The sequence below is a fragment of the Excalfactoria chinensis genome, chromosome 1, assembly GCF_039878825.1.
Source record: "Excalfactoria chinensis isolate bCotChi1 chromosome 1, bCotChi1.hap2, whole genome shotgun sequence".
Lineage (NCBI taxonomy): Eukaryota > Metazoa > Chordata > Aves > Galliformes > Phasianidae > Excalfactoria > Excalfactoria chinensis.
The window spans coordinates 169,223,558-169,463,740 of NC_092825.1; the positions used below are offsets into that span (position 1 = coordinate 169,223,558).

At 40.5% G+C, this 240,183-nt stretch overlaps 2 protein-coding genes and 1 long non-coding RNA gene across 3 annotated transcripts; 2 read left to right on the top strand and 1 right to left on the bottom strand.

Moving 5' to 3' along the window:
- Nucleotides 1-29,021: 29,021 nt before the first annotated feature.
- VMO1 (vitelline membrane outer layer 1 homolog) lies at nucleotides 29,022-30,934 on the top strand. The gene is made up of 3 exons (XM_072326703.1): nucleotides 29,022-29,192; nucleotides 29,851-29,945; nucleotides 30,649-30,934. The coding sequence occupies exons 1-3, from the start codon at nucleotides 29,022-29,024 to the stop codon at nucleotides 30,932-30,934; spliced, it is 552 nt and encodes a 183-aa protein (XP_072182804.1).
- A 74,231-nt stretch (nucleotides 30,935-105,165) lies between these two features.
- On the top strand, nucleotides 105,166-234,755 carry GUCY1A2 (guanylate cyclase 1 soluble subunit alpha 2). Its single transcript, XM_072326656.1, has 8 exons — nucleotides 105,166-105,673; nucleotides 114,910-114,971; nucleotides 117,874-117,995; nucleotides 128,182-128,900; nucleotides 176,654-177,139; nucleotides 191,618-191,761; nucleotides 221,792-221,946; nucleotides 231,205-234,755. The coding sequence occupies exons 1-8, from the start codon at nucleotides 105,401-105,403 to the stop codon at nucleotides 231,410-231,412; spliced, it is 2,169 nt and encodes a 722-aa protein (XP_072182757.1). The 5' UTR covers nucleotides 105,166-105,400; the 3' UTR covers nucleotides 231,413-234,755.
- On the bottom strand, nucleotides 128,770-130,509 carry LOC140247220 (uncharacterized). Its single transcript, XR_011902621.1, has 3 exons — nucleotides 130,409-130,509; nucleotides 130,247-130,331; nucleotides 128,770-128,883 (listed from the first exon to the last, which is right to left on the bottom strand). It is a non-coding gene; the product is annotated as an uncharacterized lncRNA (long non-coding RNA).
- Nucleotides 234,756-240,183: the final 5,428 nt, after the last annotated feature.

Here is a 240,183-nt window from a genome sequence, read left to right on the forward strand (position 1 = left end):
ACCTGGAATTTCAGAAATCTAGAAAATGCTTTCAAAGGCAAGGAGTAGGCACGTTTTTTAATTATTATATTAATATCTAAAGATGATATTTATGTTTGATATTTATATATTTAATGTTAATTATTCTCTTTTATAAACAACATATGCTTCTCAAGAGATTCATCCAATGTGTAGAATTGTGTAGGAAGCTTCTGCATTTATTTTCTACATGGAGCAAAAATATTTTGGTTGGTATCAGAACTGGAAGAGAAGCTTCAGAGGACGCCCTGCTCCACTCACATCCCTAATGCCAACTCCAGGATGCAACCCGCTTCAAGCGACCAGCTGCCTCCATGAAGTGCTCCTTGCCCATGAATGCTGTGTTTCAGATGATCTGTGACTGCGTCCTCTTTATTTTTAGCTTCTGTGCAAAGATTCCAAATCAAATCTTGGTGAGAGCTGCCGCCTGAGATAATTTTGTTGTCTTCTTCTCTGCTAATGACGAGTTCAGTATTGCTGTTAAGCTGTGCAGTTGTCTTCCTTGGGATGCTTTTATACAAATCAAACAGGAATATAGGTAGATGAGAACAGTAATATGATTCCAGTGTATTAAATAATTAACTTTTTAAAGGTCAGCGAGTCTCTGTCTAGCATTAGAGCAGTGCTAGTAAGTCTGGATAGTTTTTCAGTGATAAGAAGAGAAGACAAGCAAGTGGGTTGTGAGGATTCCAACATTTCGTTCCTCCTGATCCAGAGAATCACATGATGATCCCCAGCTCTTACGGGAAGCTGTGCTGTGAGGATGCTTGCTTCTTCCACCATCTTCAGGCTGGGTCTGGTTTCATGTCTGGTTTCTGTGAATTGCTCTGATCAATCATTAAGACTTACTTTTAAGGTATCAGAGATGTGACAGTATAAGAGTTTCTTCTAAACTAGAAAGCAGGGGCTGTTTTTTGAGGTCACTGGACAACTTGTAGCAGAATCATGACTTTATCCCTATTACAGACCAGACACCAGTGGTAGCATTACCATTCTCACTTCCTTCACTCACCCACTGGCACCTGTGAGCTCAGTCTGCAAGGGCTCTGCATGGGGAGGGGCAGAGGTGGAACAAAATCGCTGTGGGATGTTTGCATTCAAGGGCTCTCTGGACAAGAGAATTTTTTCTCTAAAAATACTTGAAGGAGTTGGACACAAGATACAAGACACAAGAGGGTGAACAGTGATAGGACAAGGGAGAATGGTTTTAAACTGAGGGGAGCTTAGGTTAGATACTAGGAGGAAGTTTTTCACTCAGAGGGTGGTGACGCACTGGAACAGGTTGCCCAAGGAGGCTGTGGATGCCCCATCCCTGGAGGCATTCAAGGCCAGGCTGGATGTGGCTCTGGGCAGCCTGGACTGGTGGTTGGTGACCCTGCACATAGCAGGGAGTTGAAACCAGATGATCATTGTGGTCCTTTTCAACCCAGGCCATTCTATGATTCTATTATAAGATGCAGAAAGATGAACAAAACTTCAGTATTGCAAATACATGGCCTGAAATAATCCAGTCAGTAACACAGACGGTAGCTTTATCTTCCTTCAATTGCTTGGAATGCACTGAATCACAGAGTCCCCTGTTTCTCGTTGCCTGTGGTGCCCAGGGTTTTCATACTCCTCCTTTGCTTCAGAAGTGAATTGTTTGATCACAGGAGCGTAGGATGAGGAGAGGGATATTTCTGTCACAGACTCTGGAGGGACTCCCATTTAATCCACAATCATTGCTCTCTTATGTCTGTATTACAAGCATGTAAGTCTAAACAAAAACTGATTAGGAGAGACCCATGAAGGCTCTAACTGCTGTGTTTTCACAGGAGATGACCAAGAGAATATGAAAGAGGCATCGTTTTTCTTTCCTTCCTTTTTTTCAGTAGCAAGAACTGATGCTGCCTGGAAAAAGAGTGACCCACAGCACAGAGGCAACAGCTAGCCATGAGTGTGGGTAAAAAAACCAGCATCCATGAGGGTTTGCAGTGACACAGACAAAGAATGTAATAGAATCAAAGAGTCACAAGGTTGGAAGGGACCTACAGGATCATCCAGCCAGCCATCCTCCCATTACTATTACTACCACAAGCCGCTAAACCATAACTCATAGCTCCTCATCCAGATGCCTCTTGAACACTGCCAGGGACGACGACTCCACCACCTCCCTGGGCAGCCATTCCAGTGCCTGACCACTCTCTGAGAGAAGAAGTTTTTCTTATGTCCAGTCTAAACCTCTTCTGGTACAACTTGCAGCCATTTCCTCGGGTCCTGTTTGTTGCCTGGGAGAAGAGGCCAAACCCCTCCTCATCACAACCTCCCTTCAGGAAGTTGTAGAGTGCAATGAGGTCTCCTCTGAGCCTCCTCTTCTCCAGGGTGAACAATCCCAGCTCCCTCAGCCACTCCTCATAAGACTTGTGCTCCAGACCCCTCACAAGTTTCGTTGCCCTTCTCTGGACATCTTCCAGGGCCTCAATGTCTTTCTTGTAGTGAGGAGCCCAAAACTGAACACAATACTTGAGGTGAAATAGGACTCGAGGTATATCCTATCTCTGCCTGTAGCTTTGTTCAGATCTTTCACAGAAAGTGAAGAAATAAATAACCCAGGAATTGGTTTTACATCAAAGGGGGCCAAGCTCAGTGTGATTACTTTGTGTCAAATGTTGCTAGCAGCCCTACAAATCCAGCAATGAATTAATTTTAATTGGAAAACTCTAGCTTAAAGTCCCCCATATGAAAGATGGTTCCATTAAGAGTATTTTGCTAATATCAATGCAGTATTTCCAAATAAGTACTTCTGTTAAATCAAGTCCCAGTCCCAATGTCTCAGTTGCTTATATAGTTTCCTTTGCTTTTAGAACTACACACTTCCTCAGTTCTGTTGCTATTAGTACTGTGGCATTTTGCACCCATGGCATCGTTACTTAGGGCAGTAACAGGAAGCTTCATTTTCTGTGTGTTACTTGAGTAGGAGGATCATCTTTGTACAACTTCAAGTTAACGTGTTTTTGTGTTACTGGAGATTTCTGGCTGTGTAGTTTCTGTTGTGTGTTTTTTCCTCCATTGCCAATGGAAACTTTGCTAATTTGAAGGTGCGAATGAGAAAGAGTCAATTAAGTAATATTCTGCTTAGCATCTGTATCTGAAATCCTCTTATTTAAGTAGATTGGCCTGTCCTTGGGGTCCCTGGAGTTCTTGGGGTTCCCTGTCTTTTCTTTCCTAGTAGCTGGGGGCTTTGGGGACAGTGTCTTTTCTAGAGATGGGTTTGTAGTTCTGATTGCCACCCTGTTCTGGAGGAGGTGCACTATACGGGAGGATCAGTTCAGGGAACTGGTCTATCATCTTATTAAGGATGTTTACTAACGAAGCCCTGGTGTGGTGACAGAGCAGCCAATTATTTTTTGTGTGCTGAGTTCCCACTTGTTTAATGACAGTCAGCAGGACCCTCTCAAAATTGCAATTCTGACAACTTTGTGTTAAATCTGTTATTTCACTCCAGTCTTTAGCAGCGTGTCTAAACCCCAATCTGAATCCCCAAATATAATCACATTACAGACCAATTATTCTGCTTGCTGAGTCACTTTGTCAGTTTGACAGCAGAAAATGCTGATTCCTTTCAATTATTTAAGAAATTAATTCAGAGTTTTATTTTGTTTAGGGATGTCAGCATCCGATTTTCCACTGATTCATAGTCCCCATGGACAGCCATTGGTGGGGCTCATTCTTTCTTCGGTCCTTTGAAACAGATGTTTCTTTTGAGATAAATGTAATGAACTGTCATGCTTCTGGGCAACATCCACCCTACTGCCATACTATGGTGCAACCCCTGTGCTTGAAGACCTACACCCAGCTTATTTCTTGCCATGGCCAGAAGATGACTGTGTTTCTCCCTAGCAGCCATGAATGGCCAATTCGGCAAGTAATCGTAAAGAGGGTTTTGTTGAACACCTTCATTAATGACCTGAGTGAAAGGATGAAGTCCACCCTCACCAAGTTTGCTGATGATATAAAGCTGGGAGGAGTGGCTGACAAACCAGAATGCTGTGCTACCATTCAACAAGACCTGGAAAGGCTGGAGTGTTGGGCAGGGAGAAACCTGATGAGGTTCAACAAAAGCAAGTGTAGAGACCTGCATGTGGAGAGAAATAACTGTCTGCACCAGTACAGGTCAGGGGATGACCTGCTTGAGAGGTGCTCTGCAGAGAAGGACCTGGTGGACAACAGGTTGTCCATAAGCCAGCAGTGTGCCCTCGCGGCCAAGATGGAAACAAACAAACATGATCAGCAGGTTGAGGGAGGTGATCTTCCCCTTCTACTCTGGTGAGACCACACTGGGAGCACTGTACCCAGTTCTGGGCTCCTCAGTTCGAGAAAGACAGGGTTTTCCTAGGATGGAGTGCAGCAGAGGGCCACAAAGGTGATGAGAAGTCTGGAGCATCTCCCATACGATAAAAGGCTGAGAGACCCGGGGCTGTTCAGCCTGGGCAGAAGAAGGCTGAGAGGAGATCTTATCACTGTTTATAAATGTCTTAACTGTAGGATGCAACTGAATGTGGTCAGACTTTTTTCAGTGGTGTGCAGCAATAGAACAAAGAGCAGTTGGCAGAAACTGGAATTCAGCAGGTTCCATACTAACTCTAGGAAGAACTTTACAGCGAGGATGAAAGAGCACTGGAACAGACTGCCCAGAGAGGTTCCAGAGTCTCCTTCTCTGAAGATATTCAATATTCATCTGGTTTCCTTCCTGTGTAACCTACTGCAGGGAACTGCTTTAGCAAGGGATTGGACTAGATGGTCTCCAGAGGTCTCTTCCAACCCCTGCAATTCTGTGATTCACCCCTATGGAAACCATCTTCCTGATGAATGAAGAGGGAATCCAAAGCTGTGGAGACAGAGCTTGGAAATGGGAAACTAACTTTTAGATTTGACTGAACTCTACAACTCTTCATCAGGTTAGCAGCTATTCAACTGAAGTGTTTGAACTTATGGATATTTGGCTGCTTAGAAGAGTTGCATATGTGCAGTCTTTAGTAAAGAGTCAGAACTCTTAACAAGAAAATACTGTCCGTCTCTTTCCAGGGTGTTCTGTTCATTAAAACAGGAAAGGAATAGTATTAACACTGGTATTTTGAAACTGTTTCTCAAACGCTACAGATACACTATGATTTGGAATTTGGTTGTTGTATTGCTATGGATACCCTGCAGACCAGCTCAGCTGTTGTGCCAGCTATTGCCTGGTCACATAATTAAGCCATATCATAAAGAGGTCAAATTCAACTTAAAAAACAAAAAAAACAAAAACACCAAAAAAACCAAACAACAAACCTTAGAGCAGTGGAGGAGTCAGACTTCTCATTCCTGTTTGCTAATAAGAGGTGACCCATGGAAAGATAAGAGCCTGTGTTAATTGACACTTGACACAGTGCAGTCCCTCCTGTGCAGAGGCAGCCAGCACAGGTCAACATTTAATGGGAGGGATAATAATCCACTTGTAACATATGGAAGGGACAAATGGCTAGAGAACTATCGATGGACTGAGAAGGAATGTGTAGGGATGAAATGAGGGGAGTTAGGATGCGAAGTTGGGTCATAAGACACAAAGAGAGAAGCTCATACATATACAGTAAGGAAGGCAATGGAAGCACAGGCTCATTGCTGAATTATGGAAAGCAACAAAGAACTGGTGGTGCAAAAGGTGGATGAAGTTGCTTTTGCTTCTAGGTTTGCATGGAAGTATCAGTTTTGATTGGATGCTTAATACAATTAAGTAGCTAATAATCAAATCAAGAATAAGGAACTAAGAGGTAGAACAAAATGTTAAGCAATTTATATGCATGCCAATCTCTGAAACCTCAACGAGAAACGATCTGAATGGATTGGAGCATTTTGAGGAGCGCAATAATATTGTTACTGAAAACTAATGAATATTCACAAAGAGACCATCAAGTACAGCCTAATGTAAAAGTATACATAAAATTGCCTGGATCTGTGCCCCAGAGCTTTGTTCCTCTAATGAAAGTCTTTTTTAAAGAAAGAAATTAAGGAAACTTTCAAAAAGAATCAAGTATTTGAAGTTCTCTTCATGGGAATCTTCACACTTACTTCCTTCAAAAGTTGGCTTTCCCTCCAAGTAAAGCTTGCAAAACTTCAGCACTGAGTCTTCTTTGATTCTGCTCTCAGATGGAGCTTTACTGCCCAAGAATAAGAGGATGAAAATCACTATTCTCTTGGTGATGTGTGCCATAGGAAGGTGGTTTTGAGGTGCGCAAAACCTGCTCTTTCTGCTGGGCTAGACTGCACCCTCTGGTGGCTAACAGGCTTCTTTTTCAGTCCCAAATTCCCTGAAGCAGAGAAGCGCATTGCAGCTGGAAGCAACTGTGTTTGGATCCCCAAAGCCACCTGCAAGGCCTTTCCCTATGATCAAAGAATCTGCATCTCTTTCAAGAGAGATATAGTCAAATAAGTAGGCATTTTAAATTAAGATTTTCTTTTTGCTTCCAAAGTCCTCTATATTGCTGGAACAGAAATCAATCCTATTGGTGAGCTTACGCTTAAGAACTTCTGTGGACAGAGATGAAACCTACCACCCTTCCTCAGCACTTCTGCCAAGTTTCAGAATACCACAAGAAATGTCCTGTGGGAATGAGAAGTACTGTGTGTGGCTGTGTGTGTACGTCTGCATCTTCTGGGCTGACTTTCTGCTCTCGTGCTGAACACAGACAAGAAGATGACTTGATGTGGGGCTCTGGACACTTTGGCTGGCATCAGGCTCCTTATGTCAGATAGGAAATATATCTTTGGAGGATCTACTGTTCCTCCTGGTTGGTATTTCTGGAGGCACTGGAAGAAACTAAGCAAAAATAAACTCTTCCAGAAGATGTTTTTAGTACACTCATTTCAGCAGTTTAATATTATGTAAAAATAAGCAAGAAGATAGGGGTGTGTGTGTATGTGTGTACACATATTTAAATAGCATGCAGCTGTAGTGGCCAGATTGCCTACATTTATCAAAGAAGGCTTGTTAACTTTTGTTGAAAGGGCTGAGCAGATACCCTGGCTCTGACCTGAGGAGCTGGATAGGTGCCCTGGGGCCAGGCCTGGCTGCTGGGTGGATCTGGGTGCTGTGCTGAAATGTGAGTACTGTGTCAATGAGGGAATGCTTGTGAACCTGGAGAATGAAGGTCTCCATTTTCCATGGTGGACTTCAGTCCTAGTCAGCCTATATGTAATACACAGCACCTCTTTTCATTAGCTGAGCAGTACCTGAGGGACTGGCTTTTGGATGACTAACCATAGGAGAGATAAACTGTGCAAGGGCACAGACTCAAAGAGCATTGATTAAAGCACACGTTGCATTGCTGACTGCCCTTGAGACTTTTTTCTTTCAGTTTTTCCACTGAGCCAAGGCACCTCAATCCTTCTTTGCTGCTTGGATCTCGTTAAGTGAAAGACCACAGTAAGCTATGCTAAGTACATACAGTAAGGCCGAGCTAATCTGTGAATCCTCTGTTTATTTAAGACGTTTAAAGGCTACTTTGTAGTTGACTGATATTTCTAAAGGCTTTAATCATATGCTGTCAAAGGCACAAGCTTAATTGAATGACTCTCATAAAACTGGCCATATGGTATCCTGTTTTACAGCAATTACATCTGCTAACAATAAACTTTTTCTGTCTTAAAAGTACTTAGATCAAAGGTTGTATGTTGTTTCCATAAGTTACAGAAAACAGCCTTCCCTAAAGTTTCCTTAACCCTGAATGTAATGATCTACTGCCTATGTTTAAAACATAATTACAAAGTTCCCATGTGGCTCTCTCAGTTTTATGATGCAAAATCTCTCTGGCATCACTTTAATAATGAGTTTGATCCACGGAGTGTTTCATAGAATCATGGACTATGGACACATGAGGACCATCAGCTCCAACTTCGGACTCCGTATGGTTGAACCATGCCAAAAATTCATCTGGAATTTGCTGGTAATGTTTCTTTCCTGACTATCTCTGGTGAGACTGATTTGTACTCCTACCTGTGACATGCCTGCGATTGATGGTTTTTGATCATGATATTACTTCTGTTGTAGGAGATCTGCCAAGTTAACCCAATAGCCTGAGCTGTCTGATGAGTGCTGGGAAAGATGATCAGAGGTGAAATGACTCTGGCATACCTGAAAATACACTGAATGACCTGATGCAGCTGCTCAAAGAAACTGCTGTACAAAAACGGTGTTTGAGAATAAGAAAGAAAGGGAAAAGTGGAAGAGAAATTGAGAACTAAGAGTGAGATTGAATGCTGTCTAATCGGTTTCACCCCTGTGCACTACGAAGATAAGGAGAGAATTGAAGAGTTCTGAGCAGGTTTGAGTCATCTCTTCTAATGTGGGGGTGAGCTGTCCTTCTGCAGAGTCTTCAGTGTATATTTCTGGCTCCAGGACTTAGCCTGCTTAACTGAGGTGCATTTAGGTTTTGTACAGAAAGATGTGACTGCATTAACTGCTGCCTTAATGCCACCAGAAAGAGATGGTTTTGGGGTAGCTGCTGAACTTGTAAACAGTCACTTTTAATGATTTTTGTTCCAAAGGTGATGCCTTTTCTAATGGAATAATTAAAATATTGCCCTAATTGGTCTGAACCTACAGATGTGGTGTTTCTGGAATAGTTTCCCTGTCATTTAGTGCTTTAAGCAGCATGGTTAGGTATAACAAAGGCTGCCTTTCCCTGCCACACAGTAAACTCTTTTGTTTAAGGAGAAAGAAAATCAGATTTAATTTTCTTTTTAAACTTAAAACTACTTTTTTTTTTTTTTTGTCAAGCTGTACTGATAGGTGTTTCTTTAGGCACCAAAGCAAAGACTGCAGAAAGAAATCACTGTTTTCCTGCAAGTTCAGCACTAGAATTTTTCTTTCCCCCTCCCCCCCAGCTGCAACGCATAAGCTATTATTCAACATGGAATTCCAACAGAACTGCTTCACTATTTGCGTTCAAAGCAATCCGGCCAGGACACCAGCTCCACCCAACCCACAATGTGTGGAATTTCTGTGGATCATTTAATTAATGCAGCAAGCATAAATGACAAATTAGGCTGAAATAATGAATTTGAGCTCTGTGAGGATTTTCCAGCCCAATAAAATAATACTGGTGTCAGAGTTCTTTTATGTTCTTTCTTCTGCTTGTAGTTCTTGGGTGCTGATATCTAAAAGTGCTACAAGCAACAGATAGAAAAAGGTGTAATAAAGGCATCAGTGTAGGTTTAAAACATTTTCTGTACCTAAATGGAAGACACATGATGACACTAAGTAATTTTTAGGTCTATTACATTATTACAGATGACAGAGGTGCATTTAGACAACTCTGTAAAAGCAGACAAGTAATATTTAGTGAAGAAGGGGAATTGGGTGCTTAGACAGTAGCTGTTTTATGACAGGCTTTTCTGATGAACCAGAAAAGAAAATAGCTGCATAATGAGACTTTGTATGTACTATAACCACAACAGACACAGATTTTACCGAAGCATTAAAATTGTAGCACTTTCTTGGAGACTTGTTCTTGTGAATCTAGATATCACTGCTATATATTTGAGGCTTGTAAGTATTATGAGGATGGTGAAGAGGATGGTGAATGTTGCCATGTGCTTTATGAAATACAAACAATTTCTCCTCTCCTCTCCTCTCCTCTCCTCTCCTCTCCTCTCCTCTCCTCTCCTCTCCTCTCCTCTCCTCTCCTCTCCTCTCCTCTCCTCTCCTCTCCTCTCCTCTCCTCTCCTCTCCTCTCCTCTCCTCTCCTCTCCTCTCCTCTCCTCTCCTCTCCTCTCCTCTCCTCTCCTCTCCTCTCCTCTCCTCTCCTCTCCTCTCCTCTCCTCTCCTCTCCTCTCCTCTCCTCTCTCTCCAAGTCATGGTTGAGGCTGATCTCTTCTTTTGCTAGGAAAATAAAAGGAGAGATGGAAAAAACTAATGGATTAAAAAAAATAAAATAATTAAAAAAAAAGATTAAATATGTAGGTTAAAAAAAAAAAGAGATGATATTGATTTGATTTGCATCACAGAGAGTACAGCCCTTCTTTAAGTAATGAACTTTCTTGAGGTGAGAAATTACAGCAGTTCATCTTGAAATGGCACTGGACAAGTGACAAAGTATCTATTACAATTACATTTAATAAACTGCACATCCCATTTAAATATATTTTCTATCTGCTTTGCCTACTGGAAACATGCATTTCAGCAATTAATTAACCTCCTTTTTAATTGCATAGACATAGGCAGCACTCTGCTATGACCCTGCAGGACCACAACACAAAAAGTGTTGTTCTACTGCAATAAGTACATGCTCGTTTCTGAAAAGAGTCACAGAAAGGTCAGAGGGATGTAGCTGCTTGCACCCTCCTTTGGATTTACTGGAATAATTACTTGGTTGTTCAGAATTAGCCATGACTTCAGTAAGAATTTTATTACAGGTCAAAGAAACACCAGTGGAAGCAAAAACAAACCTCCTACTGAAATAAAGAATAACAGATGACACAGATACTGTATTACCGTTGCACAAAAAAATATAAATAAGTACTTCATTAAAGTGCTCTCAGAGGAAATAAGCTGGCTTGGAAGAGCTCTGAACTTTAAGGACATTTGCTCAATGAGGAACCAAGTTGAAACTTTGCAGCACTGGAGATGTATTGCTTTTAAAGTGAATGCAGTGGGCTCAGAGGAAAAGAACACCTATAACTGTAGGACTCCTAGGCTGCAATTCCTTCCAGTGCAGTTTATTTTCTCTCTGGTTGTGTCTACCACAAGAGCCCTGGCCTTTTAAAGGGTTTTTTAATGTATTAGGTCTGTCACCAGAATGGATGGTTAATATGAGAGAGAGCTCCTCCATTAATACAGATGTTTGTGATAAAATGGGAATATTTCTCAAAGCAGTTGATAACTCAGTGTTCCAGTTCTCCACACTATCCTGCAGAACCTTGTGTCCATGAAGAGGAAGGCTTGAAAGATAGCTTGTGTTATCCTATAGTGCAGAAAGAAGATTGGGTAGAAAGTTCTGAACAAATATATTGCGTAAAGTGTGGGAGCAAAGGAAAGCAGTGCTGAACTTTGGTGAGAGAGGGCTGAGGACAAAAGTAGGCCTATTTGTTGCAGACTTTTTTGTAAACTCCTATGAATGCTCCGAAAGATGGTGTTGCCTCTGCTCTAAATTGGATACTGGGCAGCTATGAAGTCTGAAGTGCACAGAGGAGGTGGCTGTGGCTTCAGACTTGAGTGCCATGTTAACCAAAAAGCAGAGCTAGTTCATGGCTGTCCATGGAAAATATATTGGTTCACCCAAGTTTGAAGCAAACTATTTGACTTCAAAGGTGCCTTAAAGGTGAAATACATTCAGAAATGTGGGATTAAACATTTCAAACAGTGCTTGTTGTACATCTTTACAGTCTGCTCCCTGAACAAAGATTTTCGCTTCTTTACTGCAGTGTAACTTCATTGATTTTTTTTGTCTGAATCATTCCTTATAGGGAAAGAAACTAGATGTTTTCTGAGGAGAAAAGCTGGTTGCCCTGTTGCTTTGTGGTGGACCATGGAAAGCCCTGGGGTTTGCTGTTGTAGAGCAGTGGCATTCATAATACAAAATCCTACATTAAATAATACATTTGAAGGACTAGTGGACATGGATTTCACTTCTAGCATTTCACCATTAGATCTCAGCTGAGAAACAGCAATATTTATTATTCAAAGATCTTCCACTGCATTTGGAATCCATATGGTTAAGAGTTTTCTTTATTAACAGGCGAAGAGCTTGTCAGGATAACCAATAAGTAATTTCCGAGAGTAGTATTCTTGCAGGATCATGCCTACATATATAATGCATCTGTTTCATGTTTAATGCCATATGAAGTACTGGTGATGCATACAGCAACATATTTAACTGGATAAGGAATATGAAATTGATACAATAATACAAAGACTATACAAAACCTCTAGAGACAACCATGTACAGAATCCCACCTTTTTGTCTCAGTGTATTTCATAATGCCCTGTGACTTTTTATGTCATAGTGCCTATGACTTTTTATTCTAGGAGAAAGCTTAAGATATTAATTTTCCTGGTTTATCTAATTGTGAACAGAGATTGCTATACCAGAAAACTGTTTTACCTCAAGAGAGCCTTTATCTCACAAAATTGGATACTCACACATGAGGATATGTGACCTTGCTGCCACATTATGTAATTGGTGATTCTCTTCTGGTTTTAGGTCTGGTGCTCTCCTGAGCAAATAGATGGATCTGTGGAGGTGTGGAATGAGAGAAGTTCTTGATGATGAATTGACTGTGCAATAAGAATGCAGTTGCTTGGAATTTCAAAACCCTGTTTTCCTGGGCTGGGTAGAAGGGTTAAATATGTTTGTAAATGTAGTTGATGTGGGACTTCTGGCTGAAGTCAAGTGGCAGGCAGTCCATTTGGATGCATAAGAGCCAGCAATGGCTCTCCAGTTTCTTTGGAAACTCCTGGAATGCCTGGGCTCCCAGCCTGCCGTAAACAAAGTAAGGCTGAACCATCTGTGTCCACGTATTCAGATATTTAGTGTGTGCACTGAAACTATTCGCTCATCAGTGATGCTAAGGGCCGCTCTCTATCTTCCTAAGAAAGATTCTCCTTTAAGAGAGAATGTCAATTTCAGCATCTTTCTAATAGGTGATTATAGAAAATGACTGTAAACCTTACAGTAGATTTAAGGAGGTTCTTCCTCCCCCATTTGTCTTTTTCAGATCTCTGCCTCTTCTTACTACTCTTGGCACAAAGAAAAGGTTTCTTTTTGTTGCTGTTGTTGAAACCTTTGCTGTTTACCTTGAAAAGAGTCATTCCCATTTTTCCTTCCCGCCAAGAGATCTTTCTCAGCTTATGGACCCTGTGACCCTGTGACCCTGACACGGACTTGTTCCTGAGTAGTTCCCAAGATCTGTGTTAGAACTGGGAGGTGGATGTTTTCCTAACTCTTGAAAAGGGGCTGTGCAGTACAGAGCCTGGGTTTTTCTTAACTGTGGACTCCTTTGCTAAGAAATCAGTTGCTAGCAGGAAGCCTGGAGAGCTACTCTGCACCAGAGATTTCTTACCGATAAGTCTGCATGAGTGGTACAGGTACAGTGCAAACTGCTGTGATGGAACAATGTTTCATGGACAGCCATTCTGACGCCAGGATGAAGGAATGTAATTTCACAGCAGGATTTTTTCCTACCTCAAAGAAGGAAATGAATGGCCATTATCTTCAATTCCCATAGTGTCTCCACTGGGATAAACTGTGTCTGGTCCCAGTTGCATCAGTGTCTGCGTTGGGCACAGTGAGGAGGGAGTCATACTGCTGTACCTCCATGCCTTGCAGGCAGCAGGGAAACAGTAAAGAGGAGCAACAAGGAAAAGGAGACCATAAAATAACTGAGGCCAAAAAGTGAGAGATGCTTTACAGCTTGTCATCATATCCACAGAGCTGAATTCTACTACTTTTGAGTTTCACTCATTCACTCAAGTCATTAGCTCTGCCTGTGGGAGAAAGAGGACAGCACATGCATTTAACTTCAGAGTGGTGAGCTAGAAAACAAACATGAAACTAGCATCAGTTTTGTGTTTGCCTCTCATTATTTTTTTAGCCTTCCAGAATGATGAGCCTCCTTCCAGAGTCAAAAACACTTCTGTATTTTTCTATACAAAATATTCCATTCTGTATGAGTAAGGCATGGTCAGGAAGGGCATTAAAATTATCAGTTTCATTTGTTATGCTGGGTTGCCGGAGGACAATGCCACTGATTTATTTGGATAAACTGCTCATACCCTGAACTTTCCTGGACACCCAGCGGTGTTGCCCACATCCCTTCTAATGAACACTGCCTTGTTCGGGTAGGCTCCTTAACTTCTACCCCTGTTCTTTTATCTTCCTTTAACACTCTGTCCTCCCCTGAGGTTGAGGCAGTACCAGCCTACAAGCATGGGTTGGCTCATTGCATAACTAGGGTTTGAACTTCTTAGTGAGAAGGGGCCTGGAGTCCTGCTCTCTTCTTTGTACCTGCCCCACTTGGCCCCTCACCTAGTCTAGAAGAAGTTGCCTGGGAGAAGTTCAAATATGGCTCCCTGTGCTGAACTCAGCTTTGATATCAGGTACATAAAACCACTGTGCACCTGCTCTGAAAAATGTGTAAGAAATTCTTTGTAGGTGGTGAGTCCAGCTCTTCTTTCTTCCTGGAGAAAAAAAACAACCCCAAACAAATCCAACAGTGTTCAGAACTTGACTGGATGTGATTCTGAGAAACTCAGTCTTACTTTGATGTTGGCCCTGTGAAACACTCACATCCTCTGGGATGTCATCTCAGGCTGAAATGGTCTAAAACTGGGTGTCACAGTGTTACTGATAAACGTGAAGGAGAACTCTTCACCAGACTTGTCCTCTGAGTTAGATTTTTAGACCCTTACTCCCTTCCCACTAGTTTACCCATGTTGTTGAGTATCTTTTCTACTTTAACCAGTTTCCAGATGCAATCTTATTTCTTCTCTTTTCTAAGCCATGGAGATTCATCCTTTTGAGCTCTTTCTTTGCCCTTCCTTCTGATATAATCAGTGTTGCCTGGGAACTCCAGACATTTGAAAAGCTAAACCTCCATAAATGTTGTCTGCAAAGTCTCAGAATTCTTCCTTAATAACATCCCTCCTGGTTCAAATCTGAGTTTCAGTTGTTCTTTAATTTAATATACACCAAGGGCTGGTTTGCTGGTTGCAAACCATGGGAAAGAATGAAAGAAATAAGAAGAGAACAACAACCACGCAACAAAAATATCTTGAGCACAAAGGAATTATCCTTGTGAGAATGGATATTGAAAGTACAAAGGCAGTAAGGAGATCATGGAAAAGAAGTTTTAACCATCATGCTAATCCCTCCCTAGGGTTACATGATGAGTGTTCATCCTGAGCATCTTGAAAAAGCAGCTGCTGGGTACCTCCCAGACTTGGAAATGGGGGAAGTGCTCCTCCAGCAACACAGAGATCTGACTTGTAACAGCTGCTGCTACCTCCTCCTGTCCCTCTGAGATCAGCTGTCAGGGGGAGGGCAGTCCCTGCTCAGTGTGACAGCAGCATGTCGGGAAACTGGCCCTGCTTGTCAGGAACGAGCTTGGAAAGCCAGACAGCTGCTTGAAGTTCATTGCTAGATGTGGACATTTGAGTGATCATAAAATAGATCCTTTGCTGACCAATTAATGGTGCAGATAGGGAACTTTTCTCTTTCCACGGTCCCACCTGCAGCACTGATGGCTGTTTCCTACTTGCCACCACCTCCCTCCATGGGCTCTCCAGGCTTCCTAATACACTGTGTTGCAGCCACTGCAGGCTCTGACCTCGTTCAGCACTCAGGTCCTCTCTGGGACATGATGGTATATAGGAGGACATCTTGGCTCTGGTTGTTGCATATCAGTGGCTTAAGGACTCATGTTTCAGACTAGCTGCTGGATAGGACCTTCCCTGAGAGAAGCAGGTAACCTGCAGCAGGTAACCTGCAGTAGGTATGAGTGCCTGTCCTCAAATGGGAAACAGATAATAACCTGACTTTTTTTCTTATGGATAAACTCAAATCCCTTGCCCTGCCTTGTTTCATAATAGACTTTTTGTATTTTCTTACACCATAAATCCTCTTGCCCTGACCAAATCTGCTTCCCACAGAAAAGCTCCATGGAGAACGAACAAGGATACTTCTGAAGAGAAGATAACAGGGAAATGTCTGCCCATGTTGCTATTAATGGTTGTCGACAAAACAAAAATCAACCTTATTAACTTTGCAGACCACAGCATGCTAAAGAAGCTTCCAGCGCTTTGGAGGACATCTCTTCAGCTTGACAAATGATCTTGTCAAATTGGAGAAACAGTCTGAGGATGCAGCTCTGCGGAGACAAGTGCAAACTGCCCTGTACACACAGTGTTAAGGCAGACACTTCTCTTTTCTGTGAGCAGCTGCATGAGGAAAAGTGCTGCCTTAACATTACCCTGTGGAGGGTCTGGGGGTCACAATGGATCAAAGACTAGGCATGAGTCAGTGGGGTCATGTTGTCTTTATGATGAGATATAAAAACCAAGTTATAGCCTGTGAGACAAACAGAGCAACTTTTCTTCTGAGAGAAGTGAGTCCTCTGCAGGAATGCCCAGCTCAGGGCACTGAGCTCCCATAAGGATGTGTCCCTGTTGGACAGAGTTCAATGGAAAGCAACACAAATTGTGGGAGAACTGGAAAACATGACCTGTGAGAAACAAGCGTGAGAGCTGGGACTGTATAACTGAGGGATGAGAGGACTGGGCCATGGAGTCATGGGAAGAGCAGTTCATCTGGGGGTCTGCAGCCAGCTCTGTGGTGGGTGGCTGTGGGAGGGCAGTACAGAGAGCACAGGGAGAAAACGTGTCCCAGCTTTCCCAGTCCCTCCCTCCATGGGTTGTATCAACTCCAGGAACTGTAAAATCACAGAACTGTTAAGACTGGAAAGAACACTAAGATCATCTTGTCCAACTGTCAGCCATCATGTCTCCATGTTTCTTGAACACCTCCAGGGACGGTGACTCCTCCAGGAAAGCCAGGATGGGAGGCAGCTGTACAGGATCAAGGTGGGCTGTGGGGACTGACATGGAGTAGTCTGGTGGCTGAATGAGAATCCATTTCCACTGAACATCAGGGTGAACTGGTAAAGACTGGAGCTGACCTAAGGTGACCAGGAGATCTTCATCACCTGAGGTTTTTTAGCTGCACTTGGGACAGATGTGGACCTTGATGGGAGCAATGCTATGTGGGGAGCAAAGGAGATCCTATCTGCTGTCAGTCCTCACCAGCCAGGACCTGGGGACACAAAGACACTCTGAAGCAAGAAGCTTTTTCTTGAGGTGTAGCTTGTAGGCAGTGGGAGTAGATGAAATGAAGTAGAAGGGAGATGTCATTTCTTTCCCTTTGCCATCCACCATCATGTCAAACTCCTCTGTAGGTGACTGTGGGGACAGCTTTCCTTGTGACCTTGCCTGGCTTTTTGCAATGACCTCAGCACTGATGTGTGCTGGTAGAGCAAAGCCCCAGTCAGGTGCTGCTGTTGAGGGGGTGAAATCATAGAATCTCAGAATCATTTAGGTTGGAAAAGACCACTAAGATCATCTAGTCCAACCATCAACCCATGACTGTGGCTGCTCTAGACCAGGTCCCTCAGTGCCACATCCACCCTTTTCTTGAATGCCTCCAGGGACGTGACTCCATCACCTCTCTGTGCAGCCTGTGCCACTGCCTCACCACTCTTCCTGAGTGGAAATTTTTCCTAAGGTTGAAAAAGACAGATGTTTCCAGGAGCATCCCACCAGAAAATGGTTGAAGGCTGCTGCCAGCCATTATCGACACAATGGGACGGTCATCTTTGCAGGGTAAAATTAGGAAAAACCTGAGAAAACGAGCAAAGGCAGTTGGACAGCTGGGATCTAACTTTGTGCTCTGACTGCTGATGGAGAGTGTAAGTAACTGAGATCACATATCTTTGCAGAATGTGCTGTTTATTAGATTAAGCATATTAAAAATGAACAAAAACCACAAAACAAACAGATAGCATTTTATTGCAAAGATTATATCTTATTGTGGTCCTAAGCCTGCATTGAATTTCCCAGATCCTCTCCCAGATGAGTGGAAGTTCTAATAATGTTGAAATTTTGCTAATGAAAGCTAAGCTAGAGCTGCAGATAGGAAACTGTTGGACATCAAATTCCTGCTGCTCAGGGAGTCCTCTTCCTGACAGTAATGTGGGCGTAGCAAAGGGCAAATCTCCCGAACAGCAGTGAAGAAAACAAAGAGGGACACAAATCCTGCCTAGTGCTGACATGCATGAAATAGCACAGAGCCAATTTTCTAGGGATGCTCCGCCCTTCCCTCCAGTTACAACATTGTTTGTCGAGCTAAGTGAGCTTGTGTGGGCCTGTGTGAGTGCTGACACCAGCTGGGATTAGGAAGCAGCCCTTAGTCTGGCATCCAGTTCTATTCTCAGGTAGAGGTGGGAGGTGAAAGGACTTTTTTTAGGTCAAACAGTGGAAAAGATAGAATCAAAGCTTGGGTTGGCTTTCTCAAGGGTTTCCAGGAAGGAGGGCATCCACAGCCTCACTGGGCAACCTGTTCCAGCATCTCACCACCATCACAGTAGAGAATTTCTTTCTAATAACTAGTCACATGCATCACATTGTTCATACGTATACATCATTTAATTCTTGAAGAAGTATTAGATTATCATTTATTATTATTGATACTATTGTAATATATAGCTATATAATATAATATTAACAGTAACAACAAAGTGTATGATATAATAATGATAAAATAATGTTGACAATCTCAAATGATCGTTAAAACCCGCCTGGAAAGGATGCATTCAGCACCTGGGGTAAGATTCCCAAAGACAAGCTCTTTGATATCTCAGACCAAACCTTCCCGATGCATCTGAAGATGACGTCTTCAGGGGCAGATATTTGCATTCTGCATTGTCTCCAAGTGAAACTGAATGTCATGCAACAAGTGTAGCTTTCATATGCACCGCTGAAGGTACACTACGATTATCCCTGAAGGTTCAGGCTCTCCTCAGCTGCCATGAGATGGTTTCAGCCAGCTGTGACACATCGATGTTGTTTGCCTGAGGTCTGCCCAGCTCTGGGAGCATGGACAGCTCTGCAGTGGAAGCCCTGATTTGCCCTGATGGAACAATATCCTCTTCCTAGGGTAAATTCTGGCACTGCAGGCAACATCTCTCCAGCAGGAGAGCGCAGAGGACTGCGTCCCACTTACACTCGGGGCACAGAACTGTACAAGGTACATTGTCCCATTTTTCTCTCTCCTACAATCCTACAGCACCCTCCCCTAGTGCTTTTCTTATTGGAAGGTCTTCAAACTGAAGCTGACACACCACATAGTTTTGATAAGGATCTGCAAAGCAGACTGTTTCCTGCTTATTTTTGTCTCTTCCAGCATGTAAAGTAGAGGTCCTGGACCTCACATGGAAAAAAATCAAGAGGGTAACCTTTCCCTGGTCTCTCACTGTCCCAGGCTCCAGCAATACAGTAATTTCTTGCAGCAACACAGAAATCAAAACAGCCCTGAGCAACATGGGAGGGGAGAGCTCATTCCTGATCTGCATTAGTTTATACAGTAAGGTTTTCCTTTGTCTGACGAGCTTTTCACTAATAGATCCCTCACTGGCAGGAGCCAAGGTTTAATTACATGCAGGAAATAAATTTTTGTGGTGACCAAAGTGGCACGACTGGAGCAGAAAGGCTCTCTCCTAGAAGATCTGGTACATGCTCAGCTGGGTGCAGAAAAAGGAGGAGCCACAGCACAGAAAGTAGCCGATAAAAAGACAGATTTCGGTGTTCCTGTTTGCTCTGCATTTGCTTCTTTTTTCCCCCTGAAATAAGAAACCAAGCCAGAAGCCAGAAGAGCAGCTGACGGGCCAGGTGTGTTTGCTCAGGTGGGGTCACTCAGTGGCAGCTGGAGTCACCCAGGCCTGCCCTTGGCTGCAGCCTGCGTGAATGTAGTGGAGTGAAGGGAGTCACTACGGAAGGACAAGGAGCTGGAGGTGGTGCCATAAAAGGAAAAAAAGAAGAAGTCTGCTTCCTTCTCTCCCCTTCTGTTCTCCAGATCTTCTCTCCCCCCATCTACAAGATTGCTCCTACATGGTCATTGGGATGACATTGTACAGATACTCTCCCTCGTCTCCCTTTTGTCTCTGCACTGAACATGAAGGTATACTCCAAGTCGAACAAGAATATCAGTGTTGGGTGATCTGAGGGTGAAGGAATGCATGCAGCAATGTCAATGTTTCAAGGATATGAGAAGAGCAGGATGACTGGCAGCTGCACGTTAGCAGCCTTTCATGTGAGATAAATAAGCAGACTGGCACCACCGCCACGATGAGTCCTTCCTGAGAAGAAACTCTTGGGAATATCTGAAAATCTGAACGTGGCAGAAAACAGAAAGTGTTCTGTGGGGTTTCCTGTAGCACTGCTGCAGGGGAACAGCACTTTGAAGTTTAAAAGGCCCTGCGTATATCACCAGTTCACCAGAGCTTCATTGACAGCTGGAGTGCCAGGTTTGGGGGGGTGAACTAAACAAACTTGCACTTGCTGGAGCATTTAATCAATTTTAATACATGCACAGAACATTACAAACATGTAAAAAGATGTCAGGCACATGCATGTAGCCAACTCTGTGAGAGAATCTTGGGGTTTGTGAGATTTACTCTCATCTACACAGGAATATTCTTTTCAGAGATGGGCAGTTTCTATTGGTGTGGGATGAACTGCTGCTGTACCCCAGGGCAGAGGGGATTTAGAAGCTTGTGTCTGGAGGCTTCTGCCAGGAGGTGAGTGATACAGAACAGCATCAGGTCATAGAATCATAGAACCACAGAATATCTCGAGTTGGAAGGGACCCCTAAGTATCAAGTCCAACTCCTGGATCAGCACAGCTTCTCTTGTGGAGGAATATGGTAAGTGGCTTCTGCTAGGAAAAACACAGGAAAAAAAAAAACAAACCAAAAACAGACAAACAAACAAACCCAAACAAACAAAAACCCAAACCTCAAACAAACAAACAACAAACAAAGCCCCCAAATGATTACCTGAGACTTGCAGAAGCAGTAGAGCAGTCAGGCGGCTGTGGGGAGAAGGAAGAACAGCTGTTCTGATCAGGTTGCCAAACGATCTCAATTTGAATTTTTGCCAAATCGTGAAGACTTGTGGTGAAACTTCTTGTGCTCCGTTCTTCTCTGTACAGTTTCAAGTCAGTATTTCTGGGAAGGAGGGCAGGGAAAAGCTTACAATTTTGCTCTGTTTTAGAAAGTCAGCATTTCAGCAACATATAGTGTTGGCTCAGTGCAAAGTTTAACAGGATAATTGTCATCTGCATTCCCTCCTCACATCTCCCCATCTTCCAAAATTACTGTGAGCATTAAATATAAGCAAAACCCCCCAACACGTTGCACCTATCCGCATGAGCCCTGACAGCAATTGCACTACATGGACGATTAGTTTAGTCTCAGCTGAGCAGGGTTGTTTCTGCAACAGCAGTGTGGCCTGATGCTCACCTCACCAGTGGGCTGGGGTCTGTATTTTGTCTGTCTGGGATGACCGAGGCAATATATGCAGGTTCGGATCCTCACATTTGCAGGAACAAAGCAAGCAGACTGAAGGCTCAGAATGTGTTCTATGCATGTCTGTTCACAACTTGGGAAGAACTTGCTTTCATGTCATTTGAAGTAAGGAGGTTGTACAAAGGTGGGAATTGACCTCTTCTCCCAGGTAACAGTCATAGGATGGCAGGGAACGGCCTTAAATTTTGTCAGGGAAGGTTCAGGTTGGATATTAAGAAAATATTTCCTCTCAGAAAGAGTGGTGAAGCAGTGGCACAGGCTGCCCAGGGAGGTGGTAGTGTCACTGTCCCTGGAGGTGTTCAAGAAATGTGAAGATGTGGCACTGAGGGACACGGTTAGTGGACATGGTGGAGATGATAGGTCGACGGACTAGATGATCTTAGAGGCCTTTTCCAACCATTTCTGTGATTCCATGATGTATACCCAAATACACTGCCTGTGTAGTTCCCACCATTTGTTGACAGGCAAGTACCAAACCACATCAGCATCAGGACTGCCTTGTGGGTCTGCCATCAGTGTGGAGGGCTCTTGGGCCATGATTTGAAGACAGCTAATTGAAGAGTTGTACTTTTAAGGGGTTGTAAGCTCCAAATGCCATACAGCAAAGCCTTTTAGCACTTGCTAAACTTTAAGAATATAAACGAAATCCTGAAGATTAATCCCGTGCTTAAATACTTTAATAGATCAATACAGTGTGTAGCATCAGTTCCAGAGGCAGGTGGTTATCTGTAGATGACAGAGGATGTTTCACAGTAAATTCTTTGAATCAGCATGACTGCTTGTGAAGAACTCTTGGGAGAAAGAAGACTTTTCCTTGAGTTGTTGCATCAGCACAGATACTAGAGCTGTGGTGGTTAGTGGTAATTCCCAATGGTATGTGATGACCATGAATTATTTCCGCTCTGCTCTAGAGTGGAATGGAACTGTAACTCCGTATACAGGTTTCCTGTAAGAACACAGTCTTTCTCACGAGACTTCATCTTAATGTGATTGTTTTCAAACACTTTGTCAGCACATCTATTATAGTAGAGATCATCCCATTGACTGGCTCTGGGTATAGGCTTTAAGTAAAGAGATCTCCACAAATAATGAACATCTATGGACTTTTTAATGATGAGGATTTGTCTTCCCCCTTTTTTTCAATCTCTTCTTCATGAGTGTTCAGCATTAGCTACTAAAGCTCCCCTTTTTAAAAAGGAAGATATACACTGATCAAGTATTTATCAAAATAATCTAAATGTATTCCACTGTCTTTTCAGAGCTCTGTACAGTTTCAAGTAAGTACAGTCAAGTAAAGGGCGAGGAAAGGAACTGAGGAAGGCAGCTGACTAAACTTGGTGAGGTTGTTATCATTGACAAGTAGTTGCAAGGTCCCAGCTCTTCGTTTCACTGTGGCTGCAGGGGACGCTGGAATTGAAGGGCCAGGGATTATTTCCCCACTGGCACTGCTGTTAGCACCAGGCAGGTTTCCATTGCCAAATGGTGAAGACCAGCTAAACTTGTAGTGCCACCTGACTGCTGTCTCAGTGCAGAATATCCTGTATCTGGTGGCAGCCTATCCCCATCTTCGGAACTACGTGTCTACTGGAGAAGAAATCCGGGGTATGAATATTATGCATGCAGTTTATGCAGCCAGCTGAGTAGGACCCTGATCCAGAGCATCCCCTTGAAAGGTGACACCTGAGCCACATTAGATGGGACACAGCACTGCTGTTCAGGGAACTGAGCAGCCTTGAAGCTAAGGTTATGGTCAGTCAATAGAATCATAGAATAGCTTGGGTTAGAAGGGACCTCAAAGACCATCTAGTTCCAAGCCCCTGTCATAGGCAAGGCTCCCAACCACTAGGTCAGGCACCAGACCAGGCTGCCCAGGGCCCCATCCAACATGGCCTTGAACATCTCTAGGGATGGGGCATCCACAACCTCTTTGGGCAGCCTGTTCCAGCACCTCACTGTCCTCTCTGTGAAAATCCTGAGAACTTTTTCCAGTATGCTTTCAGAGTAAGATGCTGAAGTTTTCTTATGTGAAGTGATCTTTAGATGAAGATGTAGTGATAGATCTGAAACAGGTGTAAATTGATGCTTTGTCCCTGGCTGTCAGTAAAGCACCTCAGGGTCTGGTACTTTTATTTTTGTTAATTAGCAATTTGAATCAATGGTTAAAAATGTCAAAAGACTAATCCAATTGTAGAAACACATATTGAGCCATGTTCTGCAGGAGACTGTTCTGAGACTGGAATTACTCAATATTTTTATTAATGACTTACATGGTAGAATGGAGAGTTTGCTCATTAAATTTGTATATGGTACCATCCTGGGAGATGCTGACAACAGTAGAAGATGAGGATAGAATCCAAAATAAACACAGGTGCAAAGTATTATACTGATGTGATAGCAGTCATCTTCAAAGAGAGAGAATGACTTGTGAGACAGCAGCTCTGTGTTAAGTGAGGTGCTGATTCCACCCTTGGTATCTAACCAGGTACTTCACTTAAACAGACAAGTAGAAAGTTTCTACTTTTCAACTGTTCTGCAGCAACAAGATCAATAGAAATGCTGTTCAAAACAGGTGTGACCACCAGAGGAGAGCAGCAAAAATGATGAGAGGTCTCAAAAATGGTGAGAGAAAACAACATATGCAGGATAACCAAGGAGACTGGGCCTTCTTACTGTAGGGAAGAGATGACAGTGGGAAACATAAAGTACATCTCAAACAGCAGCACCAGAATAATCTGCTGCTGTGAATATGCAGCTGTATAAACAGGTCTCCATCGGGAATGATTAGCTCATTGACTTGCAGTCATTTGCTTCTCTGTTGTACACTCATCTGCAATATACCCCCACATTTCTGTTCCATGGTGTTTCTGCTGGGACAGAGATGCCTTGCCAGGAACAAATTCAGGCCCCAAAGTCTAGTTTTGCTGGTGGATCTTGCAACCCCTTGTATTATCACAGGTCTGAGCCATCTACCCACTGTCTTGTTACAATTCCTAGAAGCATGTGCACTCATTGAAAGCTGGCTAAATAGTTTGGAAGGAAGGAATCAAACCTTGTTGAAACCTTCTCTCAAATGAGTTGTGAGTTGTAAGAATGAGAAGGATTGTGAGGGAGAGATGGTAAAATCACATGGGGATTAAACCTTTCTGAAAGGGTGAAGTGACAGAGCATAAAGAGACAATGCCCTGGTTTCTGTCATCACCTGACAGTGTTCTGTTGTCTGCGAGGTTCTCATCTCCATGTCCAAGCTGCACTTTCTGCAGCTTCCCTCCTCTCCCTCCAGCAGACGTGGGCTGCAGCCAGACAGCACCTCTCCCCATCCCAGGCTGCTGCAGTACTATCCTGCCTGGGCAAGTGCTTCTGTTTTTCTAGGCACTGCTCTCTGTCCTTGTTTGTGAATTTCCTTTCCTGACAGTTCTGGCCCATAAAACAGTCTTGAGGAAAAGAAATGGGCATGATGGTGATGGGTTGATGATTGGACTAGATGACCTTATTTGTCTTTTCCAACCCTAATGATTCTGTAATTCTATGATTCTAACTCTCAGTGCAAAGATTGTACAGGTAGACATGAGCAAAATAATTCTCTCGGTTACCAGCTATGGTGTCTTCTTTCTGTTCAACAGGTTTCTTTTCTACCATGCAAGTGGAAATCACAGTGTCATTTCAGTAACAAGTGGGCCCTTTATGTATTTTCAATTCCTGTGTGTGCACAGCAGAGAGCAGGTTATACTGAAATCAATCTAGTACTAAGGAAGGGAGCAGGGAACCTCTGAACAGGAAAAAGCAGCGAGCTTCAATTTCAGCAGACAGTAGAACTATTCCAGCAGTATGGACAGTCAAGCACTATATTGTCTTCCTTAAGAGATCTGCAGTTTGTTTATTCCCAAATGTTTTAAAAAACAAGTTGGACAAACATTCCTCACCCTTTGGGAACGCTTACTCAGGTGTGGACTGAGCTTGCCCTAGAGCTGCAGGCACAGACTGGCTGATTTGCTCTGCTTCATCAAGTCATCTGTCTCTCACATTCATTTACAGAGAGGATTGTTCTATGGCACTTTCTGGCAAAAACAAGAAGCAGTTATGGCACGCTGGTTCCCTGATAGGAATTGAGAAGCAGAAGAAAATGAGGGTACCAAGTGCAAAGAAGTGACGCTTTCAAATGTGTGCCTTAAAACAGTGTTAGTTATTGTAAACCAAAATCAGACAGAATTACAGAATCACAGAATCGTAGGGGTTGGAAGGGACCTCCAGAGATCATCAAATCCAACCCCCCTGCCAAAGCAGGTTCTCTAGACCATGTCACACAGGTAGGTGTCCAGGCAGGTCTTGAATATCTCCAGAGAAGGAGGGAGACTCACAACCCCCCTGGGCAGCCTGTTCCAGTGCTCCATCACCCTCATTGTAAAGAAGTTCTTGTGCTCATTAGTGCGGAACTTCCTGTGCTCCAGTTTCGGGCTGTTTCCCCTTGTCCTGTCTTCACACACTGCTGAAAAGAGTCACAAGAATAAGTAAAAGAAATCCCAATAAGTAAATAAAGATGAAGCCATACAAACAGGACAAGAACAAGTCATACATGCGGGAAGGTTAGTCCTACTGATAATACAGAAATAAAAAGTGAGAGAAACTCTAAATTTATGTGTTAAACATTGGGTGCTCAATTTCGTATGTTTAAATGACTGATTTGTCTTAGTTTCTGGGCAAAAATTTTTTATGAAAATTGGATGTCATGAACAGGCAGGAAACTGCATGAAGACATGCTCACAGCAAGAGGAGTCCCCTCAGAGTGAAGCTCTGAGATGTCTCCTATTGCTAATGCAAAACAGCTTCCTCCTACACCTGAGAAACAGCTATACTCAGTCTGTGTTCACTGTAAAGCTTCTTTCTCCCCTGATGAATCCTGTCTCTTGTCACACTTCTGATGTCTCTCACTTTTTTTCCTGCTTTTCAGTTTTCCATCAATCTGAGTCAATTTCACTGTGGAGCAGACAGCACACAGTTTGATTACGTATATTTTCTTAAACATTTGCCCATACTACAGAGTGCTGATTCTAACTCACCACTACTGTTTTTAGCCTACTAAAGCCTAAAAAAGAGACAGAAGTTATAAGACTGGTCCAGATGGACATCCTGCCTCCCTGCAGTCAATGGAGACGAATGGGTATTTTTAGGGAAAGTTTTATGTGAGGTATTTGTTTCTCACTACTGCCATCATATTGTCTTTCTCAGCAGCCTTAAAGGGAATTATGTAAGGTAGACGTCCAGGTTCAGTCAGAATCTCACAGCTTGTTTCTGAATAATACAACCCTTAGTATTTATATAGACAAAACAGCTGGTGGGTGGCAACTGTAACCTTAGTGGAAGTGTGGGAGAGAAACCAAATGTCCTGGAGCACACAGAAACACAGCCATTCATCAGAAAGCACTCCTCCCTAATTACTGACTTCTCTTTTGCTGGATGCTGTTTTTCTCCACTCCCCCCTGATCTCCCAGGCACTAACTACCTTCAGCCCTACCTACAGCTCAATGAGAACACATCACTGAGATGATCTGGATGGCAGCTTCTTTTGCCTTCTTGTTCCCGTTGATATGTTGCATTGGTTATAAACAGGGAAAACGGTACTTCCCCAGTCCTAGAGTGACAGAGCTACTCATTCTTCATGTCTGGATCCCAACCCACTCCCCCACCCCCTTGCACACCATGAGCTCCTGGTACCCTAGGAGCCCTTCCTGTGCTGCTGGGTGCAGATGGGCATCTTCTGACAGGGTCCTGCCTAGCTGTGGATCTGCAGCACTGCTGCTGGAGGTGGTTTGGGGCAAGAAAAGTATAGATGAATGTGGGGATGCTGAGTTTTCTTTGTGGTGTTACCACTACGTCCCAGTTGTTTCTTTCTGCTTCTTTCTGTTCTTGTGCAGCCAAGGGCAGGTCTGAGTGTCCCTGTCTGTCCCTGTGTGACTGCCTGAGCAAACACACCTGGCTCACCAGCCATGGCTGCATGGTCCCTGTGATGGAAAACACCTGTCCTCTGAGCTCTGACACCCGCCTTCGAGAATCAAAATTAAAGTCCTGGTCTTGTAAATAAAACAGGCTGTGTCTGCATCACTTGGGGTGATCTCGTGGTGCCTTCCCCAAAAAGGCTCATCCAGATTCCTGTCATCACCATTCACAGATATTGTCACCTACACAGACGTGTGGATTGGTAGAAGGAGAAAGAGTGAACACTGCAAAGGCAACATCAGCTCTTACTGGGGCAGGAACAGAGCAAAGAGTGAAAGAGAACCTTAGAAAAGGGAAACTTTTTGACTTCCAGTTTGGCATACTATCCTGCTCTAAAATCCTGGGCCTCAGGATATATTCCTAAAATACATTTATTTTCTTCTTTGCCTCTTGAACAGAGAATCAGCTCCTGCTAAGCTTGGCTGTGGTCTGCAGGGAACACTGGTTATCTGTGTGTGAAGAGATGCTTTCAAAAACAGGGATTGAAATTCATCTCTCCCTGCATTGTGCCATCCTCAGAGACTCAAATTCAGTACGACCTTTCTAGGTAAACTGCCATACACATTCCTGCCCAGTGGCATTTATTTTGCAGTTACTTTGAGACTTGCTGGGAGCATCTCAGCGTGTCTGACCAGTTAAGCTTGTGACAAAGCACAATGTTTTTTATTGATATAAAAGTACCAGTGGAAACAAAACGGTACTGAAACAATAAATAGCCCATACATCTTCGTTGTTCCGAAAATAATGCCTCCTATTTATTTCCACAGAAACTACAACTGAAACAAAGAGCACGTTAACATTATTTGGTAGAGCAAATTCTCAGCTACAAAACACTATTTTTCAACATAGTTACCAACATGAACTAGGCATTTTCACCAGCAGTGAATAAGAGCCTGCATGTCATGCTCATAGCCACATGCACCAGCAGAGGTGACCCACTGCCACTGTTACCCCTTCTGAAGTGCACCACCCACCACATCATTGTGCTCACATCCCTTGTTTGTTCTCCCTAAATGTTCAACAACAAGCATCACTGAATGTCAATGGGCAACATTTTTTCCTCATGGAGAGTTCAGTTCCACACCTTTGCTTCATGTACACTTTCATGTCAGGCTCCATTTTGTCAGACTGCTCCTCTGCTGCCATCTGTCACACAGCAACAAAATGGAATGGAACACTGGTGGGAAGGTTCAGTTTTTACTGACAAATCTTCAGCATCTGCCTCTGCTGTCATGGGACAACAAAACAAAATGGGAGGCATTACTTTTAGAACAGACTTTTGTATATATATGTATACATACGTTACCACATATTACCTTATATATATATATTATATACATACATATATACCTTACCAGGTATTCTACTCAACAGAGGGATGGAGAGACACAGGACATGAGTTCAGGGACGCTTTGTTCCAGATCAGATCCCTTGTGTATGGCTTGACCAGTCTTTCCAGCTGTCCAGAAATAAGTAAAATGATTGTAGCAGTTTCACTCAAAAGCCAAACATTCACATGGCCGAGTACCTGCTAGGAGAATCAGCATTATGCTTCTGCCAAGTTTCTCTCTAAGCACCATCAGCACAGCAAGGACAACAACGGTCTTCCTATAGCTCTCCAGTGATGGCGGGCATATCTACTGCCCCAGCACTTGCTGCTTGCTGGTTGTCAAACTGTTCTTCCAAGAGAGCTCCTCACTGGCACAAGAAACAGGTCAGCAAGTGCTGTGTCGTTGCCTGGGTAGGAGCTATTGTTCCCACAGTGACTGTTGACAAATTGATGGGGAAACCCAAGCTGACTAGACACGATATAAATTCCCCTGTCCGTACACCAGGTCCCCTTCAGATGTGGAGTGGAAGAGATGAAGGTGCTCACACCAGCAGCACTCATCCTGCTCTTCTTTTCCAATGCTGTGGATGCAGGAACACGTGAATACACTTCTGTCATCACTGTGCCCAATGGAGGCCACTGGGGAAAGTGGGGCATTCGGCAGTTTTGCCGCAGTGGCTACGCCAATGGATTTGCACTGAAGGTAATATTCTCCCTGTTTTGCTTTGCCTCTTGTTTCTGTGCCTTGATTCCCAGCTCTCTGTTTCCTGGAGGGTCTTCCACAGACTCTGAAGGATTTCTAAAGTGTTTGTGCTCCTGACTGTGGCATACTGCATATCAAATTATGAGCCTTTGGGAAAATGTAGCCACCAGAATTACAACAGCAAACTAAAAAGGTGGTTATCTATCAATTAATTTGTTTTCAGAACAAGAGGCCTCTCATTAGATACAGTAAAAACAGGGCTAATGCCAGGACTGTTTTCTTGTCAGACTGGGCAGGGGTGTGCAGGCATATTTATGGTCTGCCCGTGGCTGGATTTGCTGGAGGAAGCCACATTTATGCCAAAATCAGGGTTCAGGGAAGCTGGGAGCCTTCTCCAGTGTGTCCCTCTGGCACTGTCTCTCTGCCCTACTTGTCAAACCAGAAAGAGTTGAAAAAAAACCAAAGGAGAGCATGTTGCTTGTGTTTTGTAGCTATTTAACTGTTTCCTAATGTGACAGGCATCTTTTCCTACATGCTTTTCAAGGTATTATTTTCAGTACAGATAGGAATTAGGACTTTTTACAACAGGCACTTTGGGGACTTTTCCTGGGCCTTCTCAATCTTTCCTTTACTTCTGTCCATGTGTTTCCTGCTGCAGGTTGAGCCCTCCCAGTTTGGCAGAGATGACACAGCTCTGAATGGCATTCGGCTTAGCTGCCCTGATGGCTCAATCATTGAGTCCTTGGTGGGGAAGTAAGTAACACTGTTACTTACCTCATTTGTTATGACCCTCCCTCATTTGTTATGACCAGCTCACAAAATATCCCTAAGCATCACCATTTATAGGGGACTTTTCTTTGTCTTACTATGTTTTCTCGGAACTGGAATAGAAAGTAAAATAATGCAAGTGGTTGAGTTTTTCATCCATTTTTAGGGCAATTACACAGGGGTACTTCACATCACCATTTTCTGTTTGCTCTTGAAATTTCTGCAGAGCACTGTGAACACCTAAATTATGTTTCCAGGGCTACAGCTCCTCTTGGATATCTGCAACATATGGGACAAATGAGGAGATGGGGATTTTTAACCACATATTCAGAAACTTTGAAGTCCTGGCCCTGCTAAAGTGAATGGTTCTCCTCGGGATGGCAGAGTGTGTGCTCTCACTGCTCTCTTATGTGTACTTGTGATCCAGGTCAGGGATTTATCATAATACAAGTGTTCCATAGAGTTTCTAGCAGAACTGTTGCTATCTGGAATTTTCTGTTATTTTTTTCTGATAAGATACCAATGAAGAGAAAAGTACATCCAAAGAAAGACACAGCATACATCAGGACATTGTGATAGTCACTGCTGAGAGCAAGGAGCCATTCAACTTGAGGGCAGTGTGGAAAGGAGAAAGGGTACAGCCAATGGCCTGCAGAGCCCAGAAATTCCTGTCTGCTTTTTTTGTCAGGTGGGGTACCTGGACCAGCTTCCTGGTTTGCCCTACGGGCTACTTGATCTCCTTTTCACTGAGAATGGAGAAGTCTCAAGGAGGAGGTGATGACACAGCAGCCAACAACATCCAGTTCAGATGCTCAGGTGGAGCTGTTCTAGTAGGTGATGGACTATCATGGGGAAGATTTGGCCCATGGAGCAAAAGATGCAAAATATGTGGTCTCCAGACAAAGGTAGAGCCACCACAGGGATTTCAGGATGATACAGCGCTCAACAATGTGAGGTTCTTCTGCTGTAAATGAGCACTTGCTCCATCTTCATCACCATCCCATACATGCCACATCGCACATCAAATGAGACATCATCAAAGCTTTGCTCTAACTTTATATGGGGAAATGTCTATGACTTGCTGACTAAATCCAGTTTTTTGATCTAGAGGGCAGAACCATGAAAGAAACAACAAAAAGGAAAGACAAAGGAAGAACAAGTCCAAACAGAAATGAAATGGGGGAGAGAGGCCCATTTTAGTGACTTAACTTCTTGTGGATTAACTCCTTGCACCTTTGATTTCTTGTGGCTTATCTTCTGCTTGTGTCTTTCCATCGCATCTTATAAGACACTTAGACAATGCCTTAAATGATGATACTTCTCACAGCCCTCATTGCTTTATCATAACCTCTCAGTTACCCAAGGTTATTGCATTTAATACATCACACTATGCAACAGCTAGTATATCACTGTGACGAGGCCCAGTCTCTGACAATCGCCTACAACTGCTGAATAGACTTCTAACCTCCCTTTGCTCTGACTGGTGAGTTTCTTTCAAGTTTGCTTTGCCTGTTTGTTCCTTTATTTGAAACAGTATTTGACCTCTTGACATGACCAATAGGGAAGAATGGATATTACTTTGGAGTTATGCTTTAACCCAGAAGGCAGCTTAGCTCCACGCAGCTATTTACTCACTCCCCACTCCCAATGGGATGGGGTCAAGAATGAGAAAAAAAACCCACAAAGTAGAACTCATGGATGGAGGTAAGAACTGTTTACTAATACAGAAAAAGTAGAGAAAAAAAAATAATGGCAATGATAATATACATAGAATCATAGAATTGCTCAAGTTGGAAAAGAATTTAAAGACCAAGACCAACTACAACCTAAACATACTACCGAAACGCAAACAACCGTCTGCTAAATCATGTCCACATATATGTAATGAAGTAAGAGATGCACAGAGCAATTTCTCACCACCTACCAATCTATGCCCAGCCAGACCCTGAGCAATAGTTGCCTCCTGCAGCCAACTCTTCACAGTTCTACAGCTCCTGCATGACAGCATCTGGTGTGGTACATCTCTTTGTTTGGTTTGTGTCAGCTGTTTTTGCAGTTTAACTTTGTCAAGAGTTGTATGCATATTTCTTTAGTAGTCTTTTAGGTCATAGCAGAGATTCTGCCTTAAGGAACATGGCTAGAAAGTGTACTTACACTGTGCATTCACTTAAGTGCCATGTGCCTGAATTGTAGCTCCCTAAACCGCTCTTGCTTCTATTTTGGATTGTGCTCTGCTTGTTCACCTAGAAGTTAATGCTAAACTCAATATTGTGGGCCTTGTTTTTTTTCGTTTGTTTCCCTCAGGTTTCATGCTCCAAACAGAATTAGGGAGAATCCACAATAAAAATCATCCATCATCATTCATCCATTTTTTTTTTTTATGTTCAGATTTGCTGGATAAGTTTGATGTTAGATCATTGTACTCTTGGTTTTGGGAAAAATTGTGCCTGGAGTTTGTCGTCAAGCCCTATGTCTGTGCCGTTAGACCTCTCTGATAAGAGTTCAAGAAGACTTATTGTTTCTCTGAGTATCTTTTAGGAAGTGTACCTGGTGCTCTTCCTACAAAGCAATGGATCTTTTTGCACTTTGGACAAGGCAGGGGCATGGTGCTGCTGTGATCTGGGTGATGAGCTGGGCTTTGGTGTTCGAGAGCACAGCCATGTGGAGCACCATGGAGCTGATAGATGGAAGCTCCTTGCATTTCACTTCCTGTGCTTATCACATATACAACAAACATCACTGTTTTAACTATTCATCCACGATAAATTTTCTTCCTGACACCTGCACAAAAAATACTACAGCAATAACCACATTTTCTTTTAAGAGCAATGTAAAAACAGGCTAAAAAGCAGATCAAGCTTAATATTTGCTATTTTTAAAAGAGTTTTGATAAAAAATCAGGGGATTTCTGTGGAGTAGCCCACTGGTTTATTTCTGTACTGTTTCTGGTTGCAGCGCTCCACATCTAATGCCTGCTGAAATAAAGTGTATCTGGCTCAGAGAAGTGAGGGTATGAATTTTATTGGTGAAAACAACACCCATAACAGCATGTTCATTGGAGGTTTGGTGTTTTGTAATGTTTTCCAGTGCTGGCCTTTGGAGCATACAGCAGTTTTTCACAATGTTTGTGTCATTTTGCTGCCTAGTTCCCATCTTTGACAACACGGGAATTTTCCAGGTGACAGATGATGATAAATGGAGAGGTCAGCCATACAGAACTCAGGCTTGATCGAATCTGCAGCAGCTAGCAGAAAATAACACATTTCTCTTGGCTCTGTCAATACAGTACAAGGTGTAGAGTCTCATCTTCTTCTTCCTGAGGCACAGCTGGAATAAATAAATGCATCTCCACTGACATCATTCAAAGTTATTTCAATTGAAGTAGTTCTCAAAGCCTCAGTGATGCAAGAAGAAACCATTCATGCATTTTGTTTAATTACAAGACAAACAAAAAGGCATCCCAAATGAAAAAGGAAAAGTAATAGAAAAAGAGAAGGGAAAAAGAAACAGGAAAAGAAAATAAAAAAGAAAAGGAGAAAGGGGAAAATGAACTTTCCAGCTCTGAACTTCTGGTTGAAACTTGTATAGCTCTGATTTATTTAATCTGAGGATGTGATTTATTTCTGAACTTCTTGAGATGTTTTTTTATAACTCAGTATTTATCCAGTGATCCTTCAACTGCTTTCTGTGCTGCACTCCACTGCAGACATTTTAAGTACACAATTCTTTTTTCAGATGAATGCTCATTTTGCAAAGCCAGCCCAGTCAGCATTTGAAAGATAAAGGATTCATAGCTTCAAGGAAATATACTTCAGTCTCCATTTGGGATTTGCTGAAAAACTCCATATTTGTAATATATTTAGCTTTACATAAACATTCAAATATTTCAGCTCTACTACTTAGCAAAGAAACACAAACAAACCCAAAAAACAACAACAAAAAAACAACAAAAACAAAAGCAAAAAAAAAAAACCACCCCAAAATAGAACCAACAACAACAACAACAACAAAACCAACAAAAACATAACAGCAAAGTTGCAACCTTTTTCTAGCAAGCTGAACTAAACTCAGTGAAAGCTAGACTGTGATGCTATCACTGTCAATAGCAGTTTGGGATTGACTTGTCCCTTTTCTAAAGACACACAAATATGGTTTCCAAAACTATAGCGTTTTCAAATGCCAGAAGTGGACATACTTTAATTTGCTTCTAGTTGTTTGCTTTCTATTTCCTTATGAGATAGGGAATATTTCAGCTTGCAAACTGACTATCCTGTGCAGTTAGTGAGGTACAATCTGAGGACATAATAATAAAACCAGTTACAAATGTGTTGTGAAGACATAAATGTTGACTCAACCAATAATAAAACACAAGGGAACAGCATAAAATTGTACCATGGGGAGTTCAGACTGCATGTTAGGAAACATTTATTTACTGGGAGGGTGCAGCACCACTCCCCCTGCTACCAGTGGAATGGGGGAGAGAATAAGGAAAAAAACAGTAGAACTCACAAGTCAGGACAAAAAAACTATTTACTAAGAAAGAAAATTAGGAGAGAAATAATAGTAAAGAGTATATATATATATAGTTACAAAACAAATGACGCACAAAGCAATTGCTCACCACCTGCTGACTGATGCCCAGCAGTGGCTGCCCGCCCGGCCTACTCCCCTCAATTTGTTTTCTCACATGGAGACACGTGGCATGGAATATCCTTTTGGCCAATTTGGGTCTGCTGTCCTGGTTCTGTCCCCACCCATCTCCATGTGCCCCTGCCCTTAGCTCCCTTGCTGACCAGGTTTGTATGAGAAACTGGAAACTGAGAGGTCCTTGACTCTGCACAGCACTGCTCAAAAACAACTAAAATATCAGTGTGTTACTTACACAGTTTTTCTCTAAACGCCAAAACATAGCATCATACCAGACACTACAAAAGACAAGTAAACTCTGTCTCATCTGGAACCAGAACACCTAGAGAGGTAGTTGCTGCAAGCCTATCAGTGTTCGTTCAAGAGACATTGGGATTATGTCATCAGTGACATGCTTGGGCTTTGGTTAGCGATGAAGTGGTCAGGACGTTGAACTTGATGATCTTTGAAGGTCTCTTCTGACTAAACTATTCTAAACTGCTGCCTACATTTTCTTCCTGAGTCTGGGGCGTCCTTTTGATAAGACAGTGAAAGTTCCATGCACTTCACAGAAGACTTAGAGAGGCAACTACTGGTGCCCTTCCATCATAGTGAGTAGGACAAGTAAAAATCATCATGTAAACTACATTACGGTACTGTGTGATCAACGTCACCAGCAAATGCAAAATCATGACATTTAAAAGGCTTTTTGTCAACATGGGAGTAAACTGCAATCCTGGAAAGACATGCTTTGTGAATCTAAGCTTTCCGTACAGTCACATTCCCAAATGATCAGTTTATGTCTGGAAATAGGCATGGTTGTTTCTCTGTTCCCCTGGTAGTGTTGGTTTCTAAGAAAGCTAGTTCTTGGAATGGTCATTAGTGCTGAAGTACCTGAAAGAAACATTACTTTTCTTCTGAGTGATTTGTTCAAGAACTGGTGCCCATTTTCTTTATGTTTATGTGTAAGTAACCGAAACAATCTGAACTTCAGATTTGATATTTCTTCTCAGGAGGGCAGGCCAAACTGGAAGACACTGAACATCTGCTTCTTCTATGCAGAAGAATGATTCAGTTGAATTTTGAGGTTGTGCTAGGGAAAGAATTATTCACACCATCAGCTAAACTGACCTTTCATGCTTCCCTACTATGTCTGATGTAATACAGCATCATGTTGGTGTGTGAATATACACTCCAAACGAGAGCTGTTCCAAGAAATGTTTGGAAAACAGAGCACCACCCCCTCTTCATGTACTTTCTCTTGTATTTATCAGCAACTTCAAAAATCAAATGGGCGTGTTTTTGTCATCTGAATACTGATGGAATGCTTTCATCAAGGCCTCCTCTGATGGTCCAACTGTGTAACATCGATCATCTACAAAAAAAGATGGAATGGGACAGCAATTTAAAAGCTCTACCTAAGAGGTCTCTGCTATTTACTGCACTAGTTCAAGATGTCCTGTCCCTTAAGGGTACAGGAATTTAATGCTTTCAACTAAAATAAGATCCCAAAAGCATCAGCAAATTACACTGGAACTGATATTGCTGAAAATGTAAATCACTGAAAACTGAGCAGCCACAACTGCATTGCTTTCAAGGTTTTGCACTGACACATCTAAGATCCAGGAACATGTTACCAGCTAAGTTCCTGTGAGATGACAACAGACCAGCAACTTTAAGCTGTGTTCATTTAAACCAAGATTTGAGATGGTTTCTAATTTGACCTTAAAAAACTTGCGCTCATGGCTATGGCACATGGCTCATAGGCTATACTGCCTATGCTGTATCATTCCTTCTGTATGAGATAAACAATCCCTCAATCACAAAAATGTTCTGAACATTGAGTTACTAGTTTCTGCAAGATGTAGAGAAAACAACTGAGGATGATTTAGCTACATATAATTGTAGATGCTATACACAGTAGAGATATGCACCATGCAGCTCATGCTCAATCTGTCATAGTTACCTTTAGTAGCCCTTAAAGCCAACCCTAATTAACTGAAATGATTATCAGTGAGGAAACAATAGAAAACATCTGTTTTGGATTTTTCAGGGTGTAAATATGTGGAAATGTTGCTACAGAAAGTGAGCAGCACAGAATGCTAATCTGTTGCCTCTGAAGAGAAAAACAGCAGGGCTTTGTAGATGATGGGATTCATGAAGGGTTGAATTCTGGCTTTCATCTTCCCCGACAGGACTGAGCCTTTGGGTATGCCTTCACGATTCAGGACTGCATATCTGTGGCAACATGCTAAAACACTATGACTGTGATTGAGAAGCTCTTGCCGGGTTTGGAACTGCCTGCTTAGTTTCCATCTCTGCAGAAATTAAACTTAGCCCAGGCAGTCCACAGACTGGGGAAATGAAGTAGAAACTGTTGTCCTGACAGAAAAAGGAGAATGTAGTGTACCACTCTGGCTCAGTGAAAGCTGTGGAGGCAGAATGAACAAGAAGTCCCAGGGAAGGTCCCACCTGGCAGCTCAGAAACAGAATTAGTAGCAAAGTGGCAACTCCAGGTGTATAAAAAACAATTTTCTCCTTAGTGGATGGAGTTGAACCTTTCTTAGAGACTTTCTGTTTTGATGTGTGTTTCCTGCACTCTTCTTGACCACTTTAACCTCATTTGATGGCTTCAGTGTAGTAAAGGCTGGTGCATTTCTTAATGAACTTCGGCCATCACAATAGGCACCTGCCTATGGTTTATCTATGATACCTACCTATTCTGCTGATTCCAGCTGAAAGCATTTCAGAATTAGTGACTCAGAATCAGGCCCTTGGTCTTCTTTGTCATTCAGAATGAAATTTCTTTCTCAAAATCACACTCTAAAGCAAAATGCTGGCAGGGTGCAACTTACCATATTACCTCTTGAGATCCTTGACTGTCGTAAATGGGATCCGCTCACTGTTGTGCTTGCAGAACATGCAGCGACTACCCAGACGGCTGCCGAACTTGCGACCTGGGGCTTAATCCTGGGTACTCTTAAAGCCGCAAGGGAGGAGGGGAAGCTTGTTGAATCGTGTTTGTTAGTTAGGCTTGAGCAGCAAAATGTTTTCAGGGTGCAACTTACCACATTACCTCTTGAGGTATTAATTGCACGTAGGAAAAGAGAATTGTAGATCATTTTAATGCTTTAAGTATAGAAGAGACTTAATTTTGTAAAATAAAATATTACAAGATTGCTTTATTACCATTCATAGAATCAAAGCAACTTTAGAGACCATCAAGTTCATTTAAATGATGTTTATTGCAGGTTTTCAAGATAAGCCACAAACAACAGCTCCGAACTTTAAATGCAATCATGACAAATCATTTGAGGCAGAGGTGCCAGGAGTCTTGACATCCAGACCCCGTGCTATTTACCAACAGAGACTGTGAGCCAGAGTGGAATTGCTGCCCTGGGTAATAGGGTCTTTGTACACGTCCAGCCTCCTCAGGTGCTCTTCAACTTGCTCTCTGTTCACTGTGGGAGGCATTCTGATCCTCCAGCTCTGCCTACAGATTCGGGGACATGAGAGACGTTGGAAAGTCTGACTGCCAGTGAAGACTGAAGCAAAGAACTTGTGGAGCGCCTCAGCGTTCTCCACTCCTCTTGTTCTCATTTCTCCCTTCTCCTTGATCAGAAGGGGTACACACACCTTGGCCTTCCTCTTCTGGCCTAAAACACCTACAGAATCCCTTAAATCAGATTGGTGTCCTTCTGGCCAGCAGTCTAGACAGGAGGACACAAGTGCGGTGCCTGCCCACAGCAGGCCTAGCCCTTGATTGACCTGTGAGCGTTGGCCTCAGCTTCATGGAGAAGCTGGAAACAGGCTCGCGGTGGAAGAGCAGTGGTGCCCGAGTGAGGCTGCAGGGCTGCAGTCCTGGCCAAGGACAGCTCTGAAACCTTCCTCCCCAGCCCATGGCCAGCAGCAGGCACCTCACTGCACTGCCGAAAACAGCTGCCATCTTGCTTGGGCGTTGAGGGCCCACGGCCCCACCCCTCTGTGTGGTAGTGACTGCATCACAAAGGGTGTCACGGAGCAGCCATTGTGACCTATGGGGCCGGGACCAGGTTAGGCCTGCCAGGCTCAGGCCGTGGCTCAGTGTGACTTGGTGAGGTGAGGAGAGAGGACAGGGAGTGAGGGGCTGCCCGAGGCTGCTCAGTGAGGAGGGGTCTCCGGGCCTGGGGGGCCTGAGCTGCTAACTCACTCTCGTCCTCCTTTTCCCTCAGAGTTGACAGAGTGTGCAGGAGAAAGCCCAGCGCTGACTGTGCAGGGACTCCAAGCGCTCACTGTTGATGTGTACCATGTCCAGTTGGAAGCAGGAGACCTCCAGCTCGGAGGAAGGTAAGAGCAAAGTATCAGTGCGTGCAGCTCCCTGCCTGCAGAGGGGTACTGCGGGGTCTGCCTGTGTCTAAGAGAGGGGGCAGGGGTGGGCACGGGGCTCCCCATACAGTGCTGGGCATGGCCCCTCTGCTCCTCAGCCAGGTTGGCCTGTGCGTGCCTGCCGCGACTGTTGGGCCTACCGTGGCCCCTTCCCCCACACATCTTCCAGCCCTGCCCCTCATCCAGCATGGCAGACACGGTGCAGGCCCCCGGCAACGGTCCTCAGGGGCACTTGGCACTCACTGCTGCTTCTGTTTGCTCTCTCCTCTCCAGCTTGCATGCTGTGCCGCCGAGCAGATGTTCACCCGGACATCTGTGGGCCCTTACTGGGCGAGAGCGGGCTACGTACCCACAAGTTTTGCTTGGTGAGTTCCCTCGGGGCTCCTTCCATCTTCCAGCCTGGGATGATCCCACTTTTTCTTCTTGTTCTCATGAGATCCCGCTCTTTTCTCTTTTACAGTGTTTTGCCAGCGGCCTTTACGAGCTGACTGCCAATCAGAGGGCAGTTCTGAAGTTCCCCCTTGATGCCATCAGACGCACAATCGAGGAGGCAGAGCAGAAGGTGAGGTCTGCAGAGCATGACCCAGCAGTGCCTGCATTGTGTGCCCTGCCTAGAGGCACGGCGTTGGCCTCAGAGGCCCTGGGCCTGGTGCTAATGGGTGCTGCTGTTGCTCTTTCCAGCACTGCTTCGTTTGTGGAGAGAAGGGGGCCTCCATCTACTGCGCAGAGGCAGGCTGTGGACGCAGCTTTCATCTGCCCTGTGCCACGGATGGAGAATGCGTGACACAGTTCTTCGGGAACCACAGGTAAGGGCTGTCAGCAGCAGCCAAGCAAGGAAGGAACGTGCAGGGCTGCTTCCCAGAGCCAAGCACGCAGCCAACTCCTTTGTGTTCTTCCCAGCTCTTCTCAGCTTACCCATCCTCTCCATCTTCCCCCAGGTCCTTCTGCTGTGAGCACCGCCCTCAGCAGATAGTGGTGGCAGCTCCAGAGGCAGTCACAAAGTGCACTGTCTGCCTGGAGCCCGTGGGGGACCAAAAGTCCTTCCACACCATGGTGTGCCCGGTGTGCACAAAGGCCTGGTTCCACCGGAGCTGCATTCAGGTAGGAGCCCTCCCTTTGCCCTGCACTCACAGCAGATGCTCAGTGGCACCAGGCCCTGCCCACACTCTGGCTCTTTGTGTTTCTGCTGCAGGGACAGGCCACGAACACCGGCATTCTGCGTTTCCGATGCCCTGTTTGCGGAGACAGGGTGCAGTTCCGCTCGGAAATGCACCGCCTTGGGATCCAAATCCCAACCAGGTTGGTGCCTTCTGCCCAGCTCTCTAGACACTGAGGCACGAGTGCTGTGCCTGCCCAGGGATTGCCCCGAGAAGGCTCAGCGGACACTTAGTTGTCCCACGAGCTTTGGCCTCAGTTTCATGTAGAAACTGGGAATGGGCTTGTGGTGGAAAAGCAGGGATGCCCGAGATCTGCCCTGTGCCTGGGGCACTGAGGACTCATCACTTTCCCTCTCTTCTCTGCAGTGTACCAACTTGCGCAAACAAGACGAGCTGTGCCGTGCAACACGTGACACACAGTCTTGCTCGTCTCAGCACTGCCAGCCAGGAGGCGGAGGGGCCATCTCATAGCTCCCCAGCACCTGACAATGATACATCTGCATCCACCGGCCAGGCAGCACTGCAGTCATCTCCCAGTCCGCAGCTGCCTAAGAGCAGCATCCTGTGCAGCCAGCCCAGGGCAGGACAGTGGAAAAGGCGCTTTGCTAAATGCAAGCAGCACCAAGGACACCAAGGGAGCAGCCATACTCCTGCTCCAGGTGCAGAGAGCAGCACCCAGAGATCCACCAGCCAGCGGGAAGTGGGGCACTCCAGAAACTCCCCAGCGGCTGAGCGCAGACTGCAGTCCAGGCAGCAGCCCAGAGACCGGACAAGAAGCCGCTCTCCGCTAGAGCATCGTGCCTCAAATATCCCACGACTGCTCAGAAGACCTCCTGGCAACAGATGTATTCCTCTCAACTCAGGTGCTGGGAGCAGCAGACGGGCTCCAGCCTCAGGTGCTGAGTGCAGCATGCGCAACTCTGGCAGCCAATGGGCATCCAGCAGTTCCCCAAGGGCTGGAAACCTGAGATGCCACAGACAGCAGGGCACAAGCCAGAGGCAAAGCCAGTCCTGCCTACAAGGTCTGGCGTCAAATTCATCGATCCAGCCCCGAGGAATCTGTGGCAGCAGACTTGGTCCAGCCCCAGGTGCTGAGAGCAGCACCCAGAGCTCTGCCACACAGGTGACATCAAGGGCCTCCAGGGATTCCCGCCTGCCTGTACCCAGAAGACTCCTGCAGCGAGGGCAGGCCCAGGAACGAAGCCGTTCCCCATGGGATCGTCGGGCTTCCGGTTCCCACGGACAGGCTGGAGGAAGCGATAGCCGCAGCCCCAGACAGCGGCAGCCACCTCAGGCACGACGCCACTTCAGGAACCAACCCTGAAGACACTGCAGGAGCGGCCACGTACCACGGCCACGTGCCGGCTCCTGTCCCCAGCAGCCATCCCAAAGGACTTGTCACGGAGTTATCTCTACACCTGTGTCCGTGACAGGAGGCAGAAGGCCTGGGAAAAAGAAAAAGAAGAGAGAGAGAAGAAAAAGAAGTGGTAATGGTTTACGGGCCAGTCCAGCGTGGCCCCGTGACTAAAGAGGCAAGAGGCTAGTGGGAAGAGCAGTCCACAGAACCAGAACATTAGCCCTCTAACTGCCACTGCATTACGTAATCATATGATGTGGAATATCAACAACAAAAATCAGAATATCAACAACAAAAATCAGAAAACAACAACAAATTAAAAAAAAATTAACCCAAAATAGTTGTGTTGTGTGTACTTTCTATACCATCAGCTGAGTACTCCAGGTATACTGTTAGAGCACTGAGGATGAAGGACAAAGCGTATATGCCCTGCATAAGGAGCAGGGCAGATATTCTCACACAGCACTTCCAGGAGGACTGGCCAGTGAAGATCCAAGCACAGGCTTACAATTAACACTGGCTCTTGGCATATGTATTCAGCTTGATTGCCATGTTAGGCTTATTTTGCACAACTGTGGCTGCACTACACCCAGCCTGGCCTAGCGCGTTCTGAGCCACCTTGCTGGCCTCCACACCCAGCTCTTGGATGGTGTTCACACCCAGCATGACTGCAGGGACTGCAAGGGGTCCTCTGCTGAGCTACAGCACACTGAGTTGGATCTCAGCACTTCCCTGAGCACGCATCAGTACGTAAGACACTCAATCAGACACCTCTGATGCAAGAGGACAGAGAAACAGCTCCGACTCACTTCACTGCAGTATCTCCCTACCTTCTGTCACCAGCTGCTCTTTAAACACAGGCCCTCTGGAATCTCTCTTGATGTCGGATGCCAAGACCTTATGTCAGCAGTGCCAACAGGAACCTGAAATCCTCCAGGTGCCCACTGCCCACCCCTTTTTACTCCCAAACCTAGCAGTATGTGCTAGATGCATACGCACACAAATGCAGTCATTACAGCTCTGCTCTCACCAAAACTAACATAAAGGAGATACAATGAACTTGGTAATGTACCTACTTCTGGCAGTAATGCTAACATACTGCCGCCACAATAGCACTGACAGCCAGACTGTTTGGCCCATCCCCATGACTAGAGAAGCATGGGAATAAACAAGAGTCCCATATGAATAAAATAATTCAAAAAATATCGTTGCTCCATAAGATTTAAAGCACTTCAGGGAAATTCTAGAGCATTACATCATAGGCATAGAATGGCTTTGGTTGGAGGGGACCTTAAAGCTCTAGTTCCAATCCCCCTGCCGTGGGCAGGGTTTCTGTCCACTAGATCTTGCTGCCCAGGGTCCAATCCAACCTGGCCTTGAATGTCTCCAGAGACGAGGCATTCACAGCCTCTCTGGGCAACCTGCGCCCGTGCCCCACCACTCTCTGAGAAATAGAATTCTTCCTAACACCTAATCTAAATCTCCTCCCTCTTAGTTTAAAGCCTTGTCAAATCACTACCTATCTGTCTATAAAGAAGGTACCCCTCCTGCTTGTAAGCTCCGTTCCAGTACTGGAAGGCTGCAACGAGGTCTCCCTGGAGCCTTCTCTTCTCCAAGCTAAATACGCCCATCCTCCTCAATTTCATAAGCATCTGCTAGTGAAAACTATGGAAGTTTCAGTGATGTTATAAGAGTATTTGCATGAATTTAACTCAGTCTTTGGGAAATGATAGCATTTTAAGAGGAAACATGGGGACAGCATGAGAAGTTAAGTGCATGAGTCTTTGCAGGATGAGAGGACGTGAGTAGGTCTGGGATGTCCCCTTGTTTTTTCTGCTGCTGCAACACCTGCTTCTCAAAAGGAGCACATTCTGTATTCGTTTGTCAATCAATTAGAAGTACAGTGACAAAAATGCACATCAATGACTTTGTAAAAATCCTTTTGGTCACTGACAACCCAAAGGACAAGGCGTCTCCATGCTATCCAAACATATTCTCTTTTTTTCTAAGTAGGAGTTTAAGAGATTAACCCCCCTATCTAATGCTGTGTACAAAATGTATTTCAATTCTTCAGTCCACTCTGGTGATTTTATTTTTGTCATGTCACTGAACTCTTTCTGGTGAAATAACCAGAATTAACTTAAAAAAGCAGCTTTCTTTCTCAGCTTTTGGCAGTATCTTGATTACCAACTATGGCCAGCTTTATTATTTCTAGTACATTGCAATGAAATCCACAACATAGCTGGCAGTGGTATCAGTGGAAAAAAATGAAAAAACATGAAAATAAATTCAGCTCTGGTGTTTGTGTTTCACTGCAACAACTATTGCTATGTGATCATTGGGCGCTATGTGCTCATTGGGTGCTGAGCGCCGTTAGAGGGACAAAGCCCTTCTTTATTTCAGAGACTATCATATCAGAAAATGTAGCAACTAAGTGAAGAAAATACCACTTCTGTCTGTAGGTGTTTGCAAACAAACGGCTGGGAGCACTTCAGTGCTTTACAAAAAGACATAACTACGTTTGTCCTCGGGGTCACACCAGAGTGAGTATAGTTGTGTGTGGATAAAATAGGGCGTAAGTGAGAAAGACTTGAACTTAGGAAATCATTACTACATCATCTACCTACCGAGAAATTTATTTTCAAGTCTAGCAGGATGACTGGTTCTTTCCGTGTGAGATTCTAACACCTATGCCACATGCTAAGCAGTTATCCAGCAGTACTGCTGCCTCTCACTGCTCTTAGAGGTGTGAGAAACCCACTGGTGTCCTGCTGGGCTTTCAGACCCAGCTAGAAGTTTATCAGTGAGGCATCTTGGAGGTGGCTCACCTTGAATGAGATACACTATCACACTCTTCCTTGTTAAACAAGCTTTTATATAACAGTTTCAGTTTCCATAGAAACATAACTAAATCTTTCCTCCAGTATAATCCCAAAGGCTTTTGTAGACCTGGAAAATGTGCTGTGAGTAGTCAAATCATTTTTTATGCTGACACAAAGAATGCCACAGTTGTCACCTAGTGAAGTTTTGCATGGGGGCAAAATAAGTTTAAATCCCACATTACAGAATTGCCTTGCAGCATTCAGACATTTTCTGATGTACCATTTCCCTGCAAGATCAGATTTATAAACTTCTTGTGAAAACGTACATAATTATTTAAGTTATTGATGGAAAAATTCTCAAAGCATGTTGGAAAATGCAAAATAAATGAGAACAGAAACAATGCCTGTGGTGATGATCTCTTTCCAAGGACTTCGTTGTTGTCATTTGTGTATTTTATATATTCTTCATGACTACATTTTAGATCGTCCCCTTATCTCTTGGGCCTCTCATCATGTAACAGGGAGGGCATTCTGTAAAATGGTGGATTTGTCAGGCAGAAAGATTTCCCCAACATTCAGACTGCTGTCTAATTTCAACCCAATTTTCTTAGGACTCCATCAACTTCTATTGGATTTGGTTGAAGATGTTTATTGATCCCCTTCTGTGACAGAGATGGGGCTGATCTGCAGTAACTATTCAGTAGTTTGTGGGTATTTTAATGCTTTCATCTGAAAGAGAGACAAACTATAAAGTTGAAATTAGACTCTGACTATTAGGTCCTCCCTTGCTGGTTTCTATCTTTCTTTTTTATTTTTTTCCTTTCTATTTTTCTATTTATTTATTTATTTATTTGTTAGCAGACAGATAACATGAAAATCATAGAGAACATAATTCTTGGTCTTCTTCCAGCCTGCATACTCATTGTTTCAGTGCTGAGGTGCAATTGTTCCAAGCCAGCTGAGCAGCCAGCAGAAAGAAAATCAAGATTACTCAAGGCTTTACTATCCTTGTGCTCCCCTTGTTGGTTTGTGATCTCTGTTATCAGATTCCCACTTTATAACAATAGCAAGTTGAGGAAAGCTCAGAAGACTGATAATGATCAGGTAACAGAAAACTTTTAATACAATTCCGTGTCACAATTTGAGCCCCAAAACACTAGTGATTTCACCTAGAGAAATCTGAATTCATTCTGAGAGCAAAACTTGCTGAGTTATTATTACTAGGTGCATTAACATAAATGTATGCATTTGGAAGCTGACTTAACAAGGCCGCTTGTCTGAACTTTGAGATCTAGAGCCATTTGTCATGAAGCTTTTCTGCTCTCCTTGTACTTCTGTACATTTTTTTATCAAATCCCTGTATATTCAGCAACTAGTCTATCAAATGAATGTTTCAAATGCAGTGTTCATATCGAAAAAGAATTTTCACAAATGGTCTGAAAATATATAACACCAGGAAGTGTTATACATACATCAACTCTCCTCACTCAGGCAAATCCCATCCTACAGGGAAAGTGCACTCAGACCAGGCAATATGCTCACAGAGACTGTGTTGTTCCTTCACTCTCCCATTTGGTTGCTCATGGGAAGCTCCTGCAAGAAAAAGTCCCCATCCTTCAAGGCTTGATTAGGGGGAAATAAGGTGAGATTTTTGTGCACTGTTTTAGAAGTCCATTCATACCCTGATTGTGTTTCTCTCAGGAAGGAATCTCCTACCAAGCAGAGATATTATGCCACTACTGAGATACCTTTCGTCAGCATTGAGTCATTAGAAATTTAGGAGCATTCCTTTGCTGAAGCTGATGTCTCAAAACTAATCATTTGACATTTCTGTCTGGTTGAGGTATTTGCTCAAGGTTAAAGTTCTGCTTTATGTTCCAGATGATGTCCCTCTTTATGACTTCAAGACTTTCACAAATAAGGACAATAGGAACAGATATAACTGAGATTTGAGAACAAGTCCAAGACAGAATCCAAACAGAAGAGACTAAGTGTCCTTAGAAAACCTGTGCCCAAATATGGATAAAGTGAGCAGTAGGACACCTCCCAAAATGAGCTCTGAAGACCACCAAAGACCCCCATGCAAGTGCAGAAGAAGCGAATATGTTTATGTAACCTTTTACTTGCATAATGTCATGAATATGTAATAGAAATATGTGACTTATGTATTAAGTAGGTGTATATTGAAAACTTTTGACTATAAATAGAAGTGAGCATGAAGATTTGTACTTGATTTGTGGGAATTTTCCACCTTGAACCAAGTGCAGAGTAAAGCTCCTCACTAAACTTCTGCCTTCTTGAATGTGTTTCAGGAGATTTAAAACCACCAACAAAGCTAACTACAATTCCCACAAGTCCCCAGGTATGGTGAACCTTTCCAGTCATGTCCAGCATACTGAGACCTACTTAATAATTGCATCGGTCAAGTGTTTCTTTGGTGTAAATAGACCAGGGGCCACATTCAGAGCCAGTGGTGAGCAGTGTGTAGGAGTGGTGGTGGGGGCTGAAGAAGCCCATGCTTCAGGGATCAGGGCGGTCTGAGAGTGTGATATGGGAGCAGCGCATTGTCTGGCAAGGGCAGGAATCAAGTCCGTGCATGTTATGGTCATAAACAAGGGAAATACAAAATGAAGAGGAGATGGGAAGATGCTTCTTTTATGTAGAAGCTGCATTCATCTAAGTGCATTTTTAATCCTTCTGCCTTAAACTAAGGGATGGATGCTATTTCCTCACATCACTGTGCAGTGGTGGTACAATTTGATGCAGGTGGGTTCTGAAACTACTGATATGGGGCCAGAGCCAAATAGAACAAGATAGGGGATCCTTGTGGCATTTACCATGGTAAGAATTTGGGATGAGTCATTATCTCTGTGCATGGACCATGTTCCTTATCTACGAACCATTTCTATGCTATAAATTGTCATCCCTGTCGTTATTCAGTTTCACTCAGGGAATTCATCCTTTGACTTTTGGTCAAATACTTTGACTTCTGATATCCCAGGGAAGTAATTTCTGCCACAGCCCCTCTGTTGTCACACTGATTTCAGGCTCTCCTCCTTGTGTTCAGATTGCAGATGCCGCCTCCTGGCTTTGTTTCTAGTTCAGTTGTAAGTCCTGTATGTCACTCTCCTGAGTGGAGCTGCCTCTTCTTATGGTACTCTGTATGGGAGCATACTGTACTTTGAGTTTTGAGCAGGAGCATTACTTCTGTGCTTCTGAGACAATGCATGTTGTTTTCTGTGTATATTATTATCATTCAGACATCAGTACTTCCTTGCCAAGATAAATACATCTACTCCTTGTCTTCTGCTCCTGTTGCAGGAACATCATCTGAGATTCGGTAATAATATAAACCTCCCTTGTTTAAAAGCAAAATAGCAGTTCTTCTAGCTTGTTGCTGAAATGTATTTCAGCTTGTTGCTGAAATGTATTTCAATCAGACACTGAGAAATCTTCTGAGTAGCTCATTCTGGGCTGCCAGTCAGCACTGATGGGAAGTGAGAGCTTGGTCACAACTCTCCGGACAGCCAATGTTTACTGTGCATGCTGTTTCAGCTGCAAAAGTGATGATCTAGTTTACAGTGAGGAGCTGAGAATGGTTTGGCACTGGACATAGCCATCCCTGATAATGAGATGAGGAGAAAGGCAAGCAGTCCTCATTACAGATGCCTTTCTTTGGCCACAATGAGAGCTGATGTTTTGAAGAATGGCTGAAGTCATCAAGGGATTTAATGAGACTTGAGGAGGGACACAGACACTGTCTTGAAGCTAAATCAGATGTAGAAGCATCTATGAGATGAGCCATTGTATTGTATCACCATGCTCAGCTACAAGTGTAAGAGTTGTTTTCTAAAACTTTTTTATTTTAAATGATCTCATTTAAATTGCAACTTAAGGTACTTTGTTGTTAGGGAGCTCCAGGGAAACCAGCTGTTGGTACTGATCTGCTCAGACACACCAAAGTCTCCCAGAGTCTGTCTGAGATACCCACAGAGGTGATCTATATTTCTCTGCAGGGGTTATTCTCCTGTCAAGATGCTGAGGTACTGAGGTAAGGTGCTGATGAAGGAGCTGAGCTCAATGCATGACATCAGGCAAGCTAATAGGAGACAGCTCGTTCTGCCAAGAGCTCAGCCTATTTTCAGAGTTCTTTATCAAACCAGAAAACGTGGCTGCATATTCTGTGCTGTTCAGAGGACTGTATGTATCCAATGTATCAAAATGCATACAAATTTTTGTCATCACTTGAGTCAGTGCTGCACAGCACTGCCCTCCCCTTGCCCTGCTTTCAGTCAGCCAAGCGTTAATAACACACTGGTGGTTTGGCTGTTGCTGAGTGATGGGTGCATGCCTGGGGCTGCTCCTCAGGGCAGAGCTGCCATTACAGTGCGGGGCAGGGGATGGCAGCAGCGCCAGCCATGCTGGACCATGAACTGGATTTGTCTGCTTGTGGGGAGAAAAAGAACGGACTCTGACACTCTATGAAAGTGATAACAGACTGTTCGTTTTCTCCTGACAAATAGTGAGCCTGATGTGATTCTGGGACCAGCACAGCGATGCAGCAGGAGACCTCAGCAGGAGCAGGACAGCTGGACTGACCGGGGACCAAGACCAAGACATTGCTGGCCAGCAGAGTGGAGAGCAGTGCCGAGGGCAGGATTGAGCAGAGTACATCTGTCGAAGAACAGGCAATCATCAGATTCCTGTATATCCTTTCTAAGAGAGGGGTTAAGCATAGTGCATCCATAGTACTATTGGCGTGGCACAAAGCTCCGCCAGCACTTCAGGAAGTGCCGGAGTTTTCCTCAGGAGAGATGTAGAGATTACGTTGTGGGATACATCTGTACAGCACATTGCATCTACAGCAAAGGGGCCTTTGGGACACGTTTTAAATGCAATATTAATTGGTTGTTTCTCAGCTACTATAATGGGGCTTTTTGTTCTGCCTGTTGTAATAGACTCAAACTTTGAAGGACAAATAGAAACAATGTTGTGGGCACCAAATCTGCCTGTAAACATTCCACAAGGTAGCAGAAGTGCACAGCTTATTCTGTTTATTTTGACCTGCTGTTCCGTGACTGGGTAGTCACTCATGTCACCAAGGGAGTTTTGGCTCCACAGGGGTCCCTGAGCTGTACTGGATAATGGACATTAAACTCTGTAAACCATCTCTGAAAATAAGGTTTTTCAACACTGAGGTAGGAGATGAGTGGACGGGATCCTTTCTTATAGACACAGGGGCTGATATGACTATTCTAGCAAAAGCAGAATGGCTGGAGGAATGACCTTTGTTGGCAGCCACCCATGGGATACTGGGAGTTGGAGGTTCATCACCCTCCATCTCGTGCAGTAAAGTGCTTTTAACCTGTGATGGACCAAGTGGAGCACACTGCTCAGTCTGGCCATACATAGCTAAAGTACCATTGAATCCGTTGGGAAGAGAAGTGCTACCCCAATGGGGTGTGTTTATCAGCACTGGCTATACAGCGGAAGACTGGCATTGGTATCCACCTTTTTTTGGGGTGGCCATTGATGAAAGGGAGACCTTAAAACTCGCATAGAAAACAGATAAACCCTTGTGGGTAGATCAGTGGCCATTAACAGAGGAAAAGGTGGCCATTCTTAACACCCTAGCATAAGAATAACTAGATAAGGGGCATAGTGTGCCAACAACCAGTGCCTGAAACACTCCAGTATTTGTAACACCTATGAAAAACAGAAAGTAGCATTTTTGACATGATCTCTGCAGGGTAAATGAAGTTATGGAGGAGATGGGGGCACTACAGCCAGGGTTACCATCACCTACAATGATTCTGTGAGTCTGGGATACCTTAATAATTGATCTTAAAGACCGTTTTCCAGAATTTCATTGTATCCAGCAGATGTGCCTCACTTTGCTTTCTCAGTACCATCTATCAACAGAGCTGAGACAGTGCGATCATATCATTGGACTGTGCTGCCTCAAGGTATGAAAAACTCTCCTACAGTGTGTCAGTTGTTTGTAGCTGCAGCTCTGGCTCCTCTCCGAGCACATAGGGTGAACTGTTTAATTTACCACTATACAGATGATATATTGGTAGCAGGTCAGCATTTAGATAAAGAAAAATTAATTCAGGGAATGGAAGAAGTGCTCACAGAGAAGGGGCTACAAATTGCAGCTGAAAAGGTGCAAAAAAAACCAAAAACAACCCACTGTGGAAATACCTGGGTTGGAAAATTACCCAGGCCACAGTAACACCACAGAAGTTGCAGATAAAAGATCAAATTCAGACCCTGAGCGATGTACAAGGATTGGTAGGAGATATTAATTAGATCAGAAATATCTGTGGCATAACAAATGAGGGCACGCATCCTTTGTTTCACTTGTTGGCCAGGGACACTGATGTTGCTGCACCCAGAAAATTGACTCATGCTGCCAAAAAGGCAGTTGCAGACATCAGTTCAAAAATTGCTACATCCCACACTTGCTGCAAAGAGGACAAGGAGCTGGTACAAGTGGCAGTCGTAAATCATAGAGACTATCTGTATGCAACACTGATGTTGAAACAGAGTGGGACACTCTCCTGGTTCTGGAATGGGTGTTTTGCCCCACTTGCCCTAAGCAGTGATTCTTTTGTCTGGAGGCAATTCTCAGGGTCCACAGGAGAAGAATGCTTTAGGACAATTGCTGAATTTGGCAAAGCCCTTGCTGTCCTGAGGATGACAGAAAGAGCTCAAGGAAACTGCTTAATAGATGCATGGAGAAGGTATCCAAGCATCCACAAGCAAATCTGTGACCTGAATCTGGCCTGCTGAAAAGGCAGTCAGCAGAGAAACACTTGGTGATGAATCATAAGTGGATAATAAAAGCAGCATTTGGTAAAATGGTAAAATGGGCTGCTGTTACATTCTGACCATATCTTTCCTGTGACAGTGTACTTGCAGGGGTCTTTGTCCTTCGGTACAAGTAGAGATTGAAATATTTTTTGGTAGCTGAGGTGTTTACAGAGAAGGTAATCATACATCTTGAGTGCTTTGAAAGTGTTTGATATTTGTGCCCTCTTGTCTAGGGTTGTCAAGGAAGCTGAATCATGCTGTAGGTGGTGAGAGGTTTGCTGTAATTTCAGTATAGGCAGTGGTCTTCCTTTCCCAGGCAAATCAAGAATATTCCTTGTAGCTTTTCTCTTCACATTTGAAGGTTCTGGCAACATCTCCTCACCAGATCTTGGATGACCCTGAAGTTCTCCATCTGGGAGGAGAGGTGTCATCTTGCCTCCAGATGAGATGAGGTATTATCCAGACTTGGCTGATTGGATCAGCAGAGGGGGAAGTCTGATGGATGAGGAGTTGTTGGGGAATCTCCCCAAGTTCATGGGGGTTGGGATTAAATTATGATGCCTTCCAACCTATACCATTCTGTAATTCTATGATCTGTCAACTTAAAATTGAGTTACACAGGAGTTCCAGCAGAGGATTCTCATTTTCATAGCCACTGTGAAAAAGAATAACTGTAACAACAGGTTTCACATGATGACTTTTTTGCCATTTTCTATAATGACTACGTTTCCCATTTGATGGTAGCATTAGTATGCAATGTAGTGGAATGCACTTAAAAATTTGTAATATTCAGCTTGGCTGCTTTGCCTGGCTCTTTAAGGTTGTCTGAAACAAAGAGACAGCTTGTGAGAAAGTAGTGAAGGGAAAGATGTGAGTGAAGATAACAGGAATACATCCCTGTGACAGCCTCCATGGGAAGAAGACAAATGATATCATGACAGAGGAAAAGATATCAAAGTGACACAAACCTGCTGTAGGAACTGTTCCTGGAGGTGTAGCCTTCTATCCTGATCAGTTGCACAGAAAGGTAATCCCTCAGCTCCATCCTGCAATGCAAATTCACTCTCTGCAGGCCTGCTCATCACCACCCCTCCTGAATCATAGGATCACAAGGTTGGAAAGGATCTGCAAGATCATCTAGTACAACCATCCATCCTGCTTGCAGAGAACCTGTCTAATATATATATATATTTTTTTCCCCAAGGAAGTAGCTCTGAAACCTGAGGTTGCCCAGAGAAGTTGTGGAGTCTCCTTCTGTGGAGACAGTCAAAACCCACCTGTGCACAATCCTCTGCAATGAGCTCTAGGTGGCCCACCCTGAGCAGGAATATTTGACTAAATGATCTTCTGTGGTCCCTTCCAACTTCAACCGTTCTGTGTGATTAAGGGACAACTTCTCTGAGTATTTCTCCTGTGTGTACTTATTTCAGCAAGATAGAGGCCGTTCTAGTGATTTTGCAACTGGACTTTATTTTGAACTAAAGTGAATGTTATATTGCAGGCCAGATACTTGAAAATGTCTGCTGCTGTTAGTCTATTTTCCCTTAATGGTTATTCTTTCAAGGACAACCGTTGACAGGTCATATACTAATATATTTTGTGTCAGCACATGATAGAATGATTGCAGTCTTGACAGCTCTTCTATATCTATGTTAACATGGCAAATACTTCTTTCTTCCTGTCATGGAGATTACTCTGGCTGCATTTTATCCAGGATTTTCTCTGCAACTAGTTAATAAATGACTTGATTTTGTAAAAGCCTTACTCCATACTCCATTGAGCATAATGGAAAAGAAGTAGATACTTGTGTTTTGCTTAAAAATGGATGATAGAAAGATGCCATGGGTGGCATGGTTATGTAATATGAAGCATGTTGGCTTGTATATCAGGGTATGTTTCTCTAACAGTTTTTTATGTGTTCAGTGCTAATGACTTTAACTCAGCCTCTCCTACTGGGCAACTTGACAAGCAAGCCCATCCTATCAGAGTTTAGGTTCTACATTTGAATAGTTAAGACATGCATATGCAGTACACTGGCATGCATATTCATTCTTCTTCAAGGACTCATAAATATGTGCTAATGTCCTTTTGGGCCTGCTCAGGGTTGTTGACTGTCCACCTACTTCTTCCCCACTTTTCACCATCAGCTTCATCACTGAAGCCTTCAGCCCACTTTTATCCACTTTTCCCCAGTTTGGAAGAATTCCACTGCTTATTCAGCCATAGTGAGAGACTTTAAAAACAGTGTGGAACCTGACAAAAATGTCTTTGCACGTTTTGAGGCAAAATGTAAAAGTATTCTACTGTGACTCCAGTGCTTCTTGTTTGGCAAAATCACTGAGGCAAAAGATAAAATTATTCTATTCCATCCCCAGTGCAAAATTATTAGAGAAAATCAGACTCTTCACCCACTAAAGCTGAAATAGAAAGTTTTAAGACTATTGCTTATGGATTCCTTTTGCTAAATTAATATATTGGTTCTTAAATTAATGGGCTAATTCCTACAGCTAAACAAACCAACCTATAAACTCTTTAACATCAATAGACTGTGGTAAGAGCAAAACTTTGCCTTGTCATCGAGTCTTGATTCCCTTTGCTCTTCATTGCATCACAGTTCCAACTGCTTAGTTCCTGCCCATTCCTGCTTCATTTCTTTCTTGTGTGCTAACACAACTGGTGCTAGACTTGTTGGTGACATCAAATTGTTAGGACTGATCTTTAAAACTGATGCTTCAGTTAATGAATGTAAGTAAGTGAGATGGGTTGGTCACACTCCTCAGACTCGTTTGAAGATTTTCATAGGCAACCTGGGAATTAGGTAACGTTTGCTATTTCTTTACAACCATGATATAATTTTTTCCTTCTTTTTAACAGAAATTTATAACTTTGCTGAATGAGTCATGCATAACACATAGACAGATGGTGTTGTTTAAATAATAACCTGTGGTCTGCATGCACGTCCATCCTCTTCCTTCCTGCATCATCAAAATGGATGCATATTCACAGAAAACCCAAACTCTGGGTTGGGTGATGGCAGTTATAACAATGGAGGTCTGGAGCTGTTGCATGACTGGGATGTATTTGCTTGAGATGATGATTGCTGAGATGAGGATGACCCATATCACAGTTGCTGTCTGCAGCAACACTTTGCTTCTTCTAGAGCAGACCACTTGCAAAGCAGTTTGCTAGAGCTGACCAGAAATCCAAGCATTTTCTCCTTTAACCTTCAGGTAATCCAGAAGCTTTGTAATTTTTAACTATGGCCTGCTTCCAATTAGGAATAAGAATTGGTATATGTTATTCCTTTATAGCTGCATTATATTGCTCTTTACTTGTAGACTTTCAGTAGTGACTTGATGGCTAAGTTTGTCACTGTAAATACTGCTCTGGAAGGATCCCTACTGAATTCAAGATGAGTTGCCTGGGAGACCAACTAATGCAATTCAAAATGCAGTGTGGTGCAGACTAGTTGTATGCTGTTTAGTATATAGCCAAGTTTTTTCTACAGAAGACCTAATTTCAGAAATTTCTGTATGCTTCCTGCTCTTACACTTGCTTTTTCCACTGGTAAGAGGATGCTTTAATGACATCTCAAAGTAACACCTCTTTGTTTGGTTTCTATTCACTAAAAAAGTAGTAAGAGCTTTTTGCTACTACTGTCTTTTTGCATGGTTCCGACTTTAAGTGATATCTTCAGCAGTGTTATCACCTTCCCTTTTAAATATTCAAATCATAGAATGACAGAATGGCTTAGATTGGAAGAGCCCTTATAGATCATCGAATTCCAACCCCTGACATGGGCAGCTTTTCCAGCCACTAGTTAGGCTGTCCAGGGAAAGATTTTCAGGTGGGATTGGAATCAGTGACTGACAGCTCTGAAAAAAAAAAACCCAACTCCTTAATGCATTAACTAGACTAATTAGGAAAGTAGTATAGCTTCTTGCCTACTAATGTCCAGAAATGTGAATAAGATCCATGCTGCATTGCCTGATATAGTATAAAGGCAAGGGTAGGTTGTGTATCGAAGAACTTACTGTCAATAGATTAAGCAAAAATACATCACAGTTGTTTGACTGAAGTGAATTATAGATGAACGGCATAGCTGGGTTGAAGATAAAGATCCTTCAAGCTCCATAACCCACTCCTTCCACTCTGTCTATCTGCCTCACTACATGTAGGATTACCCAAAATTCCTGCTTTTCTTTTACTCTCTGTCATTCAGACAAGTTGGTGAGGATGAGAAGAAAGCTCATGAAATCAGCCTAACCTGCAGGAGCAGCTGTGATGTCTTGATCATGCCAGGTTGGTTCCTCTATCCCTATGCTATGGCATTTCAAAGAGAAGCATTGGCTCCTTGTTGCCAACAGCTGTCTCATTGTGGGCTGATTCATTTGTCAGCCATGACTCTGCATACCTATGATCCACCTTCTCAATGCATAAAATACTTTCTACTTAAGCTAACAGGAGATAAGCAACAAGTGCATAATCTTCCAGCCTAGGGTGAGATTCCTCTATACTGTGCCTCCAGCTGGGGTTGAGGTGTCCTAAATGAGGATGTATAGACACAGTATGCAAACAGAGCATGCTTCAGACTTCCTAACCTGGCTTTAAATGGCTTGTTTCATTTCATCTGATAGCACAAGGTGTGAAACAGGCAGAGACAATTTACATGACAAGTAGTCCCTGCAAGCAATGATCCTGCTAGGTTCACAAGCTGAACACCTAGGGAAATATTGCAACAATTTCTACTGAATATTGGCCATAAACAAGCAATATATTGCTTCTAGCTACAGCCATTTCACTGATCTGTATTTAGAGGATTGGGAAATTCTGTCCCTGCTATTGGCCAAGGCTTAATATGACCTTACAACTCTTCTCAGAAAATACTCCCTTTAAGTCCTATTTCTTTCTCACTTTTTCTTAGGTTTATTGCATTAGATGGAAACAAAACAACACCTTTTTATTTCTGTGTGTGTGTCCCCATGGCCTTTGTGTTGTATGAGTGGTGAAGGAGTCCGGCTGCTGCTGTCCTCACTCCACCAAGGAAGCTCTAGTGCCATTAGGTATGTGCACAACATAGACTGTAATGAAGGGGAATGTCTTTCATTTGTCTGGGCATGCAGAAGTTATCATGTTCTAAATGAGAAGTTTGGCTAACACACAGGTGAACTGTAAGAACATAAGGATGCTAAAATCATGAGCCTGGCTAGAAGTGAACACGGGCATCTGAACCAGAATCTCCTGCTTTCCTTTTTACCACCTGAGGTGCACTTGCAAAGTGACACACTGCATCCTAACATGGGCTGTGGGGTAGCTCAAAACAAAGACAACTGTTCATTTCTCCCATCACTCTGAGGAGCCCAGGGCCCCAGGTGCAGAGATGACACTGTGCCAGTTAAATCCCATCCCAGTTGTGCTTATAGCTTCAAGGATGTAGAAAGGCTGGTGAAGATGCAGCAAAGACCTATACAAATGATGCAATATTTAAAGGACATACTGCACTGGGCGAGCTTCAAAGGATTTGGTTCATTCAGGCTGCTGGAAATAAAACTGAAATATCACTTCATTATGACCCGTAAAGCCTTGACAAGAAGAAAAGATGGGTCAGGAATGGCTCATTAAGCTTGGGACAGAGGAAGGCGTGAGATGCAGTGTTTGGATGCTGAACAGAAAAAAATGAGTAAGGAAAAATAGGACACTCATTTAATTTGGCACAACTCAACAGTGGGCAATGGGGGGATGAACAGATTCTCCACCTCCTAAGGACTCCCAGAAATTGAGGACATCTCTCTGAAAGACAGACTTTAACTTTGGTTGAAAGCAGAGTTTAGGTTTGGGAAGGAAAACAAGAATATTGTGTAATGGCTGTGAAAACCAAGGTGAGGTGAAGAATCCCACTGTTCCTTAAGGGGCTTCAACTCCCTGAATCAGTGAGCGAAAGGATTAGGAGCTCATTTGGTCTCACAGCAGCCACTGATTGCTTTTTGAAACTCCCCAGTTTAGCTGTTCACATCAAGCGGAGGGGCAAGCAGTAAGGCTAGTTAGGTGCACTGGCTGTTGCTGCAATGAGTATAGTTCCTATTAGAGTTACAGAAATGCAAAATCTATTTATTAAATTAAACCAGTCCCACTGAGGTGTTGATTGACAGACTGTGGCAGTTTTTCAAAAGAAGACTTGCTATTGGAGCTTCTGTTTTCAAGTAAAAGTAACACACTATCTACCAAGTATGCCTTTTATGGACCCTTATCCTACAAATATTTGTTCATATAAAAAAACAGCTGGAGATAAAGAAAGTATAGAGCCTCATCAAAGTTAAGCAGAAAGTACAAAATCACAGAATCCCAGCACGGATGAGGCTGGCAGGGACCTCTGGGTCTATTAAGCCCAAGCCCTGCTCCAGCAGGGACACCCAGAGCAGGATGCCCATGGCCACATTCAGGCTGGAAGATCTCCAAGGAGGAGACCCTACAGCCTCTGGGCAGCCTGTGCCAGTGCTCCATTGCCTGCAATCAGGCCATCATACAATATGCCAGGTTAAGGTATAAAAACAGTTCTCCAGATAGTGAATGGAACCCATTGCTTTGGGCATACAGCCAGTGCAGGTGATGCAGGAGTGTCACAAGCCTGGAATTTCCTATCCCCATGGTGCCTGCTCTGTCCCTGCCTGCCTGTCCTCACTTTTGGGACTCTGCTCAGGTCTTTGCTTGGAATAGGAGTGAGGTTAGAAGGCATTTACAGGGAGTACCATGAGCATCGGAGATGCTACATTTGCATTCTTGGCTTCAACGCAGCACTAGCCTGTGTCCTAGTCAAATAAACCAATTTTACCTGTATGTCAGTGGCTTCTCTACAGTACCAAATTCAGATGAGGACTTAGTTAAACTGTGCAAAGAGGCAAATCAGTGCATTTGGAGATTTATTTCACAGAATCACAGAATCACAGAATGACCCGGGTTGGAAGGGACCTCAAGGATCATGTAGTTCCAACCCCCCTGCCTAGCAGGGCCACCAAACATACATCTTTACTAGATCAGGTTGCCCAGAGCCCCGTCCAACCTGGTCTTGAACACCTCCAAGGACGGGGCATCCACAACCTCCCTGGGCAGCCTGTTCCAGGACCTAACCACTCTCCTAGTAAAGAACTTCCCCCTAACATCCAACCTAAATCTTCCCTCTTTTAACTTAAAACCATTTCCCCTAGTCCTGCTATTATCAGCCCTTTCGAAGAGTTTGCTCCCCTCCTGGGAGTAAGTTCCCTTCAGGTATTGAAAGGCTGCAATGAGGTCACCCCGCAACCTTCTCTTCTCCAGGCTGAACAAACCCAACTCCCTCAGCCTGTCCTCATAGGGGAGGTGCTCCAGCCCCCTGATCATCTTCGTGGCCCTCCTCTGGACCCTTTCCAAAATCTCCGTATCTTTTTTGTACTGGGGGCTCCACACCTGGACACAGTACTCCAGATGGGGCCTCACAAGAGCAGAGTAGAGAGGGACAATCACCTCCCTATCCCTGCTGACCACCCCTCTCCTGATGGAGCCCAGGATCCCATTTGCCTTCCGGGCTGCCAGAGCGCACTGCTGGCTCATGTTGAGTTTCTCATCTATTAGGACCCCTAGGTCTTTCTCTGCCGAGCTGCTCTCAAGGACAACTCCTCCCAGCCTGTACAAGTGCCTGGGGTTCTTCCGGCCCAAGTGCAAAACCTTGCACTTTGCCGTGTTGAACCTCATTAGGTTCACCCGAGCCCAGCTTTCCAGCCTGTCAAGGTCCCTCTGAATGGCATCTGTTCCCTCCACCGTATCGACTGCACCACTCAGCTTGGTGTCATCAGCAAACTTGCTGAGGGTGCACTCCATTCCCTCGTCGATGTCATTAATAAAGATGTTAAAGAGCACCGGACCCAAGACAGACCCTTGAGGGACACCGCTCGTTACCGGCCTCCACCTGGACATAGAGCCATTGACCACCACCCTCTGTCTGCGGCCTTTCAACCAATTGCTTATCCATCTAGTTGTCCACCCATCAAATCCACTTCCCTCCAATTTGGAGATGAGGATGTGATGGGGGACCATGTCAAAGGCCTTGCTCAGGTCCAGGTAAATGACGTCGGTCGCCTTCCCTTCGTCCACCGACGCCGTCACTCCATCATAGAAGGCCACAAGATTAGTTAAGCATGACCTTCCCCTGGTGAAGCCATGCTGGCTGTCTAGGATCACATGCTCGTTCTTTATGTGATCAAGCATGTTGTCCAGGAGGATATTTGCTACTTGCTTTAGTTTCACTAGATGCAAGTTCAGAAAATCAACTGCCTGTACCAACCCAGTCTATTAGTATGGATGCCAAGAGGCACTCTGCTCATCAGTTACACAGTGAACGAATGATTTCACATGCTAATGCCCTTTTTCCATTAGTGTCCTGCAAATGGAACCACAACAGCATCCTGAAGTCTTGCTGGGATGCTTGCATTGCTTAAGAATCACAGCAGAATTATGGCTAAATCCTTTTTCTTGCCACCTGAGGGGAGGGTGAGCTTTGAAAAAGACCCAGACCGATCTCTGAGCCGAGCAGCCCCTGGGAGATGCACCGTCTTGCTGCTGAATACCATCATTTCCAGATGAATTTGTACCAGTTTGAATGAACATTTAAAGAAGACACAAACAGTCCCCCAGTAATTACAGCTACACCAGATTAATTTAAAAAACCCTGTAAATCTGATGACATGTGGTAATAGCGGTATTTCATCATGGTTCTGATATTAGATTTCTACTGCTTTGGTACCTGTAGTGTTTTTCATTGCTAATTCCCCCCTAAGCACCCTTTCTTTTTCAAAGGTGTATGAAGGAAAAATTTTCTTTGAGACTCAACTGTCTGGAAACACACCATGATAGCGTATATGCAGGTTATCCTCCAGGGAGAGGGCAATTGTTGTATCTAACATCTTGTATTTTCCAACAATTGCATAGTGAAGAGGAGAGGAGAGGAGAGGAGAGGAGAGGAGAGGAGAGGAGAGGAGAGGAGAGGAGAGGAGAGGAGAGGAGAGGAGAGGAGAGGAGAGGAGAGGAGAGGAGAGGAGAGGAGAGGAGAGGAGAGGAGAGGAGAGGAGAGGAGAGGAGAGGAGAGGAGAGGAGAGGAGAGGAATCTGCTTTAATGAGAATTGCTTGGGAGCTTAGACTCCTTAAAATGACAAGGCTTGTCTGTACAAAATGCAGATATCCTGTACACACTGGTCTTGAAGGGAGGTAGTTATTTATGGACAGATTTGAGAGTCTGGGCTTGAAATTTTGCTTTTAGAAGAACAAAAGCTCTGTCTTTCTTCTGCATCACAGTTTGCTTATGGGAAAAATCAACCGATCTCTTGGTAATGAGAGCCATAAGTGGCTCTCATCTGGTTTTCTTTAGTTATTCAACACTTTCTTCAAACTTTTTATTAATTCCCCTGAAAATATAAATTTCAAAAAATCTCTAAAAATCATGCTGTAAATGTTTGTTTTAAAAAATAATCACTATGTATTGCTGCTCTCCATCCCACAGCCATCCTTTCAGCAAGAGGAGCAATTAAGTGAAGAACACTTGGCCTTGCTTCCTGTGCCGAAAGGATGAATTCTCAGGGAGTATCTGCAGGGCTTTGCTGGGTGAGTTTGGTGCTGGTCAAGGCAGCGAAAGCGCAAAGGCTGGAGGCACTGCTCCCATACAAAGCACCAGGCAAACTTGCCTGAGGAGGTGGAACCTCACTGAGCATGCTGGGAAGCACGATCATAAAAAAGATCTGTGTAAGAAATTAGCTGCACAATCTGTAATATTTTTACCACAATTAAACTGCACTTGGAGCTTTCATTGACATTGATCAAACCAGCTATTAAGCGCTATTATAAGTGAACCTGAAGAAGAAACGATGACCAGAAAATCCAGATGTTATATTTCAGATTGGATTTTATGAAAAATTTCCTCTCAGCAAGAGTGGTGAGGCACTGGCACAGACTGCTCAGGGAGGTGGGAGTCACTGTCCCTGGAGGTGTCACGTTGAGGCACATGGACTAGAAAGGTCACAGTCATGGGTTGATGGCTGGACTGGGTGTTCTTGTTGGTCTTTCCAACCTTGACCATTCTATGATTCTTTTCCCTGAAGGCCACCCTAAATGCTGTATTGACCTTGCCGCACCCACAGCAAAATATTCCTACATTGGTGTTTTTGCCTAATGGCCATAACTATTGCAAACTTTCCACCAATTCTGTTCCCTGTAATGGACTGTAAGTAGTCATAGAATCAAAGAATCATTTGAATCGGAATGGACCCTTAAAAGCCAAGTAGTCCAACTCCCCTGCAATGAGCAGGGACACCTACAGCTACATCAGATTGCCCAGAGCCTAATCTTCTGCATAGGATGCTGAGTGCTTGATCAAAATCAGATTTTTTTTCCCCCTGCCTTTTCAAGATATTCATGTGTTGTCTCTAACGTCTCAAGTGCCTCAGTTTTTCTAGACATGCTTCAGGGGAGAATGAAAATGACCCACCTCCAGCATATGCACAGCCTCTCAGGAGACACAACTTTGGGTTATTATTCTAAACAAGATTTTCTGCTGCAGAGGATCCACTTAGAGCTGTTCCTTCTCCCCATGTCCTCTGGGCAGGAAGTCTCTGCTCAGGCAGCTAATGGATTGCTACTTTTCTCCTATGGAAAAACAACAAACAAAGAAAGGACCATCCTCAGCAATGCTGTTCATATTACAAATCCAGCAATCGCAGGAGACATATAGATTTTTGTAAGAAATTTTCCCTATATTTATGGAGAGGTACAGACTGTCATTCTTTTCCACGCAGCTATTTGCAGATCTGTACTAAACACTGAATTTTGATGCTGGAGCTGTAGAAGCATCGGTCAGCAGCTCTGCTGGTAATAGATGGGCTAAGAAATCTGGACACGTTTATTGCATCGAGGGACAGTGTGCTGCTGGAGGTAATGCGCATCAGATGAGATGTCGCACTCCCTGAAGAAGTGCAGAGGCATTCAAACAAGCCAAATTCTCTGTTGTTTATATTCTCTTTTACCAATCAGGATGTCAGGATGGGAGCTGAATTTATAAATACCAGAAAGGAGTTTGTTGCATGACAGGAGCCATTGGAGAAAAGAAATAGGTTAGAGTTTTTGCCTTATTGTGTCCCAAAGAAAACTGATTTTTTCTGCTTGGATTTTAAATTAAATACATGTGTTTGGAATTGGAAATAGAGAGAGAGATTTCAGGAAAAATTGCTTTAAGTGTTGCACACTGAGAGCTGTTATGCAGAAGATTGTTGCAGAAAGGAAAGCAGGAGACAGCAGCCATCTGTGTTCTGTGCTTAGCTCTGGGAATGCATCATGGGGATGGTCCTGAGAAACCTCACCAGCGTTCAGGCAACAGCTGCCCCCAGGTAGCACTAGCCCTTAGCTTATGCTTCAAAGCTGCTTCTGGTCAGTTCTGGCTTCCTTGAAGTTAAGAGAATGGGAAACAATCTCTTCTGGGGAACTGGTGAGAGCTGTGAGATATTGGCTGTGGTTTCACTATGTCTGTGAAAGTGTGAGTGGAACAGGGAGGGGGCACCAAGGCTGTGTATGGCTGTGAAAAGCTGGAGTGGTGATGCAACAATCTGATGTTCATCGCCTTTGCATTTTGCTTTTTGAGCTTTTTGCCTACCACGATCTGACTAATCACTTAAATACATTTTTCGTTCTTGTCTCAAATAACCAGCAGACATATGGCGTTAATGAGAGCTAGAGAGGGTTTGTTTTTTTAATGAACAAGAGCAGCTGGTAAGCAGAACGTAAAATTAAAAATGGAGGGAAAAAAATAAGCCCAGGGGGACAGAGAGGGTTATTAATCACAGCTGAATTTCTCAGCACTCTCCTCTGATGGGAAGAATCAGGTGTAGAGGGCAAAGGGGGGAGGGACATCAGTGACCTTGAAATAAGTGTGGGTCAGCCTGTCGCACAGCTATGCAAATATGTGCAAAATGCAAAAACGATGACTATGCCATCAGAATGACATGCAAATATGAGGGTTATACTAGTCTGTGTGAGGGCTATTCACAGCCTTGGAGAGGCTTTGTCCTGTTCCAGTGTGATTATAGAATTATAGAATCACAGAACGGTTTGGGTTGAAGGGACCTTAAAGACCACCCAGTCCCAACTCATTGCCATGGGCTGGTTGCCCTCCCACCAGGTCAGGATCCCCAAGGCCCCATCCAACCTGGCTTTGAGCACCTCCAGGCATGGGGCACCACAGCTTCTCAGGGCATCCCAATAAGCAGTGGCTCCACTGGCTGCCATCCTCCGTATTGCCATGCAAACCCTTAGCCCAAGACAAAACAAACAAAAGCAACAAACAAGAAAACAAAAACAACTGGAAATGGGAGAAAAATGCTCCATCACATCCAGGGATAAATTTTCCATCTCTGAGTGTTGCTGCAGTGCTGAGAGGATTTGTGGCAGATGCTCACAGCCTTCCTTCAGTGAAAACCACTTCATTTTCTGCTATTTAAACATGTCGTCCCCACCAACACAGAACAAAATGAGCATTCCCAGGATGCACTGACTGAGAAGCTGGAGGGTCAGCCATTTCTGAACACAAGCTGCCTCTGCCCATCAGCCTGGAGTTTCTGCTGCACTGTAGTGTTTAGATTTGAAATAAAGCCTATGGCCAGTGGTGACTTGAAGCTTTATGGTTTCAGTGTTAGCTTATCTTCTCTATAAAATGTATAATTTCCACGACTGCTATGAATATTCCCCTTCTACCCAACAGACCACGAAAGACCAGCTCCTACTTGAAGCCCCCTTGTGGCCAGCATGCAATCAAGGCCCTCTGTAATCCTTTCCCAGACCACACCTGAACACAAGCATATAGGGAACCTGGGGCTTGCTGGGCACCTTTGACCATGTGGTCTTCATGGCCGAGTTTGTCCCACAAGTCAGATCTTGCACTCTTTGTCTTGCAAATTAATTTTGATTTCAGATAACACCATTTAAGGCAAGTCAAGTTTGTCTCTGGTCCCTGGATATCATAGAATCATAAAGGTTGGAAATGACCTCCAAGATGAAGTCCAGTCATTAACCCATTACCACCATGCCCAATAAACTTGGGTCATGACTGTTGTCCCTCTTGGATGGCAGCATGAATTGCTGCCCTTAGCAACAACACTTGAACAAAGGAAGAGCCAACCAAGCTGAGGAAACAACTACGCTGATGAGGAGAATAACTTAATTACTCTCAGGATCTCACTGCCACAAGATTTTCAGAGGCCAACTACTAGGATGTATTTGAGAAACATCATCCCACAAATAAGACAAGTTAACAAACACTGAAACACTCTACTTTTAAAAAACAATCACCGTCTTCATACTGAACATAATGGGAAGGATTCTATACCACTGGCTATGTAGGGGGAAGAGATGAAGTCTTCATTCACAGGACAGTTTTAGTGCCTGCAGTAAACCTGTTTCAGTCTGAGTTTACTCCCAGGATTTCAGTTCTTCATTTGCATGCTGGAATTATGGAAGTATGGCCAAAGAGAGGTTCACAGGATTTTGTATCTTGTCAAGAACAAATGGAAGCAACTTCAATACAACCTTGAAATAGATACGTCTGATCATAAAACATTTTTTTTTTTTTTTTTTTTGGTGTAGTTTAAAGTGTCCACATGCAAATCAATCCTTAGGTTTTTTCTACAGCCCAAGAACAGAGGAAGGTGGTGTGACTTGTCTCCTCCTGATGCATACAGGTAGAGCTGGACAAAGCAGTAGCCTTAGAAACATTTCTCCACTTTGGCTACATCAAGGACAAAAGACAACCCAGTCATTCTGCTTGCTTATTGCAGTGCTCTTTAACCCCAGTACCTGTGGGGCAGAAATATAATGGAGGTCCCATTTCCCTACTCCCTTTAGCAGGCTAAGGACATTTAGGGACATTGCTAGTACGTTTAGAAGATGGAGCTGGTGCTTTAGATGCTGGAAATGGTAGAAAAGGGTGGGCACGGTCCAGGATGTGGACTTCTGTCTGATTTGCAGAGTAAAATGTTTGGTACTTAGGACAAGCATACATTTTATGCATGTTTCAAGGTTTCGTCTTACTTCCTATTAGTTACTGCTTCCCAGTAAAGAGGAAACTGCAATTTGTGTTTCTGATTTGAACTGAAGCATCAGCCTAGATACAGCATGAACATTTCTCATCACTGCTTTCTATTGTACTACTGATCTCAACCTCACCATTACCATGATGAAAGACAGTGATTTACACAAGACAAAAAATATAATCTTTGGCAAATTCCCAATCCCTCTAACTTTGTCCATTGTCAAAAAGATGCTGCAAAGAAGTGAAAGCTCTGAGCAGATTCCTGTTCTGTGTCCCATCTTCACTCATCACTGTATGTGCCATCCATAGAATCATATTGCTCAGGTTGGAAAAGACCTTCAAGATCATCAAGTCCAACCTCAACCTAACCATACTTTAACTCACCTGAGATTTACTGAAGTTTGCTTTTTCTTACTATTGAATTAAATCCACATTGTTAAGGCTTCCAAGGCAGCAGACCAGTCGTCAGAACAAACTATTACTATTTCTCTTAAGAGTCTGGCAATATGGGAGAAAGCACTTGTTTGTGTTATATGCAGCAGAATCAGAGAGATTCCTCACAGCTGAGCAACTTCTAAGTGGCTTTTTCTGTTCAGGGAAATACATAACAAAAAAGCCACCTAGATGATCTGGAAGAGTAAGGGAATCATTCCACCCCCTAGGGAAACTCCTGCTGCTTTGCAGGATTGGGATCTGTTCACATCTGGGAAAGGAGTAACTGAAAAGATTGCAGTGGGACATGATTGCTGCTGCTAACAGCAGTAAAGAATGAGCGCAGCTGTGTTGGGCTGTACCCTCTGCGTGCTAACAGCCTTTCTAGGAACAAAGAGAGGCTGCACACTATGGGATTTAAAGGAAGAGAGGATGAAACTTCAGGGTACAGCTGGAGGCAGAGTGAGAAGAAAATGGTTCCAAATGAATTTTCTGCTTAACCTGGGAAGGCTTTGGTGGCTGGATGATGACACTGGGCATAGTAGGGCAATGCAGCACTGTGCTCAGCACCAGAAGATTTCTCCAGAATAGACTGTGTGGCGCACTCACATGGGAAGTACTCATTTAGACAGTTTGTGCCGTGAGATTCCCACCAGCCCATGGCAGAGGATGCAGATTTTCAAGATGTGGCTGAGGAAGCTGTATTCTATTCAATCCCCTGTGAGGATGATAGTGGTATTTCTGCTACATTCTGTGCCAAGGGATGTCCCTGAGCACAATGCACAGCAAAGCCTTTTTCAACTCCCCATCTGTCTTGCAGTAGGAGAAAGAATGCTCACATTAAGAAGGATATCTACAGTGACATAATTCCAATGAGCAACGTACAAATAAAATGATAGTTAGGCATTGTCCTCTCTTCTCAGTAAATTTCTGCAGGCAAAATTACCCACACTGGTGGGTTTTGTCTTCTGCCTGGTATGGTTCGAGGAGAAGAAACATTCCTTAATGTACCAGCACAGCCCACAGGCTTGCGGAGGCCCGGATGTGAAACATTTGTATTAAGAAAAGCAGGAGGAGGAAGAGACCTAAAAACAGTAAAAACATGAGAAGGGGAAATTTGAAACTATACCAAGTTCATCCCTATGCTAAAATGTTTCCATACCTTGATAGCAAATTCAGCATTTGTAAGTAAGAATTAAAACTCACAGTACTGAGCAGCTGCTGGATAACGTGTTTGTGCAGAACATAAATATTCTAGGGGCAAAAATCAATACTCGGACAAGACTGAAAGGCTCAGGCTGTGGATGAGCATGTGGAGGCTGCAATGAATTGCTTAGCACTTTGAGAGTGGCTCAGGTCAGTAGGAATGGAAACTAATTTCCAACTGACACCATTTTTGAAGCCATTAGTTAAAATCTGTCAAGTTAATATGACCTCTTTTTTCCAATTTCAGGATGGCAAATGCTTCCATTTCCTATTTACAGTGTTTTCATCCCTGGGGCAAAAAGAAATCTTACTACTGAAGTGGGAAAAAAATAGCCACAGGGATGGAAAGAGCTCTCTTAAGTCAGGATAAATGCATGTTGTCAGCAGAAAGAGGAAGGAAATCTGCACCAAAGAGCAATATCAAGACTGGTGAAAGACTTGGCGAGCTTTTGTGGGTGCAAGGCTTAATTTGTACAAGGGACATATGAGTAAATGAGGAGTATCACTAAACACAGCCTGTTCTGCTTTTGTATCTGCTTTGGTGTGGGAATCAGGAAAGGTCTTCAGCTTCCCCACCTCACCAAAGGACAGCATGGGCACTGAGTACAGGTGGCCAATCTGACTGATGACAATATAGGAAGGGACAGGAAGAATATTGACAAAAGAGGTTTTAAAGAAATGAGATGATTTCAGAAGAGCTTTGCTTGCTTAGATTAAAATAGCAAAAAAACAAAAACAAGGGCTGCTGAGCAGGGACTTACCTGTCAGACTTGTTGCTGCAGCCAATGGCTGAACTCTTTAAATGAAGGAAAGCCACTAAACCAAGCCTGCAAGTTTAGTGACAACCATAATCCATCAGATGCTGATAGTTTTTTCAGCAAAATATGGAGCTGGGGGATTTTATCTAACTGGAACCAGGGACTGGCAGGTGCTGAGCAGGTCTGTTTTTTCCTGCTGGAGAAGTGCTTTATTATTATTTTTATTATTATTATTATTAGTCTTGCTGCAGCAAGATTAATTTATGCTGCAAACTGATGCTTTCTGCTCAGAAGATCAAATGAGAAATTCTGTCTGGGAAAAGCATTTCAACCTACAGGTCAGCCTGGGAGAGTTAGACCTGCCAGAAAGCTGTGAATGTGACTCAATTGGTGAAGTTTGGGGTGGAAACCTGTTCCAGGAAAGCTGGTGATTCTCAGCCCCTGTGACCTGCAGCACTGCTGGGGAACGTCAAAAGTGACAGGTCCCTCTCTGAGCTGCCCAGCTGCAGGGAAGATGCCTGTGCCAGGTACAGCTCAGCTTACACGTGGTAAGGAAGGTTGTCAGAAGGTCCTGGTCTTGACGTGGATAGTTATGTCATTAGATGCTGTGAGGCATTTTTACTGAAGAGCACAGAAACTTGGGTTTCACAAGACCTCGTGAGTTTTTCTTTTGCTGATGAAGTTCAAGCCAGTTCTGTCAGACCAAGGCAGATTTTTACACATGGTATCACTTCGTTTCTCTACAAATAGATGAATATAAACACATAAAAATCCCTTTCCATGCCCTACTCAGGAGATTACATTCCCACAATCTGTAAAGTTCTCTTTGCCCACTGAGAAGCCACTTACATTTCCATAGGATGCTCATTGCCTCAAGCTTTACCAAAGAGAAACTGTGAGCAGACGTTTGTGTAGCACTGCTGGTGTCTCTTAGAGATTTTTCTCATTTACTTTTGCACAGAGAAACTCGAAATCTTAGTGACCTACTTCCAGCTCTGTTTATCTGCAGCAGACAAAAAGTGCCCTGTGCTCCCTGTGTGCGTAGGCCCCCAGCTGACTCACAGCCCCCTGTGCCCATGTCCTCCCCTCTCACCTCCCTGCAGGAGGTGACACTGCAGCCACCACGCAGCAGCTCCTTGACAGCACAGCCAGCACTGGATCTGGCTCCATTACTTCTTTTCCTGTGCCCTGAGGAAAAAAAAAAAAAGCCTTCCTTTCTTTGCAAGCTGATGGTATGTGCTGTAGATTATATCCATCATGCTCTTGTCTGTATTATTCTCATTAATCTAGTACAGTGTGGGAAGAAAATGTGCCCCTGAGACTAAGCATGTACGTAACTTTAACCACCAGCTGCCAACGTAGATGCAAAGTTATCTCTTCAAACTGTGCATAAAACCCTGTGGATAGTGACATTAAGAAGCTATCTTGCATGCAGTGCAGGCATTACACTTGTGTTAGTGTGTTGACACATCGTTATATTTCTCAACACGGCAAATTAGAGCAATGATGTGAAATTTTGTCTTGAGAGCATGAAGATTTTTTATGGCTCTGGGAAACAGCATTAAGACAGACTCTAAAACAGGATGTAAATGTTCTAATGATGAGTTATTCCTTCCTGCTTACTAAGAAGCAGCAGACAGCACTAGTAGAAGCCAGCATGTCCCACATGGATTATTTACATTATTTTTTTAACAACTGCTGCATATGCTTTTTTGCTTTTAGTTTGTAGCGACCAAAGGATATGGATTCTCAAAGGAAAACCCCCTTCATTTTGCACTTGGCTTTAAAGCAAAAGAGGAGAGATTTAGGTTAGCTGTTAGGAATTAATTCTTTACTTGGAGGCTGGCGAGGCCATGACACAGTTGCCCAGAGAGCTGTGGGTTCCCCATCCCTGAAGGTGTTCAAGGCCAGGTTGGATGGGGCCCTGGGCAGCATGAGCTGGTGGGGGACAATCCTGCCCAAGGCAGGGAAGTGGAACTGGGTGATCTTTAAGGTACCCTCCAACCTCAGGCATTCTGTGATTCCATGATTTCTAAGTGAAAGCTGAACAAGAATACATGGAAGCAAATACTCCAAATAAGCCCTGTTACCACGTGTGCACACCCACCTGGTTTCTCGTGCTCTTGTTATCAGAGGTATTTTTCAACAAGAAAATCATTAGGGCCCGGCCTCCTGAGATGTCCTCCTGTAAATTCACTAGGCTATAGACAGTTTTGGTGGCTCTATATAAGCTTCCAGGCCACTGAATGTTGGCACCTATTTGGGTTGCACCCCACTTCCCATTGAAAGGAAAAGGTGGGTGAGCACTCTTGTGACCCAGTTTTTGAACAGAGAAAACCTGACTATAACGTCAGGGCATGCTCATTACTCACAAAAGTGAGGCAATGGGATTATGTTCTTACCTACATTTAGTTACATAGGCCTTTAGTAGAAATTGCTGTTCAGTAAATTAGAGCTGATAACCAGTTGTTCCTCAAGCACAACGCACAGCTCATCACTCTGCTTTGAACCCACCCATTTGTCTTTGTTCACACTAGGACTTGTATTTTGTTACAAGTAATGTTCCAAAATGTCATGTAGCCTTCATGTGCAGCCACAGTGGTAGAGAGAACATACTGTATACCTCAATCACTTCTACTGATGGTTAACCATTTTAGAATCGTATGATTTATTACTGATAAAAATGCATTTGAATTCAGTTGCTGTCAACTACAGCTCATTTTTGCCTCAGGAGGATGGAGGAGAACTTGTGTGACAGCCCAAATACCCTTTGTGGGCAGGCTTCTGTCCTGCCTTCTCTTTGACACAGGAAACATGAGTGTTTTAAGCCTAGTAATGTATTTTCCCCAGCTCTCAAATCATTTTAATGTTTTTTTGCATCTTTTCCTATTTTTTGTCTATTCCATCAGCTGAGCAACATATTCCAGCTGTAGTTTCTGTGAATGGAACTGAGCCAAGCTGCCAGCTGCTGTCTGCTGCTGCTATCCCAGTGGGACCCTACTGCTCTCCAGCCCATCCAATTTGACCCCTCACCCTTTATGTTTCAGAAGCTCTGCTGACTGCATCTCTTGCTCCTAGATACAGATGTTGATACTTGATTGTTCTCAACATTTACTTTTGCACTGCTGACTGTTTAAGGTAAAAGTAGATAAAAGCCTCAAGAAAATGATGTTGAAATTCACATTTCTCTCCGTGTCTTCTACCCTCACTATAAGGGTAGAGACTGCTCTTTGTTCATGTGCTTCCTGACATCTGGTTCTGCCACTCCTTGGGGGATTTCTGTGACCCCCAGCCTTCTTATAGCACCTTCAGCTTGAAAATGTGGAGTGCAGCAATTATGTGTACCCAGCAGAAAGAGGAGAAGGAGTTCATTCTGAATGTTCCCTCGGATGCCGTGGGAGAGAGGTTCAAATCAGTTTTAGATCATATTTCAGCATTTAAAAAGTAGCACAGAGTACCTAACTCCCAGTCTGTGATGCTCACCCCTCCTTTCTCACTGCAGAGGAGCCTCAGGCAGCAGTCCAGATCTGTAACTCTGAGGCTGGTGGCTGGAGATGCTATTTAATTCTTTCACTGAGCTGGGATCAAGTTCTCCAGTTAAGCACCCTGTTCCCTTTCTGTAAAACAGATCTGGTAGTGATTGCTCACCTCAGAGGTATGGGGCAGTAAGGGATTCGAGACCTGGGAATGCGATGGGGTGAACTCCAGTTACATTTCTTAAACTGCATTTACTTTGTGTGTACAGAAGTGTACAGCAACAATATTCTTGTATCCAAATCCTGCCCAAGCAGGAAGTATCTGCTCACTTCTTACAGCTATTAGCGACAAAAAAAAATCTTAATGGTAAATAAAATTGCAAAGCCAACACCAGATTCTCCTCTTGTGTGTCCCTGTAAAGCTCTAGAGAGTCTGACAGTAGTTCAGTGCTGTGAATGAACAAAATTTGGCCCGTGGCTATTTTAGCTTGGGCTCTAAATGCCTTCCTTGATCTTTTGTAGTTATTTCTCTAAGAGACAGGCAAAAGCTTCAGAAGTAAATATGGAAAAATATGAGTGAACAAATAGTGGCCAGTGGTGCAAAGAATTCAAGCATTTTATGTTGAAGTACAATAACCACTGTGCAGACTGGCACATCCCAGAAACATTTTGGATGGCACTGCTAAGGCAGGTCACAGCAAACCCTGACAGCTGATCCACTCCTATGGTGTCCTTTTGTATAATAATGCTGGAATTGGGTAATGTGATTACATATAAAACAGAGATATGAAGTTTAGGATGCTGGGCCACATTTTAGTGAAAATGAAATGAAAAGAATGCAGACCAGATTTTTATATCACAGGAATTAAATGCAACAGTTTTCAACTACAGATGTAAATTTTTCCTCCCAATAATCTGCTATTAAGAGAAGAAGAACAGGAAAACCTTTCCTTCAAGTGCAAGCCAACATTTGATTTCTTTGCCCTTATAGCTCTAAGAAAATTAGATTTTAATATAGTGCGTTAATATCAATGAGTGAAACACCATTTCACTGTCTCTCTTGTAAAAAAGTTTTTTATTTTCAACCAAGGCCTTCTCAAGGGAAAGCAGAAAGGTGTCTATACTGAATATCTGGAACAGCCTGTAATGCATACATGACAACTGTGACATACACTGGGGTTGGTTTTGATACAGGTGACAGGAGAATGTCTGTTCTAAATGGGATTGCTTAGAGAGATTGGACAGGCCTGTATTAATTAGTTATATTATATCAGGCACCACAAATTTTGTGGAAGAAAATTTTCAGATTCTTTCCACTGTAGATAAGTGAAGTGTCTTCCTAGTATTATTCCTGTGTTATTATCCTCTTTGAAAGGAAAAATATAACAAATATTTCCTTTATCATCTGCATAGTACAACCTGTAAGATATGGTCCATGATAGGAAAGCAGTCATTAGCACAAAAAATTGATGAGAGCTTTTCTGAGACAAAAACAGAACAGGAAGTTCCAGGTTTTATTTTGCATGTCTTGCAATTCAAGAGTATCAGTCTCACCATTTATGTGCTGTCTGGTTTTTCACTGTTGATAATTTCTTAAGAGTACACAGAGGTAGAGTTAAATAAAGGTCAAAGTAATTCCAAATAATGAGAGATTTGTCTTTAGCATTGCTTTGCTAGCTCCAAAATAAAACCTCATGAAAAAAAACTAATTAACACCAAAGACAATAATTAATCACTTGTTATACAGGAAGAAAATTCTTCAGCCTGTTCTTACTGAAAGCAAGAATATATAACACTAACTGGATACATATTACTATTTCCGTCATCTTAACAGAACCAGACAGACCTTTCAACTGACCCAGTGTGGAAGTTCCTCAATTCTTATTTAATTAACAGATACATTAAACAAAGTAAGAATTGTGATTCTTTTTTCATTCCTCCCTCCCTCCCTCCCTTCCTCCCTTCCTCCCTTCCTCCCTCTCTTCCTCCCTTCCTCCCTTTTTCCTCCCTCTCTTCCTCCCTTCCTCCCTTTTTCCTCCTTTCTTTTCTTCTTGTAATTCTGCAGACTATGAAATATATGTCCTAGCTGTTATGTCTGTATACCATTCCATGAAAATAAGAAATTGCTGTAGCATGCTTTAAAATACATATATATCTGTGTATGCCCTTTGTACATCGTATGCAAACAAGAAAATCCACGCTTAAACAAGAATATTTGCTTTCTGTATCCATTAGTCACTGTTCAGCGCTCTCCTCCCCTTGTGCCATGCAGCGAGCAGGGCTGACATCACCTGACTTACCCAGTCAATCACACAGTCCAAAAATTCATTGGCACACATTGCAGATGATCAGCTGGCTAAAAGTGACTCAGAAGTAATGGATTATATAGATTGCCTTGCAGAATTGCTAACTGAGATAAGGGCCAGATTCATTAGGAGCATTTACTTACTGGTGATGAAAAATCAGCTGGGGATTTTTGTGTTTTAAAATCATTGTGCCTGCGGGAAGCTTCCTCAGCTGTTGCATGTGTGTCATAGCAGGCTGGATCTATATTCTCTTAGTTTTTCCTCACTTGATTAGTTTATGGCTCATTTGCTTCTTCTGGCCTGCTTGCTTGGAACAGGCTCTTTGCCTCCCCCTTTCCCATGAGATGAGAGTTTGCAGCCCAGCAGCCCCAGGCTGCCTGTCCTGAAGCTGTCTCTTCAGGTTGCCAGAAGTCTTTTTTTCTAGAGATTTCACTGATCAGTCTGAATTTACCATTTTATTGCATACAAAAGCATGCCATACCCAGCCTCTGTAAAATATTCCTCCCCGAAATCCAGTCTTTTAACAATGAGCTATATGTCTTGAGACGCTGCAATAAAACACCTGAACACTATTTGGTGCCTCATTGCCCTCCTTGGTCGTGAGACCTCCAGGGGATGCAACATTGTTCTGAACAGAACTTCTTCAAGTCACATGTCAGCTTATTTTCTCCTTCCTTAGCTACTTCCACAGTGATGATGTCCTCATTTCTGCAAAGTGGGTCTCTTTGCTCTTCTTTCTCACTTGAGCTCCCTTGAGGCCTCGAAGCCTGTCTCGGTTACCATTTGTTGGGGTGCTGTGCTTTAACCTGGCAGGCAGCTCAGCACCACACAACCATTCACTGACTCATCCCAGTGGGATGAGGGAAAGAATGAAGAAAGAAAAAAAAAGAGGAAAAATTGCAAGAGCTCGTGGGTTGAGATAAGGACAGCTTAATAAGAAAGTGAAAAAAGAAGAATGAAAAAATAAGTAAATGATGTACAATGCAACTGTATGGCACTACATGGAATGGTACGTGCCTGTGGCCTGCTGTGGTCAGCCATGCTGGTTCTGTCCACTCCCAGCTCCCAGTGCACCCTCAGCTCCCCCCTGGCTGGGCAGCACAAGGAGCTGAAATGTCCTTGGATATATGCAGAGCTGCTCAGCAATAACTAAACATAGGTGTGCTGTCAATATTATTTCCTTCCTAAATCCAAAACAGTGCTGTACCAGCTACTAGGAAGAAAATTAACTCTATGCCAGCTGAAACCAGGACATGGGTCTTTAATCTTAATTTGCTTCAGGAAGCGATGAGTTTCCCACCAGAACAGTCAGCCAGTGTCTAGTTAGCGAGGAGACCCCGCTGAAAAAAGTAAACACCATGAACCTCAGCCTTTTGTGACTGAGGAAACATCTCTTAAATGGGCAGTCTCCAAAGTCCAACAGCCCTTCTCTGCTGGTCTTAGCCAGGTGATCTTCTTGCTCTTCTCCTGGGGTTTTGCTCCTGTACAAAGTAACTCATGGAGGACAAGTGACATCCACAGAGAATGCTGCCAAGAATACAGGTGATTCCTCAGCTTTGCTAACTTCAGTGCACTGCTCAGTGTTTCAGCTGGAGTGTTTTAATCAGTTGATTAAGATCAATTTTGAGACTGACTGAAGTATAGATTTGTTTGAAATGCAGTCTTTCTAAGGAGGAATAGCAGCAGTTTTCAAATTTAATCCCTGGGTTAGCTTTCATTGAAATCAATGTGAATATGGCTTTGAATCTGCTCTTGCTCCTCCCATAGTAAATACATGACAGAAGCAGCTCAGGTTGGATTTGATGTGATGTTTGTTTTTCTTCATTCACCTGTAACAGGACCAGCTGGTCTAACTTGCTCAGTTTACCAGTGACTGCCAAAATATCCTCTGCAAAATCAAATAAGAAAAGCAGCACGCTTGCAACTTCCTACTGGTAACCATGGCCAACCTACTGGCAAACTCCTGCTTGTTGGGTATATTCCAGATTTGTTTATTATACACGTAGCACTTTTGTTCAAAATTCTGACAGAATCAGCTACATTTACTGAACATGGGCAGTTCTCACTCCAGCCTTGAGCAAGCTGCTGAGTAGAAACTGAGGAACACACAGTATCTCAAGTTGGAAGGAAACCACAAGGATCATCAAGCCCGGCTTCTGGCTCTACACAGGACACCCCCAAAATCAAAATCAATCAATACATCCCACATACAGAGAAGCAAGTGGCATAGGAATGGGTGACATTCTCCAGCAACTGTAGCTTTGTCACATCGCATAGACTACCTTGTTTTATTTCTCAAGTCAACAGCCATAACTATTTCAAATAAATGCCCTGGCAGACTTTGATATTCCCTACAGACTTTTCCTTGTCGTAGGGAATCCAAAAGCAGCACTCCTGAAAAAAATAAGAAGCCTGGATTTCTGCAAAACCTGAATTCTTGATCTTTGCCAGGGGAATAGAGCATAACTGTAAGTCTCTGTTCCAGAACAAAGTGCAGCTAGTGTGACTAGAAGGTAACAGAAAAAATAAACTTATTTCTGCATTAATTTTAAGTCTACATCTACATGTCTCTAAATCTTCCTTTGCTAGCATCTTCACAGTGTAAGAAGGAAGTAAAAGCAATGTGAGCTATGTCTTACTCTTGTTAGATTCAGTTTCTGGAAAAATATGTGAGAAATCATGATTCATCAAAAATAAAAGGTAAAAAGAGACTCAGATTCTCTTGGATGTCAGCCAGTGGATCAGCTGGTTCTCTTTGGACAGCTTACTCATAGAAGCCACTTCCTTCTTGCAGTAGGTACATGGAGGTAATCACAGAGGGTAATGCACTTCTTCTGAAGGATGGTCTGCGGTTCAGCACTGTAACGTCAAGTGCTGCATGGAAGCATTGATTCATAGTGCCACCTACAGAATCAGCACTTCCACTTAATGCAGAATTAACAGCAGAACACATGGATTGCCTCTGTTTTCTTTCTCTTTTAGGACCTTTAAGTTCATTTAACAGTCTCAAGAAACTGTGAGACAAAGGACTGAAACTTTAAGTTTTAATTAGAAAAAGACTTTTAAGAGATAAATGATATGGTGGACTTGGGTATTTTTAACCATCTTCCTTTAACCAAACCAGTGTTGAGAACATTCCCAGCCTGGAAAATAGAAGAAAACCAAGCACAAATTGTAAGTGGAAGGAGAAAAGACATAAGAATAAAGAGATGACTCTTCAAGTGAGGATGATTGACACAGGAAAACATAAGCCTCAAGTATGGATTTATTTTCCAAACTCAAGTCCCTCATTTTAAAAATAAAGATATAATGGAAATACTATGTTGTTTTCAAACAAAAAATTACACCTTCTGAGAAGGAATTCTCTTTGTACCGATTGCTAAGTTTGTGTAAAGAGATGGTATGTATATTTTAAATGCTTCAGCCTAAAAGGCACTCAGGACAAAAAGCTGCAGGGACTGAGCTAGTTCATAAAGGAACTTGCACTGACACTGGTTCATATAAAAGTTGCAGTGAAGAAGTCTATCCAAAGCATATTAGTATGAAGACAGCCTTTTACTTACTGTCCTTAAGCCTACTACAAAAACAAACAAGCAAATATACAAAATACCACAAAACAATCAAAGGAAGTAAAGGAATAGACTGGACAGCAATGAGAGACACTTCACATGTCTCCATATCCTTCCACTGTTAATTTATGTTTTCAAAGATGAAGATTCCCACAGCCACTGCTAGAAAGTAGAGACAAAAAGTCATGATCCGTCAGCTTAGTCTGAGAAGCTTGCTGATATCACCAACAGGATTGTTGAATTCATCCCTTTCATCCCTTATGTGACCAGTTATTTTCGTGTCAAATGGGAAAGAGATGTGGTTTTTCAAGGGATAGGCTAATGACCATCTCATTTTGGAGTGTGTCCTCACCAAGATTCTGTTTTCATTGACAACTTAGACAGGTAATAGCACAGAAGCAAGAAAACAGAAATGAGGTACAATGAGGTCACAAAATTTCTTTCTTGTTCTAGGCCAGGCCAGGCTTTGAAAAACAATAAGCACTGGTTTAGCTTTATTATTTTTCCCTTTTTCTTTTTCTTTTTTCCTTCCCCTCTGTATTTTCACACTGCCTGCCACTTCCTGAAGTTAATCCTCTTCTTGTTTTTGAAGAGTCACATCTATCCATTCCAAGGACATTTCTCAGCCTCTAGCATCTATGAATCTATGGAGCCCTGGGAAAACTAATTTAAACACCTCTAAAGAGGATTAGGTGAAAACAATTAAATGTGGAGTCATAGAATACCAGAGTTTGAGAGTCGGTGTTCTGTTCTGCCAAATGCTAGAATCGAAGAACATTTGAAAGTGATTTTGGGAACTCTAGCAGATGAATTAATCAGTGTATGACTCCTTCCCCCACAGAGAGTAGTACTTGAATCTGAAATTATTTAAAACTGGTGGAATAGAGTAGATGTTATCAGTCTGACTGTCATTATGTTCAATTTGGGGAATCTTACTGGTCCCTAAGGAAAGAAGAATCATATTCCTTGACTCACTGTGCTGGTAAGAGGTGGTATATTTGAATTACGGGGAACAAGTGTTGTAATGGATAGATGGCAGGGAGAAGGAAAAGCTTCCTTAATTACCATTCCACTTTCTGCAGTGGGTATTGCTATAAGCTGGGCAGAACATTTCTGAAATAGGAAACAAAGACCAAACTGGGAGAGATAATTTTCTTGTTGTCTCTGTGAGTAACTACAAGCTGTATTTCTACCAGGTTATCAATTCTGGGTCCTCTTAAGTGTGACCTTCATAAAAATAAATGCCAAAATCTGTTTCTTTGGGTTGAATTGCTTGGTTTAATATATGACAAAGCATAATATCAGAACAGAGAAGGAAAGGCCAAATTAAAAATATCCTTTTATTGTTACAACAAAGAGTGAAGTTGTGTACCTTTTCTAACATTTTCCCTTTAGTTCTGATGCTCTTAAAGTTTAGGGTGGAATGCTGGCCTAAAATGATAAATGGGATATAGATACTGCAAAATGGAAATGCTGCTTTTTAGTTTGCATAATATGAGCAGTCAGTCTGTGGAAGTGATTCTAGGTTTAAATGTACTTCCTGATGCTTATTCTTGCCCAGTAATACTTACTGGAGTTAGACCAGAGGAGAGCCACAGGGGTTGTCAAATGGCTGGAATACCTCTTCCATGAAGAAAGAGAGATGTGGGATCATTTAACTTGGAGAAAAGAAGGCTGCAAGGAGATGTTATAGTAGCCTTCCAGTATCTTAAGGGAGCCTACAGGAAGGGTGAGGACTTACAAGAGACTGTAGTGATAGGGCAAGGAGTAATGGCTTTCAATTAAAAGAGGGCAGATTTAGATTAGATATTATGAAGAAAATGTTTACCATGGATGTAGTGAAGCACTGGCACAGACTGCCAGAGAAGTTCTGTATGTCCCATCCCCAGGGGTGTTCAAGGTCAGGTTTGATGGGGCTTTGAACAACCTGGTCTGGATGAAGGTGTACCTGCCCACTGTATGGGGGTTAGAATTAAATTGTCTTTGGGGTCTGCACTATTTCCCAATTGATATGCCATACACTGCTTTCCTGTCCTGTTTGCAGTGCTTCTGGGAGAGATGGAAAGGCCAAGACCATTCCCATTGGAAAGCTGTAGAGACTGAGTTGTTATGAGCCAAAGCAGAGTGATTTAAGTCAAGAACTTCAGTCTGAATATGAACATCAGCAATGTTACAGGTGTAGATGCAATACAGGGGTTACTTAATTACGTTTGCCTATGGGGCTGTTTTTCCAGATCACATCATGTTAGAACATACCAATCAACATCAGTAGAATTGTGTCCTACTCAAAACATCAGCAAATGATATTTCTTTGTGGATCAAAGAATTACCCATGCAGTTGCTTTCTGTTTAGATCTCTTGCTCATTCCAGGGCAGTCAGAAGGAATCTCCCTGACAGAGATCCAGTCTGCTTTTCCCCTTTCAAAGGATACTGCTCTAACTCCCAGACTCATAAACTCAACTGCAGAAATTACTTTCCATCCCTCCCTGCAGCTGCGTGCCTTTCTATAGGATCTCTAATTGGATCAAAACCCTGGAGCATGAAAGTAAGAGCGGTTTTCTAGCTAAATAATCAGATCATTAAAATGGAGAGGAAGAATCTTTTTTTTTTTTTTTTTTTTTTTTTTTTTTTCCCCACAAAATTTGTGCATTTTACTCAGGAACTGAGTGAAAATGTATAATAATATAACATAAAAAACTCTAAGGTGCAAAGATCAGCACTTCTAAGTTAATACCCATGAAAATTTGGAATCATGATGTAAGGGAAATTTAAACATACATCATGTAAGAATGGAGTTGTATGACAAGAATGGCCACAGTTTTGACTGAGGAAGCTCAAGTCTTCTTTCTGTTTGGGCCAGAACGCGGCTGCAGTGAAGAACAACCACATCCTTCGGGAATGTTTTAAGTGCCAGAACTGAGGGTGGATATTTTCATCTGTTCTGGAGAAGCTGGTCCAATTTGCATCAGTACCCGAATATGTCCGAGGCCAGAGAACAGACAAGAATATCCAACTTTTTAAATATCATCAATAGGACTCCTTACTTTGAAGGAAAGAGGACAAAATAGTGTATTCAGCCCAGATTTCATAGGATCTGTCAATATATGTGGATGAACATCCCATAACAAATATTTTCAGAAAGTTGATTGTCAGTTTCCCACTATTTGGTGTCAACTTCAGTCAGTAAAAAGAGTTGGAAAGGTTGGTGGAATTAATGTAATTGTACCCCAAGCTTCAGGTGCATTCTATCTTCCAAAGGTTCTGTGGTGTGAGGGTTTTTGTAAAAGGAAAGTGATTGTAAAAGAATTACCTTTCCTTCATTTCAAAAATAAACTTAAACCTCAACCAGTGCTCAGTTACTTCCACATTCCTGAAAACCTGAAATATTTTGCTGAAGAAATGCTATTTCCAAAATGCTGAAGTTACCAAAGTGCATGCAGTGGGAAGTAAATTTGAAGAATATTTCCCACCCCAAATCTGCCTTCCCATCATGGGAAAAATAGAGTCAGAATAGGGAGATCCATATAATACACTTCAGATTGCTAACAGACTAAAGCACTGATAACTAAAAGCAAACCACAGACATCTTTGCTCCATGCACCCTTATCCTACCTCTTACCCTCAGGTGGCTCAGAGGAGTGAGGACTGAGGTCTGCCCGTAATGCTTCATCTCTTCCCATCCTCAATCCCTCTGCCATCCCTTCTATGGGATTACATCATTCCCAAACCAATCCCACGTGGGCTTCCCACAGGCCACAGCTCTACTTGCACTGCTCACACATGGCTCCATCCCACAGGTCCCACCCTTCAGGCATTGCTCCAGCACAGCCCCACTGGCTGCAGCTCCCCCAGCCCTCCTGCCCCACCGTGGGCTCCTCTTATTAACCTTCACCATTTCTTTTGTGGGTTTCTTTACAAAGAACGGATCTCTGTTGTGTCTGAGCTGACCAATGGTGCTCTAAATCCAGTAAGAGCAGACTCAGCACTGAAGTTAATGGATAATTTGCATTATCTACCTCTCAAAACACTGTGTTGATATGCAGTGGGGAAATGTCCATTAATCATCTGTCAGCAGCAGCAGGAGAAACAACAGCTTTTTTTTTTTTTTTTTTTTTTTTTTCCCCTCTATTTTTTATTTTTATTTTTTTCCCCTCTGGGTATTTATCAATTTGAGGACATGAGCATCTGTGTACAAACTTCACCCCTATGGACCCACCAAACTCCTGGCTAGATCCCATCTCCAAGTGCAGTCTTCTTCCTTGCACATGAGAATCACTGACTTCCTTGTGCTCATGGCCTCTCTGGTCTGTCTATATTTACATCTGCAAATATCCCTCAGCTGCAGATACTTCTCAGGATATCTTCCACAATAGAGCCGTCAGAAACATTCATAAATGACATATTTTTTTGTGACTCAAACCTCGATCAAGCCTGCACAGACAAGATAGAGGTAGAGCGGCACTGAGTGCAATCACATGCTCTGTCCAGACTGCATGTTTAGTAGAAACAGAGATTTCTGCAGAGGTAATTCACTGAGTTCATGAGGAGAAGAAAATATGATCAAAGTGTTCAACTAAGGTATTTTTTCCACTTGGAATGTCAGGCTGAGATATTTATTGAAAATGGCCCTTTTGTGCAGAAGTCATCATTTTGTACAGGCAGAATAGTGATTCTTGTTAGTAGCAGACCTTACTGTTATTTAACATGGATGTTCTCCTCATGTTCCCGAGGGGGCTGGCAGAAATGTGAGCATCTGCGTGGGATGCTTCTGAGTGGGATGGAACACATCTTGTGTTTCCTGAGTGGTGTCACTGAGATAGTGAAAAAAATACTGCTCTAAGGGAAGCTTAGACTATGAAGGGCTGTCTGAGCCCAAACCTTGCCTGACTGCTGTGTTTCCAAACTACTCTTAAAAACATTCCTTGATGGAGATTCTCCCTAGACGGCCCATTCTAATGATAAACTATAGTTAGGCTTTTCTTACCTTGCAGCAACACAGACCTGTTCTCAATCCGGGCCTGTTCAAGTGGCCACTACACAGTGGCCATAGGTGTATCCTCCTTCCTATCTGCTCTAGCCATGGTGGAGCAGTTCTTGGTGCTGATGCTCAAGGCAAGGTGCTCAATCAGTCCCTGAACAGCTGTAGCTTCATGATGCATAGAATCATAGAATCATAGAATTGCTAAGATTGGAAAAGACCTTAAAGATCATTAAGTGCAACCGCAACTTGACCATGCCACCCTAACTAATAACCCTCTGCTAAATCATGTCCCTGAGCACCACATCCACACAATTTTTAAACACATACAAGGATGGTGACTCAACCACCTCCCTGGGCAGCCTATTCCAGTGCTTAACAGCCCTTTCTATAAAGAAGTTTTTCCTGACATTCAAATTAAACTTACCCTGGTGCAACTTGAGGCCATTTCCCCTCATCCTGTCACCTGTCACCAGTGAGAAGAGACCAACACCACTCTTGCTGTAAGCATCTTTGAGGTATTGGAAGAGAGTAATAAGGTCTCCCCTCAGCCTCCTCTTCCCCAGATTAATCAGCCCCAGTTCCTTCAGCCTCTCCTCATAGGGTATTTTCTCCAAGCCCTTCACAAGCCTTGTTGCCCTTCTTTGGACCTGCTCCAGAACCTCTATGCCCTTTCTGTACCGAGGTGCCCAAAACTGAATGCATTACTTGAGATGAGGCCTCACCAGTGCCAAGTACAGGGGCAGGATGACTTCCCTAGTCCTGCTCACCACACCATTCCTGATACAAGCCAGAATGCCATTGGCCTTCTTGGCCACCTGGGCACACTGCTGGCTCATATTCAGCCGACTGTCCATCAGCACACCAAGATCCTTTTCTGTCAGGCAGCTTTCCAATCACTGTTCCCCAGCCTGTGGGGTTGCCTGTGGTTGTTGTGATTGAAATGCAGGACCCAACACTTGGCCCTATTGAAACTCATAATCGATCCAGGCTGTTCAGATAAGGCTTTTAAACCAAGACTTCAAAGAGCCCTATGCTACCCCTCCAAACAAATTAGTCCATGTGACTGCTCAGCTGCTGTGAGCTCTGTCACGTCACTCCTGCATGGATGACTAAAGAGGAAATAAGGCAAAAATCTATACACATCAGAACATACCTTTCCTCTAATGTCAGCTCTAGCTCCCTGTGATTTCCAGCCCCTGAGTAAGTGCTCATGTTAGGTCAAGGTTCATTAGCACTATTTTTAACATGTAATGCTTTGCTGTTTCTGCTTTTGTGAGGGAACAAACTGTGGGTTTCATGACATTTTCACTCCTGGGGGCTGAGCTCACCTTGTTGCAGACATGACTAATGCAAGGCTTGTCAATGACTGCAAGGCTTTACCTTTGTCCCTTTCTCAGTTACTCATTGCCTTTGAACTTGACCCTTAAAGGAAACTATTCATGTCCCATAAATTACCAATAAACCCAGTTTTAGGTAGACATCATAAATTAACTTTTGCAATATTTTATTAGTGAAATATGACTAATTAAGCTTCAGTTATTTTCTTTCTGAGTAGTTTAAATACTTATGAATTGAAATTTGAATAATTATAGCCTTTTCAGAACATTTCTCAGAAAGATCTATTAAGTATAAAGTTGAATTTTTGATGCTTCATTTAACATACTGCAAAGAAGGAAGAGAAACGTATTAAAATATTTTATACTTGAGCTTTAGAATCAAAAAGAGAAGTCAAGAATTCTGATTACTAATTAAGTTCACATTTAACATAAATAAAACACACAGGGTAGTAGGAAAATTTGACAATAAAAGGCCTGCAGAGAACTGTACGTTTTGTGCTCTAATTATATTGATGTTTTTATATTAGTATAGTTATTAACTTGTCAATACACATGAAAAGCCCTGCTAAGTGCTCTGAAGCTGATAGTGGTTGTATATGTATGTCTGTGAGTATGTAAAGATATGAAGAGCTGTAAAAATACTGAACCAGTTCCTGACTGCACATAATCCCATATCAGTCAGCCATTTCAAGGCAGCGACTGCAGCGTGTTGACCTGCTACCATGTGTCTATTGGCAATTCTACCATGTGTCTATTGGCTTGAGGAGAGCCTCACACAGCATTTGTGGCTGCTACCCTTTGGGTCACAGTGCTTCTACTGAAATCACCTACATGTGGGCATGCCAAATACTGATTTCAAGCAAGCAGCCTAATACAGGTATTGAACACTAGAGTACTTTTCAGTTATTGAATTGACTTACAGCCCTCTACCCACCATCTGTGGGTACTGTATCTCCTGTGAGATTCTGCCCTGTAGATTCTGGCTGCAGGAAAGGACGAGGAGGAAGGAAGGCTGACAGAGCAAAGACCGTCCATTACTTAACACTCCTTGTTTTTGCAAAATGTGTGTAATTGTGAACAAGTGAAGTTTGGGGCCTGCAGAAATGGCTTGGCCATAGCCATGCTGGCAGCCAAGGTTGCCCTGATTCAGCCTAGGTAGGAACTGGGTCCAATGTGTGTCTCATGTGTTGCTGTTTAACGATCTCTGTCTTTCTTGTTGATTTCTGTTAGAGCATAAATGTTTATTGTGGATTCTGGGGCAGGAAATACCACCTTTTTCAGAACAGACTAACAGTCATTTAAAAAAAAAAACACACTTGACCATATTTTGATTAGTATTTAGGTGACAGTATTAAATTTCTCACTGATGTTGAGAATATCAATTGAGGAATACTTTAACTGGACTACTTGAATAGTGCTGATCAATTATTTGAACTGAAGTTAAAGGCTAACTGGAGTCTGGAGATTAATTTGGAACTGGTCTGTGTATTCTATTTTCAGGTGCATTCATGCATTTAAAGTGTGAATAAGCATAGGCCAATAAAGAGGAGAAGCAGAGGCCTGGAGAAGGCATCTATGCAACATTATAATATTAGCATTATGCTTTCAGTAGGAGGCTCCCTTAGGGTGTATGCAAACCTAGTGGGATTTAATTGAAGAGTTTGTGTATTCAAGTGGAGCCAGGTTTCATTTACCCAGCTGCAGAAGATATTCCACAGTATGAGGCTTCATTTACAAAAATATCAGAAGGGACTCCCTGTTTGTACACTTGCTCTGTCAATGAATGATAGAGCTTTCTGATGAAGAAGCTGACTAAGCTCTATTAGGTATTAGCCTTTCTGCACAACAGGAGAACAGGGAAGGCATGTAATGAGAATTAAAAGTAAGACACTGTTCAACAGTTGGTGTTGCTTTAAAAAAAAAAATTTCTTGCCAGCTGTGTCTTTATAAGTAATTTGCAAAATAAGATAAACTATGGTAACAAGTACTGTTATTCCAGTTCTTTCAGTGCTGGGGGTTGTCCATTACAGCCATCACTTACTTTTACATTTTTTTTCTTTTATATATATATACATATATAAAATATATAATATATATATATTTCTTTTATATATAATATATAATATATCATATTATATATATATATATTTATATTTGTGCGAAAAAGAGGGAGAAGGTTCAGAAATACCTAAGCTAGCAATGGGAGATGCAGTACCTATCGCAGAGCATTTGCTTGGTCTGCTTTTCATTTTGGGTCCAGAAATAGCAATTCAGATTATGTCTCAGAATTATTCCTTTCCAAGAATAAGGGAAAAGAGAATCATAGAATCACAGAATGGTTGAGGCTGGAAGCGACCCCTGGGTCTCTCTGCCCATGCCCTTCTCCAGCAGGGACACCGAGAGCAGCATGCCCAGCACCATGACTGGACGGCTTTGAAAGATCTTCAAGGAGGAGACCCCACAGCCTCTGGGCAGCCTGTGTCAGTGCTCCGTCACCTGCACAGCACAGCAGTGCTCCTGGTGTTCAGAGGGAACCTCTTGATGTCCAGTTTATGTTCACTGCCTCCTGTCCTGGCACTGGGCACCACTGAGCAAAGCCTGGATCTGTTTTCTTTGCCCTCTCCCTCCAGGTGTTTTATGGACATTAATGGGATCCCCCTGAGCCTCTTCTCCAGGATGAGAAGTACCTCATCTCCTGCTTGCCTATGGCTTCCTGCAAGTCTTATATCCACCATGAGGGGTCCATCCCTGCTTTACTCTGGGGCTTACAGTTTGGTAGGATGAAGATACGTCGGTTGAGTATTGGGTTAGCTGCAGTTTCAGTGATATGGTAGGCACATACAAGTTTGCCGGGGATGTGTTTGCCAGCTGAAGGAGGTAGGATTGCCTTAGGAGTGCATTGTGGCCATACACTTGTCCTGCAGTGTGTGGAGGAACAATCTAGGTTATAGAAGACACTCAAATTAGTTTTGTTTCAAGATAAAAGACATGTAAATTAATCTCAGCTGATACTATGTATATTTGTGTCATTTAATTGACCTAAAGGCATCTAGAATTTGAATCAGTTCCCTAAACAAAGGTAATACAAATAATTGAAGGTACTGGAGGCAGCCACATGAAGCTGGCAGCCTCATCACAGTATCCTTGCAGAAGCAGGTGGGAAAGAGGTAATGTTCTCCTCAAACAGTTCTTATCTGGTTCTTGGGACAGTATGTATCAACTCTGTCCCTACTGCTGATATAATTATAGGCATAAGGACATATCAGCCTGCCTGAGAATGAAAGTAATCTCTTACCCCTATTGCATTTATCTGTCCTCTCACAATATAGATACAGCATAAAGCCCCAATGAGCACAAAAACTGTATATCTGGATATTGCTCATTTCCACATGAACTATGAGCTCATGTGTAAAGTGCAAAGGTTGCTCTATCCTGCTAACTTTGTACATGTCAGTCATAAGTCTTCACATACCTCCAGCTCATGACCACTCCTGGACCTTATATGAGTGCCACAAGTAAATTTATGCCCAGAAGGGACATTATTTAAACCTACTGGTCAGATATAATGCATTAAAAATATCCATACAACTTGACTAGGGGGTGATTAATGTCTTATGGGGATGATCAGAGAACCATTTTTGGCGCAGACCATGTCTTTTAGACATTCACTTTTTCAAAACAAGTAATAGTCACAGAATCACAGAATCATTTGACCTTTAAAGGTTGTCTAGCCCAAATCCCCTGCAAAAAAACAGGGGCACTTTCAGCTTGATTAGGTTACTTACAGCCCCATCCAGCCTGGCCTTGAGTGTCTCCAGGGGCGGGGAAGGCATCCACCATATCTCTGGGAAACCTTTTCCAGTGTCTCACCACACTGACTGTAAAATCTTGCCTCCTTTAATTTGAAACCAATTCCTCTTCTCTTGTCACAACAGACCCTGCGAAAGAGTTGGCCCCCTTCTCCCTTACAACCCCCCTTCAGATAATGGAAGGGCACTCTCAGATCTCCCCAGAGCCTTCTTTTCTCCAGGCTGAACAGCCCCAGTTCTCTCAGCCTGCCCAAGTAGAAGAGGTTTTCCATTCCATGGATCATTTTCATGACCCTTCTCTGGATGTGCTCCAACAGGTCCATGTCTCCCTGTAGTGAGGACTCCACATCTGGATGCAGTACACCAGGTGAGGTCTCAGCAACACTGAGTAGAGGGGCAAGATCACCTCCCGCACCCTGCTGGCTACGCTTCTTTTGATGCAGCTCAGTATATAGTTGGCCTTCTGGGTTGTGAAGGCTCATTGCTGCCTCATGACCAGCTTGCAGTCCACCAGTACCTCCAAGTTACTTTTGTCAGGGCTGTGCTCTATCCTTACATCCCTCAGCTTTTACTGATAGTGGGCATTGCCTCGATCCAGGTGCAAGACCTTACACTTGGATGTGTTGAACCTCATGATGTTTTCTTGGGTCCACTGCTCCAGCTTGCCTAGGTCAAATTAATGTTGTGCTCTCATTGCTTCAGAAGCAGCGTGAACCTGAATACTTCAACTCTCTCAGGCAGTGGTATCATTTACTAATACACAACTGGCACAGAATTGCCAGCTATCTGCTGCTGCCTCTCTCAGGTTAGGTCCTGACTCCAGTACTCCTTCAGCTGCATGTAGTCATTGGCCTGCTGTGAGTCATAGTGATAATCCATGCTGACAGCCTGTTCATCTGGCTGTCCATCTTTCCATTCATTCATCCATCCACTCATCCATTCATTGATCCACACACCCTTCCTGTCTTGTCCTGTCTTACAGAGCTTCCCGCTGTTCTTGGCCTGTGGCTGCTCACCCCAAGCAGGAAGCAGTGGGAGCAGAGGAACTGAGGAAGACTGACTTTGCAGAGTTCTGTGGTAATTAATAATGTATGACATGCCAGCCTCCCCATCACATTAGTCAGGGAACCAGCAGTCTCCCTCTTCTACCAAACTAGTTTTTTTATCAAGTCATTTTGTCCCTTCCATTTCTATTTTTTCTGAACTAGCATCTCCCTTGAAAAACAGGTTAATAAAGTGCTATTGCTGTAACATGCAAATCTCTTAGATGGGTTTTTAGAGGTAAAAGTCTAGTTTAAGACTTTTTCTCCCTTTTTGTTCAAATAAGTGACTTTGATGGCATGTCTTTCCAACATGAGAGAAGTCTGGGCGGCTTATTCTAAATGTGTTTGCTATGGATTATTGCCCATGTACTATTGAAATTTATTGGAAAGAAAGACCTCATGTTACCTCTGCTCATTCCTCCCTCTGTTCCACATTCTGCTCATGGCATGAATTTTCAAAACATTGAGCCTTTTAGTCTTGGGAAATTAGAACAAATTCTCTTTGGCGAAGAAATTGGTGAAGGTGCTTGGAAACCACATTCTTGTTTTTGTAGGAGCGGCAAATGGAAAATAAGGTGTAAGTCATTTCACAACCATATGTTGCTAACAGTTGGTAGTATTTCCACTTTGAAGTCCCCAGGATCTAGTCCAGTTTCATGAGTCCTCTTTTGGATTCATGTGATCTGTGCTTTCTTTTCTCCTCTCTTCCAGCACCTTCTGCCCCAATACTTTCTTTATAAGATCTTAGAGCTGATTTAGTGGAAGTTTCTCAGCTTGTCTCAGAGCTTGGTAACCACAGTCCTGTAGCACCATTTGAAACATCTCCTGCACCAGAGGAAGCATATCCCTCATGCTCCTGTGCTGATGTGTTAGCATATAAGTCAGATAAACAACAGATGTTCGGGCACACAGAACATTTGTAGAGCAGAGAAAGCAGCTATTCTGGAGGCAAGTCAGCTCAGCACCAGACAGTTGTTCACTCCCTTCCTTCCATTCCAAGTAGGATGAGGGGAAAGAATCAGGAAAGAAAAAGTAGAATTTGTTGGTTGAGATAAAACTATTTACAAAGACAGAGAAAAAGTAAAGGATAATAGTTATGACAACATACATATATAGAATCATAGAATCATAGAATTGCTAAGATTGGAAAAGACCTTAAAGATCATCAAGTCCAACCGCAACTTGACCGTGCCACCCTAACTAATAACCCTCTGCTAAATCATGTCCCTGAGCACCACATCCACACAGTTTTTAAACACATACAAGGATGGTGACTCAACCACCTTCCTGGGCAGCCTATTCCAGTGTTTAACAGCCCTTTCTGTAAAGAAGTTTTTCCTGACATTCAGCTTAAACTTACCCTGGTGCAACTTGAGGCCATTTCCCCTCATCCTGTCACCTGTCACCAGTGAGAAGAGACCAACCCCACTCTTGCTGTAAGCATCTTTGAGGTATTGGAAGAGAGTAATAAGGTCTCCCCTCAGCCTCCTCTCCCTCAGACTAAACAGCCCCAGTTCCCTCAGTCTCTCTTCATAGGGTATTTTCTCTAAGCCCTTCACAAACCTTGTTGCCCTTCTTTGGACCTGCTCCAGCACCTCCATGCCCTTTCTGTACCGAGGTGCCCAAAACTGAACACAGTACATGAGATGAGGCCTCACCTGTGCCAAGTACAGGGGCAGGATGACTTCCCTAGTCCTGCTCACCACACCATTCCTGATACAAGCCAGGATGCCATTGGCCTTCTTGGTCAATATATATAATGAGTGATGCTCAAACAATTGCTCAGCTTCTGCAGAGCAAAGCCCAACTGACCCCCTGCAAGCAGAAGGGAGTGAGATGAAATCCTACCCCCTTCGAAACATCCCCTCTGCATGATGTCATATGAATTGGAATATCCCACTGGCCAGGTCAATTCAGCTGTTTTGATTCTGTCCCCTCCCAGCTCCCTGGCCCCCAGACGAGCCCTTCACTGAAAAACTGGGACAGCCTTGGCTCTGTACAATACTGCCTAGCAGCAACTATAAACATTGGTGTGTGCTATCAACACTGTTTTTCTCCTAGAACCAAAACACAGCATCATACCAGACACTGAAGAAAACATTTCCATCCCAGCCGAAACTAAGACACCAGGGCTTTCTGCCTTCCCTGCTCTCTGTAGTAAGAGCTCTCTGTAGTAAGAGCTCTCCTTGCTCTTCCCTGCAAGCTTCCCAACACAGAGCAAAACTGGAACAAACACAGAGAGGAGCAGCCTGTGCTGCAGAGACTAATATGACCAACCCCAGACTTCAGCTGCTGGCTGAATTTTTCTCATGTTCTGTCAAATGGTATTTTACATGTTTATAACAAACCAGCGAACTGTTAAAGCTAACCCTTGGGGCTGTTCATGCTGGACTGTATACAACACATAGTGCAAAGCTCTTCTTTTACCTGTTATACTCTTCCTCATACATGTAGCATCTGCTTAACACATGGCTGTGAGTGACAGGATGATGGCAGTGCCTCCCTCGTTAATACATTTGCTCTTAGATCCTTGCCAATATAGATTGCTGATTGCTGGTGGTAGCTGGTTGGCTTTGTTTTTAATAATTCCATGTGAAAAACAGGTACAGGTGGAAAGTGCTTTGCAGAAAGCACCAAGCACAAAGGGGAAAAAATAGCATCTCTCCCTGGTTGCAGGGAGTTTTGCTGTGATTCATTGCTCTGCTGCTGGACTCGCAGCTCTCTGCTGTTTTTCTTTAACTGCTGCAGGCAAAAGTCAGACCAATCTGTTTTAGGTGTTTGTTTCATTGCTGCTGTTCTGCATGCTGTCAGTCACAAAGGCAAGGGACATTCAACCAAAGACAAACAGATGATGGCAATTTTTGATGTGCCAGATGGGCATGTGTGATTCAATAGTGAGTGAAACTGCTACCTAGAAAGGCTATATAACTACATTTGCCATATGATTACTTTCTTTTGGATCTCTGCTGCCCCAAAATATCCACAAGTATGACATCATTTGCATTTTGGATCAGTTCTCTGCCCAACAACTTTCCACGTTCCACATTAACATTTCTTGGAGACTGACACGTGTTATCTGCCTGACTGAGGCCTGGGTGAAAACTCGCAAGGATTTTGGCACGTGTGAATGATAACTCTTGATAACATGTTTTCTCCGGGAAATCTCATCTAGCAAGATAAAATTAAATGTCGCCCTTTGTTGCAAGAATTAATGAAGGTAAAACATATCTTTCAGCTTTGAAACACCTATGAACTTTGGCAAAATAAATTTCAGTTCTATAGTGTAAAATGTAAGCTGTCCTCTTTCTAATGTGGATATAATGGGCTTAATTTGCTCTTCACACTTTTGTACAAGAGCAAACCGGCTATCACAGAAAGATTGTCCTCAGGTGACACTTGTGAAAAGGTAAGGGCAAATGCCCTACAAGTCGGAGTCAGTGGGCTGTTACCATCTTAATCCTGCAAACACAGATTCAGTTGCTATGCTCACATTCCAAAGATGGGTAGGGCCCAGTTCTCAAGTATTTCCACCATTATGGCCTCTTGGCATTCACTCACTGGGTCTTACTCCAGCAGTTCTCCAGCCCAAGGAGACGACAGGAAAATGTGGTGGCTTTGATACAGCCGTGGAAGCAGGTCTGGCCCTTGAATGAGATGAAGTTGAAGAAGTCTCTTCAGATGATGGTCATTGTAACCCATTAGCTACACAGATAAGGTTTGAGGCTTAGGCTTGTCGGTTTTTGATCAGCCTGTGGTACTCACAGCTTCATGTGAAGCTCAGAGATTGATCTTGGGAGTCCAAAGTGGGATTTCCCCAGTGCATGTACCACAGTGGTATTCTGTCTAAATGCTATTCCTGGTGACTACCTGTCCTCCTTCCCACTCAGCAAAATATTTCTCAGTATTTGGTATTCTTCCTTGTTTTCATGTATGCAGAAATTTTAAATATGATTATGTTCCAAACCTTATCCTTTCTCAATATTGACCACAGTAATACTGAGTGTTCATATTGCTTATATGAAAATAATTACAGGTTATGAAGGCTCTGGTAGTTGTATTTACATTGATCTTTGAGGCCTTCAAAATCATCATGCTAATTTTTTCAGATTCTACTTTAGTATCTGACTCCTGTAAATTTAATTTTATATTAACTATGACACACACAATATAATCTGTTAGGTGCAGAGGACCCAAATCCAGTCTTTGAGATGGAATAACAATCCACAAAAGAGCTGTCATTATCTGGGTGGGGATGCATACAAAGATGAAGAGAGGATCTTGTGTTGGCATTGTGGTTGGGGTAGGATCTCCTTGCCTAATGACAACTGCCTATGGTATGAGCATTTACGGTGAAACAAAGTCATCTGAGGTTCCTTTCAGAGTTGACTGAGAGAAGTAAGTATTTTCAGGAAATGATTCATTTGACCTATTTGTAGCCATCTATTTTAGGACAAAGTATGTCCCCCCTTTCTGCAGAAGTGCCTTTTTCTGTGCTTTGTCTGTAGAGAGCAGTGAAGGGACCAGCTAAAAGGCAAATGTCTGTGTTCCAGGTTTTCACATTTGGCCAAATGAATCAGCAGATGCTTTGGTTATAGCATACCCTCTTGTTGGTTCAGATCCTTACATGACAGAATTCAAGGGTTTGGGGCAATACACTCACACCAAGGTCTGCTCTATTTCTGCCCATTTCATCTCTGCTTTCCAGCTGCTCATTTGCTGTTTCTCTTTTATTCTCCATGTCTTTTTATGTTTCTTCCCTTTTCCTGCAGCAATTTGCAATTCTTTCTTATTTTGTTTCCTGAAATTGTTTTCAATGAAGTGATTAATATAAGCCCTTATAATGTAAAGACTTTGATTGTATTATGCCAGCAGGAATAACGGGAAGCGGGGGAATCCATAACTCTTGAAATTCCTCTGTTGGTCGAAGTTCAAGTTAATCTTTAGCACCAGAAGGAATGGAAATACACATTATAAAGTAGATCTTAATTGTTCAGAAACTGAATGATTCCTGTACATTACAGTAAATGTGCCACATTCTGACAAACTGATACAAGGGAACAGCTGCTTGGTGTAACTGCTTGATAATGTCAGTATTCTCAATTGCAGAACATTGGATTTTACTCTTGCTTTTTTACAGTTCCTGTAGTTCAGGTACAGTTCTTAATTTCCATTCTGTTGATCTGACTGATGTGGTTGCTTCCTGATCTTGCTGTAGTTGCTGATTTTGGTTCTAGAATTTGACTGCTCTCTGCTTAGAGGGGCTATATGCTTTCCAGCTCTACTGCTGTGGGCTGCATCTTGCTCTGTGCTGTCCTTTTATTTCCTGCTGAGAGCTCTCACTTTCTTTGCTGAATAGAAGAGGGTAGATGACACAGTGGAGGGAAGAGGATTTAATGGGAATATGTTTATTGGATAGCCAGTGTATGCTACAGCTGCTTCTCCCCCAGCCATGGGGCCATTTCACTCAAATACAACATCTTTTGGATTTAAGCTGTAAGTGATATCTCCCATCTCTTACCATTGCTGTGGCAGACAGGAAACCTAGGTGGGAATGCACACATAAATGTAATGTCAGCATGAATTGGGAAGCAGGACAGCTGGATGGGCAGTGTCTGTGAGGGTGCTGGGTGGGCAACTGGAAGGCAATGGAAGCTGCGTTCTGAGACAGAAAGCAACTGACACGACCATGGCAAGGGGGCTGATTTCAGAACAAGTAATGAAGAAATGCACATTTTAGGGTTCTCACTTAGTCGAACACCGTTCCAAAGTTCAAGAAAATTAAGCCCTTAATATGAGGGCTGCTCCTAAAATAATGCCTCCTATTTTAATTTTTATGTTGCCCCATGGTGTCAGAGCTTGACGTTGGTGGTATGGCAGTAGAAGATAAACATTCCCACCAGTATTGCCTTACAGTTTGTTGCCATGTGACAGATGGCAGCAGAGTGGCAGTCTGACAAAATGGAGTCTGAAATGGAAGTGCATATGAAGCAAAGGGATAGAACTGAATTCCTATATGTGGGAAAAAATGGCACCCATTTGACATTCACTGACACTTACTGAAGGTTTTTGGGGACCAAAGAGCAGGTATGAGCACAGTGATGTGTTTCAGCAGTGGAGACAGTGATGTAGAAGACAAGCCACATTCTAGACTGCCATGCTGCTTTTATGAGCACAGCATGCAGGTTATTGTTCCTTGCTGGTGAAAATGCAGAGCTAATGGTAATGACTATGTTGAAAACAGTGTTTTGTAGCTGAAGATTTGCTCTTTCAAATAATGTTATGGTGCTCTTTGTATCTGTTGTAGTTTCCACAGAAATAAAAAGAGGACATTACTTTTGGAGCAACCTACGTATAATGAGGGGTTGTATACAGCAGCGATTTCTTTGGGGTATGCTCTCATTTAATGTAAAATTAGAATCTGGTGTCTTTCAGTAAAATCTGAAGAGGACATAAGAGGTGAACTAGAGGTGGGAGGTTTTATTTGGCAGAACTTTCTACTTTGAGTCATATATCCACATTTTGAATCCTTCGCCTATCCATTTCTAATTTGCCTCTTGTAACATCAAATCTGCCTGTCTGCTTGTCTCTCATACCTGCATTTCTATTCTACTGAGGCTGAATCTTCTCTCAGCATAGAAACACCTCACAAGACCTCACACTATTTAAAACCCAATTACCCTGAAAATTTTTTCTCTTCCCTGATATGTCTCAAGTGTTCAGATTGTGATGAAACTGTTCTGCTCTATAATAGCAAGTGCACTTCTCTTACCAATAAGAGATTAAGAAGCATTTTGCTATTTTTATACCTATGCACATATGTGAGCCTGCTTGAATGAAAAAAAAAAAAAAAAAAAAAAAAAAAAAAAAAAAAAAAAAAAAAAAAGCTGTTTTCCACATTTAATGACCTATATGTTGGCTTCTTGATAAATAAGGGGGAAATAAATAGAGCAGGGCAGGAAAGGAAGAGGAGGGAGCAGCACCAAGAATTTTGATATTTGAAATGTTTAGGAATTACTGGCATCAGCAGACAGAATAAGGATACCACGGACAGCAGCACAGTGCTTTCATGAATTGCTTTTCAGAGTGCTTTCAAACACTGTTAGGTTATCACAGAACCATTAAAATTGGAAAAAATCACTGAAATCATCTAGTTTGTCCATCAGCATACCACCACCATGCTCACCAAATTTACTGTTAGCACAGCTTTTGTCCTTTCATACGAATGGCAATGGCAGTGTTTCCTATTTCAGAGTTATCAGAATTCTCTCTTTGTGAAGACTAATATGAGTAACGCTATCCCACCCAAAATCAGAATATCTATTTACATCTCTATAATTTCAATTAACGTGATTTCACATTTTCCACTTATATTTACAAATATTGTCCCCATTAAACCATTTGGATCAGTCAAAAAGTAATTTATGCAGCACTGTGAACTGTACAGACTAATACCATAATGCCACATTCTGCCACTTTTCATCTGCAGTGAGTTCAGGGTGCTTCTTGGCATCTTGGGAAGCGATCACCATTTGAGCTCTCAATGCTAACCTGGTTTCTTTGGCTGCAATGAATTTACATTCATTATTTTAATATTTATTTTAGTATCCAACCAACAAAGAAATTGCTTGTCAATATTTCTGACGCCCTCTTTGTGTTGAGTCATATACAACCTTAAACTGTTGTCAGTGGATGGAAAATATGACGCAATCCGAAGACAAACCACGTGCATGAAGTAGACACAGTGTGGTGAACTGGAGACAATGCAGCAGGCATACATTTCAGTTGATGGTGAAAACAGGACACCTCATACTGTGCACAGATTGGTACTAAAAATAGTCTAAACTCACTATATTAGTACTTTATTTTATTTTATTTTATTTTATTTTATTTTATTTTATTTTATTTATTTATTTATTTATTTATTTTATTTTGGAATTGAATTCACCCTGCTTTACAGAAAATATTTTTCACTTTTGTGGTTTGACCTTATCTGAAGCTCACTACTGAAGAATAAAGGGAACAAACAGTTTTACAGAAAGCTTAACAGCATGGATGATCAGAACCACATTGTTGCTCAGTCTTCAAGCTGGGCACTTGAGTGCACCACTGCAGTGGTTGAGAGCTCCCTTGTCCTTTCAAGAGAAGTATTCCACAATTCCAGTTTCCCTGTTGGCTTTAACAGCAAAATGTTAAATACCATTCTCCTAAGACTTAGTTCCATTGTTTCAGGCCCTTAATGGCACTTTGCTTTAAAAATACTTTGCTCATCTGTTTCATTAATCTAAAGAGACTCGTTTTTTAAAACATTATTCCTTTAGCAGTAAATGTTATTTGCAGCTGGCCTTTACTTTTGCATTGCTACAAGCAGTTAAATTCCTATTATAGCAGTTTTCACCTTGCCTGTGGAGTTTTTTGTCTCATAAAAAATTTGATACTGACTCACCCAGGGCCTGATTCACAGAGAGCTGATGGTCCCTGCAAGGTGCTGAGTACCTCTGTCTGAGCCAATAGTGGTGAGAACTGCTTAGTGCCTACTGGATTGGGCTCACAATGCTTTTAAATCCACCATGAAATCTTAGTTGTTTGTTCAGGCTTATTCACATTGAAGACATTTGCTCTGTAATTGCTTGCAAATCGCCTTGAGAAGTTTGGAATGTAGTGTGCTATGATAGTGAAATCTCTTATGCCAAACACATTGCAGCCACCCCTCAGATGCCTGATTCCTACACAGAAACCTACCTTGGTCAGACCTTTCTGCATAGTGTAAGCTGACTTGAAAGAGGACTTGAGAATCCAGTAAGGGTAGAGAAAAGAGCGCTGCTTTTTTCCATGTACATTCTTCTTCTTCTTCTTTTTTTTTTTTTTTTTTTTTTTTTTTTTTTTTTTTTTCTACCCACCCCTCTGAACACTTTAGAACAATCTTTGAAGCTAAAATTATAAGGATATATATATATGATATATGATACATACATATGTTGTTTCCTGTTATATTAATGTTAGAAGACACCATTTAAACCTCTCAGTGTAAAGGTTTTTCATTAGTATTCATGCCACTCTCTGCATTGAAATATTCCTTAGGGAAATGATGATCTGTTTTGCAAAGAACACAAGAAACCTTGAAGTATGAAACTGTGGTGTCCTGATGCTAAGTAACATCAATCAGAGGGACAGCATGCTGGGTAGCACAAGTCCTGATATTTGAAAGTTGTATTCCTTCACTAAAACAAAATGACAGTAACCAAATGGCAGGAAAAGCATTTACCTTGGTATTTACTTGTAATCTTCTTCTAAGGAATCAAGCAAAAGAGAAGAAGGAGGCAAAGTTAACTAGTGATAGAAAAAGAGGTAACAGCCCTAACTTGTGAGGTTCAGGTTGGGTATTAAGGAAAAATTATTCACTGAAAGAGTGGTGAGGCAGTGGCACAGGCTGCCCAGGGAGGTGGTGCAGTCACTGTCCATGGAGGTGTTCAAGGAATGTGAAGACGTGGCACAGAGGGACATGGTCAGTGGGCATGGAGAGGACAGGTTGATGGTTGGACTGGATGATCTTAGGGGTATTTCCCGACCTCAGTGATTCTGAGGTTTTCAAGAATTTTCAAGAATTAAAAATGCCAAAATCCCAAGCCAGGAATAAACAGACAGGTGGAGAGATATCATCAGATTATGCAGCTGCTGCTAATATTTCTCCAAATGCTATAGAATTCTTTCCATAAAAGTAGACATGACACAGAGGGTCAGAAGATGAACATCTGAAAAAGTCCCTGATCACCACTCAGTGCTGAAAGCGATGATGCGATGCTAAGTTAGATAGGAAGCTACAGCTGTGAAAATGATGGGACAGCTATACCAGCATTGTGAGGAGCTATGTGTATTTGGAAACCTTCTTGCAGAAATTACTTTCACAACAGGATTATTTGCCATCTGTGGGTGAAATAGAGCAGACTTTATTACAAGAGATTTTATCTGAAAGCTCAACAGGAATTTTCATTTGGCAACATTTTGGCCGTGTTCAGAGAATAATACTGCACAGGTAGACACTGTAGATATTTTTTATTGCTCATGTACTGTTTTGATGGTTTCTTATTATCTGTCTCTACAGATATGAGCACATTCTCTCTATCTTTCTCTCTCCCACCCTGTTGCTAAAACTATACATAAATAAACCCTGTTTTTACTTTCGGCGCTTCATGGAAGAGAGTCACTAAATATGATACACTGACCAATTAATCCATTACAGGATGCAAATAAGCTTCCAAAAGAAAGTCTTCCCACTCATAAGGTCACTCATATAAGGTCTTCCTTTTAAACAAGTCTGGATAAAATATTCTGTGATTTCCTGTCATTAGGATAAGAAAGGCAACCTAATCAGGCAAGATGCCCCTGTGTGTTATTCTTAGGTCAATTGGTTAGACACAATAATCTACGTTTTGATGTTTTAAAATTTGAAAATATCTGGTAGAAGGTAAAAATTTGTTAATAGTGAAATGATACACTGTAGTAAAAGTTTAACATTTGTGGAAGTGGCTTGCTTGCTCAGATGACACTAAAAAAGACGCATTTACAACACTGTGTACTGTGTATGCTGGTTTGACCTCTGCTGGGAGGATTTGTCACACTCCTAGACAGGTTCTGGATGAGCTTGTCAAGAACATCCTCCTGGTACAAACTCAGCTGCTGACCATCTCCCTGACAGTGCAAGACTGCTTGCTCTGGCAAGCTGTTCCTCCATCAGCTTCTGTACAAGCCTGGGTAAAAACTGATCGGAACATTTTGACTACCCTAATTTTCTCAAGACTGAACTGCTGGCTGCTTGTCTTCGCCACTTAACGCTTTTGTGGGCTGTCCCTAGTCCACTGAACACCACAGTGCAACCTGGATAGTGATTTGTGCTGTGTAAGACTTTCAAGGGGATTTTCTACCCATAAGCCAGAGCTTTGGGGCATAAGGGGCAGCCAGCCTTGTGGACTCTTCAAGAGATGAAGCAGCCCAAACAGCCATTTTAGGAAATATGGACATCTTGGTTTAATTCAGCCTCTGCTTTGGACACAAGTAGTTCTCAAAGTGGATTTCATCATGGATTCTCACAGTCTATGAAGAGTTCAGGGAGCTGCAAAGGAAGTCTCAAAAACATTTTGAGCTCCCACTACAATAGTCAGGCTGGACATTAGGAAGTACTTCTTCTCAGAAAGAGTGGTGAGGCAGTGGCACAGGCTGCCCAGGGAGATGGTGCGGTCACTGTCCCTGAAGAGGGTCAAGAAATGCGGAGCTGTGGCACTGAGAGACATGGTCAGTGGACATGATGGGGATGGGTTGGGGTTGGACTGAATCTTAGAGGTCTTTGCCAACCTTAATGATTCTGTGACTCTATGACTTCAAAGTTTGCTTGAAAGCACATTGTCTTTAACCTTGTATGTAGATACCATCATATTTTCACTGCTCTAATCTGATTGATGACATCAGTACATCCACAAAAACAGTTTATAGCAGGAAATCTATCTGGAATAAATGTGGCTGCAAGAGTGAAAATCAAGTGACTTCTGTAGGAAGCTGCTCTATAAATAGTGGTTTGACTCAGCTGCAGAGTGCTGGGGTGAGGCAGCTCTAGACTATGTAGTAGCCCATCAGCATCTTCTTGTTTTGCTCCTTTAGATAAATTTTGTTGAGATTTATAGGTAGCTCTGAAACAGAAGTCACTGTTACCTGTTGTCCTCAGGGCAAAATAGTCAGGACATGAAAGAACTTCAAATAATGAAAAGATTCATTTTACCTCATGTTGAATTCAGTAAATCTGTCAGTACAAGTTGAATGGAAATAAGTGATGCTGAGTCACGTCATACTTTTTTTCTTGTACAATTTATAAATTTTTAATTCTGAATGTTTAGTCAGCTGTGCCTTCCTCCTAAACAACTATTTGGAGCTCTATCCTGTCAGAAGTTCTCCCTGAGATTTAAAATCCCAATTTGATCTATTCATCTGAGTTGGAATGGTGCTGGTATTTGCACAGTTCTGACGTCTTGTCTTGATCTGTCTTTGGCAGCTGGTATAGCAAAATCCCTGAAACTACAAATGGATCTGATGCTGGCCAGTTATAATTCTAGTCAGTTGATTCTGAATAACTTTGTCTTGAAGATAGACAGCAAGGAATTCCCAGTTCTGCTATTGATCTGCTATGTACTGTGAAAGACTGGTGTCACTCACCTGTGCTTTGCTTTTCTCAACTGGGAGAAGAAAATTCTACTTGAGAAACATACTAAGTAACACAGACCAAAGACATTGTATGATCATTAAGGTCCAGATTCCTCTGCTTTCATTATGTAGGACCTCATTCCACAGTGCAAAATTAATTAAATACTCCTTCAGTAACTGCTGAGGTTTAACCTGTAGCCACTCAGCACAACACAGTTCACTCCTCTCCCAGTGGGATGGGTCAGAGAATCAGAAAAAAACCCCAACAAAGTGGAACTAAATGGTGGGTTGCAATAAAAGCTATTTGCTAACACAGAAAAGGCAGGGAAAAGGAGAAGAATAATAGTAACAATAGTATTACAGGATGTATTTACAAACCAAGTGATGCACAAAGCAAATGCTCACCTCCTGCTGATGGATGCCCAGCCTTTCCCCAAGCAGTGGCTGCCCACAGTTTTTGTTTGTCGCATGATGCCATGTGTTCTGGAGCATCCCCTTGGCCAGGTTAGGTCATCTGTCCTGGTTCTGTCCCCTCCCAGCTCCTTGTGTTCCCCAGCTCCTCACTGGCAGGGCAGTATGAGAAGCCATGATGTTCTTGGTTCTGTGCAGCCATTGCTCAGCAAGAACTAAAACACTGGTGTGTTATCAGTACTGTTTTTCTCCCATAGTAAAAAACACCAGAAACTGTGAAGGTAAGAAAACACCAACTCTGTCCCAGCTGAAAACAGGACAGTAACATACTTACTTGATGAACCCAAATATACCCGACTACCAGAACATCAACATTGTCCAGTGTGAATCCACTCTGCCTTGCAGATAAACTTTATTTCTGAGAAGCTGAAACATAAAACGGATCTGCTCTTTAAGCCAATCGTAATTCAACAGATCATTAATGACAAATGGCAGAATGCCCCAGCCGTCCTTCCAGGCAATACTCCAGATGGAAGTCATTGGATAAAGAACAGAAAGGTTTGGCAGAATGTGAAAAAAGAATAAATTTGCTACACATCACTCATTTTGCCTGACTGCAATAAAGTAATTGTAATAGAATGTTGTCACAGGATAATGGTCTCCTGCTGCTTTAGAAATGCTTTGCAAAACAGATGTTTACTTTCTCAGTGGGAGACATTGATCTCAGGACAACAATCCTTTCTATTAAAGGAAAATTAAGTACTTATATGTTCAACAGTATTATAAAAAGATTATTATAAAAAGACATATAATGTCCTAGGTGAAATGATAGGAACTATTTAAGTGATGTATGCGGTAGATGCGACTAAGTGGGATTTGTTGTAATAATTTCTTCTGCCAGTTCTGTTACGCATTTCCTTAACAAATAGGACAATAAAATGTGCTATGATGAACTTTGGTTATTTTAATCATCCAAGGCTGTTTAAACAACAGAAATACAGCATTTAAAAACAAAAATAATATAAAAAACTGAAGCATGTAATGCCTGGTTAGGAAATGTTTACTTAATAACAAATAAAAGTCATGGATAAATAATGATAAATTATCATGTTGCAATTAATTGAAGTTAAGAACCATGTGTTTTATGTCAGGTCTGAACACAGTCTTGTGAGTTTTTCTTTCCATAACTGGGAGAAAACAAGTAAAAATTTGTCAAAAAATGTCTTAGACCAGCAGTTGTCTGGTAGTAATTGCACAGGAATTAAAAATATCCATGTTTTTCTCTGAGCTGTCTGCAAGACATGTGGGACACATAAATTGCATTCTGTCATAATATGATAGAAAAGTTTTGTAGGCACTGCTTAGATGAACATTATACGTTTTACAGACATGTCTGCTATTCATCCAATAGTGTGCCAAATGCAAATTTAGGCTGATAAGACGTGTATAAAAGAACATTTGTTCTCTTATGTGCTGTCTATGTCTACATGCTGTCAAAAGCATTTGAATATCTGTTGAAGCAGCCCTCTGTGGTATTTAGCTTTTGCCAAGGTTGTATCTTGATCAGAGGAAAGAGGAAGAGAAAAATGATCCAGGATCTCAATGACTTGTTGGACCTCCTGGCCTTACAACACCTTGGATCTCCTGTTGCCTGTACTTACTTAGTGCAAGACTTCTGGCAATGGTGTTGGCACTTTTCTAGCCAGTGTCTCTAACTAATTCCATGTATTTTTATATCATGAAACACAAACAGTGTTGCAGGAGGCAGATTGCCAATCCTTGCAATGAAGCAGGTAGGTGTTAGGCCTGCTTCCATGAGTTTCATAGGCTAAGGCTGAGCAAAACAGCCAGTGAAGAGAAACACTGAGTCCAGGCTTACTCACGGAGCTGCTCCAGCTGGAACAACAGAAGCCTTGGAGCCAAAATTGCATCTTTTACTCTGAATGGTGAAGGTCAGTATCCAGATGCTGAAGGGAAATGTCTTCTATATTCTTGCAGTGAATTGATTTGGTACTTGAGTGCACTTGGTTATAATAATCCTAACCTCAAGAACAACCACCGAAGAAAAGCATTTCAGGGTTGCTACACTGCAGATATAAAAGGAATAAAGCCGTGAGTGGCGTGAGGAAAGTCATCAGTGGTACTGCAAAGGGAACTCAGAGTGCTATCACACACCAATGACAAGTTGCCCTGGGGAATACTACTTTAAACTTTACTCCCAGGAAAAGTGGAAACAGTTTGCTTAAAAAATGCCAGTTTTGTCTTTTCAAAGGCATTTTCCCCCATGGCTGAATAAAAGTCAAAAGCGCCCACAAGCATGTTGCTTCCCTGAGTCCTGAAGTGCTGCATAAGGAACTGGTTGATACTTTGGTATTGCAGCAGTTTACAATCAGAAATACACATCTGCATTTTCAACCCTGAGCTATGTGCCTCTTCCCCAGGTGTCACTGCCACTGCATGCACCAAGAACCAGCAGAAGTTTGTTTTGCTGTGAACTATCTGGAGGATGTCAACACCTTAGCTCAGAGCACCCTGTGCTCACACTGTTAGTCAGCATGGTAGGGATGGATTGATGGTTGGACTAGATTGTCTTAGCGTTTTCTTCCCAATCTTAATGATTGAATGATTGTATGACAGCTCTAAAAATCGCCAGCCTAAACGGATGACTGCCCCCAGCGGTAGGAGCTGGGACGGAGGGCAGGTGGTCTGCAAGGCATCTGTCAGAGAGCGTTTCTGTAGAGGGAAGAAGAAAAAGTCATAGAACCATAGAATGGCCTGGGTTGAAAAGGACCACAATGATCATGTAGTTTCAACCCCCCTGCTATGTGCAGGGTCGCCAACCACCAGACCAGGCTGCCCAGAGCCACATCCAGCCTGACCTTGAATGCCTCCAGGGATGGGGCATCCACAGCCTCCTTGGGCAACCTGTTCCAGTGCGTCACCACCCTCCGTGTGGAAAACTTCCTCCTAATATCTAACCCAAGCCTCCCCCATCTTAGTTTAAAACTATTCCCCCCAACTTTTCTCTGTGCTCTAAGTACTGAAGAATATTGTTATTTACAAGAGAGGAGGAAAGACAAGGGAGAGCAATGGATCTGTGAGAATCACAGGCCCATGTGTGAATTAACTTTCAAGCAAAGACATCTCATATTCCCCCCCTACTGCTGATGAGGGCTGCAAAAGAAAGTCACTCTGCATCCCAAGTATAATATTTATAAGACAACAAAAGGCATCAGGGACCACCCTGGCTTTTTGATACATTCTTTCAAGCCACAGGCTTCAAGATGCAGAGATTTAAGAACTGTGCTATGACAAAAGGAGTTCTGTTGTTTCTTTTACTCTGTATAAATTTCTAGAGAAAGAAGAAAATTGCAGCAGAAACCTGGTGAGCTGAGAGATGGTGGCACTGAAAGGAATGCCCCGGTGAAATATGTGATTCATGCCATGTCCTCTCTGAGAGCTGCCTACCTGGCCTTCTGAACTTGGGTGTGCAGTGTGGGTTGTGTTGGGCCATCCTCCAAAGCTCTCCATGCCTGAGGTGCTCTTCCCAATATCTCAGGTGGGTTTTTGTCAAGGCTGCACTCAGTTCAGATGATGAGGTGGTAAAATGTATACTATAATACAGAGGACAGGTAAAGGAAAAAAAATCTTAAAACCTTTGCTTTTAAAGGAAGCTTCTTTTAACAGAAGATGAATTAATGGCAAGTTGTCTTTCTTGATGGTTGGATGAAGCACAACCACTGAGGGCATGTTTCCTTGTAGTCTTTCTGCAGTACATGGGTCTGCCCTGCTGCCATGGTACTTCCTTCACCCCAGCTGCGTGGGCAGGGAGGGCTGGGAAAAGAGAGCCCTAACAAACACTCCCTTATGGATGTCATCCTACATCTAAACTCCTCTGCTTTGTTTCCCGCAGCCCTCTCCTTTTACCTTTAGCTGGATTGTAACAGCAGGGAACGAGTTTAGTAACTCTTTTGGACGTGACCCACAGTGTCAGAGCCGAAAAGAACTTTTTCCTCTGAAAACTGATGGCAGCCCTTCAGCCTTCTCCGATTTTTAACATCACCCCTAAGGTTTAGTTTAGCTGCGCCGTTCAGTGAAGTCCTCCGGCGGCGGGCACCCACGGCCGCCTTCCCCGGCAGCCCAGGCTCAGGGAGCTGTCCAGCACCGCCGCGGGATCGGAGGCGGCGCGGCCGGGCATGGCCGGGGCCGCGCGGGGACACCCTCATAATGCGGGGACATCCCCATAGCGCGGGGAGGAGAGAGCGGCGCGGAGCAGCGCCGGGGAGAGGGGCAGTGAGGGGGCTGCTGCCGGGCCGCGGCGTGCGAGAGGCGGCGAGAGGGGAGGGGAGAGGAGGGAGGAGGAGGAGGAGGAGGAAAGGGCTCCAAACAACACGTGATTCCCGCGGAGCAGCGAGGGAGCCGGGGGAGGGGAGAGCGAGGGAGGGCGGCCGAGGCAGAGGAGGGCAGCCGCCGCCGCCGCCGCTTTAAAGCCTCCCGGCGAGGCGGCGCCGCGCAGCACCCGCGGCTCGGAGCGGCGCGGCGAAGCGCGGAGCCGAGAGCGGCCCCGGAGCGCATTCACCGCCGCCCCCCGCCGAGGGGCTCCGCGGCCATGCGAGGCGGCCGCCCCCGCGGCCCCGCGGCCCCGCGCTGCCCGCCGCTGCGCTGAACCCCGCCGGTCCGCGGCACCATGTCCCGCCGCAAGATCTCCTCCGAGTCCTTCAGCTCGCTGGGCTCCGACTGCCCGGAGACCAGCCCCGAGGAGGAGGGCGAGTGTCCCCTGTCCCGCCTCTGCTGGAACGGCAGCCGCAGCCCTCCCGGCCCCGCCGAGCCACCGCTCGCCGCCGCAGCCGCCGCCGCCGCCGCCGCCGCGGCCAGCGCCGGGGCTCGCCGCGCTCCGCGCCGTCGGCGGGTCAACCTGGACTCGCTGGGCGAGAGCATCCGCCGCCTGACGGCCCCCGCGGTGAGTGCTCCGCGCCCGCCCGGCCTCCTCACGCGCGGTTCCCGACGGCTGTTCCCCGGGGCCGGCTCTGGAGTCCGAGCCCCGGCGCGATGTGCAGAGCTCCCCGGCCCGGCCCGCTCGGGCGGCGGGATGCGGCACAGGGCTCGGCAGCCGCGGAGGAAGGCGCACGCTGCCCCGCTCCGCACTCCAGCCGAGTTCTCGGCATTAGAATCTGGAGTCACAAAGTGCTTATTGCCAGCTGGTCCTAGCAGCAATTCTGTATGAAAAGTTACACACGTCTGTATATGCATAGCATGCTCGTTCTTTACCGCAGAGATGTGAACTTCTTGCGTTGGCAGGGTTTTCGTAGGGTTTTTCCTTGGTGAACAAGGTGAAAAGAAAGTTTGTGTGTTCTGCTCAGAAATACTGCAGCAACAGATTTCCCTGAGCCTCTCTGATGCACCCACATTCCTGAGAGAGCAGTCTGAAGGTACTTTGGGGTCTGTGATCAATAGTTTTGTCTCCAGATGCACCTGTAGCTGAGAGGCAGCAAAGCAGTGCGTATGCCACAAAGAACAGGATTGGTGCTGAACGTGTGAGGCGTGCGGGCACTGCTGTGGGTGACTGCAATCAGCAGCTCCGGAGCTGTGCTGGCTGCGTATGCAATAGGAGCCCATTCTCCAGAGCTGTGTTACAGTGCTGTCTCTGTGACCATCACTACATTTCCCTCATGAAGTTCCAGATGTAAGGGAACGCTTGTTGCTTGCTGAGACACCTTAATGTGCTCAGGTGTGGAACGTAGACTGCAACAAGTAGCCTAATCCGCACGGCAGTCACATCTGCTGAATTTGGTGGCATTGCAGTGTCTTTTTGTCTTTTTCTTATTCGGCTTTGGTGATGACTTCTGAATCTCATCACCATCTGCTGTCGGTGTGCTTTGCTTTTCATTCCTCTTTTCTGTTTCCTTGCTAGAACAGGCTGGATCCGAGCAGCCAGGCTGCCTAATGGGGGAAGTTAGCGGTGCGTGACCGAGCCGGCAGCCGTCCGCTTCCAGCCAAGACTTCTCTTGCCCATTGATTTTTTATCTCCCCACTGGGAACCCAGGCTTGTCACGCTGAAATTAATAGATGGTATCTCAGGTGACTTGCCTTGTTTTAGTACCAAAAAACGAAGCTATTTAATTTGTTAATGATGCAGGGGTATAATTAGAGCATGTGTTACCCGAAATATTGGAAATATTCTGAAGTAGCTCAGTGCAGTATTTTTAGATAACCTTACTGTTTGTATTATCCCTTTGGCTGATACCTCCTGAAGCAATAAAAGACGGTTACGGCTTTACAGCTTTCACTCATTGTTGAGCATGTTTGAAAAAATAAACAGATTCTGTGAACTGAAAGATGAGAAAACTTGAGTCAGTCTCAGAGTCCTCCTTCCTTCCTGCTCCTGGGGAAACTGCAGCTAAGAGCACAAAAATTTCATCCCACCCCACCTCCACGTCCCAAGAAACAGTTTCCATTTGTTTCCTTTTGAGATAATTATCCTCAATCCTTACTGCTGTAACGATCTTTATTTTCATCAACTTCAATATGTGATTCATTTTATATAGAATATTCCCAAACTCCTTTTATTATCTTGGCACGTAACTACCGTTTCATTCTACCTTATGCATTTTGGCATCAGTCATTGGCATTCACGTTGGAAAAGTCACATTGGTGTCATCCTGGTATGAGAAAGGAATCGGTTTCTCATCTTTTCGTTCTTGACTCCAACACATCACTCTTCAGGTGCCTCATTGTTTTAGTGCCTTCTTTAATCTTTTAAAGAGTCTTTTCTGTGATGCTGAATATATGCATTCTTGCAACAAGTCCAGTTGCCATCTGTCTGACGCTCGGAATCTGATTGTTTTCTCACATCTGTTGATCTAAATCAGGAATAACTTCAGATAGAAGTTAAAAAATGACACTGGCCATACAATTAGTGTCAAATGAGAGAGTCATTCCCATTATTTTTAAAATTTAAAGGCAAATTGGAAGGGTGCATTTACAACTGTTCTTTCTGAGCTCTAATACTTTGATGCAGATGGAGGTATGTCTTCATTCTGTAAATCCATACAGATCTTTGTTAAGTGTGGAAGCACTGATGTACGTAGAATGTGTGTGAATATATATAATATAGATCTTGCCAGCAGAGGCTCAGCGTGTGCATTTTAGCCTTTACGTGGCAGCAATCTGTTCCCATCCCAGTGCTGAACACTTTCAAAGTTGAAGGACGCTACAGGTTCCTGATGCCAATACTTAGTGTTGTCCTTTCCTTTGGTAACAGCTGGGATTGGGATGCTGAGTCAAAATTTCTCACTGTATCTCCATGTTCTGTGTGTGTCTGATGCTGCAAAGATGTGTGCAGAGAGCTCAGGGGTGACGTTGTTTCAATCCAGCAGGAGCAGGGGCTGCCGAGCGCTGCTCTGGGATGTGCAGAGCCTTGATGTGAGCTGCAGAAAGGAGCCTCCAGGCTGAAGGAGCTGCACAGTAGCAGGGAGCAGAGCGGCAGGGAGCTGTGAGAGCAGGCTGGCCCTTAGAAGTGGTAGTGCAAAAGAGTGCATGAAAATATGGGCATCTCCTGCTCAGTGCATTCATGAGCAATGGGCACAGCTGTACTGTTGGTGGAAACTGCATTGTGTATCACTTGCAGTGCTGCTCTCAAATTTAGCTGTGGCGTGACTGCGCAAATACTGCTTTTTGAAAAACAGTGGGGGGAAAAAGTTAAAAAGTGAAGCTCTACACTGCAGATTGTAACCCAGCCCCTCTGCTTGCTCTGGGAGGACAGCTTCCAGCACCATCCAACACGTCTTATTCCAGCTTTTCTCTCAAATGTGTCTTTGGAGATTTTCCTGCAGTGGTTAATGCTAGAGGATGGAGGGGCCTGACTTTCAGTCACCACAGGGTGATTTTACATTCCTGGTGATTCTTAAAGGTTTCCTGACATACTTGGATGTCTGAAGGAAAGACACTGACCATTTTGAATTGCTTCTCCAAATCCTCTCTATTTTAACAGCCAGAGATGAGAGCACGGAGAGGTTCTCCCTCTAACATAGCAGCTGTATAACTTGTTGGAAAGTTTATGGAGGTGAGGAGGGAGAACAGAGCTGCCCATGCATCCTACAAGGGTGTTGTTGAGCAGGGTGCAGCCAACGCGAGCACACTGCAGCCCGCATCCCACCAGCCCCTGGTGTGCACAGAGAGTTGCAGCCAGAGGGTCGCAGCCCAAAGGGTCAGGGTGACCATGCCTGGCACCTGGGTGTGCAGGGGGTATTTTCTGGGACCAAATACAAATGCTTGGTGCAGTACATATCACAGGATGTGTCCAAATGCATGTCACAAGCAGACTGAACGATAGTTTTCTTTTAATTCCAGCTTTATTGTTGTGTTCTATTTTAAAGGATGAATTTTACACCCCCAGAGACATAAATTTGGAGTGATTATAACTAGCGATGATGATGCTATAAGCTGTAAATTATCAACATCAATTTTTCTGCCTGTAAGGGCTCTGCTGTGTGGGAATGGTGGATGCAGTTTTATTCTTCAAAAATGCCATTTATTTTCTCACTAAACTCCAGTTCCTTGCAGCAATTTTCACATTTGCTCCAGTTCCATCTTGACTTGTATCCAATCCCAGGCTGAAAATAGAATCAAAACCAGAAAAAAAAAAATAAAAAAGCAAATATAATAATTTGTCACTGGTTTGAAAACTCAAATACTCTGCTCCCATCTCAGGGGCACAGATTACCCTGAAGGAGCTGGGAGCGCCTGGGCACGCGTTCAGAGGAGACTGTGTACCCCCGAAGCGCTGTGCTGATCCTTCTGGAAAGAGAATTACAGCATGACACAGCATTAGGCTGACTTACATTTCTGGTCCATTTTATTTTCTGAATGGCCCATGCAACAAATCTCTTGAACTATAAACATTATTAAGTGGGAATTGCTTCTGGTATACTTCTCTCTTCGTGCAGAATTATTCCCGCTATCCCTTAAAGGCTCAAATGAAGGCACATTAAACTTGTGAGGAAGCTGCTACTGGCTGCTGCCAAATAGCTTGAATTTAAGAATTGTTTTTTTTTTTTTTTTTTCTTTTTTTTTTTTGAATACAGTCTTATTCCTGACAATGGGGAAAAAAAAAAGAACCTGAAGACCGTCCCTTAAGTTATTGTGTGGGCTGTTAATGGCGTCACTGCTGAAACTGAATTGTTGAATTGAACTGGTAGCAAAGAATCTCAGGCCAGGGAATTTCAGCCTTGGCAAATGAAATACTTTGAAAAACAATTTAGCTGTGCCCGAAGGACTTCAACTTTTACTGACCCCAGCAATGTTTTGTTTGGGGTGAACTTGAGCATTTCACATCTAGTACTTAGACCCAACCCCAGTGACAGTTGCTTTCTTAATGTTTGTGCAGTCCCAGACTGAAATCTCAATTTTTCAGTGCTTGGAAAAAGCATTTCTTTGAAAACACTCATTCTTTGAAGGCATTTTTGCTGCCTGGAATCAGAGACCACATCAATATATGCCTCTAAATTGCACTGTGCAGTCAGAGCTACATAAAACTGAGTGTGGATGTCCTTCATTCACAGCTGCTTGAACAGAGAGGTACCACTTTACAGTAGTTCATTGTAGCCCTGGTGAAACTTGGAAAGTCAGCAGATAACCCATCTTTTCTTTTCCTCCTTGTGCTAATGTTAAGAGCTATATGTTATGCTATAGTTCTATCTCATATCCAAGTTTTTTCTAGATCTGTCTGCTTGCAAATTCTAAGTTTCAAAATGAAGACAAAAAAAATCTGTGTTTCAGTCGTAGGGCTCAAAGCATGCCTGCAGCTCGGTATGTGAAATTAGGCCCAATGATGCTGAGAACATTGCACTTGTCCTATCCCAGCAGAAATTCTTTGAGGAGGACTGCCGTGTAAAGCTTCTCATTTCCCACCTACCATAGCACCAATGATTTTCTGCATTAGGTACTAGTTGCTTTCAAAGGTGAACAGGTAGCATTAGGGGTAGATTATCTATTTTGCCCTCACGTACTGAATGTCTTCAGTACGGAACAGATCTTCTATCCATCTGAGACATGGCTGAAATTCAACAGATGAACCAAATGATCCCAGCCGCTATTAAAATGGATAGCACCCTCAGATATTTATCCTTCACTGTCAAGGAGTTAGACTGGATGATCTAATAGGCAATTTCCATCCATAATGTCTGTGATGCTTCTAGTTGAAAGGCAGCTGGGGATACGGGAATTATAATTTCTAATTATTAGTTAGCTCTGTTTTATTTCTTCAGAGTTTTTGTACTGTTATTGCCATGGTATAGTATGGGGTAAAATACTTGATCTCAGTGTAATTTATTAAATTGTTTTCTCCGATGTGAACAAATATTTGTCTATGAAGAGGACCCCAGCTTGCATGAACTGAGGAGCAGAATGCTCTCAGCGTTAGATGCTTACTAATACTGAGCCCTGGTGAAGCACCTTCACCTCCTCATGTCTGGGTAATGGTGTGCTGTTGTCGGGCAGCTTGCTTTGCATCCAGCTGTCAGCCTTCCCACTCTGGTTCTCCACACACTCCCCTCCTGGGGAGTCTGCGTCTTCCCCTCTTGGTAGCAGATCAGAAGCTGGTTGTGGTGGTCTGCAAGCAGTTGGTGCTCTTACATAAAACAGAATTCTGGAGGTAGGAAGCTGATTTTCACAGTTACAGAGAAGAAAACCGAGTGCATCCTAAAGGTTCAGAAGCTAGAGAATAAAACAAATATATTTTTTTCCAAATTATCATAAGCACCATTAAAGATGGATTTTTTGAATTTTCAAATGGTTCATTGTGTTATGGCTCTGCATCTCTGTTCTTTGATTTTGGCATACACCCTTTGGCCTACATCCCATTATGAAGGGGATAGAGAGGGACCCAGGTCCCGCTAGGGAGCCTTCCTCCTTTCCGCATCATCAGAAAATTGTCAGATGCGAAAGGAGCCTTCCTTTCCTTTCTCAGTTCTGTATTGCCTAGTTGAAGCAATTTCAGTACTTATCTTCACAAGCTGGCATTTGGGTAACTTTGATAAATGTTTGTCCTCAACTGGAGACTTGTTCCTTTGTTTACTGCCTCTTTAACGTCAATACTGTTGTGACCAGAAGAATAGGGAAAGAACAGATTTCCACCACTTTCATGATCTCAGGTTAAATATTATAGAAAAAAAAAAATCAACAGAAATCAAATTATTTTTCCATTCATTTCCTTCCAGGTTGTCCAGGTACAAATGTGCTTAGAGATTTGTAAACACCTAAGCACAGAAACTTCACTAGAATTGTTCTTAAAATACAGAAAAATAAGTGGCTTTCATTAACGACAGTTCAGAGGTAAAACCCTCAATTAAAACCTTACACATCTGCTGAGTTAGTGATTGAAGACTACAAATTTGAAACACTTTAAGCTATCAGCATGCAAGTGCTGATTTGTCTGAGGTCGCAGTAGCTCATCCCTCCTGTGTGCAGAAGTGTCATGCCTCCAGGTGGGACACACAGCTCCCCAGCACAAGGAGTCTGAAGGAGCCCCTTGACCTGACAGAGTTCCTTGAAGAAATTCGGGTAGAAGTGAAGTGGTTTCTAGCTGAGATTATTATGCTTTTCAGTGCTTTGGCTTTCGTGTTTAAAATTTTTAGCACTCAAGTTTTTAAGAGCAAGACTGTTGAAGCACTTCTGAGGCTCAGCTAGGAGCCACTTAGCTTTTACCAAGAAAGTCTTTGAAGCCTCGTTAGGATTAAGGAGAAGTTGTGTCTAGCTGCTCTTTTGGCTTCTAGCTGCTCTTTTGGCTTCTAGCTGCTCTTTTGGCTTGGATGTGCCCATTCCCTACAGTCCATTTCTTCTCTACTTCTAGCTGGGCAAGTAGTGGCCTGCTCTGGTTTCAGTGCTGAATTATAAGGTAAAAAAGCTGCAGAAGATGGTGAGCAGGTATAGCTGTTGTGGAGGATGAACAAATTGTTCACAGAGGCTTTGCAGAGCCAAGAACCTGAGCCCTGTGGATAGACAACTTAGAGACAACATCAAGGGGCAAGGGTGGAAAATCCTGAGATGGGGGAGGCTGGAGTTCTGTTACTCCTGGCAACAAACCAGAGAACCCTTTTCCTCATACACAGACTACAGTTCAGCAGTTACAGAGCAGGGATAGTACTCTGGGGGGAGTTGGGAGAGGTGACTTACCTTGTGGCGAGGCATCAGAGCCAACTGAGCCTCCACTGTTAAAGGCTCTAAGGAAAGGAGGGTAGTAGTTATCAGAAACTGTCTCCTGAGGAGAAATTTCTCTGCCAAGCTTCCTTGCTGCCTCAGGAGGCATGCTGCTTGCCAGGAGCTCAGACATGATGTTGCATGTGGGCTGCCAAGGCTCGTCTGGCGTTGGGACGGTGAACCCTGCTGCTCATCCATGTGGGCATTAATGATACAAGGGGAGCCCTTGAGAATATCACAACTACTTGGCTTTAAGGTCAAGGGCAAAAGATGTGAGGCCAAGCTGGGCTGTGTTTGATCCTGCTGATAAGTGGGAAAGACTCAGGTTAGAGTCAATAAATCTTGTGAAGCAGCCTCTGTGGCTGGTGTTGCTGGAAGGGCTTTGGTCTCTGTGGAGCAGGGTCTGCTGAGCAAGAATGGAATTCATCTGACAAGGTGGGATGAGGATGCCTTGACAACAGGATTTGTCATCTTGTGAGGAGTGCTTTAAATTATGCTTATTGGGGAAGGGGTTTCATTCTCTGGAAAGAAGGCTGGGGGACAGTGAAAAGTATCTTACATCACAGGAAATAGCTCTTGCAGAAAGTAGAAGGACTTATCTGATACAAATATTAGAAAAAAGCCAAAACACCTCTTTCAAGGTTTACATCTTTTCCATCTTATTTTTGTAAGTGTATGCATTTTTACATATTTGAATTCCAATGGGCAGACAAAGTCCTACAATTTGGCATTAAAATAGAAATTTGTACACTTGCACAAACCTGGTATAACCTTTTTCATTAGTGCTCCTTCTGGCACCTCCTGCCAACTCACAGGCAACTGTAGAAAGAAAGGTCAGGTCTTGAACTGATGACTCTGTACAGCAGTTGGCAAAATATGAGACTTTCAAAGACGGCGGTGGATTGAATGAAATCTCAAGTGGTGTTTATTCAAGAATAAAGTAGCTCAAATTATTGGTCTGTTTGGCTGTTACTTTCTAAAACAATTATATGTCATTTCTAAAAGGTGAGGAAATACTAAATATATCTAAAATTTGAGTGTCCAGTGCTGCTTACCAAAATATCCCTTTGCCTTTGGTACAGAATGAAGGATACTTAAGGAATACTTAAATTCAAATTGGGTACCTTTGTCTGCTTGTCACCAGGACAAAACATACAGGAGAAAAACGTCAGATTTGGTACATGCTGGTAATTTTGGAAGAATGATATTTTGTCATAAATTACTTGGAAAATTCTCAGGAGAATGACGAGGATTTTACATTTTCTTAAATATCCAAAGATTTCTCAGTTATTATTTCAAAATAATAGGAACAGCAGCAGTACCAGTAGTAGAAGTGTTTTGTTTGGTCGACACTATGGTAGTATTAATAATGAAAATAAACACAGTTAAGCATATACGTTGTTTGTTTGGTGAAAACCTGCTAAAATAAAACAGCATCAAAATACTTGAAGCATGTAATGATTTTCTTTTGATGAACCTGAGCTTCTGGATGATTTAAAAGATAATGGGAGAATTATGGCTTGCCAGGAAAGTAAGCCAAAATAAATTATGTCTTTATAATATCCTTCAATGTAAAATACTCTGGGGAGCATAGAAAGTTTAAAGACCCAATGCCTTTTCCTGGACATATGTTCATCAGAAAATTATAGCATTTACTTGCAGACTATTTTTAATTAATTATTTTAAAGTAATGAGATAATTGGCAGATGATAGTTGGTGAGAGCTAATAGTGAAGTGGTTACTTTGTTATGGACAAATAGTTTTGTAAGCAGTATAAATTTTACATCTCATTGTTAAAATAATTATTTTTTAATGAAAGAACTAAGATACAAATAATTAATAATATTTCCTATCTGTGGCTATGATAGACACCTGGCAGGTAGATGGCGAGGAGGAGTAAAGCTGGGGAATTAAACAGTGCTTTGGAAGATATGTTAATTAAACTGTGCTACACTTTCCCTAACCTTATGGTTTTATTTATGTATTTTTATTCTTCCATAGCCTCAGACTATTCGGCAAACTCTTCAAAGGACACTGCAGCATTTTGAGCATCAAGTTATTGGGTAAGTGTTAATTTGAGGTAGTGAAAGGTGCGTGGTAGTGCTTTCCTTTCTGCTTTCAAAGTCACAGCCTGGGCTGACAAGCTTTTTAATTTTCCTTACAAACTGTTAGGGAAGCTCTGGAGTTGCAGCACATACAATATTAGTGATAAACTGCTACCCAGTCCTTTTTCTGTGCAATCCCATCACATCACGCCTGTTCCATTAACAGTGATATTTCTTGTCTGAGGAGAATAGGGAATCTTTTATATAAAAGTGTAAGATCTACTCCAGTTTGCTTCTCATAGAGCCAGATGAGATTTCTGGAAAAATTATTGTTCTGCGAGCTGAGATACCAGTCTTGCAAAATCATACATCATTTTTTTGCTGCATACTTGTGTGGTTATATACCTGCTTTTTTATGTGGGTAGAAGCAGGGCAAGGCAGAAAATCACCTCCTAAGAATTTATTAAGGAAATTAACCTTTCCTTTACCTACACAAGTGTTTTGTTTCTTTGCAGACAGCTCACATTTCTAATAGAATACAACGGATGCATGTCTGTAGCCATTAAATGGCAGTGCCATGTGACAAATGGGGAATGCTGTCCTCTGAATTCAATTACAAAGATGTAAGGGAAGTTTTTTTCCCAAGTTGCATTTAGGGTATTTTAAGGATTTATGACACTGTTTTGAAGCTTAGTGCACCAGAGGAAATTGTCCTTTGCCTGTTTCTCAATGTTTGGTTAAAATTCAAAGGGGTCCCCTAGCTTGATAGGTGAATTTACAATGTTAGCACACCTGGATAGCACCTGGGTGCAAGAGAAGGGAGCTAATCTTGGCAGGTAATTATGATGCCCACCATGGGACAGAGAAAGGGAGAATCCTTCTGACTGCTAATGTTTTCAGTTGAGAAAAAAAAATTGCGTGTCAGGAGACTTCAGTGGAGACAGCGCCTTGTGGAAAGCATGTGTGCAAAAACAATGCTGCCTATAATTTATGGCCACATGTGGTTTAGATATTCTTATTTCAATGGACAGAGTTAAAGAACAGGACATTCTGGAAACCTGTAATTCCTGTGATTTATGATGCACTTTGATTCAAGCTTTTGAACATTTGTATAGGTTTAAGTAAATCACGGTGAATGTAGAATCTGTCTGTAGGAGATGTCCTATATTTGTGCTACCCTGTGGTCCTTACTGCTAATATGCACTGTGGTGGGCTGCCTTCTGCCAAGCTCAACCTCACTCCTTTGTCCCTACCTCCTTTCCTTCCTTCCTCCGAGCCGTGGAGGGCAGTGGGCAATGGGAGCTGAGCTCAGTCATAACAGTCCCTCTTCTTCCTCTGCACACCATTGCTGTGCTCTAACATGATCACTCCATGGCATATCCCTGCTCCAAAGTGGAGTCCTCCACCAGCTGCAGGGGAATGTCTGATCCTGTGCCCGTACCACCTCTTCCCAACCTCCATTGCTGCTGCTGCTGCTGCTGCAGTTCTTTCTCACACTCTTTTTCCCCATTCCTCACATCACCAGGTATTTTTTTGCCCTTTATTAAACATGCTTTCCCAGAGGTATCACCAGCACGGCTGTTGCACTCAAGCCATGCTCAGCATGGGACAGCCCCAGCCTTTCCTCACAGAACCCCATGCAGTCCCACAGCCAGGACCTTTGTAATGATGCCCCAAACACCATACATGTTCATCAAATCTCCTGTCCTGCTCAAGAGCAGAGGTGAGGAATGGCCATGGTGCCATTCCAGGAAGCCTGTGGTGCAACCTTCAGAGGGCTGGCCTCCTGCTTGGTTGTGGCTTTGGGCTGTGACTTTGAGCTCAGGCACTGGGACAGGATGTGGGCTGCTGCTGAAGCAGGATAAGGGCTGCAGTCCTTTGGCATGGCCTGGTGTCACCAGGGACCTGGTGAATGGTCACTGTAGAGTGTACTGCCAGCCTTTGCTTTGCTCCACATGGAAGACCACTTTGCTGTTGGGCAGCTCTGAATCCATCCTAGCCTTTTCCACAGGTGCTGGCAAACCAGGTGATGGGCTTTTCAGGACGTGATCAGATGAGAAGTCTAGTCCTTAGTGCTTTTCATCATTTATGAAGTATAAACAAAGTATGAAAGCACAGCAAAACTGTTAATAAAATACTCATTTAAAAAAATCTTCTCTCTGAGCACTGAGCTAAATCAATTACATATTTTGCCAAGAGCATTGTCACTCTGCTGTAATATTTTCTTCACTTGTATTAGCTCTTCTGTCCTCATTACCACCTGCATCAAGCTTTGTTTTAAATGCAGTTTGAGCTTCTGTTCTGTTTCTGTTGAATTAAGGAAAAACAATGCGGCAAAACGAAATCAAACAGAATAATTTAGGTGTCAGTTCTTTCCTGTTGGCCTGAGCACAGCTCTGTACATTTCAGCAGTGGTGGGATTCTTTTTAATTTTTCTTCAGCAGGCTATAACACAAATTTAATCTCTTCAGAAGATCCACAGAGAAAGCTAGGTTTTCTTCTTGCAGTGCTAATGTAGTGTGACATAGAAGATTTATTCTTCTTATTAGTTACTCTCCATTGTCTCATAAACACCTTGCTCGGAGTTTGCTGTACAACTTTGTTAGAACACTGCAGCAGGAATGACATATGACAGATATGCCTGATACCCTGCCTTCATGCCTGAGCCCTTTGGAAACACCTTTCTCACATATTTCTTCTCACTGGAGATAATATTCCAGATTCTAGTATAATGCCACATGCTAACAGTGCAGTGTCATCTGTATGGGAATATATATGAAAGGGATTGATGGGAAGATGGAAGAGATGGGGATGCTAGACACATCATTTATTACCATTTCTGAAAGTTATTTATCTTACGTTTGTATAAAGAAATGATATATATATATTTATTTATATATATATTACTTTTTTACTCTAGTTACAGGGATGCAGAGAAGAACTTTCACAATATATCAAACAGATGCACCTACACAGACTGCTCTGGCAATGAAGAAACTGAAGATGTCTCAGGAATTCTCCAGTGTACAGCTAATGTACTTGGTATGTATTTTTTTAAGGGAATTTGTTTACTTCATTCAAGAAGTTTGTTGCCCATCTTATCACCAACAAAGAACCAAGGTATTCTTGTTCCAACAAAGGAAATTCAGGAAGTAAGTAGCTACATAAGTAGCTGATATATCATGTCCTTTTCTACACGTTTTGTGCCTTCAAGGCAATCTGGACTGATTTTTCAGTGGAGGTGCACTGTGTTATAGAGGGTTGATGTCAGGGAATGTTGAATGTGGAACTTTCAAAGGCTTTTAGTCAAAGTAAATTTGCATCTATGCATGCATGAGTCTTGGAATTATCTCAATTAGTGTTGTAGGATTCCTGCAGAACAACAGATGTTCTCAGAATCTACAGGTGCAGTGGATAGAGGGCTGGAGAAACAGTGCAGCATGTACCATCTACCACCAGTATTGCCCACAAAGCCATATTCCTTCCTGTCAGTAGAAAAAAAAAGTATAACAAGTGCAGAACCTGATGCTGAGAATGTGATTTTTGATTTGGGGCTGTTTTAACTATTTCACTTCTATGAAAATTCCTGTCTTCCTTGTTTAATGTAAACTTTACGGATCAAGTTTAATCCTTAGGCTATACTTCTTCTACTGTTTAAAATCTCTTTGCTTTTCCTTTGGAGATGTCAGTAAGCTGCTGAAATTAGGGTGGAAAGTGCAAAAGATGTAACTTTGGCTCAATGGAAGTTTCCTTTGACCTGGTAATATACAAGATAAACCTGAAGACGTTTTATGGCATTATGCAGCTAGAATCTTCAACAGGACACACAGGACTGAGATCTGTCCTTAAATGATAATTCACAGAATCGAAGAATCAGGGAATGGTTTGCCTTAGAAGGGACCTTTAAGATCATCTGATAAGTTAACTAATGACATGATGTACTTTCTGTCACAGGAGAATGATGTAAGGCCATAATCTACTCATGTTGCAGTGTGGACCACTGTATCCTGACAAAAATATTCCTTCTCGAGGTTATCTGGTTTGTTGTTAAACAGAGGTAGTGCATTCTGTGAGACAGCTTTTGTGTTCTTGTTGAGAGATGAATGTTTTCTCAGTGATCAAAGTGTTTTTCCTTTGTCAAGTGCCTTATTCTGTAAGATGCCAAGCACCTTCAGGGAGGTTCTGAGTGCCTTTAGCTGCTGTTCAAAGCTGTGGGAAGAGGCTGTGCTTGGCATCTTCCATGTCTGGACCACTAAGAGAACACACTAAAGTGTAAATATGTCCAGAATTAATTACAGCATATTTTTGTTTGCATCTTTAAATGATTGATTACTACCTCTCAGAAAGAAATGCTGTGAATTGTAAGGCAGGACAAAAACAAAGTAATGACTTTTTATGTAATAACATGTACATATTAATACTGTTAATAACTCCCTGACAAATTAGATTTTTCAGTACTCAGTTCACCATGAAGCAATATATGTGTTCTAAAAATAGTTACAAATACTTTTTGGCTTCAGAGTGCTTTTTAATCAATATGTTAGTCCCGATCTCTTCACATGGCTGAGCGGTGATGTATAGCTGGCTTTTTGGTTGTATCCTTACAGTCTGTATGTTGGGGGCAGTTCAGCTCATTGAGATCACAACGTGTAAGCAGCATCAGGATGTTACTGTCTTTGGGAATTAGTAAAATGGGTTTTGTTGGAAATAAATTTGCTGAGATTCACTCTTGGAAAACCACTTCTTTTAAAGATAAAATCTGAGTTCATAGCAAAAAATAAAATAAATAAATAATCCATATGAGCAAAGCATTAACAGTGAGCATTAAAACCAGTTTTTCATTGTAATTGTTGGCTCCTTTGGAGCTGACATAATTAATTCTCACATACAGTTATTTTTTCTGGTTGAATAAAGGTCAGTGAGAGAATTTTCTGTGTAAGGAGTACATTACTACTGAGATGGGTATCTGGAGCAATCGGCGTTGCTGAGACAGGAGATGAGAATGGATCTAACTGCGGTGGAGGCTAGAGAAACTGTTGAACCAAATCCAGCACTCAGATTATTTATGAGTGGTAGCAAGGATTCACTATCTAGGGCTGCAGGGAAGCGTATTCCTACAGATGCTTGGCAGCAACATCCTAATCTCTTACATTAGATAATGCCAACACAAATCACCTCTCCTGACCCTGTAACTGCCTCTAAAATAGTTATTTGGCATTTCTTATTCATCAGAAGACAGTGAATGCTGAGGTCATTAGTAAGCCTAGAAGACTGTGAGCAGATGCTTTGCACCGTGGTCCCGGTGCTCACACCGCTCACAGCACAGTACTGACTACATGCTGCACTCCCAGCTCAATGCATGTGATTTATCATGTATGAACACTGGAATTTTCCTCCTGTCATGTCATGACAAAAGTATGATACCATCCTTCTGCAGTGGAAGGGCCTGGTTCTCCTCATCTTCTTGGTAAGTTATTCCTGCTACAAGTCTAGACATCAATGGAGGTCTTCCTGCTTTAATCTGCTGTAATTAAGGGAGCCATGTCCATCATGCTCAAATGCTATGAACCGTGTTTGATACCAGATCAGCGGTACAGCTTTCCCTTGTGGTGACAGCTTCTATGACTGGAATATTTAATTTAGCTTAGTGTTCTTTTCATAATAGTGCCGACAGCTTATGATGGGCTCTGCTTTCTTTAATTGATGCATGCATACTTTTCACAGTGTCCTTCATAAGCATATCATCCAAGGGAAAAATACATAAGAGTAGGCTGGAAACAGGGCAAAAATAAAAATCCTAGCCTCAAAGAGAGCAATAAAATTTCTAGATAGAAATAAAATGTTTCAGCTAATAAACTGGTATGTTTTTTCCTGTTGACCTTGATAATGCCTTTAGCTCACTAGTTAGACTGTTCAGAGCAAATTTGCACTGTTAGACTGAACTTATTTCAGAAATAATAACAAGATTTGTATGATCAAGCACATTATATAGATTTATACTGCATTTCCTTCCATATTTTATTCAGTTATTTATCTTGTGCAACCCAATTGTTTTTAATCTCTTCTAAAAATTTGGCTTCTAAAACTTTAAAGCCCAAGCCTTATTTTTCCTTAAAGAATGCACCATTGACATCAATGACAGCTAAGTTAGCTCCACGTATGGACTTAAATTCATTGTAAAAAGTTTTCCTGTTAGATATTTTAAAGTAATGAAGCTCACCTTCTTCATCTCACTTCTGCTCGTGGTGTGAGGACTTTGCACCTCTGTCATTTCTAAGTGAATAACTTTTTGTCATTTTCCATGTGAAGGATGATATGCCATGGAGACAAGAATTCTTGGATCTTCTGGTGATACTGCATGTGGAATCCCACATTATAGCCCTGTCCCATCAGGAAGATTGCATACTTAGATTCAACCTCCCTGAGATGCTGAGGAGGAGGTGGAATTCACTGTTGGTGTGGGAATTCAGAGTTCTTTCTCTTGGTGAAATTTGTTTGTCACCACCAAAGAAGATATGAGCCCTAGGCTGCTTTATACTGAGCAAACAATTTCTAGATATAACCGGCAGGGCTGTTCCCTCATTTAGTGCAAAGGACACAGTTCCATAAAAGTCTTTTGTTCTCTGTACATTTCTCAAAATGGAAGGTCTGTGTTTCCCTTCTGAAACTAAGAAAATCTCGACATTTTTTTTTTTTTTTTTTTTGTTAAAAAGGAATAAATTTGAGATCTTTCTGGTAACTGTTTAACAGTAGTGGCACATTGTTGCTGAGAACTACTGCATTTGAGAAGATAGGAAATACATTGAAAGGAAGACATCAGGACAGATCTCAGCCAACGATGAGATTAGATCAAGTGATGTAAGTGGAAAGATGGACAAAGGCTTGGCACACTGACTGCTGAGCAGATGCCTGAAAATTGTCAGTGCTTATATATTTAAAGCATATAAATTAGTTTCACTTTCCATTTCCTTTGAGCTAACAACTGCAGATAGTCATTAGGATGCAACTAATTTAGGATACACAGCTTGATTTATAATTAAAGTTGTTGGTTTACAAATGGTGTAAAAGGAAATGTTACATGGCCCAGAGGACTGGAGAGACTAATGGATTTTAGTAATACTTGGAACTGCATCCTCGAGGGGGTTGAAGTCTATTACACATAAGGCTTCTTTTATTTAGCAAATATTACACTGCAACACAAAAGTAATCTAAACAAAACCCACATAATTAATGTGATTTCAAAACTGAGATGAATATGTCTAAGTTTGAAAAGGACAAATTTTGAATACCAAATGGTCTTAGACTTTCTGCTGTTCTCAAACTAGAACTCTATTGTTGGAAAGCAGATGTACTATCAGTAGATTATGAGCAGCTTGAAGTCATGATGTACATAACCATCTTGTAGAAGTCTATTTATAAAGCAGAAGACGTTTTGGGCATGATTCATTGACTAACTGTAGGAGTTTGTCATTATTTTAGGTGCTGTGGAGTATCTAGTATGGCCTATGTTAAACCTTCAAAAATATGTAGGTCTTCCATTAAGTCCTTTATCCTGGCATATTTAACTATCTATTTAGTCCTTTTGTAGATGTCTTGGATGCCTAATGAAGTTCCAAGTAGGATTATATTTTTGTGTTTATAACATTAGATTTATATATTTAATCATCTGAATTGAGCCTTTTATGCATGTGAGGAACTATGAGAGATGATTTTGCATTTCATGGGAAATATTTTTAGATTTCATTACCATTTCATTCTTTCCAAGAAATGAAGTTCTCCTCTATGTGTGGATTTAAAGCCATAGACTTAATGCAAAAGCAATTTTAAAACTGTCTTTACTGCTGTTTGATCTCTAGAGTTAACATGAAACAAACTGTATCTGCCTTATTCTTAGGAAGCATCAATTCACTGACTGTAGTTCTTTAATAAAATCTGTGCAAACAGATGTATTGAGGTTTCCAAGATGCGATGGGGAGAACGCAATGAACGATTGCTGTGCTTTAGGCAGTTTGGTTTTGCCCACAGCTGTTACTGAAAGTACTATATAAAGGAAAAGAGCCTCTTCTTTATAGCTGAATAGTGCTTTCTGTGTCAGTATTTTGGTGCAGAATCTGTTAAGTGTAACCTGAGCACAGATGATCGAGTCCCCACTGAATGCAGAAGCTTAATGCACCCTCCTCAAGTAAATGGAGGAATGTAGGAGGGGGATCTTCTGTGCAATGTTACTCTGGGAGTGAATAAGTTTCCCACTCTACGTGACATTTGCTCCATATAACAAGGAGAGAAGAAAGTGCTAGTAGTTTTTTGGCTGCTTAATCCAACATCTCTATTGCAGCGGGGAAAACATGATTACTGCTTACACTTGAAGTCCGTGTAGGGTAACACTGAAAATTTACAGTGATAGAATATCAGTTGGGCTGGACAGGGTCATGTTAATATTCAGAGGTCACGAGTCAGACAGGTTAATAGTGTTGGCTTGTACAGCTTGCTAGCAAAGAAAACACCATGTGTTTTTGCTTCTTGCAAACGTCCAAAATGTGAGTTGCTTTTTAAGGTGCCATTCTGAATTTATTACAATTTCTTTTTACACAATATTTCAAACCATTGTTGGTCAGGAGAAAACTTCAACAGCAAGGAAAAAAAAACCAAACATTTAAAATTCAGTAAAACAAGTACTATGGTGAACAAGCATGAGGAATACTTTTAAACAATAACTCTCATTTTTATATTGTGAAATGTAAGTTATAGGAATCCTGTACACGATGCTGTACGGGAAGTATAGTGCAAATTTTACAGTTGTGTCAGAGTCATACGTAAAGGCATAAGATGATGTTATTGTGTTTGTATAAAGGCTGTAAAATGATAATATGAAAAATACTGCCTGAGTTTCCAGGATGATATAAATTCATTATGATAATCAAGTAAGATCAAAGTCTTTTTACAGTAATTAGATACTGGTACTAGGCTCACTTACAAGCCAAATCATGAATCTAATGTACCTTCAGCATTAGCCTGTGCACATAAAATTCTTTCTTTTATTGAGAAATAAATGTCACTTTTCCTACTATTTTAAAATTATACTTTGGAATCTGGAACTGCCACCTGGCTTTGTGTTCAAAAGACTGTTCAGGACATGATTATATTCAAGCCAAAAATCTGCTAATACAAAAACATTCAAGAGTTGTTTTTTTTTGTTTTTGTTTTTGTTTTTTGTTTTTGTTTTTCTTTAACTGAACTGACAGAATCATAGAATCACAGAATGGTTGAGGTTGAAAGGGACCTCTAGAGATCATCTTCCCAGCCCAGCCCTCCTGCTCAAACAGAGAAACTGAGCTCATCAGTCATTGTCATGTCCAGAGAGGTTTTAAACATCTCCAGGGAAGGAGACACAACATCTCTGGCCAACTTGTTCTGCTCTGTCACCCTTACAGTAAAGAACTTTTTTCCTGGTATTCAGACAGAACTTTCTTTGTTTCAGTTTGTGCCCATCACCTTTCATCCTATCAGTGGGCACCACAGAGAAGAGTCTCGCCTCACCTCCATCCTCCTGACATCTTTCTTTCAAACACACATTGATTAGATCTCCCCCGTGCCTTATCTACTCCAGACTAAACAAGCTGTCCTCATATGCGTGATGCTCCAGTTCTACAATCATTGTAATAGCTCTTTGCTCGACTTGCTTCAGGAGCTCTTTGTCTCTCTTGTACTGTGGTATTTGGAATTGGTTGCAGTACCCCAGGTGTGGCCTAATCAGAACCTTCCTTGACCTGCTGGCAATATGCTTCCTAATGTGTCTCAGGATACCACTGGACCTCTTGGTCACAAGGGCACATTTCTGGTTCATTGTCCTTGCTGTCCACCAGGACCCACAGGTTCTTCTCCACAGAGCTGTTTTCCATCAGGTCAGCAGCCAGCCAGATCATAGCTGTTGGAACTCTGCCATTCAGCCAATTCTCAGTACACTTCACTGTCCACTCATCTAGCATGCACTTCCTGAGCTCGTCTGTAGTAATGTTATGGCAGACAGAGTCAAAATCCCTGCTGAAGTCCAGGTTGGTAACATCCACTGCTCTTCCTACATCTGTCCAGCCAGTTGTCTCACTGTAGAAGGCAATCAGGTTGGTTATGCATGATTTCCCTCTAGTGAATACATGCTGACTGTTCCTGATCACTTAGTGTTCCACATACTTAGAGATAGCCTCCCGAATGAGCTGTGCTGTCACCTTTCCAGGAATGGAGGTGAAGCTGACTGGCCTGTAGTTCCCTGCATCCCTCTCTTTGCTCTTTTTGAAGACTGGGGTGACATTTGCTTTCTTATAGTCCTCAGGCACCAAGCCATGGTTGGGAGTGTTTTCTTTTTGTTGCTGATGTACTGGAAGAGGCCCTTCTCATTGCCCTTGACATCTGTAGCCAGATTTAATTCCAAATGAGCCCTGGCCTTCCTCATCACATTTCTGCATGCAGGATGTTTGTTTTAGGAGGTTGTTTGTGTTTATTTAATTTTCTCAGTATTTCATCATGTCTATTATTAGAGATAAAATTCCTGACTAAAACAGAACAGCAGTTTGGTCTAGCTTGAGTGTACACGTTTTTCTATTCTGAGTTAATTTGATTTTCTGCTGGTACTATGTGTAACTCAATTCAGAGCTAGAATGTTTTTAAAAGTAGTGGCACATCCTGGAGTCAGATCATTGACTTGAATATCATTGGATAACTCATGTTGCTTGGAGTTAATATGTTATGTCCAGACTGAACAGACAATGGGACCATTCTAAGACAGTCAACATAATCTTAGGCCAAATACTAAGATAAAGCTCCTTTCAATAATTGTAAGATGAGACTTACCTACGTAGCAGTAGAGTATGGGGTATTGGGTTATCAGTCCTACAACCCTGGTTTTGGTCAGTGGTGCTAGTGCAAATTACTGTTTTAACTGTAATGTCATAGTGTACTTGAAAGACAGCTTCTTCACCTCTGCTGCTGCTATGGAATGTTGCATAGTTGTGTTCCCATACTATTACCGTTTCTGCAGTCTTACAGCCTTAGATGCTTTTACTAAAGACTTGTGAGTGCTCACTTCTACACTCACACTTCTTCTGAAGAAGCTACTCACAGTTCACTCTACAGGAAAATAAGATTTAGAAGTATGTATGTTTGTTTGTGTATACAAATGAGTATGACAATATCATAAATTCTTATTAATATCCAGTGCTGACATTGGATATGGGTTAGAATTTAATTATTTTGTGGTTTCACTGAAAATTTTTATGGAAAATATTGCATTACTTTTTTATGTTGATGTAGTAATAAAGAGTCGTTAATTGGCATGCTGTACTCTGAATTGCGATATTATCAGGCATTTTGTACCAGAGGTACTTTCTCTTGGCTTAGCTGATGATCTGACCATTTGTGGGCACAAAAGATCCTGGGAATATTACTGTAATAACCTAGTTCAGTGACCAAAGTTCATTATGAGTAAAGGCCTTCAGATGAACTTTCCCAAAGTATTATTATTGCTTTGTCATGTTGTCCTGTTTACATATGTAATCTTATGAATTTTATTCTGCTATCGATCATGTTGAAGGTCCAAATAAAACTTTCATTGCAGATTGTTTGCAAAGGCATGGAATACTCTAATTCCCTGTAAATATTGATCATTGTATCTTTGCCTATGTGCACGAGCCCTGCCTTGAGATGATTGAAGATTACTGTTATCATATGACAGACGAGTGACTTCTGTCCTGTTAAACCTCTTAGGCATGAAAGTCTCTCACCACACTATTCTGCCAAATTGTAAAGCCTACCAGTAATCTAAACAAAGAGTAAGAAGTTTGGTGATGCACTGGGATCTTATCAATGTTATAAAGCATGCTGAATACATATTAAAATAAAGGGCCTATTGCGCCCTGAGGAATGAGATAGTTGCTCTTCATTTCTGTTAGAACTCAGGATCAATTTTAAGGTGTTTGACTGGTTCACTAGAATTTAATAAATTCAATACACTGGGGGAACTGTGTAATTTATTTCTTGCAGGATATTTGTAATTCGCTTACAGTTTATTTATACTTCTTCTATCACAGCTTAGTAAAATACAAATATAGCTGATGAATTTTGTAACTATGCTAAGTGATATAGGGTTAGTGTCAGATAAGACTTAACAGAGCATATTCTAACTAAAATAAGAAGGAAAAAAAATGTTTAATAACCATCTCAAAAATATGTTTGTTTTTTTTCTAGTTTAAATGAGAAATAAAAATGGTAGCTTTTGATAAACATTTATATTCAGAGACATTTATTACAGATATCTTCTTACTCCTGTGCAATACCAGCCTTATCACTTCTGTAAATCTAAACCTTTTGTATTGCTTTGATGGAGACTTGAAGTGACATTTAGAGATATAAGAGACCTGTCTCAACTAATAGCTGTTCAGAAAGTTGTAAGGGGCATGCAGTTTTTGGAAGACAGATGAATGTAGAAGCCCAAAATTGTGAGGCTTTGCTCTCCTATTTGGGCAACAAAAAAGAAATATTGTTTTCTTTCTTTCTTTTTATTTTCTTTCAGTGCCATCATCTATAATGAGAAAAGTATTTTGTCTGTTGAAAAACAGCAACAATAACAACAACAAAAACCCAGCTACTAAAGTGTATGGCTTTGCACTGCTTATTGAAAGCCAATGGTCTCACTTCGCACTTTTCATTGAAATCCAAAATCTGCATCCCAATAACTCATTATTCAAGGCGATAAGAGCTAGATCCTTCGAGAAACAGCAAACAAGAGGGGCTATAAAAGCAGAAACCTCTCCTGTGTCTGTGTCAGCAATGGCTGGTATACACCCTTGGCTGGATGTATTTGCAAAACAGACTACATGTGACTTACAGTTAGGGAAGGTGAAAAATTAGGGAAATTATAGTGTGTTTCGGCTTCCAGCAGGGAAGAGGAGACAAAGCAAGCATAAACCTCACACTTAGCTGGCTAGGATGGGAAGCTGAAAGCATGAAGGATTGAAATGGCAGGCAAAAATGACTACTAGAATGAAGCAGTGTGTTTCAGGCATCTGAGGGTACCATTCAGGCATTCCTAGCTTCCATAGAAAACAGCGGTTCCATGGGTAGTGAAAAAAAAACACTCTTAAAGGCCTGGAAAAATACTGAGAAAACAGACAACAAAGAGATGATGTGACACAGTAGTGATACATGTATTTGACATGAGTGTCTTGTTGTCCTATAGGTCTGAAATTTGAGGAAATGCAAGAAAAATTTGGGGAGGAATTCTTCAATATCTGCTTTGATGAGAATGAAAGAGTTCTTCGAGCTGTAGGTGGGACCCTTCAAGACTTCTTCAATGGCTTTGATGCTTTACTGGAGCACATTAGAACTTCATTTGGAAGACAGGCCACCCTGGAATCCCCATCTTTCCTATGCAAAGAGCTCCCTGAAGGCAATCTCATGCTTCATTATTTTCATCCACATCAGATTGTAGGGTTTGCAATGGTGGGAATGATAAAGGCAGCAGCAAAGAAAATTTACCGCTTGGATGTGGAAGTAGAACAGGTCACTAATGATAAGCTGTGTTCAGAGGGGACGAACCCAGGCAATTGCAGCTGTCTGACTTTCCTTATCAAAGAACATGAAAATGCAAATATCACAAAAGCACTTCCATCGGGAACTTCCCAGTCTCCCTTAGATCTGAGGATTAGTATCAGCACCTTCTGCAGAGCATTCCCCTTTCACCTGATGTTTGATCAAAACATGTTTGTTCTTCAGCTGGGAGAAGGTCTAAGGAAGCAGCTCAGATGTGACACCCACAAAACTCTGAAATTCCAAGACTGCTTCGACATAGTTTCTCCTAAGATCAGTGCCACATTTGAACGAGTCCTCCTGAGGTTATCTACTCCCTTTGTTATTCGGACCAAACTTGAGGATACTGACTCTGAAAATAAAGACAAGGTAAGAGCATTAATTTGGAAGGGGTAGTGTGTATATGTGTGTGATGAGAGAGGAGTTTTTGTTCAGAAAGAAACATCTAAAGTCCTGTGTATTGTGGAAAGCTCAATTATGCCTTCTAAACAGGGCTAAGTGGTATTCCTCAGCCAAGTGAGTATTTTCCGAAGTTATTTACAAGCTTCGCCTGAGATGTTGAAGCAAATGGTGACATTGCCATTGAGAAAATTCTCTTCAGTGAAGTAGCTTAGTTCAGTTTGAATCAGAAGAGTGAGGATTTTTAGAAAATGCCCATATCTAATCCTTAATTTCACTCCAGCTCTATTATGATAACAATAATAGTTATTAAATAGTTATTAAACTGGAGAATAGCTTTCAGTATATTTTTTGAGAGACTCTTGCTGCAGGGCTCACATAGCTACTTTTATAACCTTCTTCCCAATTTGGAAACACTGCTTTTGACTGTGTTTCTTCTTATCTCTCACCCTGATTTTAAAGAACCTGAGCTGTAAAAGGTACCTGTATCACTGTAGACTAGTTATAATGTATCCCAGTCATTTAAAATTGTACTTGTCTTCCTACTTTTCCTCTTCCTTCAGTGTTTCAGAAGAGAGTTACCTCAACTAATGTGCCCTATATTGAATTCAGTGCATCCCATGTGAAATTGTCTTCCAGAACAGACCTCCACGAAGACTTTTGCCTTATTGCATATCTTTGAATTAATGAAAACTTTTTCTGCAAAGCAAGATTCCAGCTTTATGCATTAACACGCTTAATATGCTGTGCTTATATTGAAAGTGTGTGCTTGGGTTCTTTGGAGATACTGCTGTCTTAAATGAAGTAATTATTGATTTTTAGAATTTTTAAGAGCTAGTAACCAAAAATAGTCAATCCTAATCACACTGGATACTTACCAAATTTCTCCTTAAAGGTGGCACATAAACAATTCAGATGGTCTGAAAATGGCTTGAGAAATTTCACCTCTGCTTTACTGCTTACACTGGGCCAGTGTCAGAACAGCTCTTGTGACAACATGCGTAATTCTGGGCTCTTTTCAAAATGTAGCCAATTCTGACAGAAGTAATGTTTCCACCTTCTCTTTCACACCACTCATTGGCACCAATAAGAACATTTCTGCTTCATTTTCCCCTTGAAACAACAATTCATTTTGTATGAATTGATGTATTCAACCTACTTAAAACCAAGAAGGATTTTGTTTTTTAGAATATATCCTCAAAGTAACCCATGCCTGTAATTATGAAAAGAAAAAGCTGCATGAAGAGTTAGAGGTTTTAGCCTGAGCTTCCTTGTCTCATGGTTGTTCAGGTTTTGAAAGAGGTTTCTTTTCCCACCTGAGCCTCTCCATCCCTTTCAGGTGTCTTCTGCCCTGGGACAGAGTCCCAGCTTCTTGACATGCTTCCACTCTTCTTGATTCTGCTGTAAATGAAGAAAAGTGTGTTGACTCATAGTTTTCCTAGTTGTACATTAACAATCAAACAAACTCACTTTCTTACCCGTACATGTATTGTATGCCTGTGGGCTGCTCACAGGAGAGGCGTCAGGAAATGAAGCTTGCTGGAGACAGGTTTAACAGCCAGCTTAGGAAGAAACTCTGCTTTCAGAAACTTGTTCTGTACCATCAAGCTGAGTCATTACAGGTGAATTAAGAATTCAATCAGTGTAGTGCCCAGCTGCCACTCAGGAGAGTGACCCTCTCTGCCTTAAAGCTGTGTAGAGTCAGACCCTGAACACCAAGTGTCAGCAAACTAACATAGTGGGAATTTTCATGTCTTAAGAGGCAATTAAATGGAAAGATCTGTAAAGGAAATCTTTTATCTGTCAGTAGTTAGGGGTAAATTGCTTATTGAACAGTAAGGTGTAAATGAGAGACAAAATGTTGATGGCAAGGTGCAGGAGACCTGGTGTAAACCTAGTGCTGCAGGTATGGGAACAACAATGTAGAGGTAATTTCTTATGAGTCACTGATTTTATAAGTACTTTCCAAACAACTCTGTGAATAATTATGGAATTGAACAAAGCTCATCATTTTGCTGGATACTCAGTTTTATTCCCAAGGCACAGGTCACTCAAGTATCTCATTTTGGAACTCTTTTCAATAGTTGTTTGGAAGTGGAATGTTGGGCCAGTAGGTCAGTGCTGTGAACAGGATCCCAGAAGCAGTTACCAGTAACTAGTTTATGTATTTCCCTATATTCCTGTCACATACGTTTATTCAGTTTTTACTGGAGTTGTGTCCCACTTAAAGCAATTCCTTTTTTTTTTTTTTTTTAAAGGGCTCTGCTCTGATCTCATTACTTTTCAGACTTGGCTACTTTAAATGGCACTTGAAGGGAAGTTTTTAAGCTGCTTAGATAACTTGATGGTTTTTCAGTAAGTAAAAAAGCTTCAACAGGCTTTGTGGTAAACAGACAACCTTCCAGCATCTTTTCAAAGTATTTTTATCTTTATTTCAGAGCATAAAATAGATTTATTTATTTATTTATTTTCAGGCTTGCAATAAGAAAGACAGAATAACAAAATAATTTTAATTTAGTACTTATTCAGCAAAGCAAAGTTCAAGGTTTTGCACATGGGTAAAGGTAATCCCAGATACATATACAGACTGGGAGAAGAAATCTTTGAGTATAGCTCTGCTGAGAAGGACTTAGGGGTTCTGGTTGATGAAAAACTTAACATGAGCCAGCAATGTGTACTTGCAGCCTGGAAAGCCAATGGTATCCTGTGTTTCACCAGAAGAAGGGTGGCCAGCAGGGCAAGGGAGGTGATTGCCCCCCTCTACTCTGCCCTCATGAATCCCCAGCTGGAGTACTGCATCCAGGTCCTGGGCCTGCAATACAGGAATGATGTGAAGCTGTTGGACAGGATCCAGAGGAGGGCTACAGAAATGATCCAAGGGGCTGGAGCACCTCTTCTATGAACACAGACTGAAAGAACTGGGCCTGGAAAAGAGAAGGCTGCAAGATCTCATTGTGGCCTTCCCATATTTAAAGGGAGTTTTATAAACAGGAGGGAAAACAACTTTTTACACAAGTAGATAGTGACAGGACAAGGGGGAATGGTTTTAAACTAAAGGAGGGGAGATTAAATGTTACAGAACAGTTTTTTTACTGAATGGTGAGGTGCAGGAACAGGTTGCTCAGAGAGGTTGTGGATGCTCTGGAGGTGTTCAAGGACAAGTTGGATGGGGCCCTGAGCAACCTGATCTACTACTTGATCTTGCAGCTGGCAGTCCAACCTGTGGTAGGAGAGTTGGAATGTAATGATCCCTGAGGTCCCTTCCAACCCAAGTTATTCTATGATTCTATGATTCTAGCTCTGTTTTCTGATGAAAGTAAGTCACAAATTGTGATCTTTCCTTACCTCAGCACACAGAGACAAAGAACAAAATGTCTGTCCTGACTTTACAATTATTATCTGCTTGTCCTATTTATGCAAAGGCTCATTTGTGTGCTTTGGTTTACTGTGATTTCACAGAACTGCAGAATGGTTATGTTGGATGGAAGCTCTGGAAGTCATCTGGTCCAACCCCCAAAATTTGTTATCTTGTATTTATTACAGCATCCTAAATCTGTGAACTACAGCCTCTTCTTCTGGATACTCATTCACTGTATGAAGAATTGTGGCTGTCTAGGATCCATACAGCTCTTCAGATATATAAAAGCCAAATGTGATTGGCCTCTTGGGCTTTTAATTTTCTCATTCAATCAAATCCTTGATATTTTGTTGTTGATAGTATGGCACTACACAGATGCCAAAGGGAGAGCCCTGCTGCTCTGCTTCTTATACCGACGCTGTTTTTTCTACACTTCATGCTAATTTTTAGTCAGTTTTTTCTCTTTTTTTTTTTCCCATTTTTTTTTTCAATTTATTTTTAATTAATTAATTAATTTATTTTTAAACTGGAGAGCTTCACTTGCATGCAGTCACATTTTCTCTATTATGGATATTATCCCTAAACAACAAGATCACAAATGTTATGCTTGCTAAGGAAACTCATTTTACATCACTCTATCTGGGAACAATTATTTATTGCAACAATCAGAAACACATTTATTGTGAAAATTGCCTAGATGGTGTCAATTGCTTGTATCTTTACATGTGGTTATTTTGCAAGAGTTTAATCAAAGTTAGTGAAGTCACATGTGGAGTAAGATATTATTTAAGTTAGGAAGGTAAGGCCTTAACATACCTGCTGGACTGTTCTAAAGCCCCTGCCAAGCTCACTTCACTGAGGTTTCCTCTCCATGGAGATGCTGCATGTGAAGGTTTTGTTGGCTGCATGCTTTGTGGCCAGGGCAGTAGCTGCTTGCCTAGTCCTTGGCAGGTCACCTCACCCAAGGAACTGGCACTGCATAGCTGTGCCCTCCCTGGCAGCATGTCCAGGTGCTCACACAAATGCCATGTTTGCAAACAAGTCCCTCCCTGACTCTCTCACCCATAGAGAGAACATGCTGACTTGACTGTTTCAGTGTTTTACTTAGATTTTTGTTGTAGCAACACTTCTCTCTGCCATCTGAGGTTCTGCAGGACTTGTCTTTCTGAAACTGTGACTTGACATGCTTGCTAAACACATGCTGAATTAAGTATTACTGCTTTCTTAGCTTAAAGAAAAAAGAAAGTTGAAAGTGAACCATGAAAAAAAATTGGGTCTCAGCCAGACATTCTGCAGCTGTGTTTTTCCCATACTACTGATCTCCTGTTCTCTTTCAGACTAACAGCTCTTTTCCATCTTTCATACATGGATATTCTCTTGCCTTTGACTTGCCGTTAGGCCTTCTTACACTTTAATTCAAAGGCTGTGTTTAAGAATAAAACTTGCACCTAAAACTGCACTAACTGAAATGGTCATAATTTTTCTGGCAGGATGTTTTCCCTCTGAATATGCTATTTTACTAAAATCACGACTTTCCAAGAAATTCAGAATAATGTTCTGGAAAATAATTGATGTTATGTGTTAAAGTATTTTGTTATTTTAGACTTAAATACTTGTTACTAGGAAAGGCTTTTGTCATTATAAATTATAATACAGGATAAAATATAATAATGAAACATTGTTTTTGACAAATATAGTCCTCTTAAAATTTTATACTGCAAGAAGTCCCAGATGCCACATATTACGCAGATTATCAAGAAACGCCAACTCTGTAATGATAAAACATACAGCAAAATGGAAGTACCTGCTTTTTATAGCTCAGTCCTACCGACTGTGCAGGCTGTCTGAGCCAGCACCTCGGCTGTTGTCAGTGGAAAGGATTGTGGTAGATGAGCTAGACAGCACCAGCAGGAATCTGTCCCAGTGCACTGACTTAAATTAATTCATAAATAGATAAAAATAAACCAGTCCAGAGCCAAGATTGAAAAAACTGCATATATATTCCCAGGAAGTTAGATTCTATAATGTATAGATGGACATGTAGCAAATGGCCAGAACTTTAAAAATGCTGATTTACAAACAACAGTTCATTTTAGAATGTAAGCTGTTTCCATGGAAGTTGGTGATGATTTCCTCCCTTCATTCCCACTGATCTGTTTAACTGTGAAGTTATAATTCTAGTTCTTCCATGGTATGAGGAACCACCATCTCTAGGTTAAATATTTCCTTTCAGACAATTGGCTCTGTGTTTGCTAGTTGTGATCAAATCCAAAGTGCATCCATTCCAGGCAACCTGATTCTCACAGTGACTGACAGATGATGGTTAATGAAAAACATAAGCTTGCAGTGTTCTTTTCTTCAGTACACCCTTACTGTCTTAACTCTCCAAGGACGAAAGCGCATCCTACTTCAGGAGTGCCCAGAGGATGGTCACCCTGTAGACCCCTCTGGACTACTCCATAATCTTCTTCATCCCCTTCCGGGCAAGGAAGAATTTATAGCAACAGCACCAGTGGATTCCTGTGCCAATATAGTTTACTGTTTACTAGAAATGGTGTGAAGTTGAGACCTCTCTGGTGGCACGAGACATTTTCAGCCAGATCAGTGGGGATCCTGTGTGCAGGAAGTCTATTTGCTCATTGCTTCCCCACTTCACTTTGCTGTGGTGTTTCCTGACCACTAGAAAAATCTGTAAAATATATGTTTTTTTATTATTATTATTATTTTCCCCAAATCCACAAAGAACACTGTTCTTTGTTTTGTATTAAGTCAATTATTTATCTGCCACTTTTTATTTCTATTCTGAACCGAGGGAATTAAATGCGTGGTCCTGACATTGGCAGACTAATCTTAAACCTACCACATGCAATCTTCAAATGCTGTTGCTCTGTAAGTGTGTTTTTCCTCCTCTCCTAATAAAATTCAAATGAAATGGCCTGAAAGTCATTCTAGCATGAGGGACATCTGTCACTTATGATCTAAAAATTCTAATTTTTCCCAGAGCTGATTTATTCATAGTCAATCAGCCTTTGACGCTAAGCTCCCATTTCTTTGCAGGCTCCTAGAGCTCTCAGAATCAAATTGTTTCTTTACTTCCTTCTGATGCTAATATCCTGCCCCGTTTGCTTGTCAAAATGTGTTTAGACTTTGATGGATTTCAAGATGAATTGGATTGGCTGCCTTGACAGCTACTAGGGTCCATGATGGGTTATGAGAAACAATAGATGACGTGACTTTCTTAACTCACTAACAGCTAACACTAACAGTGCATTGGAGAACTTACAATAACACTGTGAAAATGGCCCAGAGTTTTTAATATTTCTTCTTCAAGAAAGCCAATGAAAACGACATTTTAAAATGTTTTCAGTGGCAGAACTTGAATAAATGTAACAGCCTAAAGTTCTTGCTTCTCCTTTCCACTCGCTTAAAACCAAAGAAACTGTTTGGAGATTATTTTGTGGAGTCAAGTGGCTATTAAACCAATTTGACTCCATGGTGAACTTTGCCCTCCTATGATTTGTATTATTTTTCTGTGATAAAGCAGGCACTTCCACATGAAAATGTCCATCTTTCTATAATTGATAGAAAGTATTTGAATGGGTTTCTAAATTACAGTGTCATAACTAAAACAAGAGAAACAATTCATTAAGTTTTGCATTATACAGTAAGAACACTAAGACAAAACTTGGTTTGATTTTCAGGAATGTACTTTTTAATTTTTATTTTTATTTTATTTTATTTTATTTTATTTTATTTTATTTTATTTTATTTTATTTTATTTTATTTTATTCTCTCTTCCAGTGATAAAATTAATTATTGATTATTTACAGTGAATTTTTTATCTTTTCCCTCATTTTCTCATGTGAATTCTCAAGTGACTGTGCTTTCCAGGGCATCACAGTCCTCTAATCTGAGTAGGTCTGATATAAAAAGAGCCATTTTCCTTGGCATTGTTGAATTAAAGTAAAAAGGTTTCATCACTCTTTACCTTCCTTCATCTCTAACAGTTCTTACTGGGCAATACGTGTAGACAGGCTAAGTTGTTTTGTGTGTTTTTCCACAGAGGCTGAACTGCCCTTAAAATGAAGAGGCAAAGCCTGCGTTTCACTCTCTGTGCGGATGGGTTTTTGTGTGGGAGGTCCCATGAGAACGTGATAGGAAATCAGAGAGTGTGTGAACTCCTGAGTGTGCCTCTGAGCCACTGAGGAGCCTCTTCAATTTGGGATATCCCATGGTTACATGATTCTATGACCCTGCTCCTCCAGCATGCTACTTGCCTGGATTACTTCAGGTTACCCATGGAGTGGCCCTGTGTGGCCAGTGTCCAGGGAGTAGAAAGGCACTTTCCCACTTTTGCCATCCACACTGTGTTTTGCCTTGAAATCTCAGATAAGGACACTGATCTACTATTTGATCTTTAGCATAGCTTGTTAATTTTGGACTTGTGTTGGACTTTTGGCTTTGGGTCATCAAATCCTATCTTATGTATATCTACTCTTCTTGGTTTGTATTGTAATAGTGCATACTGTCTCTAAATATAGCAATTTCTTTATGTTCACCGTACATGCATCTTGTCTTGAACTGAGTCAAATATGGTCAATTTGGGGATGGAAACTCAGAGAAAAAGAGTGCTACTGTGATGCAACAACTAGCTTATTTTGCATGTTGACCCACTAGTGGTTGATCCATTAGTGGTTGTATGAAAAAGTAAGATAATAGTGATTTGCAAAAGTCAGGATTTACAAGTATGACTTGAAAAGCCAGGTGCATATCTCCTAATACGTAGGTGCAGTGGTTCTGTAATCTTTGAGCAATAATGACAACCTTAGTGGATGCATAGTGGAAACGGTGATGTGAATGAGTTTGACTTGATCACGTTGTGCTGCCTTTTAGAATTAGCGAGTATGTGTGATATTTCACATGTTCCATTCTCAGTCTTCCAAGGGCAATGACTGACAGTCTCAGAAACAGCAGATCACCTATTGCTGGTCAAGTGGTCCCTTCCTGCAGTTCTAATGAACATTTTAGCACACCTTTTGCTGCAAAGAAGGGGCCTGTTGAGGAAGCCAGGAGTATTCATTCTCTCAGGAAGAGTGAGCCTTTCCTTTGCAGTTCTTTTCTCTGTAGAGAATGGAGTCAATATCCAGCCATGTAGCCCAGCCAGGCAGACCAGTGTTTGGATGTCTGTGGATGTGGTGCTCTGGGTATGCTTCTCCAGCACATACGGGTTTATAGCATGTGCTAATACAGACGTTATGTCAGTACCCAGTATATTAGATGTAGGAGTTACATAAACCACAAAATACTGCTTAGATGGAACACAGGTATGTGCCAAAGTTCTTCTCCCTGTGCTAAGTTGTAAAAGGGGGAAAAAAATAAAAATACCAAGTTCTGTAATGTGCTGTATTGAGTTTTACTCAATTTTTTGTAGTTTGTCTAATTCATGTTTTTTTAATCTGCTTTTTATAGTTGTACGTATTCATGTTCTCTTCAGTTAAAACGTCTGTGATACATTTTCTTTAAAAAAAAAACTACTAACAAAATCAATAACATTTTGGTTAAAGAAAGTGAAATCAGTTAATCCATAGAATATTATCTATGTTATTTGTTTCTAACTTCGGCTTTTGTCAATAAGGATTTAGAATGAGTATCTGAAAGGACAGTAAAATGTCCTTTATCCACAGACTCAGAACACACATGTGAGATATCCCTAATACAAATTTTCCTCCTATATTATTTCCAAACTGAATGAACTCGTTCCTCTTCGTGATTGCATACAAATAATAAATGTTTGTTATTTTGACATGGATGGAAGTTAACATTTTTCAATTCAACCTTAGGTGAAGAAGCATTCGGATGTTATGTTGAACACTTTGATGAGTACAGTGTCTAATTCCCTTGTGAGCGTAATTTATTTTATGATATTTGTAATTCTCTTTCTTTGCTTCAAAGAAGAGGAATTGATTTGCTTGTTCACAATGTACAGTCACTTTTTCATAATGATACTTAACTGTGAGATCACTGGCTGAGCAGGGTCTGTGTGGCTCTTACGGGAATATAAACATGTTTTATTTTCATTTTTGCATTGCCTTTCTCTTTCTTTGAAAATACATATATTGAATCCTTTTTGCCTTACCTATGTGCATAAAGATATCGTACCTAAAGCGAGCTCTCATGAGCACATGATTTGATCTGCATAAATAAGGATTTTAGCAAGGAATTGCTGTGTCTTTCCCACAGCATTTTCCTATGAATGTGCCAGTGGCTTTAGTAGATTTCTGTTGTGACTGGAGTTGGTAGGATGTGATCACATCCTTCTCAGTATTTGAGTCTAGTACTTCCAGCCTCAGGTGTTGAACTGGTAGCTTAGAAAATGTTCCAAGGGAAACATGGTTTTAGTAGTGAGAGAAGAGGATGAGCCCAACACCTCAGTAAGCCGCTGTTCTGGTTCTGTATGGGAGGGTTGGTGACACTGCAGAAAAGCCATGAAGTGTGACTTATGGGGCTCAGGTGTGTCTCCTCTTCCACTGATGCTGAGGATCCTGACTGTTTAAAATACATCTTTTAATCTTCCTCCCCAAAAGTGTGTTGGATGATTTCATTCATCAAGCAGCTTTTCTCTGTTTGCTTTGTTTTGCTTAGGAAGGGATGATACTCACTTTGATAAAGCCTGATTTACTGTATTAGTCAAAAATTTCATGGGGAATGGGCAATGAATTCTAAATTAATTACATTTTAAATCCATAAATCCATTACCTGTGTATAAAAGAGCTTATGCCTTTCTTTTTTTTTTTCTTCATCTTCTTTCTTTTTCTTTTTCTTTTTTTTTTTTTTTTTTTCCAAAACCTTCAAAGCTTTCTGCTGTGTTACCTCAAAGACATCCAGCAGAGGGAATGTTTGAGTGGGTTATGCCTGGGGATAATTCTCAGCAGTGCTTTCTGTGGCTCTGAGTTGTTTGCAGTGCAGGTTTTTGGATGACTCCCCTTTGAAAGTTCTTTCTGCCTCAGTGAGCATTGTACCTGGCAGAAGTCAGGCAAAAAGAATGAAGAGATCTCCTGCCTATTCCCAGAGTTCTGTTATGCCAGTGAAAGGAGAGCTACCAAGAAAATAACAGGAGAGGCTGTATTTCAGCTCCACTGAAACCCAGTGGTAAAAATATTTGCTTGGCAAATATTAAAGGAGAGACTTCAGACTGAAAGAACTTGATTTTTCAGCTTTATTGAATCGTGTTTGTTTTCTCATGATAAGGAAGAATATGCCGTGAAATACTGACAACTGTAGTGATGTGAGCACTGTGCAGTGTTTAATTTTCTGATAGAAGAAGCATAAAACATATTAAAAGGATACTGAATTTTCTTGTTCGTCTCAGTGGACTGCTCATTCAGTCTGTTTCCTCTCTGTTTATGAAGGCTTCAAATTCAGTTATTGGATAACTTCTGTTTTGGATCTCAAACATCAAGTTTCTGGCATTTGTTCCTGGGAATATGGGGATAAAATAGCTGAGAATATTCTCTGTCAGCCAAAAATGCACAGCCATCTGAGAGATTTCCTAGCTATGTTCGCAGCACCAGAGGGTACTGAAAGGCTTTCAGGGCCATTTTGGGTGACAGAGAACTCCACAGAGAATTCTGGGGACATGGGAATAACATTGACAAATCCATAAACAGTATTCAAAAATAACTTATTTGCTCCAATTCTGCTTTTTCCCATGATGTCATATAGTCATATATGGGCTCACTGATTGTGTTCAATACACCAGACCATCAGACCAGACTAGCAGAACTGGCAGGACCATCTTATTGCCCACCATCTTCACTGTCCAGAAATTCCAAGTTGCTTTTAGTTGAACAGAACAGCCGTAAGAGCAGAAAGAACAGTTCATTTGATGATTGTTGGTGTTGTGAGGTTTGTCCTGACCCATAGATGGTAACATAAATCAAGCTACAGTTCTAATCCAGGTATATCATCCTGATAATAGTAGCCAAAATTTAATACTTACATTTGGGAGAAATAAATCTTCTTTCCTGATTTGTCTTATCGTTTTTCTTCAGCCTGGTTTCAATGGAATTACTTTTGGAGAAGTATTATTTTGAGTAAGGAGAGCAAAATATAGCCTTTAGTTTGAATTTACATTGCAGAAAATAAATTTGTTGGCTGCTCCTAGAAATGTCTTGAGCATGAAACTCCTTTGGTAGCAGAAGTTCTCCATATGGCGTGCTCAGGGAATTAGACTTTTATTTCTAAATAGGAGTCTTCAACTTCATCGGTACTATATTGCAGGGTTGTTTTTGTTTTAGAGTTTAAAAGATACTATTGTAAATAATTATCCTTTAAAAATTCCTTTTTTTTTTTTTTTTTTTTCTATAAGATTAATGTACTATTCAACAAACTGTGACCTTAAAAATTGTATAAACTGTATTTTTCCCTGTGTGCTCATTTGTTTGACACTTTAAGGCTCATTTCCGTAGTCCCTGTAGAAGTAGACACTGTAGTGTCTACTTAGCTGTTTAGGCTTAGGAGTGCTGCAAGATTAACACCACCATAGGACAACAGCCTATGCGGTGTCAGCAGGAAAACAACTTCCCAAGAGTCCCAGAAATGTTCAGAAATTCTCCCAGAGTGTGAGCTGCTGGTTGAGAGTTAATAAATTTAGAAAAGCATTGTTGTTTCCAGACTGATTATGGTGGGAAAGGGATGTTCTGGATGAACTCTTTTTTCTGCTGATAGCTCCACTTCAGGGCTTAGGCTTTTCTGGTGTTTCAGCTGAGTGACGACCACTGCTGCCTGCCTAAGTCTAAGCAGCACTGCTGCTTTTTTTCCAATTGTTATACAAGTGTTTTATTCCACTCTGCCAGTCCCAGCTTTGTTGCAGCTGAGCATCCATGAAGCAAAACAGTCATATTTCATATTCAGTATTGGCAAATAGCTAATCCTACTTCCTTTCAAAAGATAGATGTGATGAAGAATAAGTTTGTATTTTAGAATAATGTTTTTAAACGAACTGTGTTAATCAGTAAATGAGCTGGCTGTATGTGAAGCAAACATCATATCTGTCTTGCGCTCTGGTGAGACCCTGTGCTTTCCCTCTCACATGCTCCTGTGCCTCCTCACCTGCATGACCATCTTTCTGACCAGGTTTGTGCCTCTCCTCTTTACTGGCTGTCTGACTTTATCTGAGTATTGACAGAGAGACTCTGTGAGGAATTATTTGTAATGGTGATATACTCCATTGCATGATTTTTGTCTAGTGCCAGTTAATAATTTCCCAATTTTTTAAGTGAACTGGGTCTGTTTAGCCTTGAGAAAAGAAGACTGAGAAGGGACCTGATCCAGGTCTATAAATATCTGAGGTGTGGGGAGCAAAGTGGTGAGGCCAGACTCTTTCCAGCAGTGTGTGAAGACAAGACAAGGGGAAACTGCCAGAAACTGGAGCACAGGAAGTTCTGCATCAATGTGCACAAGAACTTCTTTACAGTGAGGGTGATGGAGCACTGGAACAGACTGACCAGGGAGTTGTAGAGTCTCCTTCTCTGGAGATATTCAAGACCAACCTGGACGCCGATCTGTGCGACCTGGTGAAGGGAACCTGCTTTAGGAGGAGGGTCGGACTCGATGATCTCTGGAGGTCCCTTCCAACCCCTACGATTCTGCGATTCTTTGAAATACTTCCTGGACAGGGGTCAAGAGTTAGCATGGGCAGTGGATGTTTCCCAGGACGAGGCTACCTGTGACCTGTTTGTCTGGAAAAGTGAAGGAGTTCAGACACGTGGATCCAGGAGAAAACACCTGAGAGATGATATTTGCACCCCATGCTGAACTCCAGCAGATGCAAGAGGCAGCCTGCCCCTGTGGAGGCAGGTTTGTGCTGCCAGGGATGTCTTTTCCCTATGCCTGCCTCTCTGCAAGCATGCTGTTCTGTGCCCCTGGCTCTCTACCTGCTGGGAACAACTGATACGTACAATTAGTTACTGTCTGTTCAAGACATCACTTTTAGCTACTACACTGGATCATTCTTGTTCTTGCTGTAATTCAGATTCTAATTCTTTTCTTCCCATACCATCCCACCTCACTGTTGGTGCTGCAGCTGTTCAGTGTTGGTTCTCATGTAGATCTAGAGAAGTCCATTAGGCTCCTTAGTACCATCTTCCCATCACAAAGTGTTTACAGAACATAAAATATTAATGGTGGGTTTGTATACTGTTTTGGATCCAACAATAGACTACTTTTCTCCATCACAAAATTCAGTGGTGGTGCACTGTTAAAGCATTTGTGGAATTCTTCAGGATTTCATTGATGAGTTTTGTGCAATCTGTGTGCTGACAACATTATCTAAATGCTTTCAGTTTGAAATCTTGGTCTAAAGATGAGGCCCTTCAAGTGTATGCAAGTGTATATGATGCTATTTGGGAGAGGCTCAGTCTTTCAGAAAAGTGCCCCTACATATATTTCCTATTTGCAATTCTTAAGCATTGCGCAAAAGGTGCTGTGGATCATGCCTGTAGGTAGATATGTAGGATGTAGGATGATGTGGTCTCTGCATCAGATTGCTCAGATTCTAAGCAGACAGAGACTCTGTAGGAAAAAATAGAACATTCTCATATGTCATGGTTGAGCACAGATATATATATATATGCTCATTTTGTGGTTTAAGCTTGATTTGGTACAATTCTGTATATAACACAGTCATTTGTGATTCAGTTTCTGACTTACAGCTTGCTCTGTTCTTGTTATCTTGTTTTCATAAATGCCACAGCCCTTACTTTTCTACTATCTTCTGCCTGTCCATGAGAGAAACACACAGTTGATGCTTGAGCCACCTCATTGCCTCCCAGTGTTTACATCTATGGGGAAGAAACCTGGAAGGTGTAGGTCCTCTTCAGTGGTAGGAATACAAGGAATACAGGCACAGAATTTCTCAGGACAAGAACTTTCTTTTTGATGACACTTATAAATACTACATGTTTTTGACCAAAATGTTCTGGGACATGTTCTCTCTTTATTTTGACTACCTTCTAATCCTTTTGTACTCACTTTCAGCTTATCTGTGTTTCACCAGAAGTCTGGAAAGGGGGAACCCTCTCCCTTCAGTGCACAAAGCTTCTTGCACAGTGTAGTTCTGCTTGAACACCACCCTCCTATGTTTCTTTGCCAAGAGAAGCTGTGAATGCCCCATTCTTGGAGGCATTCAAGGCCAGGTTGAATGGGGACCTGGACTGCCTGATCTGATGGGTGGCAGCCCTGCCCACGGCTGGGAGTTGGAGTTGGTGATCTTTAAGGTCCTTTCCAGCTTAAGCCATTCTATGATTGCGCAGTCTCCAGGTCATTGCTAGATGCTTGCACTCAGCCCTTTCTGAAAGAAGAATTGAGTGTGACACTTGTCCTGACTGTGCAACATTCCCACTCATGTCAGAAGGAGATAGCTACCTGATTAGAAGCAGCCTCATGCTTCCCTCTGCTAATTGCTTTCTGTGGTGTACTATTACCGCAAACATTAATGGTTGCTGATGAAATGGAGCTTTTGCACATGACTGGGAAAGCGGACAGATTACCTGCAGAGGAAAAACAGATACCGTTTTGTAAGAAGCTGGAATGTTATTAACATTTTTAGGATTCCTTTATGTGTTAATTGCAGCCACTGAGCTGAAAGTTGTACAGATGATCAGGATGATCAGCATTTGATAATTTGCTATAGAATTAAAAAAGTGATGCTTCCCCATTCCTGCATGTATTAAAAAGCATATACTTTTTTGCTTTGAAAGCAGTGTTGTGTGAATAATAAAAAATGCCTTGGGAGTTTTAAGCTTAACAGATCTTTCCCCATGAAATTCTACAAGCATTTATATTTGTAGGGAGTAATCCACCTAAAGGCTGCCTGATGCTTTCCTACTTGTTAGAGAAAATAAACAGAAATAAGGCATTCTGCTGAGCTGGGCTGATATCCTGCAGTGGATTATGAAGGACTTCCAGAAAACCTGTCTCTCCTGTAGCAGAAGGGAATGAGAAAGAATGAGAAATGTGTTTCATTTGTATGTTTATTCACTTTGAAGAATGCATCAATAAAGGATATTTGTCAATCTGCTACTGCAGATTTGTTAGAAGAGGCTAATAAGGTAACTGTTCTTGTTCAAGATAATGATCCAGATTTAAAATAACTTCTCCTTGAGGAACAGGAGGGGGAGGATTGTTTTAAACTGGGATCAGAAACAACCCGAGAAGTGTATCTGAGTGTCCTACTTAATGGGACCCATTTACTGTGAACATGTTTGTTATAAATTATTTTTCTAAAACAGTGGGACTTGGGTAAAGCTAAGATGATACAGTAAGGGAACAGGCAAGTTCCTACATAGATGATAAGGAGGCTGAAACAGTACATTTTTGTACTTGACACAGCACATGCACAAAAATTTGATGTCCAAAGAATTAACTATTGTTGATTATAGGTAGCAAAGTCCTCTCTCCACTCAAATGCAACAGGATTTGTGCAAATGACTTCAAAGAAGACAGGACTGTTACTGAGGTATTCAGTGAAATGATTACAGACAAAAATGCATTCCTTTACATACCCAACTGCTGGAACCAAAGAAGAGCTGTATTGTAAAGCAGAAAGTCAAAGTGTAATTCAGAAAGTCGGATTTTCTGTTATTGTGAATTTTTTAAGAGATTAAGGGCAGTTATTTGGTTGCCTTCCTTTCTTATCTGCTTTGCACAGGAGTTCAAGAAGAGGTGAAGAAATATATTTTTACTCTCGCAGTGTAATGCTGTTGGTGTACCTTTGTACTTACCCTTAAAGTATCAAACTGCTTGATTTTCCTCATAGTTTATCACTGAAAGGCTTGCATTTACTACTTTACAGTTTTCTGCTAAGTAAATAAGAACACAACAGTGAGGTCATACTGTTGTTGATTGTTTGGAATATAGAATGTTTTTACTTTTTTTCTTTTTCTGATAGAAGAATTTATTAACTATGCAAACATAGGTAGGAGGTTTGACTAGGTGATCTTAGAGGTCTTTTCCAACCTTAATGATTCCACGACCCTATGATAATATTTTAAAATTATAATTTTGGTGGATGTACAATATGGGATATGGCCAATCTTACTTTTGGAAGAAAGAACAATATCTGCAATCTTTTTTTGTACTACACCATTTAAGTAGTCTATGTGTATATGACAGCAAAGTGTGCTTCCTGCAGATGTTCTGGTAATACATGAACAAAAGGTGCACAGGACTCTGAGATCACATAAATAATTATTAAACATGCTTATATTAGGAACTGCACTGATAAATTAACAATGAATGTAGATGTTATGAGTACACATTGCAGAGATGTGTAGCATATCTGTGTCTTGCTTAGACATTTATACAGTTTTACTTTTGAAGTGTTTGCCTGTCAGTATCAAGTGAAAAAACTTCTTTGCTATGTTATGTTGCTAAATAAAATCTTATTTAGTTCTGATATATTTAGAACCTGATAATCCATTTGAGGTGCACGGAAGTCTGGAAGCGTATTTGAAGTTTCATCATTAGTTAGCAGATGAGGTCAGTTTGTATTAATATTAGTACCTACTGGCAGATTTCTATGATGTTTTTACAAGGTAGGTTTAATTAGAAATTTGAAATGTTTTCTTCTCTTTTTTTCTTCTTTTTTTTAAACACAAGTTTCTTGGACTGGTACATACACCTTTTTTAGCATACAATTTTTCTTGCAGATTGAGTTCTGAAAAGCAGTCAAAGTTTGTGTAAACGATTAAAAGGCTGTATGTGTTTAGGCACTGCACCATTCTAAGCAGAGTGAAGCTATTATAACTTTATTTTTAAAATTTAAACCACGATATAAAAGAACATTCTTCATTTGAAAAGCACGTTCTAAGCCTCTTCATGGAGATTTTTTGAGCAGGGACTGATGAGAGGAGAGTTCTAGCTTTAGGGAAGCTTGTGGTGCTCAACACCTGGGTTCAGTCCGCATGGCCAACAATCACCTGAATAGTGCACCACAAGTAAGAAAGCTGAGGCTTCTGAAGGAGAAATGTTTCTCTTTTTTACTTCCTTATGCCCATATTACAGGTCTGACATAAGTTGCCTTGTTGTGCCATGTGTCTTAGAAGTTCTTCTCATTAAAAATAATTGATGCAAGAAGCAGGAAGGAAAAAAAAAGCACCAGACAAAATTGTTTTAAAGGACAAAGTTTTTCCATAAAATTTGATGGCTAAGGTTATACCATTTAACATTTTGTGTTTGTTCAGTTATGATGTTACCCTACAAGTATTATTTGTATATGAATGAAGTCTTTCACAGAGAAGATAAGCTGTAGTAATAAATATGGAGTTTGAGCAAGTTGATGTTTGTCCACTTCAGAAATTCAATAAGAACAAAATGTTTGCTTTGTTTTGGTATGAAATTGTTGGCTAAATACAACATCACATGATAAGCTATGCTATGTGTTGACATAAGGCCAAACCAGCAGTCCTGATTTCTTTTTCACAGTCCAAAACATCTGAAATGTGTTCTCACATCCAGTCAGCAAAGACCTTGAACTGAATCTGTTGCTGGGACAATAGAAAGACTTCCAAGTAAAAACTCTTAAAAATATCTCAGAAAACTTTAACATATTAAACACAGTGAGATTTATATATTTTTTTAAAAATTATCTTTGAATTCAGTGACAAACAAGTACATGAAAACAAACAAACAAATAAAAACCGACACTGAAAATGTTGTAAGATACTGTGAGAACAAAGAAACACAATTGTAAAACAGTAGTACATAATGAATGACAAAGACAGGCATGGCAATGACTGAATACATTTAATAAAAGTGGCTGCTATACAGAGTCATTATTTAGAGTAGAATCAGTCAGAAGAAAAGACAATAGAAAATGAATGTATAATAACAATGTATCTAACATTTTCAAAATCTAGAGGAGAAATAGTCTCTATATTTTTCATATGTAGGTTTCTCTGCAAAGGCAAGCCTTTAAAAGCAGAATCATAGAATAGAATCATAGAATTACCCAGGTTGGAAAAGACCTTGAAGATCATCATGTCCAACTACATCCTAACCAGTACCCTAACTCTAAAAACACTCCTCTAAATCATATCTCTGAGCACCACATCCAAATGGCTCTTAAATAAATCCAGGGATGGCGATTCAACCACCTCCCTGGGGAGCCCATTCCAGTACTTAACTACCTGTTATGTAAAGAAGTTCTTCTTAATATCCAACTAAACTTGCCCTGGCGCAACTTGAGGCCATTTCCCCTCGTCCTGTCATTTGTCATTAGTGAGAAGAGACCTGCACCACTCTCACTGTAAGAACCTTTCAGATACTGGAAGAGGGTGATAAGGTCTCCCCTCAGCCTCCTTTTCCCCAGACCAAACAGCCCCAGCTTCCTTAGCCTCTCCTCGTAGGGCTGATTCTCCAAGCCCTTCCCAAGCCTCACTGCTCTTCTCTGGACCTGCTCCACTACCTCCATGTCTTTCTTGTGCTGAGATGCCCAAAACTGAACACAGTACTCGAGATGAGGCCTAATACAATATGAATATGGTATACCATATGAATACCATATGAAATACCATATGAAGTCACGATCATCACAGCAACGTGCTATGCTGTGTTCTTGCATGAATATTTGGCCTGTTGTGTGGAACTATTAATGTGTGGAACTAGTAATAGTTCAGGCAGGCAGTGATGAAATTGCTCAGAGAAGCCTGAGAACTATGAAAAGAGATTTTAGGGGTCTAGGGTGTTTACTTGAAGGAGTGGGAGCACAAGTGATTATTTGTTCTATACCTTCAGGGTAAATGAGGGACATGGATCAGGCCTGGAAAGTACAAGCGATGAATAAATGGCTCAGAGGCTGGTGTCAAACTAGAAACTTCGGGTTCTTTGATCATGGGACACTTTACTCGGCTCCTGGCCTGCTGTCTGTCCATGGAACCTGCCTATCTCAAAGAGGGCAACGAATCCTACCTCAGTAGCTAGAGGCACTCGAAAGAGCTTTAAACTACCTACTACAGGGGAAGAGGACGAAACAGGGCTTACAAGAGATGAGCCTAGGGGAACGGTGCTTGAGCTGCTGGTGAGGCAGATGACTCAGCTGAAGTGCATGTACACCAGTGCATGTGGCTTGGATGGACAACAACAGGAGGAGATGGAAGTGACTGTGCGTCAGGCTAACTATGACCTGGTTGCTATTACTGAACCATGGTGGGACTGCTCCCATGACTGGAGTGATGTGATGGATGCTTACAAGCTCTTTAGAAGGGATAGATGGGAAAGGAAGGGTGGTGGTGTAGCCCTTTATTTAAAGGACTGTTTTGAAGTTGAAGAACTTGGGGCTGGGAAGAGGAAAGGGACCTGGGGGTATTGGTTGCTGCTTGGCTAAACATAAGCCGACAGTGTGCCCAGAAGGCCAACAGCATCCTGGCCTGTATAAGAAACAGTGTGGCCAGCAGGTGCAGAGAGGTAATCATCTCCTTGTACTCAGCACTGGTGAGGACGGTTGTACTGGATGATCTTATAGGTCCTTTCCAATGTTGTGATTCTATGATTCTGTATGGCCTGGCATTTACATATATACTTCCTTTATGTTCTCTTGACAACTCTGTTCTTAACTTAGATTTCAGTTCTTAATATAGATTTACCTATCCGAAATTTATCATATATATAAGTATAAAGCTATTATCTTAACCCATGTTTTTTCTGTCTTGGAATTTTCTTACAACATGAATTTTGAAAGAGATAAAGTAAGTGAGGGTACAAATAACTTTTTTGCTCATGAATTAAAGTAGCTCAGTTTCCAGTTTGCACTGCAAATGCAGAGAGTGTGAGCTAAATCCAGTTATTTTGCAGAATGTATGGGCAAGGCACTACTAAGACAGCCCCTATCATTTCCACCTCAGATAGGTCTCCTCAGGTGTATTAATACAGTGAAATTGAGTCTTAGCATAAAACCAAGCTCTGAAGTGCTGGAACTGAATTCTGTCCTTTAATTCCTCGTTCAACTTGATTTAATGAAATGAATAATATTTTTGAATCACAATTAATGATGGAATGGAGCATGACCCATTTCAGACAGAGTGTAAAGGAACGAGCAGAATTTAATATAAAATCATGAGCTTTATATTCAACAGAGAGGAAAATGTAAGATGGAATTTACTTTTTTCTTTTTTTTTTGGAAGCATAATCTTTTTTTCTCTGTTTATATAGCACAACAAAATGCCCGTCTAATTAATTTATTTCCTAGGCATGCTAAAGCATCAAAAATGATGAACTTAATGGATGAAACAACAGAATCAAGGAAGGTGTCATAGAATCATAGAATCAAAGAATGGCTTGGCTTAGAAGGGACCTCAATGATAATCCAGTTCCATCCCCTCTGCTTGCCAGCCACTAAATACAGCACTGAATCAAGGCTGCCCCATCCAACCTGGCCTCGAACACCTCCAGGGATGGGGCATCCACAGGTTCTCTGGGCAGCCTGTGACAGTGCCTCACCACCCTCCAAGTAAAGAATTTCCCCCTGACATCCTTTCGTGTAGTTTAAAACAATTTCCCTTTGTCTTATCACTATCTACGCATATAAAAATTTGGTCTCCCTCCTGTTCATAAGCTCTCTTTAAGCACTAGAAGGCTATCATAGTGTGCCCCGGTGGCGCAGCGGTAGAATTGCCACTTGCAACACTGGAGGCCCGGGTTCGAATCCCCCCTGTGGCGCAAGTGATAAAGTGCCTCTCTGCTACACAGAAGGCTCGAATCCCGGGAGTTGGACTCGATGATCTCTAAGGTCCCTTCCAACTCGCACGATACTATGATACTATGATACTATGATCTCCTCTCCAGGTTAAATAAGCCCATTTCCCTCAGCCTGTCTTCATAGGAGAGGTGCTCCAGCCCTCCGATCATCCTTGTGGCTCTCCTGTGGACCAGTTCCAACAGCTCCACATCCCTCCTGTACTGGGGGCCCCAGGCCTGTATGTAGCACTCTAGGTGGGCCTAATGAGGGCAGAGCAGAGAGGAACTATCACCTCCCTCTTTGCTGCCACCCTTCTCTTGTTGCAGCCCAGGATGGCCTTCTGGCTTGTAGGACCACACTGCTGGTTCCTGTACCACTTTTCATCCATCAGGACCCTCAAGTCCTTTGGAGCAGAGCTGCACTTGGTGAATTATTTTCTTGGCCTATACACATACCTGGGATTGCCCCACCTTGCACTAGATGTTGCTGAATCTCATTCGATTTATGTGGGCCTACTTATCAATGCTTGTAAGATGTCCTTCATGGACTTTTTGAAGAATTTCCACCCTTGTGCCAAAATTCATAAACATTAGCAGGGCAAGCTGTCCTTGACTGCTGGTCTGAGGAAGTGGCATGCTGGGGTGCTTAGTGAAACTCTTCTTGCCGAGAATACCCATGAGGAATACCCATGGTGGTGCTCTGCTGAAGGCACGCATTCAGATTTCATTTTACTACGTTTGCACCTGCATTTGAATCTGTTTTCAAAAGAGTATTTATGACTGTTATACCCTCCTCTCAGGAGATTCATGGCCTGGCCACATTTCAAAAATACATCTCGTTATTCATGCTCATTGCTTTGAATTTTCATCATACTTCCATGCTCTTAGTAATCTCAGTTGATGTAGCAGGTGTTTTACCTCTGTTCTTTCCAGGCAGTAAAACACTTAGAACCCTTTCCATTGAGATCTTTATGAACTAAAATGAACTTAATGTTTTGGTAAAATCACTGTTTTGCTGGTTTTTTAGGGGGGGAGGGGGTGAGAGGGAGAAGTGTTCTCTAAAATATAGAAAAAAAAAGAAAACCAACAGAAAAACTCAGAGCTAAATTATTTCCTTTTAATATCTGGAATTTTGTTTTGATTTTTCTCTGCAGCAGATTAGAGACTGGTACACACTGAAGATATTAGCTGCTTTTTACATCTAGAGAAATGGACATTAGTTCCATTTGTACTTAACAAAGCTGTAATTTGGAACGAGCAAATTAGTTGCTATGAGGTGACTAAGTAACACATCTAAATGATATTAGTACTATCTTCAGTTCATTTCTTCATCCTTTTGGCTATATTCAGCTATTTTTATGCCTTTATGAAGTCTTATTACACCAGCTTGTAATTTACTCATTCTCCAGTGTTGTAAGGTCTTTTGGTTTTCCTTTTTGATCCTCTGTAATAATTCTGTTTCTTCAATACTCCTAACTTTGAAAAAAATAATTTTTTTCATTTTATGTTGATTGTTTTTCATTATAATTCCAATAACAGTGTGCATTTTAGGGCCTAGAGGTCCATTTTCCTGGGCCTGCAGACAACTTTTTCATGAAATTATCAATTTCCATTTAAAATCAATTAGATTTTATTTTACCACTCATTCTCCTGTTTGCAGGACTTTCCCAATACTTTAGTCCCTTGATGGTTGGAGATATTTTCTAGTTTTCTGTTTAAATGCATTTGTTGTTAACTTTTGTGCATTTATTGTACTGCAGAGGGTACCTGCTTCTAACCCACAGTAATCTAGATCCAGATGGTTTGGGAACTCTCTTATGAGATATGAAATATGAATGGCAATGCCCTGGGCAGAGGAAGATTTCATTGATATATCGTTAGATGAGAAATGAGACCAATAAGGCAGTTTCTTTCTCCTCTTCTGTTTAATCAAAGACTCATTTAGTCTTTACTGTTATTTTACTGTAACTTTAACATTAAAGTCTCTGGAAATCTCATAGCTTTGAGGTGATATATACAGAAACTGAAGTTCAATCTATGAGTTTAACATTCTAGATGATTTGCTTGAAGTTTGTGACTCATTTTGTTGCTTCTTTGGATGCTACCCTTGTATAAAGGGTATACCATAATTCCATACAAAGATTTTATTAGTATATATATATATATATATATATATATATATATTTTTTTTTTAATTAAAAAGTATTGGCTTAAAATTGACGTTTATGAGATTCAGGGTAGCTCAGAACCAAAGAAATGTCATTTCACATTACATACAGTCTGAAAATCTCAATTTGGATTTGAGTCCACAAAAGACAGAAAATTTAAGGCTTGGAATAGATCCATTTAAAAAAACAAACAAACAAATAACAATGAAGTATTTGCAAATGAAACTAATTCCATATTTGCAATCTGAAAAACAAATCTTTGATTTTCTATTGATTTTGTAACAACGATTCTGCTTACAGAAAAAGTACTTAACCCTCAGAGGAAGCGTTTCGTGTAGCTCTTACTGTGTTGCTCGAAAATACTGCTGACTGAAAGTCGTGTAACTTTTGTTTTGATGTCTCCAAGGAAACAATTTGCTGCCATTGCCAGTTTGTTTCACCGTGTGTGGAAGAGATGTATTTTTTCTCATTTTATGCTCTTCTGGATTGCTTTAACATTTCCTTCTGTGATGATTGCATATTTCACTGTGCATCTGCAATGTCTTTACATTGAATTGAACTACGATTTTGCTCTTATCTTGATTTGCCCATGCATCAGGTCCCATGTGGTGCTGTCTTCCAAGTACACTGTAGCTGATTTATATTTATTGTGGTTTTTTTGTTGTTTGTTTGTTTTGTTTTTTTTTCCTTTTCTTTTTTTAACCAAATGCATCCATCAGTCAGGCTTTTTGCTCCTACACAGTTCTGCAAAATGGTTCCTATGGTGACACCGATAAATATCTCTCTGTGGGCCTTGCATTGCCCTCTGTCATCTGTGCCTTCAGAAGAAAAGGTGGCATCATAGCATTCTAGCCAAGCTTCTTTCACAGTAAGGCTGTTTTACAAAGCATTTTTGCTGCCTTTTTTACTTTAAAAGGGTCTTCATTAAACTTCAGTATGCACAAATTTTCAGTTCTTGGTCAGTTTCTGCTGCTCACCTCTGCAGAAACTGGTTTGTTTATTGCCTGCATTGCCTGGCACCTGGCACCTCTGATACAAGAGGTACATTACAGAAGATGGCCATGCTGTTAACTTCCAAAACGTTATTAAGTCTTTATTACAGTTATTACAATTGCAAAAGATCCAGCCACAACTGTTCTATGAAATACAAGTGTACTGTAGCTACTTTGATTTCTCTCATGGAAGTTAATTTTTTCTCTGCTTATATCAATTTTTATATATATCCATTATTTCCTTTTCACTCATTCTTTTTGAACAATTTATTCTTTATTCATCTTTACTTACTCATCTTTCTTGCTTGACTTCTATTGAAGATGTATTGTGATGCTAAAAGCATTGCACATGGAAATAATTGTTCCAATTGATGCTTGCATAAGAGCCTTGTATTAGTTTAAGTTCAGCACATTTAAATTTTCAGTTAAAATTCTGTCTTGTTTCAAAATTGAGAGGGATTTTTTTTTCTGTTTTTTTTTTTTTTTCCCCCTATTTCTTCTTGGATGTGTGTTTGTTGAACCTCTTAATACAGTAGATCAAGTATTAAAAGTAAAACACAGAAGATGTATCCTAGAAATGAATGATTAAATTATTGTCTAGTTGGCAGAACAATCAGAACAGTCACTGTATGGATACTGGCAAGATTGCTTCTGGAGTTTTTAACTGCTAGTTGCTATTGTTTATCAGTTGGAAAAAGTGACTTTCTGTTTCACAACATAAGCGTTACTGTTGCAATCAATGTAAGCCTTATATTTTGTATTATTTCTGTATTTTAGGGCTGAGAATTTAGTACAGGGGGCTCAGTCCCTATCTAACAGGGAAGATCTCTTCCATGAATAGTGTTATTGTTAAAATTCTCAAATATTTTTATGATTTGGTATTTTCAAATAGATCTGTACTGTAAATCAAATGTATTAACCCACATTCGTTGAAAACCAAAGTTGAAAGCTTGGAATTAACATAGCTTCTTACTGTGCCTTCGGAAACTGTTCTTCGTTTTTGCTGTTCTTTGCTATTAAGTCTAGAATTCTTTTTCCTGTAAAGATTTTCAATAAGTGACTCCAGTTCAGAGTGCTTTTGTCTGTGATGTGACGGAAAATTGAAAGCTAGAGTTCTGCCTGATTAACCACCAAATATACAAGTAATATTTGCATATTGCAAGAACAATAACTTGCAAAATAACTGAGCAAAATAAGTAGGATTCCCAAGTGAATTAAAATTATGTCTATAAATACCTGCTTGGAGGGAAGTAGATTTTATCTTCTCTGTATGCTACCAAACATCCCCAACAGATTCTGTCTTCATTTTGCCTCTTTTGTGCGGAAAGATAGATAGGGACAAGGTAAGCTGTTTCCTGGTAACGCCTCCCTAGTACTACAGAGCTGCAGCTGAAGGAAAAGACCTGTTTAGTCCTGCATTGTAGAGATCAGAGTGCAGATATTTGCTCAAATTTTCTACCAGCTTTCTAAACACATTCTTAAAGTGTCTCTGCATTTGTTAACTTGAATGAGTTGACATAGAATGGCAAGATCACATGCTCAGTACAGATCCCACATTTCAAATTCATCCTCTTAAGCAAAAGAGCATTAGAAATCACCAATGTAACAATTGTTTTTTTCTACTTTATTGGGTGTGATTTGCTTTATCCTGGAGTTTGGTTCAAATATGACAACGTTAAAAACAATGAAAAGTAAGATCTGTTAATAAGAACTGTTTTTTCAGCCTTTATTAGAAAAGAGGCTTGTATTGTTGCCTATGATACAAACAGAACAGCTTTTAGACACTGATTTTTAACTTTTTCATAATGTGAAGGGTAATGCATCTGAAATGCTTAGAAAGCATTGGCTCGTGACAGTGAACAGTTCTTCCCAGGTATAGTTAAATTGATTATGGCCTTTGCCATATGCTTAAGTTACCTTTATGAGAAAAACGCTTTCCCTATGGTGCAGAGAAACATGTAATTATGTGTTGATAGCTCAGTTATCTGTTTACATTCATACTTATATCCATTGCAGTGCCTTCATTTGCTGAAGATATTCAGTGAGCTCCATACCTGAGCCTTTGATGGCTTTATTCATGCTTTGGACTGTTGTGGTGTAGCACGACAGCAGCTCAGTACCACACAGTGCTTGGCTCACTCCCCACACGTGGGATGAGGGAGAGAACTGGAAACAAAATAGAACTGTGGGTTGAGATAAAAACTATTTACTGAAATAAAAGGAAAATGGAAACAAAATGCAGTGATAACTATATATGTGTATATATATATATTTATACCTGCCATTCAATTACTTTCCACTCAATGCCTAGCTGACAATACAACTGCCTGCCAACCAATGCTCCAATACTAGCACAACGTCTCCCTTCCCACTGACCAACACGCAACCAACCCCCAAGCAGTGTCCACTTCCAGCCAGCTCCCCAGAACTTTGTGGCTTCCTGCCTTCCATCATACAGCGCAGAATAACCCTGGGCCTAATTCAGGCTACCTGTCCTGGCTCTGCCCTGCCCCCTGCCGCCATGCTGTAAAGACAGCGTGCTGTTCCTCTTTAAATGCTTGGTGGGTGTGCTCCCATCACTCAGCAACAACCAAAAGATTGGCATGTTGTTATGACTGTCTGCTGTTAATGTTGTCTCAGCTAAAACCAGGACCCTGGCATTAGCTTAAAATGCCTGTTTGGGATGGGAACAATGGCTTAGAAAGTTCTAGAGAATAGAACAAGTGATGCATATCTCCTTGTGGCCAAATTGTTCATCATCCATTTTACTCTTTTCCCGTGGCATTACTTTGAGGAGAGAAAGACCCAAGCTAATCAATGTTACACGCGGTGCCTAGTATGAAGTGGGATGCATGTTTTTGTGGTTTTCTGTAGGAATGGTAAAGGGAGGATGGTTGGACTGGATGTTCTTGTAGGTCCTTTCCAAGCTTGTGTTTCTATGATTCTATGTTCTGTGGGCCTCTGTGTTACACAGGTCTCTGAGTGCATGAGGTTAGATTCCTGACAGCCCTTTCCAGTCAATGTTAAATAAAAAGAATATTCCCTCTTCTGGTTTTAATTCTCTCTCTCATAGCACTGGATATTCCCTTCCATTGTTATGAGATAGGAGCATTAATCTTAGAAGGTCAGTACCTTTAGGATCTATATTACAGATATCCTTCAGCACATCTTAAGTGCTGCTGTATTTCATAGTATTTTTGCCACCTCATTATCATTTTTTTTGTTTGTTCTGTTTTAAGATTATTAGGGAAGAACCACATGCAAGCCCTTCAAATATCCTAATCTTAACAGTCTTCCTTCAAAAACAGAGCACTCTCTATTTTTCATTCCTTCCCTTATATGCTACTTCAGGCATAATGCAAGCCTATCCATCAGTAACATTTCTTCATCAAGGGCTTTCTAAATATTATATAAGCACCCTCCTTTTGCTGCATGTTCCTTTCAAAAATATTGTGTTTTCTTTGGGAATTATTCAGTTACTTTATTGTACCTCTCAAGTTGTACAGTATTTCTGTTTCACACTCTTCAAAAAGAATGAACTGGCCTAAGACTGAGCCAAAGTTTTACTCACTTGCAATTCTTAAATACAAAGCTTTTTAGCTGACTGATCTGCCAACAAAACAGGATAAAAAAAAAATAAAATCAGTGTCTTCCTGAAATCACATCCCCTGACTGGGCATCTTTCCAGCCTCCTGGCCATTACTACTTTATATACATCACTGAAATGAGCCTGGCCTCACCTATTTGCCTCTCACTTCCATTTAGATATTTATTAACATCAGTCAGGTCACTAATTCATTGTTCCTTCTACAAATGGAAGTGTGAGGATGAAGAAACTCATCTGGGTGAATTGGAAAGCTGCCTGCCATCTGGTGTGGGCATATCTGGCTGTTGGTACTGTCGTGTCTGAGCTTGCTTGGGTCTCCTATACGTGCTGCATCAGGTGGAGCTGATACACAGCATGTACTCTCACTGCTTCAGAAACGGCACCTCTGCTTTTGGGAAAATGAACTGTATGATGTGATTGTCTTTAGCAGCAGAGAAACGGGCAAAATTAAGTGGCAGATCCTTAATGATCTGTGAATCAAACTAATGAAAAGGACCAGAAAGTGCACAGAAAGTGCTGTGAGCATTTTATACCCACTCTGCCTCAGCCTCAGTAAAATGCATGTCTAGAAGCAGACTGTCTGGTCTTAAGTCTGAGCCTTTGTAACCAAATATAAAAGTGAATGAGACAGAGGATGAATTTTAATGATTTTATTTATTTATTTATTTATTTTTACTGTTTTTGTTTACTGTTACTGAAAAATAAACCTGTATGTGATATGGAAAAAATATTCTACTATGTCTCAACTTGATGCCTTGCCAAAGGGCTGAAATGTTAAATACTGAATAACAATTTTAGAATGGGCTTCCTTAAAATTCAGAGAGTGCAGAGCTTGCTGGATTTCAAGGGATTATACCAACTACTTTTATTATTTGCAGCCATAGAACGTGGTGTGAAAAATTGATACTTGAATGTAAAGACCCAATCCAGCATGCTGTATGGTAATACAACAGCATTTTTAGAAGCTGCTAGGTTAAGAACAAAGACCAATCTGATTCATATTAAGTTACTCTGCTAAATAAAGATGTTTTTGAGAATCCTACCCATAGTTTGTGTTGTAAAACAAACAGAAGGCAATAATCTCAGAAATTGAGTCTTCTAAGGCAGCTCCTTATTTGTGGTGGATAAGCAGCTCTAGCTAGTGGCAGTTGACAACATAATTATTTGACAACCTGACATGACACAGGGCCTGTTACTGCAGTGCTGCAGATCACGGCAATTTCAACCTGGGTAAAGTGACATTCAGTCCATCAGGAGTGTGCTGCATTCATTTAGCATTTGAATGAGAAGACTTCTTGAGTTTCCAGGGAGAGAACAATTGGGATCATGACAATTTTATAGCTTTAGTTACATATGTTAGCAAGTTGGCATAAATTTAGACTGGCATAGCTCAGGAGTCCAAAAAGGACATGTTGGACACAGCTCGGCATACATGAAATAGGCTTCCAGGGTTATCTGTGAATTTTACTCTAAGTAAGCATTGGATTAGAAACAGAACCAGTCATGAGAGGGGATTGTATCTACACTAGCAAGCACTGTGGATCACTAAGAAACAGATTTGGAAAGCAAAACAATTAGAGTTTTGTATTCAGCGTCTACAGTATTTGTGTATCTGTGAGTTTTGCTTTGGAGAGGCACCAGTCTGATCCTGTGGGCTGGTTGCCCTTTGGAGGCTGCTGGTCAGAAAGGAAGCTCTTGGAAGGCAGTGCTAGGCCATGCTTCTAAAGTGCAGTCCTGAATCTTGGACATTTTACATAAACAATTAAAAATACATTAATTTTTCTATTAATTATTGAACTATGAGACATACGAACCTTTCATTCTCTTCTGTGCAGGCTTCAATTTCAGTGTGAAAGTTGCAGAAAGTTAGTTCAGATGAAGCCTGGAAGATCTGTGAGTGCTTGATCTTGAATCCTGAGACAACTTGTTGGCGAGTCTGCAAACAGGAGAAATCCTGCATGATATATCACTGTTCCCAGCAATCTGGCAGTATGCTGAATATATAGGCTTCTCAATTGTTTTTTTTTTTAGGGCATATGCACTGTATACTATATAGATAGACTGGCACCCAGGGTTTGATTCTGTTGCCCACATTGTGTCCTCTGGTGATGCCTGGAAGACAGTAAGAAATTTTTATAGAATCATCAGAAAGAGTGGGAGGCCTGTGCTCTTTTGCAGCGGGAATACGAAGGTGGGCACCTCAAATGTTAATGCCAATTTGATAGCCAGTGTATTAAACCTTTACATCAAGTTTAGAATTGCTATGGTCTATGCTTTATAGTGCCATGGTTATTAGCTTTATGTCCTTATTTGCTTGAAACCCCAAGACTTGCACCAGTTAGCAGTGTTGAAAACAACAGTGTGCCATTGTGAGATAATAAGACTGCACACTCCTGTAACTTAAAATAAAACCTCATGTTGATGATGGTTCACCATGCAATTGAATGAGTAGTATAAATAAAAACTTTTTTTTTTTAACTATGATATCATTAGTAGTCTATTAATATTAGAGTTGCAAGATATTAAAGATATAAAATATTAGAGTTATATTTGTTCCCATGCAAGGACATTTGCTTCATAAATCATCTGCTGAGATACTGAGTAATAGCTTTTTAGTGTTTATAGTCATTTAAGATTCAAACATAAACATCACAAAGATTGAAGACTTCCTTGATGTTCTTTGGACCTACTTAAGTGATAGAAGAAGGCTGCACAAAGATTTTTTTAAAAACGTTTGATCTTTTAAATGTGTTTTCTAAAAGTAGAATATCTATTCATTTGTTTCAGTTTGGCTTTTGCTCAGTCTGATCTTGATTTCAGTCAAGTACTGTTACCCATTAGTAGATCTGTTAGATTTAAGTGCCTTCTTGAATCTCGACATATGCTTATACGGTTCTCTAAAAAGGGTGGATTGGACTGAGTGCACCAAAACTCTGGGATCTGGCCTCATTATTTATTATCATATTATTTTATCTCTAAAATATATTCATTACGGAGAGGAGGATTGTTGACTCTTTCGTCAACTGGACAGATTCAGAGCATGTTTAAATTATTTCCTAGAGAAAAGATAATAGAGTTTTTGATATGAATAGCAAGTAATAGTCTCAGATCACCAGTCAATCTTTGTTATTAATGATAGAATTGAACAGCAGGTTTGGAAAGTGTCAGCCTGGCATATTTCATTTTCTGCAAAGAGTAAATGGAGTGAGACACTTGTTTGCAGCATAGTTCACTTCCACAGCAAATCCAAACAATAGTGACATTTAAAAAATACATTTTTGCAAAAAGGCCATTACAAAATCATCTAGTCTTGGTATGAGTAGCAAAGGCCATAATGAATCCTTACTGTTATCTATGGGAATATCGGATTTGTTTTAGAGGAGATAAACTGAAATACATTTGTTAAATGTACCATAAAAGCACTGTCACCTAAGGTTTTTATTTTCCCTTCATAGCAGCCTGGCTTGATGAATTGTCCCGATTAGCTCTGAAGAACTGCATATTAAAACTGGGTGAGACTCGCAAGTGAAAACTAGTGACATGCTCCGGAGTCATTAGAGGTTGATTTAACACAAAGAATTAGTAGGCCTATCAGCTAGAAACAGGCATAATTTATTTATTAAATTTTATTTACCTCACACAAGATCACGGTGACTGGATTAGAAAGAAATTATCATTACCAAAAATAGGTGCTGTCTGTTCTGTAGCTCATCCCACACTTGCTGCACATGCAGATGAGAGCAGAGCCGTCACACAGCTTGCTTCCTGGTGTCCTGATGAGCCCACCTAGGAGTGGGCAGGTTGCTCATGGGGAAATTACTGAGTGGCCCTACAGGCCTACCTGCCTATCTGCTAAAGAGGGCTAAAAACACATGCCAAATGTGAAAAGGAGTTGGTGAAACATGTAGCTTGCATGTAATATATATCTTTGTTCCCCAAGGGGGTGACCTGGGAGAGACACCTGGGCTTCTGGTAAGAGGAAGCAGAGAGCCCTTTGCTCTAAGGCTGGGAAGCAATAGGAAATGCAGACTGCAGGACGCTGTTGGAAATGCCTGATCTTTCTGAGCATCGATCAAGGGCAAGAAGAGAAGACACTATGCCCATTTAGGATCTGGAACCAGAGTGCTGTCCATGATTGCGGGTGTGTTCAAAGGATACTTGTCCTGTGAGGATATGCAGGAATGTACAGCGTATCTTTGGAGGCTGGCCACTATGGGCCGCAGATGGAGCACCTCTGGGATGCATACACAAAAGAATGCAGGTGTTTAAGGTCAGCAGGGAGATGTTCATGGAGATTTTGCACCTCTTACTTGTGTGTGAGACCTCTTGTCTTGTAGCTTAGTCTTGTGTGGAAGGGGTGCTGAAGTCCTGTTTCGGGCATCTAAATCCTTTCTTTGGAGCTTCCTCTTGGTTTTTTTTTTCTGGCTAATGAGAGTAATAATAAAAGAATCATAATGATTATGGTCTTGTGTCATTCACTTCTCAAGCTAGTCTTTGTGGAGTAGAGGGAAAATGTACACTGACAAAAACCAACTTGGTTCAATTCTGCAAAGTGCTGGCAGCAGGAATACTAATGGATATCGAACCTGCACATAGCAGGGGGCTTGAAATTAGACGATCATTGAGGTCCATTTCAGCTCAGGCCATTCTGTGATTCTCTGATATTATAATAAAATCCATATGTGTTTTTTAATATAGTTCCATTCTTGCAGTCTGTACTATAAATGGCAGGCTATTAAAGGACAGCCTCCATTTTGGCATGCATTTTTACACTCAATTTGGCTTTTCAGTTTGAACTACACTTTGTACAGTCTTTGGGTTTTAAAACCCCTTGGCTAACAGAGTAGATGGCTTCAGCATTGTCCTAGGAGACAAAAGGCATGCTACAGGCTGTGCCAAATTAAGTCAATTCCTTTAATTTAAGGGGCACACACTTGCTGCTGTATGAAAACTGGTATGAAATTGGACATGGTTGGCTAACAGTAACGATATAATTTCTCATTTTTGCTTTATTATGTCTGCTAATTACAAATTTACCTTCAGAGTTCAGTCAAGAGGAAAAATGTTGACAATATTAGCATCTGAGGGAAAGTATATTTATTCATTAAGCTATTCTTTTTGTTCATGAGTTGTTTTTTGAAGAGATTTAGGTTAAAGAAAATTGTAGTTCCCTCTATGGCTGCAGAGGTTATATTTTATAATTTTGCTTTGAATATTCGTAATCTTTTAATAGCTGTTTTATTTGCAGATAATGTGACAATAATTGCTACATTAAAACAGAAACAGTTTGATGAAGCTCGAATGCTGCTTTGATCCTATTTCTATTGAATTCAGAGAGACTTCTTCAATAAGAAGAGAGCTGGAGTTGGAATTTGCTTTATGATAATTCCCTTTTTTTCCTGCCAAATACTCTTTCTCTCATCCAAAACAGAGAAGAATTCCTCTTTCAATCACAGTGCTGTAAATCTGGTGTAAATGTGTTGACTCAATGAGCTTATTTTTGTATATATTCTGAATAAATGAGAGAAGAATTTGTCCCACTTGGATTGATTTTTCTTGTTAGTGAGGCAATGTACTATATAATTGGCTCTATCAGTAAGACTTTCTGAGTTTAATTTCTTCTTAAATCTGTGTATGGAAACAGACAGAATATATAATATTGGCTAACAGATAAGAAAGCTGATGTATTGGACAAAAGTAAAACTAAGATGTTTTCCTTATCAGGGCCTTTTGTTCTTTCAACCTAAAATTAAAAATCAGTAGCAAAGTGACATCCATTGCTCATTTTCTGTTACTTAACTGTCCTAGGCATTGTGACTGCTGACAGAATCATACCTGTTTGGAAGAGCTGCCCATTATTTTTATCACCCAGAAGGTGATAGATAGGTGTAGAAACATAGCATTTGAATCTTAGATGACTTATTGTTAATTAAATAGAAAAATAAAAAAATCACATATTTACATTTCTGAAGGTGGTATTTTAGAGAAAAAGGTATCGTTTAGCTAGAAAAATGTTCTTTACTATAGTTAAAATTAAACAGGAGAGGGTCTTTTGTACACAGGATTCAATATAATGGCTCGGAAAGAACCTTTATATTGTTTAACTTTGTAGAAAATCAGTTTTGAGTGGGTCCTGTGATAATCTGGGAGCTCAGAGGAGAGCTGACTTACCACTGTTCAGAGCCAAGAACTTGCATGGATTTTTCATGTGACCCTTGGTATATTTATTTTTGCAAGTAGTTTCTCCAAATAAGAAGGAGCCATGTTTAGATTATGCTCAGAGATACGTGCTCAGAAATAAATTTGTTCTGTTGAGTTCCGATATGCAAAATATCTAAGGGTGATACTGATTTGTCTGCTTCACTCCTCTTTTATGTTTTGACAGATTTGTTCTAGTAAGTTCTGATATGCAAAATAACTGAGTGATGCTGATTTGTCTGCTTCACTCCTCTTTCATGTTTTGACAGATTTTTCTTTATATTTTAGCTGTTTGTTTTTTTACCAATGTGCATGTGTTCCAAGAATGTGTGCAACATAAATTAAACTTGCGTCCTTCCTAATGTTATTTGTGAGGGAAGGCCCAATCCTGCTTGTCATTTAGATACTATAACACTTTCAGGAAGTTTAAATTGTTCATTTTACAAAAAGAATACAGAATTCAGTTCTGATTTGAACATATCATTTCAAATCACTTTAGTTCTCATTAGAGTTTTTGATAATCTAATATTAGATTCATTACCATCTAAAATTATTGCAATCTGCTGTCTTTTGTTTTGATTCAAAGTCCATAATTGTGCCATATGATGTCAGTAATTACTGAGGCTGCTTTGGGAAGATGTGCAAAGATAAGGCAAGGAAAGATGATCAAGCCAAGTTTAGATTTGTTATGTGGTTGTACAAGTGCGTCAGAAACTACATTTTATTAGTATATATGTTTACACTTGATACTGCGTATGTTCCAGAAAAGGAGGAATTATGCTGGAAGATTAGGAAAACAAATTAAGTATAGTCTTGAATCATCCAAGTTAGAAAGGAAAGGAGTCCTGGGCACATGAAGATGAAGTTTATATTGTATTTAACCCTTTAGTCCACTTTCTAAGTGCTCTTCTCTGTAGAGAACTCTCTCTTCTGGTAAACAGAATAAAACAAGCACTCATATCTGCTAAAAGTAGAACTTATATATATACATCCACTATATATATATAAATAGCTGACTCCAAAGCAGCTTATATAATCTAAAACATAGAAAAATGTGGACTTTTCCTAACTATAAACTCATTTTATTAATTCTGTCTTCTCTTCTTAAGTGAATAAGGGAGTCTTTGTACTCTGAGCTGAAGTGACCTCTATTTCCAGTCTTTGATTTTATGTTCTTTATCGCCAACATTTCACACTCGAAATAAGATTCTGTAGAGAATATTAATGTGAAATAGAAATCTATCATAATTTATTTGAATAATGTAACATTAAGTTACTATGCGATCCTTTGGCTTTGAGGCAGCTCAAATCTTGTGTTGGAACCATAACACTGTGGGTAGTGTTGTGCTCCTGAGGTTATAAAAAAAAAAAGTGGATAGTATGACCAAGCTATGCAGGTCTGCTGGTGGGTGCTGAACAAGATGTATTTGAAAGGCCTCTTATTTTCATCCCATGAAATTTTATTTCTCATGATAAATTTCAGTGTTGGTCATCAGAAGCAGTTTCTTTTGAGAGTTGTGGTTATTTACGGATATTTTCTTCTTTGCATTCCAGTGCTTATGACCACCTTTGTTTTAGAAGCATGTGTTAGCTTGTAGGAAAATGGGATTTGTCTCTAGAATAGTTGAAAGCAGAATCTCTGGCTGGAGAAGCAGTAGATCTTGTGCCTTTTAGTTTCAGATCCATTTGAATAGGTAACTTTCTATGTTCTGCAATTGAAAGTAGAAAGAAGTAGGAGAATGCTGTAAAATATCAGGATTCTGAAGAACATTTATGCCCTAGTCTGCATGTATCATATTGGTTACTAGCAGATAGTGAGCACAAGAACAGAAGCAACATGGACTAATCTAATGCAGCAGCTTCAGTATGGTCACTGTTATCACAGTACCATAAGTATCAGTCTGTAATAATAAATTGTATTTCAAGACTGATAAATAAAGAAGTACAGGAAAATCATTACCTTTGTGTTAGGAATTCAGCCGGACTTGTCAAAAGTTTTTGAAGATAAGCCAGCTTGCCAGAGACAGGCTGTTCTGAAATTGCCCTTTTAACCAGAATGCAGAAATACAGCACCATCATCCTAAGAAAGCTTGGCTCGTAATGTTTCTGTTTGCTGAGAAAAATGTATTCCGTTAATACCTATGTGGGTGAACAATGATCAAGGTGGAGAGGAAGAGGGCATGTCCCTTTGGCACTGAATCATATAGCCAAAGCAACTGAGTCAATTGCTGTTAGCAGTACAGCACTGATGTTTGTAAAGAATAGCTAGTGGAAGGGAATTCATGTCAGATGAGTTCTTGTAAGTGTACTGTGCTGCATCAAGAAATAAAGATTTCTGTTCTTAGCCCAAATATCACAAAGCAAGATTTAATTTAAACATTTACAATTCAGCCCAAATTTCAATCTAATAATATCAAACTATCTGTTCATACAAACAATTTATTTATTTAACAAGTTATTTACTAGGATACATGCACTCAATAATACAACCTTGTGGATTTTTTTTTTTTTTTTTTTAAATTAATAACTCCTGAACAGGAAGCTGTTTTTATTAATTGCAGTTCAGAACATAGTGCCCTGTGTAGACAGTGTGACCTTTTAATGACCTATCGTCATTAGAATTAATCAAAACTTCAAATTCCATAACGAGAGAATTCTACCACTTCATTTTTTTTTTTTTCCCCTCAAGTGAATGATGCAACTTGTTTTTTTCTAAATGTTGAGGTAAACAGAAATTGGTGAATGTAGCCTTTTCCTCTCAGTAAGATGGAAAGTGTTTCAATAAAGACATAACAGTTCATTTTAAGTCTTATCACATTACTTTTACTAATGATGGAACAGAAGAACTTTGAGTCTGCGTAGATACACATCTTATTTTATCTTTCAGTTTAATTAATCTATGTTCAATACATATTTTGCTTTCCCTGAACCATAATTTCCTGATGCAAAAACATGTAACCAAGATGTTTTTTTGTCAGCTGTTGTCACCGTGAGTATGAAGGATGCATCTATTAATCTTATCTCAGGGATGAACTGTATTTGAGGATGACTGAAGAGCTAGTTAAAGTCAGCATTGTTGGAGCTCTGTGGCTATAGCAGCTCTAAATATGAAGCTAACGCCAAATGTAGCAAAACGTGAAGTTAAAAATAGATATCCCTGGTGTATTTCCAAATTAAAATTCTCACTCCAGAAGGATTAGTTCACAGGTTGTTTTACTAATGAACTTAAATGCTATGGTTATTTCTGGAAAATTTAGTCAATTGCAGACTAAAACATTTGGAGCAATCTTGTGTCCCTAAAAGTTTTCTTCTGTGTTTTGGTTTTAATGCAAAATTATGAATTTTAATTTGTGTAACAAGAATGTCATGATATAACAGGTTAAATGTTTAGGCGCTGTGAGTCAGATACGTTGTTGTAATTTCTTCTTGTGCAGTGCTAAGGCAGTTCTGACTCTGGTGATTTATACATGTGAAAGAGATTGGATGTTGCTCTGCAGAATTTAACATTCTGGTATTCTTAAGGTAGCAATACATCTCTGAGAATATGGGAGCTCATCTCTGGCTAGCTTTTACAGATAAAGCTTTGATTTAATTCCTATTTTGACTTCACTTGGTAGCTGTATACCTTCACAGTGAGCAGAGGTGTTGTATTTTATGTGTGGTCATCAGTGTTTAAGTACTATATGATTGTAGCGAAGAGTGGAATCCGCAATAAAGTTCTCTCTACTCAAGTCTGGATGTTTAGTAGATCTGGATTTTTACTCTGCAGACTTAGTTACATCTGAAGCACTTTGGTGGTTTGTGGACATGTAACATATGTCATCTGTTTTGCTTTCTGTGAAATATAAAGGTGTTTTAGATTGATTGAGAGGTTTTCATGAAAGCAGAAAGGAGAGAAAGAGATTTAATAATCCCGTCTTTTCACAAATCACTGATCCATCAAAATGAGTTTTGGTAAACAATGCCTTATTTTCTAATCTGTTGAGCAAAGGGTGTTATTTCCTATTTCAGATGTGTGGGAAGAAATTGTGGGGAAAGGCTACTGTTTAGCTATCTCACATGTTATCAGAGAGTTGTTCATGCTAGACTGTTTCAGTTTTGTTATAAAAAACTGACACAATGGATTTAAAAAAAAAAAAAAGAAAGAAAAAAGAAAAAAAAAAAAAAAAGATGTATTTTGGTCACTTAAGAAAGGAGGGATTTTCCACACGTTTACAGCTCTGCACCCTGGAGTCTGCTGCCACTGGCCACAGCTTCCCTATTAGCTCCATTTGTCTCAGATTAGGCCTTCTCATTGCTCGAGAGAATCCCTCTCAGAGAAGCATGCATTTTTAAAGCTGTTGGAAACTTTGTTTTAACAAAAAAAGACCTTCTATCATTAGGGAACATTTATGTCTTAACATAGAAATAGACGGTCATTGTTTTGCTCTTCTGTGCCATTTTCACTTACCTGGAGCTGGATAGTTATATAAATTCTCTCTATTCCTCAGTAAATATAAACTGTCTAATGTACAAGACACTTTAATGCAATAATAGTTTTTTTTTTCTCTCTCTCTCTCTCTCTTTATTTTTTTAAGAAGAAATTAGGTGATCTGTAAGTTATCCCATTGATTTATATCACAATTTTTTTTGGAGAGTGTGTTTATTTTTACATATACTTACTTTATAGATAAGTTATATGATCACACATGAGAAGCTAAGGTCCTATTTTTTGTATTCTCAGTGCATTATCCACATTCATTTTGAGGATTAGAATTTTATTTAATGGAGTCATTACATTCAGTACTCCTTGAAGTGCTGTAAGTACTTTTAGTGATTTAGTAAGAGATCATGCAAAGTAATAAATGCCAAAATTAAACATTCTGAAGGGTATCATATCTAAACAAATGTTGCAAGTTATATATAAACTAGTGGAAGTTTTTTTTGTGTGTGTTTATGTTAGTTTGAGGACCATAAAATATAAATGGTTAAAATGCTCAGAAGAGAGGATGAGTTGGGATTTCCAGTGTAAACTTAGAAGAAATCTACACATTACAGTGCAGTGAACAGCACTACAGTATTTAGTTCAAATTGGTTAGATTTTAGGAAGAAATTCTTTACTCAGCAGGTGCCCGGAGGAGCTATTAATGCCCAATCCCTGGAGGTGCTGGATGGCCAGTTTGGATTGGGACCTGGGCAGCCTGATTTGGGGACTGGCAACCCTGCCCATAGCAAGGGGTTCAGGCCCTATGGACTTCAAGGTCCCTTCCAACCTAAACCATTCTATGATGATGCTATGAAATTAAATGAAGACAAGACTGTGCGTTACTAAGACCTAGCATCAGCCTTGTGACTAGTTGCATACATGTCGATTGTGTCTTCCGCTGAAGGTGATGAGTGTTTACAAGTGTGTTTCTGCATGTAAAAGAAATAAACCTATGCATTGTAAATTTATTTCAGTCAACATCAGGCTATGGAAAACAAAATAAATAAAATGCAGTGTAATTAGTAAAAACATACGGCAAATGAAGTATGTACAACAAACATCTAATGAAACTTACTAATAAACCCTAATAAGACTTACGGTGGCTCATCACCACAGAAGACTGCAGATTTCGAGGTAAAAAAAACTAACATGAAGTAATTTCCATTAAGAACATTTTCTTTTAGATTCTTCTCAGGAAGTCTTTATCAGAAATTCAGGGACAGGAGTTACTGAAGGTGGAGCTGCAAGTACCCCTTGCTCCTTTGACCACAGCTCAGCCTGGGTCCTTTGTAATTCCAGAAGGATTAATTCCAGCCAATAGCAAGAGAGGTTTTGCAGTCATGAATGAGAAGTGAAGAGCTTCTGACTCTTCTGTAGGAAACAGAAATATGAAGGATGAGATTCTAAAAAGCAACTAGTTCTTCAAACTGACTTTTGGCATCAGGATTTTATGCTTAAAGTCTTTAATACTCAAAGAATCATAGGAGTCAAAGTGCTGATACTACACTTAATGTGCTCCACTGTTTAGGGAATTCACAGCTCCAAATTAGCTTCAGGTCAGGATTTGCAAAAATTAGATGAAGTTGGTCCTGTCTGTGTGTGGGGAGGCAGCTTTGGATTAGCTCTGCTCAGTCTTTCAGTCTGTGAAGGGTAAACTGGCTCTAATCCAAAAGCCAGGTAGCTTGTTAGCATCATGCTGTGCTTGAGCAAATATTTTCTCCTCCTCAGCAGGGCTCTTCAGCTGAGACAGAGCATTGTGCTACAGGCAGGCAGCCATGGCCTCTGGGGATGGGCTGGCTGTGGTTTGCCCACCCACTGCAAATAATGAATAAATGTGCAAACCTCCCCTGAGATGTCTAAGGACAGAAACCTACAGGCTGATGGGTGAGCTCCCTAAGGCTGCAGTTCTCAACATTTTTAGAATGATCACTTTTCCCCTTCGCTGTAACAGCTGGGCCTCTCATTTGCATGGAATCATAGAGTCAGAGAATTATGGAATCATTAAGGTTGGAAAGACCAATAAGTTCATCTAGTCCAATAATCAGCCCATGCCTGTGATTGCTCTAGACCATGTCCCTCGGTGCCACATCTACCCTTTTCTTGAAAACCTCCAGAGATGACAAGCCCACCACCTTCCTGGGCAGCCTGTGCCACTGCCTTTCCACTCTGACTGTAAATTTTTCCCATTATCCAACCTGAACATTCCCTAGTGCAATTTAAGGCCATTACCTCTCATCCTATCTCTGTTTTGTGGGAGAAGAGGCTGACCCACACCTCACCACAGTTCCTTTCAGATGAGAGAGCAATAAGGTCTCCCCTGAGCCTCCTGTTCTTTACACTGAATGATGTCAGTCCCGTCAGCTATTGCCCATAAGACCAGATCCTTCTCCAGTTCTGTTGGACACACTCTAGGGCCTTGATGTCTTTCTTCTAGTGAGGGGTCCAAAACTGAACACAGCACTCGAGGTGTGGCCTCACCAGAGCTGAGTACAGAGGGATGATCCCCCTCGCTATTCCTGCTGGCTTCTCTACTGCTGATACAGGGCTTGGGATGATATTGGTTTTTGTAACAAATGCAGGGTCTGGCACTCAGTCCTGTTAAAGCACTTATAGTTGTTCAAAGCCCATTGATTCAGCCTGTCCAGATCCCTCCGCAGGGTCTTCCTGTGCTCAGTTACACACTTGCCACATCCCTTTGCATTTTGAAGGGCCAATCCCCTTTCTTCTTCCTCCCCACCCCCCTCAAGAGGGCCATTTAATTTTACATAGACTGGGAAGGGCTTCACATGAAGATTTTCTTTTACTGGTATAGGTCAAATACAGTAACTTATAGAAAGTTGCTGATAAGGGTGTACTAAAAGTATAAGGCATCGTGCTGGACAGATGGAAAGAAATTCGAACTTTTAAAGAAAAACACTGAAAATTTAGTTCTAAATTAATGGTGCAGTTCCTACTAAAATCATCTGAGGGTCGTTTTGGACACCTCAGTCGGAGGTGGACAGATTCTTTTCAATTATATCTAATGGTAGAATGATTATATTGGGAAAAACAGAAATTTCTTGTCCTAGTGTTCTGAAAATTTGTTTTCCACCAGGAGATCAGAATCAATTCATCTTAATATCAGCTTATAATGATTTTATTATTATTATTATTATTTTTAATCTAAGCCACAGAAGTATTTGATAGGAGGGGGTATGAAGAAAAAAAATACCATCATATAACTCTATATCTAATCAATTTTCATGATGTGACGCTGGCAGGAATTTGGAGCAGAGTTATCAGAGTTATGTATTTAAGATGAAATAGAACAGGGAGGGAACTGGAACATATAAATCCTAAAGGAGAAAAATGTCTGCAATCTTGTTAGTGAATGGGCTCAAATATCTTCTAATCACAAGAGTTTTAAGATACCTATGCTTGTGATGAGATGTCACATCTCCTAATGGTTGCTATATATATCTGTTCTGCACAGATCAAAGGAGAAAGCTGTTTCTTCTGCTCACTGCCTGCTGTTCTCCTGAATAAACCTATATTCTCATTTAACCATTTCATTGTATTTTGATATTAAAAAAAAAAAAATAAAAATCTCCAAGGAAAAGGAAAATACAATCCTGGCAAGGAAAGGTATTTGGCAAAGGATATCAGAATGAGCAGGAGTAGTTTCTGATAAGCGGGTAAATTCAAACGAGAAGCTTTTGCTAGAAGCTGAATATCACTAATGGAGTGATTAGGTGCAGAATGGGTTTATAGACTCACACTTGTCTGGTGGTGAAAACTGTTGGAAACAATCCAAAGGGTTGTGATTCTCTGTTGAATGGGTGCCTTCCCACTGCCTTTAGAGTTTACTGGCATATTCCTCTGAAAGCTCGCTTGATTGATATTGGTAGGTATCAATAAAAGTCTCTCTGTAACCAATTAACAACTATTGGTTATCAATTATAAAGGCCGTTACAGCATAAAGTAATTAGTTTTGATCACAAGAATACTTGAAACTTTTTTGCATTTAACCAGGGTGATAATTTTGATGATATAACTTATGTCATTATCCTGAGTACAAAGGCAAAAATTTTGTATTTGTGTGGTGTTTGCACAACATTTGTCAAGAAGGGACCCAATTTTGAGTAGAGGCTCCAGAGTTATTGATAATTATAACTCTTGATGATTTTTTTCCCCTGGCATGACTGCACACTGCTGTATGGAAGCTGAACCAGCCAAAAAAAAAAAGAGTTTTCACCCAGATGGTTGTGACACACTGGAACAGGTTGCCCAAGAAGGCTGTGGATGTCCCATCCCTGGAGGCATTAAAGGCCAGACTGGCTGTGGCTCTGGGCAGCCTGGTCTGGTGGCTGGTGACCCTGCACATAGCAGGGGGATTGAAACTGGGTGATCATTGTGGTCTTCTTCAACCCAGGACATTCTATGGTCCTATGAAAAAATAGAAGGCCTAGATGTATGGAACAGGATGAATTTTAAACTACGAAAAGCTACAATCCCATCCCTTGGTGTCTTTCAGTCAGCTGCAACTGTTGTTGCACAGCTCAAATGTTCTTTTTGTTGTTGTTAAATAATTCAGAAGGATAGGACTTACGTTCTGGAATAGAGTGATGCAAACAAAAGATAAAAATGAAATGACGTTTGTTTCAAAATGCCTTTGAAATGCAATTAAATTGTTCTAATTAATTTCTAATTGACATATATAATAAAAAGATCCTGCAGGTGCTTCAATTTCAAATTCTGTCTAGTGGGATGTACTGAGTATTACGTTACTCTGGGTGCTGGTCACCACACTATTCAGTGGGATAATTTCCCCCCCAAAAAAGAGAGACAAAGTTTCAGAGAGTTAGTTGAGCAGACAAGTGTACTTAACCTGCTGGTGGCAAGAGGTTGGAACTTGATGATCGCTGATATCCCTTCCAACCAAAGCCATTCCATGATTCTATAATACATTATCATCTCTCTTTTGTGTTGTGGAAAAATGAATATATTTCCACCAATGTTTTAGATTTCCTAAAGGAAAGAGTTCTCTACAATATTATTGCTGCCACTGTGTGTTTGTGAAATATCTAGCACACATAAAATGTTAAATTTGCTCACCTTGGTTTGGAGTCTGTTGTGCATTACATAACACCCCAGAGACTTCTATAAATAATCAGAAATTTGTAACAGTCACTTTGATGCTGTGTGGAATCATGTACTGTTGACAATGCATTGAGGTGGAAATCCAACTTGTAAACAAATGCTCAGGGTTCTACCTCAGCAAGAACCTGGGAAACTCCTGAGTTGTGCTGAGCAAACTTTGCCAGGATTACTCAACTGAAAAGCGTATGTACTTTTTCATTTCTGCAGAGGTGATATGCATTTCTCTTTCTTTGCTTTTTCAGCAGATGTCTATAATGGAAGCTAGTTTTTGTTAGGATTTGTAATTTTTATTTTTAATTTAGGTGCTTTATTTGTAATATAAAGATACAAATAAAGAAGACATTTAAAGAATGTCCAACTGATTTAGATTTTAGCTTAGCAGCTAATTCACTTTTCTAAAAGTTGTTTTATACTCTTGTCCTCAGTGTGCACTAACGCTTTCTCTTTTCTGAGCTTAAGTTGTTTTCTGGGTATCTTGTATGTATGACACTCTCCAGACTTCTTCATTGTAACCTGATTTTCTTCCAGTCCCCCAGTTGTTTAATGATATACCATTTTAAAAAGAAGGACTGTTTATTGTCATTGTATGAAGTCTAGCCTCTATGTGAGGTGAGCTGTTTATGAAAGTGTGGCACAGCAGTCTGTTTCTTAGCATATTCCTAATGAAAAGCCCTAAAAAGAGTTTATCACAGTTCCGGAAGGTTTATGTACTGATCAAAGTCAGAGGAAAGGCCTCTTAAAATCTGCAGAGATTGCAAAACAGGAGACAGAAAATTATTTCTAAGACCCCAAGATATTTCTTAGGAATATTCTCTCATGTTCCCATTGATATTTTCCAGAAGACTCATACTTAATTTTAGTGTGGTATTAATGCAGAGCTTGCAGACCTGAGAGACATGCTGAAGTATCTGCTGGTGTACAGCACAGTAGGAGATTGTCTCATCTTGTAAACGGCAGCTTTAGTGTCTGCCAGTGTTCCCTGGTTGGATGTTTTGGGAGAGGAGGCAGGAAGAATCCTGGAGAGTCAGGTACTCTTCTGTGTGCTCCCCTTTCTTTGCAGTGGGTTTGTAATGAAAGTAAAATGGCAGCTATTTTATTTATTTATTTATTTATTTTTAATTAATTTATTTCTTAGAGCTACGTATGATGTACCATCATTTCACAGCTACGTAATCCTGTAAAGCACAAGATGCAGTTGTTCATTTCAAAACATTTTGTGTTCCATTTTACCACTGTAGTTCAGGAAAATGTCCTCTGAAAACAGTGGAATTGTTCTAATTTATTCCGTGAGAAGATAATTAAAGAGACAGGAAAGCGATGAAATGTAGCAGTAATGAAATACCACAGATGACAGAAGCGTTTCAATCTTTCCCTGCTTATGAGAAAGACAGATGATGTAATTCTAATTGCCAATAAGCTTGTGGTCTGGGTGCAAAGCTGCCCAGCTCTGGGGAGCTGCCCAGAAGTGCAGTTTGGCTATGGCTAGCTTCAAGAAAACCTGATGTCCCATCTTGTTCAGTTATACTTGAAGATATAGAGAGGGATTTGAGAAGCTGCACACTCCAAAAGGAGATGAAGATCGTGCCGAATCATAGCTGCAGATCAAAGTCCACCGGAATAGAGATGAATGTTCTCTGAATCTTCTTTGAAAGGAAAAGAGCTTTGCAAAAACTGAGAGGAGGCATCCACAACCTCACTGAGAGACTTGTTTCAGTGTCTCACCACCCTCACAGTAATTAATTTATTTCTAATATCTAGTGTAAACCTAACCTCTTCCAATTTAAAACCATTTTCCATTCATCCTGTTGTTTCGTGCCCTTATCAAAAGATACTCCCCTGCTCTCCTATAGGCCCTTTCAGGTACTGGAAGGCCACAGTAAGGTCTCAGAATCTTCTCTTTTCCAGGCTGAAGAGGGTAAAGTTGAAATTGAACCAGGACACTGTCCTGGTTTTATCTAAGAGTTAATTTTCTTTATAGTGGCTGGTATGATGCTACACTTTGGTTTTGGGAGAAAAATAATGCTGATAACATAGTGATTTTTCAGTTGTTGCTGAGCAGTGCTTACATAGAGTCAAGGACATGTCAGCTTCTCTTACCCTCCTGCCAGTGAGGACCTGGGAGTACACAAGAAAGTGGGAGGGGACAGAACCAGGACTGCTGACCCACAGTGACCAGAGAAATATCTCATACCATATGGCATCGTATTGGAAAGTAAAACTGGGTTGATTGGCAGGGCTGCTACTGCTCGGGAACTGGCTGGGAATCAGTCAGGAGGCAGTGAGCAATTGCACTGTGCATCACTTGCTTTGCATATTCTTTTTATTTATTTTATTTTATTTTTTATTATTATTATTATTATCATTTTCCCTTTCTTTTCTGTCCTGCTTAACTGCCTTTATCTCAACCCATGAATTTTGCGTTTTTCTGTTTCTCTGTCCCCTTCCACTGGAGAGGAGTGAGAACGTGGCTGTGTGGTGCGAAGCTGCCAGTTGTGTTAAACCACAGCAGACTCTTCTATGAAACTGAGAAGTTTTATAGGGAGATTATCTTTGTAAAAGCTTATCAACAAACTGTAGAAATCATCAGCCTTGTTGACATAGTGTATTCACATGGATCACATTAAAGAGTTTAATTCCTAAAACTGACAAAAAGGAAGCAGGAGCACAGAGAGGTACATTATTTTTCTTCTCATCTAGCAGCAGGCTGGCAGGAGAAGCAAGTCCTGAGGCCTAGTGACTTGTCTTGCTTATAACAGAATTGTTTGAATTGGAAGGGACCTTAAAAAGTCATCTATTCCAACTTTCTTGCAAGTAAAAATGGCCATCTACAGCTCCATCAGGTTGCTCAGAGTCCCTCTAGCCTGACCTTGAGTGTGTCCAGGGGAGTGGAGCCGACCACATCATCACAATAGGCTCATCCTGGGGACATGGTCACACTTTTTGGAGCTAACAGCCTGTTTTTACCTGGAGGTGGAAGGGGAAGTGACAATGTACATTTATTTTCTATGCCAGTGATGTTCTAGGTATGGAAAACAGAAACACTCTCTCAAATGTGTGCCCCCAGTGGCGCAGTGGTATAAGCTGCTGCTTGCGGCACTGGAGGGCCCGGGTTCGAATCCCCCCTGTGGCGCAGGGGGTAGAAGTGCTGCTTCGCTACACAGGGGGCTCAAAACCTGGGAGTTGGACTCGATGATCTCTAAGGTCCCTTCCAACTCGCACGATACTATGATACTATGATGATGATGAAATGCAGCAAAAGGTAACAAGCCAGGGACTCATCTGTATCAGCTGTTGGACTCAGAAAGTGACACGTACGACCATTTAACAGCCAAATGCAACATCTATCCAACAGGATGATATACCACCTGATCTTTTCTGATAATACTTCTCCATTGTTTTGCCTTCCATTCTGCAAATGCAAGTTGTATGGATATTTATCAGGAAGAAATCTGTAAACTCTAACAGAATGTCACCTATCAAGTGCTCTGCATATGTGAAAGAGAGCAGATGGGAAATAGAAGCACTGATACACTTTTTTTTTGTGGCATTAATTATTTTATGGGACTTCTTTTTCATGTCTGTGCTTACTAGACTCCTCTATAGCATGAAAACACTTGAATTAGTAGCTGTTTCCTTAAGAAGAACAGAGGCTACTTTATTATGTAGTCTGCTTTCAGATAGTTGTAGTTTCCCTTTAATTCCTTTAAATTTTGTGATTTTAAAATTTGTTTCTAATTAACAGATGAAAAGCTACTGATGAATTTGCTTTTAAAGCCTTTTGGAGAAATACATGTTATTGTGGTTGCTTTCTTATTTGATTGGGCTGAAATGGAGTCTGATGTATGATATGGGAATATGTTTGTGTGAATATAGACTGTTTTCTGACTTACCTTGGTGAGCAGACTGAGTCTCATTTCTTACATTCAGGAGTGTAAGATGCAACTGTGTAATAGGCTGCAGTTTGGGCTTATCATTTTAACTAAGAGTAAATAGGGAGGAATTAGAAGGGAAATCCACTTATCAGCTGATCTTTGCTTTTCTAAAATCCGGTTTTATTTTGCAGGTGATGGAGGTTAAAGGACAAATGATTCATGTGCCAGAATCAAATTCAATTTTGTTTCTGGGGTCTCCCTGTGTGGACAAGCTGGATGAACTGATGGGCCGAGGCCTCCATCTTTCGGACATACCTATCCACGATGCTACTCGTGATGTCATATTGGTTGGGGAGCAAGCGAAGGCCCAAGATGGCTTGAAAAAAAGAATGGATAAACTGAAGGCAACGCTAGAACGCACACACCAAGCCCTGGAAGAGGAGAAAAAGAAAACAGTTGATCTCCTTATTTCTATTTTCCCTGAAGAAGTGGCTCAGCAGCTGTGGCAGGGGCAGCAAGTTCAGGCCAGGAAGTTTGATGATGTCACCATGCTCTTCTCGGATATTGTTGGCTTCACAGCCATCTGTGCGCAGTGCACACCCATGCAAGTCATCAGCATGCTGAATGAACTCTACACACGGTTTGACCATCAGTGTGGATTCCTGGACATCTATAAGGTAATAGCTGAAGTCCTACATTAGTAAAATCTAGTGGAAGCTAAAATAGAAAAAGTTACCAGTAGCTTCCCTGCAAAAGTGTGAAACACAATCATTTATGTCACAGGAAAAAAGAATCTGAAATTTGTTCACTGAAATGAAATTCTTCAATGTTGAGCTGTCACCATGGTTCCCTCATGGCAATGTATGTCTAACATTCCTTTTTTCCTATAGGGGTACACACCTCCTGTGTCATAGTCTTGTTTCCTTTCACTGACATTTCATTTATAGCGTACTGATGATGATGAAGGCCTCAGTAATGTCCTTAACCCAAACTGCGGCTCATTAAAAGGCACTAAAGTATTCTGTGTTTCTGCAGAACCTGAATGTTTTTCAGGTTTAAAATTAACCTTCCACTGATGAGTAGGAAGAGAACAGCACCTGTCCCTTCATAGTAAATGTGATGAGTGTGAGATGTCAGTGGAGTGCCCTGCTCCTTTACTGTCCTGCAAAAAGAAGTTGTCGCACTGTTAGCCATTGTTACAGACTACAGCAACTTCATTCTCTTGAGGAGATATGGTTTCCAGGTATTTGAGAGAAAAAAAAAAGAAGGGAGACAGAATTTAATAAGTATAGTTAAAATACTACCTGTGTAATTATTCTGTGAAGTCTACAGAAAATATGTTTTGTATATAGGGAACGTTTTAATTTTGTGATAGGAAACTCAGAACAAATTTCTTTTTATAACTATGAATACATCAAGAAAAAAATCATAGTTTTAAAATTATATGTTGACTTTATTTTCCATCTGAGGCTTTCAAACTGAATCACCAGTTTTCCATTTGTATTAAATAGTATTTGTTCATAGGCTGTAGGTAGGAGGTTCTCACAGGAATGGTATTCCTTTAGTTTTTATTATCCAGTACACTCTAACAGGCTTCCAAAAACATTAATTCTCTACTTAAGTAATAATAGCTGTTGTTGCTGCAAAGTTTTAATAACTACCACAGGTAGAAATGTATATTACATAGATATATGTTGATACGACACTACCTACCAAGATAAGAAGTCATGCTTTAAATTGGTTTTGTGCTCCTAAGCTATGAGTTTCTATTACTACTGCTCTGAAACCAAATGTCGTGCTGTAAGAAGACTAGAATGGAAGGCATCAACACTCTTCAGATTTATTTCTTTTTTTTTGTGTGTGTGTGTGTGTTAAAGCTAGAAAAGTTTGGAAGTTTGATGTTGGTTTGTATTAGTCTGCTGTTACTGTACTTGTTCTCAAGCCAGCTCTGACAGTGAGATCGAGGAACTTCTGACCCACCATTAAGAGCTGTATGCCGTGACTCCATTTCATATGCTCTGTTGGATATATGGATGTAGTTAGTTTTTTCCCAGATGCTTAATTTTAGTTATCTGTTCCGAGGCATTCAGGACATTCTCTTTTTAAAAAATGATTGCATAGCAATAGGAAATAAATTATCTAATAATCTCTGACTGGTTTGGAGGGCAGGTTGGCAGAGTCCTCTGAAAACACTATGAAGGAATATTTTTACATTAGTTGTGAAGATTAGGCCATTTAGACCATGTATTGCTGCTTTTCACAGAATCAGAATCACAGAATTATCAAGTTTGGAAAAGACCTAGAAGATCATCCAGTCCAACCATCACCAATACTTCCCAGCTAAATCATATCCCTCAACTTTTTCACCACATTCTACCACTTTAGATGAAAGAAGTTACTGCATAGCAATATTGTTCTGATCAGTTACATAAGATGATGGCTGCTGAGATGGGCAAGATCAGATTTAAACATCAACTATGTGTATGAGTACTCAAAATAAATAAATAAATAAATAAAAAATTAAGACCTCCATGTAATGAGCAGAGGAATAAACAAAGCTTGTTTTTCTATGGAAGGATGTCTTATACCTCAAACATTCTTTCTCCACTGTTACCGCCTAAAGGAAGAATGCTGCATCTTCCTCAGATCCCTTCATCAAAGGTTTGCCTCTGTCTCCCTACTCCTTCATATTCCCTGAGCATCCCTACATCCCATCCTTGTCTTCAGGTTCTGTCCACAATCTTGACCCCCCCCGGCCCATTGAGTAAGGGAGTGTGCGCTGTGCTTGTTTTGGAGCTGTACGTGTGTGCTATGCTTACTGCTTGCGGAGCTCAGAGTGCCAGTGGGATCCTCTTGTTGCTGAGCTCACATGACAGCCAGTTCTGCAACTGGGGACACTGTTCTGAATCTCCCACACTGATCCAGGCATGGATCTTCTCTCAGCCTGCAGGATCTTTGTCTTTGAAATCTCTAAGTTATTTTTTTTACCATTTATTTTTCTTTTTTTAATTATAAGTCTGAAAAAGTTACTGTGGGTTTAAGTGAATGTGACTCAATTAAGCATTACAGAAGGACAGAAAACTTAGGCACTGAACCATCTTTCATTTCCTTTGAGAATCAGGCTTAAGATATAATCACAACTCCTTTTGAAAAAGCATTTGCATTTTAAAATAAAAGTAACTTGTGTGCTCGTATTTCTTCTTCTTTTTTTTTTTTTTTTCTTTTTTTTTTCTTTTTTTTGAAGCTAATTTTATTAATAGGGATGATTACCACCACAACAGCTACTATTTCTGAAGTTTTTGTCAGGCAGTGAGTTTTATGTATGTCATCACCAGTGTTTGTACTGACAGCCTACTTCCTACTCTTAAGCCATAGTCCTTTACCAAGGCTGCAGAAATTTATCGTAAACATAAAAACACAACTGTTTTCAAATTTGCTTATGCTTAAGCAGTGTGGCAAAAATAATTTGCAAAAAATTATTGGTAGAGTACTTCTGAAGCCCAAATTCATCATTCTGTAAACAGAAAATTAAGCAAAATTCATTAAATAAAGTTCATGCTGTAAATTATTCACCCAGCTTTTCTGTTAGAGAATTATGAATTCAGAACCTCAGTGCTTCAAATTTTGGAGTCAGACAGTGAATGTAATACTTTTCAGTTGTCTCATACTATTTATTCAGGAATATTTACAGATAAATGTGGAAAGCAACTGAAGAACAGAGATACTTGTGTTTAACAAGTAGAACATGGAGGGCAAACACAATGAACTATTGGTACAGAATAAGAAATCCGTGAAGAGGGCTGAAGGAGGATGAAATAGACTTTGAAATTCTTTGGAAATGAACAAGGATGCACAGGTATGAATGTCATGAGCAAATGATGGGCTCAGAAAACAAACTTCAAAGCAGTAGCATATAGAATAGATGGCAAAGAAGGCAGATTACATTTCTAAAGGCTGAGGGAGAACAATGCAGTAACTGAGATGCATTGTGATATGAGCATGGGTGACAGTTCTAGCACTTTATGATTTAGACTGAAATTTGGAGAGTGGATACAAGAGAGCTGAGACCTGGCAATGCCTTTGGAAACTGGTGCTGTTCACTATTTGAGCCAATCATATTTGTCTTGGTACTGAGGAATGGGAGAGGAGGATGTTGTCCGGAAGGAATTGCAAATCATAGCAATACAGATGCAAATCTGAAGAGCTGCTTTAAAAGTTAGTGCCTGTAGACATGCAGATAGAAACACAGACTCCAGGAGAAGAAGCACTGAGATGGATATTAATAAATATTGAAAGCAAATGCTTAGGGTAAAATATATGCTGGTTGGCCTGACTGTGTCTTTGTTTTGACCCATTTTTATCTGTATCAGAAGTCATGTTATGAGCCAAGAGCTGGAAAATGATGCTTCTGTTAAGCCAAGTCTTTATTAAACAAGCTATTCAGATGTGTTGCAGCCATAGCTACCTTTTAAAACGTAGCCCTGAAGACTGAAATCTTTCATATTCAGGCTTTCTGCAGCCTCTGTTTCTCCCTTCAATTAATGTCTTCGATATAGGAGTGTTTAACCTATTTTTGTTGTTCATGTATTTTTTTTTTGCCTGGATGGGCCTTATCATCCCTTTATCCTGTGTTAGCTTTCTGAAAAGACCCCTTTTTCCTCCCTTGTCTGTTATTGCATAAAGGTAGAAGATGCTGTGGTTGTTTCTTTGACCATGCATTCTTTGCTGTCACAGAGTCTCTCACTCCACTATAAAATCTGGGCCAAGGTGGGACACCTGTGTTTTGGGGGAAATTTAGAAGTGTTACGTTTAAAAATGAATGAAGAAAACCCTACAGACTATTCCTTTCTGTCTGAATTTTATCACCAGAGAGCTCCCAGATACTTAAAGACTTGGCATTTCTTTAAGCCTGTATCTTGCTTCAACCTTGTGGAGGATTTACATGTTTTTGTCCTTAGGGAGATGTTCAAATGAAGCAAACAGACTCCAAAACAGTTATTCTTTACTTTATGTACATACAGACCTGCACAAAGCACTAAAACACGTGCAAATGTTCCCCTGCTCTAGGCAATTAAACACCCAAGAATTCTCTGAAGAATCCAGGCTTTCTGCTTCTGTGTGATTTCTTCTTCATGAACACCATGCTTGTATAGGTTTACTTCTGTCTTTCTTTTTTTTCACTTCCTTCTTCCATTTCTGTCTTGCCTGAGAAACACATGTTTACGTGCCCCATTCCATTTCTCTTGTGATGCCTGGGAGCACTGAGACTATGTTCAACCTGCAGATTGTGGGAGCGCTTCCCAAGACCTCAATTTGTGCGTGAACCCTGGCTACCTCCTGACGTTTTGTTTGGGTGTGACCCAGAAGTTTATTCTTTTTTAGGGCTCCCTTCTCCATACCAAGAAGAAACCCCAGTTATAGTGGTTGAAAAAGACCTCTGTCCCAGAGCATGCCCTGTTGCAGCTTTCAGGGCTCCCTGATGAACATCATTCATACTTGAGTACTTTGTTTGCTTGTGTCACATTTTTCCATTTTAGTCTGTCTGAAGGACTGGAGAATATTGATTTCACTTTCCATCAGCCCAAGATATTTCCATTTCAAAGAACAGCATTGCCGCAGATCTAGAGCATACTACCAGAGTAGCTGCAATAAACTGAGGCCTTCTTACTTGATGACAAGGGTTGTTACAGTGAACTTAATGTGCTTCTTCTGTGATACTTGATTATTTTAATGTGTGCTTATTTTGTTAGACCGTTCTTTATTTTGACATTGCAACTACTTCACTGAAGGCAGAACGTTAACCAGGGCATTTACTATTCATCATAAACATTCAGTGTGATTTTTGCAGTTTGACTCTTACCTAACAAAAGGGATAAATTGTTTATATGCGATGACTTATGTTTTCCATGACTGTTGTGTGCAAACCTGATGATGGCCTAATGTAAACTGTAAGTCTTCTAGCACGTCTCTATTATAACTAATGAGGAAAAAACAACTTTTAAAATGCTGGGTATTAGTTGTACACAGCAGGAACTGTTTGTCTGTTCTCCTTTAATAAGAAAAACAGGGCTGTGAATAAATGTGTAGATGAAAAATTGGATACTGAAATATTATTTTTAAGACTGCTAAGTAAATGCTCCAGAAACATGTGGAATAAAACTCTTGTAAAATGCACATGAACTTGCAAGCATGTGGCATCATTAAACTCAATAAAATAAAATGCCCTTAGGTCTGGTAAGAACAATTGCTTCGTAATTAGGCTCTTGGGAAAGGAGCAGGGATTAGTTGTAGATACTTAGCTTTACCAGAGATTGCTGAACTTCAGAGATACTTGGAACTCACCTCTCATGTGGGAGGGGTTTTCCATACACTGAACTATTTCCAAAAGCAGAATTCAGCATTGTAAAAGCACTGCAGGGTTACCTTGAAGATGAGGCACAAGTTTTCATTGCTTAGGAGTTAATTTTTGAAGTTGGGAGGCAGAAAATAAGACATTCAAAAAAAAAAAAAAAAAAAAAAAAAAAGCACTTTTTAAAGTATCCCACAGAATTCATGGATCTATAAATAATGCTGTATGCAAAATATAGGATACATTTCTGTAACAAAAAAAGCCCCAAACCAAAATGAGTAACAACTAAAACAACTAAAATCAGCCTTGAGTATTTTAAGCTAACCAACGTTTCTAAGCTTCACAGCATCTCACAATTCAATTGTATTTTAAAGCTTTCCTGTGCAAAAGAAAATGATATAGGGGATCACATTTTCACAGCATGCTTGAGGTTTGAATAGACCTCTGGCCCAACCCCTGCTCAAGCAGGGATACCCAGAGCAGCGTCCACAGGATGCATCCCCAGGATCACATCCACATGGATTCTGGGAGATTTCCAACTAAGAAACCCCACAGCCTTTGGGCAGCCTGTGCCAGCCCTCCATCACTTGCACAGCACAGAAGTGTTTCCTGGTGTTCAGAAGGAACTTGTCACATTCTAGTTTCTACCCAATGACTCTTGTCTTGGCAGTGGGCAACACTGAACAAAGCCTGGCTCCATCCTCTTTGCTCTCTCCCTTCAGATATTTATGGACACTGAAGAGATCCCACTGAGTGTTCTCTTCTCCAGGCTGAGCAGTCGCAGCTCTCAGTCTCTTCACACAGTAAATTAAGTGAAGATGTGGAGATGTGAGACCTCCTGTAGGGTAGAAAAATGGTGTTTCCAGACTTAATGATGGAGTAAATCATGCCATGATTTTTTTTTTTTTTTTTTTTTTTTTTTCTCTTCATAGACTATAGAAAATTTATAATTGAATAGCATATATTAGAGGCTTTATTTTTGTGTGGCTGAAGCAGGGTAGTATTATTCCCAACCTGAATCACAATATATTAGTAATTTGCAAAGATGCATTCAGGGGAAGGAGATGGGTAGAAGAGATTACAGGAGATTTCAATATCATCTTGAGGTAGAATACAGAAATTAAATAAATTGCTGCCTATACTTTGTGCTAAGACTGCTGACTTAATATAAAACTGGACTGGAGATTCCAGTCTCCCTATTTTTCAGTCTTTGTCCTATACCAATTAAAAAGGTGTTTTATTTGTGGTTGAATTAGAAGTAATGGACAGGAATAATGATGTCTAAATGACAATTATAGAACACCATGTTGCCATATGCTGTAGTTTTTCCTTAACTCTTCAACTTTTCAACTTCAGGTGGAAAACAGATGAAAGAAAACCCAATGACAGATAGTAATGACCAAATGTTTTTTGTAGAGTCAAACGCAAGAATATCTTCGTAAGGTTGAATTTTGCTGTATTCCTTTAGGTATCATCATCATCATAGTATCATAGTATTGTGCGAGTTGGAAGGGACCTTAGAGATCATCGAGTCCAACTCCCGGGATTTGAGCCCTCTGTGTAGCAGAGCGGCACTTCTACCCCCTGCTTCACAGCGGGGGATTCGAACCCGGGCCCCCTGGTGTTGCAAACGGGAATTCTACCGCTGCGCCACCGGAGGCACACGGTAGAAAATATTTTAGCTTTAACAAAACAAATACACTGTTTTGAGGTAAGTTTTGCAGTTGGAAAGAAATATAGCTAAAAAGGGTAACAAAATGCAGTGCCTGTGAACACTTTCCATCTTCCATTTCCAGGTGCATTCCCATCCAACAGCACATAGAACAGGCAGTAATGTCTGGGACTGACTAAGAGTCAATGGAGTATTCAAGGGTCCTTAAAATTGGTGTTAATTTTAGTTAAGAAGGGAAATATAAACAACAGTCCATCAGTCAAGGAAATTGAGATGGCTGTTTTACTCACAGTCATGAAAGAATGATTTAGGCTGACATTCTAGCAGACATTCGTGTGATGGTTGATCACCAGAGAAACAAGTCTGTTGCAGCTACAAGCAATGCAACTCCGTGGCTCATCTGAGCAGTAAAGTTATCTGTAATACACAGAAAGAAGTCCCCACTCCGCTCCCCTCTGCTTCCCTCCCACTCCTCTTCCCGTCCCCTTCCCTTCCCGGGGTTTATATGTTACATCGTGAAGAGTATGGAAAGTGGCAATAATTTTCAGCTGTATTTTTTTCCCTTGTAATTTGTAAAGCAAATTTTTCATCCTGAAATTAAAACATACAGTAACAAGGGCGGAAAAACAATGACAACGGTATAACCTCAATTATCTAAATGTCAGGGTGCCACATCCAAATGTGGGAACTTGAAGAAGTACAAAAGGCCCTTAAAACAGCTACTTACAAAATGTCAGGTACATTTGGCAGACTTCTTTTTTAGCCTTTCATTTTGAGATTTACGCCCTGAAATACAAGGATTATGTACTTTATGGATGCACCTTGAACAATGTGCCTTTATATGGGGGAGAGTGGAAATATGCCTGGGAGAGAAGTGAAATGACAAGCGAGTATTTTAAGATGGAATATTATCCTCTCTTATGTGAGGGGAAAAATCACATACAAACCAGCAGAATTAATTTTTTTTTTTGGTGAGAAAAATCAAGGGAGGAAGGGAAAGAGAATGAAATTACAATTATCCAGGCCATTATCTCTTTCCCTGCTGCTTATTTACGCATTTTCATTCTGAAACTCTTAAAGAAGAAACTGATATCATAGCAACTGCCGTTTGTCATTATTTCATTCTTACACAATGAGACTCTATAGAATATCTCCCAGCTGTAAGAGACTTTCCAGCTATTGGCTGACTGCTCATAAGTGATAAGAAACAGTTTAGAAATAAGCTACCCTTCAGCCAAAGATAGTATATACACTCTAAATGCTGTGGAGTGTAGAGAAACTTTAATATTTCAAGTTTACTGCCAAATTAAGGTTACTGCGATTCTGAACACACACTTGCTTAAAAAGAAATAAGTACTTCTGGTGATTAAAATAACAGAAACAGGTGAGACTTAGCAGGATTTGATGCATCTAGGAACTTAACTGAATTTGAAAAAATATCTATTATTCTACAGGTGGAAAATGAGAAATCAAGGACTGAAAGGGCTGAGGAATGTATGTGTTTACTAGAACTTAGCATATTCTCAAATACCTTGTGGCCCTAGGTCTAAGATTACAGAAAACCATAATGCTGTTGGATGACCAACAGGTCTTTTTCTCATTCCCAGTATCAAAGTAAGAAGAAACAAGTGGGAAAAATGAGCAAGCCCTTGCCTCAGTTGGTCTTGTTGGACATTTTCTGTGATATTTTAAGGACTATTTTGGACTGGTTCTGCTTCAATTAGCACAAGTACTGAATGAATGTAAAGATGATAGCTAGATTGTGTTTTCAGACCATCTAGCGAAGTGTGGACTGCCATCAACTGAAAAAAAAAACAACACAGTTTGCTTTAAATAGACCCCAAGTTTTAAAGTCAACAGGTAGATAGGTATACATAGATATAGTGATAGGACAAGGGGGAGTGGCTTTTAAACAAAGAGAAGGGAGATTTAGGTTAGGAGGAAATTCTTTACTCAGAGATGGGTGAGACATTGACACAGGCTGCCCATAGAGATATCCAGAAGTAATCTGTAGATTTTTATTCTTTGTTGCATAGTAATCTTTTCTGCCATCGCGTGAGAAAAAAATAAAAATCTTTTATTGCTGTGCATATATATATATGTATATATATACACCCTCTCCTCTCCTATCAAGAAGATGCAGAATGTCCCTTGATTGGATTTGGATTGAGAAGTGCTGGAATAGCAGTTAATTTTGTATAAGTGGGACAGGCAGCTTGAACTAAAATCACTAGTGCAACCTGCATTTGGGGCTTTTATTTCTGAGGGACACTTCGAATTAAAGCCAGTACTTAACTCCACCTATAAAAGTGAAAGCATATGAACTTTTTATCACCACTTTATTTATGTATTTATTTTTGCTAAAGACAGCTTAGGAGTCTGTAAAGGCACTGGAATAGATTTTTTTAGGGCAAATGGGGACAAAATATCATAACCTTTATGAGTAAGATAGTAAATAACTGTACAGCCTATGGAGTATGTAGGAGATAGGAACAGTATTACAGAGGTGCTATTAGAAGAACATCATGGATCTACAGTGAAAAGTAGATGTACTTCATGAAAGAAAACCAGTTTTGGTTTTCAATTTTCAGGCCCAGTCTTTTGAGGAAATTTAGTTTTAATCTCCTAATCTTACTCAAGAAGTTTTCATGATGCATTAGTTAACCCATAAGAAAGGAACACACACACGCAGAATTTTCAGCTCAATACATAAAAAAATCAACAACCTCCACTCCACTGAAACAGTTTTAATCCAACATATCTATTAGGCTTTTACAGTAGACCTACTGAGTTATACAGGACTACAGCTACAGTCATTTCTCCCACCAGGTGCTTCTTTCACTGGATATAATTTTTGCTATTACTGTAGGAATTTAAGATATGGTTGTAACAAGAAAAGTGATCATTTTTACATTTTTCATGGGTATTTTCATTCCAAATTGTGAAAGGAGGTTTCCTTAGAGTGTTGGTTTTCCAGAATATTTTAGATTAAAATCTTATACTTGCTATTATAAGTTTCGCTTACAAAATGATCTTTTCCCCTCCACTGTGAACATAATATTGTGAAATGAAGTGTGACACTCCCGTTCCTTCATTACTTATAGCAGTTCATATGTGGAATTCCTGGCACACATTCATTTATTTATGAGGAAGAGTGCTGCACATTCTGTTCTGAACTGCCACTGAGTTAACACCCCTGTGTTCCCAGTGTTATTATAGGGGGACATCATTTAAATACAAAAACTTCCATTTTTTCAGTTAAGTAGATGAGCAGAAGCTGTAGCTCCTTGTACTTAGAAGAAACCTGCTGGTGTTGCCCCAGAGGTAGTTTATTAACCTCTGTTCTCCGGTTACCATACCGAAGATATTATATTCTGTCTTCTGGGCTTCTAGGTTCGTCTGCAAATCATATTCCATCTAAAATTCATTCAAATTAAGAAAAGTAAGTGACTACAGGTCAATTACTGTAGAGCTCAACCTCTATAAAAAGTACTGTTCATACCTGCAGTAGTCTGCAGTGTGTCTCATGCATTGTCACTGTACAGTGTTTAGCAGTCTGAGGATATTTATCAAGAAACAGATTCTTAATCGTAGAGTGCATACAACTACATCAGAAAATTACAAATGTATATTAATCTTTGACTTGTTGTGGGCCTGAGTGGAAATCTTTTGGACATTTTCAAGAAGTTTGCAAGGAGTTAACAGAAAGCATTAGTGTAGGCTTTTGTGTAGCTGTATAAGTAGTTGTGATGATTCCTGGCTTCTTTTATTGTTAGTTGAACTTAAAAAATATGTACCATATTTTTTTAAACTGAAAAAATGCTGACATCTTAATTCAACCTTTTTTTCTTTTCTGTGTTGCTGTATGTTAGTCCTCATCTCAGTGAAAGTGCCACAAGTGAGCCTAAATCAACAATAACGGAAGAAGAACAGATAATAGTAGATCAGGCTCCACTTAATGTCTAGAAATAATGAGTACTAAGAAGAAAAACCTTTAAATAGGGCAAAAATACACTGAATCTAAACAAAGGTAAAAGCATCAATCGTATGCAAAAAATGGTTGAAATATTCAGCAAAGAATACATTTTGCTTTTTAAAAGAGATGACGTGTTCCAGTGTTCCAGTAGCAAAATGTACTCTGCATATGTGTCTAGAAGAATATTAAATTGAAATGCAATAATAATGCACATATTAAAGAGTCAAAATCTGTGAAGTTAGTTGGGTACTAGGTAGAGATTTCCTTTGAAGATTGCTGTGCTATCAGAGCATGATATTGGATTGAGAATAACCCTGCATGGAAGGACTTGAGGGTGTTGGTAGTTAAAAAATTGAACATGGACTTGCAGCCCAGATAGCAAGCCGACTGTATTCTGAGCTGCATGAAAAGAGAGGAGGACAGTAGGCTGAGAGATGTGATTGTCCCCCTCTGCTGTGCTTTTGTGAGGCCCCACCTGGGTACTGTGTTGAGCTCTGGTGCCCCAGCCTAAGAACACAGATGTATTGGAGTGTGTTCAGAGGAGGTCCATAAACATGATCAGAGTACCAGAGCTTATCTCCTAGAAGACCGAGAGATCTGGGCTTGTTCTGGTTAGAGAATAGGAGGATCCAGAGAGACATTACAGCAGCCTTACAGTACATAGAGGGGGGCCTACAGAAAAGCTGGGGAGGGCTCTGTCGCTTTGTCAGGTAGTGTAGTGAGGTAATGGCTTTAAACTAGAAGATGTTAAATTCAGGTTATAGATGTTAGGCATTGGCACAGGGTGCTTGGGGAAGCTGTGGATGCCCCGCACTCCCTGGAGGCATTTGAGGCCTGGTTGGATGGGGCTTGAAGCAACCTAGGTTGGTGTGTGGTTGGAACTACATGATCTGTAAGGTTCCTTCTGGACCAAACCATTCTGTGATTCTGTGATTATCTTGAATAGCATCAAACAGCTGAATGCTGCTACTTTTAGCTGCACTGCGTAGATCCTTCTTTTTCTCCTATCCTGTTCCATTTATGTAAATCAGAGAATTATAAATCCTGGATTCCTTTTCAGAAGGGATTGGGGAAAAAAATAGACAGATAACTGGAAAAAATTCCAAATCTAATTTTGAAGGAGGATTGAACCAACACTAAAATTTAATGGAGATATTCAGCATGGAAATTTAAGCTTAAATACTTTGGAGAATATCTTAGAAGTGACTGAAAATGATCATATAATCATTAGACAACCTGATCAGTACTCCTCACATCCACTTCAGCTGGTGGTCAGTTGCACTGACCTCTAGCAGGTCAGTCTCACATGCCCTAATATTTCTAATCAAGTTAGAGGAACTAAAGGCTATCCCACAACGGTACTATTATCATTTTTATTGTCAGAGTAAGAATACCATGTGGCAGCTTGAATGCCATTTTCCTAGCAGTACACAGATATATACAAAGCAAATCAGACGTTATTACTTATTCAGTAAATGGAATTCAGCTGTTGGTTCACACAGTTATGGAAACTTTGGAATGAGAAGATGCTAATAAAAGATTTGTCTGAACACTGTAGGAACAGTGTAAGGTCCCAAATCTATACTTACATATAGAGGTATAATGCAAAGAACTTTAGTGGAATAGTCATTCTGAAATTAAATCATTCAATGAAGAGAGAAGAATTGGTATTTTATTTTTGTATCTGGCACCATATAGTCTGCTCTTCTTGTAGTAATCCCTTCATTTCTACTAAAACTGATTATAATCTTCCACAATTTTAAAGTTGATGGTGTCTATTTGAATCTCTGCTAATTCTTCCTTCTGTAGTTGAAAAATTTTGACCATCTGTTCATCATCAGTTCACAAGAAACCCCAAGTCGCTGCTGTATATCCTTCTGTATGATCACCAGGAAATCCTAAGGAGCTGCGATTGGCAATGGGCTAGTAACAGCTTCTACATGTCTGATGGTGGGAGGCACTTGCTCATACTGCTGTTCTAGATTCCTGCTCTGGATACGTTTACATATAATGCTTACTTTTTGAGGCAGTTCCTCTATTTCTCTGCACTGAAAATTAATCTAAGAAGGTCCATGTCTACTACTATTAGCAGAGTCCATGCAAAAGAATCATCTATATTTATTTGTTAAGTAACTCCTTGCTCACTACCTGCTTTCTTCTCATGCTAACTTTTGCTGACGCTTTTTTTCTGCCACTCCTGTTGTGTTCAGGGCAGGGTGAAAGCCAGGTTGGATTAGCAAGAAGCCTTCAGGGCTGAGTCTGCTCGGGCTTGTGTTAATGGCCTTTGTGCAGAATGTGATGCAGATGTGAGGGCAGGCAGACTAGAATGCTGTCAATAAAGCTGCAGAACTCAGAGACTTCAGTATTTTTCATGCTGCCTTCAACCAGAGCCAGAGGGCTTCTGTAATTTCTTTTGCTCCTGCTTCCTCCAGAGGGACAGCTTTCTTTAAAGAAAATAAAGGATGAGAGATAAAGTCCTGTCTGAAAAGACCAGAGGGAACAGCCTGCTGCACTTGATGCCTGAAGGCAGGAAGCTCACTCCCAGCCTGCGCTGCAGAGTGAGGGGCAGCATTTCTCATTTGAAAATAAAAGAGACAGATGCAGTCAAAAGTCTGTATCAGTAACATCTATTTTTAAATTCTCCCCTATACCAGGAAGAGCTGCCTCATAATGAGCAGTCATAGACTCTTCACTGTTTTTTTATGGTGACGTTTTCCTTCTTCTAATTCTCTTCTTAATGTACTTTTCTAGCAGAGCAGATAATAATTATGAATTATAATCATAGAGAACTCCTCTTACCAAACAACAAACTCAACCAAGATAGTGCCAAACAAAGCTGCAAGCAGTTTCTCATTTATGATAATAGAGTTTTCTTCATTACCACTGTGGGGAAATGTCATATCTCAGCTGATGACATACATTGTTCTTGATGTAATGATCTTTTTTCGTTGTAATATTGACAAACCACTATGCCATCACATGTCAGATTTTGACTGCACCTGTTTGCAAACTCAGGTTAATTATGCTCCGCTGACTGCTTATTTTATGGATGTTTTGCTCACATGTTTTTAAGCAATGCTATTTAATTGCAGATAACTAATGGTAGTGATCTTGTCTTATTATCTTACTTTAACATTTGATTTGTCTTATTGCTGCAGGTGGAGACAATAGGTGATGCATACTGCGTTGCAGCAGGGCTCCACAAGAAAAGCCTTAGCCATGCTAAAGCCATTGCCCTGATGGCACTGAAGATGATGGAGCTTTCAGAAGAGGTTCTCACTCCGGATGGGAGCCCTATTAAGGTAAAACCTTTGCTCTTCTTCTCAGCTAATCAGTGGTACATTGGCCTGATTAATTCCACTGTATTCTGTCAGTAGAAATCTATAGCAAGAATTAAAAATTGCTGCAACATATCGCTTTATATATTTCAGTGGTCTCCATCAACATTCATGCCTAATTTTTTAAGCACAGCAAGTGACTTAACATCCACATAATGCACATTTCAGTGCGTGGAGGGATCTGCTTTGTGTTAGCTATCACTTTGTTATAGACATTGAAAGTCTATTTGTGGCACTAGGTGCTCTCCTAGAGACTTCCAGTTCAGTCTGTGTGACAAGGAGATGATCCATGTGCTCCAGGACTGTCCCATGCTGCAAGCTAAATGGCATTTGGAAAATTAATTTCAGAAGTAGGATCCAGAATTTCAGCTCTGCTGCAGATGTGGCTCAAAAGGGCACATCTTTTTTTCCCACAAAGTTGTTGACCGGAATACAACTGTGTGGGGACTGCTTGCTCTTTCTTGGTGATACTGTTCCTCCTTCCCACACATTGCCAGTTCTTTTTCCTAGATTGGTAGGGGCTGCAGCAGGAGGTGGGAAAGCATGTCCTTTTGTACTTCTTTGGAGGTCCACACTGTCATTCTGCTTCTTTTGATGTTACAGCAGCCTTGTGACCACGGGCACTTGGAATAGGTAACATTTAGGTACAAAAGGGAAGTTGAGCAGGGAAGAAAATCCATGGAGATATATGCAAGGCTCGGTTTACATATTCTCTTAGTTCTCCTTACTCCTGGTTTTGGTTGAATTGTTCTTTTTATTTTCAGAGAATATGGGGACATTATTTAGAACAATTATTCAACGTTGTCAAAAGCCAGTAACAGAAGTCATATATAGATAGATATATATAGCTAGATGAGAAGGCTGGACAGAGTTCCCACAGGATTGACATCTTAGTTGGATTACACTTTACAAACTGTGATTCCTTATATCTATTGAAAAAGAAGGCTTGAAGGCTTGAAACCATGGAAATGAACTTTTTCTTTTTTCTTTTCTTTCTCTCTTTTTATTTATTTATTTATTTATTTTCTGGGAGGGGGTTGTACTATGAATTTCTAAAAGATTTTTTGAGGTTTTAAAACCTGTCAGAAAATAGATGGTTTTGAAAAAAAAATATTCAGTGTTGCATCTGTGATAATCCTTGAGCATTAAAATTATATACTCCTGAGTTCCAACCCATCTCTATTAAATGATACCTTGAATTTTATTTCTTGAAGTCTTTGTATGTGGTGGATCAGGAGTGATTTAATCCAAGTGTTTTGCCATGACCGAGAAGGAGAACATGGTCAGCTAATCTAAAAAATACCAGGAAATACAGCAACACAATATTTAAATGAAAATAAAATGAAAAAGGATGAAATATTTCTCCTTTTTTGGTACTCATGCTTTTGCTGAACTTGTCTTTAAAATGACAAAAAAAAAATATTTATGTACCATAAAATGTCCACTTATTAAAAGCCTAACTTTCTTTAAAATACCTTGAATATGAATATTGAAGAAAAAATTTTGAAAAAGCTTCACATGGTTTCTTATCAAACTCAGAATTGGCATTAAAAGACAACTATTTTCAAAAGATATCAGAAGATGTTTTTGTGTTTTAGTTTTGATTTAGAACTGTTTCATATTGGTATTCAGTTACATCATACCAAATAGTTTTTCTAGCTTGTTTGATAAGTTATCTATTTTTCCAGTTAATATAGATGATCAATACATTCTAGCTTCACTGTCACATGCTGGAGAGCTGCCTTCCAGATTCTCTCCATCTTTTTACTCTTGTAAATGATTCTTGTGATCATAGGAAAGTTTTAAATGTGTTTTTGTTTTACTCTCAGAGTCCCAGTTAGGGAGTTTTCATTACTTTTTTTTTTTTTTTTTTTTTTTTTTTTTTTTTTTTAATATTTATAATTTCAGTGACTTCTTAAGAAAACCTATAAAAGAAAGACCACAAAGACAATGCATGAGAAAGAGACTTGCAAAGAAGAAAATGCTAGGAATAACTGCATATATACAAAAAGTCCTAATGAGTTTTCTTTTGAATTCAGTAGAAAAACTGTCAGTTCATCCTCAGTGGATGTTAATTATCCTGTTTTCAGTTTTAAGTGTGACTTCAAGGCAGGAGGGCTGGTGATACCAATCAAAAAGCCTTACACAGATATTGTTGCCTTGTTACTTTAGGCATTTACGCTTAAGAAAGTTTATAGTGGCATAGAATCATAAAATAACCTGAGATGGAAGGAAAACACAAGGATCACTGAATCCAATTTATGTTTCCACATTGGACCACCTAGAATTCAAATGTGACATCTGAAACATTGTCAAAATGCTGCTTGAATTCCAGTGTTGATTTGATTTTAAGGATCCATCTCACCTGGGTGTATACCCTGTAAAACTACAGGAATAAGGGCTTTTACAGAAGCCAGCTCGTATTTGTTCTAGTTTACGTATCTACACAGGGGTGAGATGAATCACACCCTAAAAATGTGTATTTTCTCAGATGTCTGTATGGGAATTTAGTTGACCTAGCCTAAATTTGGTTATCTACATTGTAAGCTTCTTCACACTGTCAGATGAACCCTCCTAAAAATGGCAAAGAATGCGTAGTCTTCTTCGTAGTTTTGTCAGTTATCATTGCAGTTAAATGTAGATGCATTACTTCTAAATCAAATTGGCAGGATTAACTTCCAGCCAATGCTGTGTTGCATGGAGTGATCTCTGTTTTTCTTAGTTTCTCGTGTAAAAGCCTTGAAGGTGCTTATCGTGCCACAGATTTTCACTAACAAATACATCATGTACGTAATCCACCTGAAGTTTACAGAACCCCTAGATGTTTATATAAGTTGATTTGGCTACATACCATTAATAAGAGACTAATTGTTTCATACCCTTTGCTATAAGGCGTTTCCACAAAAAGATTTCATATATTCATGCATGTTAGTTACAAAGTACACTGTGCAAACTATAAGATATGTAGCGTCATGACTTCTGAACAAGGAACTGTAATGTACTGTAATGCGGTTACTTTGAACTGGTCCTGTTGAAGTGAATGGCAAAACAAGCACAGTGTTTTGACTACATTTTGACCCTAATTCTTATCAGAGATTCATATTACAAAGAACAGTTCACATTCCTCAAGTCACTGCCAAATGTGTTGAACATAGAATGCTAAAAGCAGCTTTTGTTTTCTCGTGTTGAATATCCTATATCAGCATTTGAATGTTGGAGAACTTGAAATCAGAGAGCAGTTATCGTCACGCTCAAACCTTTTTTTGACATTTTGGCCAGGTTTCGTCTGTGGCCTTCATTCCTTAGGATTGTCCAGTAGTCATTTTGAAAAAATAAGAGGATAGCTTCACTAACTCTGAGAAAAGTTTTCAAAACATAATTCCTAAAAATAAGAGTTCCTCTGATCTCAGGAGTAAACAACAGTGTTGTATTACCTCCCCCTAGAAACTGGCTGACAAGCATTGATTGAATAGGAGGAAATTATTCCCAGCCACTTTATATAATAAATGACACTGGAATGACTTGAACTTTGATTTCTATTAACTGGCTGACTGTTACCACATGGCTACTCTGTTTTGAAAGCGTCTTCTAATAAGAAGCAAACATGCTGACATCTCCTTGGTGTTTGCAGTGGATTTCTCTTCCAGAGACATAGTCTTATTTGAGCTCCTGGAGATCTGTACTGGAAAAAGAGTTCAGAAATTACCTCCAGCTTTGTAGGGTGTGACTGGCAGTGACGCACATTGAAGATGGCTCATTATTGCAGAAGGCAATGTCTTCGGGGCAGACTTAAGTCACACATCTTTCTGGGTTCTTACTTGCAGAGATTTCAGCTCTAGGGAAACCCAACTGCAATTATGAAATGCGGTGTTTTTATTTGATGATTACTCAATTAGACATCTCTGACTTCGTGATTATAGTTTATGGAATACATATATTTTCTAAATTACTTTGATGAATATATTTTGTAGTTATTTCAGGACTGAATTCAAATGTTTGCTTTTTGTACTGCTTGAAGTGACATCCCTGTGATAGAAGCTTATTGACATCTTCCTGACTGACACTGACACAGCCTTAGAGATAGACTTGGGAAGTTAGGGAAAGAAAATAAATGATGGAATGAAAAATACTATATCACATAAGTGGGAATTAAGGATAGGATTTTTAGTATTAGCAGGCAATCAAATGAAAGTTATTGTCTGGTTTTACAGTTATCAGTACTCATTGTGCACTTTATGAAGAACATGCTCCTTAGAGCAATACCTAGACTACCTGACTAGAAAGCAGTGATGGATTTCAGGATGGTCGCAAGCTGCGTGAAGCATGTCTGTTTTATATCCTTGGTCTCAACCTGTAGCTCAGAGCACACAGTGTGCTGCTGGGAGCACCATGATGTGCAGCTGCCATGTACTCAGGCATCTGTCGCTTCCAGCATAGCCAAAGGCAGCAGAAATGCATACCAAAATGTAGACTCTGTGCCTGCACTCCTTATAGCAACACAAATGAACTGTGATTTGCACAGTAATGAAAAATCTTCCCAGAAGGAGAGAGCGGACTACATTATAGCAGTCTGCACAAGTCCTGTCGTCAATGCTGTAGCTCAGTCTGCTCTTTTTGAAAGAAATATTTGTAACAGAAAATGGACTGATTGCTCTCATGGACGCAATGGAAGCTCCAGGTCCCTGTACAATATTTTCTTATTCATTTCTATTTGAGGCAAAATCCCTTTAATTTGGGGGCCTTAGTAAAAGGAAGGGCTTTTGGCTCACACACTACATGTAGAATTGGTTATACCCTTTCAGCAAAATGCTTTTTAGTCAGGAAGCTCTGATTTGATTTTGCTTCTGTGCCACTAATTAAACGTAGTGCCCTATGACTGTAGTTTGAAAATATTGATTTAAAATTGCCTTCTGCATTTAAGTGAGCATTACTTGAATGTTCAATATTTATCATACTCTATCTCTTTAGATAAAGTGGAAGTATATTAATTTTAATAACTGGTGATGATGCTCTAAGAAGAATTCTCCAGAGAGTAGATCTTTAGAAATAAAGGTCAAAATATGTATCTCATTTAACGTGTTTAAACCCACAATATATTATCAGTGGCATCCCTTATTATCATGCTTCAAGCCCTACCCAATTATTCAGCATGCAGTGTGCATCCTGAAGATGAGAAAGGCTTCCTTCGCAGTTTGTTGTTAAATGGTCTGGGCTTGCAGAACATACCTGGTTTTGACTAATGAGGTTTTCCCAAGGGGTTATTCTCCAAGATTGTCAGCTTCTTTTTTCAGTGCACGAAGGTGGTCCTAGTAAGCTCATGAACAGATACAGAACTGGGAACAAGCTGAGGACAAATTAATGGTTTATATGAAGCTGCAGAAATTAGCTGCAGTTATATAGATTTGTTGTGCACAGGTGTTTCTGATTAAAACATGAAGAAGATTGAGCCCTATCACAGTAATTCAAAACATGTTTTAGAAGATGTTCCACTGTAGGTGAAAAATATCACATATCTTCAGGTTTTCTTAACAATAATATGAGAACTAGGCCTGTAAACACTTCAGTCAGAAGACTCAGTTTTCTGCTTCCTTGCCTGCTAATGATGACATAATCTGAATAGAGTACTGCAGGAGGTTTTCCAGCTGTAATTTGCTTCAACTGGATTAATTAATTTTCAGGTAAGGAAGATGAGACCCTGCATTCATTGGGATTACAGGGCACATAGTCTGGTCCCCGGCTCAGCGGTTTCTTTGTTATCAAGATATGGTACATGATGCATTTGCAGCTTGTAACTTTCAAATGTGCATTACCAAGCCTGTTTTCCTATTGGATTTATAAGCTGCACTCAAACAATGCAGGCTGGTACTAATGCTCTCAACACAAAGCCTGTCTATATCTATCAGCTAGCAAAAGAAAGGCAGCACAGCTGAGGGAACATTTCATACCAAGGGTGAGATTAACGTCATCTAATTTCAAATTCTGGCGATGTACACAAATGCATCAAAACTTGTTACTCTGTAAATGGAGAAAATATAGCTATTTTATTGTGTATTCATCTCATATACTTTATATTTATACTTCACAATGAAATATTTGAATGAATATTTGTCAGATAAGTGTGACAAATACCCTTACCTCTGAGAGACAATGAGAATACTGATGATGCCAGTGAAGGGAGATGGACTGACACCTATGTTCAGATCTTGTTTGGCCACAGCCTTCCGATTCACATTTTAGATAATATCAGACTTTCTGTACTTCAGCTTCCTGTATGTACAGCGTAGGTGACAGTGTTTTGCAAGTGAAGCCATTCCTGCAGCAAGCCTAAGCCATCAGACTTTACAGCCAAGTCACTGCATTAGTTCTGGTGTGCGTTGTCTAATTAAATACCTGTTCATGATGACTAAAACATTGAAAGCCTGATTCTTATCAGCCTCTAATCTCTGCATGCTAAATGGTAAATGTTAATAAGCATTAATGTTTTTGGATCATGAGTAAGCATACTGAAGAGGAAAAGGAGCTCCGTGTGTGTTATAATGGCTCATGTCCACGGTGAGGCATGACATATGGTCATGGGCAGTGAATCTTAGTGCCTCTAACTTCTGCTTACTCATTAAGTATTCCCTCTTGCATTATGGTGATATAAGGCACTTGGGCTTGAACACAAGTAGAATGAAAGTGCTGACATTTGCTTGAATATATGTTTTTTATTAGTTTCTAAACAAAGCAGCCGTTCCCAAACATACTGTGAAGGAGAGTACATCAGCAAATGTTATCTGTGTAGTCCTTTTCAGTGTGTCTTGCCTTGTTTTAATTTAGACTGTGGCGTGCTAGTGTTATAGCAACTCAGTGGTCCTCACCAAATGTGCATCTTTATGTAAGCAGTAACAGGTTGTCTGTTTTGTTTTAAGTTGCTGAAAGGATGACTGCTGATGCAGGCGTTCCCGTCAGCCGTGCGAGGAGCTGTGCTTGCGGCAATGCTTTCAGCTCCGTCTGCGGTCTCCTAGCAACTTCGCCTTGTACCCAGTGTCTGAATTAGCCTTGGTGAGGAATAGAATACCCCACTTCAGGATGGATAACTGCAAATAAGAAATTTTGTTGTGTTAAAAGAAGAAAAATCCGAGACAGTTCCACAAAAGAAAGACATTCATTAAGAGAGATTTTGACTAAAATTTGATGAACAAGCCCATACAAAGGTGTTCAGTTTGACAGGCTTACCAACATCTGGGCAATGTGATTCCTTTGGATGTCCCTCACAGCTGCGTGTCTCAGGGAAAAGCTTGGTGCTTTTTCTTGAGAGGTGTTTGGGAGGTGATGATCCAAAATCAGTTCCCTGGAGGAGAGTTCCTGAGGCTGTACCTGCCTTTGGAAAAGCAAAGTGAGAGGAGCAGATCTGAATTACAGCATATCTCTGTAGGCTTCTGGGAAATTGTAGGTTTTCTTAGGCTGCCTTAAGGGAAAATTCAATCCTTTGTCAGCCCTCCAATCATTTTTACTTCAGTGCTTCCTTTTGTTTGATTTTAATGATAATCTTTATCATTACTACTAAAACCACACCCATTATTTTCAACTTTTATTCTTTGGAAGGGATTTTATAGTACCTAGCTATATATTACAGCCACTATATGACAGTATTTGTGAAAACGTTGCAATCACAAGGGTAGATGGGATTTAATCTAATATGTGAATAGCAGCAGACTTGTGGAAGAAGTTGATCTGGAAATTTTGTTAGATATTTATTCTGCTGAAGAGTGATGTTGTCCAAAAGGTTGATTATTGTTTCAGATACCGTGCACTTCTTGTTTTCATTGGGTACCTGAGTAAAATCCTGGTAGCCGGTAAAGACAGGCTTCCAAAGTTTCCAGGGTTTGATGCTGCACAGCAGGAGGATCAGCCTACTGTGCATGAAACTGCAGGACGCAGAAGCTTGATATTAGCGTTGGCAACAAGATGTAAGCCCAAATTTAATTAATTAGAAGGCTATGAATATGCTCTTCTTCTGACTGCTGGGAGGAAGAGACCTGAAAGATGAGTGGTGAGCTAATTAATATTGTGATGATTGCTGGAAGAAGATTTGTCCTTGGACCTGGGCATTCTCCTCATGCTATAATTTCTCTGACAGTGTTCTCCTGAGAGAACAGGAGAGCAGGAAGCACAAAGCCTTTTTCTGTCTACTCTTGTCTCCATGGCAAAAATAAATTGCTATTGTAGAAGCCAGGGTATGTACCTAGGGCACCATGTGGACTTTTCCGTTGTTTATTAATTCACAGTGACTACCACATTTTCACAATTCTTTCTGACTCACAGCATTTGGGTTTAACCCAGGTGCTTCTGTAGTTCAGTGATGTGGCCTGTTTTCTAAGGCAGACAAAAACCTTGCTTTGATGGCTGTACCTAGCTCATAATTTTGTCTCAGTGGCTTGCAGGGAGCAGATAATTTCTTCACCTTCTCCTCTTAATTTAAGTACTTGCACAAGGAATACTGGTGATGGTTTCAAGACTTAGTTCCTACATGAGATTTGTGGCCACAGGATGTGCAGCTGGACTGTGGGGTTAGATTTAAGGTCACTGCTCTGATTCTCATGGTTCAGCACTCGTTTCAGATACAAATGCCTCTAAGTAATATTCCAGATGTCTGGCTAGTGGTAGTTGGGAATTTCCCATGGAAAGCACTTTTTAGATGCAAACACTGAATTATCAAAATCAAAAACTTCTGTAGAAGTACGTGGACTGATTTGATGACAAGTTTACCACATTTTTGTGATTTTCTGATTAGTGACATTTTCTCTCAAGAACCATTAGGAGGTTAGAGACTATGGCAGTCACTTGGATGAAAACAGAAAAAAAAGAAAAAGATTTTAAACAGAGTAAACAATTGAAATTTTGCCCTTTGGGAAATAAAAAGAAGAAGAAAAAAAAGAAAGAAAAAGAAAAGACAAGAAGAAGAATTGGAAGGAAAGAGAAAAGGAAAAGAAAAAGGAAAAGAAGAAGAAAAAGCGTTCTTGGCTATTTAGGATGAAAGATGTCCTATGAAAAAACATTCTGCCCCTTAGCTTGGGCTCGGAGGGCACTTGGCACAGCTGCTGAAATGGCACATTCTGATTCTGATTTGCTCCAGTGGAGAACTTCCATTCTGAAGCTAAAACTTTCTACTCTTATTATTGCCATTAACTCTGTAATGCTTTATTAGACAGAAACAAACAAGTGATAATAGCAAAAAATAAAATTAAAATTAACTATCAACACAACCCACTAGGTTAATTAATAATCACTATAATCCTAATTAATAATCCTGTATACACAGGTAGTTTTTACATCTTCACAGTGGTAACACAACAGGTAACACTGGATGAAAATCTTTAAACAGTTAGAATCGCCACTTGCATAATGATGTTATGTATTCATCAGAAAAACAAAACAAAACAAAACAAAAAAACAACAGAAAATTATATATAAAGTTATCCCTGAAAAGGTAAAGAACTGAGCTAGGGAACCCATGGTAGCTGCGTTCTAAACTCTTATTTCTCTTAAGTCAAGGGTCCATATTCCTAAATGTTTGTTCTCTTCTTCGCTCAGTATGTCTTTCCATCATATAAGAATTATAAGTCAGGTTTCCATTATCAGCTACCAAACTATTTTTCCTCTCTCCTGAGTTAGAGAAGAGATGGAAAATGCTGCACAAAAAACAAAACAAAACAAAACAACCAAAACAACTAAATAAAAGAGTGATGTGAGTTATATTATCATATGCAATCCTACGAAGAGTCACAGAAAGTAAGTGGTAAAGCATTGAGAAACAAGCACTAATTTTTGCATTAAAATGATGCTTTGTTGGATTTTGTGCAATCCAATCACATATGCATGAACAGAAAAATCTGCTAGGCTTGAATTGCCTCCCAGCTGAGTTAATAGGCACTGGTGATTTCATGGATAGGATTCAGGGAGGAAATAGCTGCCGTTTACTACTGCAGCATCTTCCTCTCCTTGTACTCCAGTATCCAAGCTGTCTGCACCTTAAAATCAAGGAAGCCTCTTCTGGATGGTGCCAACGATAGGAATGAGGAACCTCCATTGTTGTCATTTCAGACATGTATGTTGTCTTTTCTAGGCTCTGCAGTATTTTCATGTCAGAACCACCGTTATGTCACCAACGTCCCTTCATTTTCTTTCTTGGACAAGCCTTCAAAGAGTGAAGCTGCCTAATTAAAGAATCGCAGAATGGTTGATTTTGTAGTGACCTCCGTAGGTTATCTGATCTAACTCCCTTGCTCAAAGAGGGACATCCAACTGTTTTTATCTACAGCCACTAAACTGTGGAGTTTAATAGTGAACAAGGAAAATCTGCCTCCTTTGATCTGAGCTTCCTTTAAAGGAAAGAGATGGTATATATATGTGGAGCGCCACAGAAGTGACACATCATCCTGGATAACGCAGCTTGGGCACAACAAATGTGCTATGTGACAGTGCTAACACACTCCTCAAGATGAGATGAGAAAAAGATGCAAGAAGGGATGTCTTTTCTCCCCTCCTTTGTTTCCTACTGCACGAGGTTCACTGGAAATAAAAAGACAACAATTAAAAAATGAAGCTGAGTTGCACCCATTTTTTTGCTGCACCCATTTCTGTAATGCATTTAAAAGGCATAGCTCTACTTTCTTCCCCATGATGAACTAGTTATCTTGTCCCTTTTGTGGGCTACTCCTTCTGCTAATCTATTTTTTCTGGGAGGATTATACTCGCTGCAGTAAGAGCTCTCATCTAGAAAGTTTTCCATCTTGCAAGGAAGAGCACCTCAGTAACACTTGTCTTTTCTGGCCCTGAATTGCCAGCAGAGCAGAGTTTAATTCTGTAGATGTGTTAACTGTTATGAAGCTCAGGCTCCACAGTCTGTTGTCCTCGGTTATGGGACTTTTAGAGACATCTGTCAACATCTTCACAAAACCAGGAAAAAATAAATTGTTAACATTTATTCACTGCTTTCCTTTTTCTGTTCCCCGCAAGACACTCATTTCTGAGAGTAAAAGTCAAAGTCTGCTGTTTTAAGCACCATTTAAAAAGCTCTGTCACTTAACTGTTGTCATTACGTGGTGCTAAATAGTGAGTCATTGCACTGTGCTATATTTGATCAAACAGTTCAGATGTGGGGTGGATGCCGAAGGGTAATACTTGGCCTTCTGTTTGAAGCTGACAAGTTCAGCAGCATTGTTTAACTGTTTTTGAATAGTCTCATTCCCCATGGAAGAATGCATTTCCTGTCATAAATAAATCCATAAAATAAATGTTTAATGGTATTTCAGCTTCCCTTCATGTGATACATAGAGTATTTTTGGAAAAAGCGCCAATGCTTCAGAGGAACTTGCAAGAGCTTCTTCTGTTCAAACTAGGGTAAAAGTCATTCAGTGTGAATAATCACTTTCAAAGACTCTATATTAAATGATCAGAACTATTATTTATACAAAATAATCTCTGTATTTTGGTATATTTTATGTCTTAATTTGCATTTTGCTTTAACATTTAAAAAAAAAAAAAGAGGAAATGGAGAGGAAAACAATAAGGAGGGGAGAAGGAGAGGAGTGAAGATGAGGACAGGAGAGGGAGAAGGAGTGGGAGAGGGGGAGAGAATATAAAGAGAAGAGAATATAAAAACATTAGTTATAAACAGAAAAGGAGAAGAAATAAGTCAAAATACTTCAAGGATGCTGAGTTAATAAAAGGGCTATTTGACTTCTTCCTAGAATTTCAGCTATTTGATTAAGGCACTAAAAAGAAAGAGGAAAGTGGTATAAACAAAAATGGCTTAGGATACATTGGAATTTCTTCCAGCTGTTAGAACTTTGGTCAACCCAAGTTACTATTATCCAGAAGGAAAATATGATTTTTTACTGGATTGAAGCTTTCTTACAGGAAGAAGAATCAGACTGTAAGAGTGAGGTGGGAAATGATATCTTTCTGAGATCTCATTTTTTCCTTCCTGGAAAGGGAAAAACAGAAAACACATGGCCCTGGATAATTTCATTCCTCTTCTTGCTGAGGAGTTTTCCAGGGGTGAGCAAAATAATCTTGATATTCAGGTAAATACTATAAGATCGCTTAAAGCTCCCACTGTTATCTTAAAATTTGAAGAGACAGAAACTGATTAAAAAATGCTTATCTGAAGTGATGTTATATTCTTGAAATTTGATATTCATCCTTGAAGCATTACATGCTCATTATAAAAGAGTAAATATTCAGTCTTCTGTGAAAGCAGAGCAACTCTTATATCATTTGAATGGAAAATATCATTAAATCCATACTTACCTTGTTAAAAACGCTCCTTTTCTGTCATCTCTAAAACGCCTTTTTCTCTCCATGACAGCTTACTTGATAGAAGGCCTATTTGTGATAATTTTAGAAAATGGATGAAAACAAGTAATAGCTACCTTTATAAGAAAAAAAAAAAAGAAAGATATATATATATATATATCCTACAAATAGGTAGATCTTCAACTGCACTTAGTTTCAAAGGTTCTTTTGGTGAAGAACTAATTGCTGTTACTGCTTTGCTATTGTTATTTCTGAAGGCTGGTCATCTAGAAATTAAAGTGTGGCCACAGACAGCCCTTAATTACAGTTCTCATTTCTGCTGGGAACGTCAGTCTGTTCTACTTAAGCTGACTGCTCCTTAACTTCAAGAAGTATCTTCTGTTTTTTGATTACTCTATGACAGTGATGAGGGCAAAGAAGGAATATTTAATGACACAAATATCTTCTTGTTATTTCTTGTTATTTCAGTAAATTTTATGCATTTATTTATTTTCTGAAAGAAAAACCATAACACCAAAAACGTCATGAAGGTGATCTGTTTGTCAGTAAGTAAATGAGTCTTTTGATCTGAAATCCAAACTACTGAAGGGCAGAACAAGCAGGGTAATGAAAATCATTACTCAGTCCAAACCGAAATGTCTAAAATCAATTGTAAAAGGTGTTTTTATGCTGTCTTTAGATAGGATTTTCATCTATTATTGTCTATGATTTTTGATTGCACCTTGTGGTTGTCTTTGTTTACCCAGCATTTAGAGCTTTCTGTTTTATAGACCATCTTCAGTCACTGGTTATTGTTCTTTCTTTTCAATATTACTAAAAGGTTTATAATCTCAAAACACACTGCTTGCTTGAACATAGGAAATAGCGTTGCTAATCAATTCTGATCTTGAAAACAGTTGCTGTCTATTTTACAAAAAACAGTCCAGGAATTTTAGATAACTGACTGATTTTAAACTTGGTTAGCTAAGTATACATTTGTACATCGTAGTGATTTGGGAGGTGAGCTCATGTCGTTTGACTTGAGTAGAAAATCTTATGTATTTAGATGCCTTTATTGAGTCTTTGAGTTCCTGAGCTGAAGATACCATTTCTGAGTATCACTTTGCCAAAATAGCTAGACATATATAGAAAGAGTGATTTTTTTCCTCTATATAATAAGTATGTATGTTTTCAAGAATTTACTCAAAGTAAAAATAAGTAGACAGTTGGGACAACTCTACCACTCAGCTTGGTTTTATATCTAAGTTGTCAAAAGTTGACGGGCTGGTTTGGCCTGGTTCCATGAAAAGTGGGGCAGAGGGATTTTGCAAAATACACTCTTCTGGAAAAGGGAAACAGGGGACCCCAAAATAATTAAAAACAGCAGCAACGATCTGAAGAGAAACAAACTAATTTACTAAATATGGTATTGGAATGCAAGATAACACACTATGATACAATATAATTAGAATCGAAGCTAATAAGTCTAATATAATGAGAGAGTATCTGAAAGCTGTAGGCCTTACATCAATACTGAAGTGATGCACACAGTTGGGACGGGCAGCAGCGAGGAGAGGTGAAGGAGAAGAACGTAAAGAGGAACTGAAGAGCCAGATCAGGTGACCTTGCCAGGAGTTCTATAACCTCTCTGACCACAAAGCCCCCTGGGAAATGTAGTTCTCTTTTGGGCAGGTACCCAGGACTGGAGCATTAACACTTCAACTCCCAGTGCACTACATGGTGTTATGATGTGGAATACCAGTAACCAAAAATCATAAAACCATAACATAAGTCCAAAACACCAGCCTCCATTTCACTTTGTAAGAACTTTCTCAAAGGTAGAAATTAAAATACTATGTGGAAGTTTTTCATTATTATTTTTTTTATTTATTTCATTTTATTTCTCTTTGTATATATCACAAAGCCTTGCATTTCATTTGATATTTAGTCTTACAGTCTCACTTTTGTTAAACTTCTATGAAAACAAAGCATGATTACATTCTGTTTGGCCTGAAACATTTTCTCTATCTAAATGAAAAGAAAATTTTCACAGGGTTCAGTGAATCCTTCATTTAACCCCGTTTGTCTTCATAGTAAAATCCTTTGCATATGGTCTTCTTTCTTCATAGCCACAGCATTGGACTAGATGGTCTTTTGGTCCGATACAGCATAGTTGTTCTTATATTCTTATCTGGTTAATTGCCTGTTCCTGGTCACAGATCTTTGTTGCTAAAGTCAAGTCCTTTTTCTGAAGAAATGGAACATTTTAGATCAAGAATAGCTCAGATAACAGAACAAAACAAACAAAGAAAAAAGTGCAAAAATTCTGTCTGGTATGAATGAGGTCATGGTATCTATTTCACTCTGGTCACTCTACAGCATTTCATGGTTGCTTATACACTGTGATTTCCTCCCCGGTGATTCAGTGGAGAGCTTGTCAAATTGCTAATTATATAAACATACTGAGGAGACTATAACATCCTTCTGTTCTCAGAGCTTTCATTCTTTCTAAGCATTTGCCAAAGAATTTTTAGGCTTTCTGTTTTCGTAACTCTTCCTTGACTTTTTCCATTTGTTGTGTTTCGTGAATGTTGTGTATAATGTTTGCCTAAATTATGTGACATCCTTGTTAGCTGTACAGAGCATAACCATATAGTGCACAAGAATGAATGATAAAAAGCTAAATAATAGACTACTGTTGTTCACACAAGAACACTAGTGTTTACAGAAGATGAGGTTAATTTTGCAAATATCAGTCCCCCAGTAAAGTAAGTTTTCAGCTGTGAGTGTTCCTGACTAGAAAGAAATGAACCATTCAAAATCAGAATGTTTGTTTGCAAATGTATTTTTGAACAGTGAAGAAAGGTTTTTCTCATAGCAGAGAACTACATCTCCAGTTACGTCTGAACAAACTTACAGACCCATGCTCTCTTATCTGCAAACTATAGTATACTTATATTTTCCAGTCTAGTTTCTGAGGCTAACCAATGAGAATAATGGCATTTTACACAGTCATCCTATAAAGCTCAACATAACTCAGCACAGAAGTGTAAATCAGGTATATCTTCCCTTGACTCTTCTCTATGTAGAGCCAGCTGAAGGTGAATCCAGCAAAGGGCAGCCAGCATGATGAAGGGACTGGAGCACCTCTCCCATGGGGAGAGGCTGAAAGAACCAGGACTGCTCATCCTGGAGAAAAGGAGGCTCAGGGATATTTTCAATGTCCATAAATATCTGAAGGGAGAGGGCAAAGAAGACAGAGTCAGGTTCTGCTCAGTGGTGCCCAGTGCCAGGACAGGAGGCAGTGGGCACAAACTGGACATCAGGAGGTTCCCTCTGAACACCAGGAGCACTGCTGTGCTGTGCAGGTGACAGAGCACTGGCATAGACTGCACAGAGGCTGTGGGGTCTCCTCCTTGGAGATCTTCCAAAGCCATTTGGATGTGGACCTGGACACCCTGATCCAGTTGTCCTCACTGGAGCAGGAGGTGGTCCAGAGAGACCCAGAGGTTCCTTCTAATCTCAACCATTCTGTGATCCTGTGAGATTATTATTTTTCTCATTTGGTGAAAGGTTACAGAAAACACAGACTCTTCTAATTCTTCCATGAAACATATTACTTCTAGGCAGACTGGAGAGGCAGGCACAGATCTCTGCTGTCAAATGACAGCAGCAGGACCTGAGGAAATGGCATGGAACTGCAACAGGAGTGAGTCAGGCTGGCTAATAGGAAAAGGTTCTTCACCAGGGGCTGAAGAACCATATTTTCATACTTATATGAATATACATATTTTTATATAAATAAGAATATAATATATATAAGATTACAATATACATATATATTTATATTATGATAGGTGATATGTACATTATGTGATGATATATGATTATATGATTTTTATATTTTTATATTTATATTTCATATTTTGAATGACCTGTTTTGTTTCACATAAAATGTTTTTCAAAATTGTAGTTCATATGAAACAATGTTTTTTTCGCTAATCCTAACAGCAAGCTTCATTGTTACACAGCCCACATAACATTAATATCAAAGTGAAAACTAAGCTAAGCGGTGTTTTGTAGAAATAATCTTCCTCCCCCCCTTCCCCTCCCAGCCTTCCTTTTCTTTTTCCGTTCTGTTCCATTCCCTTCCCTTCTCTCCTTCCTTATTTCCTTGAAAGAACATAGAACATTAGAGTCAGATTAACCTTCTCTATGTTTATAGAACATCTGAAACCCCCAAAAATCACTCTGTAGATGCTTGTTTGTATGACCAAGTTGCACCTGTGGATTACTTTTAATTTGATTTTCTGAAGGACAGAAAAACAACATGAAACCCTGATAACTTCCTGAAAATTATTATCTTTACCTTCCTCTAATCATGTCAATAAAGCAAAAGCAGAAAGAAGCCAATAGGAAAAACTTGGTTAGTGATTGCACAACTATAAATGCCAAGCCTGTGTGTATAAGAATCATGATACAGGTTGGTAGGCAGTATAAAACACTGACATTTGTGGAAATTGATGTGAGAGAGGTCTGTGCTACCAGTGGTACTGCTGCTTCCTGTTCAGTAAGAAAACGTTTACTTGTGTCTTCCTCAGCAGGATGTGAGCGTTATCCAGATGTGAATATAGTTTACTTTTCCATGGAGATAAAACGTTCATTCTAATTTATTTTGTTTGCAGACATTTCTAAATCCATCTCCCGATATGTCTTGCCCCATAATGACAGTATTATGAATAATGCCTTCACATTCTGTTGCAACTATTTCCTGAGTATGCTGCCAATTTAGTGGGACAAGGTTCTAAAATGAGGAAGTGACTGATGCATTCCTTTGTTTTGCCCAGCATTGAAATTTTACTTATAAGATACCTTCTGTATAGAAAAATTAGCATTTACATCCTGTGATTATGCAGACATATAGGTTATGTTCTTTAGGTTTTCGGAGTTACAGCACTTAAACTAGATTAATATGGCTAAATAGGCTTTGCCATCCTTTCTATGAATGCCCCAAAGTCTCTGTTTTATATTCTAACCACTACAGCCTTTCCTCCCTTCCCCATATCTGTTATCTGTAAACCCAGGCATCATAACCATCCCACAGCAAGCTGTGAACTCACCAGCTGACATTTCTTCCTGCTGTCCCTTGTCTTTGACACAAACAATTTCTCAGGCAACCTTTGGGTCTGTAAAAAGCTTTGTACACTGTTTTTTGTGCAATACAGGAGATGTGCTGCAAGTATGCAGACAGCTGTTGGTGTCAGCACAGGGTTAACTGGGTCAAATGCAGTCATCCCAAATCAAGTGATCTGATGGCACCTTCTGTTTTAAACCAGACTGAGGTGATATCAGAAACAGCGTTTGAAACATCCACAGAAATGGCACCTTAGCACAACTGCTACTTATAGAAGGCATTTTTGCAGAGGGTTTCTGTAAGTCTCTAGGCGAAGTGGAAATGTTTCTGTTCCTACAAACAATATTTAACTTTGTATGCCATTTTTCTGTTGAATCCATTTGTTTAAGTAGAGTCAAGGATGTGTAGAGAGGAGGGACCTTCACTACCGAGTTATGTTTTAAGGAATTTATTTTTACTGCCTTGTCCTTACAGCCAGGAGGGCAGATGAAGGAAAAAGTAACTGCAGTCAAATATACTGTCATTAATTAGTGTGTGTGGGTTACAAAAAAAAGCCTTTCTTTAATCCAAGGAACATTTGAGGAACCTACCCACTAAGTAACTTTGGAAAAAACAAGCAATGACAGAAAATCAGAAACATGCTGGCAATGAGGAGAGAGATGAACTCTGTACTTATCTTTCCTGGTAATTTTTGTAGATGTTGGTGACTGCTGCAATTTGAGTCACAGGTCTTCAGTCCTTACAGCCATTTGGGAGGTCCTGGTCTATTTTGTGGTTATACTGAGGCAGATCTTAATAAGCTCATTTGAAGTTAATTTGGATTCTCTACTCCTTACTGAAAATGTAGAGGGCAGATTTAACCTTTAGGACATTTGAAATGGAAAAATAGCCTTTGTTGATCTGGCAAAGTATAAATAAATTAAAAAATGAGATACAAAGATTGAATGCCTCCTTGACTACATTTCCCCAAGATGAATACCAAAGTGTACTCACTTCCTGATTAACATGTTCTTCACGCATTGGTCTAATTTACTTTTTATTTCTTTTTTAATGGCATGTTGTATAGTTTAAACAGTTATTAATTAAATGTACACTTTATAGGAAGACATTTGCTTCCTTTTGCTTGCATCTACATTTTAATTTGAGCTACGTATGTGAATTTGGATGGTAGCTGGTGTGAATAATGCACTTGTTTATTTTTATAGAAAATAATTAATTGGCTTCAAAGAAGAGAAAAGGAGTTTATGTTACTGATTCCAGATTTCCACAGTGGGAAATGCTGTCTATGGAACACATAGTCTGAACATTATTCTTCTTTCCCATGGGGATTATTTAGAAATGCATTGGGATTCCCTAATTTTGCTTACAAACCAAGATCAATTTCTAAGTAAGACTAAATGAAGAAAAATTGTGGTGAGTAATCAGACACAGTCCACTATAGTAGCTGCTTTATAATGATCTCTGAGACACACCACAATGCAGTCTATTGTTACAAGTACCTTTTGTGCTCATGCTGCCTACCTTTTATAAAGTAATTGGAATTTAACATGCAACAGCTTTGAAATGTACGAAGCCAAACCCTTCATGTGGGAAGCTTCTGGGATTAAACAGTTTTGCAAAGAGAAATTTTAAATGTGTTTTGACTAATCTCATTGAAGGTTCGTCTACAGCATTTTATAGAAGTGAATCTCATAATTTTATGGGCCTTAAAATTCTAATTAAAGATGTCATTGTTTTCATTTTACATTTCAGTCCTGAATATTTCTAATGCAGTCATAACGTTTTTACTTAGCAATGAACTAATTGTTCTAAAATGTCAGTCACTGATTTGAATTTTGGAAAGTAAATTTTTCAGTGCATAATCATAGCCTTGTCTGGCTAATATTAGGTAGTTAGGTTTGGTCTCTCGCTCTTGTCACTGATGATCAAATAGATTTGTCTACTAAGCCTCATCATTGGATGAGGCCCTTACTTCTGCTCTCAGTGTGTTTTGGAGTTCTCACTTGGACTAATTTTGTTTCTTTGACTGAATGCCTCCACTATACATGATCTGAAAGAACAAGTGTTGATTTGCACCTTGATATGCCTATAAAAGGCTTCCTTACTTTGAGCACAACTAGTGCTTTAATTTCCTCTCACAGGCTTCTGTGCCCCAAGTTCATACACATCTAAATAGCTTGTTAAAATCAAGCAGTGTAGAGGAAGAGAGGATAAACAGGGCACTTGCTTCAAAACGGCTCTGTTTTATTGGACCAAAATCAATGTAAGATGTTGATACATTTTACTTTGTAAGTTATTGCTCTTTAGAGAAGCAACCAAAGGATTCTCTCATACTCTCATCCATGAGGATTCTGAATGTACAACTGCCAAAACATTTCTCAAGAAAGAGTTTATCTCTATGCTTTTCCATATGAAGCAGAATTAACCACCAAACTACAGCCTAATGATGATTGTCTGTGATGAGGAAAAGGACAACACCAATGTAACACATAGTTCAGTGTAAAATTGAAGTGTATTAGCAGAATTAGAATAATGTGTGAAAGGCCTGTATGGTATAGCTTAACACAGTTGTCTCAGGAATTTGTTGGCACTGATGTATATAGACCTGGCTACAGTATGTAGACCTCAGGTTCTCTGAATATTCATCTGACATATCTCAGTCTTTGACAATAACAAATTGCAGATATTTGTAGGTGATTCTCATGTTCCTCCTACTGAGACATAGTTAGCATAGCTATGAATATTTAGTGTTCTTTGCCCCTCCCCCCACAAAATCCTTTCAAGGATCTGAGCAGATTATTGATCTATTCTGATACCATTCAGGTTGACAGTACCTAGGTTTAACTTAGTATTTGTAGTGTAGATAAGCAAGAATTCTGAAGGAAAAAACTATTTAGAGTCTACTTACAATGCCTGTGGCCCCAAATTACTCTATATGTGATGAGATTGTATGTTAACTAAAGTTCATCTTGGCCATCACCTAGCAGATCTCTAATAGAATTTTCTGATTTTCTCTACTGAATTGTGCACTTTTAGTTTGGAGAGTATTCCTGGATGAGTCCAGCTTGTGTGATCAGTAAACTTAAAATAGATGTTCTTTATTGCAGATCATTGCTGTACACATTAAATAACATTTGGAATGGTTTATTTTTATTTACTGAGCACAAGTAAATGGAAGACAAAGTTCAGATGTATTTCATGTACATCCACTTAATTGCAACTCAAGTTAAAGGCAAATAAGAATGATTAAATCACTATGATTTAGTCTTAATAAAAATCGCTATGATTTAGTCTTCATAAAACCACAGACACAGACTCTGAAATGTCTGATGATTTCTTTCTCTTCAATCATTTTCTCTTAATTTTTTTAAGGCTAAAAGATGCAGTAATACCAAATATAATTTTCTTGGTTTTCCTCTCTAGATAATGATAACTATATTTAACTTTCCAGTGTCATTTCTGGTGTTTATTGATTTTAAAAGCACTTTTATTAGTAAGATCAGTAGTTAATTTATTTTCTCATTTGGACTGCATGGTCTCTGCAGATGACCTACTAAATAAACATTGCCTTTCAAAACTGTCTCTATATGCACTCTATACAGTTTAAGAAACCTATGAAGACTACTTACTACTCATTCTTTTCCTCTCTGTTTTCCTACTTTGAAAATATTGCTTCATTTAAGGTGATTGAATGTTGCATTCATTCTGCTTCTTCTCTGGGGTTGATTTGATTATATATCATCTGATAAAAGCTGAATTGACTTTTAAAGGAAAACATTTATTTTTGTTCAGCAATTTAAGGGAGAAGTATTGTCAAGTTTGTTGCTCTTTGTTGGAGAAGAATTTTTGTGCTTCACACCTATTTCCTATTTAGGTGGTTGAGTCACCGTCCCTGAGTGTGTTTAAGAGCCATTTGGATGTGATGCTCAGAGATATAGTTTAGCAGAGGGTTGCTACAGTTAGTGTACTATGGTTAGGCTGAGGTTAGACTTGATGATCTTCAAGGTCTTTTTTAACCTGGGTAATTCTATGATTCTATGGTTCTATTTTCAATTGTATCAATTACATATCTGACATGTATGTGGAGTATGAAAACTTTAGTGCACTAGAGAATAGTGGCACTCTTTCTAAGAGGACATCTTACATGTATTTTGGTAGGAAAGGGCTAAAGGATGGTAGATGAACTTAACAATGAATGACCAAAGGGAGGTAGCTTTGGGGAAAAAATGACTGTTAATATTCCAAATAAAGCACAATCAGAGAAGATAAATAGCAAGAAAGAAGCAAGTTATAATAATATTCGTAAATTACACAAGTAGATATCTGTCCCTTCAGCTGCCAAACTCACCCAATTAGCAGAGTTACAGGTTTGCTGGGCAGCAGTGACAACAAAGAGATTTTTAGAAATGCCATGGTATCATCTGCTGCTTCATCCAGAACTAAATCACCGTTTCATTTGTCTAGAGGTTTTCAAATGAACATGCGAGAATAATTGAGGCTTAAACTCTTTTCATCTTTCTCTACTGGTCTTCCACACGTGCACAAATACGCTTTTATCTCTGTGTGTGTATGTTTGTGGATTATAGAAAAAATAATTTCTTGATAAAAATGTTTGGATTTTGTCTTCTTTATATCATCAGATCTTCTTTACTAATTGCTCTGAAAAAGAAGTTGCTAATAAGATTCAAGTCTCCCTAGTAACAAAAAAACTCAAATTTATACTAATTATTCATCTAAAATTGCTGTGCAATTGAATTTCTTATGTGAAGTAGTTGAAATAAACTGGAAACTACTACTGTTTATTTCTATTCATGGCACATCTAACATACAGTAGCAATCAGACGCTGCTTACAGCTTTGCAGCTTAAGTATAGGAGTAAAACAGGTAACATTTTGTAGTAGTTATAGTGTGACTTTTCATTGATGTCACTTACTATTTTAATTCCAAATTTCTTTTTTAACCTAGTTTTCCAAAGAAGGTAACAGAGTTGTGCAGAAAAGCATTTGAGTTCTGATGCTAGTTGCTATTATACTTGTTTTGTAGTGTTGAGAAATTTTGATTGACTTGATAAAGTATCATCTATTTATGAATCAAAAGAGACTGTTAATACTGCACTAAAAAAATGAGTTCACTGTAGAGAAGAGCCATTTCTCCTCATACTCCTTCCCTTTCCTCTGTGAAGCATTTTTCCTCAACTCAGTGGCCTCGCCTATCTGAGAAACATCCGATCACAGAGCCTCTTTTCTCTTTGTGTGCAGTTGCAAATGGATTTTAGACTTACCTGCAAAATTTGAAGTCTTGCTCCATGTTTAAGAGCAGAGTGAATTCCACAAAAATCATGGTTGTAATGTAGCTCTTATATTGACTTTTGTTAAGTCTGTAGCAATTAAAGTTCTTAAAATGTAGACATGAACAATCAAAGGAACACAGAATCATTATTGTTTTAGAGATGGGTGTGATGTGTAAGGATAGTCTGATACTGTGAGATGCTGTAATATGGTAATGTGCCTGCTTTAAAGTATACAAAGGCTCCTGTTGTCACATGGAAGCCTTCTGTACTCAAGCGCTAATTTATCCTCTAGCTAGGCACAGGAAAGAGGTTGTGATAATACTAGATGTTTAGTATTCAAATCCCTGTGATGATGGCATCTTTCTTAATAAGGAAGTGAACTATTTTTTGTCTATGATAACTTAGAACATTAAGCATTCCTTATGCACCAATTGGGGTGTTATTAGCATTGTACCATCCACCTAGTTGTTCCATGATTTACTGTATTTCTTCAGTCACCCTGTTTTCAGAATTTATGGATACTGCCTTTCCAAAGAGGACACATGGATTTGACTCCAGTAATTGTCTTCATTTAATTGCATATATTGTGTGCAAGATTGAGAGTAGACTAAAGAACTGGTTTATCTCTTTCACCACCTTATGATCAACTATATTTGTGAAACTCGTCTTTTAATTATTTCTGTGCAGTCTCCTGTGTCTATATGCAGGAATGGGATCCTAGTCAATTTTTTAATTTTTATTGTAGCGATATGTAGCAATTATGAAAATATTATTAGCACATATTGCATTGATAAGGATTTAAATGACATTGGCACCAATTTAGCTCTCTTTAACAGTGTAAATGCCTTTGGGTAGTTTCTTAATACAGACTCGTCATTATTGTATGTAGGCTGGATAGTGTTGCTTGTAATAATAACACTACAAGATTCTTATACGTCAGTGGTTTCTGTAGCTTTTAAATCTGCTATGCAGCAGATCATTGCTTACAGGTTTTAAAGGTCCTCTCAAAGCAGATCAACATGAGTTTCATCCATGTGTAAAAGCAAGTACTGTGATCAAAAGACAAAGTAGGGCTTTTCCATTGCAAGCTGATTTCCCCTTACATTTACAAAGACTGTGGGCTAAATTCAAAGACCATTATGTTAAAATAGCTGAAGAAATTTTTGCTGTTCTACATATGTAGAGTGACTTTCTAACAGTGTCCTCTCCATCAGAATCTGTTTATTTGTTCATTTATGCACAGAAGTGTAGCTCATTTTAAGCATCATTCTCAGAGTTGGATTCACTTCACTTACCTTTAGCTGTCTGTGTGTTCAAACTAAACTCACCGTTGAGAGCCCCTCTGTATTCCACCAAAAGAGTTAAGCATTTCCAGAGGTGATTCTTCCAGCCCTTTTAAGGTGCCAGTTTTGGAAGATGAAGAAGTGTGCCCTTGAGATTATTTATCTCCTTGCTTTGGAAGGAGTCTAGAAATCTAATCTAAACAAGCTACCTTACTTCCTTACTGACTTCAAGGTTGTTGGAATTAGCTGAAGTCTGCCTTAAATGAAAAAATTAACAAAAGTATGGCAGACTGTTTCTGAAGGTTAAAACACTTTTGCCCAACTTTTCTTTTAGCATAGAGGGTTTTTTTTTGTTGTTGTTCCCTTAAATATTTTGAGCATGTGTCATTCATCCTCATTAAAATATCACCCAATCCATTCGGTGTATGTCATATGATGGCACTGTGAGACAAAGATGTCCTCCTACACTGAGGCTCAAACAGAACATTCTGATAATTTTTTTTTCTTTTTTGGGTGTCAGTGGAGAGGAGGCTGGGAAAAATCCTCCACTGCTATGTGGGCTTGCTTGAATGATTAGCTCTTTTTGAAGTGCCTGAACACACAGTTTCACATAGTAATTAAATTCCTGCTGTGAAAATTATGATTAAAAGCAAAACAAAAGATAATGTTTTTGATTAAATGCTGTATCAATAATGAAATGCAACATTTTGGTTGGTGAGGGAGTAACAGCTTATGAAGCATATTATTGCTGTTCTCTTCTTTGGAGTCTTAGGGGGTGGACATAGGGCCTACTCCTCTGTTCAAAATGCTGTAAGTTCTCGTCTACGTACTTTATCCTCCTCAACCCACATTATCCACTTGTACTAAATCATTTTAGGTCAGATGGGTCTGAATAGTGAAAAAATCTCTGACCAGAGAACCAGTCTCTGGATTATAGAGTTTGATTCCACAAGTCAGGTCAGACCCATCTTCTCTTGTAACCGAAACCTTGAAAAGTCCTGTAATCAGTTCAGATGGTGTGTTAAGATAGGATTTAACTCCAAAAAACTTTCCTCCACATAAACCTGAGGCTGGAACTAATGAATCCCCCAATTTACACTTTGTCTTTGATTTTTACTTCATCTAATCATATACATCAGACTGCTGATAAGCACTCATAGTGATAAAAGTTTCCATTATGGGACATAAAATAAAGAATGATGGAATAAAAGAGGTTTTAGGGAAACCCTGGAAGTTGCCCGATCCAACCACTGCTCAAAGAAGGGCTCCCTTAGATCATAGCAGAAGGACATAAGGGAAGGAGAAAATAAATTTTATCCACATCTGAGGATTTATAAAGACATACTTCACAGTTGCTTGTTCCTCATTCAGCGGAGATGGCCATAGGAAAAGTCCATAGCCCCGTAAAGTACATATGTAATGTGGATCACACTGGTAAAGTAATTGTACCCTTCACACAAACTACAGTTTCTTTACCCAATAAATATTTGATAGACTTATTGATCAATGAAATTCAGTCTGTCTTAGTTCATTATTGTTTTCTATTTTTTCCATGTATAGTTTTCCGTGTCTCTTATTTCAGACAGGCTAAATAATTATAAGTCTATGAATAAGAAATCTAGGAAATTCTCATTAGAAAAAAAAAAACATGTTCATTTCTCTCAATGTTATTTAAATATAGGGGAAATGTGTCCTGTAGTTTTGTTCAATAGAACACCTTGTGAAATTTGAAATGATCTAAATTTTCCTCTGAGCAGGTCTGTTTCTTGGCAACAATTCTGTAGTGAGCTGTGCTGTCATATGTCCCTTTCCAGAAAGGCACTGTGATATTTATAAATCTATCTAAGAATACAGATAACCCCTACACTAAAGCATATGTCAGGGCATAGCTGTCGGTCCTGTCAACATGCAGTTCTTTGAAGGTGTAGAAAGAAAGCTCAACTCACCAGTGTGTGCCCTGATTTTAGAGCTTGAAGCTTTGAATAGTATATTTTGCAGTAACACATTTCACAAATAAATATCCCTGTGTAATGCATATGTTGAGATTCAGAGATAGCGGTGATGTTAGAAGTCGCTACAAATATTAGGGAAGATAAGGTCTGACAGAATCTGTTTGAAAGGATATGGCAGTGGGTCATGGACTAATACCTAAGACATGCTGTGAGAGGTGACTCTCTAAGGTGACTACAGAGACAGAATAAACCCAAACACTGAATATTGCTCAATAAGTTAGGGCAGAAAGTGATGATTTGAGAAATGGAAGCGTACAGAAATCCAAGTATATTATTGGACAAGGAGTAATGGCTTCAAATTGAAAGAGGAGAGGTTCAGATTATCTATAAGGAAGAAGTTTTTACACTAAGGGCAGTGAGGCACTGGTATGGATGCCTTGAGTTGATAGATGCCTTGTCCCTGGAAACACTGAAGGCAGGCTGGATTGGGCTCTGAGCAACCTGATCAAACTGTAGATGTACCTGATTCTTGAAGAGGAGTTGGATCAGATGGCCCTTAAGGGTACCTTCCACCTCAGGCAATTCTGTGATTCTATGATTATTGAAACTGATGTCCAAAATCATGATCAGCAAAATGCTTTGATGCTGCTGATTTAAATGCTGGCCTGGGATGTTCATGTGCCTGGAAATACTTCCCTGCACATCCTGCTTCATACTGCCTGAGCTTTGCTACTGGCTCAGCACAAAGCTTGAGCAGCTGCCAGCTGGTCACATTATTAAGGTTTGAAATCCCCCAGGCTGGTTGTGTACAGGATTGCGGCTGCTGAAACTGTGTCACCTACTTCCAGCCTACCCTTACCTCTTCAGCACACTCTCTGCATTAAGCAGGCAGCAATATGAAGATTGGGTTTTGAGCCCATATGGACGCAGTTCACCTGTCAGGCAATCTGGGACTTTTCTTTCAAGCACGGGAATATGTTTTTCAGAGTGTGAGAACTGTTTACTAAGGTCCTTTTCTGTGTGTGGTGGGGAGGATATGTACTCATACTGCATATTGCATCAACTACCACTCCCTGGAAATGTTATCATGGTTCATATTTGAGGAGGAAATGTCAGCAACAAACACCTTTCCTTTACAAAAGAAGAACTTCTTTTGGCTCTGGAAATCTCTGAAATTAATTTTACAGAGAGATGTTTTTGGAAATGCATATTTACCCTGGGCTTACCAGGAGAAGGATTACATATAAGATGAACAAGAAAGTTTGAATGAGAAAGTTTGTTTGCATTTTTTAGCATCAAATATTCCTTACTGTCAGACAAAGATACCCATGGACTTGTCTTTTTCCTGTTCTGCCTTTCACCAGAAAGAATAATTCCTCACTTTCGTCTCCTCATCCAATTCTTCATGCTGTCACCTGTCAGGGAACACATCTGATGTCCTTCCTCTTCTTCTTAGTTAACATGCGTGAAATAAACTTTGTGAAATAAACTTGCAAGCCCTTAACCAAGATCTGCAGACACTTTTGCACAGCACCATGTACATAAAAGCCTTAAAGATTAATTAAAAAATAATAATTTTTCTTTTCAGGTATCATTTCAGTTTGAAACATTGTTTACTTCTCAAAATAGACATAATAGAGGGAGAATTTTAAAGGCTTTTAAAGAAATGTCTCAGTTTTGACTGAAGGTAAATACGAATTTTAATACATTATCTGGGTTGTGTGAGGACATGTATTGATCAAAATCAATAACACGACAGCCTAACAGTTTTGCAGCTATTTGGAGATCCTGAGTAAAGTCCTCTATCATTTAAGTCCTGAATGATAAAGCAATTTTGTGAACAGGCAAAAAGAAGCTCTTAAAGAGTGGAAGTGGAAAACCAATCATCAACAACTTTTATGTTTCACCTGTAATTTTACTTTATAAGTGCCTTTTTATTTATTTATTTATTTATTTATTTGCGACCAGGGTTTCCTTCTAGTCTAGTATATATTCTCATCAATTCCCAACTTCACAATAAAGCCAGTGCTTTTTCTTGTTCAGATGTTACTGAATGTACCCTAGAAGAGGTCACAGTGAGTCGTTTATTTGTGATCCTTTAATGAACATGCAGAGTACAGGTGAAAGAATCAGGCAGCATCCTGTGCTCTTAAAATTATGTACAACATAATTAATTCCCCTATCTCAAAAAAAAACCAAGACATTGCAAATATGTGCTTTATTGTTCACTGAAAGCTCTAATTTTGTGTGAACAAGGCTGTCTGCTCCTTTGCTGAGGGCAGGTACTGACAGGAGCAGTCCTTATCTCTCTAACATTCAGGAGACCTGTTTGTTCACTTTTTGACACAGGACCACTCTTTTCCATTGTAAAGGAACAATATGTTGTGAAAAAGCTGGAAATCTTCATGTTCCTAAATACTGCCAAAGTGATGTAGCTGCAGTGGATTTGCATAGATGTTTACAGACAAAGCAAGCTTGTGGGTGCTTGTCAGCCCAGTAGCATGTAGTTTCTGAGGGATTTCAGCAGCTGCCTTTCAAACTAGAGTAAAGGTTTGAAAGCTCAGTGAAACTCAAGTGCAGTTTGTTCGCAGATTTATTTACTTTTTAATCCTAGCCTGTAATTAACAGCATTACTGGGACCCTGTGGGATTCCTGAAAGTTATATTGCACTATGCAGAACAATGTCTTCTTAGGTTAGCATGGGCTTAGTGTATAGCAAATACAATGCTGTACCTACTGCTGGTGGCATGTAAGAGAGAAACAAAATGAGAAGGGTGCTCAGCTGTACGGTAAAAGTCTAGGACACATAGGAAGCACCACAGGGAGTGAAATAACATGGGATCCCACATGTTCATAGAACTTCAAAAACACAAAGGTTATGAAGCTGAGAGTGATTTCTTGACAATATATTCTTGTATGCAAGCTAACAAGATAGTAATATTATTTATTTTTTACTTGTGTTTGGGCAGTCATTAACAGTTATTAAAAATAAGGATTATTAGACAAAAGCACAGTGTGATGAGTGTGAATTGAATAAGTCGAAGGAACTGCTGGAGTATAGGTTGATATAAATAAGTCACTCATTCAGTCTCCATTGGATCCTCTGTTTTATTATTTGTTTCCTGCATGTTGATGATCAGAGGGCTGGAGCACCTCTCCTGTGAAGAAAGGTTGAGGGAACTGGGATTGTTTAGTTTGGAAAAGAGAAGGCTTGGGGGAGACCTTGTTGTGGCCTTCCAGTAGTTGAATAGAGCAGAGGGGAAATGGCTGTTTACAAGAGTGGATAGTGGTAAGACAAGAAGGAATGGTTTTAAAATGAGACAGGGGAGATTTAGGTTGGATATCAGGAGTAAGTTTTTCACACAGAGGGTGGTGAGGCACTGGAACAGGTTGCCCAAGGAGACTGCGGATGCCCCATCCCTGGAGGCATTTGTTCTAAAGGAAACTTGGAGGCTGATTCCAAGCTTTTAAGGTCAGTGTGATATCCACATCTCAGACAGATTTGTACCTTCTTATTTTGGGAAGGATGAAATGATTTTTAAAATCACTGGTGCCTTAATTTCCTTATCCTCACTGTTGCATTATCTCTGTCTGTCAAAGGGAGAAAATCAGCCTTAGCCCTTTGGGGGGTGAAATGATGGAAAAAAACGTACCATATTCATCCATTCTACTGTTCTTTCTGCCAGCCTGTGAAAATTTGGGTCTTATTTTAAAGCCTACATCAGAACTGGTGACAAACCCTCTGCGTTTATTGATATTGCAGTATAACACTTGGCTATTTGGCTCTGTTCTGTTTGTGATTCCCGATTTGACTGTGGTAGTCTCCAGCACACTGGGCACAGAAGCAGCAGACAAAAATGTTTTTAGTGAAAAGGTACCATGTTCGTCTGATCTGAGCTCGTGGAATGGGGAGCCTACTTTCTTTTACTCTTTGTTCTCTGGTTTATTATTTCTTTGACAGGGTTGTTGTGACTGACTGGTAAATAACTGCTAATGCCATTAACACAGGCAGCACAAAATAGACAAACTGACAGAAATCTCATGTTTTTGCAGATGAGGATAGGCATTCACTCAGGATCGGTGCTGGCTGGTGTTGTTGGTGTAAGAATGCCACGCTACTGTCTCTTTGGAAACAATGTCACCCTTGCAAGCAAGTTTGAGTCAGGAAGTCATCCGCGTCGCATCAATGTCAGTCCAACCACATACCAGTAAGTGCTCTTAGCTTTTCATGCTGCTTTTTTATTACAATCTGTTTGCAGTGAGTTCTTAAAACATGCTCTTCCCTCACTTGGCATATGAACTACAGCACAAAGTCATTGCATACTAATTGGAAAGAGCAATTGCGCAGTGTTCTCAGGCTTTCATTTGCATTTTTGCATCAGAACATACAGAAAACTGTGGCAGTGAGGGCAAAGGTGCACAACAGGAGGATCAGCAGTTGCTACCTAAAATACCATGTAACATAAGTGGGCAAATGATACTAAACTGAGAGAAGCTGTTAATTCCCTGTGAGAATGGGGAGGCCTTACAGACAGATTTTGACAAATTGGAGGGCTCAGGAATCAGCAGCAACAAGAAACCGAAACAAGAGCAAGCACTGGATTCTGCACCTAGGAGGAACAACCCTGGATAAGTGTACAGGTTGGGGAACCAGAGACTGGAGGGTGGGAAAAGAGATCTGAAGGTTCTGAATTACAACAAGCTGTGTGTGAGTCAGCAGTGAGCCCTGGCAGCCCAAAGGGCCAACCATGCCCATGGATGCCCCAGGCCCAGCACTGCCAGAGGGCAGGGGCAAGGGCTGTGCCTTCTGCTCTATGCTGTGCAGCCTCACCTCCAGCACTGGGTGCGGGTTTGGATGCCACAGTATAAGGGCATAAAGCTATTAGGGAGTGTCCAAAGGAAGGCTACAGACATGGTGAAGTGTCTGGAGGGCAGGCAGATGAGAAGTGGCTGAGGTCCCTGGAGTGCTCAGCCCAGAGCAGAGCAGACTGAGGGGAGGCCTCATGGCAGCACAAGAGGGAGGTGGGCATAGAACAGGCTGCCCAGGGCAGTGGCATGGCTCTGAGCTGCTGGAGCTCAGGGAGTGTTTGGGCAGTGCTCTCAGACACCAGGTTTGGATTTTGGGTGGTGCTGTGTGGAGCCGGGTCTTGGACTTCATGATTCTAATGGGTCTCTTCCAACTCAGGATATTCTAGGTTTTTTATTTCATGGGCAGTGTCTCTCATAGTGCCATCTTTTTGTGTACTATCACAGCTTTCAGCCAAGGGATTTCTTTTCACCAGCTGTGCACAGCAGATGAAGAGAAGCATGTTTCCACTGGCTGAGGAGAAAGCCTTTAATTTTGTCAGTGACACCAACGAGTTTTGGTACTTCCTTGGAGACAAAGTTTTTTAGCACTGTAAAGAGACACTTGATAAAAGTATTTTTTTAATATAAGAAAAAAGATTGGAAATGGGAAAGCATAATAACTGCCAGTTTGAAGAAATTATGCAAATAATCAAGCAAAGGCATGATTAAATCAGGTTATGAGGAACATCTCCTAAAATAATGAAAGGTGTTCCCTATTGTTCAGATTTGACAGCTTGACTATAAGAATTTATTGTGCTTGGATTATGACTGATGTATTCTCTCTTTTTGGGCAGGAGATCTAAATCTTACTCTTTTTTTTCTACACTCTGTATCTGAAGTAATTTTCTGAAGTACAGTTTTGCTCAGGTTTTCACGCTGTTCCTCTGCTGTAAATCTGTAAGCAATTTCTCAAACAATACTTCTTTCTTTCTTTCTCTCTCTCTCTCTGTTTTTTCTTTTTTTCCTCTCATTTAAAGACCTGTGAATCTCAACATTTACTTTTCCCCCATAACTGTCTGTGTAAATTAAAGTTTTAAATGGAATTTCTTCATCCAAGAATTGAAGCTTCTGATATGCTAAAATAGAAAGCAGTCAGAAATAAAAGTTAAAAAGTAATTAAAACTAGTGAATAAAATGTCATTTATCTGAAGAGCCCATTTACTTGAGGTCAGATTTATGGAAAGGGACGCAAGTGTATCTAATTGAACAAGAGACAGAAAATCTGAACAGACTTTTGCATTGTGTACAGAAGCAGGTTCATATGGTTTTCTGGTAACGTGCACAAGAAACATAGACCTAAGTTACTCTCAGGCATACAAATCCTACTAATTTAAATAAAAATGATTTCTGTAAGTGTATAGGAAATATATACTAATTGTATTGAACTGACAGCATACTCCAGTGGTCATGGGGAGATCATCAAGGGGAAAAAAATGAGCTGTCCAGAATAGGGCAGTGAGGGAGAGCAAGAGACAGTGGACATAAAGAGAAGAGGCTCAGCATGCCTATGGAGAAATACTCCTTCCCACGAGGACAGCCATACAGTGGCATAGGCTGTGCACAAAGGCTGAGCATTCTCCATCTTTGACTGTTTTCAAGACCTGACTGGGTGGAGCTCTGAGTAGTCTTGTCTGAATTCAGTGTTTATCTTTTTTTGAGCAATAGTTTGGATGAGAAAGCTCTTGTGGTGCATCTCAGCCATAATTATGAGTGTCTGATGCCTATGATTGTCCAACCTATTGGTTGCCTGAGCTGCATATATATATATATACATATATATATATATATATAATATATATATGTATATATAAATATATATATATATAAAAGTCTTTTTAAATATATATTTTTATTAAAACATAAAAAGAGCAGCAAAAACAGAAAACTAGTGGGTTGTGTCCAGTTCTATACCTAAATGGAAAAAATTGATAGTTTGTGACATTAGCCTACACATTCTACTGAAAAATCAAAAATAACCTGCTTAATATCACAGCATCAACTGGTGTATCTAGAATAGTTTCATATGTTGTGTATAATTCTGACAGCTTTTGAAACTTGATGAACAGTAGCAACTTCCAATGAAGAGAGCCAGTTATTTTTTTGTGGTAGACACTGTGAAAATAAAGTAAAAGACAAAAAGACAAGATTGTACTTTAGTTCTTCACACAAAGTTTACTATTGTATGGTTTTGGATATTGCTTTTGTTGTGAATCCATAGAAAACATATACTGATTTAACAGTTCAGCATTGTGTCATTATTGGACTGCATGATTCTGTTGAAATAGGAGTCTTTAAAGATCCCCAAGGCTACTTGCAAGCAAAAAACAATTTACAAAGCAGTCATGGAGGGGCCATGCATTATCAGGTGACATTTTGGTATAATATGAGAATATATCTTGAAACCACTGGGCTGGTGATTAAAGTCGGATTCTTTCAGTGTGGCCAAACTTTCACCCAACGTTATCATCATGTCTGATTTTATCTTCCAGAATACTACAAATTTTGACTTCAGCTTTCAAAAAAAGGAAGGTAGTGGAAAAGTGAATGATGTTGTGGTAATGTTATTGCAAAAGATTGCACAATCAAAGCTCAATTCAGAGAGCTTTAAGTGCAAGTACCAGGCTAAATGCACAGTTAGAGGTAAAGGGAGCAGAAACAGCAAGAAAACATGTTCAAATGAGAGGCAGTTATAGTTCAAGATTCTACAAGGTTTTTACAGAAAGTATTTGAGAAGATAAAATGAATGTAGATAGAGCTACTCAGAAAGGCTATTCCAAACTTTAACTTCAGGAGTGTTTGCAAGGATGAGAACAGATAGGGAGAAGTCAGGAAACAGCACCACTGACAGGAGCCAGAGAGGACTGTGATTACAAGATATTCCATAGAGCAAAATTATTCAGAGCTCCTGAAGGTGATCAAGGGAATTTTAACATAATATAGCAGTACTATATAAATAAACGAGTAATAATCCAATGTGCCTGTATATAACTTTTCTTATGTAGAATTGGCATGGATATATAATTTGCTGTGTACAAATGAGGTAATTCCTTACAAATGGAAATGTCTTTATAGCTGACCTTACATGCCTTTAAATGTTTATATTTATCATTTTGGGCTGCCATGTACTCGTTTATTGTTTTTATTATCTAAGAAGCAATATTCTACAAAGTAGATAATTCCACAGTCAGTATGAAAATAACAGAATTCCATTTAATTACTGGCATTTATCATAATGTATTTGTGTCTACCATGCTCCGTGATGAAAATTGCGATAACGTACTTTGTGCAAACGTGTCTAATACTTATCAGCTTTCGTTTTACTGTATAAATTATGCATTACAAAGTGTCATCAGCATTCAGATGATAATCATACATCAGAATGCCTATTATTGGTTTCAGACACTTCCCTATGAGCCCATAATCTGCCTGTGTAAGAAGGGGAGCCTAAATAAATAAGATATGGTGTTGCTTAGCAGCAGTAGTGAACCTGAGGCAGACTTGCAGTTACACTTGCTGGGGAAGAGCTCAGCAGTGTAAGACGGCCTTTTAAAAAAGTGGATTCTGAATCTGCTGGCCATAAAAGCTTAGCTCTTTTGAAAACACTTTGTTCTCTTGACACAGATAGGTCTTTTGACAGGACTGCAGAGCGCTGGTTACTTTAAATCACTGAGTATTGTAGGATGAAAGCCCCAAACAGAACTGGTAAAACTTATGGTGCAACGCATGGAAGTTGAAGAATCTGGTCCCAGACCAATTCTTGTTAACCATATGGCCAGGAAGGAACAGGAGAATAAAACATTCCCCGCTCCTTTAGTAGACTGACAAATCCAGCTATAGGTTTATGTAATTCATTTATTTTATCCTAAAGTGTATAAAATTATCATGTTTTCCATACTCACGGGAAATCATATTTTTCAGCCTCATGTTCAGTGTAGAAGAAAGATTAATTACTTTTTAATTATTTGTTTAAGCCTTGAACAATAATATTCATCTGATACTAATATAATGCATCTACATTAATTCTATTTTCTTAACAGTATTTAAACATAATGCCTTAGGACTTCATAGAATCATAGAATCACCAAGGTTGGAAAAGACCTAAAAGATCGTCCAGTCCAACCGTTCACCAATAGTTCCCACTAAACCATGTCCCTCAACACAACATCCAAAACTTCAAGCAAGTCTGGGATACAGATATTTCCCACTGTCACATGCTATGCAATACGTCTAGCACCTGAGCTTAGGCAAAGATGGTCAGCCTGCCACTTCACTTGCATGAATTGTCCCTCAGCCTTTACAGTAAATTAAAACCTGCAAAATATTGAATTTTTATGCTGTTACATGGAACTCATTTTACTTTTTCATAATTAAAATTAAGTAAATTAAGTATTTACATCTGTCACTATCTTTTTTTTTTTTTTTTTTTTTTTTTAAATAATTGAAACACCATGAATTTCAATAATCGCCTCAGAGTATTTTATTTTCATTAAGTTCTTTTTCCTACTGGTTGTGTATTTATCTATATACAGACAGATAAGTGGATTTACTCTCTGAGAACCTTTTCAGATGTTTTAAACGTTTGTTTCTGAAAATCCTTTAAAAAAGCTTTTTCTTTTCACGGTTCACCATGTGTGCTTTCATAAGATGTATTATTGGGCAGAGAACTTATCTGTGGACAAAAGGGAAGCACAACTTATATATGGACACAAAAAATCAGTCTAATTAAAGTGTTAGAAGTCACATCCAAGCACACTGATTTATTCTTGTTTTCCTATTCCCTTTTATTCCTGAAACCTGTGTCATCTGCCTCCATGAGGCTACACTCCCATAGCCACTGTGTTTTGTGAATCCAGTTCTGGGCCTCCCTTCTCCATTGTTTGACATTTTCATTTGAGGATCATCGGATAACTTCTGGTTAGATCACTGTCAGTTATGTAACAGTAGATGTTATATTGCACAGTTCCACACAGCTAAACTAAAGGTAAAAGTTATTCTTTAAGTTAATTCAATAAACTCAACTCCACACAAATCCTGAGCTCCATTTTGTTAGGTCTATGCAAAGCCTGTGGCCTTTCCCTAGTGATGGCACAATCCTAACACTGAGCCTAATTCTATGATGTCTTGATCAAAGTGCAGACACAGTAACAATTCTGCTGAAGTATGTAAGAAATAGAGGTTTTAGTAGTCAGTGATAGACACCATGCAGAGCTGCGTGTGATATACAATGTATTAAATACAAAATCAGGGCTAATTCTTTTGTAATTCTTCTGCAGCTGAAGGAAAAGCACCAGTACATGAACTTCCATGAAGTACAACGTGAAGTAAATTAGAATCAGGCATAGTCAAGCTTGTCTCTAGTATGTACAAAAACAGCAGGTAAAATTCAAAGCCACTAACATATAGAACCAATTAGACTGATTTGGAGCATTACAGTAGCAAATTCATACACTTATATTGTGTATTTTATAAGCAGACAATTGATTTCTAATTAGTGTCATAATAATTCACACGGAAACTAATGATTTGATGTATTTTGTGAAACCAGATACCAGCTAGTGAAGTGACCAACACTCATTCACAAAGAGGAAGAGATCAGTAATCCCAGAGGATTCTGATAATCCATTTGGGAAGCCATTAATTAACTTTTCCTAATTTTGCCAATTAATAAATGGAGCTAAACAAGGTAAAGACAGTTCAATATACTTCATCAGAAGCAGCTTCCCACTGTAAGAGTTAGAACAGAAATTATTTTTCTTTATTTGTAGTCATGTAAGATAACATATAAGGAAGACTGACCTAGGAACTTAGCTCTTTTTGCTGCATGCTGCATTTAGGAAGGCAGTATGTGTTCTCCTTTAATTTAGTCCTTTTTATTTCTTTAAGAAATGTAACTCAAACATCGATCTATGCAAATCTATGTATCTTAAAGAAGTTTACATGAATGTTCAGTTCTGTGTGGGTGCTTTAACTCTGAGTAAATAAACTGCCAGATTGTATCATACCATCGATTTTATTTAAAGTGTGTATAAATTCATTATACTGAGGCTAAAAAACATATATGTATGGAAAACCATACCGACCTCCCCTCCACTCCCGAAAATGAAAAGAAAAAGGGGGTGATTCTCAGATCCCATCTTTTTGTCTGAAAGTAGTAGTGTTTCCATCGGGAAGGAAAAGAATAAGAATTTACGCTGTTCTGGAAGATTTCACATTAGGAGGGGAAGCTGTCAAATTAATCAACTACAAATCAACATTTAAGAAATTTCTCCTCCCCTGAAACATCAACAAAAAAGACAAGCTGAGGGTAGACCTGGTTCCAGGCAATTTATAGGAATGCTTGAGTAGCCTGACCCTCACAGTTTAAGCACTGAATTGTAAATTGTGTATCCAACTGCTTGAGTGGAATCCAGAATTCTGACCCTGTGAATAACCTACCATAAAAACGTCCTTTGCAATAGTGCTCTTAAGGAAAATATACAGAAGTGATGCAGGAAGGACTGCTGAGATAAATGCTTTGGAATAGTTTCAGACCAGTTGTTATATGCACATTCCTGAACTACTGAGGTTGCATTACTTCAAATCAAGCTCTGTGACTGTGGGACACTGGGGGGATTTGAAATGCTTTATGTAGAGTTTAAGCTGCCAGATAGTTTCTGGAAGCTGAATGGTAGACTCTCAGACTATCAAAGCACAATGTCTTGGTTTCAACAAAGCACTATGAGGATGGTCAGCACGTTGGAACTAACAACCAGAACTGGGTGCCACCACAAGCTTCCAGACACAACACTTTACACCAGTATTTCCCCTGAGTCAGAGAAGTGCAAGAACTAGTCATGTGGCTCAGCTTTGCCCTTGCTGTCAGTCTGCACTGTTCAGCTCTTGGCAGAACTATACTTTGAGGCTCTTCATACCCTTGAAGAGGAAGACAAGAAACTTAGCAAGGTCTGTAGCTCTTGGTTGCAGACATCAGCTGGTACTGTTTTAACATTGGTAATAGCCTAAATATGGGAGAGAAGTTTCCTGGAGAAAAAATATCCCTACACATAAACACTGAGGATAAGTAGATAAATCCTTCTTTGGTGTATACACATATTAGACGCAATTTCTGAAACCTGTTCTCACTGTCTGGGAAACTGAGTGCCAGGGCCAGCGTGTTTACAGAATCCAAAGAACCTGTACTTTAGGACAGGACTGAAGAGATCATTTTTTATTTTGCTTAAAGCCTTTCTAATTAGAGTCATTAAGGTTTATTTTATTTATTTATTTATTTTTTCACAAGCATATAAAGTAAGTAGTATAAAATATTATTATAAGTAGCTTCGATTAATATTTGTTAAAGAGGACTATTTTCTGCTGTGATCACTTGGGAGCTGAAATAAAGGTCAGCTAGACAATTTCTGAGGATGAGAGGCTAATTCAAATATTGCCTAATATAGTGATGTGGAGTCTATCCCAAGCCACAGTGGATAAATTTCCAAATAACTGTACTAATTGGTTAGTCACCCTTCACTGCTGGCACTTTTGATAATCTCAAAGAATTTCATTTACAACCAAGTTGCAATTCATAGAACAGCTGAAAATAAGGCCTTTGATTAATATCTTGCACTTTCATCCTATGAGGAAAATAGTGTGAAAATATTGATTAAACTCAGTGCCAGCCCTGAATTAGATCTATCTATCTGTAACTGTCATTACAATCAGATAATGTTGGGCTCTGAGAAAGAAACCATTGATTTTTAGCAAGTCTAGATGCTGTATAGTGAATGGGCTGCTCAGGGAAGAAAGTCTGCAGTGAAAGCTTGTGGTTTTAGCTGAGAAGGTTCTAAGAGTTCATCTGTTCCTTGTAAAATCTAGTTTGAGATTGTGGAGATGAGAGGAGAAAAGCTTCTCTGTGGAGGTCTCTGCAAACTCTCACACAATATGAAAAGAAGATCGTTGTGTTTTGCTCATAAAGTTGACAGCCTGGAAAATGGATTATGACACTCAAACCATATGGTAAACAAAGACCACCACAGAAGTTCAAAGGCAAAAACATGGTTACACTTACAGCCATCTGATTATTTCCCATATTATTATATGATATATAATATAATATAATATAATATAATATAATATAATATAATATAATATAATATAATATAATATAATATAATATAATATAATATAATATAATATAATATAATATAATATAATATAATATAATATAATTCACATAGTTCACATTTGTTTCTTGTTGAAGTTGATTTGCTGCTTTGGGACCAATTTTGGTTTTGAATTTAGTTCCCTTTCTGGTACATGATTTTCTGAATGCTGACACTGGTTTTCAGGGAATGTGTTTATTTGGGCCTTCTTCTCAGCTGATCTCAGCAGATCTAGAATCTCAGAATCATTTCAGTTGGAAGGGACCCTTAAAGGTCATCTCGTTTGACTCCCCTTGAAGTTGGTGATGCTCTTAATGTAGACTGGCTGGGGATCCTGGCCAAGGATTTTCTAGATATCATGTAATACTTTGAATTCATTTTTAAATTTGAGCTCACATAGGACCAATCTCTTCCATAGAAATGTGTCTGCACTGTGTTTTGTAGCTTTTTATGTCTCTTCGTTTCCTTTTTTCCTAGGCTTTTGAAAAAGGAAGAAAATTTTATTTTTATCCCTCGTTCCCGTGAAGAGCTTCCAGAAAACTTTCCAAAGGAAATTCCTGGGATCTGTTACTTCCTCGAGGTCAGAAGTGGTCAGAAGCAGCCAAAACCCTCCATCACATCTGCCAGAGTGAGAAAAGTTTCTTACAACATTGGCACCATGTTCCTCCGGGAGACCAGCCTATGAGGCCTGCTGCAGATCAAAGACTCGTCAAAAAGCACAAGCCCAGAATTGGGTCATGCCAGGGGAGTTGGAGGTTCTTTCTATTTCACTGCCTTGTTCTGAACAAGCAGTAAAAGCTTCATGTAATGTCAGGCAATAATCATTTTAAAGGTGGGTGACTGCTGTAGGTAATCAGAGTGGAGATGATAGTGAAAAAAGCATTTAAACAAAATACTTCCACTTCCAGAGGAATTTCATTAGTAAACTTGAGTCTGGCCCCTTTATGACAAACAAACACAAACAAAATGAAAAACCAACTCTCACAGTAGAGGTTGGTTTTGTTTTGTGCAGAAAGGGTGATGGTTCTCTGTAGATTTGCACCAGCTAAGCAGAATTGAGAGTCAGTTCTGATTATGCATTCCTACATTCAATGTGTTCTTCAGTACGGTAATGATGTTTTTTAACTTTATGAACAAACATTTCATACATGTACTGTAGAGTTGTTGTAACCTTCCTGGCAGGAGGAATTACAATTCAGTACAAATGTTGTAGGGATTTTACCTATTTTTATACATATTTCACTTTCTGGATAATTACATTCCACATACTGTAAGCTGAGTAAGCCTAGATAGCTTTTCAGAAGAAGCTACTGTATATTTCGTATATTCTACCTATCAAAGCTTATTGTTATACAAATGGGAAAAAGTCATTTTTTTGACTTTTTTTTTTTGGCATCAGAAAAATCAGTATTTTAAAGAAAAAAACCCACCACTTTGGTAAACCTCTTTACCTGATGTTTATGCTAAACATTAGATGAGCATTGTCTTGCTAATACAAAATAATGTTCAGTATTTGTCCTACAGTGCTGTGTTTCCAGTCTTTTCAGGACAAAGCAAACAAAATGTGAAAGAACAATCTGTTAACAAACAGAAAAGTTTTGTTGTAAACAGTGGGGCTTTTTTTTTTTCTTTTCTGCAACAAATTGTCATCCAAATGAATATTTGGTAGAAGTCCTTACTCTGAGAGCGTCCAGCAAATTCTAGAAGCACTCTGGGTACTGGTTTTCCAGTTTTTTTAGAAGGACTTCTGCTCCTGCTCTAAAAATCCTATCTGCTATGGAAGATGCTCATTTGGAAATTTCCTCTGTGGTGGATTGGATAAAAGCTTTATCTCATGTAGACCAAAAAATACTGAAAAGGGAAAGAAAATGATGTCTCAGATTTAATGAAAATGCCGGTTGAAGATTTAGAGCAGTCTCTAATGTTAATTAAATGAATAATTAAAAAAAATAAATAAAAAGCAACACCAAAAAACAAAACAAAACAAAACAGGCCCAATTCCTGGTTAAATTTAAAATAGTTTTGTTTTCTTCAGTGAAACCAACTGAAACAAGAAGCAAGATGTAAATCTGTCCTCCCAGTAGACATGTTTTCAGTCAGTGTTTATTTCTCAGGCTTTCCTTTGCAGAAGTAACGGCAGTCAGTTTTCTTTTCTATGTGTACTTCCCTTTTGGTCCTACTGAATTGAGCCAACATTTTTCTAGTCTTGTAAATTGTTAGAAAACAGTAATGCAGTGATTTCAAATTGGCTTAGAAGTACAATGGCCTGATCAAAGCTCAAAGAAATCAAAGACAAAACTCTCAACAGCTCAACACTTCTGTAATTCAAACCAGAAGTTTGGGCTTTACTTATGGATTTAGTTATCAAATCTTGAAGCACCTTTTGAAAATTAGTGAATAACATTCTCCACGTGTCCAAATTATCCAGTTATACCTTTCTGCAGAGGGAATGACAGTGCTCCTTTATTTCTCTTTCACTCTCATTAGGTTAGGAACAATTCATCCTGTTACAGAAAAAAAATTCACGCTTCCTTCCTATGAAGCCTGCCTTTATAAGAAAGGACTATTCTGAACCTATGCAGACTTCATCAGGTAGAAGAAACATGAATTGTGCAAGTTGTTTTCTTGCTGAGAGGGTATCTGTATGGGCATGGCAGAACTAGATGATCTATGAGGTCTCTTCCAATCCAAACCATCCTAACATATGATTCTATGAATATTACTTAAATAGAAATTCCCTTGTTTTTCAGAGGATCGCTGATGTTAAAAATTTCTTCCATAGTAATACAGCATCCTTGGGATTGGAGGAGTTTATCTTCTACCTACCTTGATAAACAGCATCTGCAGCTGTGCTCTATGTCTGAAAAATGACTTGATGAAAACTGCTTGGGCTTGAGGTTGTAGAATTTCCACCCAAACCACTGACTCAAGAATTTTCTGCATCAAATGGCAAGATATTTTACATCTGTTAGCTACATCACAGGATGTAGTGTTTATTTCTTCTTTCTGGTGAACAGCAGTGAGACCTGCAAGAATTAAATATGGAGCAAAGTTCCAGTTCAGTCATGGGAACTGGAACACTGCTTCTGAGCTAATAAAGCTGTGGTTATGATGTCATTACCCAGTTCCCTGGAGTGATTATTTTTTTTTCCCTAGCAATACAATTCTTTTCTAATCAATACATCAAGATTTCTTTGTGACTTTACTGGCACATCCTTGTTGTTCAGTAGGTGTTAATGTCAGATTACTAATCTCTCTGGCCAAATTCTGTTTCTTTTCTCACCACCCACAGTCCTCTGTGATGAGAACAAATGAAGAGGTTCATACCAAAAGCATATTGCTCAATATCCTGTCTCTCACAGTTGCTAATAGGAAATGCCTAGGTTTATCCTGCGGGTGATTTTGGTGGATCCATGGAAACGTTTTAATGAGAAATGATGGTTAAAAGCTAATTCAGCTATTACACTGAAGAGCCAAGAGAAGAAAAAATAATTGTTGCACCATCCTCATTCTCTCCAGATACAGTTTGTTTGATAAGGGAATTTGTAAACACAGAGATTACAGCAAAAGAACAAAAATTGGAGTTAGCAGAACCATGGAGACAAAGATGGCTCCTCAAACTGGAGCAGATTTACAGATATACAGTCACTGTTTTTTATGTTTCTGTAAAGGTAACATGCCCAAAATTTCAGCACTGATGCTACGTATTGTGCTGCTTGCTTCTGTGTTATGACAGTTTAAGTTAATAGAGAAGTGTAGGCTTTCTAGAGGCACTTGATCGGTGTGAGAAAAGTGTGAAGCATTCTCAGCATTGTTTAACTTAGTAGCTGCATCTGCTTCCTGCAGTATTAGGTTGTGAACTTATTAGTTGGACACCTGTATGAAGTGAAATGTAGTTTATTAGCAAGGTTAATGCTGTGAAGTTGGTAAGATCATTGTCAGACTCAGCATTTGTCCAACAGAACTTCATTTTAGTGATAGAGAAAATGTTCTCATTTGTCTGACATTGTTTTCCTGAATAAAAGGTTTTTCAGGGGAGGGTGTGTGGGCCCAAGCTGGGGTTATTGGTCTCTGCCACAGCCTGGTTCTGTGCAGCTTCTCCCTGATCCAGGTTCAGACAGACTGGAGACGATGGGCTGACCACAGAGGCAGACCCATAGGCCGACTTGTCTTACAGAAGTCATGAGGCCTAAGTAAACAGAAGCAACAGTTATTCCCCCAGGGCACCTTTTAGAGGTTTTCTGTCAGATTTCTCCATCTGCTTGAAGCTCTCTGTCACACAGGCTTTTCTGTGATGAAGGGCAGAGAGGTCAGGAACACAGGGTAAAGGAAATTGTAGAGAAGTGGATTACATTTTGTTCAGTATCACTCTACCAATACCTACGGTACAAAGACAAAAGCCACTGCATGGGAGAGTTACTGCAAAGACTGAATTCTAATAGTGTGGTTGTCTTGCAGAGTCCCACAGGGTTTTGCTCTTTTAATTCCAAAGAGCTCGTAGTTGTTAAATGCGGTTGTGGTTTTGACTTCACTGCTCATTCCCACATCCATTTTCATATCTCAGTCTTCTCAGAAAGGCTTTGTGGGGCCTGGAAGCATGCCTCTGCAAACAGAAAACCATCTTGTATGGAACTGCTTATGCTGAAGAGGAAATACTTGCAGTTTGTCACTAGCTGGTCCTATTGAGGTTCATCTGTATGCAGAGGCAATTTCACAGTGATGTCTCCTCCTGTGTTCGTGGTGCTCCTGTGCCTGCAGAGACATCCAGTGTATAACCACCTTTTCTCTGTTTTCTGTTAACAATTTTCTTTTGATTTTTTTTTTTTTTTTTTTTTTTTTTTTATGTATAAAGCAAACAGTGCAGAACTGTGACATGTTGTAAACACTTAAACATACCATAGCTCTGCACTGAGTCTTATGCTCTGCTTACTGATGCTACATTAAATATTTCTTCCTCTGACCAGATCCTTTTTATCCCATCAGACTTTAAAATGAAGGGGGAAATGAACTGATTTGAATTGCAAGTGGGCTTGAAACTTGTATAAGTTGTTGGGGCAATTGTAGCTGCAGGATAGCTTTCAGATTCTTCAGCATCCAGACGAAACCCTCACACAGTCTGCCAACAAGATTAATCCAACAGCAGCATCACAAACATCTAGCATCTTCTGTGTTCTTTCATCTTCTGATCTCAGGCTTCTGCCTCACCCCTGCTGAGTGCTGACAACACACTGAGCAGAGCCACTTCCCTACCTCAGTCACAGAGCTTCTCATTCTATTTTTGGATACTGGTATTGCTTTGTAAAATTATGTGTTTGTAATATTGCATATAACAGCATACTTAAATTAGCAACAAAACAAAAAGCATAAGCTTGACAGATGTCTCTTTAGGAAAGACAAACCAGCAAGGTGAGGTGGTAAGGTTGCTTTTTACATGAGGAAACAAGTGGAATGTATCAAGCTCTACCTGGGTATGGACAGTGAAGAAGTAGAGAGCTTGTGAGTGAGAATTAAGGGGCAGGCTAATGTGGGTGACACTGTTGTGGGTGTGTACTACAGGCTACCTGATCAGGTGGAATGAGTTTGATGAGGCCTTCTGCAAACAGCTGGAAGCATCCCCACAGTCACAGGCACTGGTTCTCATGGGTACTTCAGTCAGTCTGATATTTGCTGGTATGCACAGGTACACACAGACCAGGAGGTTCATGAAGTGTATGGAGGCAATGTTTCTGATGCAAGTAGTGGAGAACTCAGTGAGGAGAGATTTGCTGCTAGATCTTATTCTTACAAATAATTACAAGCTGTCTGGGGATGTGAGGGTTTAGGGCAGCTTGGGATGCAGCATTTATGAGATGGTCGGGTTCAGGATCTTGTGTGGAAGAAGCAGAACAATAAGTCAGATTACTACTCTGGAGTTCCAGAGAGCTGACTTAGATGTCTTTGAAAACCTACTTGGTGGGATCCTGTGGATCAGAGCGCTTAGAATGTAAGGGGAGTTCAAGAAAACTTGCCGTTATTCAAATGCCACTTCAAGCTCAAGATCAGCACATCCCTAAGATGCGAAGGTGGCAGTAGATATGTGTGGAAGGGCAAGGCACTCATGGATAAACTCAAAGGGAAGAATGAATTGTATGGAATATGGAAAAAGGGTCTGGTGATGTGGAAACAGTATAGCAGTAATGCCAAGGTTTGCAGGGATGTTGTGAGAAAGGTTAAAGTGCAGTTGGAAGTAAAGCCAGAAACAGTTGGTTCCTTTGAAGGAACACGTTATTCATTGAGCTTTTCTGGAACTGAGGATGCAAGTAGCAGTAGAGGAAGGCATGAACTGAAGATGCTAAGTTTGCAGGGGCCTCGAGAAGCAGAAGCTTGACCTTCTGCTGCTACTGTTCGTGCTTCCATTGCCTTGCATGCTCTTCCAGTTCTAGTTCAGAATTCTGTTATTTAAAAGCCCTCCATTCTTTTTTGTTTTGCAGCCTGTGTATGACATAGATGGTGAGTAATTCTTATTGTTGTTCTTATTAACATCTGTTGTTGACACGACTGCTTACATTTAAAGGAAAAGTAGGATCAAAGGGTTGTTCTTGCTCTTATTTGCAGCAAAGACAAAACTGTTACAATGACACAGCAGGCAGTTGCCTCTGTAGAGAGGGGAAGGACCACAGTGGAAGTTTTCACTGGGAGATTTGGGTGAACTCAGTGCAGTAGTTACTCTTCAATGTTATTAATTTGCAGTGCATGAGCAACCTTACAACAAAAATCTATAAGCTATTTGACTTCATATGCATGTTTGATCTTTTGTGGCTTGGCTTCTAATCATGCATGAAAACAAGTGAAACAGTGACACTGGGGAATGCAGCAACTCAGTCAAAGGTCACAAATCATTCACCTTGGCAGATGCTTACTCGCTCCTGTGGCTTAGAAAGGTTAACCTCCAGTTATCTCTGATCCCGGTGTCACTGCAGCAACAAAATGGCTTCTGAAAGAAACAGCATGGGGCATCTCAGGCTGGGGCTCTCATTAGAGAGGCCAATACAAGAAATTATGCAAAGTGGCAACTTTGTTGGCAGCCTTAGCAAAAAGAGCAACTGGAGGCAGATGCTAAACTGGCCATCTGCTCCTGGGATTTTAGTTTCCCAAGGCAAAGCAAGGCTGTCTTTCAGGGAAAGGAGAATCTTGCCTGCCTTGGTTAGGAGGCAAGGAGCAGAATGCAGCTGTGCTCAGTGGCAGCGTGGCTTGCTCTTGCTTTCAGCTGCTGGAACCCCTTCTACTTTAGCACCCCAGAAATAATTTCCTCAGAAAACCAGTAGTTGCTTCAGTTACTTACCCCCCATGATTCTAGACACAGAATGAGGCTGCGTAAAACCCTGGGTGTGAGGGTGTGAGATTGATCCCTCTGTTTTAAGCTCTCTCCAAACCAGTGCTGTCTCTCAAATCTTTTAGTCTGTGCTGCCTTTCAGAGTTTTGAACTAGCCAAAGAAAATGTTAGATGCACATTTGATAAAGTGGCCATCCAGAACAGGGGCTACTGCAGTTCTATAAATCTCTTCCTTCTGCTGTCTGAACCACTTACATAAGCTGTGAGTGTTACCAATCACAACTCCTGGATCTTGCAGTGTGTTAAAGAGTGTGGCCAGCAGGTTGAGGGAGGTCATCCTGCTCTATTGTGCACTGGTGAGACAACATTTAGACTATTCTGACAAGTTCTGAGCTCCCCAGCAGAAAAAAAGACAAATACCACTCCTAGAAGGAATCCACTGGAGGGCCACAAAAATGGTAAAGAGCCTGGAGTATCTCCTCTATCAGGAAAGGCTGAGTAACCTGGGTCTGTTCAGCCTGGGGAAAAGAAGATTGAGGGAGGTTCTGATTAATGTTTATAAATGTCTAAAGTGAGGTAGAAGGCAAATGGATGAGGCCAGGCTCTTCTCAGTTGTGCACAGTGATAGGATGAGAAGAAATGGCCTAAAACTTGAACATAGAAAGTGCAATAATAACATGCAGAAGAACTTCTTCATGGTAAGGGTGATGAAGCAGAACCACTGGAATAGGTTGCCCAGGGTGGTTGTCGAGTTTCCTTTGACAGAGCCATTCAAGACTCATCTGGACATCTACCTATGCAACCTATTGTAAGATGCCTGCTTTAGTATGGGGCTCGGACTCGATCTTTTGAGGTCCTTTCCAACCCCTGAAATTCTGTGATTCTGTGATCTTATTATGAATGTTCACCTGAGCTATATGACAGAATGCCTATATAAACCTTGCTAGTTATCCTTTTGTATAGATGATAATAAAGTATACAAATGGTAAAGGGCAGAAGAATAGTTGCTGGGTTATCACTAATATACAGATTTCTTGGTTTTGTGATTTTGTAGGCCTGAAGTTACTTACTACTAGCAGAATGTCTTGCAGTGAGATAGCTGTTTTCAGAGTACTGTTCCTTGCAATACTTTGAAATGACTACTCTTGAAGCAATAAATTCAGCCATGCAATTCTATTCTGCTGTAGACTCCTGAACGACAGATGCCACCCTGATAAAGCATTTTTTAGAAGAACGTGAAATGACACAATAACACCCTGTTGTGTATTTTTGTCCTGTAGAAAAAATTGTGGAATAATTGGATTTTGTGAGGTGTGGTCTTTTTGCTAGTTTTCTAAAAATACATGTTGTTATTTACTTAAATTAGGATGGGTCAAATTGGAACTATGGATCAGGATCAGAGAAGGCTTATAGCTGTAAACAGAGTACCTTAAAGACTAGCCTGCTGAGTGAGACTGTCCTCCCACCCTAGAAACAACAGCACCATTAGCAAGATAAGCCCAAGAATGATAAATATGAGCAATAAAACAGCTATACGTAATTGATACATTTTGCTTTTGTAAGCAGCGGTAAATTAATGTTAAGACTGATTAATAGTCAGAGCAGAGCACTTCTTAAGCTGTTTTAGTGTTTGTTATCAGCGCATCTCTAAGGTATTTTTTTCCTTCCCTAGTGAGGCTGAAACACATCATTGCATCAATATCAGTTCTGGAGCTTATTGCAGAGAAGTGTGGTTGGAAATTAATAACTATTGAGTAGAGTTTTTGGGTTTTTTTTTTTTGTTTTTTTTTTTTTTTTTAAAGTGAGCATTGCCTGTGATAACAAGGGAAAGGGAAAAGAGGAACAAACATATAATAGCTGTAAAAGTTTATGTGGCATTTCTGTTTGGTTATAAAGCATTCTGAAATTGTACAATTAAAGCACAGCTTCATTGTTCAGCTTATTTGCATTTGCTAATAAGGAGGGAAGTTTTTCAAGTCCATAAGACTTTCTCCTCTATTCCATTTTCTTTGTTGATACACAAACTCCTTCTAAAAGTTGAACCTCATTTTGCTCAATATCTTGAGATTCTGAATGCCCAAATAAGTTTTTTAAATGTGGATTATAAATCCATATCAGATCTCGAGAGTGTATGGATAAGAAGC

Excerpts from the sequence above, each read along its gene's own strand:
- GUCY1A2 (XM_072326656.1), top strand. The coding sequence starts at position 105,401 with ATGTCCCGCCGCAAGATCTCCTCCGAGTCCTTCAGCTCGCTGGGCTCC. Across the intron at positions 114,972-117,873 it reads TTTGAGCATCAAGTTATTGG|TTACAGGGATGCAGAGAAGA; the intron begins GTAAGTGTTAAT and ends TTTTTACTCTAG. Across the intron at positions 117,996-128,181 it reads GTGTACAGCTAATGTACTTG|GTCTGAAATTTGAGGAAATG; the intron begins GTATGTATTTTT and ends GTTGTCCTATAG.
- VMO1 (XM_072326703.1), top strand. The coding sequence starts at position 29,022 with ATGAAGGTGCTCACACCAGCAGCACTCATCCTGCTCTTCTTTTCCAAT. Across the intron at positions 29,193-29,850 it reads CCAATGGATTTGCACTGAAG|GTTGAGCCCTCCCAGTTTGG; the intron begins GTAATATTCTCC and ends TTCCTGCTGCAG. Across the intron at positions 29,946-30,648 it reads ATTGAGTCCTTGGTGGGGAA|GTGGGGTACCTGGACCAGCT; the intron begins GTAAGTAACACT and ends TTTTTTTGTCAG.